Genomic DNA, 288,358 nt, shown 5'->3' with positions numbered 1-288,358 from the left:
GTGTTTGCACGAGTTGGGTTTCCAGCCGAAATTCAGGCAGATCAAGGGTCAGTATTCACGAGCGCACTGACTTCCACATTCTTGCAAAAGTGCGGGGTAAAGTTAATACACAGTTCTGTCTATCACCCTCAGTCAAACAGTGTAGAGAGGTGGCATTCGGTGCTTAAGCGAGTTTTGCGTGCGCTCTGTTACGAGCACAAGGAGGACTGGGAGAACTGTCTGCCGGCAACTTTGTTTGCTTTGCGAACGGTTCCACATGAAGCGACAGGGTTCTCACCAGCAGAACTAGTGTATGGGAGGACACTCCGGTCTCCACTGAGAATGTTAAGAGAGATGTGGGAGGAAAGAGGGGAGAGTCCAACAGTGGTTGAATACGTGCTAAATTTACTGGAACGGCTAAGCGCAACCCGAGAACTAGTCGGAAAGAACATGGAAATAGCTCAAAGGAACGCCAAATTCTATTACGACAAGAATGCGAGGCTTCGTACGTTTAAAGTCGACTTAACGATGAAAGCGGAAAAGTGTAGGTTTGGTTGTTCGCAGGTTACTTATCTGGGCCATGTTGTCGGTCAGGACATGAGACGGCCGGCTGAGCTGAACATAGCTACGATTGGAGAATTTTCTCAGCCGCGCCCGAAAACGGACCTTCGTTCATTTCTGGGACTTGTGGGGTACTATCAATGGTACATTCCGAATTACCCGCAATTGGCAAGTCCACTAACAGACGCCCTCCGAAAGGGAGCACCGAGTAACGTACACTGGGATAAGGACAAAGAGAACGCTTTTCAAAGTTTGAAAACGCTATTGGTTTCTCGCCCTGTGCTTCGCGCGCCAGACTACACAAAGGAATTCATAGTTCAGTGCGACGCAAGCGACAGAGGTATGGGCGTGGTACTTAGTCAAGTCGGCGACGATAACGAGGAGCATCCTATCCTCTACGCCAGCCGTAAACTAAATGTAAGAGAGGAAGCCTACAGCGCTTCAGAGAAGGAATGCGCTTGTTTGGTTTGGGCCGCCCAGAAGTTGTCGTGTTACTTGTACGGAGCGAAGTTCATCTTCGAGACCGACCACTGTCCTCTGACGTGGCTCAATCAAATGTCACACAAAAACGGCCGCTTGCTCCGATGGAGCCTCACTCTCCAAGAGTACAACTTATCCGTTAGATATAAGAAGGGAAAGTTGCATAGCAATGCGGATGGTTTGAGCAGGCTAATTTGAATTCTGCGTTTGAGGGTCCCGCCTAAATTTTGGGGTTACTAGTGTTAGCTTTTCTTTAGGCGAAGAAAATCCCCTCTCATTCAGCAGAATTCCCTCCATTAATTGCTGAATTTGTCAGCAGGAATTTGCTTCAGAAATTGGCATAGTGAAATGTAGCATTTTTTTTTGTTTCTGCACTTATGTTGTTGTTGTTGTTTTTTTTTGAAGCCTAGCGAGTCTAAAGTGATAGCCAATGCACGCCATCTCGGCGCAGAGCCGTGTTGTGGGGTTCATTTTGCAGTTGCCTGTCCTTGTTGGATGTTTTGGGGTGGTGACATCAATGCACAAGTGGTCGCTGCGAGCCAAGACATCAATCCCCCCCTGACCAGCAGCCGTTCTCTTCCTGCCTAGCGGTTGTCAGCGCTAGACAGTCGAGATTTTTCGGGCCATGGAGGCGCTGTCGAGAATGGCGAGCCGCTGAGCAGGATTGCCACCTTGCCACCCGATTACGACAAGGGGTGCAAGACGCGCACCTCTCCCTCTCCGTCGCTGCAGCTGCGAGGCGTTCAAAGAAGCGACCTTTGCGCTGGAATCCGCCGCCTTCCTCCAGCCCCTTCGACATTGTGACGGAACTGGTTCGGTGCGTGAACAATGATTCCGGAGTTCCCCAACGCGGAGCTGATTTGACACGCATGGACAAACTGCCGTGGGGACGACGTATTTTGGTGCGTCTCACGTTTTGGCGTGGCACGGAACAACGAGCGACCCTCGATCGGCGTCGATAGTTCCCGGAACGGCACCCTGACAACGTCGTCGTCGGACATCAGAGCGCGGTTGCCTTTGTGTACGTAAACTGGTCTGCAGAGCAGCGGCGCGTTGGTGATGAGTAAACGAACAGTCGCCGCGTCGTAGGACCGGCGGATCGAGTGTATAAAAACTGTGGTTGTGCGAATGCTGAGAACACTTCTCTTGAGCAGTCATGTTAGACTGAGTCACTTCTCTCATGCAGTCATGTTGGACTGTTACTCTTTTTCTCAAGCAGTCATGTTAGACTGATTTAATTTCTGTAAATAAACCCTTTTTCCTCGTTCTCGATGAGAAGCAGTTCTTCACTTCATCAACGATCTCAGCGTAAATAAGTTGGACGACGGCATGGGCCAGCTACCTCCGAATTCATGCCGTACTCCAATCTTGGCAAAGGACCACGGACCATGGGATTGAGCCCCCAATCCTGACAACGGGAAAGTCGCAACGCGCGACGATGCGCGCACCATTGTCCGCATAAGGTGCGTTGAATGCTGCACATGCGCGCTGCACAAGAACATAGTGCGATGAACGGTCGGTGTGCTTTGGCTCGCAGCTGCTATCCATTTGGAAAACGCAGCAGGTTGCGTGAAAGGAGAAGCAAAGGCAGGACGCTGCTCAAAGGCAAGCTCCTCTGCAGGAACTATGGAGGAGGAGGAAAGAGAGAGGGAGGGAGGGAGGAAAGAGCCATATGATAACCGTTGGCAGAAACAAATGCACTCCGTCTCTTTGGTGCTAGGCGTGTCGCCAAGCAAATCTCTCCTGTTTTAATTAAAGAGCCTCTCTCTTTCTTTCTCTCTCTCTCCTCACGCTTATGCCTTCCGCTGGAGCCAGCTTAAATCGAACGGCTGTTAATTACAAATGTAAATTACTCCGTCAAATCTGCCCGTCAGCGGCTCGTATACCGCTGGCTTGTGGATCGGCACACTGCTCTTCCCGAGTGCGGTAGACATTGATTCACGCTGTCGATCTATTTTACCAATTCTTTTCTTCGTTTCTCTCTCTCTCTCTTTCGGAGTGGCTGGGCTACATGTGGGGAGAGGCGATAATCTAGTGTGCGGTGTTAATTCCCACTTGTATGTGTGTGTGTGCTTTCGCCAGGCGGTCTGACACTCAACATCCCTACGGAGTGGCCTTTAATGTTAATCTACCAAACTCGTGATTCTGTGCTCCCATTCTGTTCAGCTTTGTGCTTCGAAAAAATACTAGGAGCTTCGAGTCATTCATTGAAGACCTTGCGCAAATGAAACAAACTGCCCCCCAAGTAAATACCCCGCACCAGAGGGATTTGACGTATCGATAAATAAAATAATAGCCTATCCTGTACCTAATTGACTTATAGCTGGTCAGCACTTACTGGCAACACTACTATAGCCACATTTCATTCGAACAGGCACTGTGCTTTACAACCCATTGATATGCCTGTATTGTATTCTTTAAGTGCTGTAAGCAGTTTCTAATCGATTTTCTTTCTATTCTGAAATTCTCGTACGATTGCTTAAACTTGCGATCTTTTTTTTTTTGCGATGATTGCAACTTTTGCAAATTGCAGTCGTGTACCGTTCTTTGGACATGGACGTCAGGGCTCTTAATGATATGTGCGCTACCCTAGAGCACTGATTACGACGGCCAGCTTAATCACCCGATTTGTCCTGGCCGGCCTTTTAATTACGCTATGTATATACGGAGTGACGCAAGGTATCGCTGTATAAAGTAATGACATATGTCACAAGGGGCAACGATACACTGTGTAATCTTGTCCGATTCGTTATTTCAGTCTCCCATATCGGCGTTCCTTTAATTTCGTTGCACAATATGGCGTCAGTGTATCGATCGAAGCGGTTGTATGAGAATGCCACCAGCGTATTCTTGCAGAGCATTACATTTTTACAGGCACTAGCTATTCGTCAGTGCTTGTCAGAAACGCGTACGCACTTATGCCTTGCGTACGCACTAAGGCATGCCGATCTCGCTTCGAAAAGTAATGAGCTTCCCTTTGAGTTATCATAAATGGTTTCTTCCTGATTTCGTTTTTTCCTCTTAAGTAGTTACTCATGGCAGGTTTCTTTTTCATTGCCGCCACCCATGAGATTATTTCAGCGTCTCTGACTTTCCGCTTGAACTTCTGTGTTGCTTTGTTGCCCACCATACAGGCCGCATACTTGCTGGTAAGCTTCCTAGTTCTTTTCCTCCACTGTGAATCAATGTTTTTCCTGTACAGATACCTGAACACCCTCTCAGCCCCATTTACTTTCTTCCATATTCCTCAGCCGTTCGTCATACTCAATTTTACTGCGAGCTTCCCTCACTTCAAAACTAGTCCAGCCCATATCCCCCTGCACAGCTTCTTTTGTAGTCTTCCCGTGAGGCGACCAACACGCCGGTTTACTGCAGCGACGGCACGCCGGTTTACTGCAGCGCCATCTGTTGCTGCAGCTTGGAGTAGCAGATGATCTGATCTGAAGCAGCCTGCAACCGGGCTGCTTCAGATCATTGCTTCAGATTCAGTACATTGGCTGTATTCTTGCCCTTCGGCGCACTTTTATGGAGCGAAATATCCAAACGATAGCGGCTGCATTCGTCACAAAGCAGTATTTTGTTTTCTTCAGTGAAACCAACCTGGCGACCGCTTTTCTAGCTGATGCAACATGAAAGCAATCCTGTGCAACCCACCAGGCACAGAGCAGGTGCTCCTTCCGGGCTTTTCATCCTCGTGTGTTTCGAAATACTAAAAACGTATGCGTGCTTACCGAACGGAACGAGCACACGAGCGTTGTTTGTCTTCTGCAACCGAAACGCATGATCTGTGGTTGGAAACATGCAAGCATAGACGGCGTTATTGATGTATCCTAACAGTTTGTATTATTTATTTTTTGCAAATTGTAAGAATATTATTTGCGTTTTGAGAGCGTTTTAGTTTATAAATCCATAAATTTTTGCACAACAAGTTTAAATGTTGCGCGCTAGGCACGCTGGTCGATCGCAGCGCTAGAGTGTAATAGTAGTACACTCTAGCAGCGCCCTACTGGTAGCGTCATCGCAGAAGCGTTTCCGGTTCTCCCATTGTTTTTCTATACGGACAACACACTGCCCTGTTCCAGTACTCCAGGACACCATATTATGCGGGAGACACATGGTGCGAATTTGGGTGCGATCGGTCGTACGACCATTCGCACCGGCAGCCGCACTCAACAGGTTCTCAACCAAATCCCCCGCACGCGGCGCCGAGTCGCACGCCGCGCATGCGACCAACTTGCTGAATATTCTCGTGCGACCGCCGCATCGGTCGGGCGACCGCAGCCAATGACAGCGCAGGTAGCGCGAACGTCACGTCCACGTCATAGACCCGACGGGGCGGAGCCGGCGAGCGAGCGCCTCGCCGCTCCGATCATGTCTGTTTCTTTTTCTCCCTGGTCGAAACGAGGGCCTCTTTCGCCGCTGACGGCGGCACATAAATAAGCAGCAATTTGTTTCTGACACGAAGTAACTTATCCAATTAAGTGGCCTCGATAGAGTGCACGTTATAAAACGTTGTGCGATATAGTAAATCGTTGGCGTGATTTCTAATCGGACGCGGTCAGCGCAGACGCGCCAGCAATCGTCTATACGAAGCGGCTCGCCTGACTGGCGTGTTTACTCATCGCTGCTAACGGCACCGAGAAAACTAACCGTATTTTCACTTAAGAGAAACATAAATGTTCAGGCATTGATTGTGCTGATCATTTTAGGCGCTTTATTACGAGCTGCGGACGCATCGGCATGGGCCCTCGGCCTCGGATAGACGGCCGGCTAGCTAGGCCTACACAGTCTCCGAGCGATCGCAAGCTCGCCTGGCAGCTCGTTCGCTTCCGTCGGCGCCAATGAAATCAAATGTGCTGCAATTTAAGCGTGAGATAACTGTGTACATGCTGTGGCGCTTCGTTATATGAGCTGCAAGCGATCATGTAACAAGCGCCACCGGTGTCGGTTTCGATGGCCGAGCAAGCTATGCCTGCCGGCTCCTATAGCCATCGGCGGCTGTCAACGAAGCCGTTACTGCTAACGCGGCCTTGCGGAAACACGTCTACAGTGCTTCCATGGGCGTGTTTATATTGTCATCGTTTGTTTCAAACAAGAGAGCTGTGCAAATACGATTGCTATCACTGTCTGTTCGAAGTTAAGCAGCATTCCGAACTTCTATGCAGGGGCGCCGGTTCTGGGCGGAGCTAACCGCCGCTCGCTCATTCGTACCATGTGTCCCGAATCGCCGCATGCGGCAAGTCGCACACGACGCGCCGTACGACAGATCGCACGGAAAATCGCACCATGTGTCTCCCGCATTATGGTGTACTGGAATAGGGTAGTGTGTTGTCCGGCGGCGAAAACGTGCCTCTTTTTGCGATGACGACCGGGAGCGCTAGAGCATGGATGGATGGATGTTATGAGCGTCCCCTTTGGAACGGGGCGGTGGCTTGCGCCACCAAGCTCTTGCTACTATGCTGCCTAATATCCTACCTAGGTTAACCAATGAGAAAAAAAAACACACTATGAACTACCACGTACAAATTTTCTGATACCCTATTGCGAACTGTGCTTCTGTACGTCTCCGTCCTTTGTCGTTTCCCTACTTTTCTTCCACCAATCCTCCAATCGCCTCTTACTGATGTCTATTGCGGACCTGTTTGCTTTACCACTGCTCCCGCTGAACCCGAGGGCTTCAAGGAGGCCAGTGGTGCCTAAATCGACCGCTGGATAGATGTCTTCACATTCTAATAAAATATGCTCCGTCGTTTCCCTAGCTTTACCGCAGCAAGCACATGCTTCTTCTTCCTTCTTATATCTCGCTTTATACGTGCGTGTTCTAAGGCATCCCGATCTGGCTTCGAAAAGTAATGAGCTTCCCTTTGAGTTATCATAAATGGTTTCTTTCCTAATTTCGTTTTTTCCCCTTAAGTAGTTACTCATGGCAGGTTTCTTTTCCATTGCCGCCACCCATGAGATTAATTCAGCCTCTCTGACTTTCCGCTTGACCTTCTTTGTTGCTGTGTTGCCCACCCCACAGGCCGCATACTTGCTGGTAAGCTTCTTAGTTCTTTTCCTCCACTGTGAATCAATGTTTTGCCTGTACAGATACCTGAACACTCTCCCAGCCCATTTACTTTCCTCCATATTCCTCAGCCGTTCTTCATACTCAATTTTACTGCGAGCTTCCCTCACTTCAAAACTAGTCCAGCCCATATCCCCTTGCACAGCTTCATTTGTAGTCTTCCCGTGAGCACGCTGGTCTACTGCAGCGCCATCTGTCGCTGCAGCCTGGAGTCTTGCTGGCAAGAGCGAAAGTAATGGTGCAACACAGGGCCTCCGGGATTAAAAGTTATGGTTGTCGCGGAGGTCATGCATGTATGTTATGTACGTTTGGAGCTCACCGATTGCTTGCTGCGGTTTTTCCTGCCACGTTTGCATATCCTTTATGTGCACGGCAAGCGTTGGGTTTGCAAATGTACTTAGTGTCCGAGTGTGTGTGCGTGTGTGTGCGCGCGCACGCATTGAGGTTCCTGCATAACGATCACAACTCCGGGCTGCTTCAGATCGGGCACATTGAGAACATTGGCTGTATTCTTACCCTTCGGCACCCTTTTACGGAACGAAATGTCTAAACGTTAGCGGCTGCATTCGTCACAGAGCAGTTTTTTTTTTTTCTTCAGTGAAATCTGGCGACCGCTTTTCTGGATGATAAATGAAAGGAATCCCGTGCAACCGACCAGGCACAGTGTAGGTGCTCTTTCCGGGCTTTTCATGCTCGTTGCTTTCGAAATACTATAAACATGTGCGTGCTTAGCGAACGGAACGAACAGACGAATGTTTGTCTTCTGCAACCAAAACGCTGAGCCATTGGCTGAGCAGACGATCAGGCACACTACATGATCTATGGTCGGAAACGTGCAAGCATAGACGGCGTTATTTATGTATCTTAACAGTTTGTGTTATTTATGTTTTTCGCAAATTATAAGAATTTCAGTTGTGTTTTGAGAGCGTTTTAGTTTATAAATGCAGTAAGTTTTGCACATGTTTAAATTTCGCGCGCTAGCCAACGTGGGTCGATCGCAGCGCCCAGCTAGTAGCGTCCCCAGTTCTCCCATTGTTTTTCCGCTCACACGACACACTGCCCCATTTCATACCCCATAACCATACCAACGGTTATCACCATACCTGATCGCATAAAGTTTAAAGTTTATGCCTGGTCGCTCTAAGCAGCAGAAGAGGAAGCGAGCGCCTGAAAAAATGCAGACGTAGCCACTGCCAGACAAAGCCAGATCCACACAAAATGGCGGCCCCCAGCAAGAGTTTGTGCACGCTTCTCGTAAGAAATTTACCGCCAGATGCAAAAGAAAGCAAGCTAGAAGAACTGTTTGGTGATATCGGACCCATTAAGCGATGCTTCATTGTCCGTGACAAGACACAACAATCGATGTGCAAGGGCGTTGCGTATGTTACGTACGCCAGCACTGCCGATGCCGAGGCCGCCGTGGAACGGAGTCGGCAACGCAGTTTGAAGTGGGGCGACCGTGTTCTTGCAGTGAAAGCTGCTGCTCCCAAGGCAACCCGCGGCGAGCCTGTGAGCAAAGATACAGCACCGAAGAAGAGGATTTTCACGAAGGAAGAGAAAGCTGCGAGAAAGAAGAGGAAGCCGAGGCTGATCGTCCGCAACCTCTCGTTCAAGGCAACAGAGAAAACACTGCGCGATTGCTTTTCAAGGTATGGAAATGTTGTCGAGGTCAGCATTCCGAAAAAGTCAGATGGAAAATGTCGTGGTTTTGCATTTGTGCAGTTTGACGAGACCAAGAGCGCCATCAAAGCAATAAACGGCCTCAATGCTACCGAGGTATTGGGTCGACCAATAGCCGTCGATTTCTCCCTTCCCAAGGCTACGTACCAGCAAACGACGATAAGTAGCCCAGGTGCTACGACTGACACTCCTGACAAAGGAGGAGGCTCTGCTTTTCAGCATAGGGAAAGCGAAGAGATGTCGGATGACGATGCTGAAAGTCACTCGCCTGGAGCTTCCGCATCTGAGGAGGACTCCGAGCACGGCTGCTCAGACATCGACGAAGACAGCGGTGATGACAGCGAATGCAGCGCGGACGTCGAGCCTGATCGGCGCCCAAAAGGCGATACAAAGAACACATTGTTTATTCGAAACGTGTCGTTCGACAGCCAGCAGGAGGGTCTTGAAACGTTGATGAAACAGTTTGGGCCATGTCGGTATTGCCTTCTGTGCACAGATGTAGATACTGGCCGCTCCAGGGGCACGGCATTCGTCCGCTTTGTCCAAGATTCAAGCGTAGATGCATGCCTTGAAGCGGCTGCTTCCTCTGCAGGCATTATGCTGGACGGACGGCGGCTCGACGTGGTACGAGCTCTCAGTCGGGGCGAGCTGGAGGAGAAACAGAAGGAGAAGAAAAAAGAAAAGAAGGACCGCCGCAACCTGTACCTGGCGCGAGAGGGGCTTGTCAGGCCGGGCACCGAGGCTGCACAAGGCGTCTCGCCACAGGACATGGCCAAGCGGGCCAAGCTACAGGCGCGCAAACGCAAGCTACTCGCCAATCTTCATTACTTTGTGTCGCCCACGCGGCTCAGCGTGCACAACCTGCCGCCTTCCGTGGACGATCGGAAACTGCGGGCGCTGTTCCTGGAGAATGCGCCCCACGGCGCACGCATCACGGAAGCACGCGTTATGCGGAACCTCAAGTCTCCAACCGCCGAGTCCTACGGTTACGGTTTTGTGACTTTCACTAAGCACGAGGATGCATTGGCCGCTTTGCGGGAACTCAACAACAATCCCGGCACTTTTGGACCGAAGAAGAGGCCAATCATCGAATTTTGTCTGGAAAATAAGGCAGCACTCGTGGCCAAGGAGCGCAGACTGCAGAGGAGCAAACAGAAGCTGAAAGAGCTACACGAGAGTCAGGTTGAAGAGCAGAGGCCAGCTGACATCCCCATGGAAAAGAAGACAGCCTTCATGGGTGCAGCCGCAAACCGAAAGATGAAGGGTTTGCCAACGCATTCTGGACCAAAGGTGCGGACTAAGAAAGGCCGTGCCGGCAAGCAAAACCTACAACTTAAGAACAAAAAGGGCAAGAGAAAGCTTAAACAGAAACAAAAAACATTTGTCAAGAATCCACGGACTGAGAAGGACAGTTTCAGCACAATGCTTGACAAACACAAGAAGGTGCACTCAAAGCAGTCAAAGCAGACTCCTACAATGCATAAAACAAAGTGGTTTCAGAATCAATAAATATGTGAGGCTGCCACTGAACAGCACATTGATTGCCTTAAAACTTCATTGTGAGTCTGACTTAGAAGACAAAAAAGTGTGAGCAGTTTAAAGGCGTACTTATGTGTATTTTTAAAATTGTAACTCTACCGCATGGTTCATAAGTATAAAAAAAATGACACTTGGTAAATGAAGGTTGGTCAGCATATGTTAATTTTATACTAATGTTGATTTCCAGATACTGGGCTGGCATAATTGACAACATTGTGACATCATGATACACAGTAAAATTAGCTGATGTCATGTAGCAATAAGCATACCTGCCAACTCGAATTTTTCAAAAAGTTTGCAAATTTGGTCTCAGACCATGATTTTACAAATGTTGCATTTAGTTTTACGAAATATAAATTCTGCTCGCCAATATGTTTCAAAGCTGTTGAAAGATGTGGAGGCACGAGATTACAAAAAGAAAAGGAAATGCAATAAAATAAATTTTGGTGGTACCTACACTGCCCTCTTTTAGCAATGCAAGGCACCATATAAACCAGAGTACTTGCTAAAAGCAAATTTTGTCAGAAAATTTCCATAGGTAGGCAAAGTCGGCACTGTCAAAGTGGCTGAAAAAGTCACCGTAACACCCTCAAAAATATGTTGCTTGTAGTATATGCATCCAGTATACGCTGTTCCACATTTGTGTGCTCCGTCTAAAGGTAAATGATCTTTAGTAACAAGTGTATGTATCTCACATAAGGTGTGTACTTGGGGAAACATTTAAAAATGCTCCCCCCTTGCTCACATGATTTTACCGCATGTTGAAGTTCACAGGTTGGCAAGTATGGCAATAAGGCTAGGTATGACTACACTGCTACACTTCTGGCTGCACTTTTGCGTAGCGACTGCAGTGATTACAGGATCACAAACAAGTCAATCATGACATAGTGCCTCCACCTCCTGGGTATAGAAAACAAACTGGTTCATAAACGTACTAATGTAAATTAATTAGGGCTCTCTCACACTTGCATGTATCTTTATATGGTTCAGAGGGCTTGTACTTTCATTTAGAGCAAGATGAGAAGTTAAGGTTTTGTCAATATTCCTTTAACCTTTGAATAAGAGCACATATATATAGCCACAAAAGATTTTTATTTGCAATCTAAATGTGCAAAGCAAATTGAGAATAAGCATAATCAAGGAAGGGAAAAATATTTTATGGAAACTTCAACAATAGGGAGGAAACGCCAGTCGCAAAACTGGCACTGGGCTTCATGCCCAAGCCACCAATGGCTATGCAGTTTGTACAGACAACTTTTATCATATGTGAACCACAGGCATGCATTTCATTTGTTTTACATCACGTGTCTGACACCACTGCAGCCAGAGACCTTGCACTGGTCTGCCTCCTCCAAACAAGCTTTCAATGAAAAGCGAACTGCATGCCAAACTTATTTTTCTTCATCCCGTGTTCCTGCTCTAATCCGCAAAATGATGCTCGCTGCCAGGCATTCAGTATTGGCAGAAGACAATTAGCCAAAAACATTGTACTCAATACTGAAACTTGGCAAGGAAAAACAAATTCTGGTATGTTGCCTGCAGGCAACACTCTTCGATAAAAGGTTAACGCCACAATGCCAGCACAGCTCACAAGTTACTTTATGCATAAAGAACAGTGATAAAAATTCATCCAACTATCAGCTGATGTGCTCCCAAAGTGGAATTACTTCTATGATAATTTCAGTAGTCCAAGTCTGCAAACAGAACACCTACTGAATGAGGATCAGTGCTATTGTTCTATGCTAACAAGGGAAAATACATTATATGCTTATCACTGGCACGTGACCAGGCACTTGCACGCAGCAACATAGGTGCCCTAAAGCATGTTTCAAACAAACAATCAATGCTGCAGGCAGACAGGACGTATAATAGGCCGTAAGCAACAGATTTAGTTTGAAGATAACTGTCTTGGCTTCCACCTTTGGCAGAATATCTTGTCTGCAGAAGTGATGGAGCAAAGAAGCCATAGGGTATAGCGGTAAATAACACATGGCCATTCCTGAACCTTTCAATGTTTTTGCTTTTGACAGACTGTATAATAAGAGAAGTTTTGGCAGCGGGTAGCAATGCATCTGAACCAATGGTCATGGCTGTCGCCTCTAAACCATCATTTTCATTTGTAGCCAATTCATACATTCGGTCTGCATGCAACATGAATAATTCATTCAATACTTGTAAGATGACATAAATTCCATGCCATGCAAGCACCTAGTCACATGGTCCATACTTAAATCTTGCACATGTTCATTGGAGCGTCAGAAATGAAAACTACTGCAGCTATCTTTTTGATCAATTTGATATTTCTCATAAGGTTCCACCACATCTTCACTTAAGGTACTGCTCAACACTTTAAAACATGGCTAATTTTTACAGCGAAACTGTTAAGGCCTAGTTCCCCAGGATCGTGTCCATGTGTAGACAAAAAACTTCCCATACATGGGCCGATCGCAAAGATAGTGCAATGCGGGTCGACCCGCGGCGGAGGTGAAGCAGGCGTTAAGCACTCCCCATACGTGGGCCAATCACGAAGATACTGCACTACCGGGCCGAACCGTGGTGGAGCTGAAGCAGGCATTAAGCATTCCCCTTATGTGCGCCGATCCCGAAAATAGTGCAATGCTGTGCCGACCTGCGGCGAAGGGGCAGTACGCCATTAAAGGGCCCACATACACAGCTTCGCTGGTCATCCTTCTTCACAGAGTGGAAGGACACTGAGTTTTGTTAAGCTCATAGTAAAAATATACCGAGTTACTCCAAGAGGACAGTGAACAATACTGAACTGGTTGCATTCCCTCAGCACACATCTGACTTTTTAAACACTTGGCACAATTTATTTAAAACAGCCTGTATGTTTCAACATTACTGTATATTCCAAGGAACTGGCCCTTATTCAAGAAATTCTTTTGTAATGGCAGTGTGCATGTGGCCACAGGAGACATTCAAACGCTGACCAATTTGGAAATGCTCTCACGTACGAAAAAAAGAAGACATTGCCTCAATTTGAAATATTGAATATTTGCATATCCCTTCACTTCTGTAAACAGTACAGCATCAGATACGTGCTAAATGCTTGCAAAATTATACTTCCTTTTCCATGTTCAAGTAAGAGCTATGGTTCGCTCTTGGCCGTGAACACAAACACTCTATCTACGAAATACAAATAAAACATTTCTTGTGCAAGCATTTACTCATGGTTGAATATGAGAGTGCATATAATCTATGGAGTTTTCATGAACACCTATGAAAATGGTGACTCTCCACAAGCCGTTTCCAAAAGCTGATCCAAAGTTGGGCTAGCTTCTATGGGATCACACTTAAACGTAAGCATGAAAGACGCGCACAAAAAGGCAAATAGACACAGATAGCAGCATCGACTCAGAAGTTATGAGTTTACCCTAGAAGAAATAACAATATTATGTCATTATATACGTGGACGGCAAAATTTGTTACCACCTTGCCACTTTCAGCAGATCACAGGCTTATCCCATTACAGTCACTTTGTGATTGTTGCTTGCGACTCTGGTCTTGCATTTTTGATACACCTTGTTTAAGAAGCCTGAAGAGGATGCAGGTAAAGCTGTAGAAACACAGGAACAGGGCCTATAGTGCACAGTAGCATAGACTGCTGTAACGGCTTTTCAGGGTCAAACGCTGGAAGCTTTGAATAATCCATTCTCGCTAGCAAAGGTACGATTGTGGATTACTGTAGTCTTGTTATTATCCTGAGACCAAATGGAAGTGTTCATGGCATACATCACAAGCTCCTCATTATGCTGAACTTCAGCAAGCAGCAATGCAAAGTCACCGACAGCTGATAGTTATGTGTTTGATCGTGCTACATATTTTATCTGACCATCACTAATACAGATGGGTTGTTTAAAACTGGCAGTTGTCTCCTTGTTTTCAGCGGTAATTTGAAGTAATTACTATTTTTGTTATCACCAGCCATTGCAGCTCGCAGAGTGTCAATATCACAGGCACCGCAAATGCATGGCAAGAAATCGAACAAGGGAATAAGGTTCACTGATTTTGGTTCTGGCTTCTTAACAGTAATGCCACAACATGTGTGAATATTATTATTATTTGAAAAATTGATGTGAAAGGAGCAAGATAATTGCATATTGTCACACTCAGCGAGCACACTTTATGGCTTGGTGGTTATGTTGTGCTCTAACCTGTATTTGATATTATACTCATTATCTCATTCTCATGTCTCAATCTTGTAAACATACATTTAGTTGTGCAAGCAGTAGCCTTGCACTGCATGTCATTTTTTTATTCTGCAGGCCATTGTATACACTTCGCATGTCATGGGAAAAGTACCTGCATAAGGTGGCACTCTTTGTTAAAGTGCTCGTAACAATATAATGCAAGTGCACTGCCGATGATGTCCTGCCTTCTGCCACATGTAAAAAAAAAAGTGAGCTATTTTCTCAAGAATAATTTATGCCTCATTATAGTACACCACTGGCCACCCTTACAGACCCACATATAAACATGACAACATGTAGAAACTGGAAAGGAACATGATAATGCACAGGTTTCGACAGCTTCTCAGAGGTGCCCAAGTAAATGAAGAGCTATGTGCTGCATAACATTGAAATGCGAGAGGTATATGTAAAGGCAGACGAGTGTAAGATGTAGAGGAATATCATTGGTGTAACCAAGTTCTGAAACTGAACAGAACTAAACTCTGTTCTGGCCATTGAAACTAAATGTATTCATTGCAAACAATGTTACATTTACTTGTAATTCTCACTTTGTGCGCTTTCAGTGGCACGGCTTCTCAAATAACATAGGTTAATAGCAACTCGCCAGTTTAAATCAAGAAAAAAAAGACAGTACAGAGAATTCATAGAGGACTCCTTTAATCTTCTTATTTGCCCCTAGATACGCATTCCAACAAATGGCCCTACACCTAGCAGACAGAGCAGACTGCTTATTGAGGGTGGAAATGAAGTATGTTTATTTGTATTAAGCTATCATTTTTGTGTACTTGGGTGCACATCTACATAAGTATTTGAGAAAAAAAGAAAGGCATGAATAAGATCCATCTCTTCGCAGGAGATATTTTAAAAAGCTAAAGTGACGTTCAGTCACTCTGAATCTGAGTCATGGAGATTAAAGCCATTCTGGTGAAGAGCACTTTCAATTCCAGTCCGGTTGATGGCCATCAATGGGTGCATGGCAGATCTCAAACTTGGGTACAGCTTTGGGAACAAAATCTCCTGAGCAGCCAATAGCTGCTTTACCCTGTGTCGCTCCTAAAAAGATGAGGACAGAAAGAGCACAATGAAGAAGTAGTGCTACAACTTTGGTCACTAAAAAATTCTTGAGTGAAACATATTCATGGGGCACATGCAGTTATGCCACATCAAACTTCATTAGGCATAAAGAGAAGCCAATTACATCTACAAGGCCATTATTAACATTTAATGTTTTAATACTAGATCATACGCATTACAGCTGAGCAAGATTCAAGTCTAAAAAGTACTATGACCGTCTGATGCTCAAAAATAACTTTTCGTTTTGTTAAACGATAGCATGGACAAAGGTACATAGCCAGTAGTGCAGTTAGAACTAAACAAGAGCACACAAAGCATGTTAAATAAGGTGAATTAAAAGAAGAAATATATTAATTGTGTCTGCAAACCTTAGGAGCTTCAAAGCAAGCTGGGCAATTTTCTGCAATGACCGGAAGCTTTTTCTGAAAACCAAGCACAAAGCTATGTCATGAAAATAGAATACAACGCACTGTTTTACTCATAGATGCAACATAATGACATTGTAAAATTGGTGAAACAGCACAGGCAAGCACCTACCTCTTCAGCAAATTTCCTCAGGTTCTTTTCTCTTACGTAGACAAAAGGCCGTGTTACACGGAGGTCACCCTCTCTACAAGGAAAATTAAGCCAAAACACAGCGCCATTCAAAATCACCGAGTGCAATCACAGGTCACGAATGCACCACCTTAACTTACCTAACCTTGTAGTTAGCCTTCATAGTTCTGAGAAAGCCATTGTGAAACACAGACATGAGAAAGCTGCAATATCAAAATAAAAGAAATAAGGAGCTGATTTTACACAATGAAAAACAAGATAAACTTTCAGGTCTCTAAACAAACCAAATCTGCTGTAGCTATGGTACATTGACAATGAAGATGATGATATTGTCTTGAAGAAGTGGCGTTGTGCAGGGCAATAGTCAATAATATGAGCAAGATTAAACACAGAACATTTCATTGGGCGAACTTGTGCCCTAAAATATATTAAAGCACAAGCTTAGCGGTGGCGATAGCAGCGAGCACGATCAGCGTCGCAGATTTCATGGCATGGCTGGAGATTTCAGTACCTTTAGTATAAGTGCGGGGCACTAAAGTACGTAGGTAGAGTTAGCATTTATTTTTCGAAGTAATGTAATCCTTTCATAATTAATGACTAACCAACCTCGGCCACATGTTACCGAAATCCGACATTCTGACGAAATGCTTACTCTCAATAAATGCTATTTTATTTAGCATCACACAAGTGAAATATCAGGATAACATATAATTTTCTTGTAGTGTCCCTTTAATCTTTTTACCTTTGGTTCATGAAAGTGCAAAGCCATCCAGAAAATGTAGAAAGAAAGGAAATGGAAATGTATGACGTAAACTGCACCTTTCAGCAAGGTCATCCAAATGCTGCCCAAGTGCAAGTACGTTGTAGCCTTCTCTTCGTGCACAAGCGTAGATACGACCACGCTTCATGCGGCTACAGAAGCTGCAAATGGAGGTGCATTCAGGCAGGGCAGAGGCCTGTTCAACAATGCCTGCCAAGAGAGCAAGTGCCAAGAACACGGCAGTTAGCCTCGGCCCACGTACAATACATAGTTTCGTACAAGAAATCATACAAAAAGTCATACAGCACATGCTAAGTGGGAACGCAGTACTATATGTAGATCCAAGTCCACACCACATAAGGAAAGAGTGGTTTCAAGAGGCTCACTAAATGGTACCTATTGCACATTGCAATGTGCGAATACAGCTACCTAACAATGATGAAAATGCTGCCAGTGCGCTGGGAATAATAAATTACAGTCATGCATGCAAATTCACAACAAAACAAAAACATTTTTACGCTTACATTGCTCTTCATAAAAGTATGGGACTCCTAATAGTTGCAGATATTTCTTCAAAGGGCTCGGATCATACAGTGAGCTTCCAGGATCAACTGTTACAGCACCCAGATCAAAGTTCTTTCCCTAAAGAGATGAGAATACACCACATGGAGCCATATTCAGTGCATATTCCTATGGCAATTCAGACAATAATAGCTTTGTAGTCAGAAAAAAGGAGGGGCACCTTGTGCCCAACACTGGACACAATATAGTCAACGTCGACTTTGCAAAGGAGGTAGCTCCTACCTTTTTCCTGAAGCTGAATTGGAACTGGCGCAAAGTATGAAGTAGAGAAAGAGAGTCCTTTCCTCCTGATAAACAGACAAGGATTCTGTCTCCATCAGCTATCATGTCAAACTCTTTGACTGCCTGCAAGTGTAGAAATAAACAATGCTTAATAAGGTCCACAGGAAAGCCATAAGGTTTATGTGTAATAACGGGTGTTCCAAGTTCGCTTACGAAGCAAAGTAAAAATCAATAGACATCCAGGATCTCTCCAGCTCCGAACTAACTTGTTGCGACAGCAAAAGGCTCTTACGGCATACACCGCCATCTTGCTTATTTGCTCATCAAACAGTCATGCTAACTGCTCAAAAACAATACCTCTGCGATGCATACAATGTTGCCTTTGTCTGCTACAGTACTGCTTGCTGTGCCCTCCAAAATACATGCAGGCACCACCACTCTCATAGTAGGCACTGCATGCCAAACCCTACGCAAACTGCCAAGTGCAAATCCTGCATGATAGCTCAATGGCACGAGTTTAATCACCAGTGCTGGTTTGGTTTTACAGCAAAGCTTGCTTTGTGTATCTAATTTTTATTTTGCATAAATTATGTTCATTTCTAGCACATCTTGACAGTGTCCTAATTTATTCACACAAGGCATTTTGCTATGCAAATCTAAACCACCCACGACAGTCCTCTTTTTACTCTCGGCACCCCCATCAAAGCAGAAGTGACCATGTCACTCCCATTGTTTTGCAGCACGGACAGCACACTGCCCCATTCTAGTACACAACAGCACACATATTAGCATTAGCACACATTCAAGACACATGTCTTCCAAGTGCTCACCCTCACTAGACCCATGCACAGAGAGACAGAAATAGAAAATGCAAAAAAAAAAAAGTCATCTGTGAGATGAGCTAACCTTCAAGAATGGCTTGAATATGTTCCTTGGAGGAGCGTGCCAACGAAACTGTCGGGCGCTAGGCTGTTCATTTTGCAAGCTAGAAGACTTCAAGGAAACTCGGCATGATGGCAAGCACTGCGGTTTTGCTTGTTTTTCCAAGTGTTTGCGCATTCCTGGCTTGGGCGGTGCAAAGGGAGGATCCTTGAGCAGCACTTCGGTTCCTTCCAGGAGTTGCTTTGCTTCACTTGGGAGGATAAACCAACGCAGTTCTGCAGCTTCCGCATCAAACATCAAAGGCTGGTCAGCGAGCTGGGCTCTATGAGCCGCCTGCTCAAAGAGGAGAGGAAAAACAACTCCTTCAACTCATACACCGTCTTCAGGCACCAATCATTTCTATGCAGTGAAAGGCAACTTTTGAGCAACTCTCTGCCAGCTTCAGATACATTAAGAACACTCAGCAGAACAGATACATAATTCTGAATTTTTAAGATCAACAGCAGAATCTTGGTAAATGGAAATCGCTTAAACAAAATTGCCATCTAAACACAACAACAACCTTTCAATTGGTTCGTTTTTATTTCAGTAAGGCAAAAGAACTTTCGTTAATTGAAACCAAAATTTTCGTAATTCTCTCTCAACCGAACAACAGAAACAAGCTCTAAAATATCTTTAGAAAGAGGCAGCATCTGAAATAATTTTTCTTGGTGTCACTGTTCTTCTATTCACAAAGCCCTCCCTAAAAGCAGTGGCGAAGACTCAAACAGGCACAGATTTGATTGATGTTTAATGCACATCATTTACTGACATGGAATGCCTTGCAACACTACCACTCGCCTCATATGTGACCAATAGAAGGACAACTGAAATTTCACGCCTAATACCATGCTGCTCGATAATTTGGACTCCATCTGCACGAGCACATGTTATTCTGCTGCCGACTAGAGCAGTAAGAACTATGTTTTTGCTTTTATAAGTTGCTGGTGCCTCCTCAAAATCGAAACTGCACTGACCCTGTCATACTAGCAACCTGGTCAGCTCAAGTTAGAGCAACTGCTCCAGAAAGATGTTGGTTCCAGGTACAAACCCCAGACTAGAATGAATTTTTCTTCAGTTGCAAGGCTTTCCCTCCAAGGAAACCCCACAGGCTTTCGTTACAGCTTTGTGCCCCTTTCAAGTGAACGCCAACTTTCTCTTTTATAAATTTTCCTCCAACTAGCAAATTTCTGAAAAACTGGCTTGGTTGAATTACAGCTCTCGACATGGGCATATATGATGGATATAGCAATGGCACATAACAATTTCAGTTAACAATGTGTGCTTTTTGCAACATATGCACTTCCATATCATATAAATGCTGTTTCAGAAGATAAGATTCAGTTAAAAAAATTCAACAATGTGTTTATTGCAATAATCTGAGAAAAGACACCCTGAACACTCACAAGAGTGTAGCGCATCATTAAGACTAATTTTGCGTATATACACTGAAATTCTGTGGAATAAGTAAAGGTTAAAAGTGAAAACATGAGGTGGTCTTACTTTATCAGCGTTTCCAAAAATGATGCTTGCTTCATTCAGCACATCCTGGAAGGTAAAAAGAAGTATAGTGTTTTGATTTAGGAGAATGGCCAGGTGTAACAGCTTCAGCAGCTTCTACCTGCATTTTCACTGGTGTTCATATGTTCGCACAATATCACTCTTACATGAATAAGTGAAATTGATACATAAATATTTTATTTTGTTCCCACAATTCTTTCAATTTGGGCTTCAATATCTACCAGATGAGCATGTGCTCACATGTCATGGATGCCATATTGCAGGGGCATAGTGGGGGCACACCAGGCACAGAACACCCTATTAAAAACTGCTTTGAAAGGATGAGCATCAGTCGCATGATGACATCAACAAGTGCCCTTTCTGCAGCGAGCTGTCATGCTGTCACGCTGCGAAAGTGAATGCATTTAATGAAGGCATGTGTCTTAAATAGAGCCCCAAAGCTCAGGCATATTCTTTCGGTTCATGGGTTCAGAACAGAGGACATAACTCTACATCACTTGCACAGAGCAGAAACTCGTGACTTGGGTCTGTGAGTTCATGCTGTCCACTTTTGGCCTCAGTTTCATGAAATCTAACAAATGGTTTCTTGTTTTCTTTGTTACGCATCCAAGTGACTTTGTTTCTTTCATTGCATTGCCTATGCATGTTCTAGCAATGTCGGCATGCAAATAAAAATGCAAATTCATGTTGCCTACTGTTGCCCAACACATTGCTTACCTGCCATGAAGTATCTGTGCCAGGTTTTTCACTCTCTCCTTCAAGGTCTCTGTACACAAACTTCCCTTCTTTGTAAGAAATCGAGCCAAGCCATTTTCTGTCCTTAAACACCTGTAAATACAAAAACACAAGCATTATGAGTACAGAAGAGGCATGACAAGACCGAAAGCCACCAAGCCATCACTCTTCATAAGACAGCGTTACAAAGCCTCATTCAATAATCCACTGGAACAAGCCTTTTAAGCAGTAAAAATCTTTCCTGATGCTCTCGTACAAACATCTCCTTGAGCACTTTTCCTTGGCCCTTATATTTAGCCTCACCTACATGAATGTCCAGCCCCTGCAGGCCTTAGCAGAAATGAGACACAACAAGACCCACAACATCCCAGTCACACTCTTTCTTTTTGCTTCACAGTGCATCAACACTTCAAACCAAGGAATGCTCAGGCTCACTTGGAGTTCCTCGTGCCCAATGATATTTGCTTCAGCCCAAATGTCATAGAAAAACGATGTCATCAGGTGGCGAAAGCCCGAGGTTGTGCCACCAAAAGAGATGCGCAGGTGGGAAATTTAAGCTGTCCATACTGTTTATGATTTCATAAATGAGGGAATATACCATATATGTGCATTTTAATGCCGTATCACTTTGGTTTATAGCCACGCTCATATTAATTGTGGTTAATAAGTTACAACAATGTGCGGAATCACTAATTACATGAGGGAAATAACCACAGCACTGTTAGTTAACTGATATGTTGTATATTAAATATGTAATAACTATAGCAGTGGTAGTATTTAGTTTTATTGTAATTCTTCTCTCAAGTTGAAGCTCGAGAGAGTGTTTTTTTAGTGCTTAACTTCGAAGTCTCCCAATTCCTGTTCTATGCAAGGCACAGAAATTAGGCTGGTCTTACGGCTTTCCGTGATGAATTCATAAGTCATTGACACCCTGTTTAGCGAAATCTGAGGAACTGTTATTTTTCAAATCTTAGCAGAAAATTTATTAAAGGCAGCTTACATAAAACTATATCCAGAGCAGACAAACAAAAATGCACCTCTTATTCGAAACAAGCACCTAAAATTACATACATGTACAAGTTTTCAGTACCATACTTTAAAGAATTAAGATTTTTTTTACACTTTTGGTCTTAGGCACATGTTTCTCCTTAAAGACAAAGCTGTATAAATAGAAGCACACTATTATTACAAGAACACCACTTAAACATAGCAACAATGTGATCCCACAAAATATGCCCAACATAAAAAAAAAAAAAGAAATGCTGTGCCTGCAGGCAAGACCAACCCAGGGTATTCAGTCACCCTACACCTCTTTGCATAGCTCAAGATATTCTTACATTCAAATTAATATCTTAAGTTTAATTCAGCAAAATGTAAAGAACTGATTTTTCATACACACTCACATAGAAAGTTTCACTTCATTTTAAAAAAAGCCCAATAAACAGCCTTGTAATATAAGCAAAATCTCGTTTAATTCAACTCTTGTTAATTCGGAAAATCGGATCATTCGGACTCGTCCTTTGGTCCTGGGCGGCGTATGCATTATATAGCGTAATGAAACTCTCGTTAATTCGTTCGTATTCGGCCCCACATCAGTTAATTCGGACAACTCTCGGTGCTCGGCGAGCGCAGAGTGCCGCCCACAAATGTGCGACGCAAAAGAGCAAAAGCGGCGTTAGCGTCCACTGAAATGAAGCGGCGGAGTTCGCATCGCCACAGTGGTCAGTAAAAATCATACTGATCGTACGTGAAAGTCGCAATGGCAGAACCTATAACACTGGTGTTGTGGAAGCCACGGGGCACTTTTTTGGTTGCTGGGTGTACGTTGAAGAAACTTTCTCGAGCCTGCGGCACTTGTGCTAAGTCAGTCATGCCAGGTTGCGTCTTTAAAATTGCTAGTAGGTACAGCTGGGCGTGGCACGGAGCTCAACGTTTCTGCGTAGGTGCGAGTAAGAGCGGGCGCGAGAGAGAAAATCTGGGGGCTTTTGCTCTTTGAATGTATGACTCGGCCTAGGCACTACGGAGGAGGTTTCTTAGCGCGCATTCTATTCGTTTGTCCCTTAGACATGACGGCATTGCGGAGTGCGGTCGAGTTGGTTTATACGCTCCGCCGCTGGCTGCCCACGCGGTGAGGCAGTGGGCGCGGACGTGATCGCTGTGTCTGAAGAGACAATGTTCTGACTGGTGTTGTTAAGTCGCGGGTCGCTTTTTTGGCCCCGCGATAGATCAGATTTTTTACAAGCTCTGCTCCAGGAAGGCACGGGCGGTGCAGGATCTCCGGGGCACCCAAGCGGTAGCGGGGGGATCAAAGCTGGAAGCAGGGCAGCCCGTGGGTTGGGAACCCACGGACCAGTCCGGCTTCTAGCTTTGATGTCCCCGTTGCCGCTTTGGTGTCTTGGAGGCACCACCAATAATGCGAAATAATGACACTTTGTTTTCATTAGTAAAAACATGATCGAATAAATATAACTGCCTCGAGCCGGCAACTTGCGGTGGTAAGTTCAGCACTACTGCGCCCTGTGACTTCTGCCAGCACGTCTAGGGACAAGCGCATACAGCACGCGCCAAGAAACTCCTTTGCAGTGCCTAGGCAGAGTCGTATTTTCAAGGAGCAAAACTCCCCACATTTCCTCTCTCGCACCCGCTCTTACTCGCGCGTGCGCGCAAACGTCCGTCGTCTCTGCAAGTGCCGCACCCCGCTGTACCTACAAGCAGTTGGAAATACGCTGCCAGGTTATACTTTTCTCACGCCTTACAGTGCTCAGGAGAGTCAATATCGCAGTGGCAAAGAATGCATTACAACAAATTTGGTTCAGCAAGAGACATGAGAAACTATGCATTCAAAACAATAAGAAGCAGACAGCACTCACATCACTGTCCCATCAAATATAAACCCATTACACTCCACTACTATGCCACCAAGACACCAACCTGATGCATTGAATGTTTCCACTCGCCAGTCTCAGGGTTGAAATTGTATTGTGGGAGCAGCTTCCAACCATGACAAGCCACATGGCGCACTGCCTCAAGGACAAAGTCCACCAGGGCATCTGGCATGTAGAAAGCCAGGTTCAGGCGCACAAAGCCTGGACGCAGCACCTCTCGATCAGAATGCTCCAGGTAGCGCCTCAGATGAGTTCGGTCCAGTTGGCTAAACAAGACAGACACAAACATTATGTCAAGAGGGAAGCGTGTCCCGACACTACCTGTTTTTTACTCCACAAGTAATATCAAACTGTCAAAACATTCCAATGTATCAAAACAGTAATTATGCATTGAATCATGCAGGTATCATTCCTAGCATGCTGCTAAAATAAGAATTCATAAACTGTCTATCAGCAGATGCCCATCTTAGCAATCTTCCTGCTGATTCTGTTTGACAAGTTTTATATTTAAGGTGCACTACTTCCACTAATAGTATTTATTGCAGGTAGTACAGCCAACTCACATTAATTAAAGCTTCGAGGGACTACAGACTTTTTATTAAATTATACGAAGTTGAATAAAACATGATCCCAAAGAGAATTATGTAGATTACATGCATGTACATATGCATGGTATATCCACATGGCCTCATTCAAACAGACACACAACCTGAACAGGAACACAAAAAATATTTGCAAGGCGTGGTCACTTTCCCAACGAACACACTCATGCAGTTTCATCTCTCAGGACACTCCACCACTAATGGAGCAGAATAAAGTTTGCTTCTGACACAGTGCAGTCTACCTATATCAGGTTCAGTTCCTTCATGATGAAGCCACTTGAAGCGACTGCTGCCATGGCATGCATAACTTACCTTTACAATTGCACCCAAAGCATTTGAGGCAGATATGTAGGGGTATGCACATAGTCATTTTTGAGACTTAATCGAATATGAATTGAACAGTGCCAAAAGCTAACCAAACCAAACAGTTTAATTTTCAAATACAGTAATGAACAGCCGCTTTCACAATTAATATAAAACAATGTTCACATCCTACTATTCATAGTGTTACCAAGTTTCTGTCATTGCATTGCACATTATTATAACATTTTATTTAATCAGACATAATAAATCTGGCTGCCTCTTCTACCTCTTCTCTTCTCTTGATCTCTTCTGTGTGTTTCTTCCTTCTCTTTCACGAGCATTACACGGGCCTTCCATCTGTTGTCAACCCTCGTGGGTTGATATGGTACCCCGTTGTTCCCAGATGTTGTCTTAATAACATCTTGCAGTCTGCTGTAGCATAGAGTCTTTAAAATGCCTTGCCGGTGGGCACTCTTCATAACCTTGTAGGGTCCTGTAAAAGAAGTCTTTGATCCTTGCAGACCCCTCCAAACAAGCACGTAATCTCCCACATGTATCAAGATTTGACTGAATGTCGGCAGTCATACCTTTTTTTCACGGTGGTCTTGTACCTTGCACTTTGATCCTCAGACCTTTTTTTTGTTCTTGCAGCACCAACAGATTCATAGTCCCCAACAGGTGGTCGGCGGGAAGCCATTTTGATTTGCCATGGTACGCGAAGTACGGTGTGCATCCCAAGCCAGCCACGTGTGAGTGATTGTGGTGGTTCACACACGCTTCAAGAGCACACTTCCAACCACCTGGGAGTGCGATGAACTGTCTCACATCTCGTATCGCTCTCTCAGCGAGTCCATTTGCTTTCGAATTATATGGTGCAGCAAAACAAAGCTCTGTGTTCCTCTCGTCAGCCCAACGTTTCAAGTGATCACTTTTAGAAGCTGGACCATTGTCAGCGATGAGTACTTTAGCGTGCTTGAACATATCTCGATTAAGCAGTGAGATAACGCTGTTAGAATCTTCTTTTTCTGGCCTGCATGCCACCAGAGGATGCTTGTGGTGTCAGCGAGTACTGTCGTGCCCACATGCACTCCACGAATTTTCCTGCTTCTTGGTAGAAAATTGTGTGTGCAACCGATTTCCACGATCATCACGGATTTGTGAAATGGTCCCGCATCGACTGAAGCTACCTACAGCCGTGAGTGACCAGAAGTTATTATTTTACAAGTCCAAAAGTGTCTTCGTTCGTGCGAGCTAGCTAAGACCAAAGCCGCCACGTAGGCAGCTGCTGGAACGCCAGAGTGTGCGGCGAACGCGCGCTCGATGGCTCTTGCAAAACAAGCCCCGACGCAACTGCGCATCCCAGACCCTCGCAGATAATGGACACGCACTGCCAGGACTTTGACAACATGAATTTTTCAAAACTCTGCTGCTCACAAACTCACGACACCAAGAGGACCCAGCGACCAGAACGCTGGGACAGAGAGCCAAAGTCAAACAGATGGGGATTGGTAGACAGTCCTCATGCTCCGGCAGAAAAGAAACTACGCAAAAGAGAAGAAGACCAAAGCACTGGAATATTCCGAGACCTTGAAGAATCAACAAGTTTCCGCTAGTCAAGCAACCAGACTAAACACAAACCAGCATACAGGCGGTTAACCCCTCTGCTGAAGGACAATTTCAAGATAGTGGTGCGACCACATCAAGGGCTACCGGTCAAGAAACTGATTAGTCCACTACTGGTGGACGCCATGATTGCTGCATGCAGCAGGCAAATATCAGGTGAGCAATTTCTGCTCAGAATCAAGCCGGGCTCCAACATCTTTATCATGTCCGCACCGCACCAGACAGTGGCAGACTGCATTAGACGTATTACAATGCTAAACATCAACGGCCAGCCTCACTCAGTCAACGCCTATGTAGCGACAACTGACGGGACAACCAAGGGTGTCATTCATGGCTTGGACCCGCACACGATGCCTGAAGCGCTAAAAGTGAATCTACGCATATGCACGCAAGGGGTTGAAATTCTCCAAACGCACATGTTTCATAACACTAAAATGGCCGTTATCATCTTTTTCGGAGGGATTACGCCGCAGTACGTCTACTACAACAGCGGAGAACTTGCTTGCTGGCCCTGCAAAATCACCACTAAGGTGTGCAAAGTGTGTCACCAAATAGGTCACCGACCAGACGTCTGTCCCCAGCCGGACACTCCAGTATGTCGTCCATGTGGACAACGAGACCCTGTAGCCGGACACAAGTGCGCTCCCAAGTGTGCAGCGTGTGGGGAGAGTCACATGACAGGAGACCCAAGTTGTAAGAAACATCTCAAACCCCAAAGCAGAAGAACGCCAAGGACTGGCGTTCAACGGACTACCCGGAAGGACGGCTCAACAAAGCCACCTCAACGCCTACATTGGTTCAGTTCCTATGATGGAGAATCCGCATCAGATCCCTCGCCAGAGGTATCAGGCACTCACCGTCGATCCAGATCCAGATCGCGGACACGAAAGAACTCCAATGCCAAAAACCCACCTCATTCCAAATCACCAAAGTCGCCTAAATCTGGGGCTCCCAGCACTGTGACCAAGCAAACGGCACAAAATAACAAGGTAAGCTGGGAACGAGTCGTTTCTCCTACTGCTCCTGTAACAGAAAATTCCGAATACCAGAAGATCATTACCGAAAACAAGCTCCTCCGCGAGAGCTTGGCAGAAATTAAGCGATAGTTGACCTCCCTCAAAGCAGGTCGCTGCACCGAACCGAACAAAACAGCACGTACTAAAGCAGCAGGCACGCCTCTCAAGGTTATAACGATGCCGAATTCCATGGAGGTCACACTCCAACAAGATGTGCATCAATTACAAACTATACAAAATTTTCAGCAGCAGATATACGCAGAGTTTCCAAGCCTAAATACTTACGTCGAGAGAGCCGTGTCCAGTGTAAAGCGTGCAGTTCGTAAGTGACCCAGCACTAGCCCCAGTGCTCAATCTAATCGCCGTCCGTGACCCATACCGACCTCGGACAGCGAAACCACTATTCATGGTGAGTAGAATGCGAGCACATCACAAATATCTTGAAATTTGGCAATGGAACTGCCACACCTTCCACAAACAGGCGGCTGCTCTACAGCAATACATTAACACAGCGCCTGTCAAACCTGATGTCATTTGTTTGCAAGAGATTGGTAACAAGCCGGTCAGACTGACTGGCTACTACACGATATCCCACCCAGACTACCCTAAGGTCCCGACGATGGTGCTCAAGGACATAGCAACCAGTATAGATTATCTGGCGACTAGCAGCATCAACCACCAAATTGTATCAATACTACTGCAGAAGTGTAGCAAGGCAAAAACCATAATCCCGAATGTGTATAGCCCACCTAAAGAATGGAGGGTCAATTTTGAGGCCCTCATTCGGTATGTCAAGTGCCACTCTGGCACCCAGGATCTACTGCTTCTTGGGGACTTCAATGCCCCTCACACCAGCTGGGGTTACTGAATAGACACCCCCAAAGGCCGGGAGCTTGAGCGAGCGGCCGAAGCATATGACCTCCAACTCATCATTCTCCCTCAAAACCCGATGAGATTAGGTAACAATGTCAGTGTGGACATCTTTTTAGATCTTACATTCACAAATAATGTCGAGGAGAAATTCTGGACCAATATAGGAGAGAATCTAGGCAGTGACCGTTTCATGATCAGCGTGTTGGTAGGCTCCCCGAAAATTCGGCGCCCCTGTGGCCATGTGGTAATCACGAACTGGGTAAATTATCGCAAAATCCCCATGCCGGAGATATCACCTGAGAATGCTGAAGAGTGGGCAATGCACATACAAGACGCTCATAAAGCAACATCTAAGTGGCTAGCGTTCTCAGCGTAAACACCGGTAGTTGACAACCATCTGCGACATATGTGGGAAGCCAAAAAGGGGCTAACTAAGTGATGGAAAAAACAGTGACTTAATCGCAAACTGCGCCGCAGAATTGCTGAAATATCCGAGTGGGCGAACGCTTATGCACAGCAGTTAGAGGCAGCGAGTTGGGCGAGTTTTTGCAACTCACTTCGCGAAACGTTACACACGTCCAAGACATGGGCGATATTTCGCAGCATAATAGAACCAGGAAAAACCAAAACGGCCAATAACCGCACCCTTCAAAAACTTGCTGGAGAATTTTCAGGAACAGATCAGGCCCTCCTCACTAAGCTCAAAGAGAAGTACGCAGGAGCAATAATCACTCCCCCAAGCACCTTGCCATACCAAGGGCAACAAAATGCGGTGCTGGACGCCTGAATAACTAAGGCAGAACTCTTTGCGCCAGCGCAAGCTGCAAAGAAAAATACTGCTTCAGGACCAGATCAGTTCACAAATGCTATGATCCGGAACACGAGCGATGAGCACCTAGAACAGCTTACTCGGTATTTTAATGAACAGATTTGGAAGAGGGGCATAGTTCCACAACAGTGGAAGGAGGCCAAAATCGTGCTTATTCCGAAAGCAGGAAAACCTCATAATCTACAAGATCTCAGACCGATATCACTAACCTCCTGTCTTGGCAAATTATTTGAGAAGGTGATCCACACACGTCTCACGTCTTACATTGAAGACCGCAACCTATTTCCCACAAACATATTCGGCTTTCGCCAACATTTGTCGACACAGAATGTTTTCCTGCTACTTCGCGAAGAAGTTCTTTGCAACACCACGTTTAATGCAGAACATCTCGTCCTGGCTCTTGTTTTGAAAAGTGCATTCGAAACTATTTCACATGAACTTATCTTCTCTGAACTAAATGACATTGGTTGTGGACAAAGAATCTATGACTACGCCAGCTCTTTCCTGACCTCTCGCATTGCGACAATAGGCATCGGCACTAAGCACTCAGACACTTTTTCCATGTCCAATAGAGGTACACCGCAAGGGGCAATACTCTCCCCCCTTCTTTTCAATATCGGCATGATACGCTTAGCCAAAACACTCGACGTAATACCCGGGTTAGGGTACAAATTATACGCAGACGATATTACCCTATAGGCAACCAGCGGCTCTTTAGGACAAAAAGAACAAATTCTGCAAGAAGCATCAACCGCTGTTGAAACCTTTGCTCGCAGCAACGGTATGAGCTGCGCTCCCGATAAATCAGAATTTATAAGGATCCGAGGTTGAGGCCGTCAAACTCACGAGCCAACCGACCTCTTTCTAGGAGACAGCCAGGTAAGGGAGGTCCAGAAAATGCGAGTCCTCAAACTGTGGCTGCAAAGCAACAAACGAGTAGACCACACCATTAAAACCCTTAGGACTACGGTGAAACAGATCTCCCGTATGATTCGTAGAGTAACCTATCACCAAAAAGGTTTCAAGGAAACAGAGACGATCCGGCTCGTTCAGGCTTTTGTGCTAAGTCGTCTCACATATAGCCTCCCTTTCCAGGACCCCACGAAAACAGAACTAAAAGCAATAGATGCGTTGTTTAGAACGTCATACAAAGCAGCTCTCGGCCTACCACAGGGAACCTCTACTGAACGCTTGCTGGCCCTCGGGATTCACAATAACTACGAGGAGCTACGGGCAACGATGCTCATACCTCAACGGGAGAGGCTTAGCTTAACCTCCTCTGGCAGAAAATTACTTTGCCGCGTAGGTTACTCTACTGGTCCACAATATGTGGGAGAAGAACTCAAACCTCTGCCCAAAGTCCTTCATGAAAGGATCATAGTAGCCCCAATCCCTAAGAACATGAGTCCAAAATACCACCGGGGTCGTAGAAGTGCTCGAGCTCGAAAGTTAATGCAGCAGTTCGACGGAAATCTGGTTACAGTCTACACAGATGTCGCTCGATGTGGTGCTTACAAGTACGCCGTCACAGTAGTAGGAGTGGCCGCAGATCAAGGGCTTGTTACTTGTGCCACGGCCCGAGTTGCATCTGAGAATAGCACAGAAGCTTCAGCTATTGCGCTAGCTATCAAAACTAAGGACGCTCTGGGACAATCGTCGATAACTCTTACACATTCCCAAGTTGCATGTAGACTCTTCGTCACTGAGAGGCTACCACACAGCACAGAACATCTCGTCACCTATTAGGATCCAACCTAACCCAGAAACACATGATCATCTGTGCCCGGGTCACGCAGGATTCGAGGGCAACGAGACAGCGGACGGTGCAGCTCGTGCTTTTATCAATCGAGCAACCGACCACTCTGACGAAAAACCCTTCTTACCACAAGACATCCTTGAGCACCAACGGCGCAAGCGAAGAAAGTACAGTCCACCACACCCTGACCTATCCAGGTGAGACTCTTATGACTGGTGCCGAATACAGACGCACACATTTCCAAACCTTTATTTGAAACATGCCATTCACCCAACGCTGTACAGCATTCGCTGTCCGTGGTGCAGAGGCCGGCCAACTCTCGCCCACATTACGTGAGATTGCCAGAACAGCCCACCCAAAATTAATACACCAAAAATAGCCGGCAAACTTTCCGGAAGGGAGCAGTGAGAGACTTGGCTTGCCAGCGAGGATCGGGAGATGCAGCTAGCGCTCCTCGACCAGGCACGGCGGACCGCTCAAGCCAGTAGGGCCCTGGACTAGGGGCTCCACCCACTCGCTTTCAGCACTTTTTTTTTTAGTTAAACGTTTTGATATAGATGCCACCATGCGTGTGCCCTCATCAATGGCCAGTAGAAAAGCTTGCATAGTTTGCACTCCCTCCCCTTTTTTTCTGAGCTCTGCAAAATCAAGGTGTATTGTCTCAAATAGCTTTTCTGAGTGTTTTAGAATAACCACTGCACTTCCACAGGGTCTGAACTTTGCTTTGCAGAGCTGGCATTGATGGCACGTCTTTACATATTCTGAAATATCTGTTTCATCATACTCCAGTGAAATCTCAGTTTAATCTTCCAGTAGGTCCTCCAAAAACCATCATGACCACTGGATTCCAGATAACCATGACACAGTCTTAAAATTTTTTCCACACTTGTTTTAGGCACACGCAGCCTACCATTTTTGAGAATCTCTTCCATGCCATCCCACATCCTGTCGGTTACACCAAAATGTAACATTCCATTGAATTGGATATAATAAATCTGGCTGCCTCTTCTACTTCTTCTCTTGGTCTCTTCTGTGCGCTTCTTCCTTCTCTTTCACAAGCGTTACAATTATTAAGTGCCGTTTAGGAATAAGAAGTTTCTTCACACACACATAGATCGTTTCATGCATATGCTATGCCTACAGGAAATAAATTTATCATACTCTTGCTCTATTTTCATGTTTGACTGTGCACAACTGACATTTTCAAGTATTCAAAAACTATTTGATAAACATTAATATTTACAAATAGTGACTATTAGATTTGAAGATAAAGTCAAATAGGACACAATACAATTTGTTATTTGAAACTTTCGAATATTTTCACATCCCTACAGATTTACACCTTCTGGTGTGAGAGCACCCTTGAATGTGAGCTAGTCTTGTAGTAGTAGCCTGTATATCAAATGTGGGCATGTAATAACTATTCATGCTCTATGAATGTCTTCTTTCCAGCTGCTTTAGCCACATTCTTCCACCGTTAGGGAAGTCATAAAAGTTTGAACTGAAAGCCTTCTTTGACTGGTTTGAATTAAACAGCTTTAATCACACAAGCTTGAATTATTGCAAGTCTACAATTGCAGTAACGCTTTCATGAATAAAGTCACTAGTGCTCATGCCTCAGTAATGGCTAGTGGTGACAGCCCTAAGTTCAGCAGGTCTGGCCGTGAACCTGGCTGCTGCACTTGCCACCTGATATATTTAGATTTTTAGATTTTTAGAGCATTTTGCATAACCATATGTCCTTCAAAAGCTATTCCAAGGCATTTTTCCAGAAGACAAGTTTGAACTAAAACCATCTTGCTGCTGCCACAGTTCACAAAACTAACGAGTTTGTCGTCAGGACTACAGCCATTATCATTTGTTACACGCAAGTACACTTCTGGTTATACCTTGCTCCTGCCTGCAGTCATGAAAGGCCACAAGGATAAACAAACAGTAAGTAAAAAACAAGCATTTAAGCTTCGGCACACCAGACCTGTCTTCAGCAAGGAGTTCCTCGTAGCGAATGGCCAACTTTTCATCAATGCCCAGCAGGTCCTGTGCATAGGGACCAGCACAAGCGCAACCACCACGAGCTTGGATGCCATAGAGATCATTCAGCAAAGCACAGACAAAATTATGGTGCAGGAAGAGGCCAGAGCCAGGGTGGCGAACCAAGAAGGACACGATGGGCAGGCGGCGAACATTCTGGTTCCCCAGGACCACCAGGTTTGGAACGTCCTGCCAAGCGCTCCACATCTTTCTGTGCCAGTATGAATGTACACAATTGCATTTCCTCCATTAGAAATTGCAGTGCATGCTCACAGATAGGAGTAACATTAAAGGCCAAACTTCACTTTGGCTAAATTGGTTATAAATGAGCCGTAAATACTATTAAAACAATCTTGGCAGATCTGCGTGGCTTGTGATTGGGCACTTTTCTTATTAGCAGCCTTCAAGTAGCACTCAAGCAGACAATGCGCGCATCTGTTGATTGGTGGCTATGACGCAAGTGCTAGCAAGTTTCCTCCAAGATATTTGAGTGCACCACGGGAAGCCACGGGCAACAGCTAATCTCAGAAGCCATACAGAGGAGCTTCACTTCCTAAGTCACTTCTGACGCGTGGTAATGGCAGCATTTTTTTACTTTTGGCATCAAAAACATCTATTTTTGCAAGCCTTTCATGGTGCATCTACTCGTATCTCAAACATAAAATTTCACACAGAGGTTGCTCTATATATACACTAGCTGAAACTAGATTTTTTTACACTACCCAGTATTTTGTTGCAGTTTGCCTTCAAGGGACAGAAAGCTGGCAGTAAGGATCGGAAGGAAAGCGTGGGTGAATGATTTTCCATTCAAGATAATGGGGAAGAAATGGAGTTGCACAACTCATGTGATGTGTAGAGCAGATAATCCAAGAGAATGGGTGTTAAGGAAAGGAAAACACAGTCAAGGGCGGCAGAGAATTAGGCGGTCTGATGAAGTAAAAAAATTTGCAGAGACAGGATGGAATCAACAGACATAAGAGAGGCGTAATTTGAGATAGCTGGCTGCATTCTGCTGCAGACATAGGTCAGAGCAATGGTGGTGATAATGAATGTGCAAGCAAAGAGCTGTTGGCAAGCTATAAATAGGCAAGCAATTAAGGCACAATGAACTTGAAAGAACCAAATTGTTTATCGGACAAAGATGTGTCCATAAATGAAAAAATTGCTCAATGGTGGAAATAACAAGTATTGGCAGTGGATTAAATGTCATTGCTTACATGCAGTAAAGTTTTACAGGCGTCATCGCACATTCCAGCTATAACGAATGCTTGTGCAAAAGACCTAAAAGCTCATACAAGCATCTCAATTAAAGATGAACATGACTCCACAATAGTGTTTGGCAAAGCAAAGGAGACATCATGATATCATATTTCTGTTGCACTGGCCAAAAGAAAATAAAGAATATTTGTTGCAACATTATCATCTTCTTTGGAATATTAAAGGAGGTCCAAAATTGAAACATGTTCAGGGTGATCGCTGTCACCAATAAAGAAAAAATGTTACTGCACAATGCAGGTGTATCACTACAGCAACATAATTACATGAAGAGCATGTATAACAAGAAAGTACAAAAATTCGCCTTAAACTGCACAAACGCTTGTGCTCAAGTGAGCATGATCATCAGACATGCAGTTCTGCGGACTCTCGGAACGTTTCACCTAAGAAATTTTTCCATGTACAGCTAAAGCAGTAATAAAAAATTGCAAAGTGAGTCAGTATCCAAATGCTGCAGCAAAAAATGGTCTGCTTCACAATGAAGCTAGAGGCAAAAAACAAAACAATGCTGAAGCTGCCTGGCCATGTCATACATAGCAGCCACCTTAGAGAAGTGCAAAAAAAGCGGAGGTGAGACATGCAGAATCATATCATGCAGTTCGGAAAGGCAAAGCCCTTGACATGTTAAGATGGGGCATATTATCGACAAGAAGCAGAATCAATAAAGTCTGAAAACACTGATGTTTTAGTCACATGGCTGCTACTAGTACTGTACCTTAATTTGACCTAAAATACAAATAACATAGTTTCTTTTTTTTTTCTGCCGGCAATATCTGCAAAAGTTATACGTGAAGAAGGTGGTTCATGCACACAGTGAGCAGTCTGCACACCATAATACAGGAACTGAAGATGCATTCCATTTGTCTTCTATCTGCTTCAAATCAAAGATGTGTATTCACACTTCCACCCTAAGTTATATTTCAAATCTCAACAAGATGCTATATTTAGGCATAGAATAAGGATATAATAATATTTCAAAGTATCTTTATTTGCTTTTCACTGGTGCTAAAAGGTTAACAAAAGAAACCTCACGCAAAAGAAGCTTTAAATTAATTAGAACTAAATAATAACTAAACTAAACAAATAAAAGCTAAGCATGACTACAGTACAACTGAACTATGCCAGAAATATAAGCATACTTGTAATTTTCGGGATTTGTTTTTTACAAGATTTAGTTCAGATTTAGCATCTTAAAAACAAGATAAACTCTTTATTGCGCCTTCAATTTGTATTAAAATCTCAGTAAATTAGTGCTTTTGATTTCTGCTCCCAATGGAATGTGCCAGTACAGCTTAGAATCAAACTCATACCTTGTGCTCCCCAATAGAATAACATAAACCACTGAGCCCCTGTGGTATAACTTAGAGCATGATCATTCAGTGAATCAACATGTATCCTTGTACAGTTACTTAATGCGGCTATCTTTTAGCAGTCTAATGTTTGCTGGCAATGTCTGGCTGCACTGTGATAGATCCAAGAAGCTTTGCATCTAGTAGTTAAGAAAGCTGCAGGCAAAGAAAGTAATATGCATATATCTAAAGCTAGCCGCCCTAAGTGCCACATAGTGTGAGATCTCTGCTTAACACAGTATTTTTTGTAGCACCAGATAGAGTGCTATGCATACAACCAGTTTACCCACCTGCACAGCTTTTCTTCTCTCGAAACAAGAAACTCGTGGTTTACTGCTGCTTTTAACTGGAACACAAGACCACATCGGATGGCCCCAACAATTGATGGTGTCCCGCCCTCTTCCCTCATTTCAATTTCTTGAAGATAGCGGTGGTCTTTTCTTGAAACCTGAAACAAATTGAGTAGGTGACATTATACACACTACACACTCAGGTGTCCAGCCCCTGAGTTAATGACATCAGCAACGCCTTCAAAATGATATCAACACACCATTGTTTTTTGTGCTTAGTACTCAATAACCATTCATGCCTGCCAGAGGCGACAAGGATCAGAAGAATGAAAGGGCTTGATTTTAGTGTAGTAATGACCACATAAAGCCAGCAGATGCTAAAGCAAAGAGTTAAGAGAATAGGGAAAAAAGATTTTAGATGTGACATTTACCTGGGGCTTACTCAGGGCATAATGTAGTGAAATGAAAGTGGGAGAAGACACAACTTGCACTAGTACGGGCCAAACCCACAGCCTCCAAATTACACTTGCAATGATTCTATTCAACTAGAGTTGTGGCAGTTCCCCTTCCCTTCTCTCCTTTCATTCCACGTCCTCTTCCCCACTTAGCACACTTACAACCTGAACATAGTTCAGGACAGCAGAAAGTTAGGTGGTGTGATGAGAATGGGAAACTCGCAGGCGCAATATGCGAGCCGGGTCTCCTCCTCATCACTGCTCCTGTTGATGATAATACTCATAACAATGGACCATAGCTTTGCAAATGTTAGCTAGCACTGTTAAGAGGACGCTTTACCTCAGCAGCTCAATATGGCAAATCAGTTCTCTGGAATCCTGAAATGTGAAGGAAGATTCATGAAAAGGAAAAACTGTCATCCACCAGAGAGCAGCATGAAGTTTGTAGCTTCATTATAACCTCACAAAGATGATAAATCTCCCCTTTCATGACCTCAGTGGCTCCTATCTAAACACATGGGAATGTAAAAATATTTTTTCTCAGCATCCACTGGATTGATTTTTGTGATGTTTGTTGCATGCAAAAGAAAAAGTTAGAATCTACGGAGTGTAAGGAGTAGCCATTTTATATAGGTCATCAATTCTTTTTTTTAATTGTTAAAAATCCTTAAGTCTGAAAAATCTAGGAATCAAATTTACAGCTTTATAACTCTGCAAAAGCTACTGGCACATCTAAAACAGACAAAATTGATGAGTTATCCATCACTCTGGAGTACACCATTTATTTGTGAGTATTATTTTTTTTTCAATACCCTTGTAAGCACTGTACCAATTTCCGGTAAGCTATAAACTTATATCACATTTGTTCACTTTAGATGCTCTAACAGATACAGTTTACAGAATGGCACTATCTGTTTTTGGTGCAGTTGCAGATTTGTAAACCTTGTACTTCACTCTATTTAAACTTACTGATTTCTTGGCAATTTTCGTAAAATATCTGAAGCATTAAATCAAAATGTTTCTTCCCACAGTTAGTAGAATTCACCTTTCTCTATCAAATGCACCAAATATAATTTGAATTGCTATGCTATGAATTGAATATGTTGGCCTTGAGGTAACGCTTCCTCTTAACCACTGTGGTCTAAGTAAGACATGTATTAAAGCAGGAAACTGGCCTATAAACCTTTACATGCTATATCTAAGGCATCAAAGCTGCCTGAAGTTGAGATTCCAGCATTTTTTTAAATGAAAGCATAAAAATGGTTCCTGTCACTAACTCCCCACAGCCCATAAGGCAAAGATCCAACGTCAAACACTTACGAAAAATACTGAGCCACCACCGCAGCCAGACGGCACTCTATTGACAAACAGCTTCTTTTTTGCAATAAGCACACCTGCAACAGTCAACCAAAGTCAATAATAGCACAAGATGCATCAGAAAAATAAGGCGAAATAAATATCCGCATGCTTGTGTCGCAATAAAAGTATCAGTTGCATGGCTCACCAGGTGTTTCAGGACCACCTATGAACTTGTGGGGTGACATGAAAATGGCGTCTTTATATGCCAGTCCTTGTTCAACGCTAGAAGAACCAATGTGTGCAGTCAGGATATGTTTCTGGACAATGAAAAAAGTTTGCAGCAAGTGTGTTGATAACGTTGCTAAAAAGGAAGATAGCACTATGCCTCACCCAGGAACGACTGGATTCATGTCAACATCTACATAAGGTGCCGCAGATGCATAATCCCAGAATGCAAGGGCGCCATAAGCGTGCAGCAAGGCTGTGATTTTTATGTCATCTAACAGGATGCCAGTAATATTGGATGCCGCCGTGAAACACCCAATCAAAAGTCCCTCCTTGTCTTCAGCATATTGCTGGAAAAAAAATTAGAAAGAAATGAAAACACGAAAAGAGAAAAGTTGCATTACAGTCAATATTGTGTTGCATCTTCCTTTACCCATTTTTGTTACAGCTCCTCTTACCTTAAGCTTCTCTTCAAGAAATGAGATGTCCAAAATTCCCTCAACCGTCTCGGGCACACGCACAATCTAAATGAAAGCATAAATATGTATTGAGGAACATAGACAGTTTAGTGAATTAAAATGTAACACTAACTGCAATTTACTATCTTATTTACCAAAGCCCATTAAGTCTCATGCAGATCACACCCTTTACCCAAGGCCCCCTAATCATCTGCTACCCTTGCTATATCATCTTATGCCACTCTGCTTATCCTACTCACTCTCCATTCCTGCCTAGTATTTCCCTGCCTCTACATGTGGTATAGCAGGTCAGAACCGAATGCATCTCGCCAACCTCTTAACTTTCTTCTACAGTGGACTCTCTTTAATTAGAACCTCAAGGAACCAGAACAATTCGTTCCGTTTATCAGGAGTTCCATTTACTGAGAGACAAAGCTGAATACAATTCAATAAATACAAAACCAACCAGCCATGAGGATGGTGTTTAAGAGGCAGTTCCATTTAAGTGATTTCCGTATATCGAGGTTCAACTGTATATAAGCTTTTTCTCCCCTGCATTTCCCTTTACTTGTTATGTCATATATATATATATATATATATATATATATATATATATATATATATATATATATATATATATATATATTATAATGAATTACCCATTATCTGCCCCGCATATCAGTATGTACTTGTATGTGCAGCTTGAAGAATATGAACTAGATGATAGGAAGTAAGCCACCTAATTATATGTAGATATATAAGCATCGATTAGAAAGTTCATCAGTGCCTTGCGGCAGGGCAGATGACTAAATGCGTGAGGATAAGTTCATGTACACCCGATGCGTGTCAAAGCGTCATCTGCTAGCCTTAATTTAATTCTCTGCAACATGTCTATTCTGCCCAATGTGATGCCGAAATTTCTGGTTAGTGCTCACATCACAACGATGCTGTGTATTATTAAAAATGTTTCCGAAGACAACTGATCTAGCACAGATCGGTGTCTCAGTGACTGCCATGAGTCATTAAAATATAGAGCTCTTTCACACTGCAGCAATCATAAAGATGTTGCAGCACTATAATGCCGGTACCAGTGCTAATCACTACCAGGGCCACCAAAGGCTATGACATGAAAAATGTTGCATGAACGGCAAGCAGAGCTAACATCTTTTTTTTTCGAAAAACAGCATATTTCGTTTATAGAACAGAGGTAGAGAAGATGAAATACAATATCAATCTATCATTTACCTTGGCGCCCACTTCTCTCCAAGGAAGGAGAAGAGAGTGATGTGCAAATGTGTCTACAAAAACCACCTGTAACAAAGAGGGAGCAAAGCAGGTTTCTGGTCACATGGAAGCACCTCGAAAATAAAGTTACAGCACAGCCACAAGTCAACCACACAATGTAACATAACACAGATCTGCTAGAGGAATCAGGGTCAGGGAAGCAGATACACTCAATTATTTACTAAAGTAACCGCCATATGAAGCCAACAGGTGTTGAAGTCAAGGAAGGCATAGGATAAATGTACTGTAGTGAAGAGGAATGCCTGACGCAGCAGCCACATCGCCAGTCGTCCAGAAGGCGCGAGCTCGAGATTGCCTGAACTGCTCTGGTTGAGACACGCTGTCTGCTGCTCTCTTATACTGTATTCATATTAGAATCTAACATGAATACAGTACAAGAGAGCAGCAGGCAGCGTGTCTCAACCAGAGCAGTTCAGGCAATCTCGAGATCGTGCCTCCTGGACGACTGGAGATGTGGCTGCAGCGCTGGGCATTCCTCTTCACTACAATCGCCCCCCATAGGAAAAGGAGCCATCCTAGTGACTCATGGAGAACATAGAGTCATGGAATCATAATACAGCTTCGGGTGTTGTATTTGGATGGTTTCACGACCACGACAGCATTGGTCCGTAGGTGGTGTGAAAGGCTGGACAATATAGTTCACAGGCAATGCCTGCGCTACAACATGGTAGGGTCCTTTATATTTGGAGACAAGCTTGGATGAGAGTTCAGCAGGAATGGCAGGAACCCAAAGCCACACAAGGGAGTCCGGAAGAAAGCGACAATGCGGGTGATCATCATCATGTCGAGATTTTTGTTCCCATTGGTCGACAGCTGTAAAGGAACGAGCGAGCTTACGGCATTCCTCTGCGCGACGGGCAGCTTCAGAGATGGGCGTACATTCGGATGAGTCGGGTCTTTACGGAAGAATGGTGTCGAGGGTAGTTGAAGGTTTGCGGCCATACAAGAGGAAGAATGGGGAGAAGTTTGTGGTCGCCTGAGGTGCAGTGTTGTAGGCGAACGTGATGAATGGCAAAATGAGGTCCCAATCAGTGTGATCAGAGGTGACGTATTTGGAGAGCATGTTGCCAAGGGTGCGGTTAAATCTTTTCATCAGACCATTTGCTTGAGGATGGTAGACGGTGGTGGTGCAATGAATAATGCGACATTCAGCAAGGAGCGCGTTTACGACTTCGGAGAGGAAGACACGTCCTCTATCACTCAAAAGTTTGCAAGGTGCACCGTGACGGAGAATAAAGTTTTTCAGGAGGAAGGATGCTATATCGCGAGCATGGCAGCAGGCAGAGCGGCTGTTTCTGCGTATCGCATCAAATGGTCGATGGCAACAACTATCCAGCAGTTTCCGGAAGCCAGGCATCCTTGCGTTGCTCCGAAGCCATGTCGCAGCCTGCTGGAAATGAAAGTACTTGGTCAACAGCAGAGAGGCAGGCATCGCTTTCGGTTGACACAGGCGAATGGGAAAGCGCATCGGCATCGGTGTGGCGGTGGCCAGACCTGTAGACAATGCGCACGTTGAAATCTTGCAACTGCAAAGCCCAGCGAGCTAATCGACCTGAGGGGTCCTTCAACGTGGACAGCAAACGAAGTGCATGGTGGTCTGTAATCACGTCGAAGTTGCAGCCATATAGGTAGGGTCGAAATTCACCAAGTGCCCAGATTATGGCCAAACATTCCTTCTCCATAACAGAATAATTCTTCTCGGCTTTGGTGAGGGTGCAGCTTGTGTATGCAATGACGTACTCGTCAAATCCAGATTTGCACTGTGTGAGTACAGCGCCGAGTCCAACACCGCTGGCGTCGGTGTGTACTTCGGTCGGAGCTGTCGGGTCGAAGTGATGCAGTATAGGCAGCGAAGTCAGTAGATGACGCAACTCTTGGAAGGCATCGTCACAAGCAGACGACCAGGCGTAATTGTTCAAGTTGCTCCGTAGAAGCTGATTCAAGAAAGCGATGATGGACGCAAAATTCCAAATGAAACGGCAAAAGTAAGAACACAGGCCAAGGAACCTGCGAAGTTCTCTTATGAAGGAAGGTTCGGGAAAATCAGCAACTGCATGGAGCTTGGCAGCGTCAGGAAGAATACCATGTTTAGATACTACATGGCCAAGGATGGTGAGTTGACTTGCGCCAAAGTGGCATTTCTACAGGTTGAGCTGAAGGCCGGCGGCAGTTAGGCATTGTAACACTTCCTCCAGCCTACAGAGATGGGTGGGAAAATCGGGCAAAAAAATAACCACATCATCTAAGTAGCACAGGCACGTTTTCCACTTGAGACTATGCAAAAGGTTGTCCATCATATGCTCAAATGTTGCAGGGGCATTGCAAAGCCCAAAAGGCATGACATGAAATTCATATAGGCCATCTGGTGTTACAAAGGCCGTTTTAGGTTGGTCTTTCGGTGCCATGGGGACTTGCCAATAGCCGCTGCATAAGTCGATAGAAGAGAAGAACTCCGGGCCTTGAAGACAGTCAAGGGCGTCATCAATTCTCGGAAGAGGGTAAACATCTTTACGAGTTATTTTGTTAAGATGATGGTAATCGACACAGAATCGGATCGATCCATCCTTCTTCTTAACAAGAACAACGGGAGGTGCCCAGGGGATATCCGAAGGCTGAATGACGCTGCGCTTGAGCATGTCAGCTACTTGGTCGTCGATAACATGGCGCTCTGTTGCGGATACAGGATATGGTCTTTGTTGCAGTGGCGCACTGGTACTCCGTGTTGGTACCCACACTAGTACCCGTTTACAACCAGTTGATGTGCGGCCCAAAAGGAACATGCTGGCAGTTGAAAGACGAACGGAACTTGTCAAGAAGGCGTAGAAGCTGGGCGCTTTGAGAAACAGTCAACTTGTCGGCAATGGAGCTATGTAAAACATCGAGCGAAGTCGGCTCCTGCGCGGGGTTACAGGTCACTCCGGCGACCTCATGAGTAGCGATGGAACCAGGCGAAGGTGGTGGCGTGGTTGAGGACAGCACCGAAAGCTGACGAGCGACCTCAGCACAGACGAACACTTTTATTTGGCAAAGCAGGGAGTCCATCTCAGGAGCCGCCGTCATGCTCGCGAGGGTTTCGTCAGACGCAGGGGGCACCGCGTGAGAAGACGCTGTCTGCAGAGCTCATCGAAACTCTGGCAAAAGCTCAATGACCTGAGAAACAGTGCCTAGGTTTCTGGACAGCAGCATATGAAAGGCATCGTCGGAAATGCCCTTCATGATATGACGTACCTTGTCCGCCTTCGCCATCGTTGGGTTGACACGTCAACAGAGGTCGACGATGTCCTCTATGTAGCTGGTGAACATTTCACCAGTTTGCTGGGATCGGCTTCGTAGGCGTTGTTCAGCGCGAAGTTTGCACCTGCCAGGGCGGCCGAAAACTTCTGCGATGCTGGTTTTGAAGCTAGCCCACATGCGGAGACCGGCTTCGTAGTTTTTGAGCCACAGCTTGGCGACGCCCGATAAATAGAAGATCGCGTTCCCGAGCTTGAGGAGATCGTCCCATTTGTTGGTGCTGCTGGCACGTTCGTACGATTCCAGCCAATCTTCAACGTCTTTCTCATCGGTGCCGCTGAAGATATCAGGATCCCGCTGACGATGGCCACCGGCACATACCGGTGGGGATGTCGGGCTGGGGTCATTAGGCATGACGGATGGCAGAGTTCTAGTGCGTAATTCCAGGTAGGGGGAAACCGCAGCGTCTCCACCAGAATCTAATATGAATAAAGTACAAGAGAGTAGCAGGAAGCGTGTCTCAACCAGAGCAGTTCAGGCAATCTCGAGCTCGCGCCTCCTGGATGACTGGCGATGTAGCTGCATTGCCGGGCATTCCTCTTCATTACAGTACCTTCAATTAAGATGTATATTAGCATAGGGAAGCATTAAATTGTAGCTTTATCTTCAAAATCTGCTCCCATCTGCTGATGAGAGCATGGCACATTTCCTTTTACCCTTATTAAAGGGACCATGAAGCACCAATAAGAAAATATGAAGGATATGTCCAGCATTAGCGGGAATTGCCTACAAACCTTTCTAGCAAAAGTTTAGAAAGTACTCTTTATGAGCAAACATTAAGGAAAGTATGGCAGCAAGTCAGCTGGAAATAACTTTGATTGACAAGGAGAAGCACATGCAAAAGACCCAGATACAGAAGGTGCTTGTGTCCGCATTCCTCCTCATCAATAGGTGCTTTATTATTGTTGGAACCTTTTGTTTACTGATTTTAATGTCCTGCTAAAATCCACATTGGGATTGGCAGTATGTATGAAATGAAAATAAGTTTTGTGCACAAATTTAGTTAATGAGCAAAGATAGTCACACTCAAAAGTTGCTTCTGCATCGCCTTCAGAGCATTCTGCTCATTATTCCTGCTGCACTAGGACAGTGCTTTGTTCTTTTGGTGAGGAGTGAAGCCCTTAATGTTCAATCCATCTCTGCAAGTCATCACACTTAGCTGTGACATAAGCACAGTGGTATCATGCCCGTCCAACAGACAGCACCACTATCTTGTTAGGTACGCACTTTCGCCATAACATTTCATCAAGCATTGCTGCAGACGTGGCAAATTTGACTTCTTTCCAAGTTTTATCTCTGTTTTCCTCAACCACGAGTCAGAACGTAGCCCAGTAAACTACAAGTCGAATTTTCTACAAATAAAAAATGGCCAGCACTGGGAATGATGCCACATTGATTTCAAAAGAATTCCCATATAAACAAAGGCACCAGTTATATCCATAGCCTCATACATTCATAGCTTCAAAAAGTATAATAAGATACCTGAGCTTTGCTGTTTCTGTCTAGAATAACAGTCATCCATTTGAGGACGGCCAATGCGGTAGCTCAATGATAGAGCATCACACACATATGAAGATGCTGGTTCAGTTCCCACCTCTGGCATGTAGTCTTTTATGCATTTTCATTTCCCATTTCCTTATATTTCTACATTTAAGTTAAAAATAACAGCCAATTTCCTCTACACTTTCTCTGGTATCACTTTCAATTGGCTTCATGTTTTAACTAATAAAAAGAAGCTAGCCCTCTCAGTTCCCCTTATTCTTCTCGCTTACACCAAAACAAGACATTCAATCTTTTTTTTTAATTTTTGTTGGAAAATATGTGTGAGATGGTGCCTTTAATACGATGCATACACTTGCTAGAGGCCCCCATTAGCATAAAGATGTCAGCATGTCAGCACGTTTGTTAACTTCAACTCTAACAGTGCTGCAGCTAGAATGCCTAAGCAGTTGCATGCTTCTTGTCAGTACAAAAGGGTGCTTACAGGTGGCGCAGTGAGGGCCAAAGCCGAGATGAGTTTGTGTACAGCACCAGTAGTGCCCGTGCCCACAAATATGACAGAGTCACCTTCACTTGCATTCACGCTGGCTCGTACAATGTCTCTGTTGTGAAAGGATTGCGGGAAAATGTATAAGGAATCAGGTAAATATTTGCAAACACAGAAATCAAATGAAATAAAGTTAACCAAGTGGTTTATGGCACCTAGAAAGGAAACAATAAGCTGTACCTTCATTTTGCACAAGTGTGTATAGAGAAGAGGCACAAGTTAAACACTGTTGTTCAGTTGTGTGAATGAAATATTCATGTTGAATAAACAAGCCATTCAATCTAAAAAAGCCCTGTGCAGCCGCAGAAGGTATATTTCTGTGGCTATGCTAAGCTTAGCATATCTTGAACGGTATAATCTGTTAGCTTGGTTACAGTAATTGTAAGAAAATTACAAAGGTAAGTTCAATGATGTTGGAGTTTACAATCCTAAGAAAGGATCCATACCTGTGATAAACAAATGATATAATAACTGATGCCTACATTGTAAATGAAAGAAGTTTCAGTGTATGAAACTATGCAGCACTTGTGGCAGTCATGATCAAAGATAAACAGCACACTCTACCATGCAATGTGGCATATATCAAAAGGGCACTTGCTGAAATGTGCCATAAATGCAATATGTGCACTGTTCTATGTGCCACAATATACAGGGAACAAAATAGGTTTCTTGGCAAACAGTGCGTTAATTGCAATGTTCCGTTTTATTGCAGTTTTTGTCTTGCAACTCACGAACTCGTTTGGTGCGCGACTGTTCACAGTCTGCAAGGCACAAGTGATGTGAATTGTTAATGGGCCACTGCCTTGTCCCATTTCATGACGTCTCAGGAGCTTTGTTTTTGCGATGTTATAAGTTTGTCAAGCTGACCTAATGGTGAGAATGAGGCCCCAAGCACTCGCATATCTAAAGAAAAAAAAACGTTGCATTAAACTGGCTGCTGCTATGGGGTTATGAACGGATAATTATGAACAACAGAACGCATAAGCCATAAGGTAACATAACTGCAAGGTCCTGACAGGTGTTGTAGAAGTTGCGGGACACGGTAGTGCTGAACTTAGCGTCACGAGTTAGCAGCTGGGCGTTATTGCAGTTCTTACAACTTTAAGGCCAATACCATGTTACACAGTACAATCACCTAACCCACACATATGCATTCTGATTCGCCGTAACCAAACATCGTACCTTGCTTCGTGTCTAAACATCGTAGTCTGAAGGGCAGTAACAGATGTGGTGGTGTGCGTGTTGCCGTACATAGGCAACACTTCGCTGCGAATGAAGTCTTCGATGAAAGTGAGCGACCTCCCTGACGCTGTATGATCGCAGTACACGACTGAAAAGATAGCAAGAGGGAAAGGGTACGATGAGTAAGCATCCAATTTTTGCAGACAAACTTACCTCTTCGACGACCGTAAGGACCCAGAAAGGTAGCGTCTTTACCGATAACGTTAGCATTGATGTACTCCATGAACTGCTCATCACCGACAAGCTTTTTTGCCTTGGCATCTTTGCTAAATGAATTTGCAGCGTAGGCCTCTGACAAATCATAGAATTTTCTATGGGCGTTAGTTTTTACGCCGCACTCATCTGCGGACGATTGCACTTGGTTTGACATGCTACAGAGCCGCGATTGGAGCTGCGCTCGCAACGCTGTCCGTCGTGTAGTGTGTGGTATAATGTCTAAGAGTTCCTTCACTATAATCGACATACAGGACACAAAGCATTTAAAGCTCACACCGTTCGCGCAGGCAAATTCAGGCGTACGATCACGACATTAGGGACTGTAACGACATCACAACAGCAGACGCAACGCACATGGTCATGTTGACGATTGATGCTAATGGCGAAAGCAATGCTGGCAATGCTGAGAGCACAGTATAGGAAGTGCAGGCTGGTCGTAGAATTGACTCTAATTTATGGCACAGAAATTAATTTTTTGTGTTTCACTTCACTGACTTTTATACAAAGGCTGCTTTGAGTGGCATTGAGCATGGGTGTATACCAACTCATGAACTCCAAGAAAAGTTCGTCTGCTGCTGGTCTAGTGTGTCATGTGAAAAGTTATCTTTCCTCCATGGCTGGTCTGCTACACAGCAGGCATACTGATTGGTACCGACCTTTATTTCATCGTGGTCCCAATTAAGCGGGTGCCAACGGTCGTTGATAAACTTATCTTGGAACCTTTTAATCAGATATATCAGGCGGCCGAGCTGCGTTCGCTCGCGACGTTGACAGCCACACGTCCCACTGAAGTGAGTGCAAAATTGAAAAACTATTCGTTGGGACTCATTAGGTTGCAAGTCGATCGTTAAGCTTTCGAGCACTGCTAAAACGTTGCGCTGAACTTCCTCGAACGGTGTACCACAGGTGTACGTTGGAGGCCCGCTACGCAGTATGCGAAATATTGTGGTCCTGAATATTTCACTGCGCGCGTTCTAAAAAAGACTTTGCGCTCACCGCTGCACTTTTCTTGCTCAAATTTTGCATAACGATTGCATTTTTCCGTCGACTTCATTTAGTATAACATTTAATTGGCACATTTAATTGTCTGGTTTTTAAGAAAAAAAATGAAATTTGCCTGCGCTTACGGAAATGTGAGCTACTGCCATGACGGCGTAAGCATAAACTTGTGTTGCCGCCTGCCGTCAGCTTGAGAAAGCAGCGTTTCAGAAAGGGCTGCTGCCCGCTCCTGGCACAGGCGACTTTGCGGTATGTTTGTCAGCATAGAGTTTGTCAGTATGTAACCTCTTCCACGCCAATTAACTTAACTGGGTCAGGTATGTGACAGTGGGGATGTGCTGCTCTTCAATGAATCTCAATCTTTCAGACCAATTAACTTGGGTCACTGGGTATGCCACTGGGTAAGATGTTTAACGCCAACTTGGGTCTCTATGCTTGGGCCACTGCAGATATTTACATGCCACATCTTCAATGAACTTCTTTCACACAAACATGTGTCACCGGATGTGTGCCGCTCTGCAATTTAAAAAAATATATTTCTTTTTTCCTTTGCTGCGCGGAACCAAACGCGCGTTATATGTATTGTGAATATATTCAGACAAGCGCCACTCACGGATTTCACAGCGGCTAGATGGCGCGGTGTGTCTAGAAGGAACATAGAGTTAAGAAGGAAGCCCGAGGGAGGAGCCCGGCCACAGTACACACTTTGTACACGACACATCTTGACGGTGGCAATACGGTGTGCATTAGAGGCCGGGGTTGTGAAACGTTCCTGAAAGCTTACTGCCTTCACAAAACCTTTGATGAGATGTCTGCAGCACCAACCACCAATGTGCCACTCCTCTTGCAGCCAACACCATCTTTTAAAGATGATTGCTTATGGAAGGTATCATTCGCTCCCCAGCCTGGCTGGGACCCGTTATCAAAGCTTTGCCCTGTAATGCATGACTGTCAAGGGCTTGCTGGACCACATGCAGACATTCTCAAGTTACTTTCTTGTACCTTTCATTTGGGGGCCATTCCAAGGTTTTATTTGGGATAAACAAAGTTACAAAAGATTGGCAGTCTTGCCCACAAAGTTTAAGCATTGAAAGTGATAGCAAGGTATAGGGTTGGCGCTGAATCTCTTTTGAAGGTGTTCAACAATATGCAGGGGTGACATGTTCACAAGATGTAGCATGACATAGCTAGTCAAACATGCAAGAGCGTGGCGATGTCATTTCGGCTTAAATATGCAGTAAAAAAACATGGACACAAACAGTCATTTTGTCAGTGTTTGTCATTGTCTTCTTTCACCCATTCAAGTATATCCCTGTTGGGGTCATCTTTTTCGTTGCCCAAGAATTATCTTCCTGCATGGCCCATAAAAATGCAATCAGTTTTAAAAAATTTATGAATGTGTTAGGGGTGTGTGAATATTCATGATTTCAAATCAAATCGAATGACCTGCTACTCTGTTCACATTTGATTTGAGAATTCGCTATTTAAAATTGTTGAATATTCATTTGTTCCAATATAAGAGATAGAAACACTCATTCGAGTGTCGGGGGAGAGACTGGTGTCAGCAAGGAAAGTACCGAGCGATTGTACTGTAAATAGCCACAGTTTCTGCTCAGAGACCACCAATTCTTCGGTCAATAACTTCTGCCCGTTAAGCCCCGGTCATGCAGTGAGAATGTCTTGTTTTTATACAGCTTATACATATATGAATTTCTTTGTTTAGCCAGAGCAATTTATTAACTGGCCAGTCTCGCAGTACTTGCATCCCTCTAAAGCAATGTGCAGTGGTGTAGTACCACGCCTCTCCTTCAATGAACACAACACTGTACATGCATCTGGTAACGTGCTGTTCCTCTAATAATCTTGGTTCCCTTGTCTCATCACTGTCATTGTCACGGTGCATCAGATAGCTGAAAGCAGTTTATCTCATTCACAAACTGCTCAGCTAGCTGGACATTTAGTTGCAAATGGCACTATATGAAAATATCAAATAATCTAATTAGGCATCATTTCTTCTTTACCATAGCGACTCCACACAACATTTATATTTGACTGGGTTTAGAAATGAGAAAAAACTATTAGTTATTCAATTCAATATTCAAAGATCATTTTCCTCAAATATTTGCTACTGTAAATGTGCTACTGTAACACAATGGGTATATTAGAAGCTTTAAATGTATTCAGATGTATGTCATACTACTGTAACACAATGGGTATATTAGAAGCTTTAAATGTATTCAGATGTATGTCATACTTCTCTGTGCATACACCTCTCATCAACATTCTCCTCTCAACAAGCATCGTACATCACCGCAGTTCTCCTGACACAAACAGCTAACAGCTATAGGCGATAGTATAGGCGGCTGGGCTCATCTAGTCCACTACTACTTTGTAGCTCTAAAGGGCTTTGCGCGATTAGTCGCATACTCCTTGTCGGTGGTGGATCTGTGTGTTTCTTACCTTTACCAGCATGTTTTATTACTGTTAAAGGCCCTCCACGAGCAGGCAACTTGTAAAATTTTATAAAATGAAAACTAATAGAGGTGCCTTTATGAAACTTCTGACCCACTGATTTTATTTTAATGAAGATTGTATATGTTGTTTATGGCAATGATGCAGAGCTGTATGCTAAATATCATTGCTGTAGTTTAGAAGACATGTAGTTTAAACATTTATAAAGAATGACTTGCAATGCACAAATAACTATGATTACAAACAAAATTTATCAACATTTTCAGGAAATTTTCTTTTGCTTCATTACATAGTGGTTTAGAAGGGGCTAAGGGTTGCTACATCATGGAGCAATTTCTCATATATCAGCTTTTTAGTTAAAGAAAGAATTAAGCAAATAAGACCACTACATTTGTACTTAAGCAATTAATTGAAAAATTCAATTTCTCTGCATGGAGAAAAGCAAAATTCATAAATATGGGTTCAAACTTTTATTCCACATAAAATTTTGCCCCTGGTATCTCTCTAAAGCTCTCTCTTTATTGTAATCCAGAAATGGTAGGTTTTGTAAACTCGCAACATTGCTAAAAAATGCAAAGGAAGAAAAGTTGTTTCAATGATTCAGAACTATGCTATTTTATTTGTGCTTCAAATGTGGCCCCTAAAACCTCCATGGAACATGTCTTCTTGTATTCTGCATTCTTCTGCGATAATGGCTTCAGGCATCCACTTTTTCTGGGGCCACTTTTGCACACTCCACTACATTTGCTGTTGTCCTGCACGCACTATTTCTCAAGTGGTATGCTATATGTGTGCCACAAATAATGCACATCTTTTCTGTTCAAAGACGACAGATGAAAGGCCAGGGCTGTGGCCAATTAAAACGCCAGATCTTGCCTAATAGACACTTCTAGAGTTGAGGAAAAAGGACGCCATGTCAATCTCTTGCAGCACCTTGGAAAGCCCGCTTCATGAGCCAATTCTGCACACAGTCGATCGCCTGCTGTAGGCTGTGCTCCATTGTGCCCTTCGGCTTTGTGGAATGGCACCGCTTTCCAGAGCTTTCCAGGGCCTTTTCGAAGATTTAAATGTGCGCTATACAAAAGCACGTAGAGCACAACATGCACTGAAAAATGGCCGTGCAGAAATGGTTTGAAGGAGCAAAGCAGCATGTCCCGGGAAATTATCCAACGGCACAAAGCCTCATGTGGCGGTAAATCGTGGTCACATGACACTGTGTCAGTTGTGCCTCGAGCTTCGGTTCCTTTGCAATCAGTGGGCAACATTCATTGCTTTTTACTTCATCAATCTTTCCATATGTCCTACCACACCTTAGGTGCTTGGGAACCCTTTTTCTTGCGTTGTGAATGCAGTTTAAACAGTGGTCAGAGGCACATTGCGCTTAACAAAGGTGTTGCCAGCTCACCTAAGAATATAAATGCTTGCTTTTTTACAGCACTGCTGTGGCTAAAATTTTGCTCACACCTCTTTTGAACAGTTGAGGAACACGAAATTGCAAGAAACTAGAAACACGTATTTCAACAACAAAATGTAACATTTTTTTGCACCACATTGTCCCCCTCAGTGTGATTTGCAGTACACATGCTATTATAGCACTCTGTGTCAAGAAAAGAAAAGCAGTTAGCACTGGTACTCCTTCCCCGCTTAATTTGATTCTTTTAAACAGTGCTTTTAAGCACTGTTACGGGCAGCGACCCTTCTATATTATATAACTCGGCACAAGCACAGGCAACCAAGAAAACAGGGAGGCACAATACCTTTCAAATGCATATATTTTATAGCTTTTGTAAGAAAGCAAATACATTCTTTTCTTCTCATTTCTCTCCGAAAAAACCATGACTCCACTACTCGTGGCTCAAGGAGGCATATGACATTTTTGCACACTCCTCTAACGTGGAAAAATATTTACATTTATGTACAGCATTCATAACACAAAAGTAACAAAAAAAAACATTCTCTGGAGATATATATATATATATTTATATGTATTTATATAGTTTAGATATATATATATGTATACGGGTGACGTGGAGAAGGGAAGGGCTGGGCAAAAGGGGAGGGTAACAAAGCTACACCTCGGGGATAGGCTTTAACAAAAGTTCCCCAGCAAGGAAGGAAACTGGAAACGCCTCAGTCAAAAGACAGGCACCACAATGTATCATGGGCTTTAAAAAACAACTACAATGCAGTTGAACAAGTGCAACCACAACTCTTTTCTTTTTTTTTTCCAAGAGGAGAAGCATGTACAGGCAAAGCGCAGGCCATGCTGAACACGTGCACGAAGAATACCTGCCCCCTTTTGAGGTCGCGAGAAAAACAAAAACAAAAAAAGTGCATACACACACACACAAGTGAAATTAGCCAGCAGAGCTGTCACAGCAGATCTCCTAGTAGCCTTTGGAAGAAACTCATTGCATGGAGGCATAACTCAACACAATATGCAATGCATGCACTTTTAACAGGTATAAGCAACTGCTCTGCTTGACACAACTCTCCTCTGAACCCCCAACCCTACACCCCACCCCTTCCAACCGACCAGAAACACGATCAAGCATGAAAAAGTCACCCGCATCATCAACGGGCCAGTAAAAAAATAGCAACAGCACACTTGCATATCAAGCTGCTCATCACTTGTTAAATATCGCTCGTCCTCTGACAGCTGTGGCTACTATATATTATTAGAGTTACAACTGCATCTGTTCCATTGGCTGCTTCTGTAAATAAAATGCGAGGCAGGAGGAAAGGCCAGCTATAGATATCATCCAGCCAGTAGTCTACGACTCGAGAACAGTCGTCTCGGGAGGGGAGAATCTGCTGTTCCCTACTTTCAAGCAATGCATTTCCTGTAACGTGCCGCAAAGCTAAAATCAGGTTCCCTTGCACAGACACAAACAGCAGATTCAAAAAAGCTTTTTGTAAAATTGCTACTGTCGAGTGAAGCGCCTTAATCACGGAAAAAGACAAGGGAAAGGCAAGTCACCAAGTACCAGCATCAACGGCACAGTAAAAAATAAAAATCCTTGCACTTGTTGTACAGACCACACTATTTTTTTTTTTCACTGTTGTCTGTCCCGTTTTCCTCCCTCCTGCACAAGATACATTATGGCACTTCCAAGAAAAGAAGAAATAAAAATACTGTGATCTTAAAGCACTTTGTCACTGCAGCAAAGTTGCAGTATAGCTGCTGAAGTGTCTAGCTTCCACCCCTTACTCAGCCGTGGGTACAAGCTCAACTGGCAGGTTGGCCCGCAAGGTGTGAAAAGACGAAGGCATTTCCAAGGCCAGCTCTCATCACCGTTGCTGCAAGGTCCGCGACAGATAATGGAGGTAAACTTTCCGACTTGCATAGAGAAATGCCTCACAGCGATTTGGCCATTCCTTCCGGAACCCCAAACAACCCCGAGAAAAAAAAAGAATGAGAGAGAGCAGTGCAAGTGCATTAAAAGCAGATAAAAGCAAGCCCTAAGACAGAAGAATAATAATAAAATGGCACAGCAACCCAACAGAAAAAGAATCCATTACATTTCATTTGATAAAATATTTATTACTTTCTTTCTCATGTTAGAGTGCAAGAAGAAAGAAAATACAATATGAGTGTTATGAATAAATAAAAAGAACTGTCTGGCCAACTATCAAATTCTTGCTTAGCTTACTGTTAAATAAACAGCACGAAGGACTGGTCAAATGCTGCGCAGAAGGGGTGGGAGAAATAAATTAAACAGGAAAAGTAAACCAAAAAAAGAAAGTAGTAGTTGCTAATGGATAAAAAGAAAAGAGGAAAAAAAAGAGAAACAAAGACTTTGTGCTTTGTTGCCAGTGCATTTGCACGAGAGCATAAAAAAATTCATGTATATAAATATATATATATGTGTGTGTATACATATAACTATCCCTGCGATCGCATAGATGCCTCCCTCTCCCAGCCCTTGCCCAAGTCACTGATCTGCCCGCTGTGTCCCACACAAAAGTGCCAGAGAGCCATGTTTCGCGCAGCTAAGCACAGCAATTCACACAGGCCTCCACTTTGCACAGGCATCCCCAACGCGTGTTATTTACAACGGGGATATGAGAGGGGGAAAAAAAAAGAACAGAGTAGAAAAACTAGAGTTCCATGAGAAATGAACAGAGCGAAGAATCTCGCCTTGCCCTCTTATTGGCAGAGGCCCATATTGACACTTTGCACATTCTTGAAACACAACACTTTAGAGCAGTCTGAGTGCTCTGGAACAGACTCTGAGTGGGAGGCCACCTCGGCTGCCGGACACAATTAACTGCCTGCCTCGGGGTGCTGAGCACATTTCATCTGCTCACGATTACATTAAAAGAAAAAAAAATGGGGCCACCTAATCACAGAAGAGCCTCTTGCACCTTTCCCAAACGTCTTCAAAAGAACAGGGAACACTGGTGATGACAGGATAATTGACATCCTGCTAGTCCAACAAAACAGGAGCACAGGTGGCTCCCCACTGCGTGCACAACAGTGGTGGGAGGAGGGGGGGGGACCACAGAAATGAAGAATCTGCAGAGGCAGATAGAAGCTTTGATGACACTTTACAATTCCTTGCACAGACAAAGGCCTCTTTTAAGTCCCAACATGGCGGGAGCCATGATGGGGGTTTGCATCGTGACAATGATTTTTGTACAATTCTTATAGACAAAGAGCGGCGCTGCATCCCTGGGCTTTCCTGCTCGTCCTTCCTGCACTATCACCCGTGGTTGTTTGCTGCTTCTGTGCATGTGACACTTGACCCCATAGCACTTCCGTTTCTTTTCTTTTTTTTTCTTTTGCATGGCAGCACACACGACTAAGTAACAGCACAATCCGTGGAGAGGAAAAACAAACACTGCTTGCCTCGTCACCTTCCTATGTACACCTTCCCTCTCCACTCCGCATTTCCTCTCAGCCTCCTTCACCTGTCTCCATCTTTCCACACACCCATTTTTTATGTACACAAACGTCAACCACAACAACAATGGTTACTGGCAGCAACAAGAACAAACAGCTCTCGAAACAGACTTCAAAACAAATAGGAAAAATAAAGCCACCAAAGAGGGGCACAATGCAAGAAAAAAGGAAACTGAGGGTGCCGCGCTGAGAAACGGTTGTGAAGGAGCCCTAATTAAAAGAACAACAACAGGGGGAAGAAAAAAAATGAGAAACAAAACGCATCGTTTGTATGTGTACATATTGCAGCACAGCAGCACTGGGTGAAGGAGAAATGCCTCTGCCGGGCCACCCGTGACGGCCACAGTTCACAGAAGCCGTGCCTCGTGCGGCATCGAGCTCACGGTGCTGGTGGTGGCAACGCAGGTGGCAGCGGCAGGGGACAGCCCCCATCACGTGGTGCAACTGTCCGTGGAACAGGTGGTGAACCGCTGTCGTAGTCGACAAACACCTTCCTGAATGTACTTCACCAGCTCTGAGCACGAGCTGTGCAGTGTCAGTATGCCACAGTCCCGGTCAAGCTCCTCGAAAAACTCTGGTGAAAGAAAAGAAAGACAAGCGCTTTGGTTAGAGATGCTACACACCACCATAATAATGGTCATCAGCTTATATCATGCCCACTGCAGCACGGCAAGTCAAAGGCTTTCTCTTTTTTTTATCCAAGCCATCTCCAATTACCTGTCTTGCTTCAGCCAACTCTGCCCATATGCCTGAAAATTTGCTAAGCTCATCACACCACCTGATCATGTACCATTATTCACTACAGTCCTCTTCCTTGGGCATACATTTGTCTACCATGTTGAAGCTTTTAATTTATCCTCACGGAAACACTGATTTAATACAATGCTCTACAGAGTTTCCTTAAGTTCTTCATGAATGTGCGCAACAAAACAAATGGTCGGGACAGTCTACATGTTGCGCCAGACACTCATTTGCATGATCAAGATGCACAAGTAACCATAGTATACTATACAAAGGTGTGTGGTTCAAAAAAGGACCACTGGACAGAATAATTCCTCTCCTTTAAGATGGTACTTTAGTGATAGCAAATGGAAATCAACTGGGACCCTCAAGTATGAACTGTACAAGACATCTACAAGAGAAAACCAGTTAAAGGGACACTAAAGGCTAATACTAAGTCGACGTGGACTGTTTAAATACCACTCCAGAAACCTCACAACGCTTGTTTTGTGCCAAGAAAAAGACTTAGTTTACAAGAAAATTGCATCTGAAGGGTCCGAATACCTTTCTCGAAATTCAAATCTCCTGCCACCAAACCGGGGGAGTGGTGGCGTTGCATACACCGTCACTGCCCTTTGCTGCCATCGGCGAGTAAAACAGCATCCGACAAACGGTGGTACTGAGCCATGACAAAGTTAGAGCGGCGGACTCCCCGCTGCAGCTGCTTTTTGGCCAAGTAATGTAGACCAATCGGGCATCTCGCGACATCACATGGAAGTGGAATTCTCCGGTACTTGCAGTTTGTGCGAGTTTCGCGAGTCAGCAAAACCAGCGCAGCAGTACGCAATAACTATTGAAACACGAAAGCGTGGGTGGCATGCAGTTGAGAGAAAATGAAACCTTTCGACCACCCGTGTCATTGTCCAGAGTAATTTCTATTAGTTCTTTTGTCTAAACATGAAATAGAACTGGACAAATAGCATTTTATTTCATCTTACAATACGAGATGTTTTGTGCAATGGGTGGTTGACTACTAGTGACAAAATTTAACTGAGGAGTGCTTTCGTTATCGGGCAAGTACTTGAATTTCCCGGGGAGTCTCTAATCGTGTCGTGCATTTACCTAAATGTCTCGATTATTAAGGCTCTGTTTGTGAGAATACTGATGCCTTAGAGATTCTCAAGCACTAATCTATCACTTTAGCTTGACTTAATATTTGCCTTTAGTGTCCCTTTAAGGAACATCACAACATGACATAAGTACACAACACACAAGTGCAAATAAAAGTTCCACGAGATTAAGTAACACTATGTATGATGCCACCCTGCTGTGCCTGGCAGTGAAGTGCCAAATATACACAGTGTCGCATGAATTGCAAATAATGGCAAACCATGTAACGGTGCAGAATGTAGTGGCGAGCGTGCCCAAAAGGAAACGTGACAGCAAATTGCCTCGTCCTTACCTTCTTCTAACAATTTGCATTTTCACCTTTGCTTTTCTCAGGTACAGAAGCTTCTCACCCTGGTACTGGGGGATCTTTTTGTTTGTGAGGCTGCAAGTGTTAGACGTCCATGAAGGGACCAATTGGATCATTCGGCCTCATGTGGTGCATTTCAGCTGACTTGCACACCCATACAAAATGAGGGAGGGTACTTTGTACTGGAGGTCCGTGATGAATTCCTTCTCCTAAATCCTTAGTCTAACAACAAGCTGCATTCTTCATATACACTTGGTGATTTTTGGCTGGTGTTGCGTGTGGTGCTTGACCATGGCAAGCTTTGTGTTGCTGAACAAGAGAACTGCCTCTTCATGCTGATGGCCTTTCTAAGGAAACTACTTCTTGAAGCATGGAAACATGAAGGGCAGACGCATCACACTTTGTTGGGAAAAGCCTCTCCTGCATTACTGACATGTCTCACTGTAGCATTGGGCTTAAGAGTAAAGGGTCTGGATCTAATGACTATTGCTCGCTTTTGGTGATGTCCTTACATGACATAGCGTTCATCTCGACCGTAGCAATGGACATTAGTTAGTCTTGTTTCTACTGCCCATTCTCCCAATGTACTTGACAAATATGTGACAAGAAAATAATGCTGGCGTTATGTGAGCTGGCTTAATACATTTCGTTCATCCAAAGTGTGCGCTACTGTGAGCACCGTGCACCACTGGAGAATTTCTAAATGAAAATCTAGGATAAAAATGTGGTGCTAGTTATTCATACACGTGTGTTCAGCACCACATGGTGGGAAATACTAAGTGGGTTTCTTCTAGCTTCATTCTATTGGCTCTGGGCAACCATCTGTATTCTTGTATTGACCTACCTGAACCTCACACATTTTTCTTTGCTAGACACTTTCACAGCAATAACTGGTTGCATTCAGCCTCTATTTCACCAGTCTGTCATTTCTGGAATGTTGCACACAAGAGAATGTTGTTTTTTTTTGTTTTTTGTTTTCGGTACCCATAGCAAGTGTGAATCAAAAAGCATATCCCAGAATTGGTGACATGCATAATGATTTATGTGCTGAAAACTGCACAACAAAATTAATTAGTTCTCAAGGAAATATTGCGAGGTTAAAACAAGGAACTATAAAGCCACAAAGAACCAAATCGCAGACAACTCCCTGTACTACTACACGAGTCCCACAATGGATGAACGACTGCAGTGCCACATTTTCCCCAGTACTGCTCGCGTGAAATCTAATGCCACGCACCTCTGGAGTGTGAGCGGCTGGTGAGCGAGTCGGCCTGCTCCCACAATTCGTGGCAACGGTACAGGCACAACAGGTTTGCCAATTGGTGCTGCAGCATCAGGTACTGGGACTGCGGCAGGGCTATTACGCCCGGCAGGGGCGCTGCTGCTGCTGTGGCTATGGCCGGCACCACAGTGGCCGTTGTTGCTGGCTGTTGTCTGCTGCCCCCGTGGCCATTGCTGGCCAGCTCACAGCTGCTGTAGCCGCTGCTCTGGGAGCCCACACTGCCCGCGGGTGAAGGCGTGGGCGAGTGTGGAGACGGCTGGCACGGGGATCTCTGCAGACGAACGCCTGCTGGAGCCAGTGGCGGCGAGGCAAGCTTGCCCAAAGGGCACTGTAAGGCAGGGAATAGGCACTGTTGGAGCAAGCTTGCTTCACAGCAGGGAACATTCAGCAGGATGTTCACACATGGCCAAGCAGAAGCACAAACATTCTGTCGAATGGCGTCAAGTACCAATCTTGCTGTAAATTTTTTCAATAACTGCTTTTAAACAGCAACAGTGTGAATAAGAGGCAGACAATGGCTGTGCCAGCTAATGTCATGCATTACTTTACGTAATCCTGAAATGTCACCATGCCATCTGTCAGAGAATGGTAAAGCTAAACTTAGATTTAAGAAAAGTTCTAATGAGCAAACCCTTTGATCTCAAAAATGTGTTTTTGTTTTTAATTTTTAGGACATTACATAATTTGTTAAACAACATTCTGCCACAAGCCTACACTAATTCTTTCAAACCTTCAGTTTCTCAAGCTAAATTTTTTTTCTTCAAAGTTCAACTTGAAACATCTCCACATAAGAGCAGACATTATTTCTCTTCAGTATTTGCTTTTCTTTTTTTTAAAGCAACTTTTTCACATTACTTATTCAATACATTACTGCATTTAACAGAAATTTCGACCTCCTAAGATATGAGACGTGACTTGTGCATACATAGCATCGAAAGATGTAACATTTATAATATATATTTTTATTCCGAGCAAATGGTGCAGCTATTATGCAAATGTCGTTTTGTACCACGAGTCCATACAGAATGGAAGAACCAGACTATATCGAACCCGCTTACATCGACTTATTCTATATATCAAACAATTTCTGGACATGGCATAGTTACAATGAGTATATATAGCAAAATTTACGCTTACATCGAACAAAAATAACAGCGACTCCCGATATATCGAACGTCAAGCAGCGGCAAAGTGCCCCCTGAAGCTGGCTTTCCCTCGCGGTAGCGGGGAAGCCCGGCGGCGCAGCTCTATCCAAACACTCTCCCTACCGTGACCACACTGCCTCGGACAAGCCGTTGACACCACCACGCAAAAAATGATCCTGGCCTGCCCGCAACGCTTGCTCCGACAGCCAATAAGAGGCTCTTGTGCTCTCATCGTGCAACGTGGCGAAAGTGCGAGTTGTCTCGCTGCTTTTCTGGTTCATTGTGTGTGCGCCTTGTGGGCCTTCTCCCGCAGTGTTGCCATGATGAAGAGGCAGAATTCACCTTTCGTCGTGAAGCTCGAACGCAGTGAGACGTTGGGTGTCCTCGCAGCATGCAAGATTCCAAGGAGCACTCTCAGCACGATATTGAAGAATAAGGGGGAGATTAGGGCTAAAGTGGCCAAACTCGCAACCCGGTGCCCAGGGCGCCCGACGCGTACGCACGGCCGTGTATGAGCGGTTCATCCGAAATTGCTTCAGCTGTGCCGGCTTCCATGTGCTCGGTGATGACTGTAAATTCTGATGAATGCAACGAAGCCGTTGCCGGTGTTGCCGAAGTTTGGAGCGAGCTGTCAGAATTTCCAGAAGCTGTTGACGAATCAACAATGTACAAGTTTGTGAGTACTAACGATGCTGTCGCGACCACGGGACAGCCCGAAAACGAAGACTACATTGCCTGCATCGTACTGAGCACAAGTGAAAGTGGGCACAATGAGGAAAGCAATGACGGTCCTTTGCCTACATCCTCCGAAGTGATTGGTGCGCTCGCACTAGTCCGGTGCTTCTGCGCGAATGCGGAAGGTTGCAGCCCCTGCTGCTCCGACTCCGTAGACAACGTGGAGAAGTGCGTGTATCACAGGCAGCGAAATTGCCCAAGCAAAAGAAAATGCAAGACTATTTCATGCGAAACTAAGCTCGTTTCATCAATAAAGTGATTTTATAAATGGTACGTACTTTTATGACATCCAATTATTTAAGCAGGCTTATATTGAATTATGCTCTATATCGAACTGACAGGCGTTTTTTTGCAATTTCGATATAGCCGGGTTCGACTGTAACCGTAAGAAATCCGACATACAAGACTTGACTCTCACCTTTTGGAACTCAGTGAGGGCACGCATGTTCTCACGGAGATCATTTTTGTGCAAATCATACAGCTTTTTGTACAATAAAGATTGACACCGTAGGCTGTAAAGGAAGAAAAAATGCGTACATTAAAAAGACATGAATTCAGTAAAGCAATGTGACACTACAAAATTCTATAACAGGTGCTACAAAAACTGATTAGCACAGCGATGAACAAATCAATGCACACGTATAGCCAATTTCAATAGCTAACAAGTCGTCACCCTCATCAATTTCGAGCTTGCTAGACTGAAAAAAAGGTTTGAATTACATTGTTTAAAATATCTGGAAGGAACACTAAAGAAGAAATATGCAACACAGTACAGGCTGTGAAGTTAAAGCTCAGTACTGCATCGAATGTTGTGGTTGTGCTCGGCTTGGTAATTCATGACACTGAGAATCATCAAGGGTCTCAGTTGGTTAACCCCTTTTAAGTGTTTTGGACGAGCTCAACTTGTCAACAGCAATAATCTCATTTTCAAAGCAATTTGGACGAACTCAGGTAGTCCAGTTAGTTTTTCCTCTACTACACAGACGGCTGCAGTGCCAGCAATTAAAATCTGCAGTTATTTCACTCTTTTTGTTTTACTACACAGATGTCAGCACTTTTTCAGCACCTGGAAGGCCACGTTGATTCAGTCCTTGTGTTCTACAACATAGATGGCAGTCTTTTCGTCAGCACTAGTGCAGCGTGCTTACAGTGGTCTTTGTTTTCTACTACATCGACGGCAGCACTACGTCAATACCCAAAGACCGCATTTTTGTAATCACGCACTTTTTGTGCCTTTCAGTAGATTCAGTAGATGCAGTCTGCTCTGCACTGGCAGCTTGCATGTGAGTCGTGCGTGCAAAAGAAAGCCACTGCTCAAATCTGACAGCAAAAGTGAGGGTGAGAGCAATGCACTAGAGTCCTGTTCTTCGAGCGAAGAGGATGACAATAGCCTTGTCATCGCATCGTCTAGTGGATATGATGATTCGGAAAGTGAAGACAACATTGACTTCGTCTGACAGTGGTGCAGCGTTTTAACGTTTTAACAGCAAATTGGTTGGAAAAGCTTTAGAATGGTCTTCGACGCACTGAATTTTGAAGAAGAACCATAAAAGAAAAAAAAAAGAATGCAAGATAAGGTCACTTTTGGCCAAAGTAATAAAACACGTAAGGGGTTAACAGCACGCACTGTAGCACTCAAATAGTGAGAGTAATTGGAACAGGAAATGAAAACTTGAATGAACTAGTAGAGCAATATTTTGCAAAGGTGTCCGTGAATAGCAGCACCACAAATTACACTTGCTCATACAGAATGTGCGAGCCTGTTAAGGGGCTCTTTGGCAAAGTGCAGATGGCAGAGGACCAACGCAAAATGCAAAAGGGTCGGTACGCACCTAAGTATGGCAAGCTTGTTGTCAATGCTGCCATAAGCATCATTCTGGAGCTTTTGAAATTTTGATGAAATGTGCCTGCGAAGAGAAAATGACAGTGGATTAGTGACCACTGCATGCTTGTTGAATAAGCATAACAGACCTGTAATGAGCAGCTTACAATTCAAGCTGTGTCTTTGAGCTACAGTGATGTATTTGATACGAAGCACAAATACATTTTGGGAAATTTCACAGTGGGCTAGTTGGTTTGACATACTGTATTTACTCGCATAATGATCGCACTTGCGTAATGATTGCACCCCTGAATTTTGTCGTCAAAATTCGATTTTTTTCTTTCCCGTGTAATGATCGCACCCCGAACTGGTCACAGCGATATGTTGTGTGCCAAGTCTAGCTAATGATGACTGCACTTACCATGTGTCGAATGCTACGCGAATGACTCTCGAAGACATACCAAGTGTTCTACACGCACCAAACATTCTTAAGCAGATACCCCATTCCATTCCTTTCATCACTTTTCGCACTTTCATTTTAAAAAAAAACACACACACACACACCTACAGCCAAACTTATCTTGGCTTTATTATTTGTAGGCTTCATAATGGTTTTGGTCAACAGCAACAAAAAAGGCGCCTTTCGATTCTTCTCATCTGCACTCGTGGGCATGCAACAAAACGCGAGCGGCAACGATAGTGACCACGTTTACACAATGTTGGAAGGGTCCCCTATTCATACGCCGACGCTTGTAATACAGCTAAGATATTCGCCCACCGTAGCATAAACGTGCCATATTAGGATAGTAGTGAAGACAAATGCCATAGTTTCCGCAGCAGGCTCGCCATGTGTTTCTATGTCACTGGCAGCTACGCGTGCTCATCTCTGTTTCTGTCCCCTCAAAGTGGACATGGCTACGTTATCGTCCCAAACTAGCCGAAATTAACGATATTATTCATTTGTGATATGGAAGAAACTGTTTCAATACGCATAATGTACTCACAAGAAGAAAAAAAAAATGTCATTGGGTACGTGCCGCTTGCTCCGCTGGCCGCCATTTTTGTTTTGATGTCCCGCACTGTTACAGAAGAAGCCGCCTGTTTGTTGAGCTGTTGTCATCCCGCAGCAAACGCGGGATGAAAAAACATTTTTCTTTTCGCGGGAAATTTAACCCGCGTAATGGTCGCGCCCCTGAATTTCCATCAATTTTTTTTACAAGAAAAGTGCGGTCATTATGCGAGTAAATACAGTAATTGAAACTGTGCCGTAGAATGATGAAGGAACAGAACTTAAGCGAGAAAACAACACACGACACCTGTGTCATGTGTTGTTTTCTCGCTTACATTAAGTCCTGTCCATTCGTCGTTCTGCGTAACAGTGTTAAAGGGGCCCTGAACCACTTTCGTTCGAAGTGGAGAAAGGCATTTGAAGTGAAAATAGGCTATTTCAAGAATACTTTGCTGCAAAAAGTACTTCAATGCGTTCAGCAGAAGTGGCGTTAATGGCAATCAAACACGGCCTCCACTGTGCTCCCACCATTCCTTCTTCAATGCCTTGCGCTGCGAAGGCACAATGGGGCGTGCCCGCATCGTGTCGCCTCGTGAACGTCACTGTGGCACATACTTCAAATTTCATTTTAAAGGGGCCACGATTTCCGCCTTTGGTGCCTACGATATGCTAAACATAAGCCAAACGTGGTTGTTCTCAGCGAGTCGCAGTGCGCTTAGCCAGTGGACTCGTGGCGGCACCCCATGGCAGCCGCAGTATCTACGCCATGTAGCCGACCGCAGCTCGGTGTCAGCTATTGGCTAATAGCAGCCGTCTAAGGGAATGACGAAATAGTGCGACCGATGACAAAATAGTGCGTCTGGGAGAGAGTGAGGACAGGGCCTTCTGTTGAAAAGACAGTGTGTTTAAGAGAAAGGTGATTTCGCAATCTGCTTGAGAGCTCCAAGCACCACGTATGACAGCAAAACTTGACTGAGATGAACTTGAACAAAGGGGGTACCAGAGAAAAAGGGGGTCGATTGAGATGTTCACAGCAGCGCTGCATGTGCTACCCACAGACTATGTCATTTCACCAAGCCCGAGGGGGTGGTTCAGGGCCCCTTTAATATAAGTTTTGTATGGTGTGTTGTAAACGCACATCATTACTTTCACTTGGACACGTTAACAATGGGCTTAAAAGGCCTCGTAACAAGCCCATGTCGATGATAACATACACCATTGGAGGTCTACAGAACATGCATTGCTAAGTGGAATGACGAGTGAGGCTCTGACTGAATAACTGTACGAAAAAATCTGGCAAATATTACACAAGCTTTACATCAGGCTTGGTACATAGTCAAAACAAAGAAACCCAATTAAAACAGTGTGCCACGTCTTCGAGAAGACAATTAACTTTGAAGTACTGCGTTTATGAAATCAACACATGGGACTGAAAGCAAAATGCTGGTGCCTCCTTGCGCAGACCAAATTGACAATCATTATGAAACAAGAGCATCTGCACCTTCAGCTTTTCTATGTGAGAGCCTGGTTTGCACTTTGACTTACTTGATGAGAATGAGTGTTTGCTTGTACATGCGGTACACATTTTCCGGGTCGGCACGGCCGTGCTCCATGGCATTGCCCGTTAGGATGAAGTAGAGCACCGCTTCTAAATACTTGACCGCCTGTGCTGTGCGGTGCACTTCCCGATCGGCCTCGTGTTTCAACCGCTTGGCCTCGCAGAGAAAGTAGTCTGAGCTGCCATTTCTGCAATGCCAGAGGAAGCGCACACGTTAGGGAGAAAGCATCCTTTCAGGATCCACTAATAGCAGACATGAAGAGTAAGACAGACAAGTAAAATATTCAGTGACTTTTTAGAAATACAGAAGAATCTCGCTGCAATGAATCTTTTGGGCACAGCGCAGGAACTTGTATCCCCCGAAATTCGTACCACCAACAAACATTTTAAAATATTCCGAAATCAAGGAGAGGAGATGTGGCAATGAAGTGGTCTAATAATTGAACTTCCAATACTTTTTCACACAATCCTCAAGTTTTCTTTTATCTCATGGCAAAATATATAGAAGAAATAAGCAATTTGAGAAAATTGCAGCTTTACAGTATGTTGTCTTTGAAATCAGGAACAAAATTGGGCTTCGGGAGGAGCTATCGCACCACTGATCGGGCGAGCGTGGCCTTCCGTTGATGCAGTGCTGTCATCTTGGTAGCAGAGTAAATGCGAGAGACTGGAAATTCAGACAGTCGCAGTGCTGTATTTCTCCATGCAGAAATAAAAGCAACAAAAGCAAGTGCGGCAAAAGGGAGAACTAGACTTGCAATTCGTTACTGCAGTCGTGTGGCATGCGGGAAGCGCTCCTTTTGGCTGACGCAAATTTCAATCATTGGCGCGCTTGTCTCAAGCACACTTTGGCAGCCGCAAGCTGCACACTTCACGTGTTTTCAAGTTAACATTTTGAGATATGCCTGGTTATCTTGAACTTTAGTTGCTGCATCGAAGCTGCTCACTGATGCTGATAAGGACGTGCCTTTCATAAGATAAGGATATTCACCTCACATCATCTGCCACAGCGTGAAAAGCAGTTTGCAACTTTTCAATATTTAGCATGTGTGAGCTAATGGACTTGGGTAGGGACTTTAGAAAACTTTGTGCCATCCTGAAATTTTTTATCAGGTGTGATCATATTATTGTGATTCTACTGTAGTCAAAAGTGATACACTGCATCTGACAATCAAGAACAGACAAAATTTTTCTCTGTTCTCACAGAAGTTGATCCTCGCAAATGAGCATCTTCAACAGTTCAATAAAGTTCTGGCAATGACCATAAAAGTGAAATACACAGGCAGCATCATTTTACGTGGCCACAAAACCAGCTATCAACAAATAATTAGTGCATGCATTCTAGCTAAAGAAGCATCATCCATGAAACTGTTGAAGCCAGTGCCAATTCCACAGAAAATGGCCCATTGAAGGTCATTTGCAACTTAGGAATGCCGTAGTGCTACCATCATTTGACCACCCACCTTGATTGATTGGGTTTGACATTCTGAAACAACAGCGGGGCTATGAGAAACGCCTTAGTCTAGGGCTCCACAATAATTCAGATCCCCTGAGGTTCTTGAACATGCATCTAAATCTAAGCACAAGAGCATTTTTGCATTTTGCCCCCATTGAAATGCAGCTACCGGGGCCGAGAATTAAACCACGACCTTGTGTTCAGTAGAAGAATGCCATAGCCACTGCAGAAGGTGCCAACTGACTTGTACCAGTTAATGTGGCACAACAAAAATGAATTGATGAGTTGAGCCTTCAGCATCAATGGTGCAGCAGCCCAGAACACTTACTTTGACTCCCACTCTCGGTGCGAGTTGTACGACAGGAGCTGGGATGGGTTGCCCCGCTGGCTATGCCCGTCGGCGGGCTCCTCCTTCTTCACCGTCAGAAGGCCTCCAGTCCCAACCGGCATGGCCGACGACATCCCCCCGCTGCCCAGCGATCCCATGCGGCTACCGGGTGTCTCGTGCCCGTGCACTTCACTCTGATCCGAGCTCGACAGGAGCCCTTCCCAAGAATTCACCTGCAGAACAGGTTGGAATGCACCCTCAAGTTATCAAATATGGTTTAACGTAAACAAGATTAAGCATATGAAGTCAAAGCACACGACTCAAGCTCGACGAATAACAATAGCCTAGGGACTTGATTTTAGTGAGCAGCCACATGAGCGTGCTAGATCTGCATGTTATACTATGAACCCCTAAAACACCGAGTGAGTGTTAGGTTTAAGGGTGTGTTAGGATCAAGCAAATAATGCCAAATGAAGCATCGGTGCGTTCAGATGTCTTCCTGCCTCCTTATTTCGACTTGCCATATAGTTAGACCGATTCCGTTATATTTGTTGAGGTTAAATTAATTACAGTCACTGAATTCTACCAGGCCAGACACATGGCTTGCATGGCAATTGTGTCAAGCAACTGTGCCGAAAAAAGATTCTCTTCTGTGGTGATGTATGACAACTTGGTCTGCTCAAGCACTGTCATGTCTATTTACCATGACATATGCCCCTGCTTATTTTTGCTCTTCCCACAGTGATGCAGTGCACCTTAGCCATGCTAGTGTGTTGAAAGCTCAATGCTCTTTGAGGGCATAGAGGAAAGGGGCATTGCGCGTGTAGGCCTGCAACACCTAATTTTTATGGAAACGCCCAATGCAATTCATTGTAAGGAAGTACCATATCTACATTGTGTATTCATAGTGACGATGACTCGTTGAACAGTTATTTTTTAAATACAGTGTAACGACACCCAAGATGGAGCAATTGTTGGCATAAATTTGTCATGCTAAACCTACTACCTATGGCTACCGCCACTTAACTTCCTCAACTGGTTCACATAAAAACGGGCAGCGTAATTCAATCTTCCACTGAAGGAAACATGCCAGCTTTTTTAACTGCACACAAGTGCAACTCACTGCACTTTTTCGACATTTGCACAAGCAACAGCAAGAGCTCCATGCCAACTATGTAAATTGAATTCTGCATAAAAATTACACTGAACAAACAAATGTGATGTGAGCAATTCAACCAGTGCAGGAATACTAAATAGACCTGAACACAGGGGCTCTCACCTGACTAGAAGAAACGACATCTGTGCTGCCTGCCATGGCACTGGGGTCGGAGCTTGGATCATCAGGTGCAGCGCGAGATTTACTCGACGATGACGCCCCATCCAAGTGGGACCGGGTTCTTGAGCCAGATGACTTTTTCTTGTCCCGGTGGTGATTGTGGTGCCTCTTGGACTTTTCACTAGAAGGCGTTGTCTCTCTCCGAGACGCAGAGCCTTTTTCAGAGCGACTCCTGCTGGATGAAGAGGGGCGCCCACGGTGTTGCCGTGTGCCACTCCGCTGACTTGAGTACGAACTCAAACTGCTTGGGCTGTCACATGAGCGTAGAGGCTCTGGCCACTCTTGCCGGCTCTCCGATTCATCATCTGGCCGTGGCAGTTCAACTGACCTGTGGCAAGACATTGTGCAAAGGAAAAAAACCAAACAAAATTAGCACCTCAAGGGAGACACTTAAGAGTAATTTTTCAACTATACTGGCAAAATTTGCTTTGCCGAATCACTACTACTCACTACGATAAGGACTGAAAGGTGCCACGCCATCATAACCAAGTTACTAATGATAGAAGGAGTAAAACAAAACAAAACTTGTGTAATTTTGGCAACTGGTGCAAAATGACAGTGAGTTCAATATCATATCCCGCCATGTTGCAGTTGTATCTGCTTTTATTTATTCACACTGTTCACTACAAAAAAGTGAAACTGCCTCCCCACCTCTATTGCTATAATCACCAATATCAGCAATTAGAAGAAGTGCACCATGAGTACATCACGCAACCAATACTCTCTTTAGTGATCCCTGGATATCGATAGTACTGAAAAAAGAAATACCTATAATAAATTAGCTAACGCCTTAAGTAATGATTTGATGGATACTGTTTCAGTTTAGAAGTGTAGATTTTGTCAGAGAAGGTTTCAAAACTAAAAAGCATTTCTTTTTCTGGTGCAGTCTCTCTTTTGAATCAATGTTTTCTCGGTGCAATGTGAAATAAAGAAAGATTGATGCATATTATGCCCAGTGCCTGTTAATTTGCAGTGTACAGTCAAACCTGGATATATCGAACCTACATATAACGAATTATTGTGTAGAACAAACAGCTGTGAAATCCACTTGAAGATTCTTGTAATAAAATTTTTATTTTATATATTGAATTCCCTATATATCAAACCTTTTTGTTATCCCCTTCAGATTCAATATATCCAGCTTTGACTGTATTCAAAAGCCACAGTGATGAAGCACTCAATCGAGATGAGATGATGTCAGTCTTTTTAAAACTTTCATGGACTTTCTAGAGCCAGAGAAAGAGCTAGGAGGAAGATGTAAACTGGCCAGATTAACCGCCTCACAGGCTTCAAACGGTAATCTGAACTTGTGGACTAATACACTGATACATTGGTAGTAAAATCAATATTTAGAGAGTTGCATGACTGACCATCAATAACAAGTAAATCGGAACACAAAAAATATTGGCACTAGGTTACTAACGACACTTGGTTACCGTATATACTTGTGTAAAGGCTGCAGCTTCTTTCTAGAATCTTTGCTGCATGCAGCCCTTAACGCTAATCAGGCTGATGATGGCCTGCTAGAGGTCGTACTGTTTCTGCAGCGGTAGCAGAGGGTAAGAGAGGCACAAATGACATAATACTGGAGTAAACGACATCAGATGCCGGCCCATCGTCCCTGGCCAGCGCCGACTCAAACAGGGCTCCCTTCTCTAGAGGCGAAATTCCACCGATCTGACTGGAAACACTGCCAAGATGATGCGCCATATGAAGAAATAATGGCACAGCGGCGTTGACTGAAAAGCAGCTAGCGTCACCTAGCGGCAACAGAACAAAACTTTTTCACAAAATCTTGCCCTCCAAAATGGGGCTGCAGCTCTTGCACAAGGGCGGCCTTTCCACGAGTACATACGGTGCTTCATTTGAGTCAGTATTGACTGGGGTACTGACATGATATTTATGAATATTCTTTTTTTTTTGTCTTACATGAAGGCTCTACACCTCTAAGCTCTAGAAAAATAGTGACTAGCCTCATAGCACCATAAATAATTTAATATGACAGCTTTCTTACAACCAACTTCGGCTTTCTTTCTCAGGAGGATACTGTGTCGTGACGTCACGGCACAATATTCACATGGGAAACGATCAGTGTGCATGGCTGCCGTGTCACAGATGATCCAACTCCTATGTAAACACTGCATTCTAAAGACCCTCCTGCCTAGCCAGCATGTACCCTTGGTCCCCTTACCAATGTGACACATTACTGGCTACAGCAAAGCAACTTGGAAAACCATTATGGCACGCAAACTTGTGCAAATTCTGAATCACTGGCGCACGCATTCAGTGAGCCCAAAGAGCAGACTTCCATTAATTTTGCTACCGTTATTCAATTTTTTTATTATTTCGATCCCAACTAGAGGTTCCAGCCAGCGCCCTTTAATTTCTATGCGACCAAATTTTCGTTACTTCAATCCTAGAATTGGTCTTTACTGGGTAATTTGAACTTTACCAGTCAGCACGCAAGCGCTTTACCCCTAAATGACCAGAAAAGCGACCCCTTTACTGGCAACATGTCTCAGCAGAGCTCAAGAGACGGCGAATGCGTTGAACACACGTCAACCTCCTGTCAAAAGCGCCTATTGTCGGTCTACCCTAGGACGATTTGCAAGCAATAATAGTAGCTCACAACCGTCTGATTTCAGTATTTACCTGATTCTAACATGTGCCTTCATTTTCCCCCAGAGAAACTGAGCCAGAAATCGCATTCGTAACATTTGTATGCTTTGCCGCAAAACACAGCTATATTGCAGCAAAGCTGACTTAAGGAAATCGAACGCCACAGGGCAGGGACACACAGTCCGTTGCCCACTTTTCTTGCTAAAAATCAGGTGCACGTTAGAGTTCTACTTTGTTTAGGCGCTTTAACGGTATTGCTATGCTAGTTTTCTACTTTGGACACACAAAAAAACGGGCATGCGTTTGATAGAGGGGCGTGTTAATATCTGCCAAATTCAGCCAAATGAATCAGCAGTGTGTTTTGCAATTCCCTCTACATCTTGTTTAATTCGACCAGTCAGACAGTTCGATCAATATCGTCCATACCATCATGGTCGAATTCGTGGAAGTCGACTGTACACCATGAATTGCCATAAAAAGAACTTTTTCCAAAGCCACCATTACAGCTAACATAGAGTTGGTTTGATCTATTCAAAATGTTTTAACTTTGTGCAAGTAATATAATACCGTGTTTCCTGCAGCAACAAACGGCTGGTCAAGAAAGCATAAGAGATTATTTTAGCTTTGGTCAGTGGGTGCAATGAGGCCGAGTCATTGCACTCAAAACGATTCAGGCCTGTGCCCTCGACTACAAATATTCATAAACTGACCCTAGCAGTTTCAGTGTATGACATTACAACCACACTACAGCAATCACATCCCAGGCTCTCACTCACTCTCTCTTGACTCGTAACGAGCCACTGGAGCTAGTTGACACCCTCCGCTTCTTTTCCTGCTCTCTGCTTCCCCTGTCCTCGTCCGGCAAACTTTTCCTTTTCGAGCTTGACTTGCCCTTCACTGGGGAAGACACTGCACTACCACACAAGTTATGCTTTGACACATCGGGCTTCTGATTAAGCACAGCCGGACCTGCATCCAGCGGGTGCTCTTTTGAGAGGGATGGAGACGGCTGCTGCCTCACTAGCCGGCCAGGCAACCGAAGGAGGCGGCTTAAGGCAATGGAGACAACCATGCTATCCGATGAGGCTGTGGCAGGCGCACTGTCCCGAACTTCACTGCCACTGCGCTGCCCAATGGGAGACAACAGTGAAGGAGGTTCGGGAGGAGTCCTTGGTATGCCCATCCCTTCCCTCTTGGGTACAACCAGCTCATCCTTGTGCACTTTAGAATCACCACGGGATGGCTTTGGTGGCCGAACACGCGATGGCGCAGCCTTGGCGGAAGTTCGTTGATCAACTCTGCTGTCCTCGCTGGAGGATAGCCTCCCCACAGCCGATGGAGGAGGTGGTGCCTCATCATCACTGGACGAGTCAGACAGCACCAAGCGTGGCTTGTGAATTTTGGAACGTTTTTCGTTGTAGCGGTCCGAATGACTCCGCTTTGAAGTCGTCCGACTGACTGCTGGAGTAATGCCAATGGGCGTGGGTTCCCTGGCTGTGACATCGCCTTCCACCGGTTCAGTTTTTGCAGGCAGGACTGGGGTGACAGGTGTCTTGTTCCTGGGGGGTGGGGCCAGGCTGGGACTAGTCTCTTTCTTGGCAGCCTTGGATGGCCATGACCGCTTTACTGGCTCTGGCTGTTGCTTGGCAGCTGCGGGCTCAGGTTCTGACTTGGGTTGTGCCGGCTGCTGCTTGCCCAGCCTCATGGTTATCCTGCCATTCTGCATCTGGCAAGGACCTTCGTCGTCAGACAAAGCGGCCGTTACACTCGCCGTCAGAGGCGCAGGTTGATGGTCCGGAGGTGACGGACTACGTGGAGCCGCCCCTGCGTGGCTGGTCAAGGGCGGTGGACTCCGGGATGGGCTTGAGTGCACCGGGGAAAGAAGAAAATTTGACGGCTTCGTGACAGGGGAGCGAATCAGGTCCAGGCCTTGTGGGCTGGGACTGTAAAGCAAGACCATGTGGAAGTCAGATCCTGTGTTTCAACTGTCAAAAAGGACCAAATATTGTTGCTCATGTTCTCTACTCATGTGGAGTCTGAACAATTGCTCATCATAAGCATGTTGGCATAATTTATTTGCAATATTCTGCCTTATAATCAGAAAGTACTGCTAAGACGAGCCTGTTTCTTCCCGACATCAGGCTTTATACAGCTGGTATTTCACTATTGTAAATTGTTTCTTTAAACAAATGCAACCACACAACCTTCAGTATTCTGACAAAATCTACACAGCAGATTTGCCATTAAAAGCAGCTGTAAAATTTGTATGTGCCTCTGCTTTCAGCCTCTACCTATAGGGCGGCATGTATGCCAGAATCTAGCCCTAAATGACGATGCTTTTGACCTTGATGGTGATAGGCAGCACTTAGCGTGCAATTCATATAATCTTAGAAACCAACACGTACAGGGTCGTCCACTCTTAGGAGAAGAACATGAGCACAAGGCCGTGCTCCGCGGCGCACCACAGGCGCCAGAAGCACCACCACCAGGAGAACTATACTTGCGCAGGAGCGCTGAGGTTTTGTGCATGCCGTCACAGTAACAGACAATACGCCACAGGGCCCCGCCTTTGGCTCTCAACGCGCATGTGCAAGCAGCTTGTCCAGCAGCCACATGTGGCACTCTTCGAAACGCGGCCTCGCACATTTCCCTTAAGAGCGGACAACCCTGTACAAAGGCCTCAAAAATTAAAATGTCAGAGTGTGGCCCGAGATAACTTTTGCACCTTCTAACAGGAGGTTTCAAAAGCTGTGCATATGTGTATCTAAATCTAGGGCCTAACCACGCCAGGGGCCTAGCTTTTCGGGACTGCCTGGTAGAGAGCATGGCGATGCTCCCAGGCTGTGTGCTCTGCTGTTCGTATTTCTAGTCCCCCTGTACCTGCGTAACATACAGGTTTATTCGATGTTGCAAGCATCACAAAATGAACATAGTGCAGAAAAAAAGAAAATTGGCATGATTTAGTTTTCTTTGCAACCCACACATCCAAGCACCAGAAAGAAAAAGCCATTGTGACAGAATATTTTCTTAAATGCCTTGGATGAAAAAAATACCTGTAATGACAGCCTGGAGCCAACAAGAGCTTGTGTTCTCACTAAATCACATTTAGCGACATTGCCTTCACAGCATACCAGCAGCAGATGTGATGAAAAAATGCTGGCGTTTTGGGACACGCTCTATCGTGTTACTTTCATTCTATGTAACTGCTGTCTACTAGTTAGTGCAGAAATGCTGCAAGTTCTATTAAACGCTTATCAAACAACCAAAAAATTTTACTACACGATACATCACACTAGAGTTGAAAGTATGTTAGTATCACCAAAACTTATAAATCAAACTTATGCACTCTTCCATACACTCTTTCCAATGAGTTATGAAGGCATCAATAAAAAGCACATGTGACGATATAACAAAAAAGAAAAATGAAGAAAACATAGCTGAGTTTTCTTTATAGCTGCAACGATGAAAGCAGAGCCAGCATGACGCAAACTTCGAAACCACATCTGAGGAATTTCTGTTTTCAGCATTGCATCTAAACAAGCCAGCCAGGAAAACATTCACTACTGAAAAAGTACAGACCTTTTGAGCATGAGGCCGAGGTCAGCATCCCTGTTCGGGTACTGGGAGAGGATAGGCGTGAAGGAGTCCTCATCCACGAGGGAATCCTCGGCTCGCGATTGCTGACCCATGGGGGCCAAGCTAGCTCCCAAACCCGCAGGAGAGCTGCGCTTCTCAATGAGGTCAGCAAGCTTCCAGCTCTGGGTGCTTGGCTGCATAAGAAAAGAAGGCACTCCCTGGAGGACAGCAACATAGTCGACCTTTGTCAAAATCAGACAAACGGGACAGCTCTTTTAGCCAATTTTAAATAAAGTCTTCTTTAACAGTTGTTTTTTGTTGTTGTTGTTGTTCCCTGTACACGCTAGTTCCCTGTAGGCCTGAAAGCACATTGGCCCATTCTGACAACAGTAGGGTGGCATCAGTTAAGGCACCCAGAGAACAGTGTTCGCTTGAGATGTGCAGTGTCATATACAATGTCTAATAAATAGGCATAGCTGCTAACATGCCTATGGACAGCTGTGCAGTACTTTACGGTAGGGACCTCTTGCATTACCATAGCATACCACAGGGAAGTAACAAAAATATGGTTAATGTTAAGCTAGCAGAGGTTACCTTCAGTATTTTTCAGACAGCCAGTATAGAAAGCAATGAGAGGCCGGTGCCCAAGCCCACCTCTCTGCTTGTCTCTGGAGCGGAGCCTTCACTGTCCGAGCTTTCCGAGTCACTTCCCGAGCCTGATGCAGAGGAGGAGTCATCAGAGTCGCTGGAGCTTGACTCTGATGATGACATCTTCTCAACAAGAGATGGCGGCTGAAGGATGCTTTCATTTGGAGATGATCTGCAATCATAACAGAAGCCACAGAGAAAAGAAATATTTACAAACGCCAACAGAGTGGGGCAAAACCACAAATGCATGTTGTTAATGCCTTGAGACAATGGATCTTGGAAGCTAGAGTAAACTTCTCAGTATGACATTATTATCATGCCAAATATGCTTACTTCCACTGGCTGAAAAAGATGGAGAACATTCTGATCTATTGTGTTTTATGCTGCAAAGCTACAGCTACACTACCTTAAATAATATCTGTAAAAAGTTTCGAGGTCAGTCTGCAACTGGCACGTGCCACTGCCAGGCATTTCGTCAAGGCTGCAGTAGCATCAGAAGTGGCAGGCACACGTGTGACCAGGTCACTGGGGAGACGCACCAGAAGACAAAGAAAGAGGGAAGAGCACGGAGAAGGCTTCCTCAAAGAATGTTTCTCGGCGCCGTCCTTCGACGGCGCGGAACGTTTTATGACGGCTCGCGGAACGAGGGAAGGGGAGGGGGCGCCGGTTATCGAGTTTCTACGCGGCGGGTGATTTTTTTTCTCGGGCCGCAGGTAACGGAAGGAAAAACACGCGTCGGCGCGGACCGCCAGCGTACAACTGATGCTCAAAACGCAGTCGCCATTCGTACGTCGCCCCTGCGCTGCACAAGAGCACGCGCTCGTAGCGGCAACAATGGAAGAGGGTTGCGCTATGGTCAACACGTCCACACAGTGCAGCCGTGGCCCGAATACGGCGAATTACCCGAAATAACACGTACGAAACCACACGCCGCAGATACCAATGTCGGGACCTTCGATGCCGGGACGCGTCCGGCCACACTGATTCGCGTCGACAGCTACTGAAGAGCCGGCGATGTGCTAGAACACATTCAGATGTCCGTTTGGCGGTGGCCGCAAACACGTATAGTGCACAAGGTGATGCTAGCCAATACGGGCTTCCTTAGTGTTTTCCTTCGTTAGTGAGCTCTCTTAGGCTGCTGTCTTTTTCACTACGGGCAAGGACCTATATTATTCCCGTGATAAGTGTAGTGAGGCAGTCTTTAGTGGGAAACGGCAAGCGCGTAACGCAACTTCCCGCAAAGATTTGGTAAGGCAACCTCACTCGCTGCGCCCTAATAAGGCGCGATGTGACCGGCCAAGGTACCGTCTGCTCCACGCTTCCTCTCGGCCCCCGACGCCGCTGAAACAGGCGACCCAATGTCAGCACGTTTCGGGCTGACACCAGCAAGAAAGTTAATCCCCACTGCAATGCCATTCGCTGCCGCCGCAATTCGTTTCCGCTTAGATTAGTGGAGTCAGACGGCTAACAACCTCCCGCAGCCTCTTGTGTAATGACCCTGCGCAACCCGACGCGGGCATGACGCAACAGCGCCCGAGTCGTAACCGCGAGCAGCGCAACCGGCTCGCCGCCGGGTGGAAACGCGGGCCGTGCCCACGAAGGACGCGATCGATACGCGAACGTTAAGGGAGAGCAAACATTTGAAAACGAATAAAATTAGGGGCTAGCTGTGTGCAGTGGACTATCGACACAGATACCGAACATAGGCATAGCGGAATCGCAAGAAGGGTGGAGGCGGCACACGGAGGCCGTGGATTCGGTCCTAACCGATAGGCACGATGTTGTTTTCCTTCTAATCATCGCCTGCAGCACAAGCAAAATAGAAAGGCCAGTGTTCGTTTTTTATTGAGTGCATTAAAGAAAGTCATTATTTCCTAACGACCTTGTTTTCTTTCGTTTAGTTAGTGCAAGAAAAAAATGGTTCACCGACGATTACGATACTCCTTAGCGCGAAATTTGAGCGCAGCTGTATACGTGTGTTCGTTTCACGACATAGGCTGGCGCGGACAATCTGTCTCGTGCGGCACGTTGCAAGCGGAGCGAAATGTGGCGCGACTGCTTCGCTGATCGGGAGATCGCGATAGGCGGCACGTGGGCGACGCGTGGCCGCGATTCACGGCAGCCGCCGCAGACAGACCTCCACTCATGCAGCGCTTTGTTTCCATACAGACGATGCGCGCTACTTTTGTGCCATCTCGTAGCCATCGTCCCCGCAAAGCCCGTCTTGCGCGGCACTATGCTTTTCATCTCACGCTTTCGCCCATAGCCTCCCCTCCGGTTCATGATTCTGCTGCATCATCCTCATTCCGCTTTTCCCCTCGCGCTCTCCGCTGTCACCGTCTTTCCTCTCCCGCGGCGCTTCGCGTTCATCATTCGTTGTGTTCGCTCGGTTACGAGGGGCAACGCCGACGCTCGCCGCCAGGAACGGGCCGCGTCAAATAAGCAAACTATTGTGTCAGTTTGTGTACAACGTGCCGCCAGCTGGTGCCATCTCAGATAGTTACACGCTGGAACTTGTTACGTGCCCTCTATGGCGCGTTCTGCAAAAAAATAAATAAAAAAAATCGTATTGGTTCATTAATAGCCGAGATAGAAATATTTCAGTGCCGCGAACCCATGACTTCAGGAGGCGAGCTCCACTCTCCAGTTGCCCCGTCTAGCCTTCCGCAAGCGAGTCCCCAAATGCTTCAGGAAGTCGCAGGGAGCTTCGAGAGCTGCCTCGGCGGCCTCTCTCGCGCGCGAAGTGCCGCGTGGAGAAGAAGCATCCTGCTTCATCGAAACACTGATTGGCCTCTTCCGCGAGCCAATCACCGGAAGCCAGCGCCGCCGACGTAGCGAGCGAACGCCCTGGGAAAGACGCGATTGCAGCAGAGGCATCGCGCACGCGGGAGGAACCAATTACGGCGAAAAGGATTGACCCAAGATAACAGAGCAAAATACGCCGGGCTGTACAAGGTGCGGAAGAGAGTACCGCCGGCCGTCAGGCGAGACGGCGCCCCGCGTCCGCTTGTCCTTGACGAGAAGAAGATGATCGCTTTGTAGCCGCGATTCCATCCCAGGTGCAACTTAACTCGTCAACACAGTGGTTGCCCGCGCTCATGCAAAGCTGACGACACGATGCGAAACTTCGCCGCACGTCATGCTCGGCAACAGCAAGCAAGCGACGCGGGACGAAAAGCCTCGCACTGACGTTCAATACCGCCGTAGGCCACAGAATGTCAATGCAGTGCAACCAACTTACATGTACGCCAATGTGCGTAGCCGAAAGAGAGAAAGCGTTCACGACACGAATCTCACATTAAAGGCAAGGAGCTATTACAAAAGTTCGCACTGCAATTAAACCATTCTTCAAGAGAAAAAGTGAAGACAATACAACCCCACAGGGTGTGTTGTGCGGTGTCAAGAATGGCGTGCTGCGAAACAAGATTGCCACACAGTTACGACAGGGCGACACGACGCGCACCTCTCCCTCTCCGTCGCTGCAGCTGGGAGGCGTTCAAAGAAGCGACCTTTGCGCTGGAATACGCCGCCTTCCTCCAGCCCCTTCGACATTGTGACGGAACTAGTTCGGTGCATGAACAATGATTCCGGAGTTCCCCAACGCGGAGCTGATTTGACACGCATGGACAAGCTGCCGCGGGAACGACGTATTTTTGTGCTTCTCACGGTTCGGAGTGGCACGGAACAACGAGCGACCCTCGATCGGCAACGATAGTTCCCGGAACGGCACCCGCCAACGCCGTCGTCGGGCATCAGAGCGCGGTTGCCTTTGTGTACGTAAACTGTTCTGCAGAGCAGCGGGGCGTTGGTGATGAGTAAACGAACAGTCGCCGCGTCGTAGGACCGGCGGATCGAGTGTATAAAAACTGTGGTTGTGCGAATGCTGAGGACACTTCTCTTGAGCAGTCATGTTAGACTGAGTCACTTCTCTCATGCAGTCCTGTTGGACTAATACTCTTTTTCTCAAGCAGTCATGTTAGACTGATTTAATTTCTGTAAATAAACCCTTTTCCTCGTTCTCGATGAGAAGCAGTTCTTCACTTCATCAACGATCTCAGCGTAAATAAGTTGGACGACGGCATGGGCCAGCTACCTTCGAATTCATGCCGTACTCCAATCTTGGCAAAGGACCACGGACGATGGGATTGAGCCCCCAATCCTGACAGCGGTCTGTCAGAAGAAAAATGACGTGCGTTTCCGGCGCTGCGAACTAAAAACCAACGGCGATAAAGAGAAAAGGCTGACTGAACGCAACGTTCGAACAACATGAACGAAGTGAAATCAAAGTTTGCGCAGCTAACAAATATTCTTAATGTTCCTCCATCTATTCACGCACAGGCGCACTGGTGTTCTTCGGGAGCTAAGAGCATGGAATCGAAGAAATTGTTTTTCTCGGCAACCACTGTATCTTCGTGAGGTTCCTTGCACTCAAAAGTACGAGTTCAAACCACTTGGAAGCCAATTTTCAATTAATGTCACATTCTAGAAAAATTATTGAAAATTAAAAAAAAAAGCAACAGCAAACGTAAGTATAAATTTTACAACTCGGCAATAAATTGCAATATCACAATCATGTAAAGGTTGCCTAATAGTACATCTAAAAAAGAATACATTTATGTATTGTACGTTTACTCTCCCGTATGCCACTTTGTGAGTAGGACTTTTGCAAAACCCTCGTAGACAATGTAATGATTTCACGCAGGTTGTAAAAATTAATATATCATATGCAATAAGCAAATAAAATAAAAGATACTTATCGATAACTGAATTCGCACTATATAGATACAATTTCATTAAGGCGTTCGACACAAGATGCGTGATCGATTAGATGAATGATTGAGATTTTACTCACGGGTTCTTCGATATGGAGAAACCGAGCGAGGACGACGTCTTGCGAAATGGTGGCTCCTGAAAACAAAAACGGGGGGTGGGGTGGGGGGTTGGGGGGTGGAGGAAAGATCCACACACAAAAGTGTAATTTAGAAAATGTGATGACGCATCGCAAGAAACCTCACCAACAACTCGCGAGCAGTGAATTGAAGACGTCGGTTCGTCCTCAATTATGACAACTAAATCATAACCGCTCATCGCAAGGACAAGTGCACGGCGATAGTACACGCTCTACGGAGAGAATGCTTGTCAGGCGAGCTGCTTTTATAATTGTATACCGGCCTCAGGCGTTTCAACAATGGCACCGCAGAAAGCGATGGCGTTTACACACGTTCTGCTCGGACCTCACAAGGCCGGTTTCCGCACGCCCCGCCGGACAGCATAGCTGCGGTGGGGGCATTTGGCGATGCTGTTTTCAAATCGGCTACGCTAAATACTAAGCGAGAATGATTGGGCCGCTACTAAACCCAGCCGACAAGAGCACACTGCCGCATAATGCAATAGGAGGCCCACGTGGCTTGGTTGAGCACTGCCTTACAGGAAGTCGGGACGTCGCGGCTTTTCGCTTGGCACCGACTCGCTTCCTGCTTGCTCGCTGAAGTTCGCAAGGCGAGCCCTGACTGAAGAAACCGTTTTTCTGTTCTTTCGTTTCGGTGGTGCAAATGCCGAACGGCCGCTTGCAAAGGCCAAACCACACGCAACTTGAACCTAATCCTACACAAAAGACCAGAAGTATGTAAACAGCATCACGTCCAAGGCTGAATGCACCATCAACGTAACTAGCCTGAACGCATCCAGTCTCACGGGAGATGTGCTTGAACAATACACACTATACTATAAACAATGATGCGATGTCTCGTCGATGTCCGTAACTTTATCATTTTGTTTCATGCTTTGTCAATCTCTCCTCACACCAGTAAATCAAGATTCCTTGGGCTGCGACATCAGCTGTCCATAATCGTTACACTCTCTTGGATTTGAGGGAGAAAAGTAATTCTTTGCTGTAGTGTTGGCGTACATGTAACAGGTGTTTAGCAGTTTCAGCATAGCGTCACCGCGCACACCGCTCCATCTGCGCGCGAGTTGGCCGATCTGCGTCGAGCATGCCTTCGGCAGGGCGGCGCGGATAAGCCAGGCGCGCCGTTTGCGCGGTAGCCTGCGCGGCAATGATATGCGGTGGCGCTTTGCCAGAACAGCCAAGTCCCCGATGGCGTAGGATGAAAAAAGTACACTCACGGTTTCTTTCTTTATTTTTTTTTTCGTTTCTTTGAGCAATGTTATATCGCATTTAATACAATGAAACATCTATTTATGACGAAATAAGACATAATGAAAACAAAACTGTCATAAAGCGCTCCAAAACTCGATCAGGCGGCCCGTCAACTAAACTATAGAAGATCCATCTCGGCGACCTTTAAATCAATCATACACGTCTCCTGCGACTTCGGTCTAACACCGACCGAGCCCGCTCGAACGAAGAATTTCAACCATGGGTAAATTTTACTCACGGTTACAGAGCGTCGCAACAGTGCCGGCTGTCGAGTGGCAAACGCTTTACCCAAGCGTAATTTATTTTGTTATACGACAACTAACTGCCCCTCGCGCGAGAGCTTTGCAACCTTGGATAGCACTTTCCGACGAGTTGAACATGTTCTGAAAGTGGCCCACGGCTACGAAACTTTAGCTCGGGTGTCGCCGACAGGCGCGTCGGGGACTGCAGTTGCGACGCTTCACTCTCTCGAGCCGAGGCGAAGCGTCGAGCGGAGTATAGTATATATATAGAATACTAGTAGTCAGGTTGGCGTTCGAACGAGTTTATTTGCCGAATTCTCCCATCGCAACAAACTGTCATTAGGAGCTGACGCGACTAGGACACTATGGAGTTGGTCCATGCGGGCCCTTCTTCCCAAAGTAAGCCAAGGGAGTTTCATGTAGCCGCCTCCTTGGTAGTCCCCCAACTGACCGCGTCCTCGCTAACGCGGAGTCGCAAGCCAAGGTGCTCGTCCTGAGTCGCCACTGAACCGACGCCGGGGACGCAGACCGGCCGTTCGACAAGAGGAGCAGTAGCGCTACAACCCAGCCGCAATAACAAGGTAGCCTCCGAGACAAGCGCGCACAGGAAGGAAACCTAGCCGCTGAAGGCTCGTCGCAGACTCCAGCAATTAGCCTCGACGGCGAAAACAACCCGTGATGACCTAACCGCGACGAACACAGAGGCTAACAAAAAGAACACACACCTCTTTGCAACGCGACCCGAACACGCCCGAGCAGACGCCGCGCTAACCCTCTCAAATTGCATTTTTTTTTTTCTCCCAGTGTCTCACGCGGCCAGTGTACGTGTTTCGTCAACTGGCGCGGTCGCGGAGAGCACGCAGTACTCGAGGAGAGTCATGCCCGAGCCCCGAGCGATAACTACAGACGGCGTTTACTCATTCAGCGCATTCGCTGTTGGGAAATGGTCTGCAACGGCGCATCTTGTCGCGCTCCACGCACGCACAATTTAACAAGTGAAGGGAAATGCGAACGTAAAAAATGAGATTAGGGGCACGCAAACAGTGATTCTAGAGATCGAATCGAATACAAATCAAATAGTGTCAGATGCAAATCGAATCGTATGTCGAAGAGCTATAGTTTTCACAATTAATACAAAACAACGTTCATAATCTAGTACTCACAACGCCAGCGAGTTTCTGCCATTATATCGCGCGTTATGAACCCTTAACCCGCCGTGGTTGCTCAGTGGCTATGGTGTTGGGCTGCTGAGCACGAGGTCGCGGGATCGTATCCCGGCCACGGCGGCCGCATTTCGATGGGGGCGAAATGCGAAAACACCCGTGTGCTTAGATTTAGGTGCACGTTAAAGAACCCCAGGTGGTCAAAATTTCCGGAGTCCTCCACTACGGCGTGCCTCATAATCAGAAAGTGGTTTTGGCACGTAAAACCCCAAATATTATGAACCCTTCTTTATTAAATACACAAGCACAGCACCAGTAACAAATGAGCAGTTTGTTTGCATAGACTGAACTCTTCGAAGAAGGCGAATATTCACCGTATTGCCGGTGAACTCTGGATACCTGCGCGACATAACCTGCCCCACAACGCAAGTTCTAATTTGTTATAACTATACCATGACCGCGGGAATTAATTTTCTCGTAATTTTGCCTCAATTCTAGGATCCATTGGGCGCAATGTACATTATGAAATATTCCAAAGCTGTTCTAAAAATATTTGTATTTACGAATAGCGACTATTTGATTAGAAGACAGAATCGAATAGGGCATTATTCGATGCGCTATTCGAAAGTTTTGAATATTCGCAAACCGCTAAATGAAATCAAAGAAATGCAGTGCTTCGTGGCTGCACAGCGAGCTCCTCAGCTCAATATAGGTGGCGTTCGTCTAAAATGTAGCAACTATGACGCGTTTCCGGCTATGCAATCACTTCCGGGGCATGTAGTTCGCAAAAGCATAGTCTTCGAGATTGGTTTCCGTTACTCACAGGGAACGGTCGCTAGTGCTTGGTTTTTGATACACTAATTCAAGTTATCAAGGCGCCAAACCCTAAGGCCATCTCAAGGATTTCTAGAAAAAGAGCTCGCGGATGCTATCGGCCCTCCGTATATACAGTCTGGGTCCTGAGCACGCGCAGTGGCGCTAATTACTGGGTATGAAGGTGCACTAAGCGCACGCTATAAAGATGTGCTTGTGTTCACGATCGCCTCTCGTACGTTCATGAGAACACATGTACCACTGTATCGCACGACTACCAGCATAATGAAAATAGAAAATACAAGACGCCTCAGGCTGTATTCTACAAGCTTTCTAGCTCAACGTCAATACTGCACTTAGTGCATGTTGTGGTAAGTAGATCTTTATCTGAATTGAATTGAGCAAGCACTCCGAACGGACGATAGGGGAAAATGACGAAAGTAATGCGTTAGTTAGTCCTACATAACAGTTGAGCTAATTCAGTTGTGGAGAAATAAAACTTTAGCAGTGCGCAAGCTTAGCCTTCAGGCTGTTTAGCAGCAGATAGCAGTTTCTATAGTGAATGGTGTGTGCTTGTTTCAATGGCTGAAAAGCACAATATTATCTGAAGTTACTGAAGGCAGATCACAAATCTCGACAACCACAGCATCTCTGAAGTAGTCCCAAGAAGCAGTGTCGTCTCATAAAAAGCGGCGGTTGCCTGCTTTAACATGTGAGCGTAAACGCTAAACTGCGATGCTCTTCTCAAAACCGCTAGAATCTGCGGTGCATATAACATTGATTGATTGATTGATTGATTGATTGATTGATTGATTGATTGATTGATTGATTGATTGATTGATTGATTGATTGACCAAGAGAAACACCTGTGCTGTGAGACACGATGTAGTTCCGAGAGGAACTATTTTGACCACCCTTTTAGCGAGCAGAAAAATTTCACTACACGGGCACCTTGGCGTGCAGCTCCCACCGAAATGCGGTCGCCGCAGTGGGGGACCGAACTCTCGACCGGCTGTCCGGCACCTGTCTGCCACAGCTGCTGGGGCAACGCCGCAGGTGGTGCACACTAGCGAGTGCACACACGCCGCGACGGTGCGAGACGCCTGAGCGCTTGCACAATCACGTCACGTTATTGTCGACAGCGCAAGGCTGTCTTGAGTAGAAGAAACTAGATTCGAATTTTAGATCCGAACAGGAGAGGAGGTACAAACAGTGAACGTATACATTAATATTTTCAGAAATTAAAAATGAAGAATAAAACAAAATACACAATAATACAAAAGCGGGACAACTTCAGTACGATTCACTCAGGAGGCATAAGAAAATGAAAACTTTTTGGTAGCACATTACACGCGACAATAGTTTTTGAAAAAAAGAAAGGACGTTTATATACAATGGTGCGTGTAAAAATCGGTTTGCTATTATACCTGTGTTTGTGGCGGGATGCTCTTGTTATATCTTTGTCGAAGACATTCTCAGGTCGGATTCCCAGCTTCCGATAGTATACCGAACGAAGCCTCTTTAGAGCCTGGCGACCTGCCTTCTTACTGATAGCGATTCAACATTACATAAAAGAAGGAAAAGAGAGACCTGCGGGAACTGCAAATTACACGCTATCGGTGCAACCAGCGGCCTGCACGTTTGGAAAGAAAAGTGCACCAGCACAGCCGAATCTGCTTCTTTGCGGGGAATGCTTCCTCGTCACGCCTACAACGCTCGCGTCACTGCCCTTTCCAACGGAGCATCGACAAACTCGCAAAACCAATGTGGGCAGGAGCACGCGTAAGCGTAAGGTGCTCGTTTACCGAGGCGTTGGACCAAGCGACAACACGCCCTGTCTAAAGCAGGACTGCGACACGTTCGATTCTGAAAGAGACACGGCCGCAGAGGAGGCTTTCTCGACAGAGTTCTCACCTGCTCATCGTCGCTGTCGCTCATCTCCAGGTCATCCTGAAGACTGCTGCCCCTGTGAACAGAAACGCGACAGGAAAATTAGGCACCGCAAATTGATAAGAATAATAAGAGTGAACTAAACGCTCGGTCACAAACATAACGAAGTACAATAATCACTTTAACAAACATAACGAAGCACAATAATCATTTTAACTAATTCGCAAGTGTGCTTCTCTGCACTGCACATGTGCCCGACTCCACCCGCCATGGTTCAAACACGACGTTCTAGTTGCACTTTCTGGGTCTTGCCTCATGCGCTCGGTTTAATCACGAAAGCCACTTCAACGTTTTAAGAGTAATAATACAAGCAAAGTCTTTTGTACACAATGCTTGCAAAAACGGCTACGACGCCATTAGTTGGACCAACTGTCTCGCAGGAAAACTAGCTTTGCAATTACGAAAAATGTTATCTTGTTTTTTTTTCTTTATTTTACTTCTACACCATTTGGGCAGAACAAGTGCGACAATCGTAGCTTTCAGAGAGCAAACAGGTCAAAGTCAGCTGGACACTCTATACTTCATTAAACATCTTTAGTTCGATGGCATTGTCAAATTACCGAGCCGCAGCATTTTTAACTACGTAGCGGTAGTCGGCTTACTCATTGCCAAACTAATTAGTCCTGTTTCATGTGCCGACTTTCTCGCTGTACTGGCACAAACTTTCTGTTCGCGCAGAAGGCGTCGATAATTCAGTAAGGAACTTCTAGCTTCACAGTAACTCTTGTAACAATTTATGTAACGATCTCACGCAGCTTTCTCATAATGTACAAGCCGATCGTGAATCTCTCCGATGCTCCATAGCAAACTTGCGATGAGATACCAATCAATCGCCTTCGCTATGTGTGGGCACAGACAGCAACGACTCTTGGTAGGCCGGTCAAACAACCAAAGTGAACCAGCAAAAAGAACGAACGCCCCGAGAAACTGGGCTGGCCGTCAGTTCAGTATCCCTCCCGCACCTCGACCCTCCCCCCTCCTATCCGGTCGCATCAGCGTCACACGCATGGCGAACGAGAGCGGACACGTCAGCCGCGTGGAGACCGAGCGTGCCACGCGCCGCGCGCGAGTTGCCCGCATTAATTACTCTCCTAATGAGTCCAGTTCGCCTAGGAGCCAACGCACGAACGCTCAGGGACGAAATGGAAAAGGAGCCCACATTGATTAACGCCATCTTGCAGAGCTGTCCGTGCCATTTCCGTTCCACGTTTGCGGCATTTTCGCCGAGTACGCGTTTCACTTTCCCCCTCGGCCGACGGGGGCGAGCGGAGGATGCGGGCAAAGTCGAAACAAAGTCGCCGCACGCGAGGGACTCTTGCGTGCGCGCGATCTTGGACTCCGAGCGGCAGCGCGCCGTTTGAACAGCCAGCCACCAGCCCCCCTCTCTCTCGACCGGTCCTGCGTTCACGGCGCAACACGCCTTTATTGTGGTCGGCTGCCTCGTATCGACTTCAGCTTTAAAAAAAAGAAAGAAGAAAGAGAAAAAAACGCCGCCGCGCGGTCACGCATACGGGGAGGAGCTCCCTCGGGGAACAATATTTCCCCGATAAGGCGATGCTTTTGTTTGCCGTCAGCCGGACACAGACAAAAAGAGAGCGCCGCTACTCCGACTCGATAATTTTGCGCATGTCGCCGAATGCTATATGGGTCGCGTTGGCCAACTATATAGGAGCTACAACAGCAAAGGAAGTGCCAGCCAGTCCACTGGCCTCATTACAATATTCCCGGGTCCGACCAAAGTTGACCCAGAGAGCGAAGGCAGAATTAGCGGCGCACAAAGGGCAAGCAACACGCGACAGCTAGGTGTTCCGGAGAGTGCACTTTCGGCCTACTGAGCGGGTTTCGGCACAGTGTTAGGGCTCATTCACACCGGCGACTGACAGCGGTCGCGCGACCAAGATGGTCGCAAAGCGACCAGTCGTAAATGGTCGCAAATGGTCGCTTTTCTCAAAAAGCGACCATTCTGGGCCAGTCGCACGCTGCTCGATTTTTTCAGTCGCGCGACCGTGGTCGCAAAACTAATAAACCAATCAGCGGCGCATCGGAAGTGATCTTTCATGCGTCTACATCCGACCTCCTCCTGCGTCACGGCAAATACAAAGTGCACGCCATTCTAGATTCCAAGAGTTCTCACTGAGAACGATAATCTCAGGGATTGCGACTTGCGGGTCACATGCTGTGGTCGCTCTCAGCCGGGCTTGCCGGTGTGAACATCAGTCGCCTTCGGTCGCTTTTTTGTCGCGAGTCGCAAATGTTCGCGCGACCTCGTCAAGTCGCCGGTGTGGTTGAGCCTTTACTATTCCACCACACCGCCTGAGCAGCCAGGCGCCAAACGCGCGCGCTCTACATACACGTACATATTTACATATACTGCAGCCCAATATAGGGCTATAGAAGGAGTGGGAACATTATACATACCCTATACCACGAAAGCGGTATAAGGTAAAGCGCGCTTTTCTAAATTCTTGCTCGCACCTTCATTTTTATGCATTTGCTAATTCTGATGCACTCAAGTTGGTTGAGAACAGTTAGGTATCAAGCAGGCGAAGCGTATTCGCCTAATGAGACAAAACGACGCGAGGTGTGCAAAGCCATCCCTATAAGCTATAAAGAAAAATGGCCAGGCTTAGCTTGGTTAAGCCAAGAATGCGTTGCATATTGCGCGAGTTGGGGCCTAGCTTTTCCTCCGGCTGTCGTGACGTCACGTCACGTGGTTGCGCTAAAGGTCAATGGTGGCTGCCCGGCCGCGCCCAAGGGCTGAACTGAGTGATTGCAATATGCAACGCATAAAAATAGAAGCAACTTAATAACAAACATAGCCAACTTAAAAGAGAATAGACCCACATATGAGACGCGCAGCAATGAACAATGGCTCATACCCTCAATGGTGGCTGCCCGACCGCGCCCAAGGGCTGAACTGAGTGATCGATTTGCAATATGCAACGCATAAAACAGGCAGCAACCGCTTCTAAGACACCCCAACACGGGCACAGTTTCTCGCCTATACAGTGGGCAACGAGTTCGGAGTTGTGAAACAGTTCGAACCAGAATGCGCTTAGAAACTACGCTGCTTAGGGATCACACCGCATCACAAACTCAGGAAACACGAGGCAACGGGGGACAATTAAAGGCTATCGAATCTCTTTTTTGGATTTTTCAGATTTTTTTCGTTAACTAACCAGGAGCTTGTACGCCAGATAAACAATTGCCGGCGTCTGCCGAATGGCAAAACAAATGACCATGCCGAGGCAAGCCGATAAAGTATTGAGATTTTACATCACACACAAATGACAATACCGAGGCAAGCCGATAAAGTATTGAGATTTTACATCACTGAGACGCACGGAATTCTATTGCACCAAGTCGAGCAAAGCAACAGCCTAACTCAACGTCCACAGGAGAGGAACTACTACAGGAGACTATCACAGCGACTAGCACGATTTGCGAAATCACAATACGGCGATGCTTACACAAGCCTCGCACAAGCGCGGCGTACTCGATGTGTACGGAACAAGGACGCGCTGACGATAATGGAACATGACCAACGAAGAGTACGACTTTGCCGGGGCTAAGCAAGACGACCTAGACGGAAAGAAGAAAGATAACGAGACGTAAAAGTTGCACGGCAATCCCGCCCACCACCACATCCACTCTGTAAAATGGAAGCTATGCACTCGCGGCAGCTAACCAAGAGGGCCTTAACCCTTTGACCACCAAATTAATTGCAGTAACATGGTACCAAATTGTTTTTATGCAGCCATAATTTTGTTCGTGATTAGTTTCTGGTCGAAATTACACAAAAAGAAAGAACTGACCTTGAGGGCAGCTTTCCCTCAATGCGAACCGTAACTCGTCTTTGGAAGTAGGAGAAGCACAACATCTAGCTGAACGAGTGTGACTCGTCATTGGCGATATTGGTACAACCTCCCATGGCGAGTACAGCGTGGGATTGGGGGTTAAGGGGCAAATCCGGCGATTTTTCGATGTCCATTGATGTTACTAAAATGTCGAATATATGTTCTCTTTTTCATACTGATTATCTGCGCCAAATATATGGCTGCAAGTCATCTAGTCTTCCTGAAAATGAATTTTAGAGATTGGTTGCGTTCCCGACTCATGACTTTCTACTGGCCACCCTGTGTTTGCGACATCAGAGACTACACCCCACTGTCGCTGAAATCACCGCTGCCTAGTTCGGAAAATCTGTAAAAGCTACCTGCGTCGTCAGGAGACATCATCAGCTTCGCTTCCGTGGTGTTAGCACCACCTATACTGCGTGTTTAGCACGCGTCCTGCGTGTTTACATTACGATAGTGTTGTATCAGAAGTCATTGACTCATCGCGACGTCACACGAAGCAGCTACCCGTTTCCGTTTCGGTATCTCGTTTATTGAAAGTTATTGATGAAGTTCTGAACAAATTGAACCTCCCTACAGGTGGCAGGACCATCAATGCCATTTGAAAATGCCATCCTAATATTGTTTTAAAGAAAGAAGAACGCCGGAGCTACCATTTAAAGGGTTAACGCGACACATATTATTCGATGTGAGCGGTGGCGTCGGAGTCAAGCAGGTAGTCAAGAGGAGTGCGAAAAGAACATCCCCAGCGACACAGCTGCGCTCGCAGCGAGAGGGACTGCCTGCTATATCGGCTTTGTCGGACATGCGCGAGACAAACACAAACGACGCGAAAACGGGAGAGCATCCAAACAGGCTCTGCTAAGCCACGCTGCGCTTCCGTTAACCGCCCTCGCGTACAGGGCTCCCTTCTTCTCGTTCCGTTTTCCTTTCGTACTCCCGCGCCGCGATCGGCCAAGCGCGGCGTAGCCTGCAAATCAATAAAGCAAAGCCCGTGCGGGGCAAGCCGAGCCGATGAACAGCAATAATTGGCACCGTCCGCCGGGTCCCAATGCGCCGCATTTAGACGATCCATTAGCGTCGGGCGGCGCGCGCAGGTAGGGAGCTGACGAGCGAAAGCGAACCAGTCGCAAGGACGATGGATTTTTGTGCGTCACGTCGAGTGCACGAGCGCGCATGAAAGGGAGAAGTAGTAGTAATGGTAAAAAATGAAAAAAATCGGCGCATAAACGTTGCGGGCCAATTTGGGCGATACAGCGCGGAATGGCGGCGCTTGCTAATAGACGGGCGCACTTACGAGGGTCGCAAACTAAAGCCGACTCCTCGCGACGTCACACGAAGCAGCTACTCGTTTCGGTTTCGGTATCTCGTTTATTGAAAGTTATTGATAGAGTTCTGAGCAAAATTGAAGCACCCTACAGGTGGCAGGTCCAAACTAAAGCCGACTCATGAGTCAATTTAGCGTCGGACATTCGCGTTGATGCCAGTTACGAAAGACGTCGACCACGCCGACGTCCAAGCGCGCAGCTGGCCCAGCAAGCGCCGGTCCCACGTATTGTGGCGGAGTGACGTCGTCGGCGCGGAATACAGCCGAAAGAGGCGCAGAATGTGGCCGCAGCCGCTTCGCGTCGGTCTCGCATGCGTGGCTAGCCCCAAGGTCGACCCGGAGCAGCGAGAAGAAATGGCCGACGGGACGGGAAAGGGCCCGGTGGGGGGGGGGGGGGGGGGGGGGGGCACCCGCGCGCACGACACTTGGCGGCAAACGCCACAGTTTCCAATCCTCACCAATGGAAACCGCGAGAGGTCGCCATGCAAGGTCAGGTCGAGGACACGCAGAGTGCGTGTAAACACCTACGCGGTTTCGAGCGGGAGCAGCCACGAGCAACGCGTGAATGCCTCCGAGAGCGAAATGAATTGAAATGGCCTGCCGAAGGCGTCGGGATATCAAACCTCGCCGTCACACCACGCACACAAAATTGCATCTGGCTTTCAAATAACCGTATACGCCGAAGTTGCCAGACGTGTTTTAGCCATAAACATCGCCTACTAAAGACAAAAAGGAAAAAGAGAAGGAAAAGGCGCGAAGGGGGCTTTGCCGACCGTGAAAGTGCCTCATCTCTCCGGCAGTTCTAACTGGTCGTACACGGCGCGCCTGGAGGGCTACGAGCCAACACGCGCCTGCTTTGTTTTCTTTCTTCGGCTGTGATTCACTCGGAGCCCGATCGCTTCCGCTACGCAAGAGACATGCGGCTGTCCAATCGAAGGGAGTCACGGCGCCCCAGCACGGCGGCCCGCTTTCGGTCTGTACACAAGAAGGGCGGCGCCACCCCCACTCCGGTCATATTCTGTCCCGCAGCAGGACCGTCCCGCACGACGATGAAGCAGTTTGCCCGCGAGTATACGAGTCGGACGCAACGGCGATCTTGCACACATCGTGACGCAGGTACTGGGGGGAGGGGGGAGGCAGGCGATAACGTCGCTCGTTTCGACGGCACCCAGTCGTCACCGAGACCTCAGCCGAGTGCGCCCCCCGTCAACCCCTCCCCTCGCCGCTTTCGTCGGAGCTTCTACGAACGAGACACCATCTGGGCACAAGCCCGTGACGACGACCGAGGGAAGGAGTCTCGTTACCGCTAACCACGCCGACGTACGCACCAAGCCGCCGCGTTCTATATCCTAACTACGCCGAGGAAAACCTTCGCATCAAATTGCCCCCGCCGACGACGAGCATGCGGAACATCAGGATGGCGCCAATGAAATTGAGAAGAGTACAAAAAGTTTCTTCTCTGTATAGGTGTTCGCGCCTTCTCGACTAACTGAGTTCTGGCCTGACGGCCTAAACGGACTTGAAAGAGCGAAACTGAAAGAGGAAGCTTGAGCTCGGGAGCTCTCACCTAAAAACATATGGGAACGAAGAAATCGTTTTGCTTGGCAACCACCACGCTGATTTTCACAAGGTTTGCTATATTTAAAAGGAAAAGTTAGGATGTTATAACTGCATCAACAGGATTTTCAATTTATGGTTATTTAGGAGAGGCGCTGAAAATTGAAAATTTTCAAGGACTGAAGTAAGAAGTTTACAACTCTGCAATAAAAAACGAAATCCCAATTATGTGAAGTGCCTTTGTAGATACTGCCAATTTCTATTTCATCCGCTTTCTCCAAGAACTAAATTATTCTGACTTTGTGCATCACGATTTCTAATGTACCTAACATATCTAAACTATGCGATAATTTCTTTTTCTATAGTGCTCTGTAGCAGTATTGCGTTGTGAAATATCTTATTAAGCATTGTGTATTACTGATATAACTTTCTTTTCGTATCGTGGAGTGCGACGGAATTTGTACCACACCCTAATTTCTTCTTTCTTTCTTTTTCTTCTTCTTTTTTTTTTTGCAGCAGCGCTTTGTATCGCTAACCAGTGTGTAAACATGTGCGAACCGCCATTATGACACAAATTGTGAGAAGTGTTCTATTCATCCCACTCCTACGTAATAACCCAGAGAGGGTTTTTAGGATAACAATAACAATAAGGAACGACCGGAAAGCACGACATGTTTCGTCTCTTTATTTACTACAAGATTAGATACTTCGTTAAACAGTAGTTATGTAACAGTGCCTGGGGTGCTTTCCTCCTATCTTTATGCACGCAGGCATGACTTTCCGTACATGACGTTCGAGCGCGCACAAGTAAACTTTGGAGCGGCATTTGAAATTTTAACGAGGATGTTCCTCCCAGACCGAAATCGATCGACTCTCTCTGCGAACAGACGAACCTCCCCCTTCATTAGAATTGTCTATATCCACTTGTCCCGATATGTTTTTTTTTTTACTTTCTCTTTTCTTTAATATTTCATTTTTCCAGTTCGTTAAACACCGCAGCCCAGTCGACCGTTTCCTCTCATGCTTGCACAATGCGTTCTCGAAGCCGACCTCCCTTCGTTAACGGAGTCAATGAGCGACTCGCGAAGAATTTCCACCAAGCGTGAATAAAACAGCTTTCCAACGCGGCTGCCGTTTGCCGGGAGGCGTGCTCAGCTAGCCGACTGAGGGAGGAGCGGCGGTTGTGAGCTGCGGCTCCAGCTGGGTGCCTAAACTTAGCGTTCCGATTTTTCGCAACGATTCAAGCCTTCGACAGGCACGGCTGCGCTGGAGCATCAAGACGCCGCGTCGTTCCGGGAGAGCGCCGCCTTCCCTCCTGGAACCGCGACCGGTTTCACGGGGAGGAAGCTCGTCGTCCCGTGCTTCTTTTCCTCGCATCGGATGGGTGACGTGCGGCGGCGCGAGATGCTGTCAGCGGCGTCAACCTTTAGAATGCCGCGGACTTCGGATTGTGCGATGCATGTCGCTGTCCACAAAAGCAGTTGACAAGGCACTGTGACGCCCAGCGTACAAAAAAAAAAATGCGAGCTTATCAACGGACACTGCGAGCGCATCACGCGAGAACGTTAGACTGCCTGACGGTTCCATAGCCTAGAGTTTAGACGCTGTTAAAGCAGTCGGTGGCAACCGATTAGTGTTGTAGAGAAGCTGCAAATCTACGCCGCAATCAAGTCTCCCGCTGAGTGAAGGTAGACTACGATAGGGGTCGGAGAAGCTATGCGCACGTCGGCATCCTTTTCGTCAGTATACCTCGGGAAACGAGTTGGACAATTAAGATATGTACTGCAAATTCAGCAAATATTCATTCCAATTATGGATAAAACTGCGAATTCGGGACAAATTGTTGCTCAGCTGCTGCTGCGCTAAACGACAACAGAATACCTTTTTTCCCTGACTCGGGTAGCACTGCCAGATTCCAGTAGCACATTACACCACCCGTTCGCAAGTGTCTACCACCTCGACTAGAGCGCGAAACAGTTCCTGCCGCTTCCAGGGGTTCGATGTCGCGCCAACAGAAGGGCGCAGCGCGTTCTGCAGACAGGAGGGAAAATAAATGCACACACAGCGCGCGGCTTTCTCGGGCACCGCCGGCGCTCCTTTTCATTGCGTCCCCTTTCGCGGCGCAGCACGCGAAACATCTGTTGCCGGCGACAATCAGTCACGCCGGGCGCGTGACGCCCGCGCGCCAAGGCCCGCGTGCGCAAGAACGTCGGGCCCGTCGCCGCAGCCCTCGTTAGGCCTCCGAGAGTCGTTCCAATTAAAGAGAGAGACTCAGTGCCGCCACGCGTCGCGCCTCACTGCGCGGGCAGAGAACTGCCTCGACGCCATCGGATAACGTTCCCCCCGCTTTGCGCGATCAAGGGCGGCGCTAACATACGACAGAAAGCGCCTGTCCAAGCGCCGTCGGTGGGATTATGGGGATCGTCCGGCGGCTTGTGACCATCCCTTAAGATGCCTGCATGAAAGGCTGGTACCAATGTGGCTATATATGAAAGGGACGTAAAAGCCGTATAATTAATGGCGCATTTCGGCGTGTTCTACAAAAGACCCCGCCTGGAGAGGCTCGTGACGTCACAAGTCTGCCATCAGCCGTCTTGTGTACATAAGTTTATTCGCACCCATGGGTTACACCTAGAAAACTAGCTGTGTGTAACTGCAGTTTCTTTTTTCTTTCTCAGCATGATCATGATCCACAACCCATGATCATATACAGCTGGTACGTCACTGTATCTAACCCAAGCCACGAGGCGTGACATCTTGTGTAAATGAAGCAAATTACAATGAAAAAATTCGGTGTGCCGGACTGCTGGTGAAAAAGAAATGTAATCGCAATAAAGACGAGAAGACATGAGTAGGAACAGGGTAAGTTGATCAGAAAAAGATATTCACTTCAGCTCATGGCACGTAGACGTGAAGCATGCACGTGTATTTGTTGCTGCAGAGAATATGCCAGTTATCCACTAAACAATTACAAAATATGCAGAGGAGACGTCCCCGTCTTTTCGGGACAAGTGTTTCCCCAAGAATAATAATCATCATCAGCCTATTTTATGTTCACTGCAGGACGAAGGCCTCTCCCTGTGATCTCCAATTACCCCTGTCCTGCGCCAACCGATTCCAAATAGCACCCTGTGAATTCCTTCATTTCACCACCCTACCTAGCATTCCGCAGTCCTCGACTGCGCTTCCCTTCTCTTGGCACCTATTATGTAATCCTAATGGTCCACCGGTTATCTAACATACGCATTACATGACCTGCCCAGCTCCATTTTTTTTCTGTTAATGTCAACTATAGTCGGATACAACTTTAGAAAAAAGGGGAGGCCCCGCCCAGATGACCGAAGCGGCGAAGTCACCGGCCGTCCGGCGCATGACGTCGGTCCAGAATGCGCGCCCATTGGTGCACCCGCCTCGGAGGAGTAAACGCCCCCTTTTTTCTAAAGTTGTATCCGACTATAGAATATCGGCTATCCCTGTTGACTCTCTGATCCACACCGCTCTCTTGCTGTACCTTAACGTTACGCCTAATATTCTTCGTTCCATCGCACTTTGCGCGGTCCTCAACTTGTTTTCGAGCTTCTTTGTCAGGCTCCAAGTTTCCGCCCCATATGTCAGAGTCCCCTGTGAGTAACTGACCTAGGTAAACGTACTCCTTCACAGACCCTACAGGTTGACTGGCGATCCTGAACTCTTGTTCCCTTGCCCGGCTATTGATCATTATTTTTGTCTTCTGCATACTAATCTTCAACCCCACTCTTATACTCTTTCTGTTGAGGTCCTCAATCATTTGTTGTAACTCGTCGCCAGTATTGCTGAACAGGAAAACGGCATCTGCAAATCGAAGATTGCTGATATTCGCCGTTGATTCTTACTCCTAAGCCTTCCCAGTTTAATAGCTTGAATACTTCTTACAGACACGCAGTGAACAGCATTGACGAGACTGTGTCTCTCTCCTTGTTTGATCCCTTTCTTTATAGGTATCTTCCTTCTTGTGGAATCTCTGTATATACTTTTCAAAATATTTACGTAAGTGTCCTGTGCTACTTGATTGCGTAAAGCATCCATGACTGCTGGTATCTCTAAATCAAATGCCTTATCGTAATCTATGAAAGCCACATAAAGAGGCTTATTGTACTCTACGGATTTCTCGATTACCTGACTGACGACACGGATGTGATCTATTTCAAGCAATATGCCTCCTCCGTCTTTGATTAGATCACCTGTTATTCCATCTTCTCCTGCTGCTTTCACCCGTTTCGTGTCTTGCAAGGCCCTTCTAACTTAATCGCTACTTATAGAAGGAGCCTCTCTAACCTGTTCATTACTATTCCGAATGGAGGTATCGTGGCTGCTTTGGGTGGGGGTGTGTTTCTGCCGTCACTTCGTCCGTTTGCCCAGACGACGCTCGAGCCCACGTACACCAGCGAAACAACCAACCGCACGCGTCAAGCAGGTAGGGCTAGAAGATCGAGGGCTCAGCGCGGGCAAGAGCGATTCGGAGGGCGGCTCACTTCCCCGGCGCGTAAACAACGCCGAGGGAGAGAGGAACGGCGCCGTCCCCGCGCGCAGGCGGCCACCAGCCCCAACGAACGCCTGCTCGCGGTGCTTGCCACGTAGTCGCACACGAGGCTTAGCGACAAAAATAACGGGTCCGGAAAGGGTTCGCCCCGCAAAGCGCGCGGGGAGGAGAGGAAGGACAGACACCGGGCGTGAGCAGCGGGGGAGGGGAGGCTGCGACGCAGGGCGAGGAGCGAAAGCGCGCGCGAGGTTTGGGGGTTGACCGCCCTTCGGTTGGCCCCGTGGCCCGCGAGAGCCGATACACGCCACTCGGCAACCAGGGTGCACGTCTTATTTTCTTTTTCCCTTCCGTCGCACACGCGACACACGCCACCGAGCGACGCAGCGCCTGCCGCTTGCACGGCAGCGGAACGCCCGTCGCTCGTGTTTCAGCGGGCTGCGAACACTGCCAACTGCGCGCGACGACGCTCGATCGAAATGGCACGGGACCAGATCCGACACCCCGGGCCTCGCGGGCTGGATCGCAGCGCCACAACTACAATGACCAATTCCATTACGCCCACGACGTTTCGAGTCGGGGCGCGTCTGCAGCGCGTGCGCTTGTTAGGCCCCGCCATGCCGGCCGGCTGCACAGGCGGCACTAATAGAATGGGCACGGGAAATGTCGCAACGGGCGCCGGCTACAGCCAGCAGCTCCAGCGGGCGGGCATGCCGCTGACGTTTGCCGCGTGTCGGCACGCACGCCCAAAACTTGCGCAACCGAAACCGTCTGCCCTGGTTTCCACAGACTTCCCCAGACACGACCCCGAGCTTCCTCGTCGAATGCTCGCTAACACAGGAGGCGAGGTACGCGGAAAAGTTTGCGCATAGCTCGCCTAACGGAGCGAACAGGTGGCCCACAGTCGCATGCGAATGGTTAATCTCGCGGGACTCGAAACGCTCTGATCAGGCATGCCCGCATGCGCTGCTACCAGACTGTGCACCCTAACCTGCATGCGCAATACCACCGCATGCATCCGATCAGCTCCAAGCATCCGCGCGTGAACGCAGTGTTAAGAACGCCGGGCTTTGAAAAGAAACGGGCAGACGAATACGTCGGAAACTTGCGACTTGCTGAACGTGTTGTCCTGTTAAGTAACTTCAGAGATAAGCTACACACTGATTCACTGAGATGTATGCGGAAATATTTACGCTTCGTTGAAAATTAACCTGCATATAACTTTGTCAAGGAGTCAGAAGTTTGAGGTGTAGCGCCTCAGTGAATGTAGCCGGCGAGTACAATCATCTCAGCCGAAGTCACGACAGGCCCGAACCACGAAGAAAACAAGGGGGGAGAGAGAATTGGACTGTACGCTGTCGTGTTTCAGCGGAGAGTAATTCTTTAGACAGGTACGCTGGGGAAGAGATAAACAGATAATTTTTCTTAGCACCACCACAATCTTTCGCGCCCGTTCTGGATTATCAAGCGTCGGCTAACGCCAAGGCAATGCGGTCGGTTCCCGTTTCTTAAATGTGTTGCACTCGTTATATTTTCGATTATGCCATGATACGAGACTGCTCTTCGTGGCACGATTTAAGAACGTCTGCTTGCTATTGAGACGACACTTCATAACTGCACTTAATAGGGAAACAATCTGCGCGAAATCTTAAATCGCGCCGCCCATAAACGACTCCATATCGCGGGCTAAGCGGAATACAACGAACGAAACATTTCATGAAAGTGGGGGAACCGACCGCATTGCCTCGTCCACAAGCAGCGGGCCATAAAGTGGCACAGCCGGCGCACTCTAGCACGAGTGCGGCGGTCAAGGTCGCGCCACGCCAGCAGCCGGCGAGCACCACAGGCCGCGTCTTTTTCCTCGACGGGAGAAAACGGTCGACAAAGCGGGCAGACCGCCAGGGGAGAACGCGTATTCTTCGCCCCCCCCCCCCCCCCACTCCCACACAACCGCCACTGGCGTAAGCTTCCCGCTAGGCGATGAGTCCATGACCCGCAAGCAACGCCTTCCTCGCGAGGTGCACACACAAGGGACTGCGTGTCAGGAGGAAGGAGGAAACGGCTCGGCTGTTAAAAGGGCGCCACCCCTACGGCACCAATGCTTCATTTATCACGCCATGAATCCACACGATCAGAGGTTTTCCTGTGGTTTAGAAGCACGCCTGCCTAGAGCTGACTATACGTCGTCGTCACACAACAAAAACGACCCCCCCCCTCCCTTCCCCAGTTCTTTCCTTACTGTTTACGTGATTCAACTATTGTTTCCCGAAAATCTGAATTGTCAACGGACTCGCCATGATACTGCACCGGCGTGAAAATATGAAGAAAGAGTCAAAGTATGCAAGATCTTGCAATCGGCATGAGATACGCTCGGGAAGGATCATATCGCAAAAAGAAGCTGATGACTGTTGCGTTGCCTTGTAATTTAAAAAGAAATAACTGTAAGTGTAGATAATTTGCTGTGAGACGGAGGCGAGGACGTAAAATGAGCGGCATTAATACTCTGATTATTCTTGCTTGTTTGTTTTTTTCTCAGCTAGCCTTAAAGTTAGACACAAGCGTCTACTGCTGGACGATGTATCAACGACTGTAACAATGCTTCAAATGTATTGTATACGACCTTTCCGCGCATATGTGCCACCCCATCACATCGTCCGCTCGTTCGTCACCAGTGCAAGCGTCAAACTGAGTTATTGTGAAACCAAAGGTTCACACGAACGTGCACATTGTGGTTGGGTTCACAGAGGACGCAGGAGAATGATTTTTCTACAGATAAACACGGAGGCTAGCGGGCACGAATGTCACTAGGCAAGGATACATTCATCTCTAACGTGTTCCAAGGAGTACAAGCTGCCGAAGGCGGTCATCAGGAATAGAGGATGCAACGAACAAGGCTAACAAATCCGAAATCTGGGCAAAGCAACCGGAAAAGCTGAACCAGGACGGATGAGGAAGAACAGCTTCATCGACTACTCAGGCAATCGAAATTCCTTACAGTGAACCCGCACATAGAGAACTAATGGTTATAGTGGAAGGAAACGCCGGTCCCAATTGCATTTCGACAGGCGCCTTTGTACTTCTTTACTGATACAGTGAAGCTGGGTATATTGAAGAAATCGAATGTATATGAGGAATTCTTTACGATATCCGGAACGAAGTGCGTCTTCGTGACTATGACGGAGCGAACAATCATCCTAATCACCATCATTTCAGCACACAGTATCAGTAGAGAGTTTTAGATTAAGGAGACGCAAGCGTTTGGGGCCCCTTAGCGCATGGGGCCATGGTATTGCGCATGCGCAGACTGCATGCGTGCGCGCGCGTGCATCTTGCGCGGTAACCATAGTGATGAAGTCGACACTCGGAAGATGAAACGCAAATATGACTAATCTACACTTTAAAAAAAATAAGAGCGAATGTGCGCTCTTCCGAATGATAATCAACTAACTGAGCGGAGAAAAGATATATCGTAGTTACAGAATGGCTAAATGGAGAACCACGCTGTAATTCTGAAGATGCTCATAATAGTGGAGGTACTGTACTACTGTACGCATTCTAATTTTACCGAAACTAACGAATAATCGGAAAAGCTATAAACGAAGCATGTACGCAGTACATGCTTCAATCACAGCCTCATAAATCAAATAAGAACCTCGCCTCAAAGCGGCTCAGTGCTTAAATCATCGAAAGGCAGCGGTAGAAACACAACGCGAACGGTTATCACAACGAGGTCACTGATAATCGGAGAACAGACAGCAAGCAGAGCGGACGATACGAAAATAGCAACGGCAAAACAAGACAAAGTCCGCCTTGTGCCCATACAACGAATCTCTGGCATAACTCTTCTATCGGTACGGCGAAGGTGTAAAACACATGTGACCTCATCCCGATTACGTTCGGACCGCTACACGCACTCCATGGTAAACATAACCTTCGGTTTTTCGCGAAATAAAGGCCGGCTAAAAAAAAAATCCTAATCACAGGCGATGCTATCTTCCGATTCATTTCGCGGGGACGCGGTGGCATAAGCAATAATTACACGACGCCATTAGATTGGGTAGACACGCACAGCGCCGATTCCTGCATCACAGGCTGATCGAACAGCGGAGCCAACAGAGCACGACGACTGTTCGCGAGGCAGCCAAACAAGAACACATCAGCAGGCCACGTTGTTTTCTTTTTTATGCGAAGCATATTACGAGAGCTCAACCCAGCTCCTCAGGCGCGGCGGTGTCGCCTTGAATACCACGTGACACTGTGACGTCACGACAGAAAAGAAACGGGGCTCCAACTAGCGCCGTCGCTCGCGGCGTCGCCCCCCGCATCGGACGCGGTGAGCGTCGAGCAACGCAGCGTTCGGCGCGACAACGAAATGTTGTTGTGCCATTACCACAAGCCCGGATTCCGAATCTGCAAGATGCAGAATCTATCCTGCGAGCGCCACAATTCTCCCTTCACAAGACAAGATGCTGCGCCTTCGTGCGGGAGAAGCCTCGGCGAAGCAGCGTGTTTAAACGTGTCCGCGTGTGCCCGACAGCCCGGCGCCGCACCTCCCTTGCCTGGAGGTCACCGCGCGCGCGAACTTTGAACCGGGTGGCCAGCGCGGTCGCTGGTTGGACCCCTCGGACGACCGTCGTGTGCTGACTTTGTATTGGGCCGTTTGAGTGACAATGGGCCTCGGGGATTATAAAAGCAGTGACACGCCGCTCGAAAACAGGATCTGCCGACCCCACCGGGAGAGAGTGTCGCTCCCGACTGGGGTGAGATGTGTAACGCGTTTTCGCCGGACGTCGTCGTGCGAGAACAGTCGCGTTTGTTGTGAGCACTCGGCCCCAGTGCCGACCCGTTCATGTCCTGTATGATAACCTGTATATAATGTATAAAGTCCCTTTTGTTATTCTCATCGACGCCAGGCTCGGAGTCTTCGCTACCAACGCTCTGTCACGAAACGGGTGACGAGCGCTACGGGACCACAAAGCCGTAATCGTGGTGCAGCGGTACAAGTTCGTAACACTGGCGGCACCGGTTGGATGTCGTAACACTGGTGGCACCGGTTGGAAGTTCGTAACACTGGTGGCACCGGTTGGGAGTTCGTAACACTGGATGGCAGCTACGGGATTGACCGGCATCAGCTACCTCGGCGCGGTGAGTGCCTGAAGTTTACCTCAAACACCAGACTTTCTCTGACACAGGTTATAGTAGCTCAGGGATTGACTTGGTGTTGCATTGTGATAACCTTGTGTGTTTCAAGCCTAGTAAGAGTGTTTTGAAAACCAGGGGATGCTGAGGGGGTAAACAGGGCAGTGTGTGATATACTTGCATATGTCTTACTAGTAGTGTTATAGTAGCGTACGGCAGGTATATTCAAAAAGGGTAAACAGCAGGAGGACAGTGTGAACGATGGAGAAGTACAAGGTGAAGGAACTTCTCGAAATTTGTGAGGAGTTGGGCATTGAGTTGGGCTCAACCAAAAGAAAGAATGCGATCCTTGAGGTCATGAGGACTGGGGACGTAACGGCTGAGGAGGCCGCTGAGGCCTGGGCGGATATCAAGGAACGTCGGGAAAGGGAGGAAAGGGAGAAGGAACGTTGCGAGCAGGAAAGGAGAGAACAGCAACGTCGCGAGGAGGAAAAGGAGGAAAGGAGAGAACAGCAACGTCGCGAGGAGGAAAAGAGGGAGAAGGAACGTTGCATGGAGGAAAGGAGAGAGATTCGTGAGCACGAGCTTAAAATGAAAGAGTTGGAGACCCGAAATAGCTCGCCAGCGCCTAGTCTCACTTCTAATGTTCCAAGAATACGCGATCAACTTCCACCCTTTGTCGTCGGAGAGGATATGGCCAAATACCTCGTGAAATTTGAGCACGTGTGTGAACGGAATAGCATTGAGCGATCCCTTTGGGCACAGAATCTGTTAGCGTTGCTTCCTGGGGAGGCATCAGACGTAATAACTTGCTTATCGAAAGAGGCGTTTGAGAGCTACAGTGATGTGAAGGAAGCGCTACTGCGGAAGTACAAATTGTCGCCCGAAGCTTTCCGGCAGAGGTTCCGGTATGCAAAAAAGGGTAAGGAGTCGAATGTTGACTTCGCGTTTCGTCTAAAAGCCGACTTGGTGGAATGGCTGAAGGGCGAAGAGGTTTACGACGACCGCGACAAAATTGTCGAATGCATCGCGTTGGAGCAGTTCTACCGTTGCATTGATGAGGATGTCCGGCTCTGGCTGCAAGATAGGCTAAAGGAGGTTAAGCTAAACAAGGCAGCAGAGTTAGCGGAAGAGTATTACACCCGCCGCAGCTTGCACAGCAAGGCAGTGCGCATAGAAAAAGCAGATAGAAGAGATGGGTTTTTCGGGAAGCCCGACGAACGGAAGGAAATCACGCGTCGCGAGTTTCGGGACGACGAGTCCCTTCCCAAAGAAACTGTAAGGGATGGACAGAATGCATCTCAGAATGATGACGATGGTCCGAAACAGCGAAACGAAATGACGCGTTCTTTTGAAAAACGGAGACCGTTAACCTGCTACAATTGCAAAAAGCAAGGGCACATCGCTGCAAGCTGCCCAGAGAGAATTGCTTTTGCAACGATACAGGAAACTCACAAAAACATACGTCTATTGGAGCCCTATGTGCAGGAAATTAAGGTAAACGGCAAGAAGTGCCGAGCACTGCGGGACTCTGCAGCAACTATGGACGTTGTTCACCCGTCTTTCGTCTCCTCGAGTGATTTTACGGGAGAGTGCGTTAGGATACGGCAAGTGGCCGAGAAGGAGAGTGTCTGTTTACCGATCGCAACGGTTAGCATTGAAGGAGAATTTGGGAAACTTAACACCGAAGCCGCTGTGTCAGCCGCCCTCCCGGAGCAGTTTTCCTACCTCTTCTCAAATAGCTCGGAGCAGTTGCTAAGGGATCACGGCAAATCATTCTTTGCCGACGTGGCGTACATGGCCCCCACGCGATCCAAAGCGCGCCCGCTGTCGAGGGAACTTGACTTAGCGTCGGTGAGCGAACAGCGGTGCGGCACACGGACCGATCACGGTAACTTGAGTGGCGAGCAGTCACGGGAGAGGCAGAGCTCGGAGGCTGGCCTAGACGAGCGGGTCCTGGAAGTGAGTGGGAGTGACGCGTGCAGTGCTAGCCGCGATATAGACTCGACGCCGCAATTAGGCGACGCGGGCTCCGCACTCGCTCCGGTTTCCGCCAGCCGGCAGGAGCAGGCTGCAGTTGAAAGAAAAAGTCTGATTCGCGAGCAACAGGAAGATTGTTCATTAGCCGATCTGAGGAAGAGCGTCAAACGGGGAGTGGAAAAAAAGGGGGTTTCATTTGGCAAGGAACCTGGCTTATTGTACCGCCGCTACACGGATAAGCAGGGTCGCAAATATAAGCAGCTTCAGATTCCGCGAAAATATCGCCGGGAAAAATGAATGACCTCATTTGCTTCCTCAGAAGTATGTTGTCGGTCCAAGTGATTTCAAGGGGACCATTCTATTTGTAATTATTATTGCTGATTAATAATTGTTTCTATTTTGTTGAGTTGTTGATTTGAAAACTGATTGTTTGAGCCTTGTGTGCTAGATCGTACACCTGCCTCTTGTTGCAGCGGGAGCAAAAAGAGGGATAGCAATTTAGTTAGGTTGATTTGAATTATGGCCTTGTCTGGTGTTTGACGGGAGACAGAGGGCACTTGTTCGTGTTAGGTGTTGCCTTTTGCCGGTCGGTTTTGCAAGCTGCAGAACGACCAAGCGGGACCAGTGGCGAGAAGCAAGGTCTTAGGAACGACCCGAGCGGAGCTGGTCAAGGTGCCTTGGCGACGACGTGGTGAGCAGAGCTCCTGTCCTGGCGAGTCGGACCTGGGCACGTGATGTTACCTGGCGTCCCGACACTGGACGTGAACTTGGACGAGCCTGACGAACGTGCGCGCCTGGCATCCGAGCCACGTGGAGGCAGCTCGTCTTCCCGGCGCCTTATCTGAGGGCGGGGATGCTGTTGTGCCATTACCACAAGCCCGGATTCCGAATCTGCAAGATGCAGAATCTATCCTGCGAGCGCCACAATTCTCCCTTCACAAGACAAGATGCTGCGCCTTCGTGCGGGAGAAGCCTCGGCGAAGCAGCGTGTTTAAACGTGTCCGCGTGTGCCCGACAGCCCGGCGCCGCACCTCCCTTGCCTGGAGGTCACCGCGCGCGCGAACTTTGAACCGGGTGGCCAGCGCGGTCGCTGGTTGGACCCCTCGGACGACCGTCGTGTGCTGACTTTGTATTGGGCCGTTTGAGTGACAATGGGCCTCGGGGATTATAAAAGCAGTGACACGCCGCTCGAAAACAGGATCTGCCGACCCCACCGGGAGAGAGTGTCGCTCCCGACTGGGGTGAGATGTGTAACGCGTTTTCGCCGGACGTCGTCGTGCGAGAACAGTCGCGTTTGTTGTGAGCACTCGGCCCCAGTGCCGACCCGTTCATGTCCTGTATGATAACCTGTATATAATGTATAAAGTCCCTTTTGTTATTCTCATCGACGCCAGGCTCGGAGTCTTCGCTACCAACGCTCTGTCACGAAACGGGTGACGAGCGCTACGGGACCACAAAGCCGTAATCGTGGTGCAGCGGTACAAGTTCGTAACACTGGCGGCACCGGTTGGATGTCGTAACACTGGTGGCACCGGTTGGAAGTTCGTAACACTGGTGGCACCGGTTGGAAGTTCGTAACAATGTGCGCCTGAGCAAGCGCCGCACGCCTGAGCCGACGCCGACGACACCGGCTTTTCTGCGACACGAGCTCCTTAACGCTGTCGCGTTAAAATAAAGGCTAGTATGCTTCGCATCCTGGGCTTAACCTTAGCTAAGCCACAGCCATTGTTTTTTTCTTAATCTCTCTCTCCCTTTCTAGACGGGACTAATGGTTATTTTCGCTGGTCGATGTACTAAGCCGAGTTACCAAGAGACAACCCCGACTTTTCAAGTCCAAACCTGACAGTGGAAAACGTACTGCTACGCGCAGGATCGTCGCCGGAGTATATGCTTTCGAGGTTATTAAACGAACACTAAGGGCAAACACTAAGTCGACACGGACCGTTAAAATGTCATTCTAGAAACCTCGCAGGGGTTGTTTCGTGCAAAGAGTTTACGAGAAAATTTCGTCCGAAGGGCGCGCATACCATGTTAGTGCAATTCCGTTAGTGCAATTCAAATCGCCGCTGCTTCTGTCATCCGCCGTTCTTCCTTCCCTGAGTGGGACCCACATCAGCAAATTACGCAGCAAGACGGGAAAAATAAGGAAATAGCACTAACACCGCATTGACTCGTATTCTCAGCAGACAGAAGTGACGCGACGCGCCTTTGAATTTGCGATCCAATCCATTCCAAGACGGACTGTGCTAACTGACGACCACCTGCACCAGCAGCTGGTGTGGTAGACACCGACTAGCGGAATCTAAATGTTCTTATAGGAAGGATAAAAAATAAAAAAGAACGCGTAGAACGAACCCCGCTTGCTAGAAATAATAATAATAATAATAATAATAATAATAATAATAATAATAATAATAATAATAATAATAGGTCGTTCGTTTGGTTCCCGTCAGTAAAGGATAATCGAGGGAGTGGGGGAAAAAGTAACACGCCGCTTGACAATTTTTCCACTCCTTAAAATAAAATAAAAGAGAGAGAGAGAGAGAGAGAGAGAGAGAGACGAGCTAGAAGGCACACAACTTGAACGTAGGCCGAAAGAAAAGTACCGTGACGACGCTAGACGATTCAGAGAGGCATCTCTATTCGCTCTTTTATATATTGTCCGAGTGTTCAGGCTTGGCTAATGATTTCGCTGCGTTGGTCAAAGAGCTTTTCAGCGGCGCTGTGCGCACCGTGATGATGAATACGAACAGTCAGGAAGAGAAAAAAAAGGAATTTGCAGCGAACGCATCATCAATCCGCCCACACAGGCGCGCCGCCGAGGTTGCGGCCCCTGTTCACTCGGCCCACGGCCCATTGATGAGAACGAGAGCGCAAGGCCGTGGTTCCCTACAAAGGACTCGTAAATAACGATCAGCTCAAATCGCTGCCAAGCACGGGTGAGGCTGAGAAACAAGGTCTCGCCTCACCGCAACATATTTGCCGTGAAGAGGTTGATATGTGTATCTATACCGAGGATAAGGAACAAAAACACACTATATGTAGAGAGAGAGAGAGAGAGAGAGAGAGAGCACCCGCTTGCAGCCGAAGAAAACAGGGAAGGCAGAGACTGGTAAACGACACCTGAAGACTGTGATGACAGCGACAACACAGGCCCCGTTGCGTAAAAAGCCGATAGGAATTGACGACGAAAACTCCTGGAAAGCGCAGAAACGAAGACGTTCCTCTTTGCCATCGAAAAACTGAAGTCGCACTGTACACGTCCTCGTGTGATTACTTTTGCGACGAGGTACACAACCAGTTATCTATCTTACGCCGAAACCTATAAACCTGCAAGCGTGAAGCAGTAGAGGAAATTTCCGATTTACCGCGAACGCTGCCAATTAGCAAACTGATGAAAGGCTACGAAAGCGATTACCACACAGGAGTCAGCTTTCGACATCTTGGACAGACCATATGGGCAGCCTTTGAAGCCACGCTTGCGCTGGATTGGCCGTCGAGCCGATTACTAAATACAACCCTCAGAGGACATCCAAGCAGCCCGCAGCTTCGGTACGAAAGCGCACTCGAGCCAGCAGCATGAAGAAGCCAAGCAAGCGTTGATTTTCTGGGTGGACCCTCCACGCAATGGGTTTTCTCGCTTTCAGTTTCTCTTCCTGCGAGCTCAGTGATATCGCCGCGAGGAAACGGGGAAGAACGCGGCGATGGTTCCGATCCGCCGCAATCGCGGACAGAGCCGCGCATCCTCCTCCACATCCCGAGACTGCGGGCGCCTCTCACCTGTTATCGCGGCGCACACAACGCAACCGCAAGACGGGGCTCGCATATGCCGCATTCCACGGGGCGAGGCCCGACTCTCGTTGGCATCTCGAAGGCGACGCGGGTCAGTCCCGACGACGAAAGAGCAACGCGCGCGGAGGGGAAAGCTGACACCGGCGCATCGCGACGCAAGGACGGCGCCGAGCCCCCCCGGCGACAAGATCCGAGAGGCCCCCGGTCGGCCTCCATTTTCGGTTTCAAAGGGACGTCGTCTCCGGGCGACGACGGTCGAGGTGTCGAATGTCCCAACGATAAATTGCACGGTCAGCGGCGGCGCGCATTCCTGCGCTGACGGGTGCCTGCCGAAACAATGCCCGACACCGGCGAGTGCATGCAACGTCGACGAGGACGTCTAATAATTCGGCTCGCTGCGTTATCGCCCAAGCAAGGACGGCTGTTCAAAGCGCGCGGCGCCGTTTCTCGGAACTCCTCCGCTCTCCAGAGACGACATCACACGGACACAGCTGGCGTCGCACTTTCCATTTCTTTTCCTCTTTTACGAGTTCATTAATGTGACCATACCGCAAGTGATTCGCGCGCTGCATGGACGCCTTTGAAACGAGGTGCTATTACCAAAAGTAATATCTTTACTGCCAACGTCCCAGGCGTTACATTTACAACGCAAGCGTCGCGTACTTGCATCAGATTTTTCTCTGGCTGCGAGATAAGCGCAGGCCTTTCTCCCGCTACTCAGTACGTGCAATTAGGGCCTCTCTTGGCTCCAGCGTTACTCTGGCACTTTAAACCTCACACTCAATCAATGCGCTGCCCATTTCTTTCGATTTCATAAACAAGCCCCTCGATCTCAATAAGCGCACAGTGCACGTACAATGATTCCTGCCTATCACAAAACGAGCGCTTGCAGCTAGGCGAAAGCGGTCGGCGTTAAAAAAGGAAAGAAGAAGCAGGGGAGAGAGAGAGAGATGCAACACAAGAGAGCAACATGACCCGACGGGACCAGGCTTTCGACATCAGTTCCTCGCACCGAAAAGTTCAGCGAGGCCGCAGGTGTGTACGGTCATCGTTCGGGCCGATAACAGAACGCTCAGAATGGACGGCGACAATGACTGGCGGCGCAGAGAAGTGCCTGTGACCTGGAGAGACCCGCTAGCCGTCACGCTCAACGGCACAGCAGCTGTGCGTGCCGCCCGATGCTCGCGTGCTCGGCACGGTGGACGCGCGTGCGAGTTGTTCCTCGGGGGCGAGCGTGACGTGTCCCGGGGCACGTCATCGCGCAGTGCGTCGAACGGAGCCGAGCGGCGTGCTCTCACGCAAGCGCTCCAAGCGCGCGCACCACGAACCCTTTGATATGCTGCTGAAAGCAGCAGCAGTTTAGCAGTAGTAGTAGTAGTAGTAAACTGAAAATGAGCATAATAACGACCCGTCAAAGGATAAATCACATAGTCCCATTATTACATTCACGGACCTGCAGCGTTCGTTTTATATAAGAGGCCACTAAACGAACTGCCGACGATCGCCTCAATTATTTCCCGTCCGAGACATCGCGCGTCCAAGTCGATCACTTCATGTGGTGCCGAGGAAATGTGTCGCATCTGCGCGCGCTCCCCCAATGTTCCTTTCACCGCAACTTCCAGCAGCCCAAGATCTCCCACCTGGCTGCCAGGTGGAGTCAGAGCCGAGCCCGTTAAACATGCTTGGTTTAAGCACGCCGTGCGGCTAAGGGCGCTTTGGTCGGGACTCAATCAGACCGATAGCAACTGCTTACGTCGCACACAACATATATCTGTTATGCGTTCAATTACACTCGACCGGTATATTACGTAGTTGCCTTTGCGCAATGCTCTCGGTTCCGTCTCATTTTCTGACACTAACTTTATTGACACAGCTAGATATAAACACCAACGAGGTTAAAAAAAAAACAAGAGATGAGAAACTAAATCTCGACAACAGAAAACTACATGCTAGCAAAACCACTTGCGCATCATTCTGTGTGTGAGGGTGATCACCTTTACTAGGTGCTTGTCTTCTTAAAACTGTGCAGCGCCGCCTGGCCTCCATGATCAAAGAAAGAAAAAAGAAAAAAGGCCTTCGCAGGCAACCTTCCATAGGAGCATACTTATACACTGAGAGAGAGAAAATTTTGCAAAGAATGCTTCGCAAATAAAAGGATAGAATACAGTCGGAAACTGTGGCCACTTTCTCTTTCACAGCCCACGATGGTTTAGAATGCACGGACGGACCCGAACTCGGTCCCTCGGAGTCCACCGCTTCGGATTTCCACGCCACAATGAGCGCCAGTCGGCCAACAACACAAAGGCAAACACGCGCTTCCGAACACCCAAGGGCGCACAGGAGCCCCCGCTCCTTGGCAAAGGCCAGGTTTTCGCTCTTCTTCCGCCAGCCGCTTCGGTGAAGCGGCAGTGCAGGGGATCGGATCTCTCGAGGGGGCACCACTCGGTACAGAGAGAGAGGGAGACGAAGGAGGAAGGGATGGGAAAGCCTGGAAATAAACCGCGGTCGACCGAGCGCGTCCGCACAAAAGCAACGCAGGGCGCGAGGAGGCTTTAAAGGAGGGGCGCGCAGCAAGCGTCGTCGGCGAAATATGTTGATAACATGTAAATAACGCCTCGCACCAGGCGCGCGCGTGTGGACCCGTCGCGAGAACAGCAGCTGGCCTCCCTCCAAGGGCGGCGAACGACCAGTCGAGTCTATCTCCGCATCGACGATGCGTGCCAGAGGCAGGCAGCACGTGCCTCCCGCGCCTGACCGAGGCTTTCTTGCACGTTCTGCGTGATCGCGCGACCACAAACGCGCGCACGAGCCAAAGTGCGGTCGAGGTGGCCCTGCTTTCGCGGTGCTTTCACATATATTTACTGGGACAGAGTAAGAATAAACAAGCACGAAGAACGCGTTCGCGGCCCGGGAAAGTCGGTGCCGAACAAGAGGAGGCCCGCTGTGACGTCACGACGGAAAACACCGCCGTTTAACGTGCCGATGGGAAAACCTTCCCGGGGCTCTTGTGACCAAGTTCCGCAGCTGGCTACTCGCGCATGGATGCTGTGCATACAAATAGCGCTGTATGCCACCTGCTCGTGCTCACGCGCAAGGTGCTCTTTATCGCGAAAGAAAAAGGAGGAGAGAGGGATAGGGGGAAGGGGCAATGCATATATATACATAACGAAAGTGCACGACAGAAACGCTTTCAATCAGTCATTACGAGATCAGTACTTATACAATAAAGCAGTTGGGCTACGCCCTATGTCATTGTATTTCTTAGACTATGTTTTTCATGTTCTTCTTACTTCGGCTTCGTCTGAATACCCACCTGCTGCTGTTTCACTTGTGTCGACAAAACTGCCAGCTAACTTCGTGACGCAATATCAAATCAACGAGAGCAATCACATTATCCAACCATTATGAAACGAAAATGATAAAATTAAACAAGGATTATACGTCATTACTTCCTACCCAACACCGTTTGAGGAAAGAAGTTTACTTGCTCAGAATCCATGCAAACTCGCAAAACTAGCGCGGCGCGTCATGTTTATAGAATCCTCAGTATAACGCACAAAGACAATGTGCCCGTCAAACTGATTCATAATGAGCATGGCAATAAATTCTCAATCTGCTGAATGAGAAAATGAACGTCTGAGTCGGAGAGTTGAAGTTGGATGTGCAGGGCATGGTGACCGCGCCACCATCCGTGTCGTGACGTCACGGCGCTGGCATCTGTTCCCCTCGCTCCCCTTTGCCAACCCCTCTCCTCGGCTGAAAGGATGTCATCTACGCTGGCAACAGTGTCCGCGGTACTCACATGCCACGGCGCTGAGCATCGTGGGAGCCGAACACAGGCAGGAACTGCTGGCCGGTCGTGCGCTTGTCGCCGCCGCTTCGGTCGAGCCGCGCGGTCGGCGCAGCGCACGACAAAGCTCCACCCTTCGCCAGCGCAGCCGACGCACCGGGCGCACAGAAACACGGGCTCACGCGCCGCACCACCACTAGCACAACCACAAGCTCTCCGGGTCACGAAGGCGACACCGCGGCGTAATCCAAAGAGGCGTGCAAGTGCCGACGACGATGGGCAAACACTGATCGACGCCAGAGCAGCGCGGACGTCATCGGAGCGACCGCACCGAAGCGAAGAGCGCTGCCCGTTCTTCGCCGCCGCGATGCGCCGCCACGCTGACGACGACGTATTCCTCCTCCTCGAGCGCGCAGCGGCCGATTTATTTTTTTCGCGCCACCACCGCGGAGGGAACAGCTGCTTCGGCGACGGGCTCTCTCCGGAGCAGCGGCGACGCAAGGGGGCTGCGGGACGCGCGCCGTGTGGGGGGCAAAAAAGCGCGCGCGCCCGTAACAACGCCTGCGGCCCCGAGTTCCGTGATCGCCGACGGAGCGCGCTCGCGCGCGTGCGACACGCCCGGATGTGACGTTGCGCGCCTGGGCTCGCCGCCGCCGCCCACGGCGCCATCTCTCCGCTTCCGGCGCATTCCACAACGGCCGCGCGCCCTCCCCTCCCTGGCCGTCGCGACAGCCGAATCGAAACGCCCCCCCCCCCCCAAAAAAAAAGAGAACCGCGGCCGTCGGGACAGGCGGAAGGAAATTCCACCCCCTTCCCCCGCCACCAACCAGCCACGGGTGGTCAACGGGCCAGAGAGGCATATCTCCTCCTTTATCATCGCCATCCATCTCCCGCTATTCATTCAGAAAAGTGACCCAGAGAAAAGGTGCTACAAACACGTTGACGCATTGCGATCAAATTACGCAAGTATTAATAATCCACATAGTTTCGCATGGGCTCGTCCGTGGCTGCTATAAGGAAAAACAAGCAGAACCTCGCAACACCACCAGCCACTTTCGAAGGAAGTATCGGCGGTGCAATGTCTATGAAGGGACCCTACACCAAAATCGAGTAAATAGGAATTACAACGCAAGGGCTACTCATGTACTGTGTAAACAACGAACACAAAACAATTAATTATTTGCGCATGCTTAAATTGCCTTCCCAGATTACTTGCTTTCGGTACATTACTCGCACCTTCCAGACGCACACCGTGCAGACACGGCGAGACCATGTCGAACAGCTTCCGCTCATTTGTGCGCCGCGACCGCGAAGCCAGTGGTCAGTTGGCAAGTGAAAAAGCGCAGCGCCAAGCGCCTAAAAATAACTTGGCACCGACAGCAGTGAAAGTGCGCCCTTGAAGAGGAACCACCGTAGCACCGCTCCACGGAGCGCGCGCAAAGGCGGCTCACGAAGGAGGGAAGGAAGGCCCGCTGCCACAGGCTAAGCTGCTGCCCTTCGTTGTGGTCATTCATTGAAGAAAAGAGGGCGCACTAACGAACGGGTGGTCTTTTCGTTAAGCCGCAAATGTGAATATTTCTCGAGCTGCTACAAAGAACGCGAAAGCGATCCGGCCAGGCACTGCAAAACACAGCCGGTTATTAATGACAGCAACGGTTGCTTGCTTCGCATCGCACACAACACCGCGCGTTCTCGCCGCACAACGCGAGAAACGCGCCGCTTCTTCCAACGCCCGGGGGAAATGCGGAGGGGAAAGAACAAATATTACGGAAAACAATATCTAAAGGCGACGGCGCAGTGGGTGGCTGGCGGCGAGCCGCGTTCAATTCAAACAGTACGACGGAAAAGGGAAAGAAGAGACGATTTCCAGGGGCCCGGATACAACCACCAGACCACCGACAGCCATACCGGTGACCGCGGCCGAGACTACACAGCGAGAGAACATAAGCGGCCCGCTGGAGAGAGAGAGAGAGAGTAGTGAACACCAGGAGAAACCACGCCTCGCAGGGGCTCCCGCAAAGAAACAACACGACTTGGCAGAGGAGCAGCGCGGCCCTGAAGAGCGCTGACGAAGGAGAGAAGGCGACGAGAGGAGGCTGCAACAAAGAGGCACTGAGGGGAGGGCGATAGAGGAAAATCCAGGGATAAACAGTAAAGACGAAGAGGCGGTCGGTGAGGCCCTCGCGGAGATTCTTCTCTCCTTCCGAGTTTCTCATAGCAGCCCGAGGAGAAAATGAGAAATGATGAAAAATGGATTCGCTCGGCGGAGACCAATGAGAGACGGGAGACTCCGACAACGAAGCAGAAGTGCATTGGAAGGAGAAAGCAACAGGGAGCAAACGAAAAGATCAGCGACAATAATGCCGCCGATATCGAGAGAGGACAGAAGCACGTCCTCCTGCACCGTGCGGACCGAACCGCAGCCTCGGAGTGAACACAAGAAAGAAGTGATGCGTTGCTAAGCAACGACAGATGAACGCACTGGCGGCCGTCAAAGACAGGCGAGGCAACGGGGCGAGCATGCCTGCCACAGCGATAACAGCGCCGAGGAGGAATAGAGATAAGACTTCAGCATAAGAGACAGGGAGGGTCAAGGGAAGAAATATAGCGGGGCTATTTTTTTTTTTAATAAACCACCAGCTTGCCAACAGAATCATTATAAAAACAGTATAATAATAAAGGAAAAACAAAGGGTGAGCAGAAACGTATGCTCCTACACACGTCGTATTCGTAATAAATACGCGAGTATTTAATACGAGTGGATGGACATAGGGAGTAGCCAGGATTGCTTAGCGTAGGCGCGGAAAGTCTCATCTGTAGCAGTTAATTAAAATTATATTATGGGGTTTTACGTGCCAAAACCACTTTCTGATTATGAGACATGCCGTAGTGGGAGGGGGGCTCCGGAAATTTCGACCACTTGGGGTTTTTTAACGCGCACCTAAATCTACGTACACGGGTGTTTTCGCATTTCGCCCCCATCATATGTGCCGGTCTCTCAAGAAAACGGTACTTCGAAGAGCGATATACGTTTTCTTATCTGCCTCCACCCCCCCGCACCCTTTTCTTCACTTCATGCTTTTACAAACAAGACCACACATGCGAGCGGAGAACGAAACGAAGCAGCGCAATTCGCACGCTCATTTCCTTTCTTCGCGAACTCTAAAAAAGAGGGACGTCAAAATATCGCTCGTTCGGCGCAAAAGCAACGGCGGTGTTTACCGAGCGGGTGAAACGGGCCTTTCGGAGATGGCGAATGAATGGGGCAAAGTGCGAGCGAACAAGAGGAAGTACCGCGCAAACGCCTCCGCGCGAAGAGGAACAGGGGGCGGGCAAGTCAGGCCACCGCCCTTCGAACTGATGCTCTGCCCGGGGTCGGCGCCTTGGCTGTGACCCTACCCTTCCCGACGCCATTTCCCTCCGATTCGTCGGGAGCTCGTCGACCCGTCCCGACAGACCTTAGCCGCTCAGCACTGGTGGCCGCCGCAAGAGCGGCCACTCAGACCAACCCTTCCTCCGAATGAAACGGACACTTTTGCAGGCGAACGCTCTTTCATGATTGTTATTTTGATCACTCTTCTGGGGGGGCACGAATAAAGGTCACATCGACGCCCTAGCGTGAATGGTTGACAGCGGCTGCGCTAACTTCAAACACGCTTTACCTTTCTATACGCCGCACGTATATACACATACATTCTTTTTTTTTTTTTCGAGTCGTTTCCTGCGCCACAACGGCTTTTTTGTCGGTCGAGAAGAGACGGGGAGGCGGAAAGGATGGCCGGCGGCTTCTCCACAACAGGTCGCAGGTTCGGTCTCTCTCTCTCTTTCGTCGTGCTTCTTACTTCCTGCACAGCCGATTCCCATTTACAGCGTGTCGCTGTGCTCAGGACTGTTCGTGCAGCGGTTCACGCCTTGTGAACACACAGACGAAGTACCGATCTTCCGCAGCGGAACAACCGGTTTCTTTCCAAACGCCGGAACAACGCACACTCATCCCCCTCACCATCTCGCCCTGACCGCTCTCTTCTGCAGCCAACTCGCGGTTCTAACACGTGCGACGAGCGACGTCGCACCTCGAACGAACTGTCGGGAAGGCGGCAACGTTGACAGATTCGAAAGAAACGACATGACACACACAGCTGCTGCCTCTTTACACTCGCAAAGAAGACTGCCGAGCCTATAGCAGCAAACGATCCCGTGTGAGCGCCGCACGCGAGTGAGAAGGCCACGTCTGTGTGACGTCATCATTTAACACAAGCCATCCGTGAAACAAAGCCGTGTACTCGACCTCGAAATGCCAAACGGCGATGAATCACGGCAAGTTGCGCGATCGGCAATTGTTTACTGCGCTTTGTAAAAACAAAACATAAAAAAACAGTAGTTTGTCTACGCAAATATATTATGCATGTATGGTATTCGTTCTCACCCCTCTTCGACCACCCCTTTTTGACAAAATGTACAGTTGAGCGTAAATGTCCAGAGACCACGGTATCAGAAAAAAAAAAAAAGTTTCTCCTAGCACAGCCGTGCAACGTGAAATTTAATGCATGACGCTGGTCAAACAGACACACGTAGGCAGTACCACTTCGTTTCAGCTTTTATGCCAAGGCTGCGAAGAAAAACAAAATTTTTTTTAGGGGCACCTCTCGTCCTTAAACTTTTTCACTCGACTGTACAAGTGCCAAGTTTCGTGAATTTAACTTAAGAGTTTAGGAGAGCAGGCGGTGATTGCATAAAATCAAGCGTTACTTAAGACGCTCTCCGCGCGCTCAGCAATGAGTGTGTTCAACAAATGTAAACTTGGCTTCAAATGGCTACGAAGATAATAACGTCAAAACAACGACAAAACATGTTTACGAGCCAACGGTGCGGTACCGTGGGGAAGGGGACCGCCTACAACCTGTGTGTCGCATGCAAGCATGGACTGTATGCGTGGCCAATATAGCAAAAGTAAATGCCTTGCCCGTAGCATGCAGCCTCAATTAGTTATAGTTTTCGTGCAGCAAATGAAGAAACGTTTCGTTTACATTAATTCTGGTAAATCAAGATTATATATTGTCACGAAGATAACTAAGACGGGCTCGTCGAAACAGAACAGCCTTCTTTAATGACACCCAAAAATCCCGGCGACAGCCAAAAAATTCCGGCGCACAACTGCGCCCTTCATCGTCTTCTCTCTGGCGATCGGTGCCTGCAGTGGGCAGCTTATTTCGCGTCATTATTCCCCACGTGAAAAGCGACCGTGCCGGTCGCTGATCGGAGGGAGTAAAGTGGGACAGAAGGTGCGGGAGAAAGTTTATCAGAGGGACACTTATTCGCGGGCGTAGTACGGTTTGATCCGTACTAAGTGGACAATATCGGCTTGCGGCCGTCATCGGCTCGAGCTCATAGTAGTACTCTGAGGGACGACCTCGTAGTTCACGTCGCTGGGTCGCCTGACGATCTTGTACGGGCCAAAGCATCCACGCAGTAATTTTTCTGACGGCCCCTGATGACGGATTGGTGTCCACACTCAAACGTAGTCGCCGGGTTCGTACTAGGTGGTCCTCCGGCCACTGTTGTAATGGCTGGCGTCAGTATTCTGCTCGAGGCGGATGCCGTTGCGAGCAAGCTGTCGAGCTTCTTCGTCCTCCTGGACGATGCAGTGAGCATTGTTGCTTTTTGTTTCGTTGTCTACCGGGAGCATGGCATCTAAAGGTGTTACGCAGCGCCCATGAACCAGTTCAAATGAAGTGAATCGGATGGTTTCCTGAACATCCGTGTTGTATGCGAATGTCACGTATGGTAGAATTTGGTCCCATAATTTGTGCTCTACGTCAACATACATCAAGATCATATCGGCGATAGTCCTGTTGAGGAGCTCCGTAAGTGCGTTAGTTTGCGAGTGATAGGCCGTAGTTTTCCGACGATTGGTGTGGGTCAGTGCGATGATCTCCTGTATTAAGTCAGCAGTAAATACAGTCCCTCAATCGGTTATTATGATGGAAGGGGCCCCGTGACGTAATATGATATCATGGACAAAGAACATGGCGACTTTTGTGGAAGTTCCGCGGGGTACAGCTTTTGTTTCTGCGTACCGCGTTAGGTGGTATGTTGCGACGACTATCCATCTGTTGCCTGCGGACGACGTAGGGAATGGACCAAGAAGATCCATTCCAACCTGTTGAAACGGTAGTGGAGGAGTGTCCAGGGGCTGCAGAAGACCAGCAGTTTTCAAAGGTGGAACCTTGCGCCGCTGACAATCCCGGCAGCTTCTCACGTAGCGCTGAACGGACGACAACAGCTGTGACCAGCAATACTTCTGGCGCATGCGCGCTAACGTCCTGGCGAAGTCTAAGGGTCCGGAACACGGGCCATCATGACACGCGTGCAACACTTCTTCGCGCAGTGAAACTAGGACGACGAGAAGGAACGTTTCTTGGCTGTTTTCGAAGTTCTTTTTGTAGAAAACGTTGTTGCTGAGGCAGTAAGAAGTCAGTCCTCGTGACATCAGTCGTGGGACAACAACGTCGGCTCCCTGGAGGTATAGGACGAGGGGAAGCAATGTACTGCCTGCACATTGGAGGTCAGCCATCCCGACAGTGTCTACTGCACCCAGAAACGGGAAGTCTTGCTCTAAGTCACTTGCCTTCAAGGGTATAGGCGCACGTGAGAGGCAGACGGCCTCGAGGTGCTTCTGTCCGGATCGATAAACCACTGTGACGTCGTACTCCTGAAGGCGGAGGCTCCAACGAGCGAGACGGCCTGAAGGGTCCCTAAGACTCACAAGTCAGCACAGTGAGTGGTGGGGAGGCCATACAGGTAGGGTCGGGACTTGCCGATGGCCCAAACAACAACGAGACACTGCTTTTCAGTCGTGGAATAGTTGAACTCTGCCTTTGTCAGACTGCGGCTCGAGTAGGCCACTACTCGTTCGGCGCCATCTTGCCACTGGACGAGTGTGGCACCGAGCCCCACGTTGCTGGCGTCTGCTTGGATTTGTGTCAGCCTTGTCGTCCAAATGCGCGAGTACGCGTGGGCTGTTTGCAATTGCTTCCGCAAATCTGCAAACGCTGCGTGTTGCTGTCCGTCCATTTGAAGGGTATATCCAGGCGCGTTAATCTCGTTACTGGCTCGACGATCGTTGAAAATCTTTCGACAAAACGACGGTAGTAAGCGCAGAGACCTAAGAAGCACTGAACTGGCTTCTTATCAGTTGGACGCGGGAACTCTGCGACGGCAGCTAGCTTCTCGGAGTCTGGCCGAACGCAGCGGGGGCCGACTACGTGCCCGAGAAACTTGAGCTCTTGAAAGCCAAACCGGCATTTCCCAGGGGTGATGGTCAGATTTGCTTTGCTGATTGCGATGAGTACGTGCTTGAGGCGTTCTAGACGTTCATCAAACATTCTCGAAAACACCATACCGTTGTCTAAGTAGACAAAGCACGTCTGCCATTTCAGTCCAGAGACAACAGTGTCTATCATTTGCTCAAATGTGGCAGGTGCGGAACACAGGCCGAATGGGAGGACTTTAAATTCATATAATACATCAGGCGTCACAGATGCTGTTTCTTTTTCTTATTCTTTTTTAACGGACGCGCTCATCTACTTCGATATGCCAGTACCCTGATTTAAGATCCAAAGAGGTGAAAAATTGGGCGTGGCGTAGACGGTCCAGAGCGTCATCGATCCGTGGCAGGAGATAAACGTCGCGTTTGGTGACACGGATAAGCCGTCGATTGTCTACGCAGAAGCGTAGTGTTTTGTCCTTCTTTTCAACTAACACGACGGGGACGCCCATGGACTTATGAACGGCTGAATCACCTCATCATTGATCATGTCTTGAACATGGCGCTTTATTACCTCCCTTGCCGTAGGCGAAACGCGATACGGATGTTGACGAACGAGGCGTGCTGACTCGCCCGTAGGAATGCGATGCTTCGTAACGGAGGTGCGCCGTACTTTAGAGTCGGTAGAGAAGCAGACAGAGAAGTCATTGACAAGGTCGAGTAGTTGCTGTTAAGCCGGAGTTAAACTGAATGCGACCGCTCAGTTGACCGCTTCTGATTAATTAAGCGAAGCAGTTAGCAATATATATATATATATATATATATATATATATATATATATATATATATATATATATATATATATATATATATATATATATAGTGTGAATAAATTCAGAATTAGAGATAACTATAATAGCGCGCAGGGAATCGCTAAGCAGGCGTTCCGACGTGACCGTGCGATCCGACGTCGGCGCGTGTGGACAGTTACGTTGCGACTATAGTGTGGCCTGTACCTGTACCTCAGTCTCGCACACGCAATGTGGTCGGTCATCGGCGCCCTCGGCTGTAATCAATCTGCCGGACTGCACAATTAATTAACTGCGGCAATCGAGTTGAGCGCAGCAAAAGACAACGACCGACTTCGGCGCTTCCAGTTCGACGACGTTTACGCAAGCTACGGAGGGCCGTTTGCGCTCCGGCGACACAAGAGAAGGCCGCCACGCTCTCAGCGCAAAACCGAAGGCCGCCTCGCGCTCCGAAAGAGCGTTTCCGGCGAAGCCCAATTTTCACCGCGGCGCCGACAGCTGCCCCCCTTCCGTTTCAGGAGGGCCTGCGCACACACGCACACAAGAGCGGCGCGTAACGCACGCGGAAGCCCTAAAAACACGCGAGCCGAGCAGCCCGCTCTTTCTCGGAAACGCGCGGGCTGCAGTTTCATCGGCGTGAAGAAAACAGCCCGGGCGCTGAGCGCGCGTCATGCAAATCGCGAAACACAGCTGCGAAGACACAAAAAAAAGCTCATAGAACACGAACGATAGTGGTGCGACGCGCCCCGTTCGGCATCATCCACACTGTGGAAAGCGACCGAGTGAACGTGATATGCTACTCGCCGGTATAATGGCTTGTCCGCAACACCTTCTCCTATCACCGCGCGGCACACAATGAGAAGCGCGTAGCCTCGGCAGCTGCGTCGAGGTTATTATACCCGAGATTTTAACTTCGTGCAGAAAGCGTTCTATGCTATCGGTAAGCTAAGAAGACGAACCCCGTTTCTGACCACGCCACGTACGCCTTCGTCCGGCGGCGTGCAGCGCGCGAGCGAGACAAACGGCCGAAATGAGCAAAATAAAAATGCCACGGCAAGGAATGTGGGCAACTCCATAGATGCGGCCGTGCAACGCCAAATCTCTAAAAAAGTTAGACTGAATGATTTATTTAAAAAGAAAAGAAAATATATATTCACATGGGCATTCTGGAACTGAATAAACAATGGATAGGCTCAGCTCCTGGCTCGACAGCTGGTTCAGCACATGCAAGCATGCAGTTAACATGATGCGCATAACAGAAGCACGCGGGAAAGAGGAAGTCGGCTCACAGCGATTCAAATGTGACCGTCGGTAACAGGTTTTTCACAAAGTTATTTATGCAAGTGCATATACCCTTGCAGCAGCAAGGTGTAACACGGGGCGATTTTCGACGCTCTAATCGTACTAAGGAAGCTATACACTTGCATTACGAAAAAAAAAAAGGAGAAAGAGAGAGAGAGAGACTCTGCATAGTCGACGTTTTCCTCATCTGTCACACAAACGACGGGAGCTGGATTTCTCACGACGTCGAAATCGCGCGATAGTGTGCGCGTTTGTGAACTCGCCGCGGATGCTCAGTGTCTGTGAGGTAATGCTGCCGAGCACGAGGTCGCGGGTTCGACTACCGGCCGCAGCAGTCGTGCATTTTCGGTAGGGGCGAAATAATTCGAACTTGCTGTTTCCCTGAGTAAAGCAGAGCCAAAACAGGGAGGCATACGCATGAAGACTAAATGGGACTGAATAGAGCGTATACTCTAGAAGCCCGAACAAGAAACACAGGGCGCCGAATGGTCAGAACATGGCTCGAGTGACTCGATGAAATCCCGTGTGTCGAAAAAAAGAAACTCTACGACTCATCTAAGCAGTTCCCATTCTCGGACACAGCTTCTTCTCTTAGATGTAAAGCTATAAATAAAGACTCGCACCCAAGACAGAAGATAAAAAAATTGCTCGTAGCTTGTCATAAACTATGGTTGTGGGCCTCTCATGCAGAGTAACTGACACCGTTGCATGCCTCCGCAATTTTTTCATTCACGAATGAAAAAAAAAAATTACAACGTCGCGCCTCCTTCAACTTGCGTGCCGGCTGAGCAAATCTGTGTGCTCCTATGTATTCAACGTAATATGAAACCTTCTTTGAAATGCATCATATCGCGTTTTACGCCCACTCTAGCACACGTAAAGACAGTGTTTTCAAGTACACGGAAATGCGCTCACCCTACTCTTTTAAGTATGCCCAGTAGGCAATGCAGGTTCCACAGCATACCCGCACAGTCGCTTATAGCCCTCTCTGGAGTCACGGCCGGCAAAAAAAAAATTCAGTCCGTGCAAGCGCGCTGTACACACAAGTGCGCGTCCTTGCCCCGGCAACGACGCCGCGGCAGGCAGCCGCGACTTGCAAATGCAACGCGTCCATCACGCAGCGGCGGCTGCGGCTGCGGAGCCCGGCGGCGTGACCGCTGCGCTGGAACGGCCCCCGGGTGGCCGCCATTTCTCAGGCCCGCCCGCCCGCCCGCCAGGACGACCGCGCAACCGTGGCGAACGAACACGGAGCTCCCTATGCAGACGTGTACTGTAGCCCGACACACGCTATTTACCGTTACTGTACACCACCGTGACGCTGGTACGAAAATGAGCACTGCGTGCCGTTATGTTGAGAGGTTACGTTCGACCAAAGTGAGCTGGAAAAAAGAACGTCGTGCTCCATGAATCTCCACCGCGGAAAAGGCACAGGTGACAGCGATATAAAGCAAAGAAATAGTTGACCAACAATATGTTTAATAAATAAATAAACACCTTTACGCGGTACTGCCAGGATCCCTGCGTGGCGTCTCACTATGCCATATATAGTATAGTAAGCCAGTATAGCAAGACAGTATACGTCTCGAAGCAACCTGCGACACCTTGTGAAGCTGTACGCACGTGTCGGTCGGACACGTGCGTAAAAGAAATGTTGAGATGCGCTCCGCTCGATTCCTTTCTAGAGGTTCTTTTCAAAAAACAAAGAAAAAAAAACCTATTACGTTCCCGGACACTTACTGTCTGTCAACGCCAACGGCACGCCACAGTAATAGTTCTGGCAAGGCTTTGACCATGGGCGCTGCGGCTGCCGGCTATATCGGTAATTAGAGCGCCGTGAAAAATGCCCCGCGAGCGCACAATTTCAACAATTTCGCGCAGGCCAAACAGTGACGAGTACTGGAGCGACGGTCCCGGTTGTCTCTGCAACGACGCATCAACAAAGAGCAACGCATCGTCGTCGGAAACCGAGCGCTCAATCGCAGACACCAGCGTAAGCGCGACGAGCTCCAAAAGAGCGCGCGGAGGCGGCCTCGCCGAGTGCTACGCAGTTGTCGATGCGCGACGTACGCAACTTCACCAAGAGGTCGACGTCGCGAGACGGGCAACGTTTGGAAACGATGACGCGAGGCGTTGCCCAGTTCGCTCGACGGCTCTTACTGAAAAGCACGAGACAGGACAACTAATACCCCTGTCAAGCGGGCAAGTTAAGTGCACTGACAGGGAGTGCACTTTGGGACCTTGAGTGACATCTTAGGCTGCGCGGCGTTAAACGGGAAAACAGAGCGCACTTGCACTAAATAACAATGGCGACAGACTAAAACCATATTTTCTGAAGTAGATTAAAATAAAAAAAAAACATTCTAAAAAGCGATTGCGTTAGTCATAATATAAATAAAAAACAATCGTAATCTATATTTACGCAACAAAAAAATGAAAGTACATTTATCATAAGAGTGTTGCAAGTCAAGGCCAGCCAAGACGAATGCCTAGCCAATCCAGAACAAGATGTTGGCGTGCGACGACGCGGCATTTGATCATGCTAGAACACAATATCTGCGAGTTATGCTCTGATTATTTCGTTAAAAGCTGTTCAACAGCTAGAATTAACTCGTGTGTCCTTTTTCTATTCATTACATTTTGTACCGTTGGAACCGCTGGCGGCGAGGCTACGTACTCGACCAGCAAAGTGCGTTCCGTGCGCGCACTCCAACCGGAATGCACTCTTCTGCGAGTACACTCCGCTTGCGACGTTTAGATTTGGGGAAGTGCACTTAAAACCGAGTGCACTCTCCGTAAGTGTACTTAACTTGCCCGCTTGACAGGGGTATAAGGCGCGCTCCTCGAGATGTCATTTGGCTACTCTGTGGACACAGGCGCAAACGTCATCCGTACAAACCTTAAACTGTCCCGTGCGTGCAATCTTACGGGAACTTCCGCTGCGTGTCGTCTACGATGCCCGTCAGCCATTCCTTCAGAGGCAAGCGCGGCTACGGGGTTGATGTTAAACTTGTTCGCGGGCTGTCTTTCGTTTACTTCATGTTCAAAAGAATACATTTCTCCCCGAGTTGTGTGAGCTGTGTTTGCTGCGCGTACATGCAAACGGGACTTGGCGCAGCGAAGTGCTTTCTAAGGAAGTCAAGACGGGCGCCGAGCTCGCACTACATGCGATGCGCCTCCTTCTATTGCGACCGCACTCGCTCCCGTTGCATCTGCAACGCATTCCATCGCGCCGCATGGCACGGGCGTCACGCCACGCTTGCCCCGTCCATCAACGACCACCGACGACAAATATTATCGCCTCCACGTTATTTCAGCCACCGTCGCGTCCCGACACCGTTATGGGCGGCAGTAGAGTGCGTGCTTTGTACAATATAATTAGCATGAATGGGCAACTTATCTCATTCTTAGGTGCCGCGCCGACCCAAGGTAACTACTTCTTGGGAAAATGAGTGGCCACTCCACTGCATAAATTGATAGGTTTCCGCACAGTGGAGCGAAGCGCTACAGTGAAGCCAAACCGTCTAGCGAAAGAAGGGGCACTTGATGGAGTTCACATTTCCCTCAGTGGAAACGCGCATGTACCCGTGTCGCCAACGTTTCCGCCCTAGCGAAAGTGGAAAGCCTACCGACGTGCACAACAAAACAAAATATCGAAAGGACAAAGCAGGATGTGAAACCCTAGGCGCAGTAAATAAAGGAACGGCTCCGCGACCCGGCTTTTAAGGTCACACGTGTTCTCGGAGAGCTGTTTCCTTTGCGCTCTAAATTATAAGGTTCGATCGAAATGCACACATAAACTCTGGCACTTTCAGTTGTGCACTGACAGCGCTGCAACCCTAATTTAATTACGAAGCGCTTTTTTGCCTCGAGAAGCCACTTGACCTTCTGGTTCGCGCTCAGCCCGCCCTCTTCCGCAAACCGGACAGGAGAGCAGCGACGAACACCAGCGTTTCCTCAGGTTGCCAGCATCCACTCGCGAACCGTGACGATTTTGGAGCCCACGAGAGGGGTGGCTCGTCGGACGCCGACGACGCTGCAGTTATGGAGGCCGCCGGTAACTTCTCGTCTCACTTGCTTTTTTTTTTTTTCGTTCGCTTTACTTCGTTCGATATTTTTCACCACGAGCGAGGGAGGAAAAGTGCGCGTACCGAAGAAAGAGCGAGAGAGAAAGAGAGAGAGAGAGAGAGAGAGAGAGAGAGAGAGAGAGAGACCGCGAGCCTTGCGGGAAAGCGGTCGGGAGACGGCTGCGCCGGCGGGTTGAATAACCGGACCGCGAAGGGCGTGCGACCGGGGAAGTGCGCGCCGGCGGGTGCTCAGGGCACACCGCGCGCGCGCTACGCCGATCGAGGCCCCCCCCGCCAGAGCCGGGAATTAAAAAGAAAGGAAGAGTCGTGAGAGGCGAAAGGTTGCACCGCGCGAGCGCTAACATGCGTCGCTGGCAGCGGACACACCGTTCCTCCCTCCTTCCCTCTCGCCCATTCTTTCTCTTGCCCCTTCTCTCTCTCTTCTTCACCGCCCAGTCTTCCTTCCGTTCTTTGCTGTGTGTGTGCTCTCTCACAGTGCGCAAAACAGCGATTCCGCGCAACTTTTTCTTCTTATTATTTCTCTCTGTTGAATCGCACAAGGCAACTAAACGCGTCGGTAGGAAAAGAAAAGGCGCCGCCGAAGAGGTGCGCTCTCACAGGCACTCGACATCTCTCTCTCTCTCTCTCTCTCTCGCTTTTAAAAAAATGTAAGGAACGTGGTGGAGGGGGGATGCCGAAAAGAAACAACCACGCGAATAGCTGCACAGTGCACAGACGGCTTGCGTGACATATCGAAATCGGAAGAATGGGTCGTAACAACGGCTACTCACTCATGGGCAGGTCGGTTATCCTTAATTATATATATATATATTCAAGGATTCCATCAAAAAGAAAGAAAACAAATCAATAAAACAAAGGTTCGCCTCATGACATAGTGTCCGGATATACGCTTCGATGATCCGAGAATGAGGCCTAGCTCACATAATATGGAAGCGCTGCATGCGTGCGAATGCAGTCGATCTCGATTCCTTGAGCTGTTTGTTTTAACGCCGACAATGTGTGCAGACGACAATACGCCTCGTACGCAGTAACTCGTCCTTCTACAACATCGCAACTGGTACGCTGCTCAAAGCATCAGCCTTAAAACAAGTGACGACGCATTCATTATCGCGCAGCGTTCTTGCTTAAAAAAAAAAGAAAGCAATCAGCCTCGATATAAAGCAGCCCGACCTCCATTTTCCACTAGCAAATTAATATATAGAAAGAAGTTAACGAAAGAAGATCCAAAGGAAACAAAGGAGGCAAAGTAGAATACCGGGACGCGATAACAGCACATATACGGGAGCCCCAACTAATCCTTCTTTTCCCATCTACTCTTCTCATCCGCTGAAGGAAGGTAGAACGGCGAAGAAGCGCCGACAACAAAAGTGGCTACACGCAGCTGCACTCTTAGAATGGCGAAAAAATAAAATAAAATAAAATAAAATAAAATAAAATATGAAACCCGAAGGATCAGAAAAGGTAGCAAGGAAAGATCACGCAGCGCAATACTCAAACGCCCAGCGAACAACGATCCCTATTTGGGGAAACAAAGCGCCAGGAACCAGTGCCCGACAAAGTGAAGAGGACAGAATAGGAACATATACATATAAGGAGAGCGAGAGTGACAGAAGGGCATAGTGTGCGGCTCGTGGGACCAGCCAGCATCTATATGTTATACCTTATTCCTCGGCTTACTTCCCTTTACTCGACGACGCTACCCCCGTCGCGTGGTGGATTTAGCGAGACGCGGCTTCTTCTGCCTTCCCCATTCGCTGCACAGGGCCGAGAGAGAGAGCCTCAAGAAATAGATCGACAAAGCGAGAGTGCCCTCCATCCATTAGGAGCCACTTCCCGGCGCAACCCCCGTCGCGGCGACAAGCTCACCGCGGCAAAGCGAACGGCAAGAAAAACATCGCGCACGCTACGACCGGCACATCGGACCAACGGCCGCGCCGGACCCCCGGATACATGAAAGGCGGGTCGCGGGGAGGGACGCCGGGGGGGAGAACAACGACCGGAGGGGAAGAGACGAAAGAAAACAGGCAGAAAGTTGAATGAGGAAAAAAGAAAAGAAAAAAAGATAAAGGAAGCAAAAACAGGACGTCGAAACCGTCACCGACTCCATTCATCACGCGCGATTTTTCTTTTCTTCTCTTTCCTCCGGCTGGTACACAATTTCCGTCTATCTTTTGATCATTTGCGTCACATACGCTGTCCGCCTTTCTCTCTCCCCCAAACCCTTCGCCCCCTTTGTGCCAGCTTAATAACGCGTCGGCGATGAGGCGCGACCCAAGCCAACCGCGCTGCCATTATGCTGATCGGCGCGCGGTCATTTATTACTCGCGGCGAATACTAGAACGCCAGCGGCCGGTGAGGACGACGACAGTCGAGAAACCATAGCGGTTTATCTTGCTTTTAATTTAATCTGATTCTCAAATTTACTTAAGCAGAAAAAAAATAAACGCGCTGCCCATCGATATCGATGAAAGAGATCAATCGCGCATCGTAAAAGTACCACCAGCCTTATTTTAGGTGCACCGAAACATCCAGGATCTCTGTTTCCTCGGTAACAGGGTTTTGGGCGCAAACGACTCGACAGAGCCAGCTAAACGCATAAGCACCCACCACCTCACGCGTCCCCTGAAGGCGCGTTAATTAGAGTAAGCAACGTCTATGAAGCTTACAACGTACGTTCTAATTCACCCTCCACCTGCAAAAGGCCACGGAAAACGAGTGCCTAATGGGGGACACAGCATACCGATTAAGATAGCCTACACAATAATGTCGTTACAACACACATCATGGTTGCGAAAGTGCATGCATGGCTAACCAATGCTAAACAGAAACACTAACACAGTTTTTAGACTGATGATGTATTTTTTCAAAAAAATCTAAATGTCGTTTAATCGAATGGAAAATGAAGACTAAGCTTTCCCCAATATCGCGTCGCAAGCGGTGCCGGCGCGGATCATGCCGTCAGTGTGACGTCACGGATTTCAAAATTTTCAAAGCTTCAATTTGGACGCCCGTTGGTGCACAGTTATACGTTTTATGTTCATGATTTCACTCTTTTACAACAGAATGTGGTCAACCGTTATCAAATAAGCCAGAGCAGACACCATCAAAATCTATGACGTCACAGCGAGAGCTCGCGCGAGAACTTCAAAGCGGCGTCGCCACCCACTCTTCGCTTCCGCGTCTTTTCTGGCTTAGCGCGCCACCTGTTGTCGCGGTATGAGCGGTTTTTATTTTTAGCTGTTGTAGAAGCCTAATTTACGAATACACCTCAACCCGCTTTTCCCTTTTGTGTCCCTTTAAAGCGCCGCTTTTACAACCGGGGCGAGGATACAGCAGCGTTTCCTTGCAAATGACGGTGGTCGCAAAGAGACAACCAACCACCCACAGCAGCAAACGAATGCGGCGCTGTCGGAAAGGGCGCGTTTCCGAAACGCAAACGGGCGCGCAAACCGCGGCGCGAACCGCTCATTTTTCACCAACCACCTCATTTTTCACGAGCAAAGCAGCCCCTCACCTCCCCTGCCCCAAACACACACACACAAACGGCGACCAAATCGGCCACAGGCGCCGGCTCGGTTTCGGATCGCGCCACCACCGGCGAAGTTTCGAGACGCAAGCGATGCCCCGTTGCGCCCGCTTGCGTTTCTAGAAAAGCATTTGTTCGCTCCATGGAGCAGAGCCAGAGCGGGCTGGCGGGCTTCAATCGGAAACGCCAACTTTTTTTTTCTTTTCTTTTTCACCTCCATCACGGAAGGAACGACGGGCCACGCCTCGATGAAGCCGTGAACTAAGGCATACCTAGCCGGATGCCCTTGTCCTTCCCTATCAGCACTTCGGCGACAATGTGATGCGCTGACATTAAACTTCACGTAGCCACCGGCAGACTGTGCCACTATGAACCACCGGGACGTGGTATTCGTCAGAACAGAGTGCATTAACGTGAACGGTAAACACATGTATTGGTGCCTCTCTGTTCCCGATTACCAAGGAACCAAAAAAAATATATTAAAACAAACGCCACGTACACTACTGTGAGCGGCGCGCACTCTCGTAACTTGGCCGTCACGCATTTTACGCCGACCTGTCAGACAGCGAGCTCCACTGCCGCAATCCCGTAGATCACGAGGCGCCCCGCATGGTACTTTGCTCCCCGCAAGAGACCCTTGTGTAAACACGAGGAAAGACTCATCGCACCGATGCTCCGCCATGGTTTCTGGAACTGTAAGAAGAGACCCACGAGTAGGCACGGGGGTTCGAGCGAGGCGAGAGAGAAGAGCCGGAGGCCAGCCGAACCAGAGAGACGGCACGGAGACGCACGAGAGACGCGGCCGAGGAAGGCAGCAACACGCTTCACGCCGACGCTCTGCAGATAATAAACAGTTTGCATTTGAGAAAGAATCCAGCCTTTTTTTCATTTGCTGTCATGGCGCAGCCGACAGGATCTGCAGTCGCGTCTTTCCCGAACGAAGAACGAGCGGCCACCACGGAGCCCAGCAGAACGCCATCGGTGAGCTCGGAGTCGACATTCATCTATTCACCGATGAAATCAACTGTCCGCGAAGTTCTGAGCGCCCTGAAAAAGCAACAGCTGACTGACGAGCTGAGAATGCGTGGACTTCCGTGCAGCGGCCGCAAGGACGATCTCGTGACCCGTCTCCAAGACGACAACACTCGCCTCCAGACCGAAGCTGACGGCGACGACCACGAAAAGGCGGACTCCAAGGCGCCGGCTACGATCGAGAGTCTGCGTGCAGAGGTTGACCAACTGCGACGGCTTCTAACCCAGCAACGCGGGTCACACGATACGAGTGACACAACGGCGGCACTGAAGCCAACGCAGGCGCAAGCTGGGGACGAAACGGGCTCCCAACGTTTCGACGGGATCCAAGCCCCCGCTATGGCAGCGAACCAACGGCCTGCAGAAGTCAACCGTGGCGCACCTCCACAGCCCTCGCCGGAGAACACCGCCGCCACAGCTCCAGAAGGTACGCCAAGCATGACTGAAATCGTGGCCATGTTCGCACGCGCGCAGCTGCAGATGACGGAAGCGTTGTCGAGAATGTCCGCGCCAGCTCCGCCCGTGCTGATCCAGTCTACGAACGATACTGCGTCCGCCATCCCCGAGTACGACGGTGATGTACAACGAAATGTCCAAACGTGGATTGCGCAGGTGGAACGCATTGCTGCACTCGCCCACTGGTCCCCATCACTGACGCTCGCGACGGTGGCAACCCGGCTGCAGGGTGCCGCAAGGGACTGGCACAGTTCTTACGGTATGGCTTGTGAAACGTGGGACCTTTGGAAGGAAGCACTTGCCTCTCGTTTCGACCGGAAGCTCACAATGCAAGAGTTCTTGGACCTGCAAGCTTCACGAAAACTGCGCAGTTCGGAGACCCTAGTGGAGTACATGTACTCTAAGAATGCTCTACTGGACAAGTCTCCCTACCCGCTTGCGAATGAAGAGAGAATTTCGCTGATACTCAGCGGGATCGAAGACGACACCTGGGCGAATCCTCTCGCTGCACAGCCCTGCAGCAGCATCATTGATTTGATAGACCGCGCAACGCTGCTCGACACCAGGCGGCGTAAAGCAATAACGACGCAAACAGCGCAGTTCCGACAATCTCAAGCTGGACAACAGAGCCAACGAAACCAAACGAGGAACAGCTACGAGAACAGAGCGGCAGCTGACGACGGACGTCCCGGGCCGAGCGATCAGTCAATGCGGCGCGAACACCGAGAACCAGTTCGAGCGGCGCGAGCACGAGCCTGCTTTAACTGCGGCAATATGGGACATTTGTCGAGGGAGTGCACCAGACCCAAGACGGAGGCCACAATCCACGCGGAACGACGCCGAGAAGCCAGATATGACGCAGGCAACGCCGGCACAACCTCCAGGCAAGCCAACTGCTTCCTGCAATCGACGGGCGGCAGCCTACCCATCGTGAAGGGCTTCGTTGAGGGCCGACAGGTCAGAGTCTGCATAGACAGCGGCTCCAACGTCTCCGTCCTCGGCGAGAGCTCCGTGGGCCCTGAGGTTCATCCCCGACCCTGGACGTCTCCCGAAACGATAGAAGTGCTCGACCGGTGCATCAGACCCGCGAGAGTGGCGACTCTGAACGTGACCATCGGAACATCGACCGTGCGACTCGAGGAGGTGGTGATCGCGCCGTTGCCAGGCGCCATGGATCTGATTCTTGGTTCGGACTGGCGCCGCGCTGCGAATGTTGACGTCACGTTCCACGCCACTAACGACGTCACCCTCGTCCCCGTTCAGCCTTCGGTGAGTGAGCCGTCGGGTCACGCACCAAGCGCACACAGTGCGCATCGCGTTGGAGAGACTCTAATAACAGCCTTTAGCAATCGCAGGGTCCTAGACGAACTACCGGCGAGCGATATCGGCTTCGTACAGCTAAAGACGAAGGACCCCGGTCCTGACGAAGATTACACCAATCAGATCGAAGAGGCAGTATCCAAAATGTCCCGCGACGCGAACGCCGACGAACGAGATGAGCTGCGCTCAATTCTTCATCGTCACCATAAGGCGTTCACCACGAGGAAGGACGCGCTGGGGCTATGCGCTCACGCTGAGCACAGCATCGATCTCAGAGACAATATTCCCGTCGCCTCAAGGCCATACAGATCCTGTCCCGCTGACCGCCAGTTTCAAGAGAGCGATCCCGAATGCCAAAAGTTCCGGGCGGAAGCAGGAACTGTTAACTCCATCTACGAAGTGGAAGACGACATCGTGGTGAGAAGATCGATCGAGGGCGGACGAGCTTGCAAAAGGGTAGTGGTCCGTGCGGCGCTCCGAAGCAGTGTAATGACAGTCTTTCATGATAACAACGGACACTTCGGAAGCAAGAAAACGAAAGCCTTGATCCAGCGGAAGTATAGGTGGCTATCTAAAGTAAAGGACCTCCGCCGCTACATCGAGTCATGTCACACGTGCCAGATGATTACCTCACGAACGACTCGAGCTGAAGAGTGCCTCAGCCCCAGAAAAGTTCTAAACGAGCCCAATGTTGTCATCTCTCTCGATCACATGGATCCCCTGGATGAAGGCGAAGGTTATATCCTCGTATGGCATCGACCACGCTACAAGGTACATGGACGCAGCAGCAGTGCCAAGCACATCTTCCAAGTACTACCTGGAATTTCTTACGAACCGGTGGATCCCACGATTCGGCGTTCCAAACATCATCCCCGGAAGATCAAACGAAAAAACTGTAAACGTCGAACAGCTGAGGAAGTACAAAGAACGCGCCTTGGACACCGAGGCACTGACATCGACGGACACGTGCGCCTGAGGACAGTCGCAAATTTTGGGTAGGCCGTGTGAGCGGCGCGCACTCTCGTAACTTGGCCGTCACGCATTTTACGCCGACCTGTCAGACAGCGAGCTCCACTGCCGCAATCCCGTAGATCACGAAGCGCCCCGCATGGTACTTTGCTCCCCGCAAGAGACCCTTGTGTAAACACGAGGAAAGACTCATCGCACCGATGCTCCGCCATGGTTTCTGGAACTGTAAGAAGAGACCCACGAGTAGGCACGGGGGTTCGAGCGAGGCGAGAGAGAAGAGCCGGAGGCCAGCCGAACCAGAGAGACGGCACGGAGACGCACGAGAGACGCGGCCGAGGAAGGCAGCAACACGCTTCACGCCGACGCTCTGCAGATAATAAACAGTTTGCATTTGAGAAAGAATCCAGCCTTTTTTTCATTTGCTGTCAAAAAAGAAAAAAAAATAACGAGACAAATAAAAACAGAATATTATTGTACGCACTTAAAAGCAGGACACTGCGAAAGCTAATGACCTCAGGGGAGGCTTTGGCGCAAAATCTCAATGTGAAATCTTCCAAGAGGAGTAGAACGGGCAACGCAAAACTCCACGTGCCACTACAGATACGAAGTAACGGCCGAGCTGAAAGAGCGCGGCCCAAACCCTCCGGCGTCCTTGGCTCGTCGTAGTCGCTACTGCTTCCTGGCGGCCACCGGTCTTACTAAAGAGACGCAGATGCTCTCGTCATTCCTCGGGGGCTGAAGAGCGCGCCTGCCCGGGAGACGAGGCGCAAGAACATGCACACAAGTAAAACAGCGGCAGCAACAAAAGGGAAGCCACGCGACACGCCGAAGGAGCAGTAAATAACACCAGACGGCGACAGCTGCGAAGTTGAGGGGGCCGTCCCTCGCAGCATCCGCGCCCTTGCCCATTTCAGTCACGAGCCGAGTCTCGAGAGTCTCTCCTCCTCCGACGACGACTTAGCTCAAGTGGCTTTACCCTGCGAGAACAAGTGCTTGCACAGCTCGCGTCTCGCCGATGCCGTGCAGTGCGAAGAAGGCTTAAACCTCGATTTAGCCAACGGGGAACGAGAGCTGGCTGCTCGTCCAATCTTCTAATAGAAAAAGGAAAGAAAAGAGAGAGAGAGGACCAAACATTCTGCGCCGCAATTACTTTCATAATGTTCCTGTTCCCTGTGCAACCTCCCACATGCGCTCAGAGATCACTTTCTTCCTCTTTCTATTCCCTCTTTCCCTTAACCCCAGTGTAGAGTAGCGAACTGGACGCTCGTCTGGTTGACCTCCGTGCCTTTCCTCGCCTAGCTTTCTCTGCTCTATTCAGCTATGACGAAGACTTTTTAAGAAAAGCAGAAAATAAAAATAAAATAAACCCTATAATTGTGGCCATTGTGTAACACACACCTAGAAGTCATGTGTATATATATGCCAGTTAAAGACAACAAAAATAATAATGAAAAGTTATTACGCTACGAAAAGAAATAGCCTCTGTTCACGTGATGAGTGGATGACACGCCATATTTATGTTTACTGATGAGCAAAAACAAGCGCATTGTTATTACTTTTGGCTAAATGTATTCCCTAGATTGCAATATCTGCTTTTCTTTTTTTGCTTGTGATTACTCTATCACACCCCCGCGATCGTACTAGCATGTAATCTATGTATTGCGCTGTTCCCACCGCTAGCAATTGCACTTGGCGAGTTATTCCTATAGACCCTGCTTTGCAGGAACTGTTAAGTGCTATCCGGAGAGTAAGTCTCGTGAGAAGACACCGATCCTCCTCCTGCCCCTACCTGTGGGCGTTCTTGTAACGTCCAAAATAAAGAAAACAAGCGAAGACAACAACAACAACAAAAAGCAAAACGTCGGAAGATTAGCAGTGGACAATTAGCGTGCACTAACATCCCGCCATCTGTAGCTCCCGCATGGGTCTGCCACTCGGAGGCGCCGAATGTACGCACTCGGGCGCTGTAAAGCACCGGGCACGCAAATGGCCCCGTGTGCCATGCGACCGTAGTGAAAGCGATGAAACAGATGACATGCAGTGACGACTGGTGTGCTTAATTTCCGACGGGAACACGCTGTCAATAGCAAAAGAACTCAACCCGGTGCAAGATGCACTTGCGAGAATTCCCTGCTGCGAGGCGCCCACTGCTCCACGCGGATAAGGAACCTCTCTGAAAGGGGTGCATGGTTTTTAAGTGCAAGACTGACACGGTCAATTCGGCGTCGTCGCCTGTGACGACATTCCTTGCCGGTCGTCCGCGCCAACCTTTGTCGTCTCACAAGTCGAAGATGACCACGCTTTCCCAGGAAGCACTGGCCGAATGGGGTCTGTTCGCACAGGGCAGCTTGCAACTGATACAGGCGGCAATGTTTTTTTCCCGCCTGACACCTTTAGAGCGGCAGCGCCATCTCTCGGTAAATAGAGAACGATTCGTCCGCCACGCTGCACGGTCACGTCGCAAATGATAGCTTATGGGGTTTTACGTGCCAAAACCACTTTCTGATTATGAGGCACGCCGTAGTGGAGGACTCCGAAAATTTCGACCACCAGGGGTTCTTTAACGTGCACCTAAATCTAAGCACACGGGTGTTTTCGCATTTCGCCCCCATCGATATGCGGCCGCCGCGGCCGGGATTCGATCCCGCGACCTCGTGCTCATCAGCCCAACACCATAGCCACTGAGCAACCACGGCGGGTCGCAGTAAGCTAGGGCAGCGGCGAACACGCGCAAATCGAGCAACGAGCACGCAGCCGATTTAATCATGCAAATGCCGAAAACCATTCGCCCAGCTACAGGGTCGGTGAGGAAAGGTCGGGGCGTTTGGCGGCAGCGTCCGCGAGACGAGGTGGGCAGCAAACGAAGGGCTGAGCGACGCGGGGTCTGCCTTCGCTTCTCCGCCCGTCGTAAACACAGGTGCGAGTAAACAAAAAAAAAAAAACAAGGGGGGGGGGGGAGGGCTTCTCCTTCCATCACGATCGAGAGCGCGGCCGTGTTTATGGGCCAGACACGCGCGATAAGATCCTCACGGCAGCAGCGCAGCTTGTTTGGACAACGGCGTTTATAACGCTATCGAGAAAAAGCGCGATGAACGGGCGCCATGACGCGCATCTGCACCTTATGAAACGGCGCCCTTGTCGGAGCCATTGAGGAGACAGCGCGTGCAGACGCGGCATTTGCTCTTCGCAAACAACGGAGGCCGGGAGGGAGGCACTTGAGGGCAGTTAGAGGACTCGTAAACAAGGGCTCCACTGGATACGCGTTCGAAAAAGAAAGAGACAGCTAGTCTGCTTGAAAATAATGGGCGGAAAAAGTGAGATCGCAATGCCCGCGCCTGATTATATATATAGTAAGCAAAACATTGTACGTACTGCACAGTGAACGCGTCGCTTTCACATCAACGGCAGAAACACATTAGCGGTAAGCCACTGGGAGCGGCCACTCGGACCTGCCTCATTTGACAGTGAGCTGACCGAGGCACAACCTCGATGTTTCACAATGGCCGATTTGTTATTTCGAAAGGTCCAACTGCACAGTAGCGAACTAAACAGCGCAAAACTGCGAGTAAAGAAAAGGCAATAACGAGGGCGGCAACACTCAGACGAACGTACTTACTGCTACAGAGAGCAGCAACAAATACTTAAAATGGCGCTTAAGATATTAGAAATATTCAAAATACTTCAATACTATAAAAAATATGCAGATCCAACGTACAGCTCGGAATCTATGTGAAGCTGTGAATGAATTGTTACAAATTTGCCCTTCAAGCGTATCATTCCTGGAATAAAGCAAATGGCTTTCTAAAAGCGGCTTACATTGGGAATCATCGTCGATAGTTCCTGCGCGCATATATATATATAGTCATATAATGAGAAGCCAACAAACACTGACACCAAGTACAACATAGGGGAAATTGCATGTGCTTAATAAATGAAATAAAGTAATGATAAATTCATGGAAATTAAAGTGGATGAAAAAACAACTTGCCGCAGGTGGGAACCGAACCCACAACCTTCGCATGTCGCGTGCGATGCTCTACCAATTATACCAATATATATATATACCAATATATATATATATATATATATATATATATATATATATATATATATATATATATATATATATATATATATATATATATATATATATGAAAGTTTCCTTAGACCTGATGTGCCGCTGTTTCCCCTATTGTGAGCTGTCGTTGTTCGTAGCACCACAATATGACGGTTGCTACATCATGCACTCTGTACTCATAGTTATCCTATATAAGATAAAAGCGAGTTGATAAGGTGCACAATGGCGAGTTAAATCGTCATTGTGCACTTTTCTTTCCTTTTTTCCACCTTTTTTTTTCTTATGCAGAGCACCATTGCAAGCGTAATCAAAAATAATTTATCTTTAATGTGCTGTTTACACATATAGGAAAGGCGATTTTAAAGAACGACAAGGTCTTCCGGGGCGCATAACTATACAATATAATTAGTTGTTCCATGTTCTTCCCCGTTCGTTATTCGGAAGGTAATAGAGGCTCCCCCAGAGTACCTAGTTTTTCTTTCTTCGATGTCAACCGCTGTTGAGCCACCTTACGTAGCTTTAGTATCTTACTTTTACATAGAGCCCTTTACCTATCCATTACGTTTTCCCATTTATTTTCTTTTATGACTGCACAATCTACAGGATCGGCCCACATCTTTTGTACTGCACTGTCTCCCAGATAGTGCCTACATTTACAGTTCAGTGAAGCCGCACTTCCAGTTCCTGTCTTAGGCGCGCGCAGGTTGAAGGAGCGCATCTCCCGCTAATTACACTACAACTGCTCCGTGCATAGTTCTATCCTAGTTTGGTGCGTAGTTTTTCGTTCCAAGCTTCATTTTGACCCCCTTTTCATTGTCCTACATACACCAGAAGGCCTCTAATATTCTAATTTACGAAACGAAAGCGTTCACATACCCAAATCCCCCTAACCCCCAAATCAATCTGAATTCGCCGAAGGAGAAGACCTTGTCTACAAAAAATCAAAATGCGCAGTACAGCCTAAACCTCAAGCAGTGGGAAATGAACGACGTTCAGCGGACGCTGGCTGACTAAGCCAGCGGGCGTCCAGGACGCCAACTGTGAACGTATATTCCTTCTGGAAGTGATCGGGTGAGAATACGGCCCCGGAAAATCAACACGTGCTGCGCGTGTTGTCGGCCCCACTGAGTTCCAGCCTACCGGTTTGCTTCGCCCCCGTCGTGGCGACAACTCCACCCTCCCCTATCCTAGCCTACCCCCCCCCCCCCTCCGCTCACCCCGCTCCCCGTTGGAGTTGAGCCGCGCTTCCTCAAAGGCTGCAGATGACAGTGCCAACCTTTCGCTTCGCCATAAAGAACCACTTCTCTCTTTTTCCCGCCCGCACTATATACGCACATGCCACGATCGGCTCGCGCAGAGTTTGGGATAAGCAAGCAACCAAGCGAGATAGCAGAATGAAAAAGCGCTGGGCTGTCACAAAATGAGTGAGGAATCGGCCGACCTCCAGTTCATCAGTGGGACTGCACGGCCTGTCGAGCTCTTATCTCAGCTCCGAGCCTGACATTTACGCGTGTTTTCCTGCGCTCTTCTTTTGTTGCGTAGAAACAATGCGGCACGACCGCGGTAAAAAAAAAAGAAGAAGAAGAAAACAAGAACAAAATACTATATGGAGGAGACATAAAGAGGACAAAAGACACGAATAGTGCACAGCTGGACGGTGCGTAACGAGGTCCGACGTCGCGGCTGACACACACACACACACACACACACACACACACACACACATCCATCGCCCACTGCACGCAGCCGATGACTTCGAGAGCTATATTGTCAGTCACGGAGACAGGCCAGGCACAAACAAGGCGACGATAGCGGACAATCAAGTGTCGCTACCTGGCACTACACAGTGACGGTTCTCCGGCGCCGTCTGCAGCGGTGAGGGCCAGACCGCGCGCGTAACACACAACACAAGCGAGCGACACGCGCCGCCCCCTTTGGCCAAGCAGGCTTCCCGCTACAACTTCCCGCATGCGCAGCGCCTAATGCGCAAGGACAACACGCGTGTACAGTCGAGCGCCTTGTTCGTCTGCTCCCTGTAAGGTTCCCACCCTCATTTACGCGAATACCACGCTCTCGGTGACCACGACAATTTCTGGCCAAGGCGAGCTGCTTAAGCTTTCCTGTCGGCATCACTGGCCGCCACGTGCCTTCGGGAACGCAGTCGCTAAGCGAAAAGCTCGAAGCCTGGTGACCGGCGGCCGCTCCACTCGCACATCAATGCGCTTACGGATAAAGGACCGAAACAACAATTAAACAGCGCGAAACGTGCTCAGAGTCCCGCGCATAGCCGTAAATGTGCGCAGGCGAGTATCAAAGATGCGACTCGAGAGTGCCACGGGCAGCCATGCGCCATTAGAGGCAATTTATGGCGCGCATCGTACGGTGATCGCCGGCTCTCCTCCCTCCTGCGAAGTCACACGCGCCGCGCTGCCATTCCAATCAACCTGCACACGCACCGCCCTGGGGGCTGCCGCTCGCGCCTTCCTCCCCCGCTCACACGGGAGCCACCGCCGCAGCTTCGACGTCCTCACCCCCCCCCCCCCCATTCCCTCTCCTCCAACCTTCGCGTCCCAGCTCGCGCTCCTCGCCTTGCGGCGCTTCCTAATCCAATAGAGTGCTGGCCCGAATTCCCGGACAGCCGGAGCATCTGCTGCCCGATCCTGGGCCCTTACAGGAGAAAGTGAGCCGCTGCCCCAGGGAAGCCAAGGAAGCTCCAGCTCCTTCGGGTGCGTGCGTCTGTTGCGGGGATGTCGGTCGCGCATAAGCGAAGGCGACCGTCCCTCTGCGCGGGGTCAGCGTTCGGAGAAAACTATCCTCGCCGAAGCAGAATGTGCAACAGCCGCGAGACCGATAAGACACAGAACGGAGAGATAAGGTGAAGCAACGTCGAATCTGTCTCGCAATGGTTCTTTTTCTTTCTTTTCTTTTTTTTTTTAATGCGAAGCTTTTTTCTGCCTCTTCCATCGACTTTCCCACCGCTACTGCTGTGGCTAGAGGCCGTGGCCCGTGATCCCGACCGCGGCAGCCGCATTTCGACGGGGGCGAAATAGGAAACGCACGCGCACTTAGATTTTTGCACACGTAAAAGACTATCACGATGTCAAAATTATAATCCGGAATCCGCCACTACAACGTGCCTCGCAATCCGATTGTGATTTGGCACGTACAGCCCCATAATCCATGTTTAATACTTCTGCCACATGGTGATGTGCCATGTGAGGCAATGACAATGCTCAGCCCTCTCAGAGGTTATGAAATATGGCGCACAACAACGCCTCAAGCAAACACCTCTCCCTGTGCGCTTTGTGTACTACGCAGACAGACAGCAGTGGTGTACGAAAGGTAATGTTTAACATCAACTCACCACTCTCGTGTTAGACTAAACGTCGAAGAAATTAAGTTTTTGCCATCAACATCACCGCTAATTATCATCAATAAAAGCAACCAGCACAAAAAGCTTCCCTTACATCAATTCTCACAGTGTGCGAGATCTGTGTGCTTTCTTTTTTTTTTTTTGCGACTACTCTTCCAAGAACAAAGGAATGAAACTCAAGATCCATCACCATACTTCCTTTAGCTTCTTTCAGTTATGCACTCTTCTGTTGTGATACGACATTTTTCCATGTATCAAATACAAATATTATTTATACACTTTATGAGCCAGAGGGATAGGCGGATCCAAGAGGTTTGATATTTTGTTAGTCCCAATCCTACAAAGTGACACTCACACCAGAGAAAGCACAAGGGAAGGTAATTGTTATGTTTAATTGAAATGTAGCAATAATGCAATAATAGCAATAGTAGCAATAATAAGTTAAATGAAACCAAAGTGGATGAAAAGATGTATTCCTAGAACAGGAAACAGACGCTGACCAAGGTGGGTGAATTTTTTTTCCTTAACTGACGTTTCACTCCTCGCACGGGAGCCTTGTTCGCAATGAATCTCATGAGCTGGCCATACACTTCGCGAAGATTGATGAAGTCGAGGGTCTGACGAAATCTCGTCTGGTCAGAAAGAATCATTTAAGAAGGATAGAATCCAGATATACATAAAGAATACTGCCGTAAAAGGAACTCATATTAACCTCAGCAGTTATGGTTCAAATGAAGGGTGAAAAATCTGCCAACTTTTCCAAGAATGTCAACAATAAACACCAAACTTTACTAATGACTGTGAGGCAATGCTCGTGGGGAGAAGGGAACAGACAGGACAGTAGGCATTATCAAAGCTAAGTATGGCAAACATAGCTGATAGGTTAACCAAAATCACAGTGCCACATCCAAATCACAGTGCCACATCGGGGCTTGGTCACAGCATGCATTATCTAAAGGAGCGCAAGAAGGAGGAAAAGCGACACAGTTCTTTGGAGCCTATTGCACATCACCAACAAGAACTCCCTGGCCTTCGCCACAATGCCCTCCAGACTGCTGCAAATATACGTGAAGCCTGCAAAAGCCTCAGAAGATGCCGTGCTTGCCTTCTTTGTCAATGAGCAACAGTCCAGAAAGGAAGTACGAAGATTGTTAGAGAGGAGGCAGAGAATGGGTAGACCTGGTTGCTCGACCCATTCAGTCATTCTTCACTCAAGGCAGCTTTGCATGTGCAAGAGAAGTGCAGGAAATGGGAAAGGCGATGCCGCAAAGCCTGCCTCATTTGGAGTCTCTTCAATAAGGGAATGGCTACAACTAGACATGGCAATGCTTGCAGAAAAAACTGGAGAAACGTAAATTCAAGGTATGGTACAGTGTGCTTCTGATATTTGTGATAAATATACATTGTGCAAGTTCATCCACGCTGACAAGTGATTCAGGGTATGCAGATGCAAAGCCACACTATAGTACGGAAGTGTCAAAACGAATTTTACGTAATAGGCTTCGAAATTTAGCCTAGTTTAGGTCCAGACCAAGTGTAATAAATGAAGCCACAAGAGTACGTGAAGGCCCAAGCACGAGGATCAGACAATCCATGTACTACCCATCATTCCCATAGTGGTTGAACGATCGCAGCGCCAGAGTTCCCACTAGTAACTGTAGGAAGCTCTATGAATGAGGCCAAGGAAAGCAAAGAGATATAAGAAATATATATACATAAACGTACATTTTTCAGAAGCCTGGTCATAAAAGAAGAGTAGCATTTTTCAACAAATGTTCGCATAGTATACTACATAATACACTTCATTTCTCCTGTGCTTTCCTTGGCTTTCTGTGATTGATCCGTGTCATGCGGTGCTTCTAAATTTGTCATATTTCTTCTTGTGAAAAATGAAAAATTGCATGGAATACATGGGAGCAGCCAAAATAAATGCAGGGAAAACTTACGGAGGGCTGGCCACTTTCCTAGGGTCAAGAAGATGCTTTGAGTCACCTGGAAATAAGAAAATCAGTAACCGTTCAATTGATTCTCAATGGGTAACATAGAAGCAGTCACAAATGCAAATCTTGAGGACACGCTTTTCTGTGATGCATTTGTTGCAGCCGCCTAAATAATAACACTGACACTGAAGACTGACAAAAACGACAATGGATGATAACTGAAGCACACTTAAACAGACTGCAGCACTTGTACTCATTAAGAGGTACTTAAATATAGCATTAGTATACATTATTTGCTCATTATGACAGCCCAACACATGAAGATAAAGGCAAGAAATTTCATTTTGAAACAAATTCGCACACCAACATATATCTGCCCATGATTTGTCTGTTAAATGGCAACCTCCAGAGAACTAAAAATCGCACACCAACAGATATCTGCCCATGATTTGTCTGTTAAATGACAACCTGCAGAGAACTAAGAAAAATCATTGCAATCTTAAAAAGAAAGCTCATGCCGTTTCAGAAACCTTGGCAAATACTGTCCTGTCAAGTCTACTGTATATTGTGCTTCTTCTTGCCATATCAAACAGGAAGGAAGCAGTATGTCTTAATAACAAACTGATCTGCATCTGAAAGTTCTAACTAATCGCAGAATAGCCCTACTATCAAAGGATTTGATCTCACAAACTTCATGCAGCAACCTTTTTTTGAATCCTTAAACTATAAGTAGAGTTATTGCACCAATACTTGGCTTTCTCCATCTCTTTGTCTCCACTAGCACGCTGGAAGCTACACAGTGTAGAAGCCAGGAGTGCAAAAGGCCCGACCGAAAATTTGAGCGTGACAGTGGCAAAAAGGCTTGACGTGGCACTCCGTGGTCGCCATAGTAGGCTACGCTACGCAGCACACCACTGTCATCTTGGAGGCCACGCGCAGCTGCGGCAGCTACATTCAGTGCAAAGATGAAATCATTTTCCTGTCTTTTTGAGCTCATAGACATATATATTTTTCATTTATTAACTAAAAATGATCAATTATCTATTACTGAGGATGCTATCACGATCATGAAATCAACCAATAGCGTTGGTGGGCCAGCTGCTTTCGGTGGCGGTGCGTGACAGCAATGCGGAAACGAGAAAAAATGGGTTTTTGCAGTTTCTGACACGAGATTGTAAATTCCTTGCTGCATGCGGTGCAATAATATTTGGCTCACATGTTCAAGGCAGCCTCTATGACAGGACGCAATGTTTTCTTATTAGTATGTTCAAAATGTGTTTCAGGACTCCTTTAAGCTGCCCTGCTGCCCAGTGTGCTACCATAGCACAGGGCACCAGCTTAGCTCTGGCCAGCTGCAGTTGCCCAATGTGCAAAATGTACAAGCATATATTCGTGGCTCTGCAACTGAAAGGCAGCCATAAGTACAACCTAAAACCTAATTTCCACAAGGAGGATGTCACATCTGTGTGATTATGGCAGGTAATGGCATTCTTCACAAACCATAATTTCCGAGTGGCTCTGATAAGTACTATAATAAAAGAAAATTGTTATCAGAGGTAGCAGCAGTCTCTGCATTTCCATGTAGCCAAGTACTTGTTAGAATATTACTGCTTATTAGAAAATGTGAGGGAAATGTGATTGTATACATGTGCATCTTGCTGCCGTAAATGTTGAATAGCCAAGTATCAACTGCCAAACAGAGCACAACACAACTGGGAAAATGTGTAACTTACCACTTTCATCTAGGTGATTAGGCACTGGGTCCTGAAAGTAATTAGAGCCAGACATCAGGTGCGCGCTAGCCACCTCATTCTGCTTTTGGCTTGTGTAAGGAATAGCCAAAAATGTGTTGACATGTACTGTCCATCAAGTGTGTGCCCATTCATACACTGAACAAAATGAGAAAGCATACACTTCAATAAGACGTTTTGTGCACTTGCTAGATGCAGCATTACAGTTTTAATAATACAGGAGGCATACAAACAAATTCACTCGACCTCTTGGGAGATGCAGTTACAGTGTCAGAGTTGTAAAGAAATCTGACGTTGAAACAAAGCGTACACAGATGTTCCTTTCACTTCTGCCTGCTAAGCCTACAAAGGACAGCTAATAATGAACACTGATAATTCAGTAACTCTACTATTTAATTTTATCTGAATGATGTTTATGTTAACAGAGCACAAAAGATGTAATAAGGTAAAGGTAGAAGAACTGACAACAATCCTGGAATTGCAATTAGGCTACTCTTACAGGGAATGAAGGCAGGTGAAACAGAAAGCACAAAAAAGCACAAAAAACAAGCAACACCACCCTGAACTTTCCCTACCAACTTATCCTGACCCATTCAGACGCACGTCCACCAAAGTGTGATAGAGAAGATGTATAGGCGTAAGGCATATTTACAGAATGTTTACAGTGGACAACATGACTGAAGCGCCGCACACGCAAGCGTCCCACACAATCGTCATCCTCATCTCTCTGCCGAGCACCGCATTCATCCATGTAAGGATTGCTCCATAACAACATAAACAGAGTCTGTTCAAGGCCAGATAGCCACAGAGTCAATAAAGAATGACTGGATTTAATTTGAAGTAAGCAAAAAATAAACATGCCAATGTGCATCTACTCCTTCTGCACAGTAGTCGCCAATGTGAATCGCAGTGCAATGTACGCAGACATCATCAATGCCAGAGCTTGGGCATGAAATTTGAAAAGGGAAGTCCGTCCATTTTCCCTAATTCGCAAAAAAAATTTTCTAGTACGCAAAATTCTTTCCCTCCACCTAAAAACGCAAGAAGAGCTTTCAAATATATAGCAACTTAATATTTCATTGTAATGCCCTTTTGACCACATTAAGGATGCTCTTGCCAGGCTCCTGGTAAGTATTACAACGCTCTGGTTTATCAACAAGAGGAGGTTTGCAAGCCAGTATACCTGCACTGGGGATGTAGGAAAAGAAGGCCGGCATTCTTCCTTTCGTGGGGTTTCAATGGCTGTCAACACCGGTGGAACTTTCTTCATCTCCTGGATAAAGAAATCAGGAGCAGCAAGCTTGCAAATACAAATTTACAATGCTACTAGCAGAAACTAAAGACAAAGGGGGTGGGAGGGTCACCTAAAAAGTACTTGTGACACTTGTAACAAACTGTTAAAGATAAAAATTGCCTTCAATAGTGTACCTCCAAGCACGTGAGCTTTGAAACGATTGAATGGAAATAGTTCATAGCAAAGCTGCGATGCCCTTTATGTCTTATCCTACAAAACTTTGGCCAGAAGGTAAGCGTGGCAAGAATTACTACCAGTGGCCACCGTTTACTAAGAAAACATCTCCACCACAGCAACGAAAATCCAGTATCGCTGACCTTAATGCACTGGTGCTGTGGTGCTACTGACAGTAGTAATGAAACCAAACACAGGTCACTGACCTTAAGGATGCTTTCCAGTTCCGGAAGTGTGCTGCCGGTCTGAAAGACATGAAAACAGAATTCTGGAACACGTGGATAAAGACAAGATAAATGTTTATGAATGGAAAATTTTTCTGCCTTGATTACTAAGGGACAAAATATGAATGTGTTCCCTAGTTCTCAAATTAGTGTTTGAGTCAATGAGGACAGAAAAGTTTCAATCTATACATTGAGCAATATTTCAAAAGCATTATTTTAATCTAGGAAAAAAAAAAAGCTTTCATAAATCATATGCCTTGGCAGCATTCAATGCAATGTCAATCTTATTCTCCGCACAGAAGCTCACGTCTAAGTGTGTTATCCTGTAATGAATAGTCATTCAAGACTGTATAACCATTTGCAACTATGATGCAACACAGAATGGAGAAGTCAATTCCAATGAGACTACTTTTGCTTTTTCTTGACGTGCCATCACGGCCCTCATCCCTAAAACGAAACGACAAAGCACCAACAGAGCACTAGCATCAGCGGCAGATGTTTATCGTTCCGGTGCCTCCTAAGCCTGAGAAATAAGGTGCTCAAGTACAAGCCACTCAAACCAATTTCAGTTGGCCAAAACAACTTCCCTACTGTGCCTCCCAATGCACACTTCCCTAACAGCCATCCAAGCCTCTGAACAAGCCAAAGAAAACCAAAGAAGACGAAAAAGAAAAGAGAAAAAAGAAAATTAAATGACTAACCCCAAATCTGATTCCCAGCGGACCATGCGAGAAGAGAAAGCAACGCAAAGAGCAACTCCTGCTTTGTTTTCTTTTTCTTCTCTTCTTTTTGGAAAGGCGGGTGAGGGTGGGGGGTAGTGGCAAGCAGCACACTACATGGCAAGAACATAACACTGCCACAACCACCACAAGCTCAGAGCAAACACTACCAGATGAAAGGGGGGGAGTCCAGGCAACAATAAATATATAAAGGTTATCAGGCTGTCCAATCCTTCTGCCCTTCCTGGCAGCACAGTGCAAGCAACAATAATGAAAGAAAAGGGCAAAAGAGCAGACGAAAATGAGAGAGGCAGAGGAAAGGAAGCACGCAGATGAGAGAGGCAGGGTGTCGTCGTTCCCGTGGCAACGCTCCCCGGCCGCAGCCAAACCAATCAATGAAGACCCCATTTCCTTGAGGAGCATTGCTACCGGTAAGCCTTCTTTCTGACAGAATGCCTTCCAGATGACATGGCTCAGCTTACACCCTATTTGCAGCTCAACAAATGCAGAGATGGCCAGTGTACTTGGAGTGTGTAGGGTGGGTGTAGCCTTCTCAGTTCAACATAGCAGTATAGGCGCCAATAAAACAAGTCTTCTTGACAATTCACTTTTACAACATTTTGCAGAAACCAGAAACGATGATTGTCAATGTGTGTAAATAATCGAACGCCTCAAGAAAGGTATGCGCTTTATTAAAGGAATGGTGCATATGATGGCGTATATTTGTTGCAGTGAAGTTATTTACGTAGTGTTGTTTCAGGTAATTCCGTAGAAAATAGAGCGATTAACCAGCACATATGTAGCTGTAGTATAGGTAGATGGTATGTGCACCTTAAAGAGCCTTAACATCAAGCATTCAGCAACGAAAATGCCATGCAACTCCATCGCCTAGACTATTTTTAAGGGATGCAAAAATCATTAAAAGGGTTTGTTTTGAAATGTTTGCATGCTTATTGGAAATGATACACCTAGCCATCTTGCCAACAAGGCACATTTGTGCTGCTAATAGCTGCGTTCAAGCAACTAAATACAAGACAACAGCATTGCATCTGGGACTAAACTGATGCTATAAGCAGAAGATTACATACTACGCTATGCATATTGCTCCTGCACGCACGTTACCTGTATGTATTTAATCTTTCCACAGTGACTTACGGCTCTCAATCAGCAATCCATCACTTCATCCTTTTCATGTACATTAGTGATGATGACCAAACATCTAATTGTTACAAATGTCTCAGTGTCAGCATTTACTGAAGCTCATGACATACTGTACTTATATAACATGGTTCTATTGTGTACTACTACTAAAAAAAAATCACACGTACAAAGGAGGTAGGGACAAAAAAAATATAATTGCTACGTAACCAAACAGGCATTAAAGCAACTAGGTATCGTTAACAAAAAAAAAAAAAAGATCAAGTGCAGTTTACAGGGCAGAGATTCAGGGAACTTGGAAATGCAAAACAGACAAATGAACAAAAACAGACATGAAATATTATGTAAATAGATAAAAAAAAATGACATGCTTCTTCTCATATGTTACAGTTGCAACAACTGGCTTTTGCATAGCCTGTTCTCCCCTCCAGCTTGCTCTGTGAATACTGCCTCTATATTAAGTTGCGTTATTGGCCCCAAAAATAGTCAAATTAGGATGAAGCTTCGAGAGTATATTAGAGTGGGTACTTCGAAAAAAGGTTTACCCCGCTATCTGAAGAGGGTGCTGAGATTTGCAGCCGAGGCAGAGGCCGCTTGGGTTTGGAGTCAGCTGCAGAGCTTCGTGGCAATGAAGACGACTTGGTGCTACCTGTCGCAGGGCCATTGCTCTCTGTGCGCACAGTGAGTGACGATGAAGAATTTGTAGATGATTGGTGTTGTGCTGAGGCTGAACTGTTTCCATTGTTCACATCCTTGGAGGGTGCACGCATGGCAGGCGGTCTAACGACAAGGCCATTGGGGGGACCCTGGCTCAACGGTGCTGAGGATGGGTTCGTGGTGGAGGCTGAACTTGATACCGAACTTGAAGCTGGCAAAGAGTTCGCCTTAGGATTTGATGCTGCATCCTCTAGCCGTCCTGAAAACAGGAGCGGAGAATAAACTGGTTAAATAACTCACTAAAAAACTGTAGTGCAAAGATTAATGCAGTCTAGTGCACTTTCTTTTGCAACAACACTTCCTGCGCTGTGAGACGTAACATATTAGTGTGAACAAAGGTGACTAACAAGGCTCAATGAGGCCACTTGGGAAAGAAGATCCTACCTAAAATTTATTTCAAGAGAAATAAAGTGCCACCTGATATTACAAATTTAATCAAGCTTTCCAATTACAGGGCAACAGGTTTGTTGCACATTCACTGTTCAATAATATTGCTCATCGGAGTTCATTCAAGGTTACAGAACGAAGCATATACAGACCTACATCGTTGGCAAGTTCACAAAGGCTGAACATACAGCTAGTCTGGCAAAAGGTTGGCATAAAATCAGACAAATATCCCATGAATGGATCTACATAGGTACGAAGTTATTCTAGTAGCAATTAGTTATGCTTCACATTTAGCACATTTGCACTATTATAACGTGCAGAGTTGCACTGAAAGCTTGAACAGTCAACTAGAGTTCATTCAAGCTTCTAAGGACCTCAGATTTTAGACGTCATCAAAAGCTCGTAACTTTTCGGAGAGAAAGTGTTTTCAACTAGCAACTACTATTCCACATTAGCGCTGCCTAGTGGTGGTTTGTGAGCAGTGAATCCAAGCCATGCAACAGCCCCAAAAAACATTTTCGTTAAAGGACTTTGGATCTGTGCCAGTGCACTGAAACCTTGAAAAGTACTGTGTGCCAAATTTCTGTCCAATTTTTTTTACTTCAATACTTTTTTAAAGTTCAGCTGTTTTTGCAGAAAGCACTCGTAAGGGAAAGAACTAATACATAGCATATGGGGCATATATGTGGTTAGGAAAACTTATATCTGTGGGTCCAAGAGCATACCAAGGGAGTTCTATATGTCTGTGCAACTGTACAAGAGGATCACTTCACATAAAACCTGTTTATCGGCAAAACAATCTCATCTCGTTCTCTGCAGCACTTTGTGTCAGAAGATGGCATTCTGGAGCACTGCAGTTGCACGCTGCCTGTCTAACTGGTGGTGATGACATCAGCTAGCTTGCAGCCATGACAAAATTCAGTGCAGTGAGGCACAGCAGAATCTTGCGCATGCAAACAAGACACGTCCTGCTTAAATGGGACATCTGGTCACTTTAATTACAGTTCTCACATCAGCTCATGTGCGCCTGCACTTGGGAAGAGTTGCAATTAGTTGTTCCATGCTCCTCTAGAGTGTCAGCTATCAGTGCACCAATCACTGCCCTGCCTGGTAAAACCAACAATAGAAAGTTGAGTGTTGCTCACCTTGCTCATGAGAGCCGCCCCTTGATTGGTGGTGGTGGTGGTGGTGGTGGCCGGAGCCCTGCGGTGGCTGGGACAAGTGCCTGCTATTCTTGCCAGCCGCTGAGGACGACGAGGAAGACGAGGACTTGTACTGGCCATTCATCAGTGGCGGAGGCTGGTGTGGCTGCTGCTTCTTGTGGTGATGGTGAGAGTGGTGGTGAGAGTGGTGACTGCTGCCATGGTGCGAGCGGTGGCTTGAGCTGCTGTGGTGAGAGGAACCCTGCTGTTGAGTGCTAATGCTGGACTGGCTAGCAGGATGCGCGCTGCCACCACCACTGCCGCTGCTGCCACTATTACTATGGTGCTGCTGCTTAGCCACCAAGCTGCTGCTATTGCTGCTGCTACTTCTTGTTCCTCCAGGATCTGCACACAGATAGACGAAGGCCACCGCCCCTTCTTTACAACACAGACAGCCAAGACTTTACAAGGCACTGATGACTCCTGCTCCCTCCTCCCTCCCCCCATCTCTCATACTTTGAGCTTTCAATCAGATGGTGGCTGGCACAATGTTGCTGCATTCTCAACGTGCATGTTCAGGCACCTGCTGATTTCAATATATAAGAATGTGACAAAAAAAGAGGGGCAGGCTTTGTGCAGGCATTCCACAATTACCTCAACCCACTCTAGTTTGCTTTCCAATTTATCTAGAACCTTAGAGAATAAAGCAAAGCAATTTATTAAGGAATGTTTTTGCTCTGCAAGAAACCACCCTTGCTGTACAATGGCCAACTATACCTGCTGATCACCATGCAGACAGTCCACTGTGCAATCGTGTGCAAAATAGCTTCATGACCCCTAAACTAAGCTAACTAAGCAATCATACTATATATTAAATATATCATTGCACACAGCCACAATTGTATTCGCTGACATTATGTTGTTCAAACAAAATGAACCAATTATGAAAAAAAATGCATATGTACACATTTCCTGTTTGCTAAATAAGCTGCATGAAGAGAACTTGATGGTACTTGCTACCTTAATTCCTGTATAAGACGTACTACCATCAGACATTGTCCTGCATGTAGCTACTTATATAACTTATCTTATCACTAATTAAAATGCTAATTCCAGCAATAAACAAACACTTGTTTTTGCATATTATACACCTTCATCAGGTATGTTACCTGTGCTTATCTGTAAGTATGTGCACACACTTGCATAACCAGTGACGTAATTAGTGTACCACTGCATCTGCTGTACAGCCGTAGGGTGCTGTGATCTCTTGTTCAGCTGTGTCCCCAGCTTGTTGTCCTAAGCCCAGCTCCTACCAAGAGGAATCTACTTGAATTCAACACCGATCCCACATGCAACATGTCAAGCTCCGTACTTGTCCCAAAGAAACTGTCGGCTCTCCTCAACACAAGTGACTGAATCACTAAGTACCTCAACAATAATTGTGGGTAAAGTGGTCAGAACAGTCCCTGAAGGACTGTTTAAACTTTTGACACAGCACCACAGTTGTTAAACAGTAGCAACTGTTTAACAAATGCTTAACACGTGTTTAACAAATGCACTGTTCTCACCTCACATACAAGCATAATATTTTTACATATGAACATCAGATAGTAGAGCAGATAAACTAATGTTTCTTTTCATATACTAAGATGCTCTGTTTCAAATAATGTTACAGAAAAGAGCTGCTTGAATGACTTCTTCAAATGACATGTGCAGGCTCATGGTCACCTATGAATAGCTTGCAAATAAAAACGGCAACATAAGGATTGCAACAACTTTGGCGCACACACACAACCAAGTTTGTCTGCAGAAGGATGCACACAAATATATTTCATTAAATGTGCCCATCTCACTTACATGATTGTCTGTAAAACAAAAATGCAACCGTTTCTTTCTTTGTTTGTTTGATTTGATTTGAAAAATTTAGAAAAAAGATTTCATTTGAATGTTTTTCATCTCCACTTATTACATTATTTTCACTTACCAAGATCTTGGACATCTTAATACGTAAGAACAACTGAGAATGTGGAATAAGAATAAAAACTGATAAGTGACACGCATGCATTTGATGGAGCATATATACTTGTGTGCAGGTAATCTGTGAACAAATTCAGTTCGAAATGTGTGCTTGTATCGCTGCATTTCTAGTCCTGCCATTCTTATTTTCACACTATCCATAGGTAACTCCTTCAATACACAAACATGTCAACAAGTCTAGATTAGGGCTACACAACTCAATACCAGCGAGAGCCAAAATTGGCGAGCCACAATGGCAACACTCTAGCGGAAAATAATGCGTCCTTTACTTCTGGAAACACTCTGTTTGCTGTCATTTGTCACTGTACTGAGCGTTAATTTTCACATTGAACCCGGTTATAACGAACAGGCTTAAGCACTAAAAACAGTTTGATATATCAGGTAACTTGATATGACTAATGTCGTTGTCAGGTATGCAAATTTGTTATCTCCAGAGAAAAAAAAAGGAGCACGAGATCAAGAAATCATTTAAAACAGAACTGCACATAGAAGGTTGTAATTTTTTTTCCATGTGACTTGAACCGCTTCTCAGCACCACAGAGAAATCGAATTTTCGATGTGGTAGACTGCAGATATGTGCTCTAGTCAGTCCACCTCCCTCAATGCTGGCGCAGCACGGGCATACAACATCCCCAGAAGGTATGTCGTGAAGTGCTGGGCAAAACCCCGATGTCTCAAGCAGATGTGGCGAGTTTAATATACTCAATCTCCAATCCATCCTAAGGGAGTTATTTTACATGAGTGTCGGTCACTAACTATAGAGCATTCAATATACAGGATAATTCACTTTATCTGGTTTCGTTATATATTCATGTTCATGATGTGATATCAGCACTTGAGTACCAAAGGCATCTCTTGTTCAGAAACACCAAAGAAAACATCTAACAGATTTAAGCACTTCCAAAGAGAGACACCAGTTTGAATGCACTCTGAGCTATATGTTTTTGCGTGTATTTGTTTTTATCAAGGTTCCTATAATACCTAAAGAAGGCTGCTCCCTCTGCCTGTCTTTTAGTTTCGATGAACAATGCAGGGTGATGCAGCTCTAGCTGCACTGTATAGCTGCAGTCTTCTGGTGTTGCTAAGAAAGGGTTGCGAAACAAGCGATCGCTCTGTCTCATCGTCAACTGATATGAAACACTGTTGGAGTTCCGCTGAAAAGTTCCTGGCATGTTCTGAAGATTTCTTCAAGCGCAAGAATGTTTGAAAAACATCTGATGCTATATAATTTTCAAAATGATGCCAGTTCCATTGAAGTTTTTAAATATGACAGAGATAAAAAACATTGTGGCTTTCATTATAAGAATGGACAAGAAGTGACTGCATCTGTGTTTTAATAAGTACTGATATGCGTCAGGCTAGCATCATGTAACGAAATTGGCTTACCATGTTTTGTCCACATTACTGCGAGCTCATTAATATGTATCAATGAAGAGCAGCATGTTAAGTGCATCAGCTAAGCAGGAACCTTTGAACAATGTGAGTGGCACCAATATACCAACATTCTTAAGCAAAATTACACCCTCTGGGTTGTATCTTACCACATAACAATGATGGTCATCTGTCCTGACCACATTTCCTTTCTTTAACGCTGCGAGCCCAATACTTCCAAGTCACGAAAGGCATGTGTGTTATCAGCATGAGTGAGCATTCTTGACAGAGAAGTAGCGGTCGGAGCAGCGTTTTCAAGGAAGGATAGGAAGCAAGACAGATGACGACTATTGTTGTGTGGCAAGATACGACCCGAAGAGTGTACATTTGTTTAAGACTGTAGATCCATATACGCTTGACTAACGCTCGCTCCCGATGCATGGCAATGCAAAAAAATTTCTTGTCAAGGATGACTAATAAGGCGAACACACCAAACAAAAGCACCTGTTTGCAGGCATTTATTGGCAAAGCACATGTTCAATGCAGTTATGGACACTCCGCAAATAATGTGGCCTTAGCATTGGTAACTTTGTCAGTAGATTCAGTGGCCATGCACCTTTCTCTGTTCCTAACAAGAGATGATTCTACGCTTCCGCACTATGATTCTATGCTCCCTCTTTGTTTTAATGCATCTGCCAGCGACAATGGTTCACGTCATATATTGGGCTTAACGACAAACTTGCGGTTTTTCTCATTATATGGTCAAGCTTTGGTAGCAGCTGCAGCACATCATTAAAATCCTAAGCTCAGTCACAGGCCACATGTGGCCCCTGGGCTGTATGTTGCGCAGTCCTGCTCTAGACAATAAGTGCATCAGGAACAGAGGACGACCTTGGAGAATAAAAACCAACAGGAATGTGTTAGGCCAAGGCTTCACTTTGCATTCAAGCTATACAGTACTCTACATTACTCACACATTAAAGTCACTCTTAATGTTTTAAAATTTCAACCTTTTGGCACAGAAACATGACAATCTTTTTGAAAACAAGCACACTAACTTCAGCAACCTTGTGTCATTTTACACTACTTATAAAAACGTAACTACATAATTACATGCAGCTGAATCTCTGGTCCCCTGCTTGCACCTTCAGTCTAATGCTGTAAGAATGTCTAAAAGGAATTAAGAAAACACGCTTCTGCTTCATTTCATGCAGTTCACTTCTGCACTGCGCCAACCTCCCTCAAATGGCGGTGCATGGAAAACGGCAAGCAACACCCACCGGTGGCATTGCCATTCCACGTGGAGGCCGTGCTGCTGCTGCCATTGACGGGGTTGCTAACGGCAGGTGGCGCCCGAGCCTGCGCGGCCGCATTGGTGCGCGAGATGCCTATCAGGTGGTTGGGATCATGCGAGAGGAGTCGCTGCACCTGGTTGAAGTCCCCCAAGGTGTTCTTGATCCGTCTGGACAGCTCGTCTTCCTGGCCCGGATCCACCTGCAAACAGGCAAGCAAGACAAGCCATCAACATTAACATGCTCACAGACCTCTTGCTTTTCCTTGTATGAGGCTAACATTCTGAAGTTTCAGCCTTTCCTGAGAAACCAACAACAAATACTCTTCTTCTGCGATTAGAGATCTACCATGAGATGTTAAAGTTCTCATAAAAGATAGACTTATGATATTAGTTCTGCCATGATATCGTTTACAGCATTTTCAACGCCTGCTAAAATAAGCAGCAAGTCATTCTACACATAAAATGAAGCATGAAGACATGGACAGGCAATAAACTAGGCAAATCTATGAACGTTTATTGCACTTGTCACCATTACTATCACAAAGTTCTTGTCTGCAGGATATTACAAAAAAATGAGAAAAAAAAGTGTGCTCCATTACATTCTCCATTTACCACCTGCTTGCCTGTGTGCAATCAATTATGGCTGCCACATGTGTCACCAGGCTTTTTCATTATTAATATATACCATATCTTCCTGTGCCACTGCATCTATGGCGGAACGAACTGCAAGGCCAGAAAGCAACAAAGTTTTTCAATGCACAGGAAGAGGTCACAAGGTGCTATATTGTACAGGGACCTCTTACCCCAGTTAATGCAGAAATTACAAGCAGGAGCAACTCAGATGTCATCCAGGTAACAAATGGCACATACACATAAGTTGTGCAACAGACAATGACAATTGAGAAAGGTGGGGCAGATGGTGATAAGTGTCACAGTCAGAGGAAAAATCAACAAAAGTTTGGTACATTTTAAAACCTCCTGTGTGCAAGCAAATCACCAATTTTGCAAGTGAAGTGGGAAAATGCCCAGTTATTGAACCTGATCAGGCATACCAATTAACAAAGTGAATTCTCCAACACAAACAACATATTTTTTCTGTAGTAGCTTGTGACAACTTCAAGCAGTAAAAGCAACACAGAACACTTCGTATCTACAATATAATGCCTGCACTGTTTCTTATTAATAAGAAAGAAATTCCTTGCCAGGCTTCTCATAAAAAAGAACGCTGCCTTCCGATTAGCCCACCTCGCGGAAGAATCCATGCAGAAAAATAGGCAGTTCAGACTAGCAAGGCTCATTCAAAATGATTAGGGAAAGGCTACATGGGTACACTAATTGTTGAAAATCCATTATAGGGTTATAAATCTCACCCAGTGGGTCGACAATTTATACATACATCGAGCATCCTGAAAAATGTCCACAACAGTAAGCCCTGATTACACCTAATACCTGGACGCCACGGACGTCACATACCTTGATGGGGGCCCTGAAGATGGGATGTCCTCCCGACTCTCCTCCGCCCACACCCGCGCGAATTGCGCGGGCCTGCCGCTCCCGCTCTCGAAGGGCATCACGCTCCACGCTGCGCAAAAGGAAAGAAAGTAGCACTGTTAGAGAACACTCGAGCGATTCACGATAATCTGAACCTGAACCTAATTGTCCCCTCCCCCAACTATACCCTCCCTCCTCAACCCCGAGACAGTTCTGAACAAATGGGCAGTAAACAGTACATATCTTACAAAAACTTGCATCAACAAACAGGATTTGTCCGGTCGTAAAATTTTACCATCACAACACGCCTGAACAGCACAGGACATAGTGTTGAAAGCATTGAGGCAACTCGCAAGTTCAATTTGCTTAGTTACTCCTACGACAAGTTCTGTCGTAAAGTACCTTTGCCGCAGTATACTCCACATACTGTACCGCCGCACACTCAGTAGGTTAACTGAACAGCTTGCTACTAAGTTTGAAAAACATGGCTCCTTTGCGGAAACATTCACGTAAACATACGAGGCAGAAAATAATTTTGCTGCCTACTAATAAAATGCAATTCCTAAAGTTAAAAAAAAAAAAACTGCGTTACGGCTGATAATCATAGGTGTCTTCTTCAATCCTTATTGTATCCTTCAAGACTGCATACATGTCAACACAACCCTCCGTACGACGTCTTGTTGAGGCTTACACTACATATGCAAGTGCAGAGAACAGTGGAAACGCGTACAACCGACTATGATGGTCCACCTCACAGCTTTAATAACAGTGCGCTCACATGGACGCAAAACCCCTTTCAATCGGCGCGCGCGGGACGCAACACAAACGCGCCGTTACCCTCTCGGGCGATAAGAAACCTTTATCTTCGCCGGACGCTCCCGTTTCCGAGCGCCGAAAGCAGACATCAGCTGCAGCAGGTGGCGCAGACGGCAGCGCATAAGCGCTATCCGTGCCAGCTTATCTGGCGCAACACCAGATACGCTGCCGTGCGGGAAGCCAGCGCGCTTTAAACCGACCACGAGACCGCCTCCACCTAACTGGCCGGCAGAACACACCAGGACGATTCGACACTGTACAGTGGATATGAGCGACAAGTGCAAACTCTGAGCATGGCTGAGAGAAATACCGGGAAGCCATAACACAACGCCACGGCAAAGCCACAGAGGCCGCGACGAGAAGCCGTGGAATAAAGCCCCTGGGAAAGAACTAAAGTAGCACCATTGGTGTGAGTGTGCAGGCAGCTCCTATCTCATGCGTTTTGTAGATTGTAAATCAAGTTAGTAGAAGTGCGACGCCCGTCGAGCAAGGCCCTCGGCCGGAAAGATGGGCTTGCGCAATTGTCCCGCTAGGGAACAGCAGGACGGTGCGGTTCGGAGCGGCGAAGTGTTAGACGTTCGAGAGAAGAAAAAATGCGAAAAGGCAACGTTGAGTATGACGATGGAATGTACGTAGACGCAAGTGGCGAGATTTTTGTCGTGTCTGAAAGCGTAAAAATATGCGGTATTCAATCAGCCAAATTACACTGGTACTCGCACTGTGTTTAGAAGCATGACGTAGAGCCCCTAAAAAAGCATTTTTTTTTTTTTTCAGGGGATTCAAACTCGCAGGTTTGTGCCGATGGTGCGGTTACCACTTGTTCGATATTTTAGGCGTACACCGCGTCAATGCGTGAAGCGAGGTATGGAAGCTTTCAGTCAGCTAAACGTTTATACTGGCAAAAACCGTCCCCACAAGCAAGCAGGGCGGGACGCGAGTGCGTTTGCACGCAGACGCATTAAGCGTTGGCGCTCCTGACTGCGCCACTGCGCTGGAAATGGGCATCAGGACTCGGCGACGGTGAGAAATCGCACGGTTTCAAACGTGAGGAACTGCGCTTTTCGAAGGTCGAGCAAGCGCCATCTTGAATGTCCACTCGCGACGCAGCACGCGCGCCGAGGCAACGACAGCGAGGCCCTGGGACGCCGAAGACGCAGCTCCCGCACTTAGCGAGCGCGCGCCAGTCGAGCCCAGCCGTGCTGGTGCCAAGGTGAGAGCAGGAGCCAACGTTTCGACAAGTGGACTTGTCTTCCTCAAGGCGACTTATCGCTCGTGGCTCTCGCCGCCCATAGCTTCCTTGTGGCCACCACAGAGGCGCTGCTGCAGCTCCTAGGAGAGGAGGCAGAGGCTCAGGGGTGCACTTGGCGCTACTTTTTTTTTTTTCGGGGGTTTTACTGTGGAACAGAGTGCCTCGATGTCCTTCTCGCCCGTCGCTCCGTTAAGGGTGAAGACAACCGTGGCGTCTACTACGGCGTTGGGGCACACGAATTGCGGATACACGCGAGCGCCGGCAACGCATCCCTACGGCGTCCTCCAAAAGCATCTCGACCGCCATTCGCGTGCCCAACGCCGTAGTAAACGCCGCTAGCCACCCTAACGCCGCGGCTGTCTTCACTCTGTACGGAGCGGCGGGCGAGGAGGAAATCGAGGCAGCCTACAGTGGAAGTCCCGAGAGAACGCTCTTCGCGCTGACGTCAGACCTCTGCACCACACTTGCCACGGAAAGTACACAGCGCACCGAAGTCGAGCTCTAGGAAAGCTCACCTATATGACGGCAGCAGCAGCAGCAGTCGCCCACTCGCAGTTGCGACATTGACCAGAAAAAATTTGGGCGTCGATTATGGCAGTGCGTGGTTCTGACGAGATGACAGGTTGAGATTTGTGCAGGTTAGGCTGCACGCCTGCGTTAAAGTAAACGCGGTGGCCACCGTTGCGGGAAGTCGCATTCATCAGAACCTCATCACACGAGAGTCAGCTTTTACTGGGTTTTGTTACTCGCAAATATTTGGAGCTTAAGTCAGGTCACGTTATTTCCGGTTCCGTCTCGCCGCTGTATTCCACGCATTACAATGAGCTACCAGCTGTGCTGTTATATACAAATAGAAAATCGATTAGCCCAGTCTATTTTTTTTTATGCTGAGCGGTAGCATTTAATTCTGAAGGATTGAGTAGCTTGGATCTATCCACAGGAGGGTAAGACCGGCGACCGGCACGGTGTACGTGAAGCGATGCACGAGCGTCGAGAAACTTCTCGGTGCGTTTCAATTGCTCGCTTACGGCACAAGCGGCGCGGAGGAAGGACAACAACGCAGCGACGGCGCGACAACGTCACACAGCCGATGACGCCAGAGCTTCGGGCGGCGCGTGCCACGCGTGCGCCACTTCCGTCGCGCCTTCCGCCGTCGTTACTCGCGACGTGGAGAAAAATACCCGGCGCGGCGGGGGTGCCCAGCGTACGCTGCAAAATCGCCCGGACGCCAGCCACTGCAACGGGCTTGATATCTCCCGGGGATGTGCCCACATTGGATGCGCTAGGCGGGTAGCAGCATCATTCACGAAATGCCGGTCTACGCGAACAACCTCCGCTACAACTGGCTCCATAAAGGTCACCTCCGGGATGGGACCTCGAGTATCTCGCAACAATTAATGCATTCTGACTCGACCGCAGTCCGCGGAATCCAGCACAACCAAGTTTAATTTCGTTACCGCTCCAGTGCGACTCTCAATCCCGGCGTTAGACGAAAATACGGCCTTCCACCGTCCAATCTCATTAAGTACCTTTAATTCGCTCTGCAGGCATCGCGCGAACGCTTTCAAACGATACACGTCGACTGCGACAGCCCAGAAAATTGCGAGTCCGCAATTCCATCTCTTGGTGCGCTTTCGCCGACGTCAGCAGTGTGGGTCGCCGTTGGCGAGCTGAAGAGCGCGGCCGATTATCACAATGCCGCCTCGACAAGCAAAACTACGCAGCGGGCGTCAGAATGGCGCGAGAAAAGGTCGGCGCGGATATTCACTTCGGCGGTCACAGCCGCAAAGAGAGAGACAGAGAGAGAAAGGAAAAAGGCATGCGCGGCCACGGCCAGCTAGACGGCTCTGTGTTTTTCACACAGGTGAACGAACGGGTACTGACTCGTTGCGCGCGGCGCACGAATGCCAACGGAACAACATTTTATTTCTGTATCTGCTACGAAGGAGCCCCTGGTCTGAAGCGCGAATTCGACCACGGCACATAGCACGTTCCTTAGGGTTTTTTTTTTTTTTTCGCTAGTAATGCCGTCGACACGTTGTCCCGAACATCGAGCTGCAACCTTAATGCGTTAACGACGGCGTACCAGTGACATCCGATGATCCCACCCTGCTAGTCACCCGGCGTCGAAGGACGGCTGGCAATGGTTTCCGCGAGCAGAAAGAGGCCGCAATTGAGGAACGAACATCCACGAAGCATCCAGAAAAACGCTGACGTTCGAGCTGCAAGGTAACGACTATGAAAGTGGCCCCCCACACAGGCACAAAAGGACTGGCGTCTTTTGCGGTGTATTTAGAAAGAAAGACCATGGCCATTCTGCCCCTACCTTTCTCACATCTCCGCTTTTATCGGCTATGTCAACGAGCAGCAAACATTAGAAGAAAAATAAATAAAAGAGCGAGACAGTTGCCACGGCCACTTTCCTCCACATGCCACTCATCCTAGCCGAAGCGGCGGTTGTCGCTGGGAAAAATACAGGAGCCCGATGATTACACGTTCGTTCTCCGCTCGCAAAAGCGCGCACCAGCGAAGGAAACAACGCCGGCCGCCCACCCTTTCCCTCCCGAGCCCAGTGCTAGCATAACTCGTTCGGGAACAGCCGGAAAACAAAAGACGCAACAGGCGCAGCACGCGGCGCCGCAGCGCGGCCTCCTCATCGGTCAAGTCTCGAACAAGATGTCTACCGCGGCTCCTTCCGGGCCCTACAAGGACGCCCTTTCACGGCGGCGACAGAGCGCTCCCGCGGTGCCGTCCCGTCGGGCCGCCGCCAACAGTCACGGCGACCGGCGCCGTGGGGGATTCGTATATTTGGAAGCGGGCGGCTCTGACAGGCTGCGCGCACCACAAGTTCACGCTCGTTGAGGTAGCCACCGAGTTGGGCTCATTCCAGGGAGGCCGCGTCGGTGTCGCCGACGGCGCATATACATGCGCGTCCGGCCAACAACAACGCGTGGGCGACGGGGACACCCGGTGGTGGCGTGCGTGACCGCAGGCGAATGCGCTGAATGGGCAGTGCACGCAAGACAGAACAAAGCGCCTATATTTTACGGATCGCAATCTAGCAGCCCAAACACTTCGCCGGAGCACAGGAACCCAACTACACGGACGTGCAAACGCACGAGATAATGAAATAAGAGAGACACAAAACGCACAGATGGGCGCGTCATCATCATCATCATCAGCAGCAGCAGCAGCAGCAGCAGCAGCAGCAGCCTGTTTTATGTCCACTGCAGGATGAAGGGCTCTCCCTGCGTTCTCCAATTACCCATGTCCTGCGCCAACCGATCCCACTCATGTTCCCTTACCCGGCTATTCATCATTATCTTTGTCTTCTGCAAATAATCTTCACCCCCACTATTACACTCTCTTTGCTAAGGTCCTCTATCATTTGTTGTAACTCGTCTGCATTGTTGCTGAATAGAACAATGTCATCGGCAAACCGAAGGTTGCTGAGATATTTGCCGTCGATCCTTACTCCGCGCAGACAGCCAACCAAATAGTTATAAGAATTCTTGGGCCACTGGCAAAACGTAGCAGGATTCGAAAACACAGGGACAACAGAAGGTCTGCGACACAGCGTATACACAGAACGATGGAAATCGGACGTTCGAAACGTTGCATCAGCTGCTTCTGAATTTGATGGGCACAATTACTTGCGAACGCTCCCCGTAGTGCCAAAATAAGAAGATTATCGTAGGTAGCGGACCATTAAACAATCCTTCATTACATGACGTATTAATGGCTTGCTTGTGCACGCATACCGACGCTGGGCTTTGCTAGGGGAAACGAGGACAGCGAGCGTTCAGAGGTCAACTTAGCCGAGACGAAACCAGGCTACGATCACCAGGAACGAGCACGCCACTATCTGCTGCAGTTCTTTCACTTGCAAAAGGAGAAGAAGAAAAAAGAGCGTCCCGGCTACTAACGACGGAAGAATGCCGTCATTTTTGCGCACTGCTAAGCACACTGCATGGGGGCGATACAAAACAAACACCGCGACTGCCTCATTAGCAGCTGTCCAACGGGCGCCTTCGAATAGCGTCGCACTGCTACACAATTTCGTACGAACAAGGAAACCAGGGACGCTGACGTCAGCAATATAAAGAAAGAAGAGAGTCCCCGACTAATAGCATTTCGCCGAGGGAGTGACGGTTGCAACACGGAGCATGATAGAGGGGAAGGAAGCTCCGGGCGATTTCCTTCTCGCCAAAGGAGGCCACGCTGCTGCATGCACGCCGACCGGCCGGTCGACGCCCGTGCGATTACGTCCGAACGGTTTCACACCGCGCTCCCGGTATTTATGAGCGCCGGGTTAAGTCACGCCCACTCGCTCCGACCACAGAGAAAGAAAAATGCTCCGACGCCGCTCTCCGTCGTGGTCAGACTTCAGCCAGGAACCACAGCGACACGCTGACGCACGCGCCGCAATGCTACGTCATCGCACAAACGCGGTGGCTAATAGATGTGTGAGCGTAAACCAGGGATTACGATTTTGTCGACGCTTGCACGATAAGACTCCCAGTCAGAAAGCAAGCTAACAGAAGAGTAACGAAAGAGCCGTTACTAGGCCGATAGTTTAGGCCACCGCACTGTAGTCGCGGACAACTTTCTGTGGTTATATGAAGGGAAAGCTATCGGCGCATTGCTGCTGCACGTGTGTTACACCGCGCCAAGTCGTCCGGCAGCGTTGACAGTGCTTTTGGTCGCTCGGAATAGACGCTGAATCGACGCAGCTTCCCCGTGTGACGCTTTCGCGCTTGCCCAGACGCGCAAGGGAAAAGCCGCAAAATAACTAAACTTTGACACTCCATGGTGTGTTCTGTCTTATTTAACTGTTGCTAATAAGTTGTCTACGGTTTCTCCTCCCGAGCCTAATTAGCCTAACGTGGATTAAAACGCGGGACTCTTTCCAGGAGCGTTCTCACTTGTGCGCGCTTTGCCTCCATAGCTGTCCCTTCACAGCCACAGAAGGTTGCCCGCGAATATAGTTCCTTCTTCGAGACATGACGTCCTAAACCGACAATACTAACGCTATTCTTGGTATGTTGTAAGGAATAATGACTAAGGAAAAAGTTAAGGTGTCAGAGGGGGGGAAAGGACACAAACCTTCAAAACGTCTTCGGGGCGCCATGGGTATCGCTTGTCGCGTTCACATATTAAATTTCAATTATGGGGTTTTACATGCAAAAACCCCTTTCTGATGAGGCACGCCGTAGTGGGGGAATTTCGACCACCTGGGGTTCTTTAACATGCACCTAAACCCAAGTACACTGGTGTTTGCGCATTTCGCCCCCATCGAAATGCGGCCGCCGTGGCCGGCATTCGATCCCGTGACCTCGTGCTTAGCAGCCCAACACCATAGCCACTAAGCAACCAGGGCGGGTTACGTTCACATCTCAGACGAAAGTGTTAACACTATGCATGTCATGCACATAACACATCGCTTCCCGCGCGCCGCACTGTGGTTCGAGTCGCGAACGCTCAGGCAACTTATGAGGAGGAAAAGAGCGGAGACCCGAAGAGGTCCGCACAGAGCGGCCTCGTGTCTGAGAAGCCTGCCTTTGGCGGTCAGTATATAGTTGCCGGCAACCCAGCAAACTTTAGCCAAGCTGTTCAGCGAAAGCAAAAAAGAAAAAAGAAACATTGTGCAAGATAGATTTTAACATGTACAGTGTACATCTTAAAAGGTGGGTCTTAGAATTGTACATTGCACCGTGTTTCTAAAATTTTTCTTTTTGAACAGCTTCGCTAAAGTTAGCTGGGAAACACGGTATACTTAATCACGCCATAGAACTTGAACGTTTCAAACGTAGATGCGTACTCGCGCTCGCTCCAAACAAGGCGCAATTGCTGTTCTTTATCGAGCGGCCGTGCCCTGGTGCACGCAACAAAACAAACAGAGCCCGTCGATAACACGACGCGCGCTTTGCACATTCGACGCGCTCCCAGTGGACGCCCCACAAAGGCCGGCGGGCAACTTATAGCGGCGACAGCAGCCACGGACGGTTTGACGAGAAACAGGGCCGGCTCGGCGGCGCGCACTTCCGCCTTTCGAGGTTGTCTGTACAGCGCGGAGGGGGGGGCAACGTGAAAAATTTAGAGAAAAAGAAAACCGCGTGGAAGAAGTGAGGCTCGAAGTGGAGAACAGCCACCACGGCCGGCACCGGGTAGGCCAGGCGTGCCGCGCAGCGGTAGACGCGTAACGTACGCTGCAGCGTTCCTACCACCCTCGGCGCACACACCGTGCGGCCCGTGTCAGCTGCGGGAGAGATTAAAAAAGCAGGCGAGAGAGGCCGGGCGGATTTCCGGAGGCCGAGGGGAGGAGACGCGCATCGGCGGCGGTCGAGCCTCCGGCGGTGCAGGTGAGCACGCACACCGCAAGGACGTTCTGCGGCCGCTCGAAGCGAACGGCGTAAACTCGGGGAGAGGATGATGAGGGAGAGAGGTAGCACTAACGGCAAAAGGTTAGTTACAACCGAAGGAGATCAAAGTGCGCACGTAACCAAGTAGCCGCGAACCGCACTCCACAACTGCTTCCGCGATCGCTTTCTGAGCCACGGTCAAAATCGCAGTGTGCTGGTAACGAAATGGACAGAGCATATTAGGAGGGGCGAGTAGCCAGACTCGGTGGTAACACGAACGAACAGAAACTGAATACTAGGACTCTGCAATTCACACCACGACGCTGGACTTGGTTCCAGCGTCAACTAAGCGGCACCTGTCGTTGTTTTCTTTTTGTTCGCTCATATAATTACCTGGCTATGGGAGAGGCCCGCGGCCGCACAGACGACAGCAAGAGAGAGGGCCTGCGTTCTCCGAAAAATACCCTAGACGAGAGCGGGTTACTCGGCGTGGCTTGATCGCAGTTCTTCGGTAAATGTGGGTTCTCGTGACGGGTAGAATCGTCTCTCCTCTCCGCTGATCGAGCATGCCGTCCCTAGGAGCCATCCTGCTGCGTGCTTGTACGATTCGGTGCTTTGTGGCGACTGCCGATTAAGATGAGAAAGTAGTAGAGCACGGCTCGTACACAGGCACGTTGGAGTTTCAACTGACTGTGGAATCCGACCTCAGAACACTTGATTGGCAGTAAAACGCTGTCTCAAACAACATCAGAAGCGAACACTGTCAATACTGAAAATCAGTCCAAGACAAGCTCCGTTCACTGGGTCGCCAAGTGGCTTCGAACAGCGAAGAAGTCAAAGCGGCCACGTCCCCTTTTGTTCGCAGTGCGCCTTCATCGCGGACGACAGGGAGAGATCCGAAAGCAAAACGTTACTGGTTCGGTCGTGTCAAAGGATGCGCGGTTCCGTGGCCCCCAAGGACAACAAAGTGCTTTGTTCCCGGCTGACGCGGGGTGGCCCCTCCACGTCCAATGAATGCCTGGTTAAAAGACAACGCCGGCCCGATCCCAATCTGAACCGGTCCGTTACGCTCGCTTAACGAAGCAGCGCAACCGGCCGAAACAATGCACGACCGGTCGTCAGCTACGCGGCAGCTGCGGGGCGTCGCAAGATTTCCCATAAAGGTCGATTAATACCCCGCCTTCCAGACATGACCGAGAAAAGCGATCGAACGGCTCGGGCGTGGTTGCTTACAGGGGAGCGGGACGCAAGTTCTTTGGCTTTACGAAGCACACTCACTTATTCACGCGCACCAGATTATAGATTTAGGGCCTACTTGCAACAAGCCCAAACGCAACTTGCAGTTTCATAAGCCTCAAACCATTATACGTTCAACAACACGTATGCTAATTTTACACATACGATACGCCCCACTATCCGTTTTGGAAATGGTGAATGACAAAGCCATAATCGTCTTCGTTTTTCCTAGGATGCTGTGCAACTTAGTGAGACAGCATAGAGTTGCAGTGGGTAGGGAAACTCGGCTCGTTTACTTGTTTGTGTGTCCATACATGCTTTAAGAAAACGGAGGTCGCGCGTGGATGGAGGGACTTTAGTCGTGTGGGTGGGCGGCGCAACCGTTACCGTACCGCATCGGGTTCTGGTGTCGCTGGCTACGAGAATGGATTGCTAGTTGTTGGAGGCGCGAGGGGGGAGGGTGCCTCAATGTTCCACGACGGCAGTCTATGGCGACCAAAGCCAGATAGATCCACGCTTCGAAGCGGACTCATATCGCGTCGCAGCCGCGTGACGTAGTAAAATGTATCCAATCAAGAGAAACGGGAGCGATTGGAGCGCTGTGCAAGACGGGCGCCACGGTTATCGACGCGTGTATGCTCCGCGTAACAAGAGCGCAGTGTATAAGAGCCGAGTAGGGCGACGCGTAATCCCGGCCGGGCCCGCCGCCGCCAGGGAGGCGAGGTCAGTCAACCACGGCCGACGCTTCCTCGTGCAGACAGCGGGAGCGGCGGGCGCACGAGCACGCGCGTCCAGGCAGCACCGACGCCGCCGGGCCCCGCGAAGGAAAGCGTAGCCGCGCGACCGCGTCGCTGTGGCCCGAACGCTAAACATAGCACGCACGCCCGACGGGGCTCGCTCTCGCTGACACCGCCGCCGTTGGCTTGCTCAGGCCGAGACAGAGCGGGCGGTGGCACACGCGCACCCGGCACATCTCGCCGTCTGAAACGCTATCTCCACCGTCGACGATGACCCTCCTCGCGTGCCAGAGCCCACAATGGTCCCGCCCACCTATCGAGGAAGCGTTTTCGTGCCTTCGAACGCGTGACAATGGTCAAAACAAAACGGGTACAATAAAAGTGGGTGAGGGGTCGAGGAGGGTGTGTACAGTGTCTCGCTCAATGTGGAAAAATGCAACCAGCGACGAAATCGTCATTTCTTGCCGCAATCACACACACATTATATATATATATATATATATATATATATATATATATATATATATATATATATATATATATATATATATATATGCGTGTGTGCGTGCACACGCGCCATTTTTGCGCCTCTATTTTGTAAAAGTGGCGCTACCTATTTTCGTGCCGGGCTTCACTGCCAAACTGGTATTAGCTCCAGCGGTATTACAACAGCGAGACGTTGCAAACCTGCGCATACAGCACCCAGGGGCGCAACGAACGGAATCCTCGAGCTTTCATAAGTTTCGCAAGTGACAGCTGCTACTCAGCGGATCGCAAAACACTGTCAACAGAGCGAAGTTGACTTAAAGAAAGAACCACGCTGTTCCCTTGAACTTATTGCTCAGACAGAATTTCCGATGTGGTTTTTCAATCTGCTGAAAAACCAAAACGCATTTGCGAACAACAGCTGCGCTCACGTAAACGCGACAGTGGTGAATCGCATCGCATCGAATCCACGTAAACAGCGCCGATGCGCTAGGAAGGCGCATCGCATTAATGCGCCAGGCGAGGGCAGATTAACCGGCGCTAGTCGACTCGCGCATGTGGCGCTACATGTAAGCAGCGACGCATCGCCTTTCCCAAATGCGCTTGGAAATGTGATGCACTAGCGCTGCACTCATGTAAATGCGGCTACTGACAAGACGCTATTTCTACAACCTACACACTACCACCTATGCTCTCTCAAGAAGGTCAATGTCCAAACTGCTATGCAAACACAGAGCCGACCAACTATCTCGTCGGTCTTGCTCAGACCAGCTGGTACACGAGCTTGACGACGCTCGATAACGTATACGCGCATACGTACAAGCACTCGCATGCGCTTTCCCATACATCAGTCTCGCGTATGCGGCGCCTCTTCTAAAATTGGCTTCACGCGATGGAAGTTTCGACGTGCGCCAACTGAGCGCTTATTCGACGTGTTCTTCGCCAAAATGACGTAACTGTGGCTGCAAGGGCTTGCGAAACGCGGCTGCCGCGAAGGAGGAAAACTGGCCTGACAAGAAACAGATATTTCGTTGAAGGCTGGGTGCGCTTACATGGATATTGAGGCCATGCGGGCGCATCTAATTATCATTCAATACGAAACTACAATATGCAACAGAGAACTTTTATTTTTATAAATATTTTTTCACGACTCTCCTTTGGAGGTATTTGTCAATGGCACTATGCAGTACACAGCCCACAACGCGGCCCTTACCGCCACCGAGATTTCGGCGCACTAAAGTTTCACACTGTTATACAGACGCTGTTAAAGAAAGAAAAAAAAGAAAGAACTCCTTTTACCATAAGGCTCCCGTTTAAGCGCCAAAAGCTACAAAGAAGCGACTGCATTTCCGCGTGACACTACAGTTCGCCCACTTCATTTCCACTACGTGATTTCTAAACTAGACCGGGAGTCATATTCTGTTCTCGTTATCGAGAACACGGCTGCTCAATCAGGCATGAAACGAGCTCTCCTTTGAAGCGCGGGCACATTTACATACAAACCAGGTACAGTGCGTGCTTGCGTGCGTGAAGCGCACTGATGAAGTAAAATAATTTTAAAAAATGGGATTTGGGGGGGAGGGGAGGGGGGGTAAAGAAAGGGAGTTCAGAATCCCAGGTCCTCTCGTTCCCGGGAACTCATCAGCGGGCGCACACAAGGTAGCGCGATTTCTCGGGAACGCCACGGGCTCTCCGAGAATTACGCCGACGCGAACGCGACGAAAATTGAGAAAGGAGGAGGCGGGATATACTCTTGCGGCGGTACGATTTCTTTCTCGCCGACGAAGAGGTGGGAAAGAAAAACAAAAAAAAAAGAACGAGATTATTCATCCAGGTAATGCGATCGCTTTGGCGGCGCAAACGCACACACGCATGACCGCGGCAGATGAAGAAAGGACACGGCTGCGAAGACGTTCGCGAGAAGCTGTTTCAATGAACAGGGATACAATTTGCAGATCGCCCGACACACGATCGATGAAAGCTGCAGTAGCAGCACGAATATCACAAAGAGCGACGTTCTCCGTGACGGTGTCGACATCGATACTCCCAACTGCATAATGGCGGCTCGCGGTGGGAGGAAAAAGTAAAAAAAAAACGGCGTCGTGACCGGACTCCTGCTTCGCATTGCACTGCGAACTTTTGCTACAGGAATGATGTCACGAACATCGTAAACGTAGCGCTTATGAAGTAAGATGATCGCCTTCCACGCTAAGACGCCATTTACTTAATTTCTCGAAGTTGCGTCGCCTATGACTATTTCTGTTGGAACTTCAAATTCGGTAGCGTGTTACTCGTTATCCTCCTCCAGAGACGTTAGTTCTGTGACGGAGCTAACGACGCTGCGTGGCCACAGACGACGATTCTCAATCACTTTCAAGGCTTTGTAAGATAGTAGCTTGATTGCTACCAGAAGGCGACATTAACAGAGAAGAGAGGCAGCTGTAGCAGAACTTAAGAAAGTGATCGCGTAAGTAACACCTAATAAAACCGTGAACTCTGCAGAATACGCGCAAGTAAGTCCCCGAGGACGAGGCATTATTTGCCGCCACGATCGCAACGAATCAGCCCAATGTACTTCATAGTTTGAAAGTTTGCGATTTCATACAGAAGCACCCAATAATCGACAGCTTTGTAACAATGCATACTGCTTTAAACATTGTCACCCAACCGCCTTAGAGCTTGCTAAGTTGCAAAAACCTGGTCGGCATATTGCAAATGTGCTATGACCAACCGACCAATTTCGTTCGCTAAGCAGTTTCAGCTCTTGACCCGGAGTTCGTTCCCCCGACTATGATTCGGATAATTAAAGTTCTTAATTCCTCATCTTCGTGACACAGTAGCACAAAAAAAAAGAAGAACAATAAGAAGTACGAAACAAAGCAAAGAGAGCGCTACAAAGGGAAAGCACAAACAAAATAGATCAGAAAATAACAGGGGGAAAAAAGAAGAGAAAATGCGGGCGATGCTTCTGGCGCGTTCTCGCTTTCTCCTTGGGCCCCTCCCAACAGGACCAAGTTGTGTAACGCACGGATTGCTTAAAACTGAGCGTAAGCAAGCAGGCACCGATTCGGACTCCACTCGCATCACTTCAAGGATTCACAACACCACAGCGACGTTCACTGCAGCCGAAGCAAGGAACATCAACCTGACCTCAACAAGCAGATAAATGCTGGGGGGGGATGGGGGGGGGGTGGCAGGCGCAGCAAGGCGCCGGGAATCATTCGGTATGAGCACCGCATGCGCGCCATTTTTGAGGCTTCGGCCCCCGGCTGCGTCCGCGTGCGCTCCGGACGTCACACCTGCGGGTTGAACGAACCCGCGCGAGCTGATCGCGCGACAAACGACCGCGTTTTCCCGGTGCACCGAAGGGGGGGGGGGGGGGGGCGAGCTGCCGGCGCCCTACGTACCTGCCCGCGGTCTCACAGCGCGCACTGACCGCCACTGTTTGTTCTGACCTGAGCGCTGTCCCGGAGTCGAAATGAGCATCTCAAAGCAGTTTCTGCCGCCTAAACAGGGCTGGTGTAGCTATAGGCCAGCGGCACGCGTGAAGTGAACGGACTTCGCGCGACAGGATTGGGCTCGCTGCTGGCGTTCACACGCACGGCTTGGCAGAGGGATAATAAGAGAAGAGTGTGCGTGACCGCTAACGTAGAAAAAACTTGCGACGCATCATTTAGGTCAATTAAGGATTAAGTAAATTTCAGCGATCAACGAAAGCCTATTTATTGTGCAAAGACAACCATTGGCACGCATGCTGCGTGATTACGCGAGTCCTGCCTATTTGCGCAGTAAACCGGCGCAGCGTCAACGACCCCGTCCTAATAAGTGTACATTGACATTTTATCTATCGGTCACCGTCACCGGGCGTTGCTGCGCGGATGCACTGATAGAATACGATACTGCAGGCTTATCGCACGCATCGCGCCATGCAAGCATTAACGCACATCTGTTCCAGTGAGGAACGCAGACGTCAGCATACGGGCGCGAGCGAGGCTCGTCTCCCAATCCAACGCCCTCGGCAATTTCCATAGCGTCGCGGTCATTCGGATAGCTCTGCGCTGTCGTGTGAGAACCAATCTACATCTCATGCACTTCACCATTCTCCGTAGTAGTAGAAGGCAAACAAGCAAAGTGAGCAATACACACGCCAAAATCAGTCGCTGTTTGTACCCTACTGCGAACTGCGTCACCGTTCCATCACACTGTGTTCACGGTAAACGGTACACTAGGACGCGGGACCGCAACTGCCAGCTACAGGAGAGCGCCGACTGGCGAGCGCTTTACGCCGGCGACGCTAGCCCCCCACTACACACATGCAAACACGAAGTAAACTGCTACCCCATACGTGAATACGACGGTGGTGAATCGCAGTCATGTAAAAGGAAACAATACGTAAGAAAATAGCAGTGGGTGTACAAGTCGTTTTAGCGAGTCGCAGGAAGAAAAACGACTTCATTGAGTTCGGGACCTGAGCCAATGTCCACAATGTAGCGTGAGTTCCTGCGAGAAGTTCCAACATCCAACTCTCTAAAGTCCCGGCTTGTCGCATTGTGTACGCGGACTTTCAGACAAAACACCCCAGCAGTGCGGAGCGACTCCCCAAGCACTCCCACATAACGTAGGGACTGTCCGGAGGCACATACATGCATCCCTATTCCCCCGCTACCACCCGCCCACCCACCCCCATTAGCAGGAACGCGTTTGTCGGTGTGGCACACGTGGAGGAAAGAGGGGGCCCAACAAAGGACCAACCAAGTATGCAAGCAGCCCAGCGCGAGAGGGGGCCGCCACAGAAGGCAGCAAGAAGGCCCAGCCCAAGAATTATGCTCGGAATGCTCGGCACCGACCTTGCGGGCGCCCCTCGCGTCGAGGGCGAGCCTGCTCCCGCCAGCAAGGTCACCGAGGAAAAACCCGGGTCAATCAAGTCATCCGAGTCCGCCCTGCTCTGGTCAATCAGAGAGCGCGCGCACTCGCACCCATTGCTTTCACGCCGGCACTGCACGGCCTCTCGCTGTGTAGTGGGCGAGGCGGCACAACACCGTCTACAGGTGGCGGTACAGCAGAGGACTGGCGAAAACGTTTGACGAACTCCGTCCGGGAAATCACAAGGCAACGCGCGTCAAAGCTTTCTTCCTTTTGTTCAAACGAAACGTTCAAATAACACCATTTCCCAACGGAGGGTACTTCGGCCAACAGAGAACCTTCAGAAATGAAAAGCAATCAAGGGGCATTAAGAATACTCCGCCAACATGCTACTCCTTGACACCTTATCGTGTTTGCAGCATAACTGGTATTCCATTCCTGCCCACCCTATATAGCATTTTAAAATGTGGTTCCGTTAAATCCGAGTTATACTAGTTTCGCAGAAAAACAGCTATATGCCCCCTGTCGGCTATAGAAGACAAAGCACCGTGCAAAAAAACACGCTGTTTGGTGGCGATACCGCAAGAAACAATAAAAAGAACCCATTACAAGCATTGTGCTTCAGTACTTCCGCGTCCTGTTCTCGGCATCAAAACAGCGCGAAGGGATTCGTTTCCTGAGGTCTGAAGACTGAAGGCAGGTCAGAAAGTACTCTGTCGCGATTAAATCTTGCAGGCTAAATTAATGTAATTAAATTCCGGGGTTCTACGCGCCAAAACCACCATATTACTGCTGTGAGGCACGCCGTAGTGGAGGACTCCGGATAAATTTTGACCACATGGGCCTTTTTTTTTTTAACGGGCGCCCAATTGCGCGGTACACGGGCGCTTTTTTGCATTCCACAATCCTGCAAAATGCTGCCGCCGCGGCCGCGATTTGATCGCGCGTTCTCGGACCTCAGCAGCGCAACGCCAAAACCCCTACGCCACCACGGCGGGTCTTCCACGGGCTACGCTCCTTGTTAACAATACGTGGCTTTATGGTGCGTTTCACGTCCGTGTCGTTTTTATGTCGTGCAATATCATTTAAGCAATGGATTACCAACTTGCCCGGAATGCTGCTCTCATTATGGTGCGGTCATGATGTAGACCTCCGCGTAGAAATGAGCGAGATATTGGTTTGTGGTGGATGACTCACCGGTAAACTTTAGAACAAAAGCAATGAAACCAATTCATAAATGTTAGAGCATCGTTTAGCAAATGCTCGGAATTCGTTATATTTACAGCTTTGGCGAATAACCACCAGCCATTATTACAACCCAAAGGGGTATGGAAGTCACTACAGTGAGCGGCAGCGGAATTTTACGAACTGTCTCACCTGCAGGGGAAAAAGTGGGTCGCCACCCCGACAGCTCGTCCACAGTCTCGGCACATATGCACGGCGACCACTGACACACACAGGGATAAAGTGTGCCAAATACCGCGTCGCAATCCTCCGTTACTGTCGCTTCGTTAACAACAAAGACCGTCACACGCTTCCCGATGACGACGACACCGCAGGGACACTTTCTTCACCGACAGCTAACGCGCGTGCACGCACACGTGACACCTGAGATGGAGAATGAGGCCCTCCTACGTTTTGCATCTCCTCCCTCTCTCCCTTTCCCTCCTGTAGGCAGCCGTGCCAGGGTTCGAAGAAAGGCACAGAACGGCGGCTGACTCAGCCGGATGAGTCATAGGTGTGCGAGTTGAACCAAGCACAGATGTAGGAGGAGAGGGGAAAGAACATGCACGTGCCCGAAAACCGCACAGTGCTCGGAAGCGATTTCCACATATAACTAGCCACGACCGGCGACGCTGAAGAGAAGCACACTGCTAACCCGTATTCCACTCCTGAGGAACGTACTTTTCGCCTATCTGCCCTGATACATGTCATTCACAGGGAGTTACACAATCGAGTTGCTTTACGGACTACGTGATCGCTGCGCTCTGGGCAGAAACAGTCCACAACATAAGCTCCTCTCGGGCAATGACCCCTGCCGACTTGAGGTGAGGGAAGAAAAAAAAGACGTCGCGCTCGCTGCAGGAGCTTCGGCAGCACACCGCTGCTGCTTCGGTCGGCTTTGCACGCGCTAACTGAAGCGCGGAACACACGTGCACAGAAACTACCAACCGTACACCACATAAATCCTTCCTACGTATCGTCGGATTGGATCATTCGGACACGCGCGTTTTTCCACTTGAGCAGCCCGTGCAAACCCGTCAGGTCGGTGGCGACGGTGGCAGTAACAGTTTGCCACAACGTGGCGGTTTCATATTGTGGTCGCAAGTATAAACTGATGATTTCGGCAGGTTTATTATCAGCAAAAACAAAAAAATAATTTTCGCCGCATGTCGTCACCAACGTGCCGCTGGTAGCGAGAACATAGAAGTAAAGAAGAACATGGATAGATAGAAGTAATGGACCCAAAAGTGGAACACCGTGAACTACCATACCATCACAGAGAAGTTAGCCTGCAATGCTACAAGTGACTACTACGTATTTTCCGCGTTGCTCCAGTGTTTGTGAAATCATCGATAACAAATGAAACCTCACAAGGCGAAGGCAAGCCAGTGCAAGAGGCTGCCGGCATAATGTAGCTAATCCTTTCGCTCAATCGAATTCCTGTCTCATCATCCCTCGCTCACGACAGGCAAATCGCGGTGATAAACGTAGGCAAAAGGTAGCTCGGGACCACTGACTAATCGCGCGGAAAGAAACAGGTTCGGAACAGAATCGTCAGGTTGGCCCAGTCCTGTTCGCGAGATTATTGATTTGCGACCCACCTTCGCCCCTTCCCTTTGTGCCCCCCCCCCCCCCCTTGCCGCAGGTGCCGAGGAGATGCGCACCGTGCGGCGCGTTTTCGTGGAGGGCGCTCGAAATGAGCAAGAAAAACGCTCGAATTAGAACTGCGCCGTTACGGAGCGAGCTCGCCGGTACCCACTACCGGCACGCACTGCCTTCCCCCTCTCCAGTCCTTCCTACATTCCGGTCGCGCGCTTCCTCAACTGACTCAGGGCCCACTAAATAGTCCACGACAGGCGGCCCTCCGCAGCCCCGCTTTTTCTTCAGACAGCGCGCGCCAGCCCGAAAAAATCGTACGCCTCCTCCCTTTGCCTAGAGGCCGCGGAGAGGGAGAGTCGGGAGAGCGGAGGAGGCCTCCGTCAAGTTTGAAAAGGTCGCTTAGTCACGCAACGCCTGCCCCATTAAGCGAAGAAACAAAGCGAAAAGGGCCATCGCCGGGACGCGCACACGTTTTCACCGCCGCCTCTCGACCGAGAAAGCTGCCATCAACCTGCGGCTGTTCAGTGCGTCTCGAAGTGCACAAGCACCGCACACTTAGACAGTGTGATCTATACAATGACACTGACGCCACGAGTGAACAGACATGAGGCCGCCAAACTAAGCTACGCTCAAGCCGCAGAAGCAACTGGTTGCTATTTACACCCTGCCTATAAATATGCTCATCTCAGTAAGATGACTCATCTCACTGTTCCCAAGAGACGCAACAAATAACATAAACCCACCAATTTCTTAATGCGTTCGTTTCATGACGCGCGCCAAGTGGAGCGTGGCTTCCATCTTACTGAGCTAAACTGGCGGTCAAGCGCGGGTCGATATGGCCCAATTTTCGTCATGCAAGGAGGAGTTCTGCGTTCTGCTCAACATACCCTACATGCCCACAAAGGCGCGCGTGTGTGTGTGTGCTTACGGATACGAGAACTATCTAATCAAGCAAAGAAAGCGAGATAGAAAGTTTGGTCGGCGGTCTCACAAGGGTTCGGTGATTTTGCCAGAAACGCCGTATCCGGAATCGCACGGCCATTACTGCTTATCATTTGGAGACGGTCAGGGAGGAGAGGATGCGAGCAATCAGGAGGACCACCAGAACAGCACGCAAAAGGCGATGTTTGGTACCCCGTCGCATAGGCTCTCTAGCATCTATTTTGCAGCCACTACGGGCACGCACTCACGATTAAGGCAAAAGATGGTTCGAGCTTTGCAAGTGGATTATGAACGATCAGAGAGAGAATAGGCGACAAGTTGCGACCGAGCATCGACATAGAGCAGCGACAGACAACGTCGAATGTAAACACAGACTCGAAGTACAGCGGAAATTTCGTTTAGTAAGACCAGTCTAGCTGCGATCACGCAGACGTTTTATTTATTTATTTATTTATTTATTTATTTATTTATTTATTTATTTATTTATTTATTTATTTATTTATTTATTTATTTATTTATTTATTTATTTACAGTAGGGGCAAGGAATACAGAACATAGCGAAATAATACGCGCGTAATAACAGTTCAATATTGCAACAACAGTACAACATTACATCACTTCTAAAAATGGGAGTAATGCGCGACAGAACGTTTCAGACACTTATGAGCTATCATTTCACTACAGGAAAGCGGCTTCTAAGGTTTCTAAAGAGTGCATTTTGCAATTGTTCGGGGAAAGAGGTAAACCATGAACAGGTAAAAAGAAAGAAAATGCACAACTTTTCCTTCCGCCGTGCAAAGCAAAGACTATAAATTCCGGTGGCCGCGCTAATCCGGTAACTAATTCGAGAATGATTTTCCTCTTCCAATTATTTCGCATAAAGAAACAATTTCGCTGCACCCCCCGTTTCGTTTTCGTGCCCACTCTCCAGCGCGACCAACCTACGCCGGCCGGACAGTCCTAACACGGACGCGGGTGCCCGCTTGCTTGCGCGGCTCGGACATTCGAACGGGCAACGCCGGCGGCGGTCACGGCGCCGCCTCAAGAACGACCGCGCCCCGGCGACGACAAACGTCGATGACTTCGCGCGCTCCCGCGGTGTCCGCTAAGAAAACGCGGTCGCTCCAGCCAAGGCCGTTCCTTGGCGCGAAGCGAGCGCCTTCGCAGAGCCGCTAACGCGCTTAGCAGCCTGCGCATGACGGGATCCGGTTCTTCGGTGCTCGGATCCCCCCCCGTGTCACGTGACGTGGTGCACACTACCAGGCTCGACAGGCCTTGAATGGTTAACGAACGTTTCTTTTTACTCCCTTCCTCCCACGAACGCGCACAAGAACGAATACGTTCGACAAACTTCCTCATTACGCGCATGTTTCTTTTCATCGTTCTTCTTTCTCACTCCGGTTCGCCAAAGGTTATATAAAGACCGATGATAACCCAGCGCGAGTACGGCGCTTGCGTTTTCGCTCGCCCAGTTCGTGCGATGCGAAAACGCAAGCGCTAACTGCACTGGACAAAAGGTCTTCCATACATAACTTTTTATTGCGAGCGGATGAAAGAAATACAAAGACCTCAGCTTTCTTCCCTCGGGCTCTATAAATCTTCACCGATAATCACCTTGCGGTGTATATTGTGAACCAACTACCGGTGAAACCGTGATTACGTGCAGCTCTACTTCGCTTATCTGCGTGGAGCGCATAATTAGCCGCACGGCGAATTAGCCCAGGATATGATTGATAAATTTCACCGATAACATTACGGCGAAAAGTCAACAGAATCAGTCTTGACGTTCCGAGCTAAGCTGATGTCCTTCGTCCGAAATCGCAACGGTTCCATCACGTACAACAAAAGATGGTCGAGTCAAACAGGCTGCAGGGCCGTCTCGCAGCACGACTTCGCACATTTATTCGAGATGAAATATCGCACGAAGCAACGCATCCATCAACAAATATGAAGGCGTCAGAACAAAGAGCTCTATGAGCATTACTCGATTCCGAGCAGTAATGCGCAGAGCCTTTGTTGTGAAAGTAGTTAATTGCAGGGGTACCTATTTTATTTCTTTATTACATCATTATGTAATTTAATATTATATATTACGCAGTTTGCTTGTGCCCTAACGCCTGTGAAGTGCACCAGCATTACACACTCGCGAAGTCTGGCGGCCTTTCACTACCCGCAACAATGCGTTAGCTACCGCTTATACCAAAACACCATCGACTACACCCGACTTAGCACAAGAGGCGATGACAATGGACACAAAAGATGTACGAGGATGGCCGATAAGCGAGCCAAAAGGCTGCGCTTTCACGCTTTGAATAATAAAGGTAAGAACTTGTTCAGCAAGCGATGCGTAGCAACCGTGTTTACCTGTGAAAGGACCGAATGCCCTGCGATGAATGCATCAAAATATGCACAGACGAGCATTAGGCGGTCGCAACCAACCTCACCCCCTGCTTATCTGTTGGAACATTGCGATGTCTGATCAACGGGACTTGCCGCAAAAAGAACAAGCATGTAAAAGCTCGTACCTAACGCGACAGACAGGGAGACTCGCCGCTCCAGGAGCGCACGTAGCACGAAGAGCAAGCAGTATATCGCAAAAACAAAAAAAGAAAGAAAGAAGGAAACCGCGACGAGTCGAGAGCCAGTCGCCGACGGCGGGAGAAAGGTTGCCCGCACTGTGGCCGACTTTCAGAAGGACGCAGCGCGCGCTCCGCTGCTAAGCCGAAACGTCAGAGGGCGAGGGCAAGAGAGACGCGCTCAGCGACGGCCTCGAAGCCCACGGCGGTGGCGGCGACGAAAAAAAAAAACAACCGTCGATCGTGGGGCGTCACCGGCTCTCTCTCTATGACGGATGCCCGAGCAGTAAGAGAAGCCGAGACCCTTCATTGTGCCAAGGAAAAAAAAAAAAGGAACCCGCAAAGAAAGGCACGGCGCAGTGCGAAGGGAGCGCGCGAGGTGGTGGTGGAGGGGAGGAGGCACGACTGACCTACTGACACGGCTGCGCAGGGGACACGGAGAGCTCACCACGCGCCCGTGCGCGTCGCATCGCACAGGGGCGCCCACCCTAGGAATACCCGCGCAAAGCAGCGCCCCTCGGGTTTGGCCTCCTCCGAAATGGCCTCCCGCGACGATGAGGCGAGCACAAAATTTAGCAGCAGGACAGGAGAACAACGAGTTTGCGATTGGGTGCTAGCGATTTTACTGAGAAGTTTCACTGCAGCGTTGCCTTTCGGAGGAGTACACAGGCGCGACCTTCCTCTCGATGCGCATTAGGCCTCGAAACCGAGGGCACACGCAGGAAGCGAAAACATGCGACGACGCGCAATCGTACCGCAGCGTTCCGGGAAGTCCAGATGGATGCCTGACGATCGTCTTTCACGGTACATCAATTATCGCTTGCGATCGCCGACGCAAAACGTTGCATGCCATAAAATTTAGATCGGAAGCTAACGAGTCTACAACAAATTCCACAAAGCACTGACTCGCAACCATTTCCACGGCTCAGGGATCGTGTGCTAATACAACGCAATATCCGAAGTTTGAGGCCGCAAAGGTGGCGCTGCCGAGCAGCGGATGTTGGCAAACACACTAGTTACATGCTTCGTACGTCTTCAGACACACGAAATATAACAAGAGCCGTTAAAGAGTTTTTGTCGAAAACGAACCGGAAGAGTTTTAAGTACTTAATCTGCCGCCGTATGCATGCACGGAGAGCAAAACGTTGGCACTTTAACTCGGCCTTGACGCTCGTTTGCCGATAATCTAATGAGGGGGTAGCATGGTGCGAAGATATCCCGGTGGCTCTTGCCTGAGAAAGACGGGAACTTGTTCGAGACTCAATGAACATTGCGTCAGAAAGCGACTGCGGCCCAGTACGTTTCGTATAAGACCAACCTCCTTCGCCTAGCAACGCGTTTCGCACCAGCTTCCTGGCTCACAACATTCTACGCGTACAATTTATCCTAATTAACTTGTCACGAAACTGCCTAGGTGCACACACAGAGCGCTGACGGACATTCAAAGGGCGCCAAGAAGTAAAGCACTAGATCGGCTTTATCCCAACAACAGTTACACCAAACTCGCGACCTCTGTTTTCCCTAAAGCACTTGGCAGGACCCGTTTGGACGAGACTCCGTCTACCTTGAACTAAATGCGTACACAGCGATTCCTGACAGCCCACAGCGCTTCCACAGGCATCCTGCGTGTCCAAAATTGAATTTTAAGGTTCCACGTGCCAAAACCAAGATCTTATGATGCACGCCGCGGTAGGGTACTCAGAGATAATTTTGACAACCCCGGGTTGTTTAACGTGCACTTAAATCTAAGTACGCGAGTGTTTTTGCACCCCCCCCCCCCAAACGAAATGCGGCCAGGATCGGACTCATCACCTCGCGCTTGCAGCAGCCCAACGCCACAGACAGTAAGCTAACGCGACCGGTAATTCCGCGTGTTCGTAAAGAGCGGAGCGAAACATGTCGACGTGCTTGAATCGCTACGCGAGTAACAGAGGCCGAATCCATCAACTGGACGTCGACGAAAAGGTCGCGTCTTCAGAGGCGCATTCTGCGCCGCTAATGACCAGCCTTCCGACGTTTGTCATCTGCGGCTAAGCGAATGGCCTCGGCACTCGGCCGCTTTCGAAATGCTCGCGGGCGTTTAAGAGCCTGACAAACGCACCACCCATCCGCCTAAGTCTCGATATAGAAGGCATTTTTACGCCGTGCGCAGCGTGATGAAGTGGCACCAGTAACAGCGAAGAAGGGCATCTAAACACAATATATGTGTTGAATATGTATGTTGAGTGTGTACTGATGGAACATCGACGCCATTTCTCTTCGCACCGTCTCGAGAAGCAAGGCGTGACGCAAGACAAACTTTGCATTGCATATAATTCTATGCAGACTGCCCCCCACACCGCACCAGCCCTCACATGGAAGAAACGTGCTGCGCAGTGCTATACTACAGACTACATGGAGATCTGCTGCATATCCTGAGCCCGAAAGCAGCTGTAACAGACAAACGCTGCGAAGGTTACACCGTCACCCTACCTTACTTACAGCTTCCGCACACCTATATTATGCCTGCTCAACGGCGGGAAGGAATCGGCACGGGTGTTCGGATGCCGCAGTTAGCCCACTGACATGCGTCATACTTGGCGAGATGCAGCAGCGCCCCCTCGGTGCACATGCTGGCGATGATGCGATCGTGACTGAATCGGAATTTTGTACAGCGCTAGGCTCAAGAACCAAGGATACAGAATTCGATCCCCAGCTCAATAAGTATTGCGCGCGTAATTCAGTTTTCCTTTGTTATACCTGACATCCCCTAATGGACAGTGCGCTGAGAGCCTTCTTGACGTGACCTGCGAGCATTCTGTGCGCCGCATAGACTCTTCTGACTGAACCAGGCGAGTGTCCAGTACTATAATGCCACAGAAATCCAATGGTGAAGCCTACTATGTGAGCTATACGTCAAGCGACAATCTTTCTGTGAGATCTGCTGCTGTCGGCAACCGTCACTAAAATGGAAAAAAAAAATACTTTTTTTTTACATGGACGACTTACATAAAGCACATCCGCTATAACAGGAAGAACGAAATACCGGGCCGCACCACACTACACGGTATGACGCAGTCGTCTGGTCGCACAGTAAATACTGACCAAAGACAGACAAGCGTGCAGCTAGCTCCCCATCGGCTTGTAAGCACAGGCCCGAACGAGGTGAATGTGGAAACTAAATGCAAGCACTGGTGCATATGTAATGATTACCTAGAGAGGATCGTGATCCAGCGTCATACTTAGGTAACTCAAGACACTGAAAGTAGGTACAGAGGGAGCAGAGCGCTGTTCCAACTAATGCTCACGGAGATGCGTTAGCCATTGATGATGAAAATAGAAGATGGGGACAACAAGGGATGCGAGCACACGGTTACCGCTCGGTACGCACATCAGAAAGGCGGTATAGGAGGCGACTTCCTGCGCCGGCCGTGTGTGGCACACTTTTTGCGCGCACCGCGGAAGGCGCCCGAGGACAACGCTTCGGCGTTCCGGTGCTGCGCGACAAGTGGCAGCCAGTTGTCGGTCCCTTCAGAGAAGACAGGGGTGCGGCGGCGCAGGGAAGCCTGTATCCTGGCGAGCGGCGAAATCCGAGCTTCTCCTCGGGCGACAATGGCCGATAACGCGAGGTGCTCGCACTTCTCCGTCTGCCTAGCTAGCGCGGCCTCCACGTACGCAGGGCCAGCATAAACAAAAACTTCGCCAAGCAGTTACCAAAACGTTCAGGAGACTACTGCTGCTGCGCGTCACACACACGTTCCTCCGAGCCAAAATTCGATGATTAGGGCACGCATAAGATTAAGAAATGCTTGCCTTACGGAAATAGCGCAACCCATCCGGGATATTGCCGAAATAGCAAGAACTGGCCCAAATCCACCCTTATCCGATTTTTCGAGGCGCACGGGACATCGTGCGCCCCGGGACTAGGGAGAACCTGCAATCCAAAAAATCGTGTTCGACGCTCGTGCCGCGGAGGTCAGCTACTAAACCAGCCGGTACGAGGCTAACTGCGCGTGCGCGACAATAATCGTAGCGGTCATTTTAAGTGGCAATAAAACAATCGCGCGCCTGTGCCGCCTCGGCAACGTCGCGAACAAAGCTGAGAAGGCTTGGAAATCATCATCCACCGACCACTGCTCTCTCTCTACACGGTCGGAGTCGCAATCTGTCAGTCTGTCGAGAAAGGTCTTCCCGACAGCCCTGAAAAAAAAAGAAAAAAAGAAAAAGAAAAAAAACGATTGCTCCATCGTCACTGGGCCCCGACCGTCCTCCCCAAGAAGTGGAAAAGAAGAAAACAAACAGCCTCTTCTACCCCAACGGTGAAAGCGTCGCGAATGCGAGTCCAGCGCAACCGCCCGAGGAGAAGGAAGACCGAGAAAGCCGACGTTTACTAAAGAGGAGCCGCCGAGCGAGTGCTCAAGGGAGAGGATCGATTTCGCGCAGCCGACGAGAGACCGCCGGCGACCAACAGTTGAACGGCCGGCGGCGTGCAAACAAAAGGAGGCACCCACCGTCCGGACGGATCGCGCCCTTTCCCCGCCGCCGGTTGCAACAGCTGCAGCGGTCGCGGGCCCACACGCCAACCCGCAGCACCGGGCCGCCAGCACAGAAGACGCGCGCCGGGTGCCGGCTCGTTCGTCGTCGTCAACGGAAGAAGCCGCCAACCCCTCCACCGCCGCAGTTCGGTCAGGACGCCCGTACAATGCGGTCGAGGCTGACAAGAGCGCAGATAAGGCTGTCGCTAGCCCTTGAGGTCGGAAAGGGTGCATTTGTGTGGTGGAGAGTGTCCACGCATCGGTAATCACAATTATTAAGTGTCATTACAAAAACGCCGGAAGTAAAGAAAGCCTTGGGAGCTATGTAAAGGGGGAAGGCAGCTGGGGAGGATGAGGTAACAGCAGATTTGTTGAAGGATGGTGGGCAGATTGTTCTAGAGAAACTGGCCACCCTGTATACGCAATGCCTCGTGACCTCGAGCGTACCGAAATCTTGGAAGAACGCTAACATAATCCTAATCCATAAGAAAGGGGACGCCAAAGACTTGATAAATTAGATTGATGAGCTTACTGTCCGTTGCCTACAAAGTATTTACTAAGGTAATCGCAAATAGAATCATGAACACCTTAGACTTCTGTCAACCAAAGGACCAGGCAGGATTCCGTAAAGGCTACTCAACAATAGACCATATTCACACTATCAATCAAGTGATAGAGAAATGTGCAGAATATAACCAACCCTTATATATAGGTTTCACTGATTACGAGAAAGCGTTTGATTCAGTCGAAACCTTGGCAGTCATGGAGGCATTACGGAATCGGGGTGTAGACGAGCCGTATGTAAAAATACTGAAAAATATCTATAGCGGCTCCACAGCCACCGTAGTCCTCCATAAAGAAAGCAACAAAATCCCAATAAAGAAAGGCGTCAGGCAGGGAGATACGATCTCTCCAATGCTATTCACAGCGTGTTTACAGGAGGTATTCAGAGACCTGGACTGGGAAGAATTGTGGATAAGAGTTGATGGGGAATAGCTTAGTAACTTGCGATTCGATGATATTGCCTTGCTTAGTAACTCAGGGGACCAACTGCAATGCATGCTCACTGACCTGGAGAGGAAAAGCAGAAGGGTGGGTCTAAAAATTAATCTGCAGAAAACTAAAGTAATGTTTAGCAGTCTCGAAAGAGAACAGCTGTTTACGATAGGTAGCGAGGCACTGGAAGCGGTAAGGGAATACATCTACTTATGTCAGGTAGTGACCGCGGATCCGGATCATGAGACTGAAATAATCAGAAGAATAAGAATGTGCTGGGGTGCGTTTGGCAAACCTGGTGGCCCGACACGTGATCGCACATCGAAGTGCGCTGTTGGTTTTACTGTTCCCACTCTGCAGGCAGAGCCACGGCAAAACAGCTGAACAAGCGCGCGCCGAATAAAAAAAATACTGGCATAGCTACTGCGAACCGAACGCCTCAGCAAATCTCGATTTTTGCTCCACGATATAGAGGCAAGAGGCCACGTCTTGGGCCACGACGGAGCAAATGTATGGGCTTGCCGAAGCGTTTGCGTGCCGAGGCTGGCTGCGTGACGTAATGCTGTCTCCAAACTTTTTTCTTTCTCCGTGTCGTGCCACTTGTGGTCAACAAAGAAAGAGAAATTAGCCAACAAACACGACGCCCCAGCCTCGGTGCGGCCTACTGAGCTTACATGCGTCTCTACCTACGACAAGGCGAGACTCAAAAGAACGGACGCACCACTAGTCGGTGACGTGCGCGTTAAATGATTGTGCGAAAATCAGACAAGCCCTCAACGCTGCCGCTTTCCTCACAAATCGTTCCGTGTCAGTGCATGCGAAGCCGCTCTTCGGCAGGCATCTGCTGTGAACGCTGAGCGGAAGTGCGCCGTCAAAGGACAGATTCTGCGTACAGCTTTCTGCAAGCTGTAATTGAAGCCACAGGTTGCTTCGAGTGAAGCTCGTTTCCAGTGTAGGGCCTGGTATTTGTATATATATTCCTTTTCGTTGAACATGCTTATTCTCGGCGTATTGTCCACATCTAGGCGAAAAATAAACATTTCTTTCAGGGTATTTATGTCTCCTCCTTAAATAGTTAAATGTCGTGGCACTATACTGCGCTCTGAGTCTCTTTTCGTGTGACCTTTGTTCACAGGATATATTTAATCGTATTTAAATAGCCATATTCTATGATCAGCATCTTAAATATGGACTTCACGCACGGCCTTCACGCACACGAACGTAGATATGTTTCAATATGCGCGGGCGCGCCATTCCACCGGAAGGAGTACATTGAACAGTAGACACAGGTGTAGAGTAAGCATGATACCTAGCCCCGGAAATGCCAGATCGGCGAAAACAGCGCGCCATTAACGGGGTCGAAGGCACAGACGGTTGTCACATTGGCACTTGCCCGCACGACTGGGAAAAACGGGAAGTTTGCTTTTCGTTTTCTCAGCCATAAACACACACGCAAACGCTGCTAGCAAAATGTCTATTTACGTTCACTAGCTACGTTCAGAGCGCTCCACAAATTGCGGAGTGCCACGCTGTGTGCGGATTCTCAAAAATGCCACATGCGGCACACCACACCGTAATTGCACATGTTATTATTATAGGGCGCACGAACTATCTCATTAGGTTAGAGCTGCGCTCGGTATGCTTGGAAGACAAGGACAGAGTGAGGCACACAAAAGCACATACCGGAGCGCTCTAGCAACTGAAGTGTCCCGAAACAACTGAAAATGTCAGTTGCCATAGGGAGCTCCTGTATGAATCTTTGTGTATCTTGCTCGGTCCTTGTATTCGATGTGCAAACTATGAATTACCAACTCGCCCAAGAAGCAGCAGCCCATGTCTACAGCTCCACACCCTTGAAAAACACCAGTGCGCATAGTGGCACTTGCTAACTTCGCAGCAGTGTTACAGCATACGCAGCGACGGTTCTAACCTACATAGGACCAAACTGGGCTCGATTCGTGGCAACGCGTGAAGTTCGTAAGCTAGGAGAAATGACTGCGGTTATCGATTTCTCTGAACTAACGTGTGCAATGAAGATTGATTGATTTGACGCCGCTGATTCCAAATTCGATTGTCGATTTCATGGCTCGTAGGCCCAACCCTTGTGGATTAACTTGGCCGGTGCATTCACCTAAAGTTGGTCACCCAATACTTAGCACAACAAATTGCTTGCTGCTAATAGAATAACCTCTAAACAGCAATTAAACGCGAAAACAAGATTACTCTTCTTATCATAGAATGGCAAATTTTATTTCAATGTTTATAACAGTTTCTTTGACGCCGTAGTGGTGCTGCGAGCGCAAGACGCTATCCGCAAACGCCAAAGCCCTATTCCAAATCTCTTCACTCCGGCGTTCCTCAACGCTAACACCTGCAGACCTATTTGGATCCCCAAAGTTTCGAGGCCCCTACTTTATAACTCTCTATTAATGAACAGGGTGAACACATCAGGCGGCGTAAATAACTATAACAAAACTTGGCGAGATGCCCCTTTGCGTGGCATCGATCGAACGGCGTTAACAAGTGTGGTTCACTTAAATCAGTTACATACCCTACGATACACTCATATTTGCAAACTGCCTAGACGCGTAATGATAATGACAGCTTAATAAGGTAGCCCCTGCTACCTGTCGATCTGTCACGGTACTAAACAGAATATTAACATATAGAAAGCGTTACTTCGTAGGACTCTGGCGCGAGTTAGTTGGTTCGTGATCTTGAAGCAAACTTTGACCAGTGCGAAGAAAACTAGACGAAAGACGAGGAACACGAAATACACGAACACGGCGCTCGTCTGTGTCTTTCGTGTTCCTCGTCTTTCGTCTCGTTTTCTTCGCGCTCTTCAAAGTTTGCTGCAAGATCGTTACTCCGTGTATTCCATTACCAAGACAAGTACGATTCGCTTGATTTAGTCACCCTGTAAGCTTCCTTTTCCCAATTTCTTCACTTCGCTGCACAAACGCAGACTCAACTAATTAAATTGTACTACTAATGCTGTTCTGCTATTTCTAAATTCGTACTTACACAGATATTACATCGACAAATCGCATCAATCCTTATACAGCCAGCTACGTACGACAATTTCTCATCTATACAATAGATGGGTGAGTGTTGACGGCGTGATTAGCCTTTCTGTTCTTCCACGGCAGCTGTTCCACCTCATTGCCTCTGTTTAACATAGCACATATCACAGAAGAAGATATACAGTGCCGTCGCGCCCCGGCCTGTTCCTCGGTGTTTTTTTTTTATTATTATTCTGAAATCTCAACACTTTCTTCCCTCCCTCACGGCCCGCATCTGTCGTCGTCGGCGCTGGCGCAGCGCCGTAAACACTTCTCGCCGCCTCCTCGGGCGCACAACAAGACGTCACCGCCGCGGGGTGTCCTTCGACATCAAACTGCACAGCCGGAGTGATAACGCAGAGAAGTACGCGCGGCGGGTTAATCTCCGCATGCGACGACGAACCACCACACCTCACGCACGCGCGAACGCTGCGACAGCAGCTGTTACCGCGACAGCGACACGCACGCAAACACGTTCCCAGCTGACAAGCAAAAATCGGGCAGATCAACTCTGCCTTGTCTCACGCGACCTAGAGCTTTCTCCTGCGGAGAAGCACATAACCGAACATGAACGAACAAACGCGTCGTACAAAAGCTGCCGTTTCTTTCCTGTCCACGCACTCGTTCTGAAGCAGACCCAGCGAAAAGACTCAAAGGCGTGACATCCGTGGGGGACACTAGTGAAACGCACCGGGTCTCATTCAATTCTACGAGTCGCGTTCTCTCCATACGCCCAGTTGTGTCTGCCATAGCTAGACGCACGCGCAAGTCACGTGCACTCGACGCGCTTACAGGAAGAGTCGCGAACGCAAACATACGCTATATAGTCTCTGCGCCTGGTGACTCTCATTCCGTCCCTCCCCTGCTAATACAGCGTTGCGGCGGACAACCAAGTGCGCGACACATTTCATCGCATGATGGCCACACAATCAAATCTTCAAACCTAAACAACAGAACGGCAGCTGGTGACGTAATGAAGACCGAAAAGTTGAGGTGTGTATCCAAACCTGGATGCGCCGGTGTTCCACAAGGGGTCAAAATGGTTGTATCCCCAGGACGACGTCACGTTACAGGCCATGGTCACAGGCCAGCTGACCAGACGAGACGCTGCAGCAAACCATCAGTCGGCGAAAATGCTGGGGAGCGCTTACGAAGAAAGTAAACACCGACGACAACAACAAATGATGGCGCCGGCGCTGTGCGACGTAATCCGAGACGCCGATCGGTTACACACACGCGCGCACACACCACAACAGCACCACCGCCCTCGCTCGGGCACCGGCGAAACCAAGACGACCGCCGCGCCGGCGGCCGACGCTGAAAAACGGGTCACGCACAACCGGGCACAGAATGGCAGGAGTGAGTCTCGCACAATGAGGGGACAACGAGTAACCACTGTCCGATGAAGACGAGGCAACGCTGAAGGAAGCCCAGGCAGCGAATGCTGTCACTCACTCGCACGCGCTCCCGAACTGTGGATCTCTGGGAATATTCCAGAGAAGAGACGACAGGCGTGACGAGGGGGAGAGAAAGAACATCGACCGGGGAGCTGAGCGACGTCACCGCCGGCGATGACGACTTCCCGAAAACTGGACGCCACACGGCGAGCGCGCGCCACACTGCTGCTTGCTCCCCCGGCAGAATCCGACGGCGGCCGGCGCTACTGCTGGCACGCACAACCGGGTGGCCTCAGAGAATCTCGAGGGGAGAAGGCGAGGGAGCGCAAAATACAAACGCGCGTGAAGCAGCGGAGAGAAGGACCACGCCGCTTATCGCGCCGCAGCCGCGCACGCGTACACAGCAGAGCGGCGACTCTGTCGTCGAACTCCGCGGTCACCCGTCCTCGCGTCTCCAAGGTCACTGCCACCCGTCACAACTTGCAGCACACCACGCGGAGACCAGCTGGGCGATTTCTTTCCCGCGAGGAAAACGAAAAAACGAAAGGCGACACCAACGCACATGCACAAATGAACACGTTTCTTCCTCATAGGAAGCGACGCCAACGTTTCCACTAGACGCACGATTTGCTGACACCAAATTCTCTGCGCGTTGAAGATCGACGCTGCCGCTTGCGAAGCGCAAAGCCACGACGTAGCACCGCAGAGTTGCGCGCGACTCGACTTCACCGCGCGTTTTCGCGAAAAACCCGTCGCCGCCGCGCCGCAGCAGCAGACGACAGCGACCCAACATCAGCCGAAACTGGACAAGCAAAACCGAAAGCGAGAAGGAGAACAGAGGTGGCGCTCCGGTATACAAAGCCGATCACGCATGCGCGCACGCGCGACCTAGAGCAGCGGCGGCGACAACGCGCGCACGCCAGGACGTCATCCGCGTGACGCCATGGTGACGTCATTCAACGCGCACCTCCGACGTGCGGCTCTCCGCCCACTTCTGCGGTACGAGAGCAACAGGCTTTGCTCGCCCTCAGGCGCGATACTTCTTTGTTGATTTCGTGACATACGCACATTCCGCACGTTTCTCTTCGCTCCACAAGCGCCCTATCCACGTATTTTTCATCCGGCGCGGTAATAGTTTTAGCAGTGCCAAGTTACCGTACGGTAAGTGCGGTAATACCGTACCGGTGGAGGACTGCGCATGCACGTGCTTTACCGTACGGAAATACTTTCTATAGGGCATACGAGACGGTAAGGAGTCGGTGAGGCTCGGCTCGCACAGTGTTTTGCGAGCCGAGCCGCACCCAACCAAAGCAGTGAGAACCTGGCGTCGGCCACAGAGTCCACGTCGTGCATGGCCACGTCTCGCGTGTGTTTTTCACCATGATAGCACCAAGGCACGAGTTAACTTTAACTAGCCTGCTGCGGCGCGACGAAGTGGCAGCACGAATGGCAGCCCTTCTAACCGGAAGGTAAACGTGGGCTGAACTGAACTTGTGCTCGTACCCTTCATAACAGGCGAGTAATATACTCAGGCCAAATGAAAAAAAAAAGAGTATTAAAAGAAGCGGAAATCATATAGACGAAAAACATAAAATAAAAAGTGCCATAAAAAGCACTTTGAGGTTGGTGGCGCCACCAAGGGTGCAGAGCTTATATTGCAGTAAATAATTATACTTGTCTGTTGGTGTAAAGTGTCGGCAGCAGTGCAATTTACAACAATCAATCATATTTTTATATATTGCTTTGACAAGAGCACGTATGTAATACGACAGGGTTTCACATGTTGTAGGACGAAGCGTCGCAAGATGTCGCTACCGCCCTAGCGACTGGCGTCTACGTTTGCCGTAGCCAGGCACTTCCGTAAAGAATAATGTGTGTATGGTCAAACTAAATCTTTCTAGTTTAGAATTTTGCGTGCGTCCGGCATTCCGCCAAGCGCGGGCGGTTTGCATGTTGAGCGGGGGCGTAAACGTGAGCGGCCAGATTGGTGGCGCCAGCTAGTGGTGCAAAGCTCAACCACACACAAACACACACACACACACACACAAAGCCAATTACAACATTCTGCTTAGCTGCAGGTGCAAATTTTCGATAGCGGCGTAATCGTGTTCACAATTACGCTATTCCACCCAAATCGCCCCCGTTTGCCGGAATAGCGGACAGGCTAAATGTCTCCAGTATTCGCCGCAATGAATATTTCGCACTCAACATATAGTAATTGTATTCTGCAAAGCCACAATGTTAGCCACTATCATCGTTATCACATTACCGTACGCATCGAGCAGCACACGCAGCCGAAGCGTCTTCGGTCATCGCGGTAAGTTGGTAAGGAATGGTAATACCGTACCGTATACCGCACTTACCGTACCGTAATACGGCACCAACGAACAAACACACGCGCCTTGCCGAAGGTGTCTCACAGTTGAATCCGAAGCGGAGATATATTCTCGGCTTTGTAGCAACTCTACCACTCGCTTCTCGCAAGAAAATAAGGGCACTTGGCATGTACAAACATATTCTAATTTCACGTTAAAGTTAGTTTCTAAAAGCGGAACCTGGTATCGTCGTGACAAAGCCAACTTCCCTGACGTCGTACAGCAGTAGGTCTAGATATGAAGTTGCTCACGATAAACAAGAGTGCTGCGACTCTTTTCTTGGGCTGAGTGTGGAAGCGGCAGCGGTTGCAGGAGCTAGCCAATGTATCATGACGTCATGACGAATCCACATCGTGAGTGCCAAAAACGCAAACTCATTAGTAGAAACAAGCATCGTAGTAAATTATTTAGGGCACTCTGACGCTTGACAGTAATTTTTATAGGGTTTAGGAGACTTAGTCGTTTATTTTGACGCAATACATAAAAGCTGACAAATCAGGAACGTTATGCCAACACTCCTTGAAGGGGGCTACTTTAACACGGCAGCTAATCCACAATTCCATTCAAATATACGACAAATGCATAAACACTCGCATTAGGCAGCAGCTGAGGTAGCCTGAAGAGAATTTCACACTCAAAACAGTCATAATTCTAATAGGTGATGAAATCAAAGTTCTTATTCACATAATCAAATGCTTTACGAGTTATAGAAAAGAAAATCAAGAAAAAATAACTGTTTACAACACCGCATAGCCGATAACGTAGAGAGACATCAAACAGATATTTTGCCACTTTTGTGCAACACCGAGCCAAGTTATCAAATATGTGTAAACCTTATTTTAAGACATTTTGTCCGCCTTAAACCTATGAGGTGGTTACATGCCTTTCCTGCACAGTGACGTATCCGTAAACTTCCAGTGTTAAAGGGAAGCTGAAACACTTTTCGAAAAAAATTAGTTCTCTGTGGCATTCTACAGTTTTGAGTCCCCTGAACACGAATATCTCGTTCAAAAAGGGCGGAAACAAGCGCAAGCGGCTGTTTTTTCATGAAAACGCGCACCAGCGCCTCAGGGTATCGCGCGAACGCCGCTGTTGTCCGTGATTGGTCGGAGCCGCTGTGACGTCAATGGCGGCAGTCGCCGTCCAGAGCGAGGCTGAAGACGACCAGCGTCGCGCAATCCGCCTGGCCGTTGAGGCCGTGAAGACTCACCGTCCTCAACGCGCGGGGACTGCTTCGTCCTCCTCCCTTACCTACGTGTAGGTTAAGAGGCGGGCACCCCAGCTCGGCGGAACAATAAAGTTTTCAATCAATCAATCAATCGCCGGTCGGCGCCGCCGTTTCAAAGCATAGCACGCTGTTCTGTTCTGGCTTCATAGCTGAGTTGTAAGCATTATGGAACATTTTCGCTGTCTCGGACAGCTTGTATTTTCGCCGTACATGTTCGAACCGACAGCCGATACGGAAAACGATGGCGGCAACGGCGGCAACGACGATGTTGAGTGTGCCAAAAGCGAGAGCGATGTGTGCACCTTCTCGCGCGTTGGAAATCTTAGCTGTTACGTAAGCTTTTTTTTTTTTTTCATGTAGCTGCACGTTCCAATGACGGGAGAAAAAATGCGCTAAAGTGTCACTGGGAACTTGCTGCTGGAAGAATGCCGAAGCACTAACTTCTCATTAGATTGTGAACACGGATACAATTCCGCGATGTCAAGCACCTTGCCGCTGCTTGTCTAAAGTCCCGTGGTTTTCTGAGCGTTGATACACGATCGCGAACATAAGTGCCGCGTTTTAAAGCGCGCACATGCAGTGCTGCAAGGTGCAGTCATGGAAGTTGCTTATCATACACATCCAGATCGAGATGGTCAGGGGGATTATATGTGCAATATTCACAATATGGTTCGACGACTTTGCGATTGTGGCTCGATCAAGAATCGGTATGCGCGCTCCATGCTAGTGTTGACATAAAGATATTAGGCAGTTTTAGCACCGCCGTGTGGTAAACATGATAACTGCAAAATAACCGTACGTCGAATGTCACTAGGTAAGCCTATACTCCATTTCATACCTCAGGTGCAATGCTGTGCAGCTACGCACGAAGTCCGGTTACCAAAATTTATTACTGCGCGTGTTTCCGTCTATGGTTCGCAGCGTGCCAGCGGCGTTTGCTCGCGCGAGCATGCACGTGAAGCTGCCGCGACGGGCTGCAATTAAAGAATGGCGAAAAGAAAATTGATTTAAAAGAACGTGTTAGCAGCCGTATAAGTACACGGATTGTTCCTATGGGTAAATTCTTTTTTTTTTCATTCAGAACTGAGCTTATATATGAAAAGTTTTCTCAAAAATCGGGTCAAGAAACACCGAACTTTTTCTAAGTGCGAACGCAGCCACTGCAAGAAGTATCTCAAGCCCCACAGCGTTGCACCTGATGTATGAAACGGAGTATAGCAACGCTAGCAACAACGCGTTTCCGCATTTGTCGTAAGGCTATTCGGCTATCGCGGAAATGGTCCGAGCACAGCACAGTTGATTTCGTCGGCGCGAACTTATCTCTCCTCACCGCACTGCGCTGCAAGCTTCTTGTCCTTCGGGAACCTGTGAAACACCACATCGTCTCGCCCGCGTGTGTTCGCGCAGCCGAATGATGCACAGAACGAAGGCATGTTGGGCGCCCTTGGCTGTAAACACTCACGCAGCACAGAAGAAAAGAACAGTTTACGAAAATCGCAAAACAAACGTGAGCTGCGGCGGCGGCAAATCTCTCGTAGCGTCGTTTAGTAAAGCGCAGGACGGAAAGAGGCATGCCAGCACGCCGGTCTGGCAGCTCGGTCCCCGCCAGTGACGTCACTCTCGCCGGTTCTCTCCTCTGGCAACCACCTCACCCGGCGCTCCGGGAAGCGATGGGGGCGTGTCCGCGGGGGTGATTTAGAAAGCGATTTCCACCCCTTATATTAATAAAACGAAGAAAAAAATTTCGGAACCGTAAATTATTAGGTCTGTTCTTCCCAATCCCAGCAATTCATGGAAATTGAAAACCGTTTCAGCTTCCCTTTAAGGCATTTAAACTATACCGTTCTTTCCTTTTATTACTATAAGGCCTAAATCAATTCTTACAAATTAACTTAATTTTTCTTCAAGTAAAAGTAGCAAAGTTCATTCGGTTCTGTTCAACCGTTACCTAACTAGGCGAATTTCTACGGCTAGCATGTACTTCAAGAACAAATCGTAATACGGAACGAGCTAGATCACTAAAAGTGCTGAAACCGTTTTCTTTCTTTCTTTTTTTTTTCACGAGCAGTGTACATACGTTTCTACACCGAAACATCTAACATGTCAACACTCAGGCCTCATTTTTCATACGGAAGATAGTGAAACATTGTCAATAGGGCTCTTTATTTATTAAAACCTGACCTAGCACCGTTCGACGGTCGCCATGCGGCGATCTCACTGATGATCTATTATGCACTCAAAGCTTGCTTCCATGTTCACAGGAACAGGCTTTCGAAGCGTTGACACTGCGGACTTTTAAAACAGCAAACGCTTGCAAGGGCCAAAAGATGCGCATTGTCGGATGCAATCAAGGCGCGCCTTTCGAGTGATTAATTCAAGTCAGCCGTATAGGGTGCTGAAATCCGCCGAGTAAACCGGCAGACTTGAATAAGGTTTCGAGTGCTGGCTTCAGGGGCCGCGTACCGCTGAGTTTGGAATGCAAATACTTCCGCAAAGCGAGATTCAGACGCACACGCACAGACACAAGAAAAGAGTCATCTATTATGGCGTTAATATCAGGAATGGCTGTGGGACGCTAGAGCGGACAAATGACCCAACGTAAGTTAAACACGCTTCACAACAATATACGTCGACGATGATGCACGGAGCGCTTCAATTTTTCGTAAACATAAGCGCACGCGAGCAGACATCGGAACGGCATCTTTGGCTTTGTTCAACCGTCGCTTTCCAAGTGTGACGTCCGTCGCTATTTCTTGCAACGGAAACTCCCTTCTGTGTTTACTCGTCGCTGATCAGCAAATTAACCAGCAGTTGGCATATACGCACGGCAAAGCCGCCGGTCTTTCGTTATGAAACAGGCAAGGGGAAAGGAGGAAGTAGGCGCACCGTATGCTATTCAAGGCCTTCGGCCGATCAGGTCGCCGAGTGGAGGAAATTCGCAGAAACCTAGGTGGCGGGAATTGCTGCAGGCGCCCCCTATGAGCCAGACGCGCGGCATCGATCAGGTTGCCTGTCCTACTGCCGGCGATGCCGTGCTTCGTATTCGAATGAAACTGAACCGGCCGCGACTCCGTATCGAAAGTGGCGGGAGAGCAGACGATCGCAGTGTGTTGTTCCGAGCGCTAGCCCGCAACGCTAAACGCTGGAGGCGCCTGTTAGGAAGCAGGGTAATGGAGCTACTGTGGCAAATGCTCGTTTTGGTGAGAACTTGGAGGAGTTGTTCTCATAGCTGCCCATCGCAACCGATTATCGATATGACAATCGATGATAATTATCGATGATTATCGATATCACTTCACCTCTAGAAATTTAATTTGTATTGTGCAGTTAGTTATTCGTACCTACAAATAATTATCGGTGTATACTATCGTCCCCCCGACGCAGATGCTTCTTTCACTATTCACTTCCACGAGACACCGCAATCTGTTACGACGTCATTTAGTCATGCGCAACTACTCTTCTTAGGCGACTAACATTCCTGGTATAACATGGCCCGAACCAGCCATAACGCTAAGAATAACCTCGAATGTAATTTTCTTAACACTTGCCTCACCTTTGGTTTGACGCAACTAGTATACCCAACGCAAAAAACTAACGGTGCTCTAACATAATCGACCTTATCTCAACATGCCATCCCGACAGTGTTTCTTCTGTAACACATCTACCAGAACTAAGTGATCACTCAGTACTGCATGCAGAATTATCCTGGCAACTACCTCAGAGCAAAAAACAAGAAAGAAAATAACACTTTACGATAAAGGTGATTACATCGGGGGGGCTATTCTGTAAGAGTCCACCTTGTGGACTGTCCATTTCAGCCGCTTCTGATTGGATGCAGCTGTACGAGAGAGGAGGAGACGAGCAGCCCTAGCCAATCATCAGCGGCCGAAATGGACAGTCCACTAAGTGGACCCTTACAGAATAGCCCCCCAGTATTAACAATGCACTGACTGAGCTTTATAGCTGCTATATTATAGATTTCCCGAAGCGTACAGTAGACGCCAACTGGACGCTTTTTAAAAATAAGGTTTTCGAACTCACTGAGATTTACATACCAACCATCGCCTTAACCGAGCGATCTTTGTCCCCACGGTTCAACAACACATTAAAATGACTAAACAATAAAATGAAAAGATTATTTCGCAAAGCCAAACATTTCGATAGCGCTCCTACCAGGAAAAAATATTACACCAGTGAAAAGGCGTTTGATTCTTTGGCCGCAACAGCTAAACGAACTTTTTACTCAACACTCCCTAGCATGCTGCAAAACAATCCCAAACAATTCTGGAAATACATTAACCCAAATAACCGTAAACAATTATTACTATATGACGACGACAATAACCGTGTTGCTGACCATAAAGCATCTGAAGTACTAAGCTCTATCTTCTCTTCCGTATTCACTGCTGAACCTAACGCTGACCTCCCAGACTGTCCTTACCTCAGCCACCCAACCATGCCAGCCATAACACTTGAGTCATACGGTATCACCAAACTAATAGAATCCCTCAAATTAACATCCTCAGCCGGCATCGATGGAATAAATGAATTCCAAAACCCTTAAGAAGACTGCGCACATCTTTAGTGTATTTTTGTGTCATATCTTTCAGCAATCATCTGGAGTGGTGCAGCAAGACTGGAAAATAGGTAACATAATTCCAGTATACATATAAAAAAAAGGATCATCGTCATCGTGCCACAATTACCCTCCAATTACCGTCCAACTCAACTAGCTCTCTTCGTTAATGATATGAGCTCACACCTTGATCAAAATGACCCCACAGATGCCCTCTTTCTAGATTTCCAAAAGGCTTTCGACAAGGCTCCTCATGAGCGGCTCTTCGTAAATTCGTAAAACTAACGCGTCTTAATCTTAACCCTTGTGTTCTCCAATGGATGCGCAACTTTCTGACTAACCGTCAACAGTTCGTTTACGCTAACCAATGCTCGTCTAAATTATCACCTGATATCTCCGGCGTGCCGCAAGGCACTGTCCTGGGACCACTACTGTTCTTAATATACATTAATATACATTACTAATACATTAATATACATTAATATACATTAACGACTTACCGAGAGGTTGTTCTTTGAAAACACGTTTATTTGCTGATGGTTGCGTAATATATCGTCCTATTATTAACGACGCTGATTGTCTTGCTCTCCAGTCCGACCTTAACGTCACTGAAACTCGGTGTAATAATTGGCTAATGTCCCTCAACGTAAAAAAAAGAAAAAAAATATAACCGTTGCTGCTTACTTTCCACCATCGCCAATCATTTATTTCAGCTAATTACGTTATCGCCGGTTCTGAAATATGTGCTGTGACTCCTTATAAGTACTTAGGCATTAACTTGTCCAGTAACCTCGGTTGGTCCACACACATTTGCAGCATTAGCAATGACGCCAATCGTGTACTATGCTATATGCGCCGTAATCTACGTCTTGTTCCACCTTCAGTAGAACTACTTGCATATTTAACATTTGTTCGACCCAAACTGGAATACGCATGCTCAGTGTGAGACCCATACCAATCTAACCTGGCAACAGCACTGGAATCCATACAGAATCGTGCAGCAACGTTCATTCACTCTGACTACTCTTACCACACTAGTGAAACTAAATTGAAATAATCTCTGAACCTTCCAACCCTCGAGCACCGCCGCAAAACAGCAAGACTGCGTCTCTTTTACAAGTTTTATCACTAGCTCCTTCACCAGACCGACATCAAGCCTGCACATCGCAACTGGTCCCGTCATAGCCATTCAAAGGCTGTTTATCCCCCTCCAGCTCGCACCGCCACTCATCTTTTTCTTTTTCTTCGTTCAAAACGCGAAAGATTGGAATCATCTACCTGCTGAAGAGGTGCACCCCTCCAGTCATTCATCGTTCAAGGCATTCATTGAACATATGACCTAGATATGCCCATCCCTCCATGCTAAACCCCATATGGGGTATTTGAGGTATGAATGAATGAATGAATGAATGAATGAATGAATGAATGAATGAATGAATGAATGAATGAATGAATGAATGAATGAATGAATGAATGAATGAAACCAGAGTCGAACAAGGGAACTTGTCAACGTCAGGGCAGCGACAAATGTTTGTTTTGTGTCTTACAGTTTCAAAAGGGCAACAGTCCTTTTCTTCATCTTAGGAGGGGGTGTTAGTCAGGTTCTTTTCATTCTTTTCTAATAAACGTTCACAAAATTATATTAGTTAGTGCTGCCATACCGTCACACGACCCCATCCCTAGTCCATTTATGTTATCCCTCGGGGACACGTTCACAATATGACTGGGTGAGCCAAAGATTGGATTGTGTGAAAGAAGGATTACCAAGAATTGTTTACAAAGACTGCGCTCACAGGGATCTCGGTACTCGCAATCAGAATAGACCTCTCCCTGTGGCGTGTCGCTGATAGTTCCGGCTCTTTAGTTCAGGCATATCATTCAAACGAGTTGTGCCCATTTCCAGGTTCCTCCTCGTGACACCCAATCGGCATCCTGGAAGCGTTATACGAAAAGAGAGAGAGATCCTTCTTGTTTATATTCCTTTCCTTCAGCTCGCAATGAAGGCTGCCGAAACGGAAGTAGCTGAACATGCCAGGAGAGTTCTTAGTGAGTCCTGCTTCACCATCCTTTACCCCTGCCCCACAGCCCCCCGTTTCACAGCCTACTTGTATCACACCTATTCGCTCGCGCACCTTGCCTGAATCCGTACAGAGTCGTAAACGGAATTGCGGATTGTTCCCATAAAAGACCATGCCGTCAACTCGAGCAAGAAAATAAAAATAAAAGTTCCGATTCCCTCAACACTGCCACTAGCAAAAGCTTCATTTTACATAAAGATCACATGTGGGTCGAGCTGCCCTGTCAGAAAATACAACAGATCGTCCAACCGGTCGTCTATAGTGGAGCAAAGGAGCCATAGGTACAGGACAGCAGCTTACGACGGCCACCAGGCGCGCCGCAAAGCCCTCACCGAGACGTGTCGTGGTGATCCGGTATCGATACACGGAATAGCCACAACGACACGTGGGTCGGTCGGCCGACCTGCGCACCACACGCGAGAGCCAGCGGTCAGCGCCCATCCGACTGCGGCCAGGGGTCTAGCGACTCGCCTTCCACGCATGCGAGAGTAAGGACTCTTCGCTACCACAGAAGGCTCCTCCCTCGAATATGCTTCGAACACCCGCGCGTTCTTTCGCCGCGCAACGCACCCGCCTGCTCATTCACCTGCCACGCTCAGGCAACTATAGCGGCGACAGGCGTTGTCCTGAAGTGCGACGTCGAAAATGATTACCGGCCACAACGCTGCCGTGTACGGATCTCGGCTCCGACCATACCGCGATGTGTATACACCGTCATTCACACATGCAAGGTCCGACTACAACCGCATTTTCGAAACGCTACATTTGCTCCAGGTCAGTGTATATATCTCAAACTTCACCAATTATGGCTGCGAATTAACCACGGCCGATCGATATCCCACATGCCCGTTGCCGATCGATCCAGAAACCTACGCTCGATAAAGCCAACCCGTCCTCTGTAAGGCCCCTTACGCATTCGTGTCCTCTCACTCGTAGGCGGCTACCCGTGAGTAGTCGAGATCGGTGTATCTGACAATGGACTTGCATAGCGCAAGGACATTCAAAGCCAAGGCGAGTCTCGCAGTGGTGAATTGAGACACACCCTTCGGCGAGACGAGCTGGTCAGGATGAGCAGCGCGGAAGCAAACGCGGGGCGTGTCCCAAAAGCGTGTACTTTGTCATTGTATAACGTTCCTTACGTTAAACAAACTTTCAAACGCTCAAAACCGAGACGCCTCCGGGGCAGCGGATAACGAACACGCACAGCACGGCCCTTTCGCCGCCGCGCGCCTCGCAACAGGAGCGGGGCAGTAGCGCGAGCACGCGGCGGCGGCACAACGACCTTGCCGCGGGGGAGGTCATCGGCGGCACAGAGGAGGGACGCCCCGCCACGGTTCCCTCGCCCCAACGTCCCGAGCCCGGTCGACACGCGGCAGGTCAACCAAGGGGCGGCGGACGACTGCGCGCGGAAGTGCCGACCAGACCAGAAGTTACGTACAGTAATGAACGCAAAGGTTTGATATGTTGCGTCGGGGTCGTGCGAGGTAGACTGCTCAGAATGTTGGTGAACTGCCATCGTGTATTTTGAGAAGGCATCACAAGGAAGCCGAAATATCGAACAGTAGTGAAAATACGTACCCGCTGGTGAGATAAATTTTAACGATAGGCGGGGAGATTAGCCGAATAGCAGGTTTGAGATGCTACTGGAGTTTTTAGCAGATTACAATAGCAGAAAAGATGAAATGGGGGGGAACAAAAAGAAAATGAGAGAGAGAGAGAGAGAGATGCACACGCATCCATTCGCACGCAAACTAGAAAAGGGGCAGCAGTGAACACAACGAAATGGACGTAGTGGAAAGCGGAGCATTATGGCACCATCAATAAACAAAACTATCTATTTCTGTGGTGCAGCAAGATCCCGCTGCCCCTCTATTTGAACCAGCTGCGCCAATACGGACGAGTTTGCGCAACCTCCATGCGACCTCCATCCATGCCGCTCTCTGTGAATCGGCCAGTGCTGACGTCACACGAAAGGTACAGAAGTCCACAACAGGTGGCGCTACTCCAATTTTCCATTTCCGTCATCTTCTCACTAGCAAAAAGCTCCGTTCTCGCTACGAATGAACAATTCGTTATTACGGAAGCTTAATCTTTCAATCTAGCTCGACTTAATTTATTTCCTTTAATAGAACATTTTGATTTGACCGCAAAAAAAAATAATAAAGAAAGAAAGAAACGGTCGGGTTGGTGGCGTCGCCTGGTGGCGCTGAGGTCAGCCGCACAAATACAGATCTATTACTGCAGTAACCAAGTGTATTCCAATTCGTTGCTGGTGTAAATTTACGGCAGCGGCTAATCGCGAGCACGTTGCCTTTTTAAATGATTTTTTTTTCAACAAGAACACTCATGGAATACTAAAACGCGGCTATTAGGCATTGTGGTTAGACGAAGGGTCACAGATGTCGCTACCAGCGTCCGTTATTTCGGTATTACGCAAACGCTATTGCGTATACCCGTAGTTTCTGTATCTGTAGTTTCCCAAATCTGCGACCGTTCTTGTAGTTCGCCCGTACCGAACTTGTGCTCAGCAGTGGAACGCCACAACCACTCGGCCACCGCGAATCGAGAAGCTCATGGCGTTTGATGTGTGTAATGCCGCTCAATAGCGATGGCACCAAATTTGCCTGTGTGACAGGGGGGACACTGGCCGCAGAGAAAACCGCAACTGAAGGCCGCCGCCCACTCGCTCACAATTTAAGCCGTCCGCGCGCGGAGGAAGGAGCACGCAACGAGGTCCTCGTGACGTACGCCATGTCGCCTTCTGCGGCCCCGATGAAGAGTCAACAGGTCAGGGCTCCACAGCAGGACGAGGAGACGGGGGCCCGGAAACAGCGCCGCCGCCGGCGTTGTATAAAACGCGGAAGAAATGCGCTTGACGGCGACGACACTTCGCCAAGCCTGGCGACCACCGACAGCTAGCTTCCCGCGGCAGACGTCGTTGCTGTCGCCAACAACGAGACACACCGCACTTGGGCTGTTTTTGATGCAGGCGATCAGGGCAAACGAGCACGAAACTTCTCAACTGCCCATACTGCGCGCCGTCAGGAAGTCGCGTCAATGAGGTATCCACTAAAAATGACCAAACTGCACTTTTCCCCGTTTACAAGCACTAATCCTTGAGAATATGTATATCCGGTGACATGTTAGCGGTGCCCCCCCCCATTGGCGCCATCAGAAATTTATTTTAGTCTCCGATAAATCTTCTTCCGAGTACCTAACGTGTTTCAAAAGAAAACTGACTGCTATGCTGCTTGTACGTGATGTGCAAGTGTATTTTGTGTTTCTAGCATGTTCCTGATTTGCACACATCAAAAGTTTTTTGAGTGATTGATGAATTATTTCACACATAACGTGTTTCAGATGAAATATTGGCAATATTCATATAATTAAAAAGAATAAGGATCGATAAACAGCACCTTTTTCCAAAAACGTAGAAACATCGGAGACTTGCCACTGGCAAGAATTGACCTATGAATTACAATCCCAGTACCTGACCACTACTCCACACCGGAACACGTCAGGTGTACTAGAATATACAAATTTGCACCGTCTCTTCGCTAAGCATGCTCTTCAATAAGGCAGAAACTTGGGCCGATAGGTGTAGCATAGTTCAAATTTTGTAATACCTTTTCTTGTGTTATGGTGTTTACATTGCGCGCATTGGCAGGGTGAGCGAACCAGAATAATTGCGATATACTATTTTAAGGCACAGCAAAGTGCTGTCGGTACTCGCCGTTTCTTGAGCGTTGAAGGAACACCGCAAGAAGGCATCACTTTACTTGAAACTAGCATGGCCATCACTGAACTCTGGAACCTTTCCTTTCCCTTTCGTCGGAATTCCTTATACTATACGGAATGACGTCGGCTCTAACTCGGCAGTGGAGGCTACAGCGAATGCTGAAGGATGTGCATTTGAACTTCAGGAGACATTTGCTGCAAAATTTGGGTACAAATCAAACAATTTGGAGCCTAGTCATTGTCGCGGCTTCGGTTATGGCGGAATAATTTCGCTCATGCAGCAACCCGAGGTCGATTTCAACGATTATATCGCCATCATCGGTTAATTAAAACAAGAATTAAAAGCAGGTACATTATTTGTCTATAGAAACAATGCCAAGCTGGCTAAACTTACGAAGCATAGTCTACAAAAAAGAAAAAGATACGAAATTTAGTAGTTACCATATGCAACGACACCTCATGACACTCGTAAGTATACTGCATAAAATTAGTATAATTTGTACGCCAGGTAAAACTTGTGAGTATTCTCAAATCAATGTTATCACGTTAATGCTGAAACATGTCATAATATTAGTAATAAGGCGCCACATATAAAGCCTGCTTAGTTTTCCACCAAAAAACGTTTGTGTGTATTCTCAAGTGAATGCCCGTTCTGAAGCTAAAAGATGAAACACACGACTTCATCCGTCAGGCACCACACAAGAAAGCTGCTTAGTTCTTTACGAGTAAAACATTGTGTGCATTCTCAAGGGAGTGCCTGTTGTAAATATATGCTGTAACACAATGTATTGCTTTCCTTCTGGATTCCTGGCTATTCACAGAGACAATTAGGAGTTGAGCAGCAATTCGAAAACCACTTTCAGAAAGGAAGTGATCTGCTTTTTTTACTAAAAGCTTTTTACTCTTGACAAATCGTGGGCTCCGCGCGAAACTGGTTACATATACAGATCCAACATGGTGACACCACTTTTGTCTCACGCGTCATTTCTCCACTTACGGAAGTCGTATCCTACCCTCCGTGACTGCTTAGCGGCTTTGGCGTTAAGCTGCTATAAGCACGAGGTCGCGTGATCAAATCTCAGCCGCGGCGGCAGCGTTTCGATGGGGGCGAAATGCAAAAAACTTCCGCGTACCGTGCATTGGATGCCCAATGAAGAACCCCAGGAGGTAAAAATTATTCCCGAGTCCCCAACTACGGCGTGCCCCATAATCGGATGGTGGTATTGGCACGTGAAACTCTCTCTCTCTCTCTAAGCCATGTGCTGAGCAAGAGAGCCATATTGGTGATTTCAGAGCGCTTCAATTTAGGTTGAATCGGTGTTTGATTTCAACGTCCCTCCAAGACCTTTGCGAACAGGGCCGGTGCATATAAGACGCGCTTTTGCCATGCGACTAATCTCCCTACAAGTATAAAAGCAGCGATATTACGAAAATGAAGTCCTGAAAGTCCGGACAGCTTGCAGGAGAGGACGAAGAATGAGCTAAAAAAAATGCTGAACTGGATTCCGCGTACGAAGACGTTTGTGCATTCCGAGGGCAAAGGTGTAATTAAATGAACGCGCGCACGCACGCACGCACGCACGCACGCACGCACGCACGCACACACGCACACACACACACACACACACACACACACACACACACACACACACACACACACACACACACACACACACGAACTCCTAAAGAAGTGCACCAGGGAGAACAAATGAAAAAATACCAAGCACTCGTGTGAAAGAAACAGCGTTCTCAGAGGCCGTGTAAGATGTTATCTCTTCCCGTTTAACAATTTGTCAACTAAATAACTAACCTAGCAATCATACCTACCCGACTGCCATTAGTGACTGCAAGGGCTTAGCATCCTGAAGCAACGCTCGGGCTGTGAAAAACGGCGTAGTGCAGGGTTTCGTGTCCACTCCTTGTTCCTTTGCGGTTGAATGTGTTAGCGCTGTTATATTTTTCAAGAAGCTTTAATGAGGGTTTCGGGACTAATTTTGACTCTCCCGAAGTACTTAAATGGTCACTAATAACGAGCTATATTAGGAAACTACCCTCGTACAATACAATACCTAACTCTTACCAACTCTTATAGTAAGACAAGATAGCGTAAGATGAAATAAAAAAGAAAAGGAACACTAAATAGGCGCTACCAGTGAGTACACAAACCGAACGGATGTTCCCAACATAAGCTGACTCTCCCACGCACTACTTTCAGCACGGGCGCCTCATTTCGGTAAATGTCTCGCCTTTCCTATAAGCGCCACGCAAGCCGAGCCATTCTTCTCGCCAACGCAGGATGGCGACCCATGCTCACTATGGGGCCGGAGAGGATTACACGCCAGGCGCAGGATACGATGGGAGTATATATAAGGAAGGTGAGAGAGCGAAACGGGATTGGACGGCGAAGCCGAGTGACGTCAGCGACTGCATCCCAACGCCCTACAATCCTACCCGCCAGCGCCCCGAAGGAGACGCACACGATCAAGCTCGACGCGACCTTTCACGGCACCACCAACCGTCAAGACGGGTGGGCGAGTGTACGAAATCAAACGGGAGATGATGACTTACGACGCGGCGCTGCTTTCAACGCAGCACGCGCACCTGTTGGGATGCGGAGATGATCGCGGTGCCCGAAAAAGCTGACGGGCTAGATTTAGGCTAAGGCCGACGAGTGCTAGTGAATGGGGTCGTATATAACAAAAACACATTAGTTGACAGTCTTAAGCATACAAGTTCAGCAGCTCCATGTCAAACGCTATGAAGCCTTAAGTGAAATGAAACCTTAATAACGCTGCGAATGACTTAATTTTGAGAGCGACAGTGTAGTATAGACTCCAGGGCACTTTCTGGTGACTTGATGTCCCTATACTAACGCTGCGTCGAAGGTGCCCAGCTCAGATTAGGTTGCGACCATCGATGCCCCGATTCCCTTACAGGCTGGTCATTTCCTTCTTCAGCTTTCGAACGACTACAGAACTGATCGCGATGAGGTTATAGCGAAAGCAAAACAGGCCGATCCCTGCCTACATTTAGCTGAGCTGGAACTCTGGCATAAGTAAACGCACACTGTTCAAGCTATAGCTTCACTCCTCGTGCTGCTCACGCAGTTTCAACAACTCGAGATTCGCTGCCATGTTGTGCACCGATAGCCTAATTTGAGTTCCTTTCCGCACCTCTATACAGCAGGGCAGACGCCTGTTATTCAACAGTGCTTACCAATCTCCTCAGAAGTGGCGAAGGAAGGGGGGAAGAAGCACCGACGCATAAGTAAAAGAACATAAAGAAAGCGCGGGAACAGGTTAACAATAGAAGGAAAGGAATCCCAATAAAGTCGGGAGAAGTGGCTCCTTCAAAGACGCACGCCGTCCCGAAATGGGAACACCCGTTTTGAAACCAGCGCGCTATTTTTAGACAACGCGGACGCGGTGTCGCGCCTCCACACACGCACGCAGAAAAGAAGAGCAGTGCCCTCGTGATCGCATGAACAGACATGACGTCACGCGAAACTGCGGCCAATGAGAAGCTCCGAAACCTTTGCTGCGGAGAAAAGACCGCCGGACCGTGGGCGATCACGGCTTGTCGAGCCGATTCTCGTCACTACCGAAAATGCGCGGGAAGCGTGGGCAGGCTATTTGCACGCGCAATGCGAGGAGGAAATCGATTTTGCGCGAATAAGCGAGGACGAAAGCGACAGGGCTTCACTAACCCCCACAGGAGCTCGTAACACGTCAAACACCGACCGAGAAAGCAAGCGTTCATTATAATACTCTGCAAACACTTTTGTATTACGAATTTCGCCAGAAACCCACCTATACAGACCCAACCAAGAGAAATTCTTCACTTCGCTCCGAGAGACACTGGCGCCAATCTGCGCAACATTTAAACATGCTTATGTCCTAAATTAACGTTGTGTATCAGCGCCCTTTAGAGCACCTGAGACGATTCCCCGTCCGCTAACTCGAAACTATGAATGGTATCGCTTCCGCGGCCCTTCTTTATATAGTCGCGCACAAGTCTGAGTCTGTCGGGAATGGGAGGTGTGCGTGCGTGCGTGTATATATATATATATATATATATATATATATATATATATATATATATATATATATACACACAGCGTTAAAAAGGCAATAAAACGCGTCATGCGGATTCCTGCTATATGACAAGGGTTGCAGCACCAAATCAAGCTGGATGGATAAACGAGCGCACTAATTTGCTTTCATTGCCGCCCACCTATTTATTTTTGTCTGCACATCGCTTCTAACACTTTCCGACAGGGCGCTTCTGCTCGGCCTCACCTCGACAGACGTCGTCCGTCCGGTTCCCGCCAACAGGAAAAGCGGAAGCGCCGCTTCCGCGGTCTGCCTCACGTAATCTTCGCGTGACCCCCAAACGCGCCGTTTCCGAAAGCGGCAGATTAAAAGGCCGCTCGCGCCAATCTCCCGGCGAAAGGAGCGCACTGGCCGCACTGGCGGGGACCACGACATGCGGCAGCAGAACACCTCGCTCCTCCTCGTGGTCACGCATAAGCGCGAGGCTGAGGCGCTATTACACGTCGTTAAGGCCGAGCGCGGGTAACAGCGAGCACATCATGGACGGCGCTCAGCGGCCTATCTCTTAACGAAATTGGCCGCCCCCTGGCGCATTTCGTACGCGGGACTGCACATCCTGCGCGCTCCGCAACGCTACTGGACGTGCAAAACCGGTGCACGCTCAACCACCAACGCGGAAGCTTTGGCCAAAAACAAAGTTTGGTTGCGACCAACATATTTGCAGCGTAACTGTAAGATGCAGAATCCGCCTCTGCGTGTAACGCCACAAACTAAACTCTCAATCGCATTTAAGTCACGCGAAGGCTCATTTTTTCACTGCGACAGCAGTTCAAAGATCTAGGCTGAGTTTGCTGTCTCCCTACGTCCTTTCCGTTACGCCGACGTCGAAATGTCTTCTTCGTCAGGCCACCTCACCTACAACACCAGAATTCAATTCAGGCCACCTTATCATCGCCCTCATGCCGTAAGGCGAAAAAAAAAAAGAAGAAAAAGAAAATTCGGCAGCACGTTACACTCCTGTAACACGTGAAGGCGAAAGCCTGCTGCCCACTTGGTAATGCATCAAGTCATACCATCGGAGGGGTCAGATTTCTTGCAAGACATAACGAGCCGTTGTCTGCGAGCTTCGGCCTCCTCTCTACGTTGAAGACTCGCATCGTCGCTTTGCTGCTTTCGCAGTTGGGCTTCTTCTGCTCGTTTTCCACGCTTAGCTGCTACTTCGCGCGCTCGTATAGCGGGGTCAGACTCGCGCTAACGACGCTTCTCTTCGACTTAACGTCGCATCCTCTCAGCAGGGGTAAACAGCACTCGCAGTCGAACGGCCAGCTCCTGCCGCTTCGCATGTCGCACCTCGTTTCTCGCGTGGCGATCATCCTCGGCCGTAGTGTACTTCCGAGGGGGTGTATGCAATGCTTTATTGATGATTCAGAGGCTTGTTTTGAGCTTGTCGTTTATTGTAACGTATGCTGTTCTGTGCGTTGTATGGGTGATTGCAATAATGTATGCGCTGTTCGCTTCACTCTGCTGAGCGCTTGTAGACTCTGCCTTAGGAGGGTATGAGGCATTGTATCTCTGCTTGCTTATGGGGGTATGAGTCATTACTGATTATGATATTTTTGCACCACTCGACTAGACGCCGTGCTTTTCTGGTATAAGACATTGCAACGAGCCACTTGAGATCGTCACCTTAAAAAGCTTTGTGCGCTAACGCCACTGGAGCTCAAACTTATGCCCCTGTGGTAATGCACAGTTGGGAGGGGCAGACGCGCTATCCGCAGCACGCAATATAACGCAATTTTAGAGCTTGACAATACGCGTGGTATTGTGTTTCACTCATACATTGAGCCTGTGAGTGGCATCGTCTGTGCACGTACTCCGGAGGCCCCAACAGAACACGTTATCGGACGCTGAGGCTGACATCCAGCTCACATTGTTCTCATACATCACATAACGTAAATCGGCTTTTTGGTGACAAACGCGAAATCGGGAACATTCGGTACCGAATCCGACATTCGAAGATCCTTTTTCTCGAATATTCGCATTCGATTCGATAATTGCGCTTCTCGGAACCACCCGAAACCAAAATTACTGCGGTTATGCCGGTAGTCGACACATTCACGCCGGAGGGTAAGCGTAATACAACTCAGTCAACGCAAGTTCGCGCCTTCGCTGAACACGGTGCCGCCAGATGCAGTCACCAAATGTGCAAGTTGCGTCCACGCCTTCCTGTATATAACAGCTATGTACGCCAACGCTAGTACATTTCCGTGGGTTGTGTTGGGACTCTCAAATGCCCATTTGCGCGCTCTCTTCGCGCACGAAACGACCGGCGACCAAAGCGCGGCAGTGTGGTCTACTCCTCCGGTCGCGAAGCAGCGGGGTGACCCAAAAAAGAGAAGAGAGAAAAGGGGGCTGCGCGCTTCGCTTTCTCCAAAGCTTTCGTTTCTTTCTGAACATCTTTGCTCGTTCCTCGCGTTTCATTCTTCTTCGCCGTCCAAGGCTGCGGCGCGCAGCGAGAGTGCGCAGGCCACGCATGAGCGACGACATGGCGCAGCCCGGACCTCATGCGTCCATCCACGCGAAGGCGCGCGCGCAGCTGGCACGGCAACCCAGTTGTGCGTGCGGCTCGCGCACCGAGCACGAGAAAGCCCGGCGACTTTGAGCGTGCGCCTGACCTCGATTGCGGTGTCCGAACAGGAACCGCCGGCATGCGCAGCCGCCAAATGTATGTGCACGCTAGCGCCACACCACGACCAACCAGCGACCGCGCACGTTGGCGCCTCGCGATTCGCGGATGACGGTCGGCGTTGTGAATCGCACATGAAGCTACAATTTTTCGATCGGCTACCACCAACATTGCACTGCGACGTCCCGAAGCTACACTTGCGATTACCGTTGCCATTTCAGGGGATTTTAGCGCGAGTATGTGCGCTTCTAGCGGACGGCGGGCGTTCGAGTGCAATCTAATGTACTTTGAACACGGTTTCATAGTACAGATAACCAGCGCAAAGGCACACACAGAACACATGAAGCGACAAGGAAAAGCACTGCCCTTGTCGCTTCTTGTGTTCCGTGTCTGCCCTTGCGCTGGTTATGTCAATGTGGAATACCAATTAGCCCCGTCTCACACCTTGGTTCATTGAACTGCCTCCGAGTGTCTTTCAGCAAGACTTTGCTCCAGAGCGCCGCCAACAACAGCCGCCAGGGGTGCGAAGAAAACGAGACATTCGAAACACGACAGACACCCGGCCATGCTCTAATCGCCTGTGTGAGTGTTGCTGTGTTACGCACCGACCTTTGTCGAACTCAAGTTTACGAATGTTCGCACTTTAGATCTTGATCGCGAACTATATACGCAGTCATGCGAAGTATGCGTACTTCGACATTTCAGGTGTCCGACACTGTTGTCACGTGATAAGCAATCGGAGCGTCACGGCGAATGTGCATCGCTCACCTCGATCCAACCTTAAATTAAATTATGGGGTTTTACTCGCCAAAACCACGATCTGATCATGAGGCACGCCGTAGTGAGGGACTCCGGAGGTTTGGACCCCCTGGGTTTCTTTAACGTGAACCTGAATCGAAGTACACGGGCGTTTTTGCATTTAGCCCCCATCGAAACGCGGCTGCCGTGGCCGGGATTCGATCTCGCGACCTCGTGCTTAGCAGCCCAACTCGATCCAATTTTGCTTCCACCACTATAGCTAGGCTGTGCGTTCTGGCGCTGCTGTGAATTGTGGAAGGCTTCAGTGCAGAGTGGTGACGATTTGTGTTTGCGATACTTTAACATACTTTTAAACTTATTCTAATCAGATCCTATTCCTCGCCAAAGTTTTCTTAGCAGAATTTTGATGTTTTGGCATAACCCTTGCAAAAGAGAGAAAAAAAGAAAGAAAGAAGAAAGAACGAAAACACGATGGTATAGGCGACGGGAGCCATGAGGGGATGGACAATGCAAATTAATTTTTATCGTCTGCGGTCATTTCAAACGTGACTAACGCTCAATGAAGGGAATTTTCTTGCGCTGCGCTCCGTCGTAATGCCGCCACTTCAGTCAGGAATCTAATGATCGGCAGCGGATCGCCATAACCGTTGCGAGAGCCATCTTGCATGACACCTTCCCATGGACCGGCTTAATCGCGATTGTAGGCCCACGTGACAAGAAATACATCAAGCGAAAAAAAGAAAAAGAATACAAACGCGCTGTAATGTAACACAGCCCGCGAAGTGCAGCATCAGGCTTTAGCTGTTGCGGTGAAGACGCACTAACGACCAGCAGCTGTCTTCCCAAACGCACGGTTCTGCGTTTGTCGCGATTCGATCGCTTCCGTGTCGGCACACGTACCCAGCCCACATCGCAGGAACGCTCTCCGACAACGCTACGTTTTACAAAGTATCACGCGCCCTCGGAAACGCACACGATGCTGAGGCAAAGAGTTCGAACTGCGACTTGCCATAGGGCCCGCTCGCTGTCCTTACACGCACAGCTCGACAGTGAACTTTAGACGGGCAAACGCAGGGCCGCGGCATTTGCGACGCTGCGGCGCGCCCATAATGGCGCCCACGCTCTATAATCACGCCTTGTATGCGCGCAACCCCTTCGTGCCATCTCGCTCTTAATGGCGCGCATGCAAACAAGCGCCGGGCACTGCAGCGTCGAAGGGCACGCAAGCGACGAGCGCCGGCCCGGCGCCAATCGACATTCGCGGCACGCGTAAACTTGCAAATACGCGCGTGCATGCCAGGGCGGGCGCGCTTAAGGAAAAAAAAAAAACAGAATAGAAGCTCCGCTTCGTATCCTTTGTTTCAGCAGGGCCAGGGCAGGGGAAGGACGCGCCCGGCTTTTAAGTGCGAAGCATTTCTTGGCGAGCACTTGCCACTTTGACAGTTTAGACAGCTTTGGTTTAGCGTTTGCGACCGAACGTAAACGCATAACGTACGTAAAGAAATAGAGCCGTACGCACTGCGCACGCTCGGAACGTTATTGGGGTTTCTGCGGCTTACGTACGCTATAACGTACGTTATCTGGCGAGTTTAACGTTCGCAATCTTTACGGACGCCAAGAAGTAGCGTTGTCGAACATGGCGGAATCCATGGCTCCTGCTTCAGCGTGAGTTCTCGTGATGGCTACGCTCTCACTCGCGCTGACTGCCAGTAAGTATTGTAATGAGCTTTCGCTTTCTCTATACTCAACTGAAAGGTTAGTTATGAGCGCATAGCGCGTCCATTTTGTGAGATCGTTCGGCGGTTCTGCAGCCCGTAGGCCTAACGAGACGCGTCCACATAGCAACAGCAGAATGGTTGCTAATGCATCGTCTTGGCTTGGATACGTTTGGCACGGGGCACCAGACGGCGCCGTTTTAAAACATATTATTTACGTTTGCGTTTCCGTACGGTAAACTAAAAAAACCTTGAAAAAAACCCACACCGTAACGACCCGCAAAGGTGCTTACGTTAACGTACGTAAAACGACAAACGCTATCCTAAAACTGTCTAGTATCTATCTTGCTGCCTACGTCTTGGTACTCTCATGGTCGTTTCGTTAACTTGTTAGGTAGCAAAATTAGCATAGTATGGCAAGGTTAAATGACGAACATAAAATATCGGTCACGACATGAATGTCATGACATGCGTTTCATGTAGGTCAAGAAACAGCCGCCTACGTCTTGGTGTTCTCACCGCACACTGCTTAGAACAAGATCGATTCCCACAGGACGTGGGATGTGCCGTTTTCTTTTTCTTTTTAAACTTTTCCGGCGACATGCGCGACGACGCTGGGTGATGTTGTGCCTGGGGGATTCCCCACCAGCGACACGCAGCAGTCCCGGTTGATGTTCACGCCTCATCATCCACTTCAAGGCAACTCGCTTGAAGACAGCAACGTCGCCTCTCCTGACCGTCACGAAGAGGCTACTGATCGATGACAGGGTCATCGTCGAGAACTCCCGGGGAAAAGCGTCGACGGCAGGTTCAGTTTGCCGCGTGGTTGCCGCCTATTGTACCACGTTGAAGACAGGAGCACCACGCTGGATACACGAGCGTTGAAGTCCCGTGAGGGGGCGATAGAGGTGGTGAACGATTCGGCGTTTGTGATTGGCCAGTGAATTCCTTCAACGAGGGAATAAGGGAAGAAAAGGGCATAAAAAGCGGATACGGACGGCTGTGAGAAAGAGAGAGACGCTCGGACATGCAAAGACGCTAGCATGTAGTGTGCTCCCATAGTTGGAGCCGTGTTTGAAAACTCGGTCATGTACCTTTTTTTTTATATAATCCTTTATTTTTCATTCTTTTCAACGTCGCTCGAAACTCTTTGTTCTTCCAGCACCTGGCACGACACCATCCATGGAACTTTCGTTGGGCGCCCGGACCCCCGATTTTACAACAGCAGTCTCTCTCGCAAATGCAGACAACCATGTCGCTGCGTAGTGACCGCTAGTATGTACTAGAACATATCTGTAACACACTCTAGTGACGCGAAGCGCCTCTCCATAAGCACCCGGCCCTCTCCGAGCTAAAAATCCGGAAGGTGAAGGTAAATTTGCGACAGAGAAACCAAGTAAAGGGAGCACGAAGTTGCACAGCTGAAAAGCTCGACCCTAACAGGGAAGCGAATTTTACACTGACGTTTCCCCTAGGAAGTCAGTCGAACTTTCCATTTCATGCGCACAGAAATAGATAACTGTATTTTCTTCTCAGTCTGCGATGACTCAACGAACTATCGATCACGGTTTGGTAACATTAAACTACACTGGGGTTATCTGGGGAGCAGTAGCGGAGCACTGTGGATTTATTTTGAGCCCCCGATGTTAAATTTTCCCCATCGGGAAGATTGCTACGCCGGCTGACGACAGCTGCACACAAACACGCCGTCGAAGCGTTTCTATACGCACACAGCATGCCGGCAGTAACGGTAAAGTTCGTGCAACGACGAAGTCCAACCAATGAGCCTGTGCGCCAATGCCATCGCGAATTCTCAAAGAGTGAATCCTCGGACGCAATGGTGCGCTTCCTGCCCAATAACTACTAAACTGACCTTCTGGAATCCCTGTTCTTTCTTTCCTGGAAACAAAAGCCCTCCTCGCCCATTCGCCCACGCTGCAAATGCCCGTTTATGAACCCCGTTCCGATTCTGAACTCGATGGAAAGATCCGCACAGAATTTCGCTTGGCGCGACCACGACTCGAGCATATAGCGTCCCAATGTACCGTTCAGATGTTCCACGCAACAACTGTCCTTTACGAATTACCGGACGGTAAGGACAAATCACGGTTAACGGCACGCATATACTTACACGAGAAAGGGAGCGCGCGCGTGCAGCCTCTATTCTGAGGAGGTGCACCGAAGGAAAGCGAGAGCCCGTGCGCGCAGTGCGGCGACCGCGTTATAACGCGGCGCGTGACGGGGCACACGTGCGCAGAGTACTTGCGAACGCCTCCTCCTCCCCCACATGCACTCGCGTCGTCCCAGCAGGTCGCCCTCTCTCTCTCTCTACCGATCAGGGAGGAAGGGACAGAGGCCGACGAAGCACCCTACAATCCCTCGCAAGCTGCATCGACGAGTGCGTTAAATGAGACGACCGAAAAAGAAAGAAAAACGCGGAGCCAACCGGCTGGCCTCGTTAGCGACCTCGGGAGATGTGCTCGCCGTGACGACCAGACATTGCGCGCTGTCAGCTCCCTCTTCGCAGGGCCCAGCCAACGCACATCTGTCCCCCACCATCACTACCCTCTTCCCAGGAGGAAAAAAAAAGCAAAAAAAGATCAAGAACAAAAGAAGCACGCGAAGGCTCAGTTTCGGAAATATCGGCAAAACGCCACAGTCAACGGGGAAAAAAATGCACGATAACGTCACAGCCTTGTCAAATGCCTCCTCAAATCATGGATCAGTACAGTTTCCTGGTAGCAAATGTGATTTACACATGGAAGTACACGCAACGGGCGGAGCGCTGTTTTTAATCATAAAGGTCTTCAACGCACGAAAGAGAGAAAGAGAGGCTTTTTTAATGAACCCTGGAGAGGTTTGCCTGACGGGCCGCCTAGCTGCAACTTAATATGCTTGAACAGTGACATTAGCGGAAATCATACTCGTTGTAATTATGCATGAAAATATGGGGAAGGGCAACAGCGCCCGAATTACACGATTATGCGCGACGGACAAGTGGGCTTAGAAACAACGTCTAGTTCAACTCACAAGTGCGACAACACAGGGCTTCCCTCAAAGCAAGAAGCCCAGTACGAGCGAGGCAACCGTGCATTCTGGAACCGCTCACAATGCAAAGTACTCGTCGCGTTCTCCGAATGCCAATGGTTCGTTTCACCGCCCGGAGAGAAAGTAGGCTTCTTTCCCACGTTACTAAATACAGCCAATGGCCGAGGGAGGGAGGACGGAGAGAGGGCGCGACACACACAGAGCGCCGCAGCGAGCACGTGGCCCTTTCGCAAACTCCCCGCCCCCCCCCCCCCCCCCCGCCCTTCGCCTGTGGCGGCGTCGATGATGCTGTCAACGACCGCTGACGCCGCGGCGCCGTTATGTTTAGCGCTGTACGGGCGCGGCCAGGGATTTTCTCGAGAGCAGCAGAGGGGCACGCGGTTACCGAGGGGGAAGGGGAGCACGTTTCAACGCACCCGATCGCAACACGTGCGCCGTGCAATGTTGCACGGTGCCGACGACGACGCCCGCGCTCCTCCTCGTTGTCCTCGTCAAACAGGCAAGAGAGAAAGTAAGGGAAGGGAGACTGTGCCGGAGAGCGCTACCTTCGCTGAATCGGCCTCCCACGCAACATGCGCCATGTATCGGTTACGCCAAACTGACTCTGGCCTCCTCTAAATTACCGGTCGATCAAGAAAACGACCAGCGCGGGTTTCATAAGAGAGCGTGACCCCTGGTTTTCCGCTGGATAGGGAGGGAGGAAATTTCTCGTCGAGGCACCCGGAGAAGTGAGGAAGAGCCTCTCTCGCTCTCTCGGTGCTTCTCGAGTGATAATCGCGCGATTACATGTTACGCTCGGCGAGCAATAATCGTGCAACATTTCGCGCAGCTCAAACAGCCCATCGACCGTCAGCTAGAAAAAAAAAAGCTACCTTTCCTTCTTTCTTCTTTTTATTTTTTAATGCTTCAGCTAAACATCGTGTTCTAGAAGACGCAGTACAATTCACAATATTGCCTTGATCATATCGGGCTGACGTGGAACGCGAACTAAATGAATCGCAGCACGAGCTCACTTTCGCATTTCCAGGTACGCCTACAATCACAAGGTGCGTGATTTATGTTTCGGCGTGAAGGACACCGCCGAATGAAAGTGCGAGGATTGGTTACGCATCGATGATAACGCGGAATAATTGTTCTCACGACATTCCGGCCTGACCTACACTTCCGCCGAGTAAAAAAATCGCCAGTTCCAACAATCTTATCCATGCACTCGTAGGCCAACAGTGACCTCTCTTCATTCCTGGCGTTGTCAAGAATGGCGAGCTGCGAAACAAGATTGCCACACAGTTACGACAGGGCGACACGACGCGCACCTCTCCCTCTCCGTCGCTGCAGCTGGGAGGCGTTCAAAGAAGCGGCCTTTGCGCTGGAATCCGCCGCCTTCCTCCAGCCCCTTCGACATTGTGACGGAACTAGTTCGGCGTGTGTGAACAATGATTCCGGAGTTCCCCAACGCGGAGCTGATTTGACACGCATGGACAAGCTGCCGTGGGGACGACGTATTTTGGTGCGTCTCACGCTTTGGCGTGGCACGGAACAACGAGCGACCCTCGATCGGCGTCGATAGTTCCCGGAACGGCACCCCGCCAACGCCGTCGTCGGGCATCAGAGCGCGGTTGCCTTTGTGTACGTAAACTGATCTGCAGAGCGGCGGCGAGTTGGTGATGAGTAAACGAACAGTCGCCGCGTCGTAGGACCGGCGGATCGAGTGTATAAAAACTGTGGTTGTGCGAATGCTGAGGGCACTTCTCTTGAGCAGTCATGTTAGACTGAGTCACTTCTCTCATGCAGTCCTGTTGGACTAATTCTCTTTTTCTCAAGCAGTCATGTTAGACTGATTTAGTTTCTGTAAATAAACCCTTTCCCTCGTTCTCGATGAGAAACAGTTCTTCACTTCATCAACGATCTCAGCGTAAATAAGTTGGACGAGGGCATGGGCCAGCTACCTTCGAATTCATGCCGTACTCCAATCTTGGCAAAGGACCACGGACGATGGGATTGAGCCCCCAATCCGGACAGCGTTGAGTGTAGCGACACGCGAAACCGAAGAGCACCGCAAGCGGGGCACAAAAGAGGGGGGTCTCCGGCAGCGAGAGCCCGACAACAATCGACGAAGAAGAAAGCGAACGAGGAAGCAGAAACAAGAGAGCAAATACGGAGCGCGTCGGTCCGAATCTGAGGCAGCAGTGAGACCATAACCGTGCCCAGGGGCGAAATAAAAGAGGAAAGAAAAATGAAACCGAAGAAACGCTCCTATAAAAGCGGGGAGAGCAACCGCGCGCCCTTATTCCGAGGGCAGCGGCCCATTCCAAAGCGAGGCGGCGCGGCACAGCAGCGAAATGTGCCCGCGTGCGTCGATGCCCGGCGTTCGGAGGGAGCGCCCCATTTTTCGAAGGCCCAGCATAAAACGGAACGGAGACGAAGTCTCGAGGAGCGTTCGACATCACCCCAAACAAGCTCGGTCGTTTGCGAGCGCTTGCGGGTTGGTCTGGAGAGAGAGAGAGAGAGAAACAAACAAACAAGAAAACTAACACAAAAGAATAACACGTAGAAGCGCGTGGACAGAGTATGGAAACAAAGAGAAACCAGTGCCAAAACGCGCTTAAAATGTATGCCGCGATGCTTGCACTGTCGATACCAGAAAGATGCGTTTGGAGCAAGGAGAAAGGAAGGAAGTCTTAGGCGAAAGATGGGAACTATGAGGGAAGGGGCATTCGAGAGGGCGCATGGAAAACATAGGCGGGCGGCCTTGCTTTTTCGAAGGGAGCGATCAGTGAAGTGAGCAGGAATATAACCGGAAAGCTATAGGGCCCGATCGGAGATCGTTGTTCGAAACGCGCGTTAAGTTTGCATTCAGTTTCGCCTCACGCGAACCGCCTGGCCGAGGCAAGTCGCGTTAGGTGAAAGTGAACGCAAATTGAACATCTCCGATCGCGCCCCTAAACGACAAGCCCGCCAGAGGCGACACGCGCGATGTCACTTGAAACGAGCTCAGCGGAGCGTTGTCCCAAAGCTGCCGGAAAAGATACAAAGGGGCCGGGAGGGGGGAGGGGCAGGAACGAGAGAGACGGACGAAGAGGTGTCCGAGACACGGGAGTGGGCAACTATGCGAAGTGCTTCAGAGATGGCCAATGCAGGCAAAGGTGATTTCGGAAAGAGCTGGCAGAAACGACAATTGTCGTTTTCCGATTAACAGCCGTCTCAGGTGTCGTTGAGAGAGAATCGATAAGCGAGCGATAACGTTCTCCCTCTATCGCTCTGCTTAAGAGGAAGCTTTAGTTCGGGCGCTAACATCTAAATACATGTCTATCTTTATTGATTTATTTAAGACAATATTCAGATTGTCTTAGGGGACACGGCTAAAGGCACACATTTGCCTGGCTAGGCTATGCCACAGGTACAGTACAGTAGCTAGCTGGGCGAGTCGGTACATCTGAACTACACACAGCGCACACTAAAAAACACGGACGAATAATAGACAAACACGAGCGCTGAAAAACTCGGAGCTCGTGTTTGTCTATTCTTCGTCCGTGTTCTTTAGTGCGCGCTGTGTGTAATAGTTATGAACCCGTACAGTGGCAGCAATATGGCAATGACAGGCATTCAGGAGAGCACACATGAAATTAAACTAGTACAATTTTTAAACACTTAAGCGCACAATTCACGTAAAAAGAAAAAAAAAGAGGTTAATCTTACACAGTTTGCTAAGCATGTGAAACACAAGAACATATGCGAAATATTTTACACTTGTAGTTTAACATTTGTATTAGTCTTCAGATAGTAACCATTCTTTTACCGTCTTCTTAAAGCTTTGCTTTGAAATTTCAGAATTTAACATGTCCAATACTTAGAGATAGTCGATTAGAAGGTTAGGAAGTTGAACTGCTAGTTTTTGATCTCCGTATTTTGTTATGCAGCGTGGTTTTTCTATCAGACATTTTCTGAGGTTATAGCTTGTCGTTTTGCCATGGCATTTGCTTTGGAAGGAACATTTGTCTTCCCAGAATTGAAGCAAGCTGAGAGACCGGGCTAGTTAGTATTCCATGCTGATGTAACCAGCGCAAGAGTGGACACGGGACATTGGTAAGGCGACAAGGACAGAATTCCCAGAATTGCCGCGAAATTTAGAGGAATAACTTGTAAAAGTGTGAAGTGTTGATGCTGTTGATATTGTACATTTGTTATAGTATGGTTTAGTCGTTTTCAGTACGCCCTATGTTTCCCATTGCGCGCAGTGCGCGGTTTTGAAGTGCTTGAATAGATCTTAAGTTAGATTGTGTAGTTGTCGACCAAACCAGGAAACAATGAGTTAACTGAGAATCTATAAGCGCGTTGCAATTGCGCTTCACGTTTATCGGCAGCAAATATCGCGACCTGTTTAGCGCACCTACTGCACGAGCAATATTGTTTCTGAGAACATCGGTGACCAGGGCGTATTTTCATGGAATTCCTAAAAATCTCGTTCTTGGTGCCTGTTCGCAGTTGACCCTCTGAAATTCGAGTTGTAGCTGAAGGCAGATTATTGTTTCATTCGACTTAAACACTAGATACTTAGGTTTGTTTATGTTTAATTGGAGTTTATTTGCATTTAGACACAAACTTAGTTGCTATAACAAGACGTTAGCTTGCTCAAAAAGATTTCCTATTTCTCTTCCTGAGAAGCACACGTTTGTACCATCCGCGTATAACATAATATTGGACCAGCCTTGTTGAATATTTACGATATCATTGATATACAGTGAAAATAAAACTGGCCTTAAGACGGATCCTTGCGGCACCCCGTATTTAATGTACTGAACTTTGGAACTAACTCAATTTATTGTTGTGCACTGTGTTCCAGAAATGGGATAGCTTTTTATTAAGGATAATGCGGCCCCACGAATTCCATAGAGAGGTAGCTTTTTGAAAAGAACATGTTGCACCTAATCGAAGGCCTTCCTAAATTAGAGAAATATACCTAGAGTTAGCATTCGGTTTTCTATTTTGTAAAGTATTTGTTCTTTTACTTCAAGTAAAGCGGTTTCTGAAGATTTGCTCTTGCAGAAACAATATTGCTCTTGATCTATTATTTCATACGTGTTTAAAAACCCACAAGGTCTTCTGTTAATTACACGCTCAACAATTTTCGCGAAGACGAAAATTACGGAAATTGGCCTGTAGTTATTCATATCGTTAACTGGGCCACCTTTATAAGTGACAGCCACTCGGGCTAGCGTCATCTTATTTGGAAACACGCCGTTAGAAAAAAATTAAGTTACAGATATGTGCAAGAGGCGTGCTTGCAACTTCGCTGACGGCTTTCAGCGGCTTCACTTTCATGTCATCTTTGTTAGAAGCACAACTGTCTTTCAACGATAAGATTATGGTCTGTATCTCGTGCTGACCAGTAGGCGCCAAGAACACTGTAGAACAACATCGATTTAATATATATTCCATGCAAGAGACCAGTGCATCATTTTGCGAGGACGCACCAGCATCAATAAAATGAAAATTGAACGTGTTTGCAACCTCAACGTCAGATAATCCACTATGTTGAAATTCATCTGTTCTTGCGATACAGCATTCGCTCATTACCTCATTGATCGCTTTCGATGTGAGATTTGAATTTGCCCAAAGATTGCAAAAAAAACTTGTTCATGTAATATTTTTATTTAGCGCGTTTAATATCATAATTTAATTTATTACGCTCAGATTTGAAAGACCGAAAATCATCTTCGCTTCTACTGCTCAGAAACATTTGAAAGAGCTTGCTGCGACATTTTATCCTGTTATAGAGGTGATGAGATATCCAAGGCTTTCTAGCATATTTGTGTTTTTTAAACTTCACAAGTGGGAAAACATATGTCGCATAAGAACGCGAAGGTAGATATAAAAACCTCGTAAGCAATGTTTACATTAGTTTCCGCTGCCACCTCGTCCCAATTAACCTCTGGTTGTAGAATAACCTGAGGTAAATTCTACAAATTTCTTGAGATCTTGTTCTGAATAGACTCCTTTTAAGGTTTTAAGGTAAGAGGCGGTATATATAGGGAAGTCATCACTGACATCGCACATCAAGATTCCTGCTCTAATATATTCAGCAGAAAAATGTGTCATACAGAGGTCAAGCGTTGTCTGGGTTGTAGGTGTAATGCGAGTAGGCCCGTCGATGACATTTGAACACCCATATGATTCAAAAGTTTCCTGAAAACGCCTATATTATAGGTTGTCCGGGCAAGCATCTATATTAATATCGCCCATAAGAATTATTTCTAGTTTGAGTTCAATGCTGAGCCTAAATAATTTTTTCAGCAAACTCTAAAAAAAATTACACATGGATCCAGATGGCGGGGCAGTACACAAGCGAAATCAGAGTGTTCATGCACTAAAGACCAATACATTCGTTCACAATCTTGAGGTCGGGAATTATACTATACGGCAACCGAGAACGGACACAAATAGCTATTCCGCCACCACGTTTCTACTTTCGATAAACCGAGATAGTCATATCTAGAAAAAGAAACACATTCATCCTTTGATGTAAACCACGTTTCACTAAAACAAAGCAGTCAAAGCAGTGTTACAGAGAGAGAATTCTGTAAAAAGAGAATTCGTTTTTCTCGGCAACCACATCACGAAATTTGACAAGGTTTGTTGCATTTAAAAGAAGAACTTAAGATCTAGTGACTGTTGGTTTCCAATTTTTTTTTATTTAAGTCATCAAAATTTTATTAAAAATTGGCAAATATCGCAACTTTTCAGAAAACGAGACCATCAAGTTTACAACTCTAACTCCGCAATGAAACATGATATCACAATTCTGTGTCAAAATTTATATGCTACACATGAATCCAAAAAAATAGTTATATGGAAAAACAGTTTTTGCAGAACCTTTGTACACAACGTAATGGATTCACGTAAGGTATCAATTGACATAACGAATTTGCCCGCTTTGAATGATATAATGGATGCAGTTTACAGAACCGCGATATCTGTTCTTGACGCAGAGCTATTAATTTATAAACTTTGTGCTTCTATATTTTTCTAACTTTCGAATTGTTGAAAATTCGTTTAACAGAATTTAAGCCCTAAATCGAACAGTCACTAGAATTTAACTTTCCCTCTCAAATGCAACAAATTCCATTAAAATTGGTCCAGGGGTTATTTCAGAAAAACGTTTCCGCGTTTTACATGCATTGGAATAGGCCGCGTCGGAGTTGGGCCCAAGATAAAGATTACTCTTAAGCTATATTTGGGTGCTGACATTGCTGTATACTCATTGATAAACGTCGGAGTCATACCTAAGTATACCTAACAGTTTTCTTGTGTTTTTTTTTTTGTTTTTTTATTCTACCGTGTCGTCGGCTACGGTGTAAAAATATAGTCTTATGGTTACGGTCATGGTTTGCAGGTACATTAAACACGCTAATTGCTTCGCAATTAGTTGCCTGAACAATAACAGATCCACGCCACCCCTTTCTTTCTTACTTTTCTTCTACAATGACAAAAAATGCTCCGAACTCCAGTGATCCCCAAAATAAAGACCACCTATGCCGCAAGCAGCAGCATAAATGAAGCCCCCTCACCCCCCCCCCCCCACCCCCACCAACACATCTTAAATAAATACCTCGGCTATAATACATGGGATCAGTTTCCCTTTTTACTTTATTTTTCTTCCGTTTTCTTTCTATAATTATCAAGGAAATATTTCACCACTAAAACAGTCGATGACCCGCAAGCGTCACCATAACTGAACTTCCCCACAGCTCACTTTAAATAATATCTCGGCTAAACCTGAACACAGGCATCAATCACCTTTTCCTTCATTCCAATAAGGACATCCTAGAGGTCCGCCACCCACAACGCACTCGCCTTCGACTGCAGTCTCAGGTTCTCCTGTGAGACCGCTGTTTCAACAAAGCCCGCTCAAACGAAACAGAAGTCGTGGCAACGTGGGCGGATTAAGCTCAGCGATGCAAAGCGTGTAGACACAAGTTCCTTCGCTCGACCGACAATGAACATTCACACCGGCGTGACCTTTACTTAATTAAGCCGCCGCGCAGCTTCCAACTGATCGGCGAGCCGTATCCGACGAAAAAGCGCGAACCCTGTTCGTGCGTGGGCCGGCGGTAACCGCACGTCCCGCGCCCCCGTGTGGCCCCCCGAACTGTGCACACACTATTAGGCACGCGGAAAGTACGCCAACGCGCGCTTCCGCTTACGTGATCAGTTAAGGTGCGCGAAACCTGATCTTGCTACACGGCGAGCATCCGAAGCACGCACACGCATGGAGCAGAAGCGGCTCGTCGAAAATTGCGGGTGCACCAAGCAAGCATTCCTTCGGAATTATGCGAAACTCTTGATTGCTCTATTGCCTCTTGATTGCCCGATCGCCCTGCAACAATAATGAGACCACAACATATACATCCCTCCACGTATCCGACCCCTTTGCGGGACAACCTGCGGCGACATCCACATCGTTTCGCTACTGCTTACGCCGCCTAAGTTGCAGTGGCGCGACATGCAGGCTGCCGACAGCTCCCTGACATACCAGAAATTCTGCAGCCAGACACAATCTTGCGTTGGTAGACGAGCGGTCACAGCGTCGCGCAACACGATTTTATCATAAATGTACGCATGCGCCAGCTACATGCATAAAAGTGAATTTGCTGCACGTAGAGCCCCGCCTCAGGGCAACTAACATAATCGCACGACAAAACGACCGCTGACGAATGGGCGACGGCTGCACTGCCAACACTGCGGGCGACCGAAGGAAGTGAGCGCCCTCATCACGGAGCCGCGGCTGGAAACAGCGTCGAAAAGATGAGGGGGGCGAACAAAAACAGAACGCCCTCGTGCGACATCTCCTCGATGACGTCCACATGCCAAAGACTTGGTCACTGCTGCCGTTCTGAGTGCGCTGGAACCTAGGGAAACCGCCGCGTGCCGTTTGGCCTGCCATAACGATCTCCCCAAATTCCATTCTTTAGAGAAGAATTATACGTACTTTCTTATCGCCTTTTCAGGTTGCTCTTCGCGGGCAAGTGTTTCATGCCATATAACGACGATGAACGTGCGAAGGCGGAAACTGAAGTAGAAATGCGTAAACAGGAGAAACCCTCAGGGCGGGAAAAAAACAAAAATAAGAATGCGAGCTTTCTCGGAACTCGAAAGACGGCTAATGGCTAACGAGTAAACGCCGTCGCGGAAACGAAGGGCATGGTGGCCAGCTCGACTTCATGGGATAAATAATTCCCGTGGCAACCAGATTAAAACAGCTGACTTGCCTGCGCCAACTCAGCCATCTCCTACGGTGACCTCAACAGACAGTGCCACAGCAGGTAACGTACATGGCGGTCAAATGTGAAATGTAACACTTATTTGTAATCAAGCGGTGAGTAAGGCAGCAATGTCACTTTGGACATCAACCCCTGATACGAGGGACGTTCCGAAAGCAAGTTTCGTCCTTGGAAACTTTATTGCCAAGAAATAATACACCATGGCATCATGAACTACACTTTGTAGTATTTTTTCCACATAGTCGCCACCGACATTGATACATTTGTCGTAACGTGCAATCAGTTTGAAGAAACCACTCTGGTAAAACTCAGTGCCCGGCAATTCAAGGCCTGAGACACGACCTCTTCACTATAGACGATCTGTAGGCGTTCACGGATGACGGATACAATAGTCCAACGTGCACATTCATACCGGATAATAGCACGCACTTCCAGTGGCGACCACGTTGTCAGCACACGTATGTCGGCCATCGTGATTTGTACTCGAATAACCTCGGACACGCCGGTCTGCTGTTACTCTGTTCGCGATCTGCGCATGCGTCATTCCTCCTCCGCTGATGATCCTTCTGTCGCTGAACCAGCAACGGGCGTGGATTTTTATGGCGATTGTCTGTTTCACCTGGTGTACCACCTTCTCTTTCAAAAATATGACGAAAATTACTTTTGGAACGTTCCTCGTACTTGCCAGTAGGTCGACTGTTGAAAATCTGTCCTTTCGGCTTTCTCAATTTTACAGCAAAAATACAGGTAACTAGCTCTCCTGAATTCGTCAGTCATTCCCTTTCACATTGATGCCCCACTGTGAGGCGTCCTAACGGGAATGCGAAGCCGAACCAGTGTCCCGAAGTGCCAAGTCTTTGCCGGCGCCATGGCCCTCGTTCTGCCTCGCAGCTGCGCTACTGAACGGCCCGGGCAGCGCAAGCGTAAGGCGCCCTCCGAGCTCCAGCGCGCTACATTAGCGGAAGCTTGTAATCGCGCACGAGCAACAAAGAAAATCAGTCAACCGCAGCAATCGGGGAGAGAACCAAAGCGATAGGGGAAGAAACCGCAGCGAGCGAGAAACGCGCAAACGGAGAAGGAAGCCCAGCAAGAAGCGTATCGCATTCCAGTCAAGGACGAAAGCGCCCGCCTGTCCGGCCGAAACAACAATGAACGGGACGGGCTTGCGCATCCTCCCGATACGAGTGCGCAAGATGAGCCTGCCTCGTGCAGGAGAGAGAGCGGCCACAAGACTTCCTCTGCAAGCGTTTCCCGCGATGCTTAAAAGCGCGGTCGCCGACAGCGAGCCCAGCCAGCAGCAAACCGAGAAGGTTGCGCCGGCGCACGCTGGGCGCGAGCAGCTGCTCTCCTCCACCGGGCTGTCGCAGGACGATAGAGCCGTCCTTTCCTCTTCCCCTCCGTTTCTGGTTTTCGTTTCGAACGACCCCTCCTTCCTCCAATACCTCTCCTACCAGGAAAAGAGGACGGCGACGGATAAGGGAAGTTGTGAGCAGGCAGGTGAACGGGCGCACAGAGACGACGCCAGAGGAGAAAACGGACGACGTCCCAAGCACCGGCCATCCATTAGGCTTCGGAGGTAGCATAGCGAATGAAAGGCTTAAAGGCGTGGGGTGATTAGTTCGGTGGGTTGTGCTGGCAGCTTGAACGATGCTGACATGGTGGGCAGGCAGATAAACTCCTCTTAATGATTAGTTTCAGGCTTTTCTGCAAGCACGTGACTCTCTCTCTCTCCACTGTCACAAAAAAGAGAGAGGAAAACGCGTGCCAGCGCCTGCCTGCCAGGCGCTGATCATGTCAGGTCGCATCCTACGCTCAGTTCCTAATGGTGCATTCGACTGGTCGCTTTCTAGCGCTCTGCAAGAGCCGTTTACATTCGACTGGTTAAAATCGGGTGCCCAGTTACATTCGGGTGGTTGATTTAGATCGCTCTCCTCGGTTTCCAAGCGCCCTGGCGCGTTCCGTCTTTTTTACGGGAGCGCCTTCGAGATCTGCCATTTTGCTTGTCATTGACGTTCACCGTGGCGAGTCAAGCATCGATTGTGGCAACTTTAGCGACACCTTCACTGCTGCTATCGCATTTAGAAGCGAGCAGCGACAGCACCAGTGAATGGACGATGATTTCAGGCGTGCCTGCGGGAAATGTTTGACGAGTTCTTCGGCCCGCAAAAGAAAGTGACAAACATGGAGGACAGAGGGCCATATGGTGTCGCATATCGGACTCCTGGACGCCGTAAGCCTGTTTCTTTGCAGCGTTTAGCCCAGCGAGTCCAGCCGGGATATCTTCTGGTGAATAAAGAGAACTTAAGTGAAAAAAAAAATGAAAAAAAAGACAGGCATATCCCACGCACCGTAGGATTCTATGTCGTGCGAACCAGTACTGGCTATGGTACATCACAAATATACAAATCATATACGCACACAGATATCACGAAGAGAGGCATCCACGGGCGCGGCACTGGTTGTTCGCACTTCCACAACGACGCCATCACAGAAGTCAGTGGCGCAAGCAGCGCCGGCTCCGTGCCGTCCTCGTGTTTGTCCGTGATGGCAGCGGAACGCACAAACACATCACGAAGACGTATCCGCGCGTTTTCAGTGCCAGCGTCGGGAGGAACAAGTCGGCGGCGCGCTGCTGACTGGCGATAGGAAAAGAACGGTCGTGGGGCAACGGACTTTCGAGTCGCTGTTCGCAAGGGGGCTATACCGTTACCCGGCGTTACGCACCCGAGGTGGCCGGTCGTTTTACGCCGCCACCGGGCTCTAGCCAGTCAGTAGCCAAACAATCCGAGCCGGGTGTCGTATGATGTGCGCCTTAATGCGTTACATCCCCGACGCCGGAGCGCAGCAACCGCAAGAGCGTAACCCGACACGCGCATTGCGACCAGCCTCAGCTCGATAGCCACCGCCAGCAAGGCGCCGGAGTGCTCGAGGTTCCCAAAGAAACGCTTCGCATTTATATGCAGCCACTGTTTGACATAAGCAGGTGCGAAGGCATTCAGTAATCTGTGTAATAAACGTTCATATTTATTATAGGTGTGGTGCAAACAAAGCTTCAATGAGAGAAGTTGCCGTGCTATTATTCAACATGCCAGAATCGACCCAGGGCGTATCACTGATAAAGTGCTTGGCTTCCTCAGCAGCATTGCTCCAGAAATCATATATTTTACCAAGGACAAAGGTGCAACAGCAAGAGCTTTGAAAATGTGGGCTTCGCCTCTGAGCACTGACGCACGGGATGGGGCACAAAGAAACAAAACTAGGGACTGCAAGTGAGCAGCGGAAAAATGTCACATTTCGCACAACCAGAAAATATGGTTCTCATAATTACCACCTTTGCCCATTATAGTTAGCCGATATAACTAAATTGCAATATGCATCTGGTAGCCTTTGTGAGCATGCACTTTTTGTGCCTTTGCATGTTCCTGTCCCACTGTAACTTATGCTCACATGGCTACATATTCAAGTGACTTTTAAATTTGCAAACATCATTGAAAGTTTTTTATTTAAGTTTTTTTTTAGAACTGCATTTTGGTAGGATTTCATGGGTGGTATGTATGTAAGCATTAACATGCACTTTTTTCAGGATGCAGGATTTCCAGGGGTGATTGGCTGCATCGATGGCACATTCGTACCCACAAGGTGTCCAAACTACAAAATCAGGTCCAGATACACAAACTGTCACGACCAGCTTTCTTTAAACATGCAGGGAATGCCATTCAAGAGGCAAGTTTCAGGACGTTTTCAATGGACCACCAAGCAAAATTCATGACTCCTGTGTCCTGTCTTTCAACAGTCAGTAAAGAACTCCTGCAGGTATGCAACATTAAAAAAATACCACATTTTAGGCGATGCTGCCTACCTAATCAGGGAACATCTTTTGACACCCTTTACAAATTATGGGCTGTGAAGGCACGCCAGAACACCTATAACAAGCACTGTGTCACAACAGTGATCATTGAAAATGATTTCAGCATGTTGAAACAAAGGCTTAGATAGCTTTGATACGTGGAATTTGAAACAGTAGATAACATAACCGAGTTTATAGCGGTGTACTGTATTCCACACATCTTGTACTTGGTTGCTGGAGACTTATCCATGGATGACATTTTAGATGATGAAGAAAGAGCAGAACAACTGTAAGACATCATCTTGCCCAATGCTGCCAAACAAACAGTGTAGCAGGCACCTGATGCACATGCGGCAACACTGTGCCAGCTGGGTTAAATGAACAGAAACAAAGTCGTTGAGCATATCTGTGTATGCTTAGTTACTGGCACAAAGATTATTTCTTTCCAAATTTTTTTTATTGCACAGATCTCAAAACAGTGAATGCATCCTAACACATGGTTTCCAGAACATGCTAATAAATTTAATCTTCTATTGATGTATTCTTACACTGCTCAGTGACGATTCTTTTCACACACAAATTTGTCTGTCCTCACCTGACAAAATGTACAAGGCGCTTTCATATGCTATGAGAAGGCCCCACCCGTCCCGCAAAACTCCTTGGTTAATACGCTACATGAAAGCACAACTTTTTCAGTCAGCTTCAACATGTCATTCTCAACAGCACTTCCCAACATGTTTGTTATCTTGATCAGAGCTTCCATCTGCTGATCATGAGCTTCCAGGAGTGCCTGATGGCACTGCTCCTGCTTTCTCTTTGCTGCTCACGCTCTTCCCACTATTCTCCTTATCATATTCTACTTGCTGCAGGTTTTCAAAAAAACATATTTATGTGCCTCATACAATCACTGTTTGGTTATTCTGCATGTTTACTCCTCTTGAGGCCCAAAGAAGGGTGCAATAGAGTCTCCGCAAGTCCTCCTCTTCCCCTGAACATTCCTGTGGCCTTGCATTTGATTCCCTTGCAGTGAGTAGTGGGTGTGAGGTGGCTGTCACATCAATGTTTTCTGTCCCAGCACATGAAATTGTGCCAAGGGTCGCATAGTTATTGAACTATTGACCCCCCTAAGCACCTCTGGGTCGAAATTGTCATTCATGGCAGATAATTTGGCGAACTCTTCCTTTCTGCCACAGTCTCAAATCTAGTCTGCCATTGCACTCCAGTCGGCTACATATTTAACACCTAGAAGATTTCTTGTGCAATTTGCTCATACATGACTTTTTTTACTTGAAAATGTTTGAGAGGTCCAACTTGATGCATGTACCTTCCATAGTAATCTTGGAGCAGCTTTGGCTTCCCATCGCTCCAGAGTTCTGTGAATAAATAAAAACAGTCATGTTATCCATCTTGGAGTGGTAACTCGGTTATTTCCTTTAATTTATAGCCGTGATTTTCGAGCTATTCTTCATTTTATTAACTTGATAATGCTTTTAAGCAACATTAACACAATAAGTATCAATGATTATTTGTACTGACCATTTTTTTGTTAGTTCCTTGTTAGCAATTGATTTCACTTTATATTATTGGTGCTTTTGGCAGCATAAGAAGCAACTCGTTATGCATGTTATGCTGGAAGCGGCTGCATTTTCTCCATCTTGAATTTGATGCTAACTGCTTTCTTAAAATTGATTCAGCATTGTGGGTTAAATAACCTCACTGCGTGAGGCAAAGCAATTCTTGATACAAACTGCACGATATGGGAGACAAATAAAAAAGGAAACGGACGAGTGTAGACTTACAACTGAGTTTATTCCTACTATAGTTGTACGCTATCAAAGGTTCTTTCATTTTTTTCAATTAGCTCAGTTATAAGTCTGTGCTCGTATGTGTTCTTTCTTACCTCGTGCCCTGTATCACAGCGCAGTTCATACCAACCTGCCCAGCTATCAGCCTATCAAAACAGGTCTGTTGTTACTATTACAGCACTTTGAGGTACGCTGTAATTTTTGAGCGTCTATAAAAGCAGTGCTATAGCACAAAGCAGAACTTTACAGGAACAAGCTTTGCACAAAGAACGCAACCATAGGAAATGAAACGTATCTATCAAGGTGGGCTTTTGCACCCAGCACATGTTTTTAGTGTCCACATACATACCACTAGACCCAGCAGCAACGCCCTCTTCCCCAGCACCAACATCACGCACGTTGTCATCTCTGCTTGGGGCAGGGTCTGTCAAAAGGACAAAGAGATTACCATCGAATCCTTTAATATGCACAAAAAAAGTCTGAAACTACACGACGCCTAAAAGCTCATTAACACCGGCGATTATCAGAGGTCACGTGACCAAATAGGCGGCAGAGAGACCGGTTAAAAATGATCGTTTTGGTCGAAAAGCTATTGTTTTTGGGTACGTCGGTAGCTGCTCAATTATTCAGTAACGTCACTGCAGTCGCAAACCTACTCAACAAATCAGTGCCGCATGAGCAGGACGAGGTGATGCGAACGGCACCAATCGCGAGACACTTGGGCAATCGCGCTTGCCGGTGTGGGTCGACGACGGTCGCCTCGAGTCATTCTCTAAGTCTTCAGTCGCAGTCAGTTGTGCAACCTCCGTAGTCACCGACGTGAATGCACATTACTTCTTCCAACATTTATTTTTGGAGGTGCCGTCTATGATACGCGATTGTTGTAGCAAGCAGTCAGGCACTCAGCGAGGCGCGTCGAAAAGACTTGAGCAAACGGTAATTTTCATATTAATTCAATTCGTTTTCTCAGTTTGGCTGAATATGTACTGAGTGCAATCCACGTACAACAAGCGAAAAAATTACGAAACCAGCCCCGCGTCCACTAACACTTCGCGCCAGGGTCCACAAAGCACCACACTAGGTTAGACTAAATGAACTCGTCATGCTCATTTCAGCTTTTTTTTTTTTTGCGGAAACGTGAAAACTTGACTTCGCAACTTTCACACATTGGTTTGACTTACCGTCCGCAAGAGACAGAAGAAACTAGTGAGCCGACGTTCCCGCACGAGATGGTCCGCCAACGTGCTCCACATGTTGCGTGTTTATATCCGGCAGCGAGGGGGGGGAGGGGGAGGAAAAAAGGCGGAAACTAGGCCCTCTCGCTCGCTTCCGACTCCATTCATCCATCGCTCTCAATAGTTCCTCAAGCTCTACTCAAACTCTCAAAGTACCCACTCTCAAACTGAAAGTTCCTGCGGTTCGGTTTCAGGGCGGCTCCAAGATTTGTGCGCTCCACACCAGGGCGCGAGAGCGATCAGTCGAATGTATTATAACTAGCCCCGAGAAGAAGGAGAGGGTAACACCAGGAAGGAATCAACAACACGCTTAGATGCTCTAAAACACACATAACATGTATGGCCGAGCGCGCATAATGAGTTTCGCTTTTAATTTTCTTTCTCCGAAGTCACATTTGCCGATTTGTCCTCAGGAGCTTGCCCGTATAAACTGGCTTGAAGCAAGTATCGCTCTGGCATCCTTTTACCATCAGAAAACTTTTAACGGAAAAATCGAAGACCAACAAGCGATTTTTTTTTTTTCACGAACAGTGTTGTTTTGAAGTACGGCTTTTTCTTTTTCTTTCTTTTTTTTTGCTACATGTATATTCACATTACGTGTCAGCTACAAGTTGTGCCACTACAGTTAGTTTTTCTTAGACACCTATAGTTTACACTTAAGTTGTTTGAACTATTTAAAAGTGAAGTAGAATGAGTGCGCTGGATTACAAATATGTGCAACAGATAAATGCGGCACGCTACGAATACAAGTTGTGGCGTTGTTTCCACGTTCCCGTTTGCCACATTTGAAGCTATGAAGATAAAATATTTAATGCAAAATTTGTGGGCATTATTACTATCGATGTAGGTAAAATTACCGAGTTCCCGGTGCACCATTACCCTACCCATTACTGAATGCGTACCGAACACATGAATTTGCCAACTTTTTCATCCAGGAACCGGCAAGTGGATTCTGAATTTCCTTATTTTTGCGTGCAGTGTTAGATGGTAATTCATGCGCCAACTTTCGATTTCTAAAGGTTAGATAAAAGAACGCACCGGGGGGCACGTGTGCTAAACAAGCTCGCTAAACAATTTTGACATGGCATTCCAACCGCAAACTCCAGCAAAGTAAGACGAACCAAACGCTATTTCAGATTACAGTTGCTTCAGCATAAAGTTTGAAATGAAGTGACCATTATGTCGCCTCTGTTACCTTTCGCCACAACCTACCGCACTACTTTGTTAACACTGTTCATGACAATTCCACGCCAGTTTTATCTGCGGGAAACGCACCGTCCACGTGTGCTGGTTTTAGACGAGGACGTCGGAACTGGAATTTCATCTTTCGGACAGCGCGGTGCCCAAGAGCGAGACACTAAACATCAAAGCTATATTTCCTGACATGATCGTGCAAGCACTTGCGGAATACGAAGGTTACAAAAGCAACGACAGAACGTGACAATCATTAACGCTGCAGGACCCGAAGCTATAGAATAGCGAAATACAGACGCGTTCTTTTTTAAAGTGAGTGAAGCCTGAACCCCTCTTCATAAAAAAAAGAAAGAAAACAAAAACGTAAGGAACTTCAAAGGCACGGACAGGTATAACTTAGAGGGTTATTGTGAAAAAGACGTACAAAAAAGGCGGGAAAAAAAAGAAACATGCTGCCGTGATCAGCGTTAACACTTTCGACCACAAATGATTGCACACGCGCGAACGAAACCACCACATGCGGCCATCGTCAAGGCCCAAGGGCGGCACTGAGTGGCAAGCGCAATTTGGAACGGGCCGGGCTGCTGCTGCTGCTGCGGCAGCGAAACCGGCAGCAGTCGAGTCTTCGCTCGGCTTCTTTGCTCTTTGGGCAGCCATGCCGCGGGGCGTTCGGGCGCGCCACTGCAGTGCGCCCGCCACCAACGTGGCCCGCCAAAGTGGGCACCCGGCCGTTAGCGAAAATACAGCCGGCAACGCTAAAGACGAGTGTCGAGAGCGGTGACGTTTTCATCACATGCTCCAAACTCCACCCTGTGAAGTAAAAGGGAAAACAAAATAACGAAATTAGTAACACGCCGGTAACGAGACTAACGATGGTCCCAACGCAAGTTTCCTCACTCTGTGTGCCCACTCGCGTCACGTTCACGTCGGAGCGAGACAAAAGAGAAAGCGAAACTTGAGCCCTCCCTCGTCTTCTTCGGGCTGCGGGCGCAGTCGGCCGCGTCTGTCTAGGGCCTCCACCGTCGTTGCCCAACCTGCGCACCTCAGTGAGGCGAGACGCCACAAGACACAGCGAGCCGTTGGGCAACGCGGCAATAATGCGTGCGCGCCGCTACGCACGAAGCGTCGAACACTGCGGCAACGACGAGTAGACGAAGGCAGGCGGCGGCGTTTCTGGAAGGCTCCGTTGACGACGGCCCGCCTGCGACGACTGTAAAAGCTGGGAACGCAAACAGGGACGCCGCTCCCGCTGGACGTGGATGACCGCTGAACACGGGAGCACGCGCGGGTATACACAGCGACGTTGGTATATTCAAGGCGTTGCAGGTTTCGCAATTGTACACACAGCCTACCGAGAGAAAGAACATGTGAGAGCGCTAAGAATGAACACGTATCACGGGATGGTATGATGACTGCGGCTATTGCAAATCGGAGAGGACAGCGAGCAAAGAGTGCGCTTGGAAGGTGCTGATTTGACACACACACACACACATTATATATATATATATATATATATATATATATATATATATATATATATATATATATATATATATATATATATATATATATAAAGGATAGGAATAAAGGGCTTCGAACCCGAAACACGCCATTAGAGAGGCTTTATATGGCGTTATCTCGCATCTAGGAAAATATCGTCAATCCACTAACGAAAGATACTCGCCAACGCAAACAACACACTGCCGCAAAGGCAGGCAAAGAGAAAACGGTGCCAGAAAGGGGGCGTACAATAGCCGCACACGGAAATAGGGCGGCGTGCTTTTCACGACACTCGCCTGTATAAGTGCGGGCGCTTCGGAGCATGCACGGCACTGTGCAGCAACAGACACGGCGACCACCAGCCAGTGGCGGGCACGAACGCACGCGCACACGTCGGAACCCCCGGGGAGCGGCCGCCCATTTATTATTGCTGCGGGGCGCCGCAATGTCGCATCAGAGCGTGCTCATAATCTGCATGACGGAGGGCGCCACAGTGGAAGCCGGCCCTGGTTAGGCACGCAAAGGGGCTCATGAACGAGTTTCGCGGGCGCGGGAAAAGGTTATCCGTAGAACTCGAGACAAAGCTTCTCCGCATAGGAGCACATATCCTTGATCACCGCCTAAGTTCTTTTCTTTTTTTATATTCACAAGTTTTGCGCAGCGAAAACAAACAGCTGCTCCGATGGTAGTTATGATGAACTGACCACGTCCAGACGAAGAGCACACGGGACAAGGACGTCGATGAATAACACTGCAAACTCGAAAGGCCAGCTAAAGACTATGTAATTAGTTGTGCGACTACTGCTTGCACTTGATTGCAGGAAAGCGGTGTTTGTCTGTGTCGAGAGTCCCACCTCTGAATGGCAAGTTGATGCACTAAGCGTCAGATTAGAATGGAGTTACCTTCAAACACAATTGTCTTCAAGTATTCCGTACAAAAGTTTATCAAACATCGCGAAAAAAAAAGGAGGGGGTCAATCAACAAGTCTGTTTTTCTTCTGCATATATTGGCTTTACGCGTTCACAAAGATTGCGTTCACGACGCATCGGCGTAACCGGCAGAACGAACGAGCGGAGCGCAGCGGAGGGTGAAAGACGGCGATAGCGATGAGAATGCGACGAGGAAATCGGAGGAGGAAGGTACAGCGAAAGCATGAGGGGGGACGCGGTGAAGGAGCATGGCGAAAGGGTGAAGGGGAAAGCGGAGTGCCGCACTAGACGTGCTCCACGGCGGTAACCCGCTACGAGATGGCGCCATAGTAGCGTGCGCCGTCACCCGGTCGTCAATGACGTGCTTACTAATAATGAATTCCGATGACAGATTCGGAGTGGCCGACGAATTCTGCGCCGGAGCACGCCGCTACGGCGGAGGGCAACAGAATGAAATCTGCGGTTGAAACACAGGCACTCACGCCAGAGCAATCGGCAGGGGGCGCTAGCGCACATCAGCTTCCAAAAACGCCCAGCATTCCTCGCGTTTTTTTTTTTTTCGTTTTCAACTTGGAACTCGCGCGCGCGTTGTGTTTAGAAGTTTCGTGTTTCTTGCTAGCCTCCTGCGCTGCAATGGAAGTCGCACCGCATGCAAGTCTGCTTCTCTCGTCCGCCGTGATTGTGTCGGAAACATCTGAGGCGCAGGGAAGCCTGCGATCACTTCTGTGGCAACACGTCGAGATATCCTGAAGTGCCTTCGGAACTGCATTTCATCAACAAAAGTAAAGGCTGTTAAAATGTGAACTTCCGAAACGGAGCCTTGTCACCTTTTCCGAATACTGACGAACGACGTCGTCAACGAAACGCGTAACTGCCGGTCTCATGGCCGGCGGCCGAAACACGATGTCGAAAGCTTGCTTGAATACACTGGCTTCCGAAGCTTCATCGTCGCTTGAGTCGCCGCTGGTCGATTAGCAAGCTAGATGAATCCTCGTTCCCCGCAAGCAGTATAAGCGAAAGCTGACGATGCGAAGCACCACTAATTGGAGAATTTTAGGTTAGGGAACGCAAGCCGCTTGCGTTTCTTAATCTAAAACTCTCTATTGCTTCCGAGAGACCGCGATTCGCGTTCGCGACATGAGTGGCGTCTCGCAATGCCGGCGCGCTAGTGTCGCTGGAAAATGTCAAGTTTTGCGCTCGGCTGCGGTGGTTTCTCGCGTTGAGTAAATAAAATTGGAAGAAAGCGTCTACGCGTTTTCACGCTAGCAATTCAGTTTAAAAATCATGTGTGACAATCCAACATTATTTTATTGAATAAAAGTGTTCGCGTAAAGCTTATACGAGATGCTTTCGAACCCAGGCGTATGGCAATCCGTTCCTTACGTGAGGACGGGCGAAGGGAGCTTCCAGAGTACGCTTGCTTCCTCCTTCCTCCATCGGTCCTTCGCTGTAGGGAAGGAGGCCTCCGGTAAGAGAGGCCTCGGATAAGGTCAGGAAGCGGTCGAAGGAAAGGAACGTTTCACTGTTTGGGCCTAGGTTTGATTATGCCTGAACCGTTCACACAAGCGGTCTTTCACCCTCCATTCTGTCGACGCAGCGTGGACGAGAGAGAGAGCTTTCGCGCAAGCGTTCTAACTAAGAACTGCGGCGAAGAACAGTTCACAAGCAGGAGAGCATAATATCAAGCACACACACTGCATTGGCGAAGCGAACCCAACCACGTAATTCGCGAACATCGGCGGTACAAACAACAGGTGTCACAGCACAGACAGAGCGACGAGCTAGAAGGCACACGCGCTGCCTTCTGACAGCCCGCACGGCTGCGATCAGCGCTGTCACACAGGAGGCTCGCCAGCGCAGGTGGGCGGAAGAAACAAGTCCCGACACGAGCTACAGTGCGGAAAAAAAAAAGAAAGCACCACAGCGGCTTCCCACATAAGCGATACGCACTTCCTGCGACGCGCGGACTCAAAGGACCACCACAGTGCCATTCCTGAAAACGTTGCCTTCTTGATGGGCACCGTGAAGCTGTTAGTGCGATTAGATGCGGAGCGAGAACATTTTCGCAAAACACCCACGAAAATTTTGGTTCCAGTTCCAGATGAACCGAAGAATGCTCCGAAGCTGTAACAAGGAGGCCGAGGCGGAGCTCGAGACGATGCTTGCGGCATATGTATCACACGTGCGATATTACGGGCAGCTTTTGCTGGGATTTGGGCTGGAATTCGGCAAGTTGGTCCAAATGTGCCGTTTTACTGAAAAATAATTCAATGCAAAGGTTCTGATAGCACTGTCCGGGTGAAGACTATGGATACATTTCCCTACCAAGGTGACTGTCCAGCAACGAACAAAAGGCGTTCTGTGAGATGCACATAGAGCAGGGGTTGACCGGTACAAAATGCAAACATTCCTGCAATCAAACCGTACGCACTGAAACGAGGTCTGCGAGCTTTTCCCGTCTGTACACTAATTACCGGGAGAAAATGTCCGGAACGAAAGGTGGCAGTAGTGCTTTTCCGTGTGTTGTGTGGAAAAAGTGCCACATAAGAACGAAAAAGAAGATACACTATATATTTATATAATAGTAGGTCTCATCACTCAAAGCCTAGCCTGGAAAGGACAAGATGGACTTCTTTATACTATTTAAAATAGAACTAGCCATATAGCCTCTCGGTTCGGCTCAATTATTCACTAAGAAAGCAAGGCCTTTTCGGCATTAGTGGTCTCATATAACCGGGTATCTAAAAATAACATGCCGTTTGGACAAATACGACAGACGCTCCTTATGCGAGCTCGCGAAAACACGATGTCGTCATCCGCTTTCGCATAATGAGCTTTCAACAGGTCCCTGCGTCATCGAAGCGAGAGAGGCTTTCTGCGACGTGGTGCTTTAAAACATGGAAGACAAAAACAAATGACAACTCGAAATACCGCCGTGGTCCCATGTGTAAAGCGTATGTCGCGTAAAAGGGTGAAAAGCGACATCCGCGCAAAGTGACGACGCAAGCGCAGGGCAAGCATGAGCGTATAGAACTTAACAACCAAGCGAGAAGTTTAACCCAGGCCGTGGTTTAACAAGAGTAATACATAAGAACGCTGATACTTAAATATGGCGCGAAAAGGGGAGGACCTCGTCACACGTCAAGCGGAACCCTCTCCCTCCTTCTGCATACGCTTATGTAAGTCGAGGCGCATGGCGGTACCGTTCCCAAAGCAACGTCTCGCTCTTCATAAAGGAATGAAAACAGCGGTGCATAGCAAGTGTTTCTGGCAGAAAAGGTGGGCATGCTCGCTCCCTGCAACTATACATTACATAACATAGCCGCCTCCAGTATCTAACGTATACAAGTCTGCTCCCGCGACACGGTGACATTATAACAACGACCAAAGGGCAATAAAACACGAAGGATATGAGATGACAAAAACATTGAGAAGGAGACAGGCGACCTGCTTACATCGTGCGGCCGATGAAGAGGAATAATAACAAGCGGCGTACAATGGCTATTATGAATGCGCACACCCCGTAATCGGCGAAAGAAAGGAAATCTCGAAAACCAGTACAGGTGAGAAATATGTATATACGCCAATTTCATCACAACTTGCACCTCTTGCGGTTGCCGTACTACTGCCATCAAATAAAGCATCCAGGAGCTGCAGCGACACCTTGTGAGGCTCTGTTGAAGAGGAATGCGTTAGAAACCTATCGCGTTACACGAACGGGTGAAAAATGAGCAAATGCGTGACTGGTACATAGACGTTAATTCCAAAGACATATGTACAAAAACTCAGCAGCACAAAACAATGAGACTGAGATGAATTTCGTTGATAACACGTTAAATGTGGCGCTGCGCATTCCTGCGACGTCGTCACGAGATGATAGCGAGAGGGGTGGGGGGGGGGGGGGGGGGGTATGACATAAGAAAGCCATCACAAAGCGGTATTCACAGAGGCGAAATGGCATGCAACTATGGGACAATAAAAAAGTTTATAGGAGGAAGCGGGAGGAAGACAAGCAACGCCTATAGGTAACGGAGCGATAAGCAATTTTACCGAGCAAACCGGTACATTAAAGAAATAAACGCTGTGGCGCATTATCCTGCAGTTGAATAAACAGGCGGGGAAACAAGTCACCGCTGTTGTCGCCGCTGAAAAGGCAACAACAGCATAGCGACCGCTAGTGCGTTCAGTGAATAGACGGGGAGTTCGGCACACGAAGGAAGACGACACCAATGCATGGTTCGCAAACTTAGAGCCTGACACGAATTGCCAGAGGTCATGAAACTCTACGTTACGACAGCTCTTACTTAGTACCCGCTGGGATGCGTACGTCACACCTGACTGGCAGTTTCTTCAGGTGTTCTATCTTTTGTACCCTCTCACGAGCTGACGTCTCAAATAGCAAAGACGAAGAACAACGTCTGCCAGAACCGGCTTGCACGTCTGGATTAGTGCGTCACAAGATTTAAAATAAGTAACAATAACCACAATGCATTCTTTTTTTCTGAAATGAGCACAGATACGCGAACAATCTCTGCACATTCCATGCCGTTAGAGCAGAGCAGCTGTCAAAGGCTGTGGGGCAATCTTGAAGCTGGGCGAAAGTGACATACGAATGGTTCCGTTACGCAAACCTATACAAAACAAAGGAACGCGGCATGAGAAATTTGACGCGCAATCAATAAAAATGCTCTATGCGTTGTTGAAATTTCCGTGCAGAGAGTAGAGCGCGACGTCATAGGTGCCTCTTGACGCTTTGACGTTACCCGACATCGCGCATGCTTTTTCTTTCGCAATTTCTATATACTTTTTTTATGAGAGCATTATACCCTTAGACTCGCCGCATACCACCTACAAACGCAGGCACAGTAAAGAGCCACCAATGACGTCCTACTGCGTAGACGAAGTCAGAAATGTTTTCATAATTGATTTATTGGTCCGTTTATGCCTGAAAAAAACTACGTGCCAGCAGCAAGGTGTAGAGGTAAGAACACGGTAGTGTTCTCGTACAAAAGTAGCGCCAAGCCGCAGTTGTCGGGTTGGCGGCCTTTTGTCATTACTTTTCCCCCACCCTCCTCGCACAGAGCGCTGCTGGCGGCCTCGACATCTGCACGGTTGCCGAGTTCCAAGACCGGAGAACTGTCGTTTTTGTTCCTTGCATGTTGCGTATGCGTTCAAGCCATCAATGTCTTCTCTTCCTCACGAGACCATGGAGATCAAAATGCGATGTAATGCACAAAGCACGTACGCATTATGCTTCAACGAAAAAGAAAAGCACATCCGGGCATACAGCGCACGTGCGAAATCAACAACAAGCTTGCCCAGGAATCTAGCCAGGTTACAGGCCGAGGGACTACATGAGGAACAAGAGCGGGGACAGCATCGTCGTCCCGTTCGGCTGTGAAATGGCGGCAGCGCGTCTCTTTTTTCCGAGCCACCCCAATGACGGCACGAGTTGCAGCGGTTACAGTTAGCCTTCCCGATTTAAAGCGGAACAGGCGCTCCCGCAATGAAAGCGGGCGTGCCTCAATCGTGCGCCCGGCGCTGCTGCACGGAACTAAGTAGAACGCGGGGCGTGCTACATCGTGGCCGCGCCGTCGCAGGGGTGTCGGGAGGGCGATCCGCTTTCATCGCCTTCCCGATTGCAGTGGCCGTTACGCGAAGCGCGAGAAGAGAGAAGGCGTCGACGAGGCGATAGTGTGTGTGTGTGTACTTGCGCGTAAGGGGAGGGAAATAACAATAGAACAAAGAAAACACGGCCAGCGCGATGGAACGGAAGCGGGCGGTGGAACAGCAGTGCCAGCATCGATATAAAAATACAATGAGGAGAGGAGATGGAAAGGAGAGACAGAGTACCGGTTCAGTGAACAAGACAACGGCGACTTCTAGAACACCCTTGAGCGGCTGGCCTTAGCCACCTCTGCGGGTTGGGGAAGCAGCTTGTGCCAGCACTCCTCAGGTGAATGTACGAAGCATAGGGAGAGGAGAGCATAAGAGGAGGAAAGAAAAAAAATCATCTGACTGATAGAATAGTGAGGGGGACGGGGAGGGGGATTCGGAGTGACAAGTTGTCGCCACAGCCGCTGCCGTTTTATACCCGCCGCGACGCAGCAAACATGAGAGCAGTCGAGGTCGCTGACTTTCAGCAGTGGGTAGAGGGCAACTACGCTTTGGCTTACAAAAAGGAGAGGGCAGTCGACAACCTGCTGCCACGCACATCGCCGCCACGAACACTGCGTCGATGCTCGTCTGCCGTTACCGTAGACACAATGCGAATTTTAAATAACTGTGGGTCTTTAAGGGCATGACTTTATCTCATCGCCAATCTAGAAATGCGTTCCGACAGCGTTCGCGCTGCTAGCACGTTAGCTGCCTCACATTTACGGTCAAAAGCGCAAAGGGTTGCTTGAATGATGGCCGCAAATAATGTTGAAAACCACGAGTGACAGGTGACCACCCCAGCTATAGTATGGTGCGCAGTGGAGTACAGTTATTTTGACCACCTTTGGAGTAATCTTCTTTGACCATCTCCGACGGAACCTCAGCACAGCGGTGTTCTTGTGGTCTACCCAAATAGTGATTCCCCCTACCGGCTATGTAATCGAAGCCGCAACCTCTTGCCCATAGAACAGAACCCGATTAAATTTCGAACAGAAGTAATGATAACAAAAGAATAGTAGCGAGCTCACAATGCCCAGCAGGGAAAGGAAGTCTCGATGCGTCAAACCAGTGCACCGAGAACTTCTAACGTTTCGAATGCTGCAAACGGACTCGTATCCGTCACGAGGCCTATTAAGCCACTACAATTCAGAAATCCCGGCAAATTGCCCAGACTGCTCACTCTCGCACATGCTTTGGCAATGTACCGCGTTACTAGAGGGCCCTCTCTCCAGTGAGCCCGAATGGGAAGAAGCCCTCAAAAGCCCGGACCTCAAACTCCAACTCAAGGCCGTCCAGAGGGCCCAAGAACTGGTGGAGCGTCACCACGTTCCCGTCCCGACTTGGGCATCGCCTACGGTTTCGGCCCAAGGAGCTCCCCGCGTGTGGTCTCCAACGGCTGCGACCCCTCAGGACCTCAATAAAGTTCTTGACTGACTGACTGTCGAAAGGTTTATTTTTACTCCAGAGGCATCGCTAAAAAGCTTCTCAAGAAATACGTCGCGCTGCCTAATGCCTCCAAAACAGGCCTCACTGCGTCGTTTGACGGATACATAGGTAGGAAAACAAGCCGACATCATTAGGCTGAACGTATGCGCGAACATTATTGAGACACGGACGTAAGAGACCCTTTTCTTCTAAACCGCATGACCTATTTGCTCAACTAACTGCGGCAGCTGCCGTCATTCGAATACAGAACTGTACATGCTAGCACTTCGCGGCGGCACGTCGCTTCACCAGGGGTGCTAGGTAGGCATAATTCACTTCCTAAAGTGCACGGAACGCACGCACCTGGACAGATAAACAAGTCAGCCACTTCACCGCTGCGACTGGTCATCTGCCTTATATGAACGCTAGCTTCACTGAAAATAATATCCTCGCTCCACAGTAAGCACCACAGGCGTTTTGGCCGAAATACCATATCGCGCGGAGACAGACGAAGTTCTCCCGGATTTAGTACGCAATAACGCGGCGGCCGGCGACACTACATGCGCTGACGACGACGTGACCGCTGCACGTCTCAAGTTCAGCAACAGCAGCAAAAGCAAGAACTAAACGCCTGGTGGGACAGTGGCGCCCCCGCTCCGCCGACGGAGCAACTGGAGTGGAGGTCGACGCGACAGGGGCGAGTGGAGAGCTCACGCTTCGCTACCTATCGTCACACACGGTCCACGCAAACAAACACGGTGAAGAGGAGGAGCACGCAGTGTTTTAGGTTCTTTTGTATGCCTTTCTTTTTTCTTGACACAGCGCACTACGGATAGGCTCACAGCGCAACAAATACTTGACGGCCACGCCGTCAGCGACAGCAGCGGACGACGCAGATCGCAACAGGCGACGGCAGACAACCCCGGCCGGAGCTTCTCTAACAAACGCGGCGCCGCTACCGTGTCACCCGCTACGGCTGCGACGTGGACTGCGTTCGTGTTCCGTCACCGTGATTCAAGCAGCGAGTCGAACCGCCGCCGCCTAACAAACGCCGCGGTGGGAGCCGTGCGGCCCTCAATTGATTCAGACCACCTGCAGTTGGCGGCTGCGGCGCGCCCCTGCCACGTCGGCAAGCGGCTCGCTTTACAGGGCTACACAAGGAGCCAGGGTTCTGCCGCAGCCACTTAGCGCAGGCGACAGCCATGCGAGGCCGATAGCAGCATCGCACTTCGCGGTCCACTGTCTAAACCACGACGAGTGCACTGCTTTCAAAACACAATTCGCTATTGAGAAAGACGACTCAGCTCACGGTGCGCGCACGGTCGTCCTAAGCGCGGGCGGTTAAGTATTCAGTGACGTGTGTTTCCTGTCATAAGCAGAAGGGGGATCATTGGGCACATAATCGTGATTGAGGTCCCAAGATATAAACAGTCTAGTAATTGCCTACGCTGCTACCCTGGATTTCATCATCGTCGCAGAACTATTATAGCCGCCAAAATTTCCACCCCCACTTGTGCGGACGTGATAGCGTGCGCACGCAGTGCGATTAAGGCATGGAACCTACCCGCACATGTTTCGATCTGCAAGAACCAGTTGCATAGGAAACGTATAACCTTATAAATAAATAGTAAATAACACAAGTCAGACAGGCATGTAGCGCCGAACGCTATTAGAGAGCTTTAGACTAGGGGCCCCAAAGAAATGGTGTCGAAGCCACTGCGCATGCGCAAGACGCAAACTGCGTTTGGGTTTTGCGTTGGGACAATGCCATTTGTTGGGAACGCTATTTCACCGATTTAGCGGGAGCCCAAATAGCGGCCCCAAAAGCTTTGCGTCACAAACATGGCGGCACCCATCGAAGCGACGGCTCTAACCTAGCACCAAGCTGGGTTCGATTCGTGGTAACGCGTGGAGTTTGCAAGCTAGGAGAAGTGAATGCGGTTATCGCTTTCTCTCAACTAGCGTGTGTTATGAAGATTGATTCATTAGAGGCCGCTGATTCCGAATTCGATTGTGGATTTTATGGTTCGTAGGCCCAACACGGCTAGGCTTGGCTGGTGAAGGCACGTAAAGTTGGTTTGCTCAAAACTAAGCGCAACTAATTGTTTGGTGCTTACAGAATAACTTCTACATGGTAATTAAACGCGAATACACGCAAGTCAACATTACGATTCCTATCATAAAATGGTATATTTTATTTAATTATTTCTAATAGCTTTTCTTTGACGCCGCAGCGGCGCCGTCAGCGCAAGACGCTATCCGCAAACGCAAAGCCCAATTCTAAATCTCTTCACACCTACGTGCCCCAACGCTAACACCCGCAAAGCTCTATGAGGCCCCAAACTATTGGGGCCCCTATTCTAAAACTCTGTATTAGCAGCGAGAAGTTGGAGAGGCGCCCTCTCGCCTGTGACGTCACGGCCAGCACGCCGCTCGCTCGTTCCCTTTGTGCATGTTCGGGCATTGGTGGGTCGAGCCGTACTTTTCGAAGTATATGTTGGCTTCTTTCTGCTGCCATGCCTGAACCGCAGTTTTTTCGAAACCGCCTAAGTCGAGAAAATTTGCGGCTTGGATATCGCAAGTTACGTAGCGTTGAAGGGGTCTAGTGGTTTTGCAATGCACATATGCGCCTTGTATGTCCATTAATTTTGTGTAAAAAGAATAACTGCAAATTCAACAGGTGGAGTTATGTATGATGCTCGGCTAAACACTTAACATTCCCTTAGCACTTAGCTACGAGGGGCATTGCATTTTACATGGAAGAGAAATCTTGGTATCTGGCGTCGACATCGTAAATCCATGTTAGAAAGACACTGCCCAACGATGATTTCATCATGATTCTCATCACTCTGGTGAGTTATTCTAGTCAAATATGGCCACTTTATTAATGCTTAAAAAGAAGAGTTAAGCACGTTTTCTATGAAAAAGCCTGCTACTATACTTCCACCGTTCTCTGAAACAGGCACCCAGAAAACGCATTGCTCATGGCGGTTACACGACGGCGGGTCATGTAAATGCTTCACGAATGCCATGACTACAATCAGCTAAAAGTTTCGTGATTAAGATCGAGAGTCAATCAATATGGCATACCCCTCACGCAAAGGAAGCGACATACTGCCGTTGTGGCGAGGCACGCATTGTTAACGAAACCCACCAATTCACTACAACTTAGACTTGAAATCCTGATGGTGTTTTTACAGCGCCAACTGCAATGCCTAACGTATACTCGAGGCACTATATCGCAGCATAGGCGACCTCCACCGCGGAATAATTATATCTTCGATATGTCCCATACTACTACACTGTAATACTACTAATAAAGGCTTCGGCTTTCTGGCTGCAGCCGTGCTGTCCAAAAGGCACATTTCACTCAAACATTTGGGCCGATCAGCCTGTGTAAGTTCACCAAACAGATTCGTCATGTCTGTTCCTCAAGCAACAAGCACCAGTTAAGTGCTCAAGTGAGCTGAGTGTGTAGCACAAAAAAGAGAATAAATGTTGGTACATTCTTTTCCGTATATTGCAAACAGCTGTGAGCCTCAATTAAGTTAACCGGTGAAGAACGGCCTAATTTTGAGAAGTTAAAGAAGCAAGTTGTGATGGTAGAATCTAAACTGCAGTGTTGCTCTTGCAGTTAATAAACAAAACGTCAACGTGATAAGCACTCGTGTTACCGGTGAGCGCTACTGTGAAGAATTTGTAAATTCGTTATTACACCATGAACTACTCATCGTGAGCGAACGTAACTTGGCGGGTTAAGATCGTTACATGTTGTAGAATTAATATACCGCACGCGTTTCTGATAAGCTTGTTGCGTCGCAGCAGGTATGATATCCTAACTGGATTCTCATATGCTTTGTTTTGGCATTTATTGTTCACGTGAGCCACCGATGCAAAGTAGATCCGCGCATGAAAAACCCGCAGTGGGCTGGTCTGAGCTGGGCTCTTTCAGCTGGCACTCTAGCGTTACCTCTGAGGTATGTATGTCGTATAGGAAATAAGCTCTCTGGTTAAATTTACGCGAACGAATAGGTCGTAAAAATAGATTTGAGACGACCGTCATAAGTATACAAGCATAGGTAACGAGAGCGAACAAACGGAAACACTTCAGAAGGCGCCCGGACACCGCCTGAACCAACGTTTATAATGGACCAACTGCAGCAGACGACAGGCCCGAGTCATGCCCTGACGTCACGCGAGCGGCGCTCGCGGCGCCCCTGTAGGTCGTTCTCGGACCTAACACTACGGGAATTTTGCGAGATCAGCAGCTCCAAAGCATCGTTACAACAAAATCGCCTTTACCCTAACTGTGCATTACAAGGATGTTGACGTACTAAATGACGATGTACCCCATTTTGATTATGTTACCGCCAAAATGGAGACCTGTACGGTGCTGCAGTGCGTGTCAGCACAGAAACTCCTTAAATTGTGGTTATCACAGCCGACCACTGTGTCAATTCCTTTCTTTACTCTACCGCATTTGTATTTCCCTTACACCAAAGTGCACTATTTTCCACCATTATTGCTTTATCTCCAGAAAACAGTAACTATGACTCTAACATAAAGTCCGTGGTAAGAATGTTTTGTTTGTTTGTTAGCTCGACAATGGCCGTAGAACCTCTTGTGCGCCTAAACTCAAAGTGGTGCGGAGAATGCTGACAGAAAAAGGATAATCATTGAGGACCGCAAGTACAATGCTGCTCTATTGGGAAACAATCGTTTTGCACAGTCCTACAGTTCAAGGAGCAAATAGCGTCCCCATGTATACTTGCGTACTGAAAAACCCGAACTCCTTTGTACGTCTTTAGTGTTATATTGTACTTTCTTTGAGTTCTCTTGCGCGCCTCGCTAACACTGCAGCATTGTGGTTACACATGCTAGTCACCTCAGAACTTTCCACTCTTAAAGCAACTTTTTTTCCTCTTCATATTTTTTTTTTACTTTCTCTTACCATTTTAAAGAACTATTCCATTCCCATAGAAACACACCCATATGCATAATCGCAATTATCCTTAGCCTATAATTTCTTTATAATGCAATGTACACACGACAATCTATTGTCAAAGCCAGCGAATCCATATGTATAGCCTATAAAATGCCCCTGCGAAGTAACAAGAGCAGACTGAATCGGTGCGACATACGCCCAAGCGAGCAAATCTCGCGAATGTGATCGACCGGAAGTGTAAGGCGCACGACACATACCGCCCTTGTCAAGCTACTAGAAGCGCCCGCTTTTCGGCGCGAGTTGCTCTGCAAGTGATAAGCGCCGATAGCGAAAACAACGAGTGGAGAAGATAGTCTCCTCTGCAACGTCTCCACCAAACCGAAACACTGTCCTTCCTTCTTTACACAGACGCAATCGTATGTGCGCCCCTTTATCTGAGCAACAATCACTTGAGAGGCTGCCGTCCGTGCGTTAAATCCCAATCAGAAGCTCGTCTCCTGTACAGCTCCAGGGTTTACAGAACGCCCGCCTCGGGCCGAATGGTTCTTGGAAGCGATGGTCGACACGTCGAAGAACCATTCGGCTCGACACAGTGATGGTCGAGGTGTCGTTCACAGCACGGTATACTAGCGCACAAAATGATAAGTACACCAGAGAGGGAGGTTGCACGGTCGCCGCTGGCACACGTATTACACCGGTGCCGTAAGAGACCGCCGCCGCCGTTCTGAAATGTAGTATTTGCGATTCAGCTAGTGATATTCTTAGTGTTTCGTTGTTAGTACATGTCATTGTGTATCGTGCTTTAAGTAACGCACCTCTCCCAACCCTTAAAAAAAGAAAGAGGAGGATGATAACACCGTAAACTTGGAACGAATGTGCGCGCGGAGAGTTGACGTACGGGCGGGCGTGCACAGCTGCACCTGAGCGCCCTGCGACGAATAGCAGACATGAACGCAGCGAAGTGAACGGAAATGCCTTCACTTTTAAAATACAAGAAACTGCAGTAACGGGAAAGAAAGAACAGCCGTTCAACTGACCTGTTCCAATCACTGGCGCAAAACACGCGCGCGTCAGGACGATTCACCGGCAGTCCGCGCAAAAAGCGCACGCGTGGACTTCTGCAAATCCCCGCTGCTAGTCACCGATTGAGACCAACATTTATTTGACTGACTGATTGGTTGATTCACTGGCTGACTGACTGGGTTTAACGTCTGCAGGCAACACGAGCTATGTGAGACGACGTAACGCAGTGCCGTAGAGCATACACCTAGGGTTCTTTAAAGTGCGCCCATGTTGAATAACACCAGCGTTTCCGCATCCCACCCCAACAATATAGCTTTCCAGACACATCCTTGGACTCAGCGCAAATGCGGGACTGGCGCCGACTACAAACCCGTACATACCCACACCTACTCCTACTACACCACATACACCCCACCCGGTATCCCAACACTTGCCCTTGGTGCGGAGGGCGGCCATCTCTTGACCATATCACATGGTCGTGCCAGAGTCGGCCACAAGAAATCCAATCACCCCTTATGGGGCAAAACTCCAACAGTAGGCAGTGGGAGGTGTGGCTAGCCAGCACGGTGCGGGAGGACCAATTGGCCCTTTTCGACCAAGCCCGGCGTGCCGCGATCGCCAGTGGGGCCCTGGACTGAGGGACCCACCCACTGGACCTGAATGTGATTTTTTTTTCTTTTTTTAAATAAAAGTTTTATACTACTACTACTACTACTACTACTACCCCCACCGGAACGCGGCTGCAAAAAGAATCGAACGCGCTAACTCGGGCTCGGCAGCAAAACGCCAGAGATGGCGACGGGTCGTCGAGACCGACTTGAGCGCTGGAGTAACAAATATCGATAGACGCGCGCCCGCTGATGCGTTGAAACAAAGAAAAAATGAGGGAGGGGGAGACATTTTGTAGACTTCTCGTGTATCTGCCGGCGCTAAGAGATAAGGCACATAAAAGGAGGCATGCGGGATACTGGACGGAAGACGGTATATATATAGTGGACGAAAGAAGCGCCACCGCGACCACACACACACACACACACACACACACACACACACACACACACACACACACACACACACACCAGAACTGCAGCTCGAACTGACACACCAGAAGACGAATGAACGAAACGGCACAATTTCTCGGGAAAACGTCGCTGTACGACGCACAGGCCAAGAAAGACGATCGCTGTTGAGCAAGGGGACGCAAAATTTGGAACTAAGAAAAGGACTCGACGGCGGCCCACGCAAATGCCGATTGCCGGGGAAGCAGCAGGACGACAAATGATGCTTGTCCGCCGATCACCGCGGCACGCAAGCAGAGCTCTGCGGCGATTGGAAAGCGAGACGGGGCGATGAAACAACGTCGGCTACATACGCTCCCCCCTCGCACTGTCAACGAAAGGACAACGGGAAGGACATTGCTTTGCCAACTGCTTTTCGGTCGGCACAGCCGTGGTGAGAGATGAGACCACGGCGCAGAGAAGAGCGCGAGCTATATGCAAAGGAAGCGGGCCGCCACTGTTTCAGGCAAACGCATCGAGCCTGCCGCTGCACCGCGCAATAAACGTGGCGTCTTCCGCTTCCGCTCGAACAGTACGTGCCCGCTAACGGTGCAACGGCCGACGGGAGCGCGTTAATTGGAAACCTGTCACACGCAACGTACCACGACGGTGGCGACAAATAACTGCTTCCCTTTTTAACGTTTCCCTCGTCTGTCGGACGTGATAGAGCAAGGAGGCGTTAGCAATGCTTCTGAAGAGGCAACGGTGAAGCAGAAACAAGACGCAGCTACATGCTGGTTACTGCCGACCCACGAACCGGTCCAGGCACGAGTCGTATGTATACAGCAAGCGCTCATGACGTTATAAAAATAAAGTACAGTAAGACTCAAACTTGCGCGATCCTGTATCGGCACACTCATGCATCATAAACAAGCTGCGATTCCTTTTGATAAACACAAAGTAACAACGTTCGTAAACCTCTACCTCACGCAGAAAAGAAAAACAATTTTCGACAGCTTCGGCTACGTTCAACCCTATTGGTACTGACAAACAATATATCCGGATTTATCGACTGCCAGTACAGCAGGCTACGCGCTATGACGGGAAAAGTAAAAGAAAACTCCAGCAGCAATTGCGGAGTTATGAAAGTCCCTTTACCTTTGTACTCAGATCTAACCAATCATAAAGGCATAATCACACAAGGAACATCTGGAGTCACTGCCTAAACCAAAGAATCACAACTGCTCGAGCAAATATTTATTAAAAGAAAGAAGAATAAATGTTGAACAATGAAAAAGAAAGAAAGAAAGAATGTGCTGGGTTCTTCGTATCACGATGAAGCAGCCGTAACCCAGGTGAAACTACCAAAAGGCTTCCAGAAAAAGTTCCGAGACTTGCAAGTCAACCTATTTTTGCAGTATGCGTACTTCTATTCGCGATGAACTGTCGGAATTGAACTCTCTCTGGAATTGGACAAAAAATATGTGACAAGGAAAACTGAAGTAGTTTACTTCTTTGCGCATTTCCTAAACCAGTATGTATGCCGATCACAAAAGTTTATCGGCATTGATGGCAATCGTGCGGAGTCTAACTGCTGGTCGGGTAAAAAAGTTAACGTCGCTTTATTGATTTATGAGGTTTGACGTCTCTAAGCAAAACTGGGGCACTGAGAGACGTTGTAGTAGTGGACGGCTCCAGATTAGTTTTGGCCACCGGGGGTTTCTTTATAACTTGCGATACGAGTTGTACCAACTTTTTTCCCACGGAAGTTAACGTTGTTTTTCAACTCCTCCAGTAACATTCCAGGCTGGTTACCTGCGCCCTACAACTATTACGGACAAAGCGACACGTCAAAAGCTCAGAGCACTGGAGATCCTGCACGACTAGCAGATTTAATTCTACTAATAATCTTTACAAAATATAAACTTCATATATGCGTTCACTTTTCTTCATTCATTCAAAAAACTTTATTAGCGTCCTGAAGCCCGGTCTTTTCAGACCGAGGCGGGCCGCTTTCAGACCGAGGCGGGCCGCCGTTCACTTTTCTTACACATTGTTCCTACTCTACGATTATCCAGTTATAAAGTAATACGCTACCGAGGTACTCTCTAAAAGTAATGACAGACACATAATAGCTATGATACATGTAACTGAAAACTTAGATGCACCTTTATTAGGAATTGTCTTCAATAAACAGTGCAGATACCTCCATTGCTCTGGCAGCTGTTAACTCTAAACACAAATACAAAACACTCAGTCTGGATGCTGCACGCGAATTCGTGCCAGCGACAGCATGCTACGATCATTCCGGACTCGTGCTCACGGCACTCCCAGAACGCAAGCAACATCCAGAACAACATCCCAGAACGCAGCAACAGCCGCGTGCCCAACACACGCTTGACAGGTACTCCTGACAGGTATATGCTTGCATGCTGGCGGTTGATTTATAACCTCCTCGCACTGAGGAGCGCATTAGCAAAACAGCGAACAAAGAAAAAAAAGAGGGGGGGGGGGGGGAAGCCAGAAACAGCTTCAGTCTGAAGTGAGTCTAAAGTGCAACTTCATAGCTGTAGCCATAATTACAAAATTCTGATGAAAAAAAAAAAAGCGGAGCATTTCTTGTAAGCTGAATAAAAAATGACGAAGTAACGTAAAAGTGTAAGACTGCAGTGTTAAAAGTGCACTAAAAGTGAATTTCAACACCACCGGCTGCCCTGTAATGACACACTGGAGGTCTACAACAGATGTAATTCCGACTGCAGCTGGAGCTTCAAAACACACCCGGACGTTCTAAGCGTCGGGTTAGGTTGCAATTGCTGCGCGAGGTCTTCGCGCGCGCAGAAGAGCACAGCTCAAAACGCTATTTCGAAGCGCTGTCAGCTGTACAACGAGCTCTCAGTTAATGCTGCGTTTTCTTTCCTACCTCTGTACATGCAGCCGTTCTCTCAAGTGAGGCGGCTGAGAAGGAGCGCACAGGCGCTTTAAAAAGGAATTGAATGCAGTCGGCTTGGATGCTCCAGACTGGGATCACTTGCGATTCCGGCTGATTGAAATAAATGTCAGAGTTTTGGTATATGCCTTATTCTTGAAGACGCTTAATTTATCAACAAGCAAACAGGGCTTATTCCAATCTTAGCTTTCGCAAGCATAGCAATTCGCCCAAAAACGGTTGGTGAGAGTGACGCGATTCAAAGGGCGCGAACAGTCGAAGCGCGAGCACGTTCTTTAGTCAGGTTAATTACTATGCGCGGCTGACAGGACTGTTCATGCACCCCGCGTAAGGCGCTACTACGCAATCATGCCACAGGCATAGTCGCGTGACATCTCCGGGTGATTTTTGCGTTCCACCGGCAAAGAAATATTCCCGAGTATTAACGGCCGTGAGTAGAAGTGAGTGCAGACGAGTGTGAGTGCACATGAGTGTGAGTGAATACACTGCGTGCGAAAACATTGGTGAGCGCGCATTCTTCCGACCCAGGCCGTAACCGGAAAGCGGTCGCTGCCGCCACCACCTGTGGTCGAGCTTGGTGCTTTTGAGCAGCAGCGCGGATTAGCGCCATTTAACATGCCTGTTAGCGGTTACCTATCGGCTACACAAACAAGCCGCCAGTGCACAGCAGCATCACCAGGTGTCACCGCCAGCGCTAATCGCGTTTCTCGCCTTAAACATTCAGCTAGAACGGTAACGCTAAACCCATATGCGTATCAGCCTCTGCACTGCAAGAAGTGTTTAATCGGAGTTGGCCGCCTTGAGCTTCGGGTATCAACGAAACAAATCTGGCAAGTACGGGAACAGAGGCCATACATCACCGAGTTGTTGCATTGGGTGTCCTGCCACGTTCCCTGCATGCACAAACCAGGCCGACAGCCGCCTACTCAAACAGCCCTCCCTCCCCTCCCCTTTCCTTTTGTCATCAAAGACAAATTGCGGGAAGCAGGGACAGTCAATTGGATGTAAAGGATGGAAACAAAAAAGATCATGGCAATTTACAAGAATGGCAAGAAAATAACTAGAAGAGAAAATCTGTGAGGTAGTCCAAAGGGCAATGAGTTGACATTTGAGGCCCGGGTTGATTGCCTAAAGGCAAAAACATACTGGAGACAATATTCGCAACAGGACGACGCATGTGTCTGCTGAAGGACAAATGTGGGCAGCTCAGCACATCCTAGTGGAATATGAAGGGATTCACCCAACGAGACCCGCAACTAATGTACACCTTCCTGAAGTACTGAAATTTACAGTGGATGGAAGCATTAACCAGTCAGCAGTCGAGGGAAGCAAGAGATGTTTGTAGCATTGGTGGGGAAAAAGAAAGACACTGATAGGACCGGATCCATCACAGGCATAGGTAACTGCAAAGTTGACACAGAGGTTTAAGGAAGAGAGAAATGACTAAGGAGATGTAGGCAAATTGCTAGGTTGGTAAACATGTGTTCATTACCTGCTTAGCTCAAGCAGGCTAGGTGACTATTTGTCTCGGCCCAGATTCAAAGGGGATGTCAATAATGAATCACCACCATGATTTTTGTCATTGTCTTGCATACAAAAGCCCTGTTCTCGCTAAGAATGGTGAAGTCGTTATAACAGAAGCCGAATCTTTCCATTTAGCTCGACTTCATATTTTCCTTTTTTAATATGTACAGTTGTGTACAAAATGAGAGGGAAGAAAGTATTCGTTTTTAAAGAATGATGACTCGTGATCTCTTGATTCGAATATGAGATGTTCGAATATGACAGCCTTCCCGTCAAACATTTAGTCTCACTGAGGACTTTTACACGGAGGGTGTCTGCTTAGCCACTGTGTGCTGTTGAATGTAATTTGGGTGTTCCCTACGATACTCCTAGAGGGGGCACATGTTCTGTGACAAGAAGCCACTGGAACTAAGCATCCTTCCGCATCCCAGCTGCATCATGTGCCTCATACATAGAGCCTGCTCCCGTTCCATACTGTCTCCGTGCCAGTGACACGGTGAAGCAGTATTGAAAGTTACTTCAAACAGGCAACGGCGGAACAAGTTGAAGCTCAGTTTGGCAGAAACATCAATTATGACCCTGAAGCACCCGTGGAGTTCCTGGCACTAGAAAAATAAGGAAGGCAAAGACAACAGTTGCCTCCCAAAGCCTTTCAATGGTGCGAATGCAAGACGCCGGAGTCATCTGCGAACAAGCATGTAGCGGCTTTGTTTCCTTTGCATAGACAAGCAAGACATGGTCAAGGTCGGAGCAGCACCAACCTATGCAAGCAAGATGGGTCAGGTTTACAGCACACTTACAAAACAATGCAATGCTTGTGTCAAGCCAGTCGGACAGAACAACTGCTCTCCCTGTATTCTGCACACGACCATTCTGTGCTCGCCTTTGCACCGCGCATGAATTGGCATAGGTAGGCACGAGGTCGGCATGGCAGTCCGATAAGCGTCTCCTCGGCGGCCCAAAGAAGAGAGATAAAAGTGCGGCAGCCAGCTGCTGCACCCGCAGGACTGATACTGCAAGACCGACAGCAGATGCAGCAGTAGAAACAGCACGTCCCCGACTAATTGTACCAGACACACTCTGTACTCTGTACGCAATGCACTGCCTCTATATCACATTGCAAATGGGACAGACGGACTTGTGGCCCCAGTAACTACACACACATTGTTTTTCCTTTCTATCTCTATTATTCTTTTTTCTAATCGGCCTTCATTATCAGTTTCCGGCACGGCTTCACAATGAGAAGGTGCAAATGCCTATATTAGTTTCGGCAAATACTGTCAAGGTTTAAGATGCAGAGACTTTCAGAATGTAATACACAAGGCCCACCAGAACTGAAATTAACTTCCTATTTACAACATGAAACAAAATCACACTTGGTACAATAAATGCTTTGAGCAGAGTAAAGTCCATGACAGCTAAATTTTAACAGGCTTGACAATATAAAGGTCGACCATTAAAAAAGCCATTGGAAGCATCGAGAACAACCTTCTGCAACAAAGCATTACTAAAGCCTAGCCAAGCTTACTCACATGAAGGGTATGCAAGTTTTTGGTACAACAAATGGTCAAATTGCTTCGAGATGCTGGTAGGTTACAGAGCATTCAGATAAGTTAAAAGCAGGTGTTGGATACAAGAGGGTGATTGTTTCAGGTTAGTTTCTAGTGAAGTGCATGAATCTTCTAATTGTTGATGACTTTTGCTGTCACAATCACTGCAAGGCAATGTAAAATAGTAATCATGCCACTATGTGCCAGCATTGCAGTTTGTCACCTCACAGCTACTACCAATTTTGCCTTAATGAAAAGCGATTCCAGAACATGTTATGCCATCTAATAAAGATTATTTGGACAGGTCAAAAGCAAGAGAGGAAGCCACACAAGAGCAACTTTTGAGATTGAAACATCCACGACTGAAATAATAGCCATCTCTAAAAACCATCCAAGAGGAGGAGGAAGCAAGAGGTCTGTCCAGTCACATTTCGATAATCATGACAGAATTTGTGGCTTCTTAGTCATTCAACTCACCACTGCAACTTCCCTTCACACAAAGGTACCCCGCATCACATCTCACAAAGCCACAGGTGCAATTTTCCTAGAAAGGCAGGAGGATCGCATCAAACAATTAACTATACTCATCTGTAACATTTGATGTAGTAAGGCCACACAAGCATGTTCAGGTTGCAACATTACCAGATGTTTCACATGACTAAAACAAGAAAAATGCAGCTATATTAACGATCACCGAGTAACTTTATCTAAAACAGCTACAATAGACATCCATAATTAGAGTACAGTAAAAAGGAAACTTAAAAAGCTTCTACAGGTCAAAATTTAATTTAAAATTCTAATACACAGCTGCTGAAGGGGGGAAAGAATCTCTTCAAGCAAGGAATGCTGTGGGAAAGTCCTGTATGCAACTAAAATTATTAAAAATGCAGCTTCACAATGCAGACTCACTTGCCCTCTTGGAATCATATAGAAGATTACAATGATATTACATACTCCATCAGAAGATTCAGGATACTAGCCAGATCCAACATTCTCCGTACAGACAACGGCAAAGAAAGCCACACCTAAGAATTGGAAGCCTAACAACACAGCAGTACTAAAGAAACCTTTACAAAATACAGCAATGCAACCTTGAAGTAAGGCAGATTAACCACGATGAGCAGTGGCACACACCAATAAACTAGAACTTGTAGCCCTTCACAAAAACATCATGAAATGAACTAACATATGAAGACCATGTTAACAAACACCTCAAGTATCTAATGAATGCTAAAGTAACCAGAGCCCTTCAATGACAGCATAAATGGAAATTTGGCCCTTAAGAAATAAGGACAGAAGAAGTGTTTCACGGAATACACAGTTAAATGTAGCAAATAAAGCTTTTCAAATGCATGAGCAACATACTCTGTCAAATAGCTTTGGTCAACTACCCCAAAAACAATGATGCTTCATTAAAATAGCGTAGGCTCTAGCACGAAAGCAACTGGGAACCAATGCTGTTCAATATTTATGAAGTATGATCTGTCACATTCATTGCACATAGTGGCATAGCCTTGGTGTCACACCAATACCTGAAATTTCAATGCTTTCCAGTTATGATGCCTTCATTCTTTCCTGCTTAATTTTCTTCCAGATTTGCTAAGTGAAAAAAAGCAGATCTCACATTTTTGGATAAATTGGTTCAGTATGTAGAACATGCAGTCATAATTATGGCTGCTAAATAATATAGTGCAAAGTCCTATTAGGAGTCCGAATTCTACATAATCAAAAACTATGTGTTCTCGGGGTAATAGTTCTGCAGAAACCTGCAAGGTGGTGACAATAATTAATAAAGGGAAAATCAGACCGGAAAGGCAGGGGTCCCGGGTTCCAGTCCAGGACCAGGACGAATTTTTCTTCAACTGCAAAGCTTTTCTTTCGAGGAACGCATATGGCTTTGCTTTGTAGCAACTGCTATGAATGGGTGGACGCCTGATTTTCCCTTCATTAACTATGTGTTCTCGCCACTGTAAGTGTCATTCCCCCTTAATCATAGCAATGACATCAATTGCTTTTTCATAGCGCTCGCGCCCTGTGCAGAATGAGTGGTCAATTGCTAGAATGTAGTCACAACATCTCAACCTAGATTTTCAGTTCTGTAATGGTTTTTTCTAGTACAAAAGAAACAAAAATAAAGAAAAGACTATCAGAAAACGCAAGGTGTTGCAACTGCTTGAGGGCTGGCTCAAGTTCTGCTGTTTGTAACAAGCAGGTGTTCATAGAATTTCCTTTTTTTTTTTCTTAATACAAAGCAATGTGACTAGCAGACATTTAAGAGGTTTACTTTGCCTTGGATCATTATAAGGACATTTGAGCATCCTGAGAGTTTTCTTATCTTTCCAGAGGAGCATCATTTTCATAGCGCAATTGTTATTCTTCTTATGTGTTTCCCAAAAACAAGAACGAATAAGAAGATATGTAAAGCAGTGGTAGTGAGAAAAGCTTGTGTGATGTTTGCGTGCAATATGAAGGCAGCGGTAGTCAGGAGAATGAAGTCATTTTTTTGCACGGCTTGACAAAATTGTTTGTTTAGCTACAATGTAATTACAAGCCTACTCACGCACCTTTTCCTGCCTTCCCTTGTTTATTAAGAGACAGCATATCTCACTCTTCCCATATATAAACCTTGACTTGTTAACGGTGAATGCTTCGCAGCATATCAATATTTTCGATCAAGTGCATATTTAGAACCGCCTTACCACAAACACTTGGCAAAAGCAAATCATAAATAAACAAAGCTTTACACTTTACACATAATGTAAGAAAGCTGGTCCAATGGAAAGTCTAGCGTTTAGTGATCAGTCAGACTGTATACATAGCTGTCAACAACGCAAAGTACAAAGTTCAGTACTTTTTCTTATCTGGGAGAATTCTGCATGCCTTCTTCCTGCAAGTTATACCCGTCTCTCACAAGGGCTATTTTATTGTCAATTTGAGAGAGTGTCACTCTGCATTAGGAGACTGCCATTCAAGACAATAGTGACACTTGCTTTATGGTGCACTCAAAAGTGAGTGCATTCGGTTATATCTATAATCGGGTACAACTTAAGAAGGCAGGAGAGGCCCGGCCCAAGTTTGAAGCACAGGCTGGCATGTTCTCTGTCGGCGGGGTCACCGCCTGGCTCATGACATCAGTCTAGAGTGCGCCCATTGGTGGATGTTCATGTGCACTCGCCTTTAAAATACTGCTGCCTTCTGAAGTTGTACCTGACTACCTGACTTAGAAATCTGATGTTTAGGCAAAATGCCTATTTTTTCCTTACGTCCTGATCATGAAACCATTTAAGAGCTATTTATGAACTATGGCAAACTGCAGCCCAAACTGCGCAACTGATAGCACCTTTGTCATTTTCTCATTCATATTCATTTTAATACTGTCATTTATTTCTGCACTTCTTGCTGTATAGCATAGAAAAAATGGAGTAGCCAAAGTACTGTATACATCAATATCTCTCCACAGCAAAATATCTGTAACATAACGGAAACAAAAAGACCGTGAAGTGGCAGTATATTGGAACATCCGTCAGAGAGAAATGCACAGAAGTGCAATAACAGTGAATGAAGAACCGACATCAGCTATATCCATGGCTATAGCCGATCCACTGACTTTAAGGATGAAGATAACAATGACAGTGTGCTTGATTTTGTTTTACTATGGAGGCAGCATAAATGGAAGGAGGCTTTCGTTTTCATGCTTCATTTAGCACAGGCTTGGTGCACAGGCTTGGTGCAACGTCTTGCTAATATGCTGCTTCTGAGCAGAATGGCATAAAGGGCTTATCTTGTCACAATTTGGCACAGCTGGTCCACTAATGATATACTCTAAAAAAAGTAACATTTTAAAATGGTGCCTTGTTCACAACATGCAACAATGCACTATATGCGACTTCAAAGCGCCTGAAGTACAGCAAGATAGCTTTTTAATATTTTCAATTGGATGCAACCATTACTGCAAAACATATAACTCATAATGCTGGGCTCAACAGCAGAATGAATGCCACATTCACTCATATCTAGGATGACCTCAATTCTAGGCTGATAATCGAAAATTGAGGGGTTGGAAATTGCAAGCCAACAACGAAGAACATCAGCAATAGCAAAGAGTCATTGCTTGAAAGGTAACTGCAAATGCTTCAAATAATTGCATAAGAAATAAAATGGTCTATTCCTTTAAGCCCTTCTAGCAACAATCAATTCCGTCAATCGAAAAATTGGTTTCAGCACATTTACTGCATCCTCAGAATCATGAAAAGCATACTGCTGCAGAAATAGATTAAAAATTTTACATTCTTCAGTGGATTTTGTCAAGTTTGCAGAATGTGGCCTCCATGCTAGACCTTTCAGCAGGAACGTCAAATATGAGAACATAAACTATTTAGTGTCTCGTATAGTTGGAAAGCTACAATCTAGCAACTAATTATATGCTAGGTGTAAAATATTCAGAAAAACAAAGAAAGAGGTGGACCCGCTAGATGATGAAATACTGATACCAAATGCAACACCCAGATGTCTCCTTCCAACTTATTTACCAAAACACCTTACACTGATTCAAACTTGGAGATCAGCTCTAATCAAGAGTGCTAAAGATGTTTGTGACACATCTTAAGTACCAATATTTTTATCAGTGCTTCTGTTTGGTATATACAATTATGTACAATGCGCCTGAAGGGATTAAGAGCTTACATTCCATGTTTCTGCACCCCAAGACAGGACAGCTGACGCAGGAACAAGCCAGGTACACAACAAACTTTTCACATAATCTGCATTGATATAATTTGATTCCTTGTCACTGTTTTAGATCTCATGCTATGCACTTTTCAGTTTCACTCCTTGCTCAAAATGCAGCCATTACAGAATGATCACAACATTCCTCAAGTGGTATGCCAACACAGTCTGCATAATTCAGGCCTCCATCTGCACAAATGATGGGCAGTTGATGCATCCAAATTCAGTTGACTGGCACCACTCCTCAGCGAATTGGTCTCAACCTTCAAACCGTGTTCTTTTAAAAAGACTTGCCAATTGCCATTAAACGAATCCAACTGACTCCTCGAATCTCAAAAATTTATCTTTATCTCCCTAATGTACATATGAAAATGAGCAGACAAATTATCAATCTATCTTCCTGTATTGGGGCCTTCCAAACATTGACCCTTTGACTGAAAAGTTTCTGGAAGCAGAAATTGCGAGATTTTTTGCTGGCATACCTCTCTTTCTCTTTCTCTCTCTCTCTCTCTCTCGTTATTTTGGTGGCTTTGAATGTTCTAGTTACTTAGGGTCCCCTAAGCTGAGTTCTGTACCAATGTTCTCAACACCTTTTTCCAAAAATTGCAAATACTCCTCATCAAGACCTAAAGAAGATTTGTTGTTGCTGTTGTCATCAAATAAATCCTGTATAACATCTCCTTCCAATAGGTGAAATTCGCATTATTTTACAATCACAATTTTGCAAAATAAAAGAATCTTCTACCTAAAATGAAAGCAGCCACACATAAGGGCACAAAATATACAAATGTATTAATTTCCAGGGACAATCATCACGTAAATGTGCCAGTGCACCCTCAAGCTAACGCCACCAAATGACATCCAGCATTCAGTCACAGTACACTAGGACACATATATCCCAATGCCTCGTTCTTGATAAAAAAGTAGTTTATACTCAAGTAAATTCAAGGATTAGTTTTTTTTAAATATCTTGATAACTGCACTCTACCTCACTGATGAGGAAGATCTTCAAAAGAAGTACTTAATTCACCAACAGTGCAAAACCCCTATACGTGCCGGCACCGTTTCTTCAACGTTGTCATAGTTTTGCCAACCAAAATAAAACATTTCAATAATGGAGCTCACTATTTCTGTTATTTGCTGCCAGTAGGATTTTAGGGGAAAAACATATTTAGTTAGTTAGTTAAATGGGGTTTAATGGCGCAAAAGCGGCTGAGGCTATGCTGCGCCAAACACGAGGTGTTTTAAAATCAAGTTTATGAAGGAAAAGGCTTTGTTAATCTGTATTTTATGTAAAAATCCAGTGTCGTGTAGAAATTTACGGACGTCACATAATGGGACTAGCGGATCACCTTAAATTAGAGCAGGGTGTAAAGGTATGTGTAGTTGATATAATTTGTGCAAAAGTGTTCGTCTGTGTGTTTCAGTCTGCGTACATGTGAGTAATATGTGCATAACTGTTAGTGGCTGTTGACATTTCTCGCATGTTGGTGTGTCTCCTTTGGTAAGTAAGTAATTGTGCGTGACGTGTGTGTGCCCAATGCGTAGTCGGCATAAAACTACTTCGATGAACCGCTCCTGATGATAGCATGACTCCCACTTGCCAACTATGGGTTTCGTGAGATGTAGCTTGTTGTCGGCACAACGGTCCCATTCGCGTTGCCATTTTACCGTGAAGGCGTTTCTAATTGCACGGATGCTATCATTATATGGGAGCTTCGTGTTTGTAATATCTTTGTGCGCTGCCATCAATGCACATCTATCAGCGGCTTCGTTACCTGGTATCCCAACATGGCTTGGGACCCAACAGAAACGAATTGACCTCCCGTATTCGTTAAGCACCAACATGTTTAAAATGTCTCCTATCAGGGGTTCACACTCAGATTTCAACTGTAGAGCCTTCAGTGAGCTTAAAGAGTCAGTGTATATGACTGCATGTTTGTGTTTAGCAGTTATAATCTTTTTAACAACAACCCAGATAGCGTAAACTTCAGCCGTGAAAACAGAAGCGTGTTGTGGTAATCGAATACTTGTTTCCCAATTTTCCGCTACGACCCGCACACCCACGTGATCTTTTTTTTTAGAGCCATCAGTGTAATATTGCATGTTATTCTGATATTTGTCCTGAAGTGCACGGAATCCTTGTGTAATGTGTTCGCGTGGGGTGTCTTTCTTTTTTAAATGAGTCAATGTCCAGTCGCACAACTGTGTGAAATCGTACCACGGGGCCAGCCGTTGTGGTTTCTTGGCAACCTGGAGGACTTCATGGGGAATGTCATAATCCAAAACATATTTATTGAGACGTGTTTCAAATTCAGGGACACCTGTGTCCATGTACGTAAAAGGGTTAAGCATGGCACTTCAATCTACATTCTCAAGTCCAAATTGATTATGGATATTCCTACTGGCTAACAGTAAAAAAAAAAATGTCTGCTTAGATTCAATAAAGCCTGGCAGCCACCATGTCTCCTCCACAAACAGGAGTACGTAACAACAGACGCAAGTAAACGACATCACCGGTGTACACACATCCTCGCATTCTAAAGACAGCAGTGACATCTTTTGCGAATTGTGTGACTGCTCAGTAGTTTTTGTTTGACAACAAGTTCATGCGTTGGCCACTCCGCTATACCCGCCTGGAAGAAAGCACAGTCATTGTGTGCTTGTCCAACTTATGGCAGACATGCAGAATCACTTCAACTTATCTGTAGCTTAATCAATATTGTACCAAATCAGACTCGTATCCATTCGAAGGTTTCGACAGTAATCAAAACTTGCACTGAAAACTATTCCATGTAGAAAAAGCACAGTGAAACTGACATGATCTAATGGTCATATTTAACAATGCAAGTAATTGCATTGCAATATGAATTCCACTTTTTATCCCTTTTTATCCAATAAAGACTGGATAATGTCTCAGCCATTTTTATGTATATTTGCTCATATCTGTAGGGCTGTATCGCCTTGAAAATGTCAACTGCAACATTCAAAAGCTTAAACTGTTGAGTATAATACTTGAGAAATAAATTTCTGTAGTGTGATACGTTGTGTGTCATTTCCTTGTTGCACTTCAGACAATGTGAAGCAGATAAAAGTAGTGTGAAGTGTGCTGAATAGCAGCAGCAGACACAAGCCCTGCACTGGCCGACTCAAACCACTCCGCAAATGCTAAGTTTGGAGTTTCTAAATTTAAATTTCCCCACTGTACTCTTTGTACTACTAGTATGAAATGCGTGTGTCATGGCAAATGTTTTAGTTTACCTTATATATTGCTGATGTTCCCTTCACTTTAAAACACTGGGAAGCCAGGCCCTGCTGTAATCCGATCCATGCACCCAAGAATCAAGAGAACATACAAAGTGCCAATGACAAGAGCTACACCCTACCATGTATTTAGATAAAATTAAGAAGGCAAAGGCAATATTTGTTGCAATAGGATGTGGGCTTACAAGGAATCTAGTATGACAAGAAAGTCGAATTTGACGAGGCACAAAATTGCGATGAACCAATCTGCTTAACCTGTTTCGATCTAGAGCAGGTGAAATGCCAATGCTCACATCTCGGACAACTAGTAATAGGCTACATAATACCATTTGTTCATTGCAATTGGCGTACAGAAAGCAAAAGAATTAGTGCAACTGATCACCAGAGGAATCTAAAAAAGTCCTCACAAACACCCTAACAATCTATCACTATGAAGACACTGAACTGCTTGCCTGTTCTACATTGCGCAACATATTTTACAAATTTTACATGAATAATGTATACAAAATGCATGCATAATGCCATTTGTTAAGCGTGCGCTCTTGTAATTTTTAAGAATATTTAACAAGCAGACAAAAGAATGTATTCTTTAAAGCACTAGGAAAGAGATACACTCAATCTTAGCTAAGCAACAATAAAATAAAAGAAAGAAAAAGGGGGATCGATCAAACAATCGTCTTTAGCAAGAAACAACTACATTCCTGAAGAAATCGAAATGTAATACGAGTTTGCAGCCCATAATGTAAGTGGAAATGAACAGTAACTTTTAATACATTTAATTAAATGAGGTGTTCTACAAGCACCCTGCTGTAAGTTTTGAGTAAACAATTGTGTAATATGACTACACGAGAGCACACAAATCTTACTGTCATTTTTACCTGTCACTTCTATCTCTCTAGAGTGAATGAAAATGCTGAAAGTTAAATAGCAGACGAGTATCAAAGCAAGATTAGTGCGTGCACAGCAATAAAAGCTCCAGTTAGGTCATTTAAACAAGACTAGATGTTAAACATGCTGACAGTTATTTGATCTCTCATTATTCTGAAATCATTGCATGGTATCAAATGTACGTTGAAACAAGAAGTCATCGACTTTAACATCACTCAATGACACGGTACAAAAGCATAATGCAGGCTGGCTTTAAAAGGTCAACGGGCAGACAGCTGTTCATGACGTCTCCAAAAGCAGACCAAAGCATGCAACATATGTAAGCTTCCACAGGATGCAGCTACAAACGACAAATGAACTAGGCACCATCAAAACTTTACTCTTGTCAGGGCGACCACGTGCGGTCAAGCAAGGAATAGCTTGTTGACCACAGCACAAACACAGGCACATGGCTAGCACCACAAGCAAATGCACCAGCCTCAAAATAGGCAGGTAAAACACGTCGGAGCACCGCACAGTCGGCACACAACGAAGTCCACTTCTGCGCAGAGAGTCCACATCACCGAGGCACGGGAACTGTTGGATCGATGGATTTCGGACCAGCAGTCCAAGGTGGCAAGGTGTCTCGTTGTAAGCCAATAACGCACTCGGCTACCTGACGTCACACGCACAGCAGTCGTTTCAGCATGGCCACACACCGGTTGAGACGAGATTTAGGTCACTGCCTAGATTTTTTTTTTTTTTCTCTCGTCTTCGCCCCGCGCTCTCCGCCGTTGCCACCAAGCCTTCTCGCTGGCTACGAAGTACGGAATCTAGAAGCACAAATAGGAACCCGCCGACACCAGGACGATGCCAAGTGGTGCTCAGCAAAATTTCACCCAAAGAACCCACGAGATCGGCTACTAGCAATGCGGCGGCGCACTACGCCGTGACCGCAGGCCTCGTTTGCGAAAGCCTCGGGCATCACCCCATTTGCCCGCCCGTCCTGCCAAGCCGGGCTTACAAGACCGACTCGTGAATGTGTCCAAGCTTTTAGACAGTACTCCCTTCCTAGAGAAGCGAGACGTCGAAAACGAGAAGCCCGGTCGTCTCAGACTCTCGTTGCGACGAGAATTTGGACCGGTTTCAAATAGCACAGCTCGCACTCTTTTTTTCCTCCCCGTTTTCGCCGCTTGTGCATTTTTTTTTTCTTGTATCGTAAAATGCTTCAATATCCTGACGCCACATCGGTAACACGTGCGATAACCAATTGCATAGCTGGTTTCGTGCACTGAAGTGCACAACATGCAAATCGCAGCTGCTCGTGAGACGCGAGCAGCGATCACAGCCTTCACTTGCATTCACAGCTACAAAACGAAGCTACTCGATTAAAACACAGCGGCCCCTCAATGCTGTCAGCAGGAGCATGTAGGCACCGTGCGATGCTAAACTGCGAGACACCATTTTGCCATCGAGAGATAAATCTGTTAGCGGTCACAACAAAAACGAGTCCTTTTAAAGCTCCATCTTGAATGTCTTGTCGCTGCTGTGCGGTCGGTGGCGCCGACCTACGCGGCTGCTCGGTGAGTAATGCCGGACCGGCGACGATGTCAGCCGTGCATGTCCGACAGAACTCATCAAATTCAGCGCGGTCAGTAAAGATCGCAGATAGTAAGGAGCTTTTTAACAGCTAGAGCTAAGCGTTCGCGAAACACGTAGTGCCGTCTGCCAAGGTCTCACTCGTCGGGCTAGCGCGACTTCGCAGTCGGCGCCGCGGCCCTGTGACCTGGCGGCGCAAACCCCGACCGTGGGGGTGCTCGCAGGCCTTCCACGGACCTTCTAGATTGCTTTAAACGGACTGTGGTGCGATCACAACCACAAAAACTCGCAAGAAACAGATACACCTAGGCCTAAGCGACGTCTGAACATGGCCGTCTAGTTTTGCGGATATCGGGCGGTTGATTACAAGGGGATTTAAAAATAACTACCGCTTACCTCGAAGCGATCTTGCCGGACATTGTGGGCAGACCAGAGCCCCTCAGTGCTCTCTCATGTTGGCCAAACAGTCAGCGGCAGGGAACTTCAGCTGGATGAGCACCATTTCCCTCGGTGAAAATAATTAGGCCTACAAGTCAAAACTCGGCAGGTAGCTCGGAGCACACCAGAAGATCTTCCTTTTTTCGGCGCACACTACATCTTGGCAGGATGAAATAGCGATGTGAACAATCACTCTACATCCAGCGAGGCACAGCGCAACCAGGCGATCATAGCACAACGGCCAAAAAAACTGCCGAAAAAATCCCGTTTGGCTGGAGCAACACGTTCCCAACGGGAAAACAGTGTTTACAAGTTTTTCGCACCGTGGCTGTATCCGTCCGCGGACAGCCATGCACGGCGCAGAGGCCGCGTCCGCTCCGCAATGTAGTTTCGAGACAATTCTGACTTTACGCGTCAAATTAACGTTCTGCGGCCGTTTCCGTGCTACATTTTATGTAAATGCACTTCGGTATATGCACTACCGTCCTTATTTGAGTCTAGGTAGTAAAATAAATAGACCAACAGCGCTCGTCAGTGCTCATCAGAAACCAGCTGTGCTCCGCGAATAATTTCGCTGGGTTTTGCCAATGCGTCGTCTGTATAAAGCGCGGGAAATACGATTTCCGTGCGCGCGAAAGAGCACGCTAAGCGCGCAAGGTGCGAAAAACCGCGCTTATTTTGCGCGGGTTGCACTATTGGAAAGACGCTGACAAATTGAGGCACTAGAAATAAACGAGTAACCAGATATTAGAATGCTGCGTGAGCGAGGCCTCGTTAGCATAACGCACTTCTCTATTGATACACTGAAGATGTGGACGCAGCAAATAAATAAATAAATAAATAGAATGTGGCTAGCTTAATTTGAATCATGCACGCATACACAAATATGTCGCGTTTCGCTACCCACATACTGAGTTCATGCAAAGCTTGCCTCCCGTGCCAGTTGCCCCCACCAGGTATAACGGTCATATTTTCGCCATCGATTGGTCACGACAGTCATCTCTTGCCGAGCTGTATTCACATATAGTGCTAGCATTTGTATATACATAAGAGACAGAAAATTAATAATGCACTATTATTTAACAATATGCGTACATGAACATCGTTTATTTTGTTTACTTCCTTGCTTGCACTTGATTGCTTCTACATTTATTTATTTATTATTTATTGCTAGGCTTTATCTCTTTCAGTGCGACTAAGTGTGCACCTGTTGCACATGTTTAGATAAAAGAGAACTAACGATGTGATTACCCAAGAACTAGGAAGTTTTCTCGCAATGTTGTATGTTGTTCACGTAGTGCAGTATTCCGATGTTGCATACCATACATGAAATAAACTTGTACATATGGCGCAAGCGCCGATATTTACTGGCACAGTAAAACCATGGATCATTTGTTCAATTCTTTCCGTGGTTGCTCAGTGGCTATGGTGTTGGGTTGCTGAGCACAAGGTCGCGGGGTCGAATCCCGGCAACGGCGGCCGCATTTCGATGGGTGAACTTAGATTTAGGTACACGTTAAAGAACCCAAGGTGATCGTCGAAATTTCCGGATTCCTTCACTACGGCGTGCCTGATAATCAGAAAGCGGTTTTGGAACGTAGAACCCCATAATTCATTGAGTTTGCTTCATTAATTTGTGCGTTTCAGTTTCAACCACAGCTAATTTCCCCGGTGCTTTCCTTGGCTTTATATGGTCATGATTAACAAAAATGGAACCCCTCGGTATCCCTTTTCTCTCGCGTATATATATATATATATATATATATATATATATATATATATATATATACACTTTTTTGACGCTTCTAATGATATCTCATTAAACATATAATGCCCGCATTCCGCCTTTCTTTGAACTTGCTGGGATGGACACGTTCCCAATAATAACGGCGCCACTTTTATCAAGGTATCCTGCATGCCTCGTTAGATATTAGACATTAGCACTCGTTATGCTACGATTCAACATTCGTTGGTGTTGTGGAGCTGACGATTATCATGAACCGCCGTTGGCTTATTGTGTTGACTGATTGCTTTTCTAGTCTGCAAAACGTCATGGAGAATTCGTTTTTATACCACATCGCCAAACTTTCCATTTTTCTGTGCGTTAAAGTTTGCTATTCAAGCAAAAAAGAAGCGCAACTATCCTATGCACGTTACTAACTTCTGCAAAAGTGAGCGCGTGGTCGACCGGCTACGGATTGTGGGAGCGGCAATAGGATGGATGTAATGAGCGTCCCCTTCGGAACGGGGTGGTGGGTTGCGCCACCAAGCTCTTGCTACTATGCTGCCTAATATCCTACCTAGGTTAATATCCTACCCGCCACCTATAAACGCAACCGACAACTCATGCATGTCCGCTTTCATTTCGATGCGCGAACAACTGCAGCGCATACCCTTGAATTTCAGTGCATGCGTTTAGGTTGCGATAGAATTAAAAGAACTCGTAGCATTCGTGCCGGCAATAAATAAATAAATACAAAGAAAATAAATTGGTGATCCTGGCCTCGGATCAATATCAGGCTTGCCGATTAATCACGCTGCCGAAAAGATGAATGTAGAATAACTTACTAACGCATGTGCTAGTAACAAATATGTTTATTATGACTATTGCCTAATCCAAGAGCTCATACAAAGGCCGGGTACCAGAAGACATACACCTAGAGAAAGAAGTCCGAGTACATCTAAGCACTTCATATGAGTTGTGAAGCGGACCTTCGAGTTATGAACTCCTCGCGGGCGAGCAGGACGCTTGGAGCGTTTTGATTTGGCCTTACGCCGAAGAGCAGTTAGAACCACGTGGTTAGAACGCACACGACAGCTTGCGCGGACAAGAAACGCGCGTATAGCAGGCACGGTTGCCAGGTCTTCGGAAGAAAAAGTAGCCAAAAAAGTCGCCAACAATGGAAAAAGCTTTATTACGTAGCCGGGAAAGTAGCCACGGTGCGACAAACGAACAATTGTCAATTTTTGACGCGAAAATAAAGAAGAAAAAGCGAAAGAGAATTATACTTTTCTGCTGCACTGGTGGCAAACGAGAACAACAGAAGAAAACAAACGTTATCACGTATTGTGTCATAGCTTATAATTACTAACTGACGTTATTTGATCATTTCCGTCGCACACTTGCGTGCTTTCTCATAGCCGAGGCGGCGTCGCCAGTTTCACTACAATAAACTCACTGCACCGCGTCCTTGCACTCTGACTTCTCTCCAAATGTTTCCGTGCAAACTGTATGACGTCACACATGTTGTGTGCTCTCCCTGTCATGCAGGCGCAAGCGCCTATAAGAAACTCGCATAGACACTGGCACCTGTAATGACATGGCTGCCATGACGCGTTTTCGGTTGTTACAGTCGCTACTGGCGCCAAGAAACATGGTATTCAAGATTCGCTGTCGAGGTAGCCGTCGCGTGGGGTGCAACTACGACATCACCTGTTGCTTCCGCCCAACGCAGCACGCAGAAGCATAGCCTCTGAGATTAGTCCATTCCTGTTAGTTGAAGAGAGCTGCTGTACGCCACCAATGGAGAATCTCAATGGACATCCTCAATTATCCGTCCCTGAGAGTGCCTGGCTGCCAGGAGCCGTGATTTCAGCCAATGTGCGTTGCGTATGAAGCGTTTCGGGCAAGCCTGGACAGCGCAGGACGACAATTCGAAGAGGCCCACCGGCTATATGGCGGCTATGATATGTTTTCAGCCCCTGGATCTGCTTCTGCCACTTGCAAAACCCAATGGCACGACTTTCGATGCCTGACTTTTGGAGCTGTTGCTCCTAGGGCGCCATTGCAAGCAGTGCGATTTGGACACTACCTATACCAATTACCACCGTCAAAAGTAGCCATAAAGTAGCCAAGTCGCCAACCACGATTTTCGGTCTCCAGGAGCTTCTAAGAGTAGCTAATTTGGCTAGAAGTCGCCAAGCCTGGCAACCCTGAATTAACGAGCAAATGAGAGTGACAGCGAGGGGGGTGACGCGGCGTCGTGGGGATTTCCTCTCTCCTCAAGCAACACCTGGCGCGCTACTGCAGCAGCAGTTGCTCCCTCTCGCCCGCTCTTCTCCATCGAGGCGCGCTCGTGACGTAGCGTCACAGCCAATGGCAACGGGAGCTTAGGTGCAGTTTCGCTGCTACAGACGACAGACGCGAGGCTTTTTCGCTCAATGGTCCATCTGATGCTTTCACATCAAAAAATGCTCGTGGTGGTTTTTACAAAGTCGGCGAATAACAAATCAGGAAATAAAATTTGCACGATCACGCAATGACGCCATTGAGATTTCAGGTCCAAGCTGGTTATGCGAGGACATGAATATATAAGAGCAAATATTCTGAGGCATGTGCCTGCTGCACAAAAGTATCTGGAGACGATTCAGCACATTGCAGCCGAATACCGAGATAATCACCCAACCATGCAGAATCGTACACGGAACTTCCGCCTTTTCGAAGCGCCGGGGTTAACAGCTGATGGGAGCAATAACTGGTCAGAGGCCGAGATAAGCAAGACGTTTAGAGCATTTGTGACAAAAGAGAGGATAAAAAATAGGGCCAGGGTCGTTACAGGCGTAAGTAACTTTACAAGATACAGAGGAGATAGGGAAAAAATGGGCAAAATGATAGACTGCAATATATATATATATATATATATATATATATATATATATATATATATATATATATATATTAATTTCCATTAATTTATCATTACTTTATTTCATTTACTAAGCACATGCAATTTCCCCTATGTTGTACTTGGTGTCAGTGTTTGTTGGCTTCTCATTATATGACTAATAAATATCGGGTCCCTCGGTTAACCCCCTTTCTTCTCGCTTATTACGTAACGAGGGTCTCGAATCCGGCAACTTTGATGCCTTCAGGTAGCATATGTGGGTTTATTGACCAGTTGCCTTCACCCGAAAAGATCACGTTCTCGTGACGCCTGCGGCAAAAAAGACGTTCCACGTCCGCCGCCAAGGTCTGTGAGTGGGGGCGCTGGCTAACACTCCCAGGGGTCTACTAGTACACATAAATACCCAAGAAAGTGGATGGGGAAACGCCGCCGCGGTAGCTCAATTGGTAGAGCATCGCACGCGACATGCGAAGGTTGTGGGTTCGGTTCCCACCTGCGGCAAGTTGTTTTTTCATCCACTTTAATTTCCATTAATTTATCATTACTTTATTTCATTTACTAAGCACATGCAATTTCCCCTGTGTTGTACTTGGTGTCAGTGTTTGTTGGCTTCTCATTATATGACTATATATATATATATATATATATATATATATATATATATATATATATATATATATATATATAGCAGGAATTGACTAGCTCAAGCAGGCCAGGTAACTATTTGTCTCCACCACATTTCAAAGGATATTCCACTAGAAGTCACCATAATCAACAGCAGCTGCACCTGTGTATAGAAATTACATCTGTTGGGACTGCAATCCAGCCAGCCAGGTCGGACAGGACATGCATGGTACTCGTTTTCAAAGTGAAGCTTATCTTTGCGAACCCCGCTGGGTTTCGTAACCGCGGCTGCCGCCTGGCTGTTCTCTTGCCGAATAGGCCAACCAGTGACAGCGTGGTACGCGCTCCGCTGGGTTCCTTGCGTCGCCACCAGATGGTGCTCGCCTCTGCGCATCCGCGGCGGTGCCGGTTGTGCGGGAGAAAAAAAGTAGAGAGCCAGAAAGCTCGCCTTCGCGCACCCGCGGCTGTACGGTAATGAGGAAGTAAACGCTTTTTGCGTATAGAATAGATTCGAATCCACAACTTTCGCGAAGGTTGTGGGTTCGGTTCCCACCGGCGGCAAGTTGTTTTTTTATCCACTTTAATTTCCATTCATTTATCGTTTCTTCGTTCCCTTTGTTAAGCACAAGTCATTTTCCCTATGCTATCCTCGGTGTCAGTGTTTGTTGGCTTCTCATGATATGACTAATAAAAATCGGGCCCCTCGGTTAACCCCCTTTCTTCTCGTTTATATATACTTGTACATATATATATAGTCGACAGTAATGCCTAGCCCTCCATTACAGCGTATCTCATTGTTCACGTGCTGTTTTGGCACGGATGGCCACGTCAATACGATCGCTAATACAATTCTGGAAAACTACTGGTCCTGTAATACCTAACTTATGCGTGAGTCCGAATGCACGTCAATAAATCCAGAATAATGAACTTCAGTGCCGTGCTGCTTACGGTTCTTAGGTAAGCGTTAAACAGGAACGAATTGACAATTTACGCAAGAATTCCAACTAATCTTACTTCCTTTTCTATATTAGTTTGTCGTGAGAAACCTCATCATTACAATAGTAGAAAAAAAATGCATCAAACTAAACCCCATTATCAAATACCCTCAGGTGTTCATCAACTGATATAAATAACTGTGTGCCTTGAAAAATTACTCATTCACCCTCGAATTTTCGCATCATGCCTCTAAACCCAACTTGTATTTATATAAAATGCCCCTGTCTTGCAGACCCCTCAAGAATAATAGCGTCGCATGTGAAAAATTGAAGCTCTGCATGGTACTGCGCACTGTTCGTCGAAGCTGATTAATAAAGCTCCTTGCACGCAACTAATGAGAAGTGTGGTTGCTCTATTCGCATTGTATTCTGGCATCGAGTGTGCGAGACGAAATTGGGCAAGTCAGGTCGCACAAGCATGTCCCGTGAAAAGGGAGGACAAACGTGGTCGGCATGTTGAACGTCGGAACTCAATTGGTTCCACGCGCTGGCCTTCGTTCCGTTCGCCGCAGCACGTACTAAGTTTTTCTCACGATAGGGCGTTGCGCGTGTTTTCTCTCGCTCGCGTTATGTGCACTGCATTAATTCTAGCACTGCTTTGGTGAGTGTAAGGTCAGGACTTCACAGTTCACTTAGGCTCCGGCCGGCTGCAAGCACAGCGCAATAACGAGCAACCCTGCAAGCAATAGGCGCACTATAGCGAGGCGTCCTAATACGAAATCCTAATTCAAAGAAACGCAGGTTACTTAATGCCAAAGAAAAGTACTGGAAACGAACGCGAATACGATTCAACAGTGCACGCTGCATGGTGAAGCAGCGACAGCTCGGGGGTAGAGCCGTGCGTGGGCCTTGTTTATATACCTTTGGTGCGCTTCTGTGTAGTCTATATATAGTAACCGGCTCTTCCTTCATCCCGACTTTGGAAAACCTGCTTCAATACGTTTTCTTGCGCTGTTTAATATTTTCAGCAAGTAAATGGTAATAATAAGAGCTTATACGCGCGCTTATACTCAGATGTAAGGGCATAATTTTTTCGGTACGTATTGAAATAACTTAGCGCGACAGCGTTAAGGGCTGCGTGTCGCAGAAAATCCGGTGTCGGCGTCGGAAGAGTTTTGTCCATGAGCGAAAATTTCCGTATACGTTTAGATATATGCATATGCCACGCCTTGCTATAAGACATGCGATATATGCGGGCTATACTACGGCACCATTCTATCACTAAAGTTGCTCGTATACCTTGTCTTGCATTCTTGACAAAGTTATTCCTTGGAAATCTGAGAATAACAGCCCACAGACAAATGTAATGAAACAAAACGGCGACAGCGCATGCCTTTCAATCTTTTCAGGCTGAAATATTAAAAGTGCGAAACAATAACAGAAACCTGAAAATGACACAACTTTTTTTGGTGCGGTTGTGCACTACCTCCGGGATTGGCCCACTTAAGACGCCGCGTTTCTACCACAACGCTCGCCCCTTCGCACATAGTGTTCACCGCCAGCGTTTCCCGGTAAACATTACGCTTACGTATAGGTCGCAGTTGCTGTGGAGCGGGAGAAGCAATCGGGGATCTTTTAATGTTATCTCGTTCCACTCTTAAAAGCGAAGCTTAATCGTTCTCCAATTTTTTAAACATCGCGCTGTCTTGTAGGAAGAATTTTTTTTTCACTCAGTCTGGAGAATGAAATTACTCCAGTATGTACGCCCGAAGCATTCCGCAAGGTGAGTTTATCAGATTTGCATAAGGTATTTTAGTCGCTAAAATGGCGTTGTTGTGAAAGATCGCCACCACATACACACAAAGAAAAGTGTCCCGGTCGTAGGCTAAAGATATTTTTAGAAATTTTTCGTATGGAAGCCAGCGTTGCTATTGAGCGCTAACCTGAACAAAGCTGAGGTGGTGAAAAATATTACAAAAATATTATTTCCCGTTTTCCTTCTTTTTTCCTTCTTCTTTTTTGGGGAGACGGGGTAGTATTTTACTAGTCGCAGTAAATGCGCAAAGGAACGAGATGGAAGTTAAATGCTACTCTTACCTGCTAAAAGCAGCACCCGTTCTACTGTCTGCTGCATGACTACATCCAATCTTAACAGCCCCTCTCTCCTACCCTTGGAAATACCATCGCGCATATGTTTCGACGGCTCCGAAATCAGCTAAGCATCAAGTGTATATTCGTAAAAATACAGGCTTTTAACTCGTCAGCGTTGTCTGTCATGACATTTCAGTATGGAACGATCATCCTGACGACACCGTTTCTTTCACATATCACGAAGTAAACACCTCGGGATATGTGAATAATGGCTGAATAAGGACTGAATAAAGGCTGAATAATGCGCTTAACTGCTCTCCAATAGCAATAGCAATAGAATTTATTTGTTAATGGTCTGTCTATTAGCATTGAAGCTTATAGTTATATGTACTATAATTCCTTATTTCACTCTGTTTATTTTTCACTGTATACATGGCTGAAAAATAAACAATATCTGCTGTGTAGACATTACAGTGCTTGTGAGCATGTAATGTCTGTTGTGTCTGTAATGTAATGTCATGTTGTGTCTGCATAATCCACTAAACTACAAATTATTCGAGGGTTAGAATGCCTTTTTATTTTATATATGTATTTTTGTTATTTTTACTCTATATAATCACGGCATGTACTCTAGTTAGTAAGATTAACCGTTTAGACGATATGCTTCACTAAGGGGCCAGTAATACAATGAGAATGAATGAATGAAAGCATTTTTGCTCTTTGAATAGGTTTTACTGAATGCCTCTATTAAAGTAACGAAGAGCTAGATGAAGAGAGGTCGGGTCAAAGATGAAGTTCTAGCGCAGGTAGCCAAGCATGCGGTTATTCATTTCTATAAAATCATATAATCATTGCTATTGGAATAGCAAAGTACACTTGTGGCACCACATCAGAGCTGGCAGAGGAACTCAAATAGGAGTTCAGTTGCGCGCAGTGTTTATGTGAGAATGACGAGATGCGTGAATTTATATTTCTCTACATTTAGCTTCATATATATATTGTTTGCGACACTACTCCGACACACGATCAAGGTCGTATTGGAGCTTATAAAAGGGAAGCTTTCTTTGCCTCTTCTTCCGACTTTCCGGGCGCTGCTATAATGGTCTCGCCGAGCGTGCCGCTGGGTTTCTTGCAACACCACCAGATGGCGCTTACCTCTGCGCATCCCTGCGCGGCCTCATTGAAGTCCTTGTGTTCAGCGAGAGCAGGGGGAAAGTAAACATGGGCGCAATAGAGATTAGTAAGAGGTGATTGGAAGATTGGTAGAAGAAAAGTAGAGAAACGACAAACAACGCAGGCGTACAAAAAGAAAGTTCACAATAGGGGTTCAGAAACATTGGTTATGGGAATTCATCATGTGTTTTTTTTTTCTTCCATTTTTTTTTCTTTTTTTAAACATAGGTAGGACATTAGGCAATAAAATAACAAGAGCTTGATGGCGCAACCGACCGCCCCGTTCCAAAGGGGGCGCTCATAACATCCATTCACTCCATCCATTCATCCATCCATCCATCCATCCATCCATCCATCCATCCATCCATCCATCCATACCATCGCGCATATGTTTCGACGGCTCCGAAATCAGTTAAGCATCAAGTGTATATTCGTAAAAATATAACGGGATCCATCCATCCATCCATCCATCCATCCATCCATCCATCCATCCATCCATCCATCCATCCATCCATCCATCCATCCATCCATCCATCCATCCATCCATCCATCCATCCATCCCTGTGTTAAGTCTCTGTAGTCTTTAAATTGTAGTTTGGAAGTGGCAAGACATTTAGCTATTAGTTTTAGTGTATGTGCATTGGTATCAGGATATTGCTTTGGTAGGAGAGTGAGAGCGTGGCCACGTGTTTGAACACGTGTAATACCTCGTCTGTGCGGCATTTTTTTAAATTTTAGAACATTGGCGATAACTAATTTGCGGCATTTTATGGATTTAGGTTCTATGCCTATCGGCCTTAGCCAGTAGGCACGTGCTCTGAAAGCTTCGGTGTTTACATTAGAAAATAAGCTAAGTGCAACACATGGCAAGAAAGACGGTAAAGCGTGCAGTGTGCGGGGGACCCTCAAAGTAGACGAGAGGAAGGATGAGAATGGAGAGTAAATCGAGTCAATCGGCAGACACTGTGATGTTGATGCTAAACTAAAGAAAACGGAGCATTTCCAGGATGAGCATGTGAAACAGGTCGAATAGTTCAGAAATGAGCTAAATACGGAGCATGATTCACGGAAGGCAGTGAAAAAAGGACTTCGAACAGCCCAGCAAAAGCTGAGCAGGGCCGCCATCATGAACGAGAATGATCGTGACGATGGAACGCCGTCTCCTGACGTGACACGACAGGGAGGAGGTGGAGTAGATTTCAGTGAAGGGAAAGGAGGAGAGATCGGCCAGGAGAGTGTGTCTCAAGCCTGCTGCTCTTCACTGGGGCAAGGGGAAGTGGGAGATAGAGGGAAAGGTAGGTGGCAGGTGATTATGATATAGAACAATGAACTACTATATATATGTCCAATACGCGGACGTCCGCTTTAGGCACAACACACGCAGGAGTAATCTTTTTCAGGACAGGGAGTGTCAAAAAAGCACGTAGAATGCGTGTAACGTGGTGTGGGGATAGCTGGAAAGAACTTCACCTACCTTGAAGCGGCCACAAGGGAAAAGCAGGAACGCAGGAGTCGATGACCCTTGTCAAGTCCGAACTACGCGGAAAAGGATTACAGAGGGATGCAGGGAGAGGGCTCGCCAGTAGGAGAGAGTGAAAGTGTGATTATCGCCGGCGACTCAAACCTAGCTAGGTGCTCAGAGGCAATTGAAAAGAGGATGATGGGTCACAAAACGCCGCGGTAGAGACATTTCCAGGACGGACATTGGGCGCTGTCATGGAGCGAGCAAAAGAAGAGCTCGCTGAAAATGCCCACTGACGCAACCAGGTCGTAGTAGCAGGTGGGCTAAACGTAATGCTAAACAGAAAAGGGACAGGACTAGCCCAGCGCTTGGCGAAGGGGGTAGACGACTTCCGCGAGCTGTCCGCTCAGGTGAAGACCGTAGTGCGCACGGTGCAGGAGGTGCCTGTACGTGACAGTCGCGTACAAAGAGCAGTAGTGGCTGCTAATGAGGCTATGTGGACAATGAGCCAAACGAAAGGTTTCGAGGCTCTAGAAGTAAACAGGGAAGTGAGGAGGTATGGTAGTTTTCAACAATACGGTATCCACTTCAATCACAGGCTTTTTGGGGGGGCCCACGGGCACTCAGGAGGCCAGGACAGGTAGTAATGAAAGAGAAGGTCCCCTAGGGGAACCTCAGAATAGCATCGCCGTCCACAACAGGAAAATGGGGAAAACAATTGAAAGCGAGCTCGCCATGCAATAGGCTACATAAACATGCAGGACAGCAGAAGGAACGAAAAGTGGGTAGAGGTTGAGGAGAACTTCAATATAGAAAAAAAATAGGGGTGTATGCGGTTACAGAAACGCAACTTAGAGATTAGGGAGAGCTACCAGTGATTGGGGATTATGTTTGGGAAGGGTGCAACAGAACCAAATCGAAAAGAAAGGGAGGAGGAGTCGGAATGCTCATCGATCAGGGAGCCAAATGAAAAAGAGTAAATTCAAAATTTCAAGTGCATCTTTGGTTATCAGGTACAATGAGCGGAAATAAAACTTGGCTGGGCGTAACGTATTCGTGGACCGGAAATAATTGCACAGAGAAGAATCAAAAGTTATTGGAATGCGTAAGTGCTGATATTAAGGATATCGGGAATGATGCCGAAACTATCCTATTAAGCGACATGAATGCCCGCATACAGGATCTAGATGGCCATACCAACAACAACGGGAAGTCAATGCTAGATCTTTGTGAGCAACATAACCTCGTTGTCGTGAATACAGGGCCTGAGTGTGATGGGCAGACCACGTGGGGAATGGGAAACCGGCAATCAACCATTGGTTATTGTCTGATGAAAGAAGGAATTTATGATAAGTTGAGAGAAATGGTCCTTGGCGAGGAAAGGTATAGTAGCATAGGAAGTGACCATAAACGCATCATTTTGAAAATGGGATATGCAGTTGGGAAAGAGAGCAAGGAGCGAAGAATGGTCACTGCAAATTTGAACACTGAACAAATAACAAATACAGTCACAAGTGTCGAGGAAGAACATGGCAAACGGCCAAGCAATGAGTAAGAATATTGTGAGCTTCTAATTGTAATTACAACAGAAATATGGAAATAGAAGCAACATGCTCGTTGGAAAGGAAAAAAAAACGAAAAGCCGGTGGAACAGGGAGACACGAGAAGCGATCGTCGAACGACAGCAATCATCACGAGAGCACAGCCGGGAAAAGAAGGCGCAGTTGCTGAGGATGAAGTAGCCAGAAAATGGGAAATATACCGGGAGAAAAATATCTATGGTTCAAATACTGGTTCAAGCAAAGATAAAAGGTGAAAGTGAACGTTGGCTGTCAGAAATATCTGTCAGAAAAATACGTGAGAAACAGAAGCCCGTACCTAGAATATTTTGGAACCACATAAACTTATTAGGCAGGAAGTCTGGAACGATACAACAATATATCCTAGACGAATATGGAAACAGGCTGGAAGGGGACGTGGAATTAAATTACATCCGAAAGATCACTGGCCAATCTTTCCAAGGCAATGACGAGGTTGTACTTGAAGAAAAAAGAGCGTGAAAGAGAACTAGATGTAAAAGGAGCTGGTGCTGACAAATTTCAACTGGAAGAAAGCCGAAGAGGGAATTTCTAAGCGCACAGCCACATGGCTAGACGAGCTTCCCGTTAGGCTGACTTATGAACTAGGACTAAATAGTAAGGAAGCTCTTTTGAAAGCAGTAGAAGAAACCTTAAAAGATAGACGAATACCAGACAATTGGGGACAAAGTAAAATGAATTTAATTTATAAAGGTAAGGGGGAAAAAGATAGAAATCACTCATATAGGCCGTTGACCATTACATCGATAATATACACGTTAGCAATGCACGCAATTATATTAAAGCTGCAAGCATGGGCAGAGAATAATGACATATTGTGCGAACTTCAGAATGACTTCATAATCGGTAAGCGCCTGAATGATAACTTATTTGTCCTTACTCATGGCATTGAGATATCTAGAGTAGAAAGCAGACCGTTATATGTGGCTTTTTTGGCCTTTAGAGGAGCGCATGACAATGCAGACCGCAACATTTTATGGAATACTCTGGAAGGGGAAGGCTTAGGCGACGATTATACACAACTTTTGAGAGAGATTTACCGACAAAATACCGTTTGCGTTGAATATGAAGAAATGAGGAGCGAAGAGAAAGTTGATATCAACAAGGGACTGAGGCAGAGGTGCCCTTTAACCCCACTGCTGTGTATCATGTACATGGTGAGGATGGAAAGTGCGCTAGGGGGAAGTTACATCGGGTTAAATCTCTCACACAAACACGCGGGTGCAGTAGTAGATCAGCAACTTTCTGGCTTGTTTTATGCGGAGGCCATTGTGTTGCTAGCTAACAAGCAAAGCGATGTGCAACGTCTGGCTAATATCTGCGGACAGGAAGGCAACAATATAGGTTTGAAATTTAGGGTCAAAAAATCAGTGTTATGGTATTCAATGAAAACAGTCAACAGACAGTGTCAATTCAGGGCCAGGAAATACCTCAGGTGAATGAATATATATACCTTGGTATATAAATAAGCGGATATATGGAACATATATCCGTTTTTGATATATGTTCCATATATAATGGAACATATGTTCATTATACGTTATTATATGATATATGTTATGATAAAGGATATATGGGAACACAGTAAGAAGCAATAACAGCCAAGGAAAATAGAAATGCGGCTACAGTGAAACACAGAGCACTATGGGGATACAATGGGTATGAGGTGTTCAGGGGTATGTGGAAAGGTGTAATGGTTCCAGGACCTACATTTAGCAATGCGGTTGTTTGCTTGAAGTCACGCATGTAATTAGAACTCAATGGCACCCAAAGGTCAGTGGGATGCCTCATAAGGGGTGCTCAAGGGAAGACTACAAATGAAGCTGTGCAGGTTGGTATGGGCTGGGCAAGTTTTGAAATGCGGGAAGCTCAGAGTAAAACTAATTGTGAAGAACGACTCAGGAATATGGAAGACAGTAGGTGGACCGGGGGAGTGTTCACATACTTGTACAGCAAATACAATGATTCACAGTGGAGGAAAAAAACTAGGAAGCTTACCAGCAAGTATGCCACGGCATGGTGAGCAACATGCCAACAAAGAACGTCAAGCGGAAAGTCAGAGGCTGAGATAATCTCGTGGGTGGCGGCAATGGAAAAGAAACCTGCTATGAGTAACTACTTAAGAGGAAAAAATCAGTAAAGACGCGATTTCAGGATGGCTTATAACACGCACTTAAAAGCGACATACAACAAGGAAGAAGAAGCATGTGATTGTTGCGGTAAATCTAGGGAAACGATGGAGCATATGTTTTATTAGAATGTGAAGATATCTGCCCAGCGGTCGATTTAGGTACCTGTCACCTCCTTGAAGTCTCTGAGTTTAGCGAGAACAGATGGAAAGTAAACATGTCCGCAACAGAGATCAGTAAGAGGCGATCAGATGAATGGTGGAAGAAAAGTAGGGAAATGACAAACAACGGAGGGGTACAAAAACAATGTTCCCAACAGGGGGTTCAAAAAGTTTGGTGATAGGAATTCTTCGTGGGCTTTTCTTTTTTTTTCTTTTTTTAACTTAGGTAGGACGTTAGTTTCTACAATAACAAGAGCTTGGTGGCGTGACTCACCGCCTCGTTCCAAAGGGGGCGCTCATAGCATCAATCCATTCACCCCGACCGGCGCCGCAGCGGGCCGGGACGCGTAGTTTGTGCGTGTGGCACGTGGTGTGCTTGCTTTGCTTGCTTTCCTATGCGACAAAAATACAGGTACTGGGCTGTGGAGGTAGCGAGCTGAGCTGTGATAGTTTAAGCATTACAATTGTCCATAGCCTGAGAGAGCGCTTGGAGCTGGCGTCTCAACAGCGTGCTGGCCCCATATGCAGCAGCACATAAACACGCGCACCAGCAAAATGGCTCCAAAGCGTGCATTCAGCGTCGAGGACACCTAGGGCCGAAAGAAGCGTCGCGCGAAACATGAGCGCATCGAAACGTGGTGCAGACTGCGATGTATACATTGTATACATACAACTTTATGACAATTAATTTAATTACGCGGAGCTCGATAATTCAATTGATATTTAACACTTCTACCACGATGCGATGTGCCACGTTAGGCGACGATAATGCTGGACCCTCCCAGACATTGTGAGCAATGACGCGCAAAAACGCCTCAAGCAAGCACATTTCCTTGTGTGTTCTGTGAACTATACGCAGATAAACAGCAGTTTTACGCGCAAGGTAATAAGTAATATTAACTCACCACTCTCATATTGGACTAAACGCTGAAGAAATTACACATTCGCTTCCAACACCACCGCTAATTATCCTCAACTAAAGCAATCGGCAGACAAAGCTTCGTTTACATCGATTCCCACAGCACGTGGGATCCGCCGAAGTCAGACCTGTCGGTTATCTTCCGAGACAGAACGCAGTCATCCGTAAACATCGCACGGGAAGGTGACGGAATTGGGCAGGTCGTTAATATAGATGAGAAATGTACTACGAGGGTGCGAAGCTGGTTGGTTGAGCGACATTCCGAGAAAAACAGCGCAGTGTACATGACAAATGTAAGACAGACAGCGTAGGAGCTGTATACGTTGTTGGTCGACTGTCACCCACTGTGTCGTCTTTCATTGGTCCTGTTGTTTCTCGGTAGAAAGAGAAGGTATCCAACTACAGACTCCTACGCAATAACAGATGTGCCAGAAGAATAATGACTGACGTAATAGCTCTACGGAAAGCCGCAAAGTGGAGAGAAGTAATAAAAGGAACGTGGGACACGCACCCAATCATAGCAGTTGCTACAAAGGAAACCCGTATGGGTTTTCTTTGTAGCAATTGCTATGATTGGGTGGGTGTCACATTTTCCTTTTATTAAGAATAATGACTTAAAATAAAGAGGGCTAGCAATCGATTAATCTCTTTAACCTGATCAATCCAAGTCTCTCAATCGATTAAGTCATCGATTGACCAAATATATGCATTTAAGTACGCGAGCTAAAAAGCAAGAACTGAAAATGTTGTGCATTAATTGTGAAGAAAATATATTCTGTACTACCAACGTTGGGTTATTGGCATATTTGTAAGTGATAGCTTTGTAAGCGTCCTTCAGCATAACATGTTATATAGTAACGGACACATACACACATATATATGATTACACATTTAAAAATGTACATATTTTTATGTATTCGCAATAGTGTTTATCAAATGTCCATGTCTTCTTTTTTTCCGTCTGATTTTCTTCTGATGCCTCTCCAATACAGCCCTGTTGATCTTGCATGTAGCTATATCATGCACAGATATATTATACATAGGAAACACCATGGATTTATTTATTTATTTATTTTATACTTCATTGTCCTTACATGTTATATAGCAACGGACACATACACACATGTATATAAATACATATTACACATTTACATATATACCTATCTTTTCGTATTTGCAATAGTGTTTATCATATGTCCATGTCTTCTCGTTTTCTTTTTCCATCTGATTATCTTCTGATGTCTCTTCAATACGGCCCTGTTGATATTGCATGCAGGTACATTATGTACATATGTATTATATATAGGAAACACCATGTATTTATTTATTTATTTATTTATTTATTTATTTATTTATTTATTTATTTATTTATTTATTTAATATACTTAATTGCTCTCACTATGAAACATTACCTGAGGGGTGGGCTAAAGAAAAAAAAAGAGAGAGAGAGAGAATTAGAACACGCAGACACACAAAGGCGGACATTGCATATATATAGTAGTCGCCTTTTGGCATAAATTTAATCGGTTAGCAGTCGCTTGAAACTAACTAAATTAGTTGTGCAGTAGATGGGCGTGGGAAGATCGTTGCAGTCTGCAGCGGTGTGCATGAAAAATAAGCGCTGAAAAGTGTTGGTGTCGGCACGTGGAGGATAAACTGCATTTGAATGGCTGGTCCTGGAGGCGCGGTAGGCCGGGTACATGAATTTGTTTTTCGCAGGAAAGGAAAGAGTAAAACCTGTGGCCAAGACATAGGCGATAAATTTTACGACGCGATCCCACAAAAGCCGGGTAATGCAATATGATATGTTCATCCAATTTTCACTAAACTTCAACGTAGTGTTAATGATGCGTACCATGATTCGGTACATACAAGAAATATAACCACGTTGACGTGTAGTAATATCAGCAAAGTTGAAGGCCCGAAAAAAAAAAAACACTGGAGACATGAGGGGCATAACTACTATATTCTATTTAAAATATCCTGAAAATCATTCCAATATGAAGGTTTCCTAGTATACGCAAGAAAATATAGTTCAGCTTGTGAAGTGCACTTTGGACTCAAACAAGGTATAGTGATGATGCTACGGCAACTGTACGGGACAGTCCTTCATTACCGCCGATTAAAACACCGCCGCCTAAGTAGACGTCGCGGTCGTATCGGTAGCAGGAACACCGCTTTTCACAGTGGAATATTTTCCTGCTATTTACCTTAGCGGACAACCAAGTTACTGGAAAGGAGAAATGAAAGGAGAAAGGTACTGTATGACCGAGCCATACATGACAGAGGCTATAGAAAGCAACCATGCACTTCAGTCACGAGTCACAGAACTTTGTGTCATCAGCGTGCAGCTTAACTGTGAAGTAAAAACAAACAAAGAGAAAACAAGAAAGCTGTAATGTAACTGTAACGAGTGTAATATGCGACAACATTACGATCAGAATCGGTCAACCATGGTCTTTGCTGCACTGCATGCCTACAGGATCGGACCGCAGTTGAAAACCGTGCCAGAACGGAGCTCGGCAGCCTGCGTGCTCCAAACTCCTCAGTCTGTATACAAAAGTTTTTTTTATGATGACGATGTGCGAGAACAAATGGGCATGGTGCATAGAGATCGTTCCGGGCTACGACAGCATCGAAAACAGGCACAGCAAAAATCAGCGGACGCACTTGAACATTTCTTTGAAGATACAGGCATACTAAACGTGTACTATAGGTGCTACAGTCAAGTTACAACGTAAGCATAACCCGCTTCCACCTATTGTATTTACGCACGCTTATTGTGTGTCGTACACGTGCGTGACATGCATCCTATTCATGCATGGCATTGCGTGTCATGTCATACATGTGTGCCATACTTCGTGCGTTTTGTGTGATTGAGCCCACTTGTGAGTGTTGCATGTCTGTGCGTACGTATTACGTATTTCATCTGTGTATTTCCCTCATCCGTGCAGCTGTTCATCTCGAACCACATCGCGGCCACGTGTGCGTGCTATAAATATACGCGAATATGTCGGGGCTCGGTGCAATGTTTCGTGCAACTTGTCCTCGCCATTTGTCTCTGCATGTTAATGCAGCGTCTCCAGGACATGTGGGCTTTATTTATCCCTTCTACTTAGCTCCACTCTACGTTTTCCAAATTATTGACGTTTCTTCTCATAGAATATTTTTCTTATTATCCTCACTATTATGTAAAAAGAAGTAGCCGTCAGTATTATAGGGTGATCAAATATATTTAATATGCACGTTCATTCAATGTGATAAAATGACAGCATTAAAACCCACATGAGGAAACATTAACCGGCATCTAGATCGGCTAACCCACGCTTTTGAATACACTGACTCCGGTATTGACCAGACTCATTTTTGAGTCGACATTAATAACGAAAGCCGGCGAGTTCCCTGCGTAATGCTGTCGCATTGAAAGACACCCGTGCACATAATTGCCCTAACGATATAGAGCGTGCTCGCTATGCGTTTCATTACACTGCATGTTGTCGCATAATCTACAAAGTTAGAGAACAGATTGCTATCTATTTCTGATACACACAGAACTAACTAGAGCTTTAAAAATCACCAACACCCTTAGCACAGCACTTCTCAAAGTTTACACCTTCGCGAACCTTTTGAAACCCTGACAGCCCAATTCAGGGTCCCTGCCTCATTGACTAAGTTTTAATACGTAGCAATATGCAGGGAAACCAGAGCCAGGCTAGGACAATAACAACTGGCCCACATACCATTTTGGAAGCTCTGCATGTCAGCCGCAGTTTTATGTCACTGAGAGATGGGCGAAGGGCGTTTTGTTAGAAACGGGGATGCTGATGTAATTTTGAAGTAAAGGGCAACTGCGACTTCATATACAGAATTTAACGTCATCCCCTATCCTTGTTTCCAAAATGATTGGTATCATTTGGAAGATCGAAGTTTGATAAATGTTACATGACCACCATGTCCAATAAAAAGCTATGGCCATATGGGGGTGGCGCATATAGATAGATATTTGTGAGTTCCCATAAATCATATGGGATTTTTTGATGATAGATTTATGTGCAATTCCTTTTTTCCCTTTATTTTTAATGCGATTACATAATCGTTAGAAAGGCCCACGCACTCTCCGGGGGCCATCCATCCATCCATCCATCCATCCATCCATCCATCCATCCATCCATCCATCCATCCATCCATCCATCCATCCATCCATCCATCCATCCATCCATCCATCCATCCATCCATTCATCCATCCATCCATAATAATAATAATCGGACGCAGCTTGCAGTAGCAGCAGTGCAGCGGGAGAGGAGCCCGGCTGCATTTCAACCGGCAGACTTCACTATGTGCGATTTCGACCACCCGAACGTACCATCAGAAAACCTCTGAAACCCATTTCTCATGGGTTCCTCAGAGACAAAAGCCCGACACTTTAACAAGCTGCGCCATGAATGTAATGCGTGTGTGCCGCTCTTCAATGAACCTTTCACCAACTTGGATCACTGGACGTAAACCAGCGGGTGTGCAGCCAGAAAGGAAACAATTCTCAGCACTCGCATGCACCGGCGCGCCACGCATCTGGTCACAGAGGCCACGCGCGGACTTTGCGGCAGCGCCACTAGACGGCGCAGCGTCTGCCCCCCTCCCCCCCTCCCCCAAAAAAAGCGCGAGAATGGAGCTCGGTTACCACATGATGCGTCTATCGGCGCACTCACCGGCGCACCATTAATTTCGGAGGCCATGTGCAAACTTCGCGACGGCGCCCCTATACACCACAGTGTTCATAGGGAAGCCCGAGTACCGCTGCAGTACTCGCTCAATACATAACGCGTTTCGACGGTAACAACACATTCCGTCCCTGTATTGATTCAATACTAAGCGCATTACAGCCGACAGTCATTGTGAGATTGGTTCCGTCATTTGTTTCTTTTCTTTATAGGGAACGATTATGAAATGCACAGCGCGGGGATTGCGCGTTACGTCCCTGGGTAGATAGCTTAACGTGAAAGAAAAACAAATTCGTGATGACGCCATATTTAGAGCCTATCGCATTTATCTTCACCTAAAACAACCGGCACTTACATTTCAGACATCAACGACACACACACACACACACACACACACACACACACACACACACACACACACACACACACACACACACACACACACACACACACACACACACACACACACACACACACACACACACACACACACACACACACACACACACACTCACACACACACAATATATTTATTTATTTATTTATTTATTTATTTATTTATTTATTTATTTATTTATACTGTCAGCCCATGACGGGCTATTACAGGAGTGGATTTAACATACATAGACAGAGAAGTGCATTAGCGCGCTTGAACAATGCACTAAAAAGAAGAAAAAAGACAATGAAGTAGCACTGCTGATATGAAACACGTTAACAATATAATTACAGAGCACATTTTGACTTATTATATCACAATATTAGTACAGAACATCCGGGTACATAAGCCAATGTATTGCTTCCAAGAATGCATTAACTGATCTTATTTGGACAGTTGAATCAGGCAAAGAATTCCACTGCTGAATTGCCCTGGGAAAAAGACTACACCTAGCAGTCATTGTGCACTGTCATTGTACATTGTCATTGTACATATACATACTATGTCTGTGCCGTGATGTTTCCTGTGTCTTGATTTGGAAGTACTTGTCGTACCTTATTTTGACATGGTTATGAATTACTAAGAACAGAAATTTAAGCCTTTCATACTCCGTACGTTTTCGCCGTTCTCGCTCTGCAAGTTTACATAATTCAGTTGGAGAGTGAAAACGGCGGTATTTATTAAGTATAAACCTAGAAGTAAGGCGCTGGACCTTCCCTAGTTTTAAACAGCTACTTTGGGTGTAGGGATCCCATACTATTTTTGCGTACTCAATTATGGGTCTTAGCAAGGTTTCGTAAGCTAAAATTTTAATTTTATGGGAGGCACAGTGCAGGTTGCGTCTCAGCCTCCACAATACTTTTTTAGCTTTTGCACAAAGTTCATTCACATGAAGATACCAGCGCAAGTCGGGCGTAAATATAAGACCTAGGTATTTATATCGTTTAACTTGGGCAAGTTCATGACCGTTGATACTGCATGAGAAATTTAGAATATTCTTTTTTCTAGAGATGGACATAAAAACCGATTTGTTTTGGTTAAGCTGCATTTGCCACCGATCGCACCAGTTCTTAATTTTCTGTGAGTTAAGATCAAGGTCGGCGTGATCACGTGGTGACTCCATTCTCTTGCACAATATGCAGTCGCCGGCAAACATTCTTATTTGGGTAATGATGTCACTTGGCAGATCATTTATAAAAAAACTAGGAATAAAAGAAGCCCTAAGACACTACCCTGGGGTACCCCAGATACCACTGAGATAAACTAGATTGGTGATGTCCCAGTTGAACATATTGTTCTCTATGTGCAAGGTAGGAAGTGAAATACCGCGTAAGGGAAGACTTTTCGAAGGTAACACTGATTTTAAGTAAAATCTTCTGTGGGACACCTTGTCAAAGGCCTTTACAAAACCTAAGAATACTATATCAATTTGGCCGCGAGCATTAATTGTGCTAGAAAGGTCATGTACAAGTTCAATAAGCTGAGTGACGGTGGACAATCTTTTGCGAAAGCCATGTTGACCTGGAAAAATTAATTTATGTTAATCTAAATAGGTGAGCAGATGCTTTGATACAATGTGTTCTAGCATTTTAGAACAGGTGATCGTGAGCGATATCGGTCGGTAGTTGCTAGTGCCAGAGGTTGGACCACCTTTATGTATGCACACAATTTTTGCGCGCTTCCAGGCAGTGGGAATCGAGCCACTAGAAATGGATGATTGAAAAATTAGTGTTAAAAGCTTGGATATCCATTCGGCATATCTATAAAGGAATTCATTGAGGATTTCGTCAGGACCGGGACTTCTTTTATATATTAACGCGAAGCAACAGATTGAAAACACCCTCTTCTGTAATCTTGATATTCTGAATAAGAAGACTGTTCGCATAATCATTGATGGTAGGCAAGGTACCGTCATCGATGGTAAAAATTGAGGGAAAAAAGGAGTTGATCCTGGCTACTTTTGTCTGTGTGCATACTACACGACTTAGCCGTAGGATTCAAGTACCTCCAAAACTTATCTGGGGCTTCCTTGAGAAATCGTTTCAGTGTTGAGTTATAAAAGTTATCTCTAGATGTCTTCAGGTTATGCCGGAGATTTTTACCTAAAAGATGAATGCCATGTTTCTGTTCGATACTAGAACTGAGGGTACAAGCCTTTCGCACACGTTTAAGCTTTCTTTTAGTGTGTATTATTTCCCGAGTTACCCAGGGGTTTCTTTTTCCTGCACGTTTAGAACGCTGAAGAATGAAATGTTGTATGTAAAACGCTGTCATATCATGGAAAAATTTCCATAGTTTTTCAGTAGTACCAGATTACCTGTACAACTCCAAAAAACAATAATATGACTGCGTCATATAGTATTGCTAGGTCATTGGTGGCTTTAAAGTTCAGAATCACAAGGGAAGAAGACGAAGTGCTTCTCTTGCGGAACACATCTCGCCCGTCTCTGTGTTTTTCTGGACTTCTTACTGCACCTGTGGGGTCTACCGCCCCCTCCATCGCGGTGATGGATGTACAACACCCCGAGGATCCTCCCGGTTCCCGTTCACCCGCGGACATCGGTTCGAGGAAGCGAGGAAATACGTCGAGTGGTAGCGAGGACACAGAGCTGTACTGCGCATCAGGTGACGAGTCCTCGGAAGACAGCTTCCGACTTGTCCAGTACCGCAAGGCCAAACGAAGAATTATCAACTCATCTTCGGCGTCCAGTTCGAACACTGTGAAAACAGCTCCTCAGCGATGGCCTCACTCCATCCTGTTTGTGCCACAGGACGCTACCGACAACCTGCGCGTCCTCAACAGGCAAGCACTCTCCGTGTATCTAGAAAGCACCGTGCCAAATGAGATCAGGGATGTTAGGATAAATACTAGACGAAACATCCTGGCAATCGATGTGATGAACCCAAGTGCGCTGACCATACTACAACATGTAACGCAGCTGGGAAACATCAAGGTCCGATCCATCGTGCCAACGAATGGTGCCACAATAACTGGAGTCATCTATGACATTGACAATGAAATATCTAATGCAGACCTCCCAATTCTCATAAAACCAACAAGCGAACACAACGTGATTGTACATGTTGGTCGCCTCGGCAACACACGTTGTGTGAAGATAACCTTCAAAGGCGACTGCCTTCCACCCTACGTGAAGGTCGGCCACTTTCGCCACCAGGTTCGACCATTTATTCCAAGACCAATGCAATGCTTCAATTGCCAGAAGATTGGACATGTGAAGGGTGTTTGCAGAAATTCGGCCGTGTGCCCTCGATGTGCCGAACCCCACTCAGAAGACAACTGCAGCGCAACGACGTTCAAGTGTCCTAACTGTCAGGGTGATCACTGCGCCTCTTCCAAAGACTGTCCCCAGATCAAGAAAGAGTTCACCATTCTTAAGCAAATGGTGAGAGACAACTCTACCCACAAAGAGGCCGCTGTGAAAGTACGGCGAAGACGACGTCACAGACGAGGGTCTTCACGGCGGAAAACATCAAGCTTTCAGGACAAGTCCCCTCGTCAAGCATCATCATCAGCGGACGTTTCCAGCACTCCGAACACCAATGTTGGAAGGGAGCAAACGGCCAGATCTCTCTCCACAAAGGAATGGCCGCCACTTCCGCGTACACGACCGTCAGAAGAGCCGCAGACGAAGCCGCCTCCAGTACAGCAAGGTGCTGTATCCGAGGAGTCGCGGAAAACAGATGAGCAAGTGATAGCACTTATTAGGCCTTTAATGAATGCCATTCGCGTGCTGCTAAGCAACATGCACACACCGTCTGCCAGAAGTGCGCTTCAAGTACTGGACGCTCTGAGTCCGGTGCTTGCAACCCTTGAGTAGATCATGGCTCCACAGCCACGGTCTTTTAGGG

At 47.6% G+C, this 288,358-nt stretch overlaps 3 protein-coding genes across 6 annotated transcripts; 1 reads left to right on the top strand and 2 right to left on the bottom strand.

The window, feature by feature from the left end:
- The first annotated feature begins 8,228 nt into the window (after positions 1-8,228).
- LOC135903895 (RNA-binding protein 28) lies at positions 8,229-10,302 on the top strand. 2 transcript variants are annotated; one of them, XM_070535221.1, is made up of 2 exons: positions 8,602-8,736; positions 8,810-10,302. In XM_070535221.1, the coding sequence occupies exon 2, from the start codon at positions 9,005-9,007 to the stop codon at positions 10,274-10,276; it is 1,272 nt and encodes a 423-aa protein (XP_070391322.1). In that variant the 5' UTR covers positions 8,602-8,736; positions 8,810-9,004; the 3' UTR covers positions 10,277-10,302. The 2 variants fall into 2 exon arrangements, with proteins under 2 accessions (XP_065290416.1, XP_070391322.1); XM_065434344.2 differs by having other exon boundaries at positions 8,229-10,302.
- A 4,855-nt stretch (positions 10,303-15,157) lies between these two features.
- On the bottom strand, positions 15,158-47,350 carry LOC135903896 (uncharacterized). Its single transcript, XM_065434345.2, has 21 exons — positions 46,195-47,350; positions 45,982-46,129; positions 44,737-44,854; positions 39,402-39,467; positions 38,157-38,222; positions 37,864-38,048; positions 37,679-37,755; positions 37,495-37,568; positions 35,720-35,877; positions 32,750-33,016; positions 23,819-24,038; positions 20,870-20,980; positions 20,135-20,179; positions 18,617-18,925; positions 17,711-17,833; positions 17,431-17,548; positions 16,966-17,116; positions 16,287-16,349; positions 16,129-16,201; positions 15,960-16,013; positions 15,158-15,570 (listed from the first exon to the last, which is right to left on the bottom strand). The coding sequence occupies exons 1-21, from the start codon at positions 46,502-46,504 to the stop codon at positions 15,403-15,405; spliced, it is 2,904 nt and encodes a 967-aa protein (XP_065290417.1). The 5' UTR covers positions 46,505-47,350; the 3' UTR covers positions 15,158-15,402.
- A 7,531-nt stretch (positions 47,351-54,881) lies between these two features.
- On the bottom strand, positions 54,882-263,959 carry LOC135903897 (AF4/FMR2 family member 4-like). 3 transcript variants are annotated; one of them, XM_065434347.2, is made up of 21 exons: positions 263,575-263,959; positions 154,530-154,638; positions 153,043-153,256; positions 148,358-148,759; positions 146,654-147,024; positions 144,214-144,252; positions 143,723-143,812; positions 142,522-142,552; positions 140,795-140,840; positions 84,638-84,689; positions 79,198-79,253; positions 74,352-74,517; positions 73,701-73,891; positions 70,898-72,064; positions 67,446-67,830; positions 66,167-66,399; positions 64,370-64,570; positions 61,826-61,900; positions 60,412-60,505; positions 58,069-58,441; positions 54,882-55,208 (listed from the first exon to the last, which is right to left on the bottom strand). In XM_065434347.2, exons 1-21 carry the CDS (start codon positions 263,595-263,597, stop codon positions 55,066-55,068), a joined length of 4,461 nt encoding a protein of 1,486 aa, XP_065290419.1. In that variant the 5' UTR covers positions 263,598-263,959; the 3' UTR covers positions 54,882-55,065. The 3 variants fall into 3 exon arrangements, with proteins under 3 accessions (XP_065290419.1, XP_065290418.1, XP_065290420.1); XM_065434346.2 differs by lacking the exon at positions 263,575-263,959 and adding an exon at positions 186,217-187,287; XM_065434348.2 differs by lacking the exons at positions 143,723-143,812; positions 263,575-263,959 and adding an exon at positions 186,217-187,288.
- Between the last annotated feature and the right edge of the window lie 24,399 nt (positions 263,960-288,358).

This window comes from Dermacentor albipictus, chromosome 3, assembly GCF_038994185.2.
Source record: "Dermacentor albipictus isolate Rhodes 1998 colony chromosome 3, USDA_Dalb.pri_finalv2, whole genome shotgun sequence".
Taxonomy (NCBI): Eukaryota; Metazoa; Arthropoda; class Arachnida; order Ixodida; family Ixodidae; genus Dermacentor; species Dermacentor albipictus.
Note: the sequence above shows the minus strand (reverse complement) of the source record. Positions and strands in the feature narration are given on the sequence as shown.

What these genes read in the sequence shown, in the direction of transcription:
- LOC135903895 (XM_065434344.2), top strand. Translation starts at nt 8,306, where the DNA reads ATGGCGGCCCCCAGCAAGAGTTTGTGCACGCTTCTCGTAAGAAATTTA.
- LOC135903896 (XM_065434345.2), bottom strand. Translation starts at nt 46,504, where the DNA reads ATGTCGATTATAGTGAAGGAACTCTTAGACATTATACCACACACTACA. An exon ending in ATGAATCCAGTCGTTCCTGG is followed by an intron (nt 37,756 to 37,863) that starts GTGAGGCATAGT and finishes TGGTTCTTCTAG; the next exon opens with CGTTGAACAAGGACTGGCAT. An exon ending in TTTTTGGAAACGCTGATAAA is followed by an intron (nt 18,926 to 20,134) that starts GTAAGACCACCT and finishes CTCTTTGAGCAG; the next exon opens with GCGGCTCATAGAGCCCAGCT.
- LOC135903897 (XM_065434346.2), bottom strand. Translation starts at nt 186,287, where the DNA reads ATGGCCTGTAACGTGACGTCGTCCTGGGGATACAACCATTTTGACCCC. An exon ending in TCTTCAGGGCCCCCATCAAG is followed by an intron (nt 153,257 to 154,529) that starts GTATGTGACGTC and finishes GCCTGTTTGCAG; the next exon opens with GTGGATCCGGGCCAGGAAGA. An exon ending in GGGCGGCTCTCATGAGCAAG is followed by an intron (nt 147,025 to 148,357) that starts GTGAGCAACACT and finishes TCCTGTTTTCAG; the next exon opens with GACGGCTAGAGGATGCAGCA.